Below are 276289 nucleotides of genomic sequence, written 5' to 3' on the forward strand. Positions count from 1 at the left end.
AACTTTATGACAAATGTGATGATTTTGGCTTCCCGATTGTAAACTCAGCTTTCATACGGTGGCAATATACCAATATTTCCAGCCTCATTTCACATTTAATACGTTGTCGTGCATGTAATAAGTAAACTAATTTTCTTAGTAGAGCCAGGATATTGTAAATTAAGCCTCTAAGACAGGTGTGTGTTGATATCACCACAGAACCCAACGAAATTTATACGCTTAAAACAGATTTTACGAGGATTTTACTCGCGTCCAATGAGACGGTTGCCCTTGGAAATTCTTATCCTCGGGAGCACCTGATGTCCGGGGGATTAGTTAAGAAATGAATGAATAATTCTATGCAGAAGCATGATAGTGACCATCAGTGGTTTTTGTATTAGTCCAGATAATGACGTCCGCTAGGGCATCTGTTCATATCTACATGAATGTACAGTGCCAGTGGATACCTGACAGAATACACTGCATGTAAATTTTCTAAATGAATACTGAGAATCTCTATTCAGATTTCAATTATTTAAGTGATTTCGATCAAAATGTAACAGCAAATATATTGTCTCCCTTTAGAGCCTCATATTTACCTTTCTTGTTCATTGCAAAGTGAAACAGGAAGTGTAAAGATAACGACGTTTCGAGTGAAGGACACTGGTGCTGGAATTATTATTTCGAGTGTAAAATCATCACTGCTGGTGCATGACTCGTCCTCGTGTCTCAAAACTAATTATCTCAAGTTAACAGGAAGATGTCATGTCCCAAATAAAGTTTAAACAGATAGCTTACAATACAGGAAGTCATAAAACTAATTTACAAATTGTAAAAGGTTCGAAACAGTAGAATTCCGGCAACAAATGTTTTGATATTTGAGAAAATATTTATAAAATAAATAACAGAAATTTTGCCACAAAAAAACTTCCGAACGAAATAGTGTGTTGATAATCTCTCAAAGAAAACAAACAAATCGGAAATCTTTGGCTTAAAGACCAAGCCTCTAAGGCCCGAGCGAAGCAAGACAAAATTAGTTAGAGTAGAATTGTTTAAAAAAAAATCAAGATCTCACGCAAAAAAAATCCCAAATTATTGGGGGGGGGGGCTTCGCGAGGTCGTCGGGTTTAGGGCACTTCAAGACTTCTTTGATAGGGGTGCTGCTGGGATTCTGTACACCACTCATTCATATATTTTGTTTTTGAAAAATTGTGTAAGTTGAAGTTATTGAAGTTCTTTTAAAGCTAATGACGGTCTTGTTTGTACTGGTGTGGTATTTTTTTTGGGAAAAAAATCATCTTTCTCTCTGGAGTATTGTGAATAGCATTATAAAGTTGTAGGTCGACTTCACAAAGGGACGAATCACTAAAGGGTCGAATTATCATCTATTACATTTCTACAAGTTTCTTTCCCCTTGAAAATCACATTGAAAGAAGTACAATGACGTGATAAATGTTAGTGTCTTATAGATTGATTAAAGACAAAAAAAAATGGCATCATCACAAATTAGAAAGTTTCTTATTGGCCAGGTTGTTGCCAAAGGCACAGAAAAAACAGCTTCTGTACAGGTCAAATGTCCTAAAATGGTCTTGGATAAATTCTTATTGATGGTAAGACTTAGAGTTTCTTTAATACTGTTGCAAGTTTTATTGAGCATATCCTTTATATTTTTATAACGTTATCGAAATATGGCAAGTAAATATGTGAAAAAAGAATTTGCCTTAAAGGTTCTCAATAAAGCATGTCATGGACTGAAAAAAAATCATCTCGGACCCGTCAAGTAATAACAGTGTCTTTCAATGGATGAATCCTGGCAAGAAGTGATTTACAATGTATCTTGCACACATGTCAGATCTGGTGCGAATAAACAGTTATGCAGTAAAAAAATATGACATAAGCCAATCGAAGTAACTTAAGAAATTGCAGGATGTTATTTCTGTTTTAACCACTCGATTGACCTTAATTTGTGTAAGAAGGAGGTGTCATTCAAACTAAATATCTACAGTGCTATCGAAATTGACAAAAGTAACTCTACCCTGACCCATATGGCTATAGATGACATGCAGGTGGGAGGTGGAAATTTCTTGCCTTATGAAAGTACATGTATATATCAAATTTCATATACAAGATTTATTCCATCACAGAAATTGTACAATTTTTTCTAGATTGCCAGGAAAAAAAGTGTCTAGATTTGTTCACACTTTACAAACTGTGTGAGTTAAGGACCAATAAAGGTTGTATATTGACCAAAAGTATTGCTGGTAAAATTCCTGAATAGTTTGTTTACTGCATGGGTATTTGGCATTAAAGTGACATAAAGAAAAATTATAATTGATTTTTATAAAGACGAAGAAAAAATATATCAGTTTAAGGTTACATTGGTTGAACAAATGAGTGGGTTAGTAAAATCATTATATTTTTAAAATTATTTTATATAGACTTATGGAAGGATTTATTGACTTTAATATTGCTTAACTAAAAAATGAAAGTTAAGTGGCATTTCATTAAAAAAATACAAATAAAATGTACCAGGGTAGCCAAAAAAAAGTAGGGTAGGTAGGGTAACCTTAAACAGACATATTTTTTTCTTGGCCTATTGGCCCTAACCAAGTCAGTGTGTAATTCTAAATGGGGTTAATTGGTCACTATTTTTGTAGGGGGTAGAGTAAATAACAGCTAGAAATTTTGCTTTTCAAACTGAAACAGTTAAATCTGCAGTGTGAAATCCCTTTAGAACAGGATTGAAGGCTTCAATGTTTTTATATTTTGGAACATTTCAATTTGCAATGTGAAAACACTTTTGATTTTCTGAAACTGAAAGGGGTAAGGTGTTTTTACAACCTATAGACATGACAATGTATCATTTTCTTTTATAATTCTTTACTATGAAAGGATTGCAGGGTCAGATGAAATTTAGAAGAACTGAATCACTAAATATAACACATTTTTTTAAATAATATATATATTTGATAATTTCTCAAAAAAGAGTTGCATAATAAAGATATCAAACCTGAACTTTAAACTTACTTGTACATTGTTCATGTAATTGATTTGATGAAGTCATTTTTTTTCTTTGCACAATGAATAAAAAATCTTAAAGGTGGATCCAGAAATTTTTAGGAGGGAGCAAGAAATTATGTGACAATATAGGAACTATTAGCACTTGTTTTATTTGATTATTTGCATGGTTATATATTAAATGATATTTGATTAGATTTATGTTCAAACACACAAAACTTGTTTTTTTCATAAGAACAAATGAGGGATAGAGGCATTTTGTTTAGATTTATGTTCAAATACACAAAACTTGTTTTTTTTCATAAGAACAAATGAGGGATAGAGGCATTTTGTTTAGATTTATGTTCAAACACACAAAACTTGTTTTTTTTTTTATAAGAACAACTGAGGGATAGAGGCATTTTGTTTAGATTTATGTTCAAACACACAAAACTTGTTTTTTTTTTTATAAGAACAAATGAGGGATAGAGGCATTTTGTTTTGTTTGTTTATTGCACTTTTTACATTGTTAAAATTTTAGGTGTTAAAATTCTGATTTCAGAAAAATCTAAAACTTTAAGACAAACCAGCTGTGATGCTCCAGCTCTATCCTTATATAACTGATTTCTTTCTTTTTATCTTGTAGTATTTTAATCACCCTGAAGAATTTTGGGCAGCAGAGACTCCTGAATTTCCTTGTAAAGTTGGAGACATTGTAAAAATTGAAGAGCTTTCTGACAGAGTCACACCAACAGTTACTCACCAAGTCTGTGAGCATGTGTTTAAAATAGGGGAAGTTGTTGATCCAGTAACTGGCCGAAAGTGTCGCGCAACTTCATTTATTGATGAATCTATGAGAGATAAAATTAAATCAGAACTGGAGAAAAAATCAGGGAATTGGTTTAAATAATGATGTATTGTACTTTTTTTATTACATGTATAATAAAAATATGTTTTTAGATAATGTTCTAGTGTAAATGAATTGCATGTACATTTTATGAACCAAAGACAATTTTTACTGATCGCCCTCCATGCTAGGATGTTTGGAGGACATTGGTCCACTAATATTGACTGGTACATTTTTTTACATTTTTGTTTAAAATGTCACTTAAGGAAAACTATGGTTTAAATTTAAGTTAAACTGTCCTGCTTTAGGGAAGGATAAGGCATTGGCAATTTTCTTATTTTTGGGAATCATTGAATTAAATCATAATTTATTTTCTGTCTTGGTGGAAAAAAAAATGCCTTGCCCTCATATGATATGATAATAAAGAAGTTGGTGCCTAACACTTGATATTGGGAGGCAGTGAAAAAAAGTTCCCTTTTTTATTGGAAAATTTGTCATTTACATTTGTAAAATTGACAAAAAATGGCAAATAATGTTCTAGCATCCCCTTCTTCTTAGGAACATCGGCTGGCGCCCCTTCTTTTCGAAGTGTCTGGATTAGACCGTAGGAGGTGAATTGAAGTTTTGAAAATTAGCTTAAGAAAAGAGAAAGAATAAAAATAAAAAGGGCACATATCTTGAGATAAATTAAGTAAAACATCTTCAGTGCTAAATAATTTAACAGATAAATAAATGCTAACCAGGGAGGTTCACTCTCACATACTTTTTCATTTACATTTGTGCAATGTTTCACTATTAAAAGTGTTCCTTATATAATAATGTTCCTACCATTTGTATATAAATCAGGCAATAACCTATTTCGTTTTGTCTCGAACAGCATGTCAATTATAATGAAATTCATCCCGGGTATGGAAATTCGCAAAGATTCGCAAACTCATCAAAAACATGTTAAATATGAGATAACCATCTGCTTTCAGAACCTTAATTTTGATAATTAATATGTAACAATTTATACAGTAATGATGATATTTTCTGTTCTAATGACTTTATCATATATAAAATTACTAAACTGTACTAATATTATTTCATTTTCAGCTTAATAGTGATGGCAACTAGATATCTTCCAAGTGCATCATAAATCATAAAATTTGGCGTTGATTGATTAAGTCTTAAAGTATGTTTACCAAATCGCATATGTACTTTTCTAAAAATATCTAATGTTTCGAAACCCCATATTTCAGACCCATATGAAAGGATCAGGACAATAACTTTAATAACTAAAGGTTTCTAACTGACATTTTATCGACATTATTTACTCTATTTTTTATATCCACACATGGTTTTCAATTCCTGAGAAAAAAAACACTCATTGAAAAAAATATACCTACATACTTGTAATTTCTGAATACTACCAATTTCCTCATTGTCGATATAGTTTACAAGTTTATTTGTTAACTCTAAAGGGATAGGACACAAGTTTTACCAACTTATGAAGTCATCTCCCATCAATAATACGCAATGCATATATAAAAACATTAGAACATTGAGGGCACGCATAAATTCATTATAAATATTAATAAAGACAATTCTGAATTAGATTTTACAAGACAATGAAGAAAAAAGAAAAGAAAATGGAAAAACAACAGAAACACCAAAGTTTCAGAAATATATATACAAAACTGAAGAGAAACACAAAGTGGACGGGTGGATGCGCTGTTCCTGTGCTACACTAGTTTTACCTCCATAATAATATTAGGTCAGAAATCTTTTTGACCTTTTAATAAATATGAAGACACTATCAAAAATAAGTATATTTTCTTCGTTCGTTAGATCAGTACTGCTCCTGGTGGTCTCAGTATCGTATTAATTTTCCCATAGACTTCTATAGTGAAGTGCATATTTTTAGGATTTTTTAAAAAATATGTAAATTGATTCAATTAAACTTTCACTTATGTAGCATTTCTAGACATGTGAAAAAATAATTTCCCGCAAAGAAAATAGGGTGAGTCCACGAAGATCGGACAGAAAAGTAGTCTCGAACTATAAATAGCCATTTTCCCTACTTTCACTTTCGTTTTGCACTCACCAAACCAACCTTTTCAGTGGAACATTTTTTATGATATGTTAGATTTTCTTTTAAAAAAGTTCTTCATCTTACAGTATGATGTTTACTCTATTTTATAAGTCGTTGTTCATATCTTTTGACAAAATATTAGTTTGTAGAGAGGCAAAAAGAAAATGCACTATATTTTTATAGCATCCATGTTTTGACGTACACCTGCTCAGGGATATGCAATACGATACTGGTACCTGGTAAGCAGTAGACATTCTTTCTTAAGCGTAAACTCTCGAATAGTGTAATACGGTTTTCTGTAAATTTTTTGCATTCGAAAAAAATGGAAGACACTTTCAATTGGAGCACCGCAACTACACGCAGGATCAGCTACAATATGGACTCTGTGTAAATCGTAGTTAAGGAAAGACGCAGAACATCGTAGCTGGGTCAAACTGATATTTAATTTACGAGAGCCGTAATTAAAATATTGGGAAATCTCTAGTTTATACAAGGTGTTTTTGCTTCGGATTGTACATTTGAAACTTGATATTGAATTCACATTTCGCACGTCTTCACTTAAACTATTCCATTCTCTTATAGCAGATGGTATGAATGATTCACTAGTTAATGATAATCTACATTGTCGATGAAAAATTTCAAAGTACATTTATTTAATATTCAAAATACTTCAGATATAGTTTCCCTATGATAAATTATTGCTAAATTGCCAATAGAATTCATCCAGAATCTCTCAATGAATTTATGGAAACTGAAGACTTTCAATGTCAGCTTGGAAATTGATTTTCCCAAGAGGTTTTAGGAACCGTGAAGAACTATGAGTTAGTACTTTAATATGACCTTCAAGAGTGGAAAAATATCTGTTCCCGTTCCCGGAATGACTGATTTGTCACCGAGACATTTTAAAAAGGTCTTTCGTATTTAGCTGAGCACAAAGCTAGAAATGAAAGTAGAATTTCTGTGGCACAAATAACTGGAAAGTAATTGTTCGTCAATGTGGTCATACGCGTTTTCTTTCCTTTTTGGATCGCATAAACTAACAATATGAAGACCATCCGATTTTTCCATTATCTTGGTAAGTGTAAAGAATGAAGCGACGGCAGCAAATTTGTTCCCATTTGAGTAACGATTTTTAGCTCCCTTGGCCATAGGCCAGGTGAGCTATTGCCATTACTTGGCGTCCGTCGTCGTCGTTAACAATTTTTTCAAAACTCTTCTCTGAATCTACAAGACCAATTAGAACCAAACTTGGTATAAATGTTCTTTAGGATATTCTGCATAGAACTGAAGTGGGGATTTTTGATCTATCGAAAGATATTACTAAAAACAGAACCTAGGGGTCAGAAAATTTTCGCGTATATCTCCGAAACCGTTAGGTTTAGCCAAATTCTGCCATGGGTAAAAGTGGTCAGCATGATGAGATCTATCTCTGTACAAAATTTTGTTTTAATCTCTTAAGCTAGTTGGAGTTATTGCCCTTTTTGGACTTTCTCTATTTTTATTGTTATTTCTTTCAAAAATCTTTTTATCTCTGAAACTTCTTGACCAGTCGGAACCAAACTTGGTTTGAATGTTCTTTAAGGTGTTCAGCATAGAACTGACGTGGGTCGCATTTTTGATCAGTCGAAAAACGTGGTCGTCGTTACTAAAAATAGAGCATAGGGTTCAAACAGAGGTTTTTGCATATAATTATGCCATATGTCTCCAAAACCGTTAGGTTTAGCTAAATTCTACCGATTGCCGATATGATCCTCATTATAAGATCTACAAAAGTCTTCACTGGGTCAAAGTTGCCAGATGCCTCTTGGTTGGGATATTGCGCTTGAAGATGAAAGCTCGTTTGTTTTTACAGTATTCAGCCAATATCTTGAAAGAATAATCAAGAGAAACAAGATTATAGCGGTAATCAAAAGAATGTAATCCAGGGACAAAGACCAGACATGGAAAACAGACATACACAACAAAAAACATAAGGTAACTAAAATCATACATACAAAGTAACAAAAGCAAATGAGCAACTCGGACTCCACTAAAAACTGGGAACATGGACCAGGTGCACCGGTAAGGTAAGCGTCCTCTGCTTTTCTAGAAACACCCGCCGAGTTTCTCATAAAAAGTCAAGTCCGGGGTAGACAAACGAGGAAAGGAAAACTATGACCCGTTGAATAAATCAGTTTTCATGGTGCAGATGGATACACCATAAAGATCCACGAGTTCATGATGACGACCATAGAACTTCTGTAGTGATGACTTCAATATTGTAGCAACATAACCCTGTTCCAGAAGCCTATTTGTTAGAGTTCTAGTGCGATACAAAAAGTCTGCGTAGTTTCGGCAAGCTCTGGCATAACGTATGAGTTGTGATATGAACACTCCATACGCAGATGCCGAAGGTATGTTGCCACAGATTAAAGGAAAGTTGACAATTCTGAATGAAAAGTCATCAAGTTTGTCGTAAAGTTTGGTCAATAGTTTTCTCTTACCATCGATTTCTAAGTGTAGGTCAAGATATGAAGCTGACTTCACTGTGTCTATAGTATCCTATATATCATGTTTTTTTTCAGTAGATCCGATGTATCAAATCCCTGAAATCAGGATTGTTTAAAGATAATACCTATATAGCGGAAACTGAGATTGAAGGATCTAGCCAAACGATATTCTTTCTTTCTGATAAAGTCAGCCTCATAAGAGTGAAGGAATAGGTCAGCAAGTAAAGGAGCACAATTTGTTCCCATTGGAATGCCGACCGTTTGTTGAAAAACACGTCCACCACACTGGAAAAATATGTTGTCCATTAAAAGTTCCAGCATTTTGTAAACATCTTTCTCTGTATATTTGGAAGATGACTAGGAATTATTTCTTACAAAGTATGAGGAATCTCTACCAAGAACTATATATTTGTATCTAGGTGTTCCATCTTTTTTTCTGAAAAACAACGATGCATAATTATTTTAACTGAGTATGGGGAATAGAAGTATACAGTGTTGAAAAATCATAGGTTTTAATGCTATTATATTCAGATAATTGTCTTGAACTGATTGAATTTTCGAATTTTTCAGGATCCACATTGAATTAATACCACTACAGGAGTAACAAGCGTTGTGGTAAGATTGCAGACCCTCTTTGACAGTTGTGAGTATAGAAGTAAAAAGTTTTGAAAGAGGTTTGGTGGTACATTTTGCAGATCCAGCTATGAAACGTTGTTTGTATGGATTCTTGTGGAGTTTATGAATCCAGTTCATAGACGGTAAATCACAATCATCGTCCTTGGTATAGAGAGACCAAAAGAGGATAGCACAGATTTATGGTTTTCCACAATATCTTCTTTGGAGAGAGTGGTAGCAGTATAGGTCTTATTACTGCTATTATTTTCTACGTCTATCTCTGATAATAAACATTGGATGTAAAACGTTTTGCAGGCAAAAACAATGTTGTTTTGGGCTTTGTCTGCTGGTACGACAACATATTTGTCATGTATAGTAGACAATGTTTTTGCTACATCGGGGTCTTTTAAAACTGATGTAGCCTTGGCACTCATTGACCTACTTAAAACTTTCATTCGTTTCAAAATTAAAAACCTCACTGCCTTTAACCACTCTGACAGAGAATCAATGTCTTCTTGTTCTCGTTTTATCCATTTTCTTGCATAGTCCTCGACGGCATCCATAAGAACTTTAAAGTTATAATTCCAATTTATGGAGCGTGGTTCACGGTACTTGGGACCTTTAGAAAGGATATTACGCAGAGATTCGTTTTCGATAATGGTTAAATCTCCCGTGACGACGTGACCAGAAGGACCATATTTGAATGGAGAGGTTTTGCAAGAACAATCAGGTGGTTTAGCCTTGAAGTCCTCAATCTCGAGATTCTGCAATAGCCTTTTATAATTGAAAATTTTGGATGCAATGGGTGAAGTATAGGAATATGAAATAATTGGTATGGATTTCTCTTTGAAATATGGGGGAACTTTGTTGGTAACGTTTTTGTGATGGAGAATGTTACCCAAATTAATTGCATCTATACCTTTGTTGACAAACGGTAGTGGAAGAAATGATCGTTTTTCTTCATTTTGACTTTTCACACAAACTGGTTTAAAGAGTCTGTGGAAACCAATATCCAAAAATGATGGCAACAAGTCTGTATAATGATGAGGTGGGGTCAGAAACAGGAGTGTCAAGAATTGTTTTGTAAAGGGAGTGTAGTAGAGTGAGAGGTAAAGAATAAAGTTTGGTTCTAATGTGATGAAGTCCAAGAGCTTTTTATATGAAAGGAAGGAGACCATCTATGGAGACATCATGTAACTTTGGTGACGTATAGTGGCGATGGCCATGACTCCTTTCCCGTCTTGGATAACTATGATAGATAGAAAGAAACTTTCCATTGCTGAAATGATCCTATGATAAGGCCTACAAAAGTGTGCGGAGATCATAGTTGTTGGACGACTCTTTGTCGGAATTATTGCCCTTGAATGGGGAAAAATGATGTTTTAAGCAGTTTTCAACCAATATCTTGAAAACTATATAAGATATTAAATATAACGAAACTTTCGATAAATGAAATGATCCTTATGATTAGTCCTACCAAAGTCTTCTTTGAGCCAAATTGTAGGACAACTCCTTGTTAGGGTTATTGTCCCTGAAAGGCAAACAATTTAAGCAGGTGAGCAATTCGGGCTTCTGGGAGCCTCTTGTTTTTTTGTTGACTCACAATTCTACCACACAATATAATATAACATAGTAGATTAAGAAGACTTCGGTACAGAATTAAAAAAAAAACTTCACCATCAGTACGGTGACTCACAGTGGTTTGTATGGATCCCGACTAGTATACAAGTATATTAACACTAACTCGCGTATTTATATATACTCGGGTTGTATATTTGTGGGAGAAAGACTTTTTGAATACTAGTAAACCATCAAATTAAAAAGACCAAATCATGTTGATAAAGTCCAGAAGACTATCGCAACATTATCAGAACTTAGTGGAGTTGTTGAAAGTTGCTTTAAATAACAGCATGCACTTGAATTTCTTTAAAACAATCAGTGATGTCTTTAGCAACGTTTATTACGTCGAACGTCACCTAGACAGGATAGCCAGTCTGAACGTCGCAGAAAAGCCACAAGGTAATAAATAATACGTTTTGTACATAAAACCATCTCTCCCATTCAAAATACACAGGACTCTCACCATTTTACATCTTCAGATGGACGATTCCGATTCTCCCACAGCATATTCTTGTTTTAAGTTACCGGTATGTCTTCACTCTTTATGATAAAATTAAGATTTTACCATCTGAAATGGAGAAATCATTTAAACCATTCATTGCTGCAGGAGAATCTATATTGCCTTAACTGACATACAAAAGGGGAAACTGGTGCACCAATGACAAAAATGCAATTGATATATAGACACTAGATATAATTCTTTAATTGTCATCTATGCTTTTTAAATGTCCTCTATTTTTGCTTTTTTTAGTAAGGAAATTCAGAGAGAGAACTTTGATATGTTCTTTGAATGTTAGATGCAAACAGATCGTTTACCTATAGGTTGCTTCCTCGAAAATCTTCACTCTACTATAGTTATCACGGAATGTTTCTAGGTCAACGAATGAAATGGTGTACTTGGTGCAAATGAATTTCAGCCAAGTTTTCTGCTTTAGACGGACGGTTCCACTTCAGATTTAATTCACCCCTAAACGAAAAAAAAGAGAAAAATGAGTATTTCATGGGAATTTTTTGCTACTTATTAGTAAAGTCTTAATATTTTTCTTTATACAATATTGAAATTGTTCAATGACCAGTTGTGTAAAGACGTCATTTTCTTGTTTTTTTTGCTTTGTGAAATGTCAAAATGTTATGTCAAACTATAAATTTGACTACAGTATTACTTGTTACAAGCCCACGAAAAAAGGAAAATCCACATGTCTACTGCGACTGATGCCCACTCTACACTTTCTTCCCAGAGCTAATAAATGATATCTTTATATTTTACTAATTTTTTTACAAGTTCCGTAATAATGTGACCACAGTTCCAAAGAATGCACTAGACCTGAAATAAGACAGACGAGAACCTAGTCAAAAACAACAAAACAAACGCGGACACCATTTCGTGTCGTTAATTTTCCATTCATTCATTACCATCTCAACCTGTAGGTAGTTATCTCGAGATTTTCAGTGGTTCGACTTTTTGCTATACTGGCTCAGCTTATAACCTCATGCCTTGAGGAAAGAGTGTAAACCGATGAAGTAGCCATCTCAATATGAGGACTGATTTATTTCATTCGCAGTTTTTCAGTTTATACTTTTTAGTTGAAAAATAGGAGACGTTAATTCTACCTGTTTGTTTCTTTGTTTGTTTTTTTAACTTTCGTTAGTTTATACTTGTGCGTTCGATTCTTGGTAACATAAATATGTTTATCTGAAAAAAAAGGACCGATTCTCCTTCATTTCATTTTATATACGCCAGGGTAATTGTACCAACATTGTGGTCATACTTTTTAATTTCGTTCTTAAATACATGGGTCTAAATGAATTTCTTGCACCAATGATTGCATTCGGTTTTGCTGCAGTCCAAACTATTATAGTGCATGCAATAATGATTTTCAGGGAATATAATTGGTCTTTCCCTGATTGAATATCAATCACCTGCTGAACTTCCCAAGACAGTTAACTGGACTATTGAGATAGGGATTTCGATTTTCTATCATATTCCACGGGTGATCAAATCTACTAAAATGTAAGATTGCAACTTCTTGCCTTTTCCTTTATTGGCATTATTTATACGGGAAATGTAAATTAATAACATGAAATATAGAACAATGCCGGCCTCATATTTCCAAAATAAGACAAATGAATTCTTCTTTATACAATGATACACTTTGACTGTGAAGTCACTGAACAAAACAATGCCTGTTTTGAACGTTTTTATAGATATCATCAATAGCATCACCTCTTGCCTTTGGTATCGGGCTAGCTTACATGCCGGTGATAGTATCTGTCTCGACATTCAAACTGGTAAGAACAATCAGTTTGAAATCACTGCTAGCTGATGGGCAAAAATTGCTGGGCAATCCCAAAAATTAATAAAAAATAATATGTTTCATAGAGCAAGTTTTATACAATGGTAGAAGTTGACCCTTGCACAGTTCAGCAAGTGTTGATACACCATTCAAGGTTGATACAGCTCTGAATCTTGACTGTGATTAAATATTTGCCACTGGGTAAGAATCTGACAAGAATCAAAGTGGCTCCTTTTTTACCCTTATTCATAAATGATCCCAATCAACTTCCAAAATCAATCTGAGATTTCCTTTGAGGTATAGTCAATTTACTATAAGGAAAAAGGAAGATGTGTCTGACCCTTTCTCAAAAATTTTGCATAAAATTACCTTCTATTTTCAAGCCAATGCATCCCCTTGGATAAGCAAGCCCCTTCACTTAAGTGACTAACGATTCAAAGTTGCAAAAAAACTGTATTTTCAAGTATGCCACAAAAATCAAGAATGAGCAATAAATTATTTGTACAATATTTTTTTTCGCAAAATAGACCCCTAGTTTAAACACATTTTGAAATATCAAATTCTGTATGGATGCTAATGAAATAATAAAAGATGACCATTAACCTGAATATCACATGTGAAATTCATTAAACAAATGCTGCAAACCAATTAATTCTTGTAAATACTTTATTTTATGTCTAAAGGGTATCTTTCACATTCATTCACCTAAAGAGCCTTCTCAAGAACCCTGAATAAAACATGGTTTCACTGCTATTTATCATTGTTACTTTACCAATTTGGTGAAAATTGAGATAATAAGTAGGTTTGCAAAAGTAACGCATTTAGTCTGTAACTAAAACAATTGACTCAGTACTTGTTTCCTCCATACAACTATATTTATACAATAAGGTACATTTTTCTCATGGTTCAGATTCAGCTGCCAAAATACAATGTACATGTAACAACAAATAATTGGCATTGTACAATATCACTCTTTACAGTATCTGCTGTTGTCTCATGTCACATTATTATTATTTTGTCCATCATTTTTTTTTCACACAAATGTTTCAAATTGCCAGAGCATCATTCTGGATCTCATGGCTGAGTTGAGTCTGTAGGTCACTGAGTTTTTTCTTCAATACTGACAAACATGAGAACATGATGTTTTCTGGTCGTAATGATCCACAGGATTCTACATTGTAGTAAAATTTGTTGGCTTTACCAAGTGGATTAGCAGGTGCTTGAACTGAAAATGAGTAGAAAGATCTTAGTAGCAATAATATATTTTCAATCAAGACAAACTGTTAAAATCAATATTGCAAGACAGTTGCCAGCCAGCAGTAAATATATTAACAAACATAAGGACCTGTGTATATGGGGCAAAAGATTTGAAGTGTTCTCTACAGGCCATTTTAAAGCTGTAAGATGCATAGTCTGAGATTGCTCTGACATCCAATAGCTGATCTGGCAGACAAACTGGGGCCGTGGGACGTCAGAGCTTGTCCATATCAAAAACACAAGATTTTGCACACCAACTTTGATGCATGCTCTGATACTAAAATTTACTAAAGTTAAAGACTTGGTATGTAATGAAAGTATATGATATAAGAATATTATGCTTATGCTTTACTGGAGTAATTCCTGTCTTGAGAATAGAAGTTTAAAATATCAACAAAAGTTTGTGATCTTGATTTTGTGAAGTTCAAGATCACGGGTGTTTGACATTGCTAATGACCAACATCCTATTCAAACATAACATCAACAATCAGTCAAAACTAATAAACTGGAAGACTGAAAATAAAATACTGTAAACATATCAATTTTTGCTATCTATATGATTGAAAAATAAGTGTGAAAAATAGTTACTGCAAGATTGATTTTTGACATTACAAAAGGCTCATCTGTTTCAAAACCACACAAATTGATACTCTTCAATATTTTACTAAACAGAATTTGTAAAGATTAACTACCACAAAAATAAGTATGTTTGCAGTAGATAAAATACAACATAAACAAAACCCACCTTCATCTTCCTCAAGTTCTGTATATTCACTCTTTGGCCTGGAAGTAAAGTTTAAACCAATGGACATTGATACAGGAAGAAAAGATTAAATACTCATTAAATTAAACGTGCTTTATAATGAAATCATACATATCAGAAAATTAATCGAACCACTAAATTCGGGTTAAGTAGGTGCCCAATGATTTCGTTACCCAGAATTTTATTCCGAATATCGGCTATTTCCCCTAACAAAATGATTTAAAAATAATGCGAAATTCCCCAAAGTTCCAGTTTACCACAGCTTTTTCTGTTCCCAATAAATTATTTTCTTCACTAATCCAACAAGAAGGGGTCATTTTCTGAAAAAAAGTAACATTATCACTAGTGTATTGCAAGAAACAGGAACCGCTTACCCTTTCAGAGCACCTGGTTTCATTCTCAATCACAAAAATAGATATATACTATGATCATATACCCTATTTGATAGCATATCTCTACTCACCATTCCTCTGGTTTTGGATAGATGGTATGTCTGAGGGCATTATCTGGATCATACTCAAATGCTACACCACAAGTAGGATTCCACTTAGCATGCTCCTTTGCAAACCCTTTTCTAGCAAATGCCCGCACCTTTAGTTCTTGTCCTTTTCTTAATTTGACTATCAAAATATCTGAAAAAAAAAAATCATAAATAAAATTTTCAAACTTTACAAAGATAAATTTCTTTAGATAAAATTTCACTCAGAAGTCAAATATTGACAGCCATTTTTTGTAGAACAAATGTACAAAAAAAAGAAGAAATAAAACTTAACCCTTTACTTGTTTGTTGTGAAAAATGATATGAATAATTTGTATCTACCAGATTAAGATGCATTCATTGAAAATCTGAATTTGTGGGAGATTGGTTTGCTTAACTATTATTCTTTAAAGACAGAACTCATAGATGTGACCTACTGTAATCATACTTATTTTGGCCATTAGTGGTTTTCAAACATTTCACAAATATCAATATTAAGTTGAAAGTTACCACATGCTAAACATTAAAGATGCATATACTTGGGTACTTATTTTTGTGAATAATTATGTACTTAAATTCTTGAACATAAATACAAAATAAGTCTGTATTTTGAGTGTGACATTTGGTGATGAACAATTTTTAGTAAAGAATCCAAATTCAGAACTTGTACATACCATCTGTCTCCTCATATTCACTTGCCTCTTCTTTTCTTCTTGATGTTACCTAGAAAGAAAATATATTCATATGACGGTAATGATAAATGGCTGTCTACCATGTCGCGGGTTGCCCAATCGTCTATTATTGCCTCCCAAGGCAAGGATGCATTAAGTACTGTAACATTTTTGGGGGAGATTTTGACTTAGAGGAGTTCAGTCATTACTGCCTGTTTATTGGTTTAGAAAAAGGTTTTACAACAGCAAACATTTTGGCGATTTGCCGAAAAAAACATACAATTCTTGTCCTTATTTTGTATACAATATCGGTGAATACACACAAATATAGTGTCGTAATAAAGTATGAAGTTAGTACCTCCCATATTTTTTTTTGTATAATAGGGTTTATAAATATCGTTCTAGTTTCATTTTCCTTACCAGAATTTTCAAGGTAGAACATCTTAAAATCTAAAGACCATTCTGCATTTTATTGTTTACTTATAGGATCTTGAAACACTTAATTATAATGCAAAATCTCTATTTATTGCCTTTCTAAACACTGTTATCAAGTATACAAATATATTTGTCATTTTTATTTGTATTTTTACACAGAAAGATGTTTAACTTTTAATACTGAACTCTGAAAAGGACAAAGTTACCATGCATTTGAATGATAGATTTTGACCCATTCTTGTGAAACCACAGAGTCACGTGACTCAGAGTCAAGTCTTACATACAACAACATTTTTGTGATAAATATATCTATTTTCAACCATCCAAACTATCCTTCTTATTTTTCAAATGGCCATGGATTTCACATACCACCTATACACATTGTTTATTCTCACATTCTATTTTCAGATATTCTATAAGGGCACAACAATGTACTAACATGTCAGAAACATTTGACCCTGTTACCAGAACTATCAGTAAAACTGTACCCAGTACAAATCCTCAATCCCTACAGAATATTTGTAGAAACACCATACTGTATGCTGTCACATTAAGGAGAATAGACCAGGTATAGTAACTATTATTACCGAAACAATGCATTTGAGCAAGCATATACTGCTTGAAATGGCCACCAATGACAGTAGCATGATACCATTATGATTATATGACATTTTTTTGTGGTTATATATAAAATGATCCACAGGGTGCAGCTTCATATTATTGCAATGGTCCAACCTTTAACATTTGCGAAAAGTCAGGACTTCACTTGTAACAATACAAGAACAAGTTTTTCTTACAAAAAAGTTGCTGACATGATGTGTAATTTCTGTAATAGAAATACATTCATATTTTTGGAAACATCAACAAAACTAGCTAAAAATAAAATGGTAACTGATAATACAGCTAAGGAAATCAAAACCAATTGAAGTTCATATCAGTCTTTTATTACAGGCTGATGAGTTACTTCCCTTGCCAAAGTCACTAAGGAGAACTGTCAGTTTATTGAACCTGCATGACTTTGTCATCGATGCAGGGATACTAGGTGCTAGTAACCATGAAACACAGACCTATCCTGCTAAATGCCTGATAGATGGAAAGCAATGTTTGATCAAAGTCCAGTCAAAAGGTACAGATGGTTATAAATTACTTAGGAGTTATCAAAAATAGTGATAACAATAGGGTGTCCATCACAAAATGGGGGGGACATAAAAAAATTAAAAACCTAACAAGCTGTCTCATATCAGTTAGGGTGATAGCATTTGAAATTGTAGGGGATCGAGGTGGGCTAAATTATAATTTATCTTGACCTTTAGTTTTTCACTTTAAGGTCTTCATAATAGTTTATCAACTGCTTTTTTTTGGTAACAATTCTTGGTAAATATTTACTGAAACATTTCAACAACTGGTGGAAAATTTTCTCAAATTCATCCTTAACTCAAACACTGACCAATCAAATTGCTTGAAATGATAGATAAAATATTTACATTGTTCATTTTAAAGGATAAAATTTACATTGGCAGTATCTTCTTCATATTCACACTTTTCAAATAATTACTTGCTATATCATGTTCAATAGTATACATTAAAATAAATCATCTGCATGCATTTTTTGGCCAAAACATAAAAATTGATGTACTGTTAACTAGGAAATCTTCGTGCAGTCTTTTTCCATGGTGTCTACTATCAATTTTCTTTAGCACAGCTTTAAATTTCATAATCGTCCCCAAAATTGTAAGAAAATATTCTTTGAATGAATCATTCACAACAATTTATTTTTCACTTAATAGGTTTAGCAGAGAAAATAGAACTGCTACAAAAATTTAATGCATTACAATACATGTACTATGAAAGTACTATTGTTGAAGGGGTACCAATTTTCGAGGTTTTCGTGGGTAGACCAAACCATGAAATTTGGTTTCCAACAAAAAGGAGATTTCCACTGATGTGTATACTGAAAACCTCAAACCACGAATTCAAGAATCCACGAACATGTGTTTCTCTTTTAATTCATGAAAATTGGTATCCACAAATTAAACTATTTCCACGGTATGTGCTTATTTCCCGTCAATAATTACAGGAAGTCAACCAGATAAGAACAATCCCAGTTTTATAGCTTCATTTGAGTACTGTGATTCCATCTGTTGCGTATTCGAGAAAACTGATTGCTTAGAAGCCAAGATCCTGCAAAACAAATCCCAGAGTTCAACATTTCAAGAGTCTTACATATGGAAAGTAATCAAAGGTCTGGTGCAATATTTACTTGAAAACAACATTTCAACATCAGCTAAAATAAACAGTAGTCTGATTCACATGAGAAGTGATGGAACATTGTTTTTAGAAAAAGATGAGGCACAAATGACTCAAGTAAATATGAGCCCTGATTCAGCCATTTATGAAGCACCTGAGGTGTTACGCAGAGAAGAACCAACAAAGCAGTCCTTTACATGGACAGCTGGATGTATTATTTATGAAATGTTAGCCCTTGAACCAGCATTTTATGATCGTACTGGGACAAACCCATTCCAAGTGTTTATGGACATGATGCAAGGTACTCTTCCCCCTGAGCCACTAGAGGGCAGCAGTGAGATAAAATCAGTGATGTGGAACTGTCTTAAATTAAATCCCTCAGAAAGAATGCCTCTTCAAGAATTGCTCAGTATGGCAACTTCTCTTTGCATTAGTTGCTAAATTTGTTTTTTTTTAAAAGTTTTTTTATCAAAGTTCAATTTGCAATAAATCATCTTAACATAATGATAATCAACTATAAAATAATGTGTAACAAATTCTCACTACATCACATTGTTTATCATTACAGCTGTTTGAAAATGAACACTAGTTGTTTATTTAAGTAGCTGCATTTGTAAGAATCATGCAAAATCTGAAAAATGTGATACACCTCAAAAAAGGCTACATATTTTTATTTTTGTAATTAAGTTGTTTTATGGGTCTATATTATGAAATGTGTATTTATTCATTCAAATCTACCTGCTCTTAGGAGATAATCCACACTGAAAATCCAGCAGATTCTATTGAGCGCAATTTACAGAGTTATCTCCCTTAATTTTGAAATCTACAGTGCATTCTATAGAATTTTTATCTCCTAAAAGCACAGATTATATGAAAAGCCAAATGTTACTTTCTGTTTACAATGACATTTCAAACAAGATATAAAAAATATAAATATGTAGGCTTTTTACCCATGAATCACATTTTGCATGATCCTTAGCTGGAGTACTACTTAATAACATTAGAATTCATTTTAGTTGATATGATAGGAGTCGCCATTTAACATTTACAGTGAATACAAAAGTTATGTTCTGGAGATAGAGTTGGTCTTTCCTTGATTAAACACCACTCAACAGATGAACTGCCTCACATAGTTATTCCAATATGATGTCCTTAACAGGCTTTGAGACCACAACTGGGGTCGATTTTCGATTGCCATATGAGCAGCATGCGACTTATTGGGCATGGTTTGTGTGTGTGTAAATTACTCCCAACCTTAATTGTGTTAACAAACACACGTAACATTCCGATGTGTATCAGCTGTTTTTCATTTATTTCAGTGGCATGAATGAACATCAAATTCAAATTTAATAAAGACATTAAACATTAAATTTTAGAAAAGTTGTATTATATTCCATAAAAATCACTTACACACATACTCAGTAGCACTTGCCACATGCTCCATCATGTATGAAACCAAACAATAACAATCGTCAATGAATGAAACATAGTACCTGTCCATGTGTGAACACAGTGACCTTATAAAGAAAACGACTATTGCCATATCTAACATAGTTCTACTTAATTCGCCCTTTCCTTCATTATAAAATATACAAAGCAAAGTTTCACTAGCGACTATTTCAACTGACATAGCTAGCGTAAAGTGTACAGTCAAATATGGACAAATATGATGGGTCAAGGGTGACCGTAATAGGTCATGAAAATGTAAAATTACCCTTTTTGTCCTAATAGGATGGAAATAAATCATGGAAACTCCATTTTATCATTGTTTTACCATGGGCTAACCATTTATGCCGATATTTTACCCGCTGCTATCGCTCGGGGTAAAATAACGCAGCATTAATGGTCAGCCTGTGGTAAAACAATGATAAAATGGAGTTTCCGTGATTTATTTCTTAAACAAAAACAATGGACAAGGACATTTTAACTTTTTTATCATTGCATAAGTATATATCTACATATTGTAGAAAGATTAAATCTCCTTCTCAATTGTCCAGTTCATCAGGTGATTGTCTTTTAATGAAGGAAAGACCATTTCTATCCTCTGAACATGACCACTGAATGCATTATAACTGTCTGGTATATTGTATTAAGTATGGTTCTGTCTAAAAATCATTAAGAGGGCAATCTGTCACCTAGATGATGTTTAATTCTAGCTGCTTAGAACTGTTTAGTGATCCCTTAAATAATTCATGCAATATTTGTTCTCACAGAAATGCTTTATACTATGAAATATTTTTTAACTGACTAAAGTGAAAAATGGCGTACAAATTTTGCCATGAGATTTTCCCATATTTTTCATCATAGAATTCAAACATTATCTGTTATTAAGCATTCTGAATGGTTTCCAGTGACATACAGTCAAAATTACAGTGAAATCTGTCTAAACCAAACTCTAAATAACCGGAACAAGAAACTTTTTAAAGTCCCTTTAAACCAATTACATATGATGACTATCAATCCTACAAAATTTGAACAAAATCCCTTGAGCAGTTTCCAAGGAGTTGAGTCCACAAAGTGTTCCTGAGGTGTAGATTGCAAAGTCAACAAAGTTCCATAACTCACAAAAATTTGTCAAATCAAAATAGTGGCCCAATATGATCAGCTACATATGGTGACTAACAATCCTACAAAGTAGTTTCCAAGGTTGCGTCCACAGTGTGACGAAGAAATGGCCGCACATGCCAGATTTTCTATGTCCCCTACCGTGTTGCAACAGGGGACAACAAAGATATGGTGAGTAGGTCGACATTATCATTTTATTTTTTCAGCACAGGTTTCATCTTTACTTCTACCAAATTATTAGTCTTGGAGTAAATATTTATGGTTCCTGTCCATGGAGTATTCTTCCTAAACAACAGTGTTTATTAATTAGAAGGCTATTAGGAATTGCTGTAATAAAAGACTTGCAGTCTATAACAAGATTAATATTTATTAAATTTCAGTGCTATAATGCAGTTCAACATGGCCTGTGCCTTGCTGAGTTTTTGTTTTCAACTGGATGGGTGATACACTTTGACAAAATGCTCAATTAACTTTAAACGACTTAGCTGAAATGTACTCTTATTTTTAAACAGAAATTACTGATTTTTTTTCACTTTCAGTTTGTGGATCAATTGCCTCATTGTTTGGGCAAAAAATAGGGTCAGGTATCTTTTCATGGCCTTACATTGTTTATAAATTTTTTGATCTCACCGAGAACTCACAATTTCAGAAAATTTCATTAAAATTTACAACTTAAAGTAGTCTTAATTCTGCCACAGATGTGTGTTAACAACTTGTACCCAGAATAGCTGCACTGCTGTATAAAATCTGATATATGTTAAGTGTGAAACTAAACAATATAAAGACAACAACCAGAGTCTAATTTCAATTAGTCTAAAATTTCAATAGGCCCTTTTATGCTTATTTTCTGAGCAGGCTCTGACAGTTGTAATTTCCACAAGTTAAATGCTACACCTTCCCATATAAAAACTCTAACAGTTTTAAACCAAAGTTGCAACTGAGTCTGCTCCTAGAATTTTTTGTGGGCATACGAAAACATAGACAACTCAGAAATATTAAAATGACTAAAACTGCTTATAGAAATTTGATCGCCACCTGGTTTGTAAATTTAATCACTTGCTGAGGATGTGAGAAAATATCTAAACCAGGCATTTAAATACTATGGTTAGTAACACTGATAACCAGGACTGTTAATTCTGCTCAATATTTGCCAGGAAAATATAAAATCCATTCGATGTAAGGCCATTCTTTATTTATTTTCTTAATTTCTTAGGTTTCAATCTTTTCTTCCAAGAAATCATTTTAATAAACGAGGGAGGCATTTAAGAAGTTTAAATGTTTGTTGCTTGGCTTTTGGTGAATGACTGCCTCATTGGCAATCATACCACATTTCCTATTTTCATATTTGTTTTTTACAAATGTATTTCATATTCAAAAAAGACTTTGTAGGGCCTAAATTTTCCTTTTAGCTGGAGTAATGTCCATGTTTTATGATAATACTTACAGGTACACACTTTAGATTACTAGACTGTAGATGAGCACTAGTGACATGGGTGGTTTGATCGTCATTACACTTCATATCTAATGTAAACTCTACTGAGCACTCTGGACAGAATTCTTCACAGGTACAATCCTACAATATTATAAAAAAACAGTCTTTACTACTACTATAACTTTTAAAACCACAAGACAAGACAAACTTTTATGGGTAGAAATAAGAATATTATTCGAACTAGTCAAACAGACTTGTTTTGCTGAAACTGAACTGACAAGGAGTGAAGCACTTATGGTTTTTTGAACAGAGATGAAACCATCTAAAATTATGTTGCCCAACAGGAAAGCTAAGTTTGACTTTGACTTGCCCCTCACAAAATTGTCTTGCCACAGGACAGCTAGGAAGTGCTTCTTTCTACCCCTGAACTCTGTAACTAGCCAGCAGCAAATTTTACAATTATTAGCATCATTGGCTGTAGAATCACAGAATGAAAATTAGCATCTTAGAATGAAGAATTGGACGTCAGGGTTAGAAACAAATATATATTTGTTATATACACTTAAACTTGATCTAATGTAATATGGAAACAATGCTATCTTATTTTATGTAAACTATTTTGAGTTTTTGAGTACAGTTACATACATGAGGTATTATTAAAATATACATTGAAAATCAGATTCAATTCCCATGGTTCCTAATTTGTAAGATTTCAATGTAGCATCTCACATCTAAAAATTATAGCACCACATTTGTATTGATCTTTTTAAATAGCATCCTGGTTAAAAATATACATGTAGCATCAGGGCAATGTAATGCTCTAAGGCCCTGGGGGCGGGGGAGATCACTGACTCGGTATATAAAAGGAACACCAAACTTAGTGTCAAACACTGTGGTTTTCACTGTTGCATCAAAAAATTATGAATTTGTTAAATTTTACAAAAACGTAACAACTTCTCCAATAAAAGGGGAGGTTCCAACCCCCAGAACACCTTGGATCTGCCAATGGTTTAATTGAAATTTGAAAACCACATAATACGGTATCCTATTATTATACTGGTTATTTTTCTATAGCATTTTCATACTCTTGAGTACTGCATTTTGTCGACTATTTCATCACTGGTCAGTGGTATCAGTCCTATTCTATGGGCTAAAAACTCATCAAATAAAACTGTGGAGTTGGCTTCTATCTGTACCCAGTCAATAGCTGGAAAAAATGTTAAAGGACTATCAGTAACTAGTACATGCATGCACCAGGGTTTAAAATTAGCAGGGGCCCAATTGCCAATGGCCTCTTAAATTTGGTGTGTGACTTACTGTGATTGCAAAGAAGTATGTACTGGTTACCAAAATTTAAGATGTGGGCTACCAAGCTAAAATGTAGGTTAAAACCCGGTGTACACTACCGTAAGTAACTTTACCAAAATACATGTATGAATTTGTACTTCTGTAAGAATAAAATGTTGCCAAGTTTCTTCAAATGTACAGTATATACATTGTGTATGTAATTGTCATCATTTTTGCATCCAGGCCAAAAGTCTAGAATAGTCAGCAATTTTTTTGTGAGAGCTCTCCTGTACATTAAAAGTAAATATGTGTTCTATTTCAGTGTTTCTGGTTAGGTTGTTCTTGTTCAAGTTGTTGTACAAACAGTACATATATTTCAATATTATAAACTAACACCTTTATATGTGATCTGGTTTTGTATCACATGCATGTAAATGTACAATGTAGTTGAGATTTACCAGGATTTGCCCTAATGAATCTCAAAATGCAGACTCATTTTACTTAAATGATGCTAATTAAAGTTTTAAAACATCAAATACAACTCATTATCAATTCAAAGCGCCACATGTAATCTGAGCTCTGTAATGCATAATTGGGCTAAATGATTTTTATAGGGATTTAAATTTTTTACTTGATTTGAAACCATGCAATCAAATGTCTTAATCACCAATTAATCCCTGTTGACATAAGGACTAACACATGCCAACCTACAACAGTTCTTCATATCATCTGTTCCTTTATTCAAGTACCTGTAACTACAATACATATGGAAATCTGCCATTTTTTTGTTATATTTTGCTGAAGACAATGATCAGTGCAGAATTTTCAGGCCAAATTAGGTTGTAATCCCAGTTAAACATTTTTTATTGTTAAGGCATTGCACAAGACACCAACTGATTCTTTATGTATACACCTACCCATTGTTGGGACTTCTGCAATACATACTCTCCGTACTGCATTGGCAACACTGAAAATAACAAAAAGAAACAAAATACCATTTAGATACTTGAACCAACTGATCTTTGCTAACTTTGAGAGTAGGAAAAAAAATAGGATTTTAATTTCTCACAAACAAGTCTCTTTTTAATAGAAAAAATCTTTCAGAGAGAGTTAAGAACAAATTAAATAGTCCAAAATAAGTTTACAGTGAGATGTCCCAAAGGGTTACCTGGAGAATCATAGCCACTGACTTACTGCTTACAGACCAGTAGCACATTGCAAATAGTTATAAACTGATATTGCTCTTCAAATACATAAATATTCAATGTCACTCTCTCTACTTATTTGCATAACCAAAATGAAATACTTCATTTTTAAAATGACATTTAGCTCCAAATGACCCAAAAATGAAAATGCCTTCAAACTACCTCTTAATGTAATTTTATATTGTTATGTCTTTAATCTTTCAGTAGGAGAAAAATTAAGTCTATGAAAACAATGAAAACAGTTTTACTTTAGGAGACTGGAGATTTCCAGATTTTACTTTACTGGCCCATAAAATGTGTATACACAGTAGATTTTCTTACATGGCATCTGTATAAGTTAAGCATTATAATTTTTTTTATTCGAAAGATTGTTGAAAAGTGGAAATAACTGTGTAATTTTAAGTAACTTTTGCGAAGAAAGCAAGTTCTTACTTTCATTAATCACAAGTTACAGACCAAAGTAAAATGCAATACTCCTTTATTGCTTCGTACATACACTACGGCTAACAACTATTTTGATGATTCCCTTTTCCCATGGTAGGCGTGGGCAATGGTGGACAATTGGTGTCCACCCTTGGACACGTTCCCATCGGCTCACGGTGGACACATGGTTGGTCGCTGTCCACGTTGCCCACGCATTCTGGTGGTCAATTTTAAATCTTATTTCGTTTTAACAGGAATTGGAGTTAAAAACTCATTATTACGTACTAATTATTACGGTCCTGTTGTATTATAAGAAGTGTATCTAATTGTATGAACGATCAGTAACGATATTTCACAGGTGTCAATAGAGCTTCTTTATAATTGACAGTCATCAATTACCTATGGGCGGGATTAAATCAGAGAAGCGTAAGCATTTGCCAACAAATGGAATAAATACAGAAAATTGTGGTAACCTTTGATAGGTGCCATTTGATCTCTTTAATTGACAGTTAATCAATAAACGGTAGCGACAGGTTTTAATACAGTGCAGCGCTATCACTTGTCAAGAAATAAATCGTGTTATAGAAGAATTTTTTTATTTAATGTTAATCAAGTGTTACTTGTTGGATTAGAACATTTTCAAAAAATACTGAATAGTTCAACATAACTTATATTAATTTGGAAACAACAGCTAATCTTGTAAGATGAATTCTGAGAAAAATACTTTAACGACCATGTGATAGAAAAAGTGCACCCTCCTTTTACTTATAATATTTAAAATTCTTTGAAAAAATCAGCTAAGATTGGATGTGCAGTTTCTTTGAAAGATGAATCTATTTACAACAGCATCCCCTTTTACGGCACTGCATTATTTTGCTATGAATTTCTCACAGTGGCTAAAGATGCAGGTGTTACGTATTACGTACTTGCAGGTGTCTCGGACCTTTGATTGACAGGTAATCAATTAAATAAAATGTCAAGGCTGCGGTTTTAAGTAAAGATGAAGTAACGTTGATTAACAGGTAACAAATTATAGGAATACTGAGGGTGTGGTTTAAAGTATTGTGAAATGAAACTGGACAGTTAACCGGTGCGTATTAGCTACCCTTAGAAGACGTATTCACGTTGGTGATTTAATCATGATTAGACCTTCGTGCACATATGTACTAAGACTGAGGAGTAATAATAATTTTTTTTTCTTTTTTTTGTCATCAACCATAAAGAAAATAAACAAGATATACAATGATTGCAACCTTCATGAAATTCAAAAATAAAATTGAAACGACTGTGGGCTGGTGTTACGAATTTTGAATATGTTAAAATTTGAATAATACTCTCTACTCTGATTAATTTAATATGTATCCATTTCAATAACTACAGGTGAAAGGCAAAATAATACAAAAATACGAAATTTTCAAACTCAATTTTGTCCCGTTTTAGAATTGAAATATATTGGAGGTTTTCAGAAAAAAAGCTGGCACACCAGTGTAAATAAAGATACCAATTAGTTTAATTTATTCAATATATAGTTAGTGGTAAAATTCATACTAGAAGAATTTTTTTTTATCAGATTATATATATCTGGGGGATTCTAACACTATTTTATAAGGGATTTTTAATGGCGAAATTTTGATTTAAAAATATAATTTTGGATGTCCCTAATATGCTTCTGTAATCATAAAACATTAAATTCGGTTTCTTTCTATTCTTTAATCTAAGTATAATTAAACAATTCCTTCTCGTTAATTAGCAGTTAATCCACCACTTCCTGTATATTGGCTGAGAGTGACATTACACGGATAATACTGATTTGACTAATTAAGTTAACGTAAACATATTAATTAATTTTACTTCTAGGTGGCTATGATATGAAAATCACAAATATTTTACAAGATTATTACATTTAGTAAAAAGAAAAAAGTACTTGTATTGAGCATGATTTTACAAGAACACTGAATATTTAATTATTGAAATAAAAATGTGATTGCACTTGTGTCATTTACCTATTTGTATATTTATAATCTAACAATGGATATTTTGAAAATGAAAGTAATAATGTTTTTGGAATAAAGTTTCTGAAGATTCTAAAAAATTACGAGATTACAAAATAAAACACTTTAAAAGAAATCCATTTTTGAAGTGCATTTTGATTAATAACTTGATATGCCATTATTTTCGGGAGTTACATGTAAATTAATTTTAATTAAAAAGTCTGTCTCGTAAAATGAAAAGTTATGATTTAACGTCAACAGTATGAAAAATTTAAGAAAGCATAATTTTACATTTCTATACATCTCTTACATGTTTTTGAACGACAGTGTCGAATTTTAAATACTTTCAAGTATTATTACTCTTCTTATGATCTATGCAAGTAAGGCGCGTTGTTCTTCGATCAATAATTGTTGCAGTGTCAACGAAATGTCAATTTACCTCATACGATGCTCAAAACACAGGGACACACCTTTTGATAAAACGTGACACACATTGATTGGTCGACGATATTATAAAGGCGTTTATCAAATTTGCATAAGAAATTGACACACTCAAAGTATTTTAATAGTTATTGGTTTAAAATACTTTGTTCTTTTTTTAGAATTATTGCATATGAAACCTGTCAGAAAATGAGTAGTTCGCAAGTACTCAATTTTCTTGACCATTGTAATCTACAATTTATATGCTACTGTTATTATATGAGAATGGAACCAATCGTAGTCAAATTGTTGAACTAAGTGAAGAAAAAAAGAAACAGAAGAAATACGTCATTCAAATGTCTATGGTGCGCTAAATCTAGAAGAACTAACTGCATATTCAACTTAAGAGGGGAAATTTTCACCCATCACTATAGTTGGCTAACGTGTGCTCGGATAATACGCGGTTAAATCCGTTGCCATTTGAAAACTCATGAAGTACGCGGTTCAATAATTCTGGATCATATATTATCTTCCAACGATGCTTCCCGCTTTCAAAATTTGTTGAAATGACACGATATCGAAATTGGTTATTTATGGACCGTAAGTTAAAGTTGCACGTGTCTGCTTCAAATCCATTCTTTCACTTAGAAAATACAACTACGTTAAATAGATTGTCAGTAAAATAAGGAGTTCGCAAATACTCGATTTTCTTGAACATTGTAATTTACAATTCGTAACAATCTGGTGACAGGTCAGGTGTATAATATTATTACATGATACATGTAGCAACTGGAAATGATAATATTAAGGCCTTATGAATTTCTTTAAAAATTATATCAACTTTGGTTTCCGAACAAACCAGGTTTACATTTTGATGATACTATATAATTGTAGACTTAAGTATGATGTGGGCCGTAAGAAATTAAAAAAAAAAAAAAATCAGTTTAAAGCATTTAATTCATATAAAAACCCAATTATATCAATTCAAGTAAACACCTGGTGGTGTCACAATTTTGGCTTAAGCCAATTATATGTGAAAGAAAATTGATTCTCACCGTCAAGGTAATAATTGACACATTGTTCTTTTATTTTTCAACCGTTTAAACATTATAATAAAATTGCCAATCAAGGATTAAATCCAATCAACAGGTTATCATGCATCCACCGGATACCGTGGGCGTGGACACTATACTGTCCACCTGACACGGTGGGCACGTGGACATCTCTCAACCATAGGCATTAATGGTGGGCAAAGCATGGACAACTTGAATTGTCCACCGTGGGTGAGTGGCATCATCAAAATGGTCGTTAGCTGTAGTGTATTATTGTTATAATTTATGTTTTTTGATGTGCGTGTCTGTTTCCCTTGTCTGGTCTTTGTCCCTGGGTTACATTCTTTTGATTTCCATTACAATTTGGTTTCTTTGATTACCCTTTCAAACTCCACAATTTTTTTAAGATATCAATTAAAAAGCATGCTTTCTTCAGAAAAGATACCTTACTCCCAAACACTACAAATATTCCCACTTTAAACTAAAACGTGACTTTTTCCAGGGACTTTACACTAACATACTAATATACACACCCTGCTAATTACAACTGTCTAATTTTATTATTGGAAAACAACCATCACATGAGGGGTAATACCCCTAATGGGAGGTTAATCCTAATTTCATGACTTGTTCCCAATTTAAGTACATACATACATCTCCTGAAATGGCTAACACAATCACAATTGACACAAATACTGAATTCTTGCTATTCTGGTTGAATGGTCTGCATGCGTTGCAGTATGTAGTAGATTTAAATAGCAAATAAATTGATTGGCTAAAGGGTCAACATAACGTACATGTGGTATCAGTTTTTAAAATAATTTTATATAAACTTGGTGTAACTATACATGCCGAAGCCCAAATGGTTCTTGATATGCCTTAAAAAAAATTCTAGATACAGAGGAATATTTGTAGTGAAATTGAAGCAATATTTGTCGAAAGATAATGATAAACCTTAAATCGGTGTCTTCTAGAGTAAACTTTAAATTCTCATCTGTAAGCTCTGTGAGTGAAACTACCGGCTGATTTGCGTATGGCATGTTTAAATGTTGCACAAGTTCGTTGTGAACCGGAAGTTAAAATTCCGGATGTTTTAGCGACGATTCCAAATATCTAATAGGTAATTCGGTAATAAACAAAATGTTTTATTATTATTATTTTTTTTTGGGGGGGGGGTAAATAATGAATATTTTTACTGATTTTAGCTTGATAGCATTATGGTTTTTCATTTTGCTATCTTTCTGCTCAAATTGAAATAATTTCTCGAAAAACTTAATCGAAATGACATAATGCTTTTACCCGTCATAATTATTCTTGTGTCCTATTCGCTTCCTGTTTTGGGGCCTTGGGCAGCTGTGGTTCTGCAAGCAGTCGTCGGTAGCAGAATTTCCAGTAACATGTCTTCTTTCACGGACAGTAACTTTGTCAAGAAACTTACCGAACTGAACAATACCCAGCAGAGTATACAGACCTTATCCCTGTGGTTAATTCATCATCGGAAACATTCAAAAACCATCACGCAAGTGTGGTTGAGGGAGCTCCAGAAAGGTAAAACAATATGAAATTTTCACTAATGTAAGTTACAAAATACTTAACTACAATAATATGAGTCTTGCCAAAGAGAACGGAGTTTTAAGCCAGAAAAATGTATCAAAATATTTGGAACTTTTGAATGACAAGATATTTTTTTGGTTTCATATATATAAATATATTATTTTGTTTATACATATATTATGTGTTTTCTCAGATATGTTCAGAGTCTGTATGTTTTTATTTGTTTTGATGCAAAAAGACAAAGCTAAAACCATATCAATGATAATATTGAAAAGGTACTAGAAACATGTACCTTAAATGCTAGTTTCATGAACTACATGCAGGGAACAAATTTAAGATTTTTTTCCACTAGCTTAATTTAGCAAGTACTGTAAATTTACACCAGCTAAATGTAAGTATTTTTTTGGTTATTTCTGGCCTTTACCTATATGACATATATAATTCTACCAGCAAATTTTAGCAAGTGGAAATAATTTCTACTTGCAAAATTGACTTTCAAATTGCATTTAGCAAGTACATGTATTTCCCCTTATATTTGATCACTGTGTACAATGTACTTAAATTGTGTTTCTTGGACTAGTCTTTTTGAATTGATTATGGAAATGTGTACATGTACATGTATATTTTTTATCATTCTAATTGTGGTGTGTCTTTGCTTTTACTTACTTGTATATTTTGTTAAAAGTTCACCGTATAATGTATCACCTTAAGAATACTTAAACATGTACATTAAACTTCAACATTCAACAAAATATATAGGTAATAATAATTAAATATTCTAGTGCGAACCTCTATGAGACTGACCTATATGTACTTGGCAAATGATGTCATACAGAACAGCAAGAAGAAAGGCCCAGAATTCACAAGAGATTTTGCATCAGTTATGACAGATGCATATGCTGTTGCAACTAAGTGAGTAGTATTTATAAAGAATGAATTTAAATACAGTAATTATTTTATACCCTGGTTGAATTTAGGTGGAGTATAGTGATCATGGTGTTCATTTGTCTGTTAATCTGACAGCCCTCCTTCTGTCTATACCAGCTTTAGGACAGTAGATTCATCTAACATGATAGAAAAAAATGGAGACTCTTGAAGGTCGGCGATGATCTCTTCGTCGACAACTTTACTTAGTGAAATCTGCATGTCACGGACAGAGTCTGAACTGTTGTAGCTGGCATTCTTTGCCTTCTGCAGGTTACTGATGGAGTCTACACCCTGGAAAGATATAAACAAAACTTTTATTTGCATGTAGACAATTATTTTTATAATTCAATGATGCATATTTAAGAACAAGTTTCATTTTCGTAATTCCTGGATTTTAGTTTTGCAACTATTTTTTTTCAACGTATTTTTCAAATTCATCGTCATTATATTTTTGTTGTAATTGTTTGCTTGGCACACACTAGATTCATCTAATATCTATACTTCATGTATATTTTCCTTCAATGTAAAATCCTCCCCCTAAAAATCAAATGGTCAATTGGCATTTCGTAGATACATTTAATAGGGACAGTTTTAATTTTATTTGAATATAATTTTTTTTTATTGAAACATGAATAATGATCACCACATACATGATGATCAAGAAGATCGTTGAGGTCTGTAAATAGTGAAGAAGGCTGGTTATTCTTCGCCATCCACACGATGTTGGTCATAGGGCTGACGATGTCTTTCTCATGGTTCTTGTTAACAGTTGTAACACCCTGGTCCCAGTCAATTCTCATGGTTTTAGATTCAATAGCTTTTTTGTGGTCTACACTTCGTACATGCTTCTGAATGCAGTCTTTAAGTAATGTGTTGCAACCAGTGGTAAAAGTGTTTGTTAGACATGCCGCTTTGCAGTCTTTGCAGTACATTGCTTGCTGATCTTCATCAAAGTAGATTGATGGAAATATTTTCAACCATTCTGGTTTAAACTTTGAAGACTGTAATCGATCTGCTCTGCTTTTCTTAGCTTTATTTTGTTGAACCTTTGACCCTGGGTCACGGGAAGTAGCGAAGTAGTTCGTAATCATGACGATTGATGAATATGGCGAAAATGGAATAAGTTAGTATATTTATAAGAAATTTGTGACATTTTGAGAATGAGTAACTCAAAATGCCATACCCAAGCCAATTTTAATCAATTATATCATCCTTTTGTCATCTCGTTATGAATTAATACCACTTGATTAGGTAATAAGATTACCTGTAAAAACATCGTGTGATTGACACCTGCTGTGTATAATGATCAAGGATTTCCTGTCATTAATTGATCTTAATTAGCTTGGGGTCATAAATTTGTCATTTAAACATGATAGAATGGCTTTTTATTTACCGTTGTTTTTTTCCATTTTGAAATTTAAATGGTGAAAACGGGTTGAAAAACTTTCGTCATTTTTCAAATGCTTTCGTCAAATGTGAAAGTGGCGAGCGCTCAAAAAATCACTGCTTTATCTGAATAATTTTATTAATACCATTTTTACTCCAGTCCATCAACTTATTATTTAACAATATTTTTTATATTTTAATAAATAATGGGGATAAAACTTGGAAGTAAAGAAGCCCAGAATGGACGCACTTTATTTTGGATAAAAATAATAGGCGAACTCTTTTTGTAGAGTTTTCGAAGATTAACATAAATGAAAACTGTATCTCCGCTAAAATGCATGAAAGCTTGGCATGTCTTAAATACAGGTTCGAAAACTATTTTCATTAAATGTCACAGGGTTTCTGGGATAGGGAGCTGGTGGTTAGGTATCCTTTTGTGAGGTTTGGTCACAGTTTTTCTATTTCATTTTGACATTCCTGGTTTTGAGGGACTGTTTACTATTTATTTCATATTTTTCAACTTGATTTTTGTATGAATAAATGAATTTAAATTATTTAGAAAGGAAAATTTGAAAAATGATTTTGTGATATATCAATTATGAAATAATGTCTACCAGTAGATATTGATTTTAATTAATTGTATTTTTTTGGTATTGATCTGAAAATGATATCAGTATTTTATTTTTCAATACAGTAAAACCTGTTTAAACTGAACCTCTGCATGAGGGAATTGTTTGGTTGAGGGAGTTGTTAGGTTTTTGCATGTTCAAAACAAATTGAAATTGATATGCATGGACTTCAGAAGAAATCTGGTTTGGACAGGTCACCAGTGTACTTAGGGTTCAGTTTAGAGAGGTTTCACAGTATTATAACAGTTTTAAAGCCTGCCTAACCAGACATTCTCATAAAGTCTCTTTCCTCAGGATGTTTATATATTTACAGAGATGCAGATGAAAAGACAAAGAAATCTGTTGAAAGAATACTGAACATTTGGCAAGAGAGAGGTGTTTACAGCAAAAATACCATTGAAAAAATCAAAAGTGGCACTGGTGAGCTAGAGTTTCATTTCTCCATCAGAGAGCTCTTAAATAGTTAACACACCATTAAGAAAGCACATAAAATTTATGATAATTTGTCATACATTTCTGGTGAAAAGAAAATATCTTTAATATACACAGCAAATTAGAAAATATGTACAACAAAAAAAAATGTATTTACTATAGTTTTTATCTGAAGATTTGCATGATTTTTTAAAGTGAAAAAAAATATTTGCAGTTGTATAGATTTTAATGCTTCATATATCTGCTTCACCAGCTTGATCTGCAAAAATGCAGTTGTCAAGTTTAAAGTTTTATGAATATTGTCTTAGTAAAAGATTTGTATTGTTAATCTTGTAGTCCATGAAGCATGTGTTTTTCAGTGGGAATATGTATGAAATGGTGCAAGTTTTTGTAATAGTAAAAGAAGATAATGGAATATTTAATTGTGCATGTATGATCTGAACACTAAAGTTCAACATTTAAAGATACTTAGCATTCCTACTTTAGGGGCAGGTTCAGTAATTTAAGAATGGGAGGTCACACTGACTGACCAAAGAGGATGCATGTATCATGATGCTCCATATATTTCTTTCATTGTGAAAAACAGTAGGGCACATGCCCAGGGCCAGTCCTTAACCTGCCTTTTTGCTTTTATTCAAATATTTCTATTTTTACCCCATAAATGCTGAAGTTCAGTCTGATCTAGAATGTTCTATTGTTGAACTTAACATTTAGACACTTTTTCTGCAGTATATGCTATCATAATAATTGAGGTAATTTATAACCCATGTATAAGTTTTTATATTGCCTAGTGTTAATGCATACATTTGTTTATTGAACATACTTATGCTGACAAATTTACAAATGTATGTATAGTGGGCAATTACACTTTTTAGCTCACCTGGCCATAGGCCATGTGAGCTATAGCCATTACTTGGTGTCCTTCGTTGTTGTCGTCAGTTGTCTACTTGTCAGTCGTCATTAAGAATTTTTCAAAACTCTTCTCCTCTGACACTACTTTACCAATTGGAACCAAATGGCATGAATGTTTTTAAGGGTATCCTGCATAGAACAGATGTGGGGATTTTGATCTGTCATAAAACATGGCTGCCATTACTAAAAATAGAACCTATGGGTCAGAATAGTTTTTCACATATATCTCCAAAACCATTAGGTTTAGCTAAATTCTGACATGGGGGTAATAGTGTTCAGTATGATGAGATCTATCTGTAGTCAAATTTTTGTTCTAATCTGTTAAGCCATGTTGAAGTTATTGCCCTTTTCAAGGTCTTTTGTCATTTATAGCTCACCTGGCCAAAGGCCAAGTAAACTATTGCCATCACTAGTGTCCGTCATCATCGTTAACAATTTTTCAGAACTCTTCTCCTCAGAATACTTTACCAATTGGAACCAAACTTGGTATGATTGTTCCTTGGGGTATCCTGCATAGAACTGATGTGGGGATTTTCGATCTGTCGAAAAACATGGCCTCCGTTACTAAAAATAGAACATAGGGGTCAGACAGTAGTTTTTCACATATTTTATCTCCAAAATCGTTAGGTTTAGCCAAATTCTTTCAATTGCTGAAATGATTCTTTTTGTAAGAGAAAGTCTCTAGGGATAAAAGTTGTCAGACGACTCCTTGTAAGAGTTATTGCCCTTGAATGGTGAAAAATTACCAGGTGAGTGATTCCGGGTTCTGGGAGCTGTTTTTAATGTTCTTTCAAAAATCTTCTCCTCTGACGCTACTAGATCAATTGAACCAAACTTGGTAAGAATGTTCCTAGGGATACCCTGCATAAAACTGATGTTGGGATTTTTGATCTGTCGAAAAACATGGTTGCTGTTACTAAAAATATAACATTTTTTCGCATATATCTCCAAAACCATTCGGTTTAGCCAAATTCTTTCGATAGCTGAAATGATCCTTATTATTAGGACTACAAAAGTCTTCAGGGATAAAAGTTGTCAGATGATTCCTTGTAAGAGTTCTTGCCCTTGAAAGGGGAAAAATAATGTTTTTTTTTGGTTTTTTTTTTTTATAGTTTTCAGCCAGTGTCTTGAAAACTGTATTAGATAGAAAGACACTTTAGACACTTTCAGTTGCTGAAATGATCATAATGATAAGTCCCACCAAAGTCTTCTTGAGTAAAAATTGTTGGACAACCTCTTGTTAAATTTATTGCCCTTGAAAGGCAAAATTTAACCAGGTGAGTGATTCAGGCTCCTGGCAGCCACTTGTTTAAAGTGGTACTACAAATGTACTACTGTACTAAGGTTTTTTTAACGTTCTTGACTACCCTTTTGGATCTTGCATGGACGGTTTTAAGAGGTTTACTTGTACACTTATGTGTAATACATGTTTTCATCTATAATTCCATTGTCTCCTGCCTTGCTTTCTTGGTGTGATTGTATGGCGTGGTGTATTGTTTTATTGTAGTCATCACAGATTTAACAGCCCGAAGAAAGAAAAAGCTTGAAGAATATATTCCCACATATAAAAAAGGTGATAGTGCATGCTGGGGTAGCTTAGATACACCATGAAGAAAAGGGTGTATGATTTCCAGTCATTGCAATAACCCATAAATTAAGTGAACAATTAAGATTTGATACAATGTATTTTGGTGATGGGGGGGTGGGTTGTAAAGTACATGTACATATACATTTACACATGTACTATTATAAATTTTAAAAAAATCATTAAATACATATGTATTGAGTTACTATACATATTGCTGTTCTACATGTACCTGATTTTTTTACCATCACTGGAAATACCAGTACATGTACATGTATTTATTAGCAATAATTGCAACGACTGGAATTTACATTAAAGTCATTTTCATTACAATCATTGTACTGGCATTCTTGAATTTTGATTTCTCAGTGTACTGCAGATTAAATCTGAGACCTCAGTAAAATCGATATGTGTCAGATTAAGTATGAGTTATAAGTTTATGTATTAAAATGCTGAAGTTTATATTATATTACATTCTTGATAAACCAAAAATATGAAGCTGAAAGACAATCATGATTAAATAGGCCTATTACACATTGTAATTGACTTAATTTCAATGTCACTGAGGTCTTTGATTTTCAAATGAGAAATCAAAAGAAAATCATACCAGTGTTCTTGGATTCCTATTTCCCGTTACACGTGGCAAGTGAAATTTAGGTCAGGGAAAGTTAGATACTTAGTTACACTTTCCCGTGACAAGTTGAAAAATTCATATGCTGTAAGGATTTGTTTTGTTAGGAAAGCAGTCATTGACTGTGGGAAAGTTGATTTTATATGGATTTTTCCTGAGGAAACCTCAATTTCTGAAAATTCCTAGAACACTGGTGTTTCGACTCTTTTTTTTCTAATTTACATGTATATACATTGTGTAAAAATATTCCAGGCATAGCTGATATAGCAGCAGAAATTAGAAGTAAGAGAGAAAAGAAGAAAGTTGAGGAATATGTCCCTGTTAACAAACTCAAAGGAGGTAAGAAACCAGTGGATTTATATGAAACTAGTGTTGGTATGATATATTGGAGAATTGGAACATAGAAAATATCAAAATACCAGGTACTTTTTGTGGTTCGAGAATTTTGATGTATTTTAGCAGTCTGTCTAAAAACTTTCCAAATTTAAACTGTGCGAAATATTTACTCTGAACTACAGTGCATAAAAGCTTCCACCAAAATGAGAATTGGCAAAATGTTTCATACACCAACAAAAATAACCCACCATAAGATATATTTTGAGTGAAAATAACGCTCAGTGAATTAACAAATTACAGGTATTCACTACTTGTCTTATCATATAGCTTTTTACACATAATTCATAGTATTCCAGGACAGGTAAAACTAGTAAGGTCAAAAAATAAAAATTTGCCAAATCAAACTTAGTGTTCCCTGCATCTTTTGAAAAGGGCAGTGAAATCCATGTAAAAAATACATTCTGGTATAATAGAAGCAGATTTGAAGACACATAGTAGGAGCATTTACATTTATTTTGGGAAAATTGACAGAAAAGTGCAAGGTGTCCATGCCTTTCCAAAAGTGTCTGTTGGGAATACTACATATATTTACAGTCCGTACCAAAAACTATCAGATACTAGTCCAAACCATACATTTCTACATACAAGCAAGCAAAATTTTACCATATTCTTTTATTGATTTGACAGCATTTTAAAAAAGATATCTGCGCTTGGCTTTTGGCTAGTGATTAAAAAGCACACAGCTGTGTTTAATAAGAGCTTACTCAAGAAATGCTGGAAAATTTTTAAAAAAAGTACTTATTTGTCCTATGAAGTTCTTTGTAACAATGCATTGTACCTGATTACAGTAAATACTCTTGCAAACACTTCAACTGAAAAAATTTGTCTTATTTTTTTTAGAACCACAACCAGTTGAAGGCCCACCACATAAAAAAAAGAAGAAGGAAGAAATGTTGACACTAAGGGAAGAGATCGAGTTAATGTCTAAAGACGACACAAGTGGTCCACCTGATGTAAGTGTAGTTGATGTTTACCCAATTTCTTATTTTCTATTGCGTCTTTCACATGAGATGCACACATACTGCACATTCCATACCAACTAGATGTGAATTCAAACTATGTAATGTAAATGAAATTAAACTAATCCTGGGTTCTAAAGGACTTTCATTGTGTTTCAAAACAATGCTCCACTGGAGGAAAATCATGTCAAAAATAAGATGTGGTTCAAGTGTTGAGCCTGGTAAAGAAGATTTTAACAATCTTAGGTTAGAAATTTAGACTCCAGGACCTTTGGCCACCACTGATTTGAACTGCTGCTAATGTGTTTTATTAAATTTGCATCGGTAATGCTTCAATAATGTGCATTGAAATTCACATTGGGCACGCATTCTATTGTGATGTGAATGGTGCATATCTGAAGTAAAAAATTGAATCAAACATGTATTTCTTGTGAGGTGAATTGGAAATCATTCACATGTAACTACTTATAAGTACATTCTAATTTACATTTGAATGTGCATTTAATTAGCATACACACTCTGTGTAATTACAAGTGGAATTATGAAAACATATTTGCCAAATATTTTGCCTGATTGATTATTTTTGCCTTCACTTTTTTTTTTCAGATTTTTTATTTTGTTAATGAACAAATGTTGTAACAGTCAAACATTTTTACCTTTAATAGGCTGAAGAGTTGGTAAAACGTTTAGCTGACTTGGAACACTCAGCATCAAGTGATGCAGCTGTCCGAGAGAAGATTGCAGCCTTACCACCAGAAGTCTCAGATGTTAACCATCTCACAAAAATACATGGTAATTTCCTGAGACAACCTGTCATTTACTTCATCTCTATGATTTGGTTGTTTTATTTACTTTTTGGACCCCTAGATATTATACAATTACTATTTGCAGTAGAGGGTGATACAATTCAGTAACACACAAGGTAGATATATCACCCAAGGCGTAGTTGAGGGTGATATATTTTCCAAGTGTGTTACTTGGTGTATCACCTTCTGCTGCGGGCAATATATGTTATATTATACTGAATACCATTTTTAATACATTACACTTTTATGTACATGTGTATAACCTTTAAAAAAGCTTTTGTGAAATTGATCTCTGGTGTAATTTTTGCAATGCCTTAAATATAGATATAATAAAAGTCAGACTTGAAAGAAATTTACAACAATTTTAGCATTTGAATAAATTAACAATAAAAAAGGAACAAATATGAATACTTCCACTATTCATTTTATCTTAAATGAAAATGAAAATGATGCGCACAAGGACTTGGAAAGGCGTTTGGTCAAGATGGAGATATATCGTGATGAGGGTGATATATCATGGTGATATAACAAAACTACCCTTAATTTTAAGGGGGTGGAGCTAAAAAGGAATAGATCAAAATAACACATAATGCTTATCCAATTGATTGTTTGTTTGTTTGTTGCGTTTTAACGTCTGAGCAGCAATATTTCAGCTATATTCAGACCATGAACATTAAATTGATGGTAAAATGAACATGAAACGATGATGAAATGAAAAAGGGATGGGACACAAGGACAATGGGGTCGACAAATTTTGATTGCCACTGGAAATGGGGAGAGGTGGGTAGGGTCGGGCAATTTAGCCTCCTGTGGCGGAGCCTTATGGTTCCTACTCCGGGAGAATACTACAGTAGGGTTCTTTAACGTGCAAGGAACATGGCATCTTTCCCAACACGGTGCACCACTATGGTTTGCGGTCAGGTTTTCGGTATTATAGCCTGACAACCCCAGCATGTAATACACCAGGGGTACCCCATTCCACCGCCTGGGGCACATATCCCAGTGCTCTGTGGGCAGAGCGCCCTAGCCCCCAGCTAGGGTTCTGAGCACTATTTAGTCACCTTTTATGACAAGCTTAGCGCTGCTGCAGGCCTATTCTTTTGACACCCGAACCTGCACGGGTCTTATCCAATTGAATTTTTTGCTTTATGTATGAAGTATAATATTTTGTGATATCACACTGTGAATGAAGTGATATAAAAACTTCACTGTTGGGATTGGTTGTTGTGTGATTATAGCCCATTGTCTACAAAATTTGATTGGTTGAAAGCAACATCGGGATGTTTTTTATGCTGCTCTACCATAAAATTTGGTGATGTCATAGATTGGCAATAGTTCTGCCATGACACATACTGAATATCAAGGGACAACATATTCCAAAGGAACATGGACCTGAAAACAGTCAAAAATGACCGACGACAATTTTCCAATATCGGACATAAAAAAATTATCAACCCTAATGAATTACAGTCTGCATGGTTTTATTAGTGTATAAACATCCTGTCTACCAGTCTTCTAATTGTTTAATGGAAATTAATTGACAGGTGTGTGTCAATTTTAGCCAATGTGCAGTCACCTGTGACTGTGATTTACTTGTAACTGATCAGTTGATTGCATAATTGAATTAACGGTACACTTGCAGCCCCATTGCCTATACAAATTAATTGAAGTAACTCAGAGAATCTTCATACATTTATTAATTAAGAAAAAAGATTGACAAGTCCACCATTTTCCCGGCGATCTTTCAGAGGTAATGAAAGCACATTGGAAGTGGAATTTCGGATCAGTCGTACATGTACTTTGTAATTATTAATTCGTAGATTGAATTGTTTTAACACAGAAGTCAACAGACCATTAAATCTATAGACAAAATGTGTTTGCGATTTTCTTTTATAAATAATCAACATTTTTTTCATCACTCAGAAGTTTTCGGCTGTTTGCCTATGTGAAGAAAAAGTCCGAGAAATACAATGTTTTGTTTACATGTTGGAAAGTTCACGTATGGTGGAAACCAAACTCGTTCACTCGCTCTGATATTTTGTAAAATGTGATGAAATAACACACTTTCCAATATTTATCATAAAATAACTACATACAAAGTTTATTTTCGATCTGAGCATGTAAAAAGACTGATAAAAACGTCAGCTGAAGTTTGATAAAATGTCCAGCATGGGCTGTCAAAATTTCCGGACCCTTGCAAAGGAATTATAAGAAGTGGGTTTTACAACTTGACAAAATTTTTACACTGCAAAATATCAAATTTCTTTATTTAATGTCAACATCATAATGAACTTGTTAAGGCGAATTTGTTTTAATAACTTAGTTGATTTTTTTGCTATCTTTAACTTTCACTTATTATGAACCTAACAGTTTTACCTATACTGGACTAAAAGGTTTTATTTAAAAAAAAAGGCAATATAAAGTTAAAGTATAAATATGTAACACTTTCTTAATAACCTGCTTAGCACGAGTGATCGTATTTTCAATATTCATCATTTCTGTTCCTATTCATTAAGTACCGTATAATGGGTTATTTTTGTGGGTCATGAAGTTCAAGATTTGCTTTATGAATCAGGGTATTGAATTATTGTGGTGGATTCTTTCACATCCATAGATACAGTTAACGGGAGAAAACTGCGAGATATTTGGACTTAAATATGGTGAGCTTTGATTTTTGCAATTCTCCAAACGTCACAAATGTAGCGAAAATTAGGACCACACAAAAATTTCCTGCTATACAGGGATGAGCATATAAATCTAAATTTATTTCTTTTTTACAATCATTTCAGATAAAGATTCAGGAAGGAAGTTGTCAAGACAAGTCGAAGATGCCTGTATATTATTGTCAGAGTATAATTTCCGGTTAAATGCAGAGCTCGAGGAGAGAAAAATGGTTGGAAAAATGTTGAAAGATTTTATAGCTTGCCAAAGAGAACAGCTTATATCTGCAGAGAAAAAACTTGAGGTAAATGTATGTCAAATAAGTTAGTTCATCATTCACAGGTTTGATACTTAGCACTAAGTGTTTGTTCAACTTGTGTTGTTATAGGACAATTTATGTAGCAGTCTTTGTAAGAATCATGCAAGTACGAAAAATGTGATACACCCCAAAAAAGGCTACATATTTTTATTTTTGTAATTAAGTTGTTTTATGGGTTTTTATTATGAAATGAATAATTTTTCATTCCAATCTGTCTGCTCATTCCAATCTAGATTAATCAACATTGAAAATCCAATAGATTCTGTTGTATTTGTGTGTCATTTACAGAGTTATCTCCCTTAATTATGAAATCTACTGTGCATTCTATATAATATTTATCATCTAAGAACATGGGTTATATGAAAAAGTAAATGTTTATTTCTGTTTACTATGGCAATGCAAACATAATATCAAAAATAAAAATATGTAGGATTTTTACCCATGAATCACATTTTGCATGATTCTAAGCTGGAGTGCTACTTAATTTCTTGGGTCTCAAAGTTGTTATTAACTCAAATTTATCCAGAATATCTTGTCAGAGTATTTTTTCCATGCCTTTAGGTAACCTTAGAGGGATATATAGTTTTACTGCTGTCTTGAACCTAAGTTACCTCATGGATTTTTTTTTAAATTTGGCATTCAGTTTCATCATTTTAGGTTGTACATGTTTAAGGAGGTAGACCTAGAGTATGGGGCATTACTGTTACAAATCAATTGTACATTTGTATAAACCATTTTACATAGATATCATGTAAGCATCTATGTAACTTTGAGTGATTTCATTCTGTTTCAAATGAAAGCTTGATTGGCTTTGGAGAAATTGAATATAATACAAACATATCACTGATTTCAAGAGTTATGTCCCTTACCCTAGGTCTGCCTCCTTAATATTCCTTAATTATTCATCAACTAAAACTTGTGAACTCCTTGGAAAAGGATTGTGCAGTTTGAAACTTTTATCTTGGTTAAGCATAAATTTTCCTGTTTACCAGCGTTAGACTTACTTCATTTACATCATAGATTTATAGGATCCATGTTCTATGGACATATTTATTCTGCCTTTAAGCTCTATTATGCTGTGGCCAGATTTAAACATTTGAGATTTTACAATTTTACAATTATTATAGGATACATATCTGGTATTGGAAATATATGAATTCAGTTGCTGATGAACATCTATGTTATTTGTGTTGTCTGTGCATGAGATATTAATTGCTAAAAACTATGATGTTCATGTGAACTAAAGCTATTTTATAAGACAGAAAAAAATATGCCATGGGTTATCTCCCTTTATTCTAGGAATACAAGAAACGGTTAGACAGAGTCACAGAAGTGCGAGTAGAACTGGAATCTCATATAAAAAATCTGCCAGACTTTGACCTACTGCCTAGGATAACAGGTGGCTTGGCACCTCTTCCGTCCGCTGGGGATCTGTTTAGTATGCCCCCTCTACCTGATGCTAGTGCCTTGTTTGGCATGCAGGATATCAGGCGATGATAACAGTATTATGTTGTTTAAGGTAATATAAAGCAGGCGTAACCTGTAAGAGAACGAAGTTGAATATATTGATATTTTCAGAAATAATCATACCTTTTACATCATGAATTTTGATTTGTTTTACTTCATTATTTAACAAAACCTTAAGGTGAGAGCTACAAACATATTTTGTTTTCGTTAATAATTTGTTAAAATTTTGTTGATAACCTTAATGAGAACTTTGTCCTCTATCAATTTGGATGTTTACTTCCCGAGTAATAATTGTTAAAATTTCTTTATATACAATGAAACTTGTCTAAACCAAACCCTGGATAACTGAAAACGTGTCTTAACCAGACACTTTTTAAAAATCCCTTCATATCAGTTTTTAGATATTTTTAATCTAGGTAAACTGAGCACCTCTCTAAACCAAACACCTGCCTTACATAACACCTGTCTAAGCCAAACAAATTCTGCAGTCCAAAAGGTGTTTGGTTTAGATAGGTCTCACTATTATAAGCATGTGCCAGTATCACAAGATTTGCTGAGGACTATAAAGTAAATTCAAGATTGCTAAGTATGATAGAATGTTAACAAAACTTTACAAAAGTGAACCACCTAGCATATGAAACAGATCACAGGTTACAGACCACCAATTCAACCAATGAGCATTTGGAACGTACGCAAAAATAGTCCTACGCAGAAATTACCCCTGTTCCTCATAGTGCTGTGAAAAAAGTTCTCATCTTATTTTAAAAATTTAAAGAGTTTCTGAAAGGAAAAACATTTCTGTACATTTTATAGGTGCATTTTGCTTCTTGTGATGTGAAGCCTAATCTCCATAATGATTTTTAAATATACCCCTATCTTGTGAAAACACTGGGATTTCCCATGCTATTTATAGACCCTTCACTTCCGGTGACCAGTACTGCACTGCAAGTCTGCTAACCCCACATGCCATTCTGAGGATTGTGAGCTGACATATGTAGAATCATGCTGATATATAGTCATCTGCAGGTTAAAGTTAAGGTAAAGTCCAGAGAAGCCATTGAATATTGTGAAATTAGCATAGAAGCCTATGGGAAGTGGAATTAGTGGTTTTTAGCCTTAAGATGAAGCCATGGCAAAATGAAAAGTTTCTTGAAATAGCTTTAAACTACTTGAAGATCTTGTTAACTTTGCCATGAGAGGAATACACTACAAAAATCCTTCAAAATATGCATTTTTTAAGTTATAGGTCCAAATTATGGAAAATTGGTCTTTTTGGCTGATTTTTATGTCCTATCTTGTAAAAAGTGTAGAAAATTTAGTAAAAATATCAAATATTAAACTTTGAGGGCTATATTTACCTAAATATGGTAGTAATAAGCACTTGAAATCAAGTTTTGTGTAGATTTGAGCAAAAATTAGGTTAGAAATGAGGAAAAACTCACTTTCATTACTGCGGTTAAGGCCATATAAGCATTCCCCTATGGCAACATGGAAAATCCATTATTGAGCACTTTTTTTGCTTTAGGTGCCCTTTACTGGTCATGTTTTAATGTGAAAACACTGTATTTACAAATTTAATGCCAAATATATCACCTTTTGTGAAAATTTAAAGATTTAGGATTTTTGACATGTGATCAAGAAAAAGGGGGAGGCATGTCAGAAATAAATTTTTAAAAATAGACCAATTTCTCAGAAAATGATTACTTTTAAAACTATTTCTTCATTAATATTGTTAAAAAAACAAGTTGTGATTGATATTTTTTATTTGAAAAGTCAGAAAAAGTTCTTTGCAAATATTTAATGCATTTCAGTATGGTAGAATATTTTCACTTTTTTGCTCGCACAACTTGGTTACCCTATATTTAAAAATCAAATATTTAAAAAAGTGCTTGTCACATTTCACTGAAACTTTGCAAATGCATTCAGTATGTGTGTAGGAAGATACCTGTATAGTTATTTATATTTTCTAAGACAAAAAGTGACTCTTTAGGTTACAGACCACCAATTCAACCAATGAGCATTTGGAACGTACGCAAAAATAGTCCTACGCAGAAATTACCCCTGTTCCTCATAGTGCTGTGAAAAAAGTTCTCATCTTATTTTAAAAATTTAAAGAGTTTCTGAAAGGAAAAACATTTCTGTACATTTTATAGGTGCATTTTGCTTCTTGTGATGTGAAGCCTAATCTCCATAATGATTTTTAAATATACCCCTATCTTGTGAAAACACTGGGATTTCCCATGCTATTTATAGACCCTTCACTTCCGGTGACCAGTACTGCACTGCAAGTCTGCTAACCCCACATGCCATTCTGAGGATTGTGAGCTGACATATGTAGAATCATGCTGATATATAGTCATCTGCAGGTTAAAGTTAAGGTAAAGTCCAGAGAAGCCATTGAATATTGTGAAATTAGCATAGAAGCCTATGGGAAGTGGAATTAGTGGTTTTTAGCCTTGAAACATCCTATTTTAACCATAAACAAATACACAAAAATGTTTAAGATCACCTGTTTTAGGATGCTTTCATTAGTGTTCAGAGTAGTGTTTGATAATTTGTTGTTACCCTTATTCAAAACTGCAGAAACTTACAAAAATGTTCAACAAACATTTTTCTTTTTATTTACAGGTTTACATAAAATTGACTTTATCCAAAGAAAGCATTCCTGGAGGTACCATTGTAGTGCTGAACACTAGTCTATCAAGTGAAATGCTCATTTTGAAAGTGCTTAACTTAGTATATTAAGCTATCACTATGAATCCTTGTTTGAAAAGTATATGTATTGGGTCCATAATGACACTTTGCTCCTCTGAATCAATGAACTCTAGACTCTTAATGAGTAAAATTCCTGCATTTCATCAATAGGACACATTCCTTTTGTGTTGAAAACCAGGGTGATGTCCTTTTTGCAGTAGTTGTTTTACTTCAGAGCAGGAATATTACATTGAACTAAACTGTCAAAATCCCATTTCATTTTTGATTCTCCTGTCACAAAGTAGATGGAGCATATACTTCTACATGTGCATTCCATGCCATAATTTGTTAAAAAAAATACTTTGATATAGCCAGTGTCTGTGTATTGTTTTTCTAAGTATTTATTGTCTTATCATTTTTGCACTATGTTGGCTTTTTCAAACTCTAAATCGTGGTCAAAAATGAAAGATTTTTTCAAGCAGTGACATTCTTAGTACATTTGCTACATTTGTATTGCTCAGGCTCCATCTAATCTCTTATACTTTCATTGTCAAATGAACCCTACATAATTTTTGAACCTGTAAATAAAAAACAGATCCAGACTATAAGGAGGTAGACCTAGGGTAAGGGACAATAACTCATGAAATCAGTGATATGTTTGTATCATATTTAATTTCAAGCTTTTCTCTGAAACAGAATGAAATCAGTCCAAATCACTTTGATGCTGACATGAGATTGATGTAAAATAATGAATACAAACGTGCCAATGATTTCTAAGAGTTGTGTCCCTTACCCTAGGTCTACCTCCTTAAAAGTTTTTTTTTTTTTTTTTTTTTTTTTTAATAAGAAATATTTAGGTAGGATGTTAGGTTTACAAATTTGCATTTTGCTTTACAAGATTTGGATTCTTGTACTTCAAAATTTGTTAATGAGGTATAAAGTTTTGTTGTTTGTCATTGACTTGTAAAGTCATTTTAGAAATATGTAAATACAGGTGAATTTCATTACAAAACACAAGCAATGTGAAAATTTGTACCATATTAATAGAAATATCTTCACTGTAAGTAACTGAAGTCACTTCTAAGTTGTCTTGGTCCTTTGTGTATGGCAGTAATCAAACCAGTATGTTTGATAATATCAAAAACTGATCAGGTCATTTGAAGAATATTATAAATGTATCCGTTTTTTTTTTCAGTGAATTAATTTTCACAATTTTATAAGAAGATGAATAAGTGCAGAAAACAGTACTCTCAAAGATGATCTTTTCATACAATGAATTTGCACAACTGAAAGTTTGCATTAAGCATGTTCCATGGAACCAAACAAAATGATTTTTTTACAGTAGAAGATGGTATTGTTTTAATTGTTGTCACTCACAAGGTTGCCTTTTGAATTGTTACATGCATTGTTTTATTTGTTTTGGAATGACTGCTTTTAATATTTTTTAAGTATGGAAGAATTTTTTACTTGACATTGTTTTTGTTGCACAGATGCTCTTGAATTGTCAGATTGATGAAATATCTCTATAGTCTTCCTAGAAGGTTTTTTTTGTTTGTATTTTTTTTCTTTTGGGGGTGGGAAGCTGTTTTTTTTTTTAAATTAAGTTTTTTCATTAGTAAGCTAGCAATGATTTGAGTGGTGTTTGTCTACAAAATTTGAAGAAAATATATTAAAAGTCTTGCTTTAAGCAGTATATTGTTGGTTTCGCATGTGGAGACGGAAAAGATAAATTGAATAGTTTTCCCATCCACCTAATCCTTCTAATTCTTAAAAGAATAAAATAGATTTTGAGCAGCGTAATTTTAAATTTTTATTTAGGTGTCAGATTTTGTTTTGTGAAAAGTAACATTCTTATGTCATTGATCACTTTCTTTCATTATTTCACTTTGCAGTTTTTTATCGTGTTTACTTTTGTTTTTAAATTGAAAGTAAGCTTCAATAGTATGTTTTTTTACAGCATTTTGGAAAATTTTGGTTGTTAAAATGTGAGAGAGAAAGATGTGTTAAATGAGATAGTTGTATGATAATGTCATGATTATTTCTTATCTTTAATAAAAATGAGGATTAGTAATCAGTTTCTGTGTCATCACCTTAAGGCGTAGACCTAGGGTATGGGACACAACTCTTACAAATCATTGGAACATTTGTATTCAGCATTTTACGTCAATCTCATGTAAGCATCAAAGTAACTTGGACTGTTTTCATTCTGTTTAAAATGAAAGCTTGATAGGCTTTGGTGAAATTGAATATGATACACGCATATCACTGATTTCAAGAGTTGTGTCCCTTACCCTAGGTCTACCTCCTTAAGTTAAAAACAAAATTCATAAAAATATCCAACTACATAAAAAACCACATATAAATTAGTCAAAATTGAAATACTGAAAATTCAGACATTATTGTGCTTTTTGTTTTATTTAAGTCAATCATGTGGTTTGAATTTTTGTGATTTTGAGGAAAATCCAGTATCATTACTTTGTTCAGAGTTCCATAATATGGGTCAATATAATTGTGATTATAAGCCAGTTACATTTCTTTACAATAATAAAACAGGGCAGTAATTTCTGAATTTACAGTATTTTTTTTCACTATACCTTCAAAAAGTGTAGAAATATTGACCTATTTTATATATATTGCATTGCCATAAAATTTACAAGTTATTATATCACCTACTACTTGTAGTTCATAAAATCCTAGTTCTAGAATTGTTATTGATGCTTTCCAGATCTAAGTGATTCAAATTTTAATAAAATTTCTTTTCCTAGGTCATGGATAGTAATCAATATTTTTGGGAACACACATGAACTCTCATTGCCACAAATGTGAAATACAAGTACCCAATAAAGGTTACAGACCACCAATTCAACCAATGAGCATTTGGAACGTACGCAAAAATAGTCCTACGCAGAAATTACCCCTGTTCCTCATAGTGCTGTGAAAAAAGTTTTCATCTTATTTAAAAAATTTAGACAGTTTCTGAAAGGAAAAACATTTCTGTACATTTTATAGGTGTATTTTGCTTCTTGTGATGTGAAGCCTAATCTCCATAATGATTTTTAAATATACCCCTATCTTGTGAAAACACTGGGATTTCCCATGCTATTTATAGACCCTTCACTTCCGGTGACCAGTACTGCACTGCAAGTCTGCTAACCCCACATGCCATTCTGAGGATTGTGAGCTGACATATGTAGAATCATGCTGATATATAGTCATCTGCAGGTTAAAGTTAAGGTAAAGTCCAGAGAAGCCATTGAATATTGTGAAATTAGCATAGAAGCCTATGGGAAGTGGAATTAGTGGTTTTTAGCCTTAAGCTGAAGCCATGGCAAAATGAAAAGTTTCTTGAAATAGCTTTAAACTACTTGAAGATCTTGTTAACTTTGCCATGAGAGGAATACACTACAAAAATCCTTCAAAATATGCATTTTTTTAAGTTATAGGTCCAAATTATGGATAATTGGTCTTTTTGGCTGATTTTTATGTCCTATCTTGTAAAAAGTGTAGAAAATTTAGTAAAAATATCAAATATTAAACTTTGAGGGCTATATTTACCTAAATATGGTAGTAATAAGCACTTGAAATCAAGTTTTGTGTAGATTTGAGCAAAAATTAGGTTAGAAATGAGGAAAAACTCACTTTCATTACTGCGGTAAAGGCCATATAAGCATTCCCCTATGGCAACATGGAAAATCCATTATTGAGGACTTTTTTTGCTTTAGGTGCCCTTTACTGGTCACGTTTTAATGTGAAAACACTGAATTTACAAATTTAAAGCCAAATATATCACCTTTTGTGAAAATTTAAAGATTTAGGATTTTTGACATGTGATCAAGAAGAAGGGGGAGGCATGTCAGAAATAAATTTTTAAAAATAGACCAATTTCTCAGAAAATGATTACTTTTAGAACTATCTCTTCATTAATATTATTAAAAAACAAGTTGTGATTAATATTTTTTATTTGAAAAGTCAGAAAAAGTTCTTTGCAAATATTTAATGCATTTAAGTATGGTAGAATGTTGTCACTTTTTTGCTCGCACAACTTGGTTACCCTATATTTAAAAATCAAATATTTAAAAAGGTGCTTGTCACATTTCACTAAAACTTTGCAAATGCATTCAGTATGTGTGTAGGAAGATACCTGTATAGTTATTTATTTTTTCTAAGACAAAAAGTGACTCTTTAGGTTACAGACCACCAATTCAACCAATGAGCATTTGGAACGTACGCAAAAATAGTCCTACGCAGAAATTACCCCTGTTCCTCATAGTGCTGTGAAAAAAGTTCTCATCTTATTTAAAAAATTTAGACAGTTTCTGAAAGGAAAAACATTTCTGTACATTTTATAGGTGCATTTTGCTTCTTGTGATGTGAAGCCTAATCTCCATAATGATTTTTAAATATACCCCTATCTTGTGAAAACACTGGGATTTCCCATGCTATTTATAGACCCTTCACTTCCGGTGACCAGTACTGCACTGCAAGTCTGCTAACCCCACATACCATTCTGAGGATTGTGAGCTGACATATGTAGAATCATGCTGATATATAGTCATCTGCAGGTTAAAGTTAAGGTAAAGTCCAGAGAAGCCATTGAATATTGTGAAATTAGCATAGAAGCTTATGGGAAGTGGAATTAGTGGTTTTTAGCCTAAATGTGTAAATTAACTGAAATGCATGGCAAAATATTATTTTTCTCAAAAGTGTTGCAAACAGTCTTTAATTCTTTAAAACCATACAAAGAGTGATGCACAATCAATATTCCCTCCAAAAAGATCACAATTTTTACAATTTTCTTCAAAAATCAGTTAAATATTTGGTTTTGACCAATTCTAAGGCCTGATGGGTTAAGAAATGTACTTTTTCTGTTAGTGAGTAGTTTTTTTTGCATATCTAATGGTTCTTTTTACTTGCTGGTAGCATCATCTGTTAGTTTAAGCAAGTTAAGAAAGACTTCAGCAAGTAAAAGGTGGGAAAATTTGAAAAAATATTGTGATTTCATGTATGCGGGTTAGAATGTCTGTCCAGCTCCCATGTAAAGTATAAGAATTCAAATTTCTGAAAATTCTTACAGTTGAAGCACTTTCTTTTAATACTTTAGTGGGAAAACATGAATGTTACCAGAATTTCACCAAAAACATGTCTTTCACTAATAAAATAGAAAAATTCATAGGTATTGGTATAGGTGGTTAAAAAGGGGGAGGCAGCTCCGCTTTTACGGTATTTACATAAAAACTGATAAAATTTGAGATAGTGTTGACCTCATAGCATTGTTTGTGTGTAAGTAATGTTGTTTTGTAAGAAATTTAATTTTAAATTGATGAGTTCATTAGAAAAGATGTAAGAAAATACTTGGGCCCTATTTCTTGATAGGCCAGTTTACAGTTTTTTATCCTATAAAAACCACATTTTTTCTGAAAAAAACTCATTGAAACTGCCTGAAAGTTGGTAAATATGTTCAAAATATTCTAATGGTTGAACAAAATGAAAGCTTTCATTTTTGAAAGTAAAAAAAAAACATTACCACTAATTCAACTAATGAGCTTTTTGAACGTAATTTTAGTGCACTTGTGTTATGTTGCTGTGGAAAAAGTGCACATCAAATCTACATAAGTGAGCTTGTGTTTTGCAGGAAATTGTATCTTCTTCATTTTTACATAAAATGGTCACTGTAACTTGCTGAATTAAATATTTTTTTTGAGTTCTGCATGAAGACCCCTCTTTGTGAAATGTAGGGGAATTCCCATTCTATTTTTAGCTCATTGTCTGCCACACAGCAAGGTAATTAACCCCACATAATATTTAAAGTGCTATTAGTATAAACATGCAGCTTTTAGGTGATGTATAGTCTTACTCAGATGAAACTTCAGGTAGAAACTCCATAATACATTGAACATAGTGAAGTTAGCATTGGAGCCTATGGGAAGTGACATTAGTGGTTTGTAGCCTAAAGTTGAGAAAAACATAAGCCTTTTTTTTTTTTTTTTTTTTTAAAGATTTCCAAGCAAGCATAGTCCAAATTTTCTCACATTTTGCAGGTGAAGATAAATGGAAGGTTTCACCATAAAAATGCTCATAGTTCCATTTTAGCCAAATTTGCCACAAAATTTTAAAAGGTGGGAGGGTTAAACATCAATAAAGATCCACACATTATTGAAATGGTAATAGAAATTTTCAGCTTCCCAACAGACGCTAAAGCATATATGGCCCAGCTATAAGTTAAATGACAAATGTTTCACTTCGTTGTCCATTCCAGTATAGTAACACTAGTTTTAGCATATATCAACAAGCGTTTTTGTGACCCAGATGTAAGGTCAAGGTGCTTGAAAGGGGCGGACAATGCAAAGACATAATAGCCGGTAAGTTTTTCATTCATGTTTTAATTGAATATGAAAAGGAACGGGGGGAAATAATGATATTTTTGAAGCACCATCGCTGAGAAAGTTTTTTTTTCATCATAGAGCATTATCTAGTGAAATGTTACTAATTGCTGGTTTTTAATGACAAAATTTGAAGTGACTTCAGTCTTCACTGTTCTATATTCATTATTTGCCTTGGTCCATTGCCTAGGTCTGACAGGGATAACAATTAGCAATCGCTCAGTAACCCATGGCTGCTTAATTTTGAGCTGGGCTATCAAACTTTTGGTTAAGGTTTAGTTGAACATATAGAAAATATTTAACAAAAATGGTCTGGGCTACCAGCTATCCCTGTCTGAATGTTTGAGAAATTAATTAATCAGACAGCATTTATTTGTATTTGTCAAACCCTTTCCATAGACCATAAGAAAGTATAGATAACCACTTGGAAGCACTAAGTGTCAATCTCCAATAAAATTTAAAAAAAACTAAACAAATACTAAACGGTGATAATTACATTTTACTATGTAAATATCTAATCTATCTGTGTTGCATGTCCATCCATCAATTGTCCTCTATTTAAAAATAGATTTGTCCCCATTCATGAACTTAATGTACAATAGAAAATAAAGGGTATTTTAAGAATCAAAGACTATTAAGATTGATTGATTAATCATTACACACTAAATATTATAAGACAAGTAAATCCACATGTTACAAATTTGCAGTTAAGTAGAAAAAAAAACACAAATTGACATGTTGTTAATTGCACCATTTGGCTGCTGCTGACTCATGAATTTTACCATATTTGAGAATCAGGGTCAAAATACTTGGCTTTACATTCATCGATGGGGAATACTGTTTAATGGTTGGAATCTTAATTTTGTAGTAGCAAAGAAATCCGTGAGAATAGGAACATAACAAATAATGAATTAATGGAACTACCATTTATAGTGGCAAACACTGAAAGGTATTTTGAAATGAAGATACAGTATTAAGATTTTAGTAGATCAGGAGTGGTACATGTAGTCATTGAAATTATATAAAGATTTGTGAAAAATTAAATTCAGAAACCAATATTAAGTGTATATATACATATTCATGAAATACCCCTTGCTATTGGAGGCGTTATACAACTATATGCATACATGTAAAGTAATTAATTGATGAGAATGAACAACTAAAATATGATAGCAAGTTCTACTGACATCATCAGTACTAATGCTTTTTGCTTACCAGTATTCACCATTATTGATTATCTCTTTAATTGCTTGGACTTACACATAGTAATTTGTACATGTAAATACACTGTACATGTAGATATATTCCTTATGAAACCATGTCTTATTCATTAATGTTAAGGTTCTACAAGATTTGAAAGTGAAAACAAACTTCATTTCAATACCATACATGTAGGTGAAATCAAGGGGAAAAAGTCCAACAGTACATGTATCTCATTTTGTACATGTGAAAAAGCATGTAATAATTCTACTTCTATACTTGTAGCCATACAAAAAGTAAACTTCAATGTTTTTGGCATTTCCTTGACAGAATTATAATACACTAGTGACAACATATATAAAAATATATAAAAATCCTTTTTCAGGGAAATTATTCCGAAAATATGATGTTATGCACAAGACATCTTTGAAACATCAATGGAAGATGTGATTAGATAAGTGTTTTCCCCAGGAATTTGTGAAGGCATGGTTATTTAAGTATTTTGAGGGCACTCAACTATCACAGAGGGTTTTGTTGGGGGGCACCCCACCTTGACACTAGGACAATTTATTTACTGAAACCTGCAATAAACATCCTTCACCCTAGTATGGTATTGTAAAACTATCATAAATGGGTGTTAACAAAACAGGAGTACATGTTAACATTCAAATTAGTTGAAAATAATTAAATTTATTTTATAACTTGAAAGTTGAGTTTGGCCACCTGGGGGAACATTGTAAAATTCATGATGAGGGCAGCATGGTGCTAGAAGATGAAGGCATGGTGCAGCCAATCGAATGTCCAGTCGCACTCTGGAATCCAGTATTTGTATTTTCCCTATTTTTTTCCGATTCTGGTTGTTAAAGGTAATGAATTAGGACAAAATATTATGTTATGGAGTTTCACCTGCTTCTAAATATTTTAAAAAATATATGGTCCAGTGAAAATTAGGTCAGATAGATTTCTCTCGTCCGCTGGATGAAATGTCTTGTAAAAATATTCAAAATTCGCATTTGCTGTCATCCATGTCATGTATAACACATTTCGTCTAGTTTTTAAATTGCAGATAAAACTACCAGGTACATGCAAATTTCAAGATTTCTTATCAAAGATTTTATTTTTTTTTTAATAATTGCTTTGGAAATGACCAAATGCATGTAAATCATCATGCATATTTCCTGGTTCCTTTTCAAAGATTTCAATGATATTACCTTTATTCCAAAAGTTAAATGCCAATCTGTATTCACCAAAATTGTACAGAATGTTGTGTTTACAGTTTATTTGCTTGTGATGTAAATTTTATCTGAAATTAATTGGTTTGTATTTTGGCATCTCTGAAAAGGTTGTTGACTCCACCTGAATCAATCAGATGTTGTCATATAGATATATCTATATATATATATAACATACCAGTAGCTACCTACCTTTACGTGATGAGTTAAACATATGGAAAAGGTGTCGATATTTTGCAAGGTAAAGCTTAGAATCTTTTGATATATACACTCTGTATTTGTAATTACTAACACCTGTCTTCAACTGATATTTACCAATCAGTTTTTCACATAAATGCATGAAATTAGAAAAATTGAGGGAAGTGGTGTGTCTTTTTAAAATATTTTGTTTCCTACTTCCTATTTGCTGATTACACTCATGATGAAATGTGTCTGACCAAAGGCAGTGTCAGACAAAATTTCATTCAGTCCCACTGAAGTATTCAAATTTTCTTGTTGAATAAATGCGGAAAATTGTCGTTCACATTGACATATAGGTTATTGTTATTTTTCTCTTTTTGCATTTGCCAGAAGACCGCTAGGGCATATATTTTTACATTTATCCATCTAAAAAACAAATTTCAGGACTTGCAGACATCAAGATGAATATTTGGATATATTTGTTTCCAGATGAGTTGCAGATCAAGTTTTCTTCCCCTTATGTTTTACATTTGCAACAAGGACATACATGTATGTATATCATACCACTTGACGTAACTACTTCTGACTCAAGTTAAATTGTCACATGGCTACGGTACCTAACCTACATGTACCTAATCCTCTTGGTGGTGGAACACACATTAAGCCGTCACGAGAATCTTCCAATGTTGTACCTGAACTGATCTATAATTTGTGATCCATCATGGATCAGTTTTAAGATCAGTCATTGATCCGTTAAATTGATCCATAAAAAACGGTGATTTTATTTATTTTGCAGCATGTGACTCTGATCGGTACATATACCTTTTTCATTTTTACACATATTCACTTAAAGATATAGATTAAGTCATTGATTCAATTACCTTTCTTTGACAATTGCTTTCTTTGATGAAATGTTAAGCATGAATTTAATATTTTTAGTTGAGAGTAAATACAATGTATGCAATAGCATTGTATAAAATTCATGAACGAAAGAAATGAAAAATTCAGAAATTACCATGAATTGATCTTCTGTTATTTTACAACAATCAGATTGATTGCTAGTCATTGATTATCAACCCTCAGCGATCAGTTATTAATTAATCATCAATTGGCCAAATAGTTGCACAGATTGGTTCATTGACTGTATCAAAATTGATCAAGGATTTTAAGTTCAGACATGCATCAGATGGACAGGACTGAAAACAACTATGTATCCAAAATCTTTTAATTCATAGTATCATATGTGGGCCAAGATTTCTCCCTTTGGGCTACATATATTTAGGTTAGAGGTTAACTGCTAGGATATAAACAGTGTAGTACCAGTATTGATGACAATCAAGGTGCCAGAATTAACGGGTCTTAAGAGTTGATTCATATTACATTCTTCAACAATATATTAATTTGGTGACTTGCTGTCATAATTATGGAACATGTAGTCAATTAAAAAATATGGACTTGACACATTTAGCAAAGGTCTTTTTGTCAGGCCAAAAAAAAATTGTCTGTTTCCTGCTGCCCTACCTACCCTAGTTTTTCCTGTCTACCCTAAATATTTTATGGCCATTTTGGCTCAAGCACTGTTAAAGTCTAGATTGTTTCCCATTGATTCAATGTAAAATATTTTTTGAAAAAGTGAAATAATTTCCCTTACGTACCTACCCTATTTTTCTTCTTGCTGGTAGAATGACACAAGGCTAAAACTTTTTTTGGCCTTATTACAATGTTTTTTTCATTTTCATAATTGCCAGCATGCTTATAGTTACCAGGAGAATTAACTTGAATTTCAATGCACTTATAATTTTAATCTTTATTAAGGGGTTATTGATTTGACTATACTTGTGCACAGAATAAACTTTTTAATGCACTGATCTCCTTTATCACAATCAATGAACCTACATAGAATAAAAATAAGGAAACCTTTTGTTTAGTAAATGATTATTTTCTGCCTTTTAGAAATGCATATTATGATCACAAAATGAAGTGTATTGAACTAAACACATTATACATTTATATAATGGTTCAATTAATTTAAAAGGTACATTTGAAAGGAAAAAAGTGGACGAATTGAGTGCTAAATAAAATTATAGAGATTTAGGTACTGGTAAAAAATGTCAAATTGATTAAATATGAATTTTTTTTTGCATAATCATTGCAGCCCAACCAAAAGTTGTGTACTCCAACAGAATGATTTAGGTGCACTTAGTGGTCTGGTTGTTCCTTACATCTGTGTAACAAAAGCAGAATTTTTCATTAAGGATTAAATTTGTTTATTTTGTGGATAAGAATTTTCAATGAAATTGAAACCTTACAAAAATTAAACCATCATTTTAATAGTATTTTCTCAGTGTACCGACCATGAAAATAAAATTCGGCTAAATTTTTTCCCCACGAAAAGTAATGGCCCTACCAAAGCAACTTGAATTTTTTTAAATGGGTTTTTGTTATTGTTCACCATTCATTTCTTACCTATTTCTACTACTGGATTTAATGGATAGAAAATTGTGGGTTAATTTGCTCATTTTTTACCCAAATCTTGCACAAAGTTAGCACATTTTTCCGATAAAAAGGTGGGTTCCGCCCACCGGATACCCCTGGATCCACCACATGGATTTGCACTGGAATTGTCAGGTTACTGTTCATTCCAATGCTTTCTTAAAAGGTTTTTGAAGTAAACTGTCTTTATGAGGTACATTACATTGTACATTATAAGAAATAATGGTTTCCAGGGTTTAGAGTTTCTTTCAATTGTGCATGTACAAAGAAATATGATTGAAGACTTAAATATTTGATTCATTGAAAGCTCAAATGTAAAGTATGTTGTAATGGTACATAGAATCCACTTTTATAATGTATATTATTAACAATTCTTTACTTGAATTGTTTAATTGTTTATCTTGAACTTGTTAGTTAGTTCTTAAAATATATGTGAAAATAAAAAGACTAATAAACACTATGAAATTGCCTAATACAACAGGCGCGGATCCAAGGACTGGCATACTGGGTGTACGCACCCCCCTAAATCTGTAAGAAAACATTTTTGCCACAAGTTTCACTCCATAATATTTTTTGCCTTGCTTTGCACGGCATTTAATTCAATTTACCCTCCCCCCTTTAAACTAAAATCCTGGATCCGCCCCTGTACAAAATGTAATTTTGTATTGTTTCACTTAAATACTATGATTATGTAGTAAAAATCTTCCAACCAAATAAAGTATGTTTTCTGCCTTGTTTGTGCCCAATGATTTAATATGTCACATGACCTTTACAATAGTAGCTATAACAAACACACCAAAAAAAAATTATGTTTAATGGTGAACAAACCTTTTTTTAGAAAGCTCATACTTATTTTAAAGCTAAGTTTAACTTTTCTTGTGATTTCAGGGTTTCTTATTTCTATTTATAATTTGATAGGTGAAAATTCCTGAGTGATTGTTATAGATATATTTGAAGCTTCATACTTGTTCCTAGTAAATTGGAACTGGGAAATTGATGATTGTAATAGATTATCAATCATCCTATTGATGTTAACATTGAAACATACTGTGAAAACATGTAAGTACATGTAACAACGTACATTCATTGTCACTTCTCAAATTCAAATCAGGAGATATTATCTACTTGTGAACAGAATCAGGTTCATTTGTCAATCTACTTGATGAGAGTTTTCATTTTACAAAGGTGGATAACATATAGATAGATGAATCATTGCCCAATGTGGGAGTTATATTGCCTTATGACAATGTACATTTTTATGTTTGGGTTTAATTTAAAAATAGTTGAACACCCACATGAAAGTACACTGGTAGATTACACCTGTCATTTAGTGAATTAGCTGCAGTATGGGTGTTAGGTGTGTTTGTTTTGTTCTGTTTTAATGTTTGATGCTGCTGGTTAGGAGAATTTGTACCTTGGTCTAGTTCGAATTTTCATTTTATCAGTATTTATTGGATGTGAAGGAATGATTTTGTCTGTGCCTCACTGGTAAGTTTGACAGCTTGTTTTTGTAGGTTTAATATTTCTGTCTGAGTTGGCTACTTCTGTTATATGTATTTCCATGGATGAATTATCACTAAATACATTCATGTCTAAGAAAAATGAATGCATTGATTTTGTTTTTCTTACTAATAAGGTAAATTTTGGAAAGCATATTTTAAAAGTTCTATATTTTTTACATTAAAGCCAAAAAATATGATACTGGTAATAATCTTGTTTCATGCTACCATTTTTTTCAAAAACATTTCACATGGACTTAAATGGCGCTTGAGCCAAAATGGCCATAAAATGTTTAGGGTAGGAACAAAAACTTAGGGTGGGTAGGGTAGATAAGTTATTAGCTCCCAGGTGAGGGTCTATGGTTATTTTGACAGTCAGTAGATTATATTGGAGTATGAGGTGTTACATGAATCCCTTTAACAGATCTACTTGCTGTCTAAATAATTATAGATGGTTACAGGAGCTTATATAACATTTTCGTATGATTTTGCTCACCTGTATTATAGGGGAAAATAATCTTTGTATCTAACTATATTTCTTTTGTTTTTTTGTTTTTTTTTTAAGTCATTCCACTGTTACTATTTTTGTCTTGGTCAAAGGTCATTGTCCAGGTCAAATCATTGAAATGTACACATTGGCCAGTGGCTTTATTGAACTATCTATGACACCATTGTTCGAAAGTTCATACTTAGCCTGCATTGTCTTGATTAATTGCTATATTAGTCTCATCTTCAAGGTCAAATTATTCAATTACAGACTGATTTTACAACTATTGTTTTCATTGGTGGGTGGATTTTACTTAAAGGTCTTCACTTGCATATTGTACATTGATAATTTCATCAATGGCAGATGGATTTTTTACAGGGTTACGTTGCTACAAGATTGAAGTCATCACTACAGAAGTTTTATGGTCATCATCATGAACTGGTGGATCGTGATGATGTATCCATCTGTGCCATAAAACTGATTTATTCAGCGTGTCATAGTTTTCCATTCCTCTTTTGTCTACCCCGGGCTTGACTTTTTATGAGCAACTTGGCAGGTGTTTCAAGAAAACCAGATGACGCTTACCCTACCGGTGCACTCATGCCAAGGACATGCGCAGAACTAGTCCGCACACTTGTTAAATCTAGGCGTTCTTCGGCACTCATGATCATATTTTGGTTATTCACAACTTCCAATTAATTATCCTATTTTTCTGTATATACTGCCACAAATTTGTAGTTATTTAAGTGGTTTATGGTTTTTGTATTTCACTAGTTTATTTTCTATTTATGATTGAAAAAAATATAAACATTTAACTAAAGTCTATTTATTGGCTTAAAACTATGTGTACCTATGAGTCAATGATATGTTTTATACCAAGATTTGTTTCTATCTCTTTGTCATTGTTTCTCATTGTTCTGTATTATGAAAGGAAATAGTTAAGTTTGATGTGGTTAACTAAGTGATGGTTCTGAGTAGCTACCAAATGGGTGAGTGATTGGAGAAACTTCTTTAGATCTGTAGTTATACTTTGGCTCTCATTTTGTACTTGAATGATTACTGTAGCACTTTTCAGAGGAGTGCTTTAATGTACTCCATCCTAAGGATTCTTGAAATGAAACACCATCCAAATATTCATGAATGCCATACACAGGTATAGAGTAAAACCTGTCTAAACTGAATTCTTAATCCCAGAACCTATCTAAACTCTATTTTTAATCCCAAAACCTGTCTTAACTGACTCCTTAATCACAAAACCTGTCTACACTGACACTTAATCCCAAAACATGTCTAAACTATTCTTAATCACAAAACCTGTCCAAACTGACTCCTTAATCCCAGAATTTGTCTAATCTGACCTTAATCCCTAAACCTATCTAAACTGACTCCTTAATCCCAAAACCTGTCTAAACTGACCCTTAATGCCAAACCTGTCAAAACTGACCCTTAATCCCTGAACTTGTCTAAATTGAATTCTTGAACCCAAAACCTATTTAAACTTAACCCTTAAACCCACAACTTGTCTGAATTAAACAAATTCTACAGTCCAAAAATTGTTTGGTTTAGTTAGGTTTCACTGTGCAAAACTTTTGGACCATGCTGTCAGTATACAGTGTGCATATCATCATTTAAAATGCCAAAGCAGTGCAGGTTCTTTATTTGTAGATAAAACCTTTTAAAAGACAAATTTTGTTGCTTTAAATTTGATAAATGTAAAAAAAGCAATTTTGGTGTGATTATCATTAAGAGAGGTAATTTGGGAAATGACACATCATTTTGCCATCACAAATGCTTTTTTTCTGTTGTGATATTACCAGTAAGACTAATAGGGTACTATTTATTTAATTGATAAGATGTTTATGCCCCCGCGACAAACTGTTCGGGAACATATTAATTTACCCCTGTCCGTCCGTTCATCCGTCAGTCCGGATCACACATGATCATGGCTTGTCCGGCTATCTCCTTGTACAGTTTTTGATTTACATCTAAAATATTTTACAGGATATTTCTACACATGATGAAGGTGTGCAGGGCCAAAGAGTTTTGATTTTTGTGAAATATTATGGAAATTGGTGATAGTTAAGACTGAGTCATTTTCATCAGAAATAGGGCTATATGGCTTGTCCAGCTATCTCCTCCTGTAGTTTTTTAACTACATGTACATCTAAAATATTTTTTGCAGGATGTTTCTACACATAGTGATGGTGTACAAGGTCATAGTATCTTGATTTTTGTGGAATATTACAGAACTGGGTGATAGTTGGACTTCGTAATTTTTGTTAGAAATATACCCCAAGCAACACAGTTAGGGATTTGTTATTGGGGGTATTAACATTTTTCATGTATCCATCAGTCCTGTTTTTCTCATTACAAGTATTTTTGGAGTGCTTAGCCTAACATATCAAATATTAACTGCATCAACCAACAGTACATAACCTTTCTGAATCTGCAAACCATGTCTTCATACAAAAATAAACATGTTCTTAATTTGGCAAATCTAGCGAGAGGGGGCATAAGTGTCTTACAGACACATTTGATTTACTAAAAAATAATCACTACTTACAAATGACGTGGGGGCTCTTGTGACAAAAAGGGCTTCTAGTTTGTGTAAAATTTGCCACCTACCCTAACAAACAAACAAACAATTTAATTAAGTGTCAGTCCCTGTAAGAATCAGGCAGTCGGTGAAACATGGTAGGAAAAAAACCAGCATTTTGATAATGTAATTTGACTATTTGCACCTTCAGAATCAAGGAATACAGACAAGATTTTCCATATCATGCTCGACCATTGAGTTTCAATTTCATTGACTGAAAATGAACATTTCAAGGGCAGATAACTCTGTCAAAAACCTCAGTATTATAAGATTCTATTGAAAAATTTCTGCGCAAAGCCAGTGATGCAGAGATCAAATAATGGTCTTTTAAAATAGAGAAAATGTCCTTAAGTGATATTACATTGTCGGATTGTTGGGGTTTTGACATGCGTGTAGATAGTATTGTTTCCTAAATAGACTCCATGTGCCCGTGGTGGACCTTCCCATATTGAATGTTGTCACTACCTGACTATATTTTTCATTGAAGGGCCTTGTACTTATGAAAATGAAAAATGAATTCAAGTAAATTTGAACCCCTGTGTGCTCTGTGAAACATATACGGGTAGCTGTAATTATATTAAGCCACCATGGCTTAAATTAAATATTTAAGTAGTACTCAAGCTAAAAATCATGCAAAATGTGATACATGGTTGGAAAGCCTACATATTTTAGCCCCTTATTGGTGACTTTCGTTGAAAGGGGACTTTTGGTTTGCACTATATCTGGCAGTCAAGCCAATCAGTTTTGTGCACTTTTTCTGGTCAAGCTTGCAGATATTTATTACTTTTGATATTTTGTTAATACATGTATAATTAACAGAAATTGACATGTAACTTTCATATAACCTATGGTCTTAGGAGATATAAATTATATAAAATGTATTGTAGAATTCAAAATTAAGGGAGATACCTCTTCAATTAAAACTGAAATACAAAAGAAACTGTTTGATTTTTTATGTGAATTATCACCTAAGACCAGACAGATCAGAACAAATGATTATACATTTCATCATATTGACCATAAAGGAACTTAATTACAAAAATAAAAATGTTTAGCCTTTCTTGAGGTGTATCACATATTACAGAATTTGCTTGATTCTTACAGAGACTGCTACTTATATTCTTTCCATCCATATTTTGAACGACTTTTACTGGTATGTATAGTATATGTAATCACAAGGACTTTATTTCCTTTGAACTTAATTTACCCTTAAATGACCAGTTTACATACTTTGGGATTTACGATTTAATCTTTATTTTGTTACTGTTTCAGGTCACATGGATAATTGACTGTTATACGGACTGAACAGAAGACAATCTTTTTTCAGTATACCAGACAGTGAAATAATGTCGAGGACATTGTTGTCAGTCATCATGGGAATCTTGTACAGGGCAATGTATTGTTCAGAAATGAAAATTTCTCCTGTGAAAGTTTGTTCTTTTTGAATGAATTTTTTTTAAAAATGTTAAATGGCATGTGAATATGTTTGAGGAAGATAATGTCATATGAACGGAAGATAAATAATGGTTATAATGTGATAAAATGATTTATCAATATTATCATTACATGCAGGTAAATGATACATTACAAATTGAAGTGTCCGATTAGAATGTATGTTGTGCATTTTGTTTAGTCTATTTACATTAGTTGTATTGGGAAAATTTTTACAAAAATGGGAGCTGTGAATAGTTGTTGCATCCCCAAAAACAAGTACGAAGATGGTAGCGAGAAAAGGAAAGTTAGAGGTCACAGGAGGAACCTCAGTGCCACATTTAATATGTCTATGATGGACGACCCTCCTCAAAATATGATAAACATAAATTATGCTGGGGAGGAAGAGTTAATGACCTTGCCAGGAATAAATCGAACAACAGCTCAAAATATTATTGAATATAGAAAACAAATTGGAGGATTTAAAAAAATTGAGGACCTTGCTCTAGTATCAGGTGTTGGTGCTGCCAAATTGACGACAATCCGTAATGAGGTATGTGTTACAGTGAAGAGGCTAACAAGCTCTGGCGATGAAAATTCGGGAAGTAGTTCGTTAAGTGGTAGCAATAAAGATCTTGATGTTTTTACAAATGACCCAATGAAAAAGAAAAATGGTAATTCTAAAGTAAATATCAATACTTCTAATGTTTTCCAACTAATGAAAATCAATGGGGTTGGCCAAGTACTTGCCGAAAATATTGTTACATACAGGGATAAGAAAGGACCCTTCAAATCATTTGATGACCTAGTCAAGGTTAAAGGCATTGGAAACAGTATACTCAGTGCAATACAACATCAGATTTGTCTTGAGGACTTGGAGGAACATTCTCCTTCTAATGGTGATATTAGACATCGTGGAAATTCAAATTCAAATTCAGTCTCATCTACTCACAATCATAAACCATGTTCTAGAAAACATTTGACAGAATCAGTGGAAAATGTGTTAAGCTTATTAGAACCCATTATAAAGACATCCAAACGACACAAAGTAACTCCTTTTAATTTTAAACATAAAAACAAGGGAGTTATACGCATAGCAAGTTGGAATGTTGAGAGATTCGACGAGGAGAAAGCAAACAATCCAGGCGTTAAGGAGGTCATTTGTATGACTATTCTAGAAAATGGGTAAGTGATATATTACAATTTCATGTCATTATCACATGTATAGGTCATGGAAGTCATTGAAAGAAGACTTGGTACATTCAAGTTTTCTACAATATAGTTCAGATGGAATTTGCTATTTCCTCTTGTTCACAATGAGCAAAATTTAGAAAATTTACGAAGTATATTTATGTACAGTTATGACAATGAAACCTGTCTTATCTGGCAAAGCTTTGGAGTTGGGACCAAATAATTGTGTTGGATAAAACAGGGTTGTTGGAAAATGCAGGTTGAAACAGTATCAGTTTTTGGGTCAACAAATAATTTCATACTCTGGTGACAGATTATACAGGTTTATATGTTAAGGCTTTTTAAACCATGAAAATGCCTTGATGGTTGTCAAAGGACATTCATATGGACCATTTCAAAAAAAAGTTTGGTGATCAAACTTTTGAATATTATAAAAATCATTTTTCGTCTGTTTCAACTACAACTGACTGTGGAAGCAGGGTTTAGCTTTGCAGTGTATTTAGCTACAGCATAGTTCAAGTACATGTATGTAGTGTATTACGCATTTGGTAGAAATTCACACTACACTCAAAAGAACATTATTAGTACATGTATAATAAATCGCTGAGTCAATATACATGTAAAAAAGAGTAATCAAGAGAACCAAGGTTATAGCGGTAATCAAAAGTATGTAATCCAGGGACAAAGACCAGACATGGAAAACAGACATACACAACAAAAAACATAAAGTAACTAAAATCATACATACAAAGTAACAAAAGCAAATGAGCAACTTAGACAACACTAAAAACTGGGAGCATGGACCGGTAGGGTAAGCGTCCTACAGAGAGAATTACACAACAAATTCAATTATGTCACATGTATATTATGTTTATGGTTATATCTCTGCTAAATAGAAATGTGTATATACATGCATTGTAACTTCTTTTCCATTGCTTTAATAATAAGGACTGTCTGGGTGTATATGTTCTCATTACCACAAAGAGGAGGTGGGTTATGGTTATTGTAAATTCATAATATGTATTTCTTTACGTGAGTTTCTTTTGACTCATATGAGAAACTCTTTATTTCCTTGTTTAAGTTCTATACCTTTAAATTACTTAAATAACTTAAAATATTTAATTAGATTTTTGACCTACTTTTCTGTTGTCCATTTGTAAGAGAATTTTATAAATGTTGGGTATTTAAGTAGCAGTCTTTATAAAAATCAGATAGGAAGTAATTCATGCAGGTCAAAAACCCCCCAAATTCACTAAATTTCTAATTCAGAAACAGTTACACTGACCAAGTAACCAGTCTTAGTCATTTTGTTGATGCACATTTGAGATAAAAATTATATGGATTGTGTATGAAATTGGCACTTTGCAAGAGTTATCATTCTTGATTTGGTTTGATTTGATTCAATTTACAGATCTAAATACAATCAGGGCTATCATTACATTAAAATCCAGTATATGTTGACTGAAAAAGCATTGTTTGTTCGATGGGCTCTACACCATGAATCACTTCTACCATAGGCAGTGCCTGAATTTTATATGAACTTGTACTTAAACGTAAACTTAATTTTTCTTATGTTTCTTTTTTATACAGATCTTTTTTTTGTATTCATATTCTATACCATCAATGTTCTTTAAATAAAATTATACATGTATATGTAGAATGTCAGTGTCATAGCACAGTTAACTCTGCTTTCCCCTTAACAGTGCCCATAGTGCATTTGTATCATATTTAAATTTCTGTTAAAAGCACAGCCAAAAAGTTATAGCACAAGCAAAAAAGCAGTGCTAAAATGTACATGTATCACTATGTTTTGCATGAGGTTTATAGTTTCAGGTGACCATCCATGAATGAGTCCATATTTTTTTCATCACAGTTTTCTCTGCAGCTATGTATCACAGATATTTGATAGTTTGACGGAAGCTTTATACATATGTATAGATGTGTCAATTCCTCAGATTTTATTTCAGACTGAAGCAACTTTTACCTCCTGTTTGATGATATTTGAACCTAATTACTTGGGTGGGGAGTGGGGTATCCTTAAATGAAATTTGCTCATAGCTTTCTTAGTTTTTATGAAAATGCTACTTGGTACATGTAATAAAATCACCCATACATACATGTACAAGAATAATGAAAAGGCTTTTTGGATTACCAATAATAATTGAACTCAATAGTTTATGAATAGTCATTTTAGTATTCCAGTCTATTTATAGGCAGTCTTCCTACAGATGTACATGTTGCATACAGTCCGGTCAAGGATCTGTTTGTATGATATCCCTTTGGCTGTACATACATGTCTGTAGTTGGGTATAAAATATCATTCATCTTGAGCATTTACATGTGCATATTGGCATGTATGGGTATACTATAATGGTATATTATATAAAATATTCAAGTAAATTTCTATTTACTTTCTGAAGTTGACCAAAAGTGTTTTAATAGTTTTAAAATTAAAATAGAGCTTGGGATACTTACCAAATATCAGCATAGCAATGATGCTGTTAACAGACAGACAGACAGACAAAAGAACGGACTGACAGTTCGAAAGAGTTAAAAACATTTAGAAAAAATGTTAACCACTCCATGAATAATGTTATTGAATGAAGGTTGAATCGAGTACTTTTCTCCCAGATTTTTGACCTTGGTATTTATATCATGGGATCTCATTGAGAATAACATATATGTCAAGCTCTGTCCTTCAACAATTGAGGTTTAAAACCTTTGTAATGATACATTTAAATATAATACAATATTCATATACTGGTATACATATACATGTATGTATGGATTTTAAAAGCAATTTAAAGTCAAGTAGCTTGTATTACTTTTAAACTGTTTCACATTTACGTTTACTCTTATTTAGACCCTTTCACTTCCTTCTGGTGGATTTGTTTAATCAGAAGTTTCAATTTACTTTCTGGAGTAAATGGTTCTAGAATTGTTTACATCCTAAGTGAAATATAAAGTAGGTCCAGGGCCTAGGTAAATGAATTTTTTAATGGTCCAAGATCTCAGAATCCCTGGTTAATTTGTTAGTCCAACGGCCTGATCATAACCCTAAGTTATCCACAGATCTCCAGATAAGGGAAGTAATGGAGTAATTACTCAATTAATATGGGCAAGAAACCTTATTGTTTTGTCTTTGAAAAAGTCTTCAAACCCAACAGCAAAAATTAGAAACCCAATAACCCAATGAAGGGTGAAAAATATTGCTTGAAGAAGCAATTTCTGGTTAAGTACAAAAGAATAACTAATTATTTGGCTATAGCTCTATTCATTCTGTTTTTCTTCCTTTAAGCTGATCATTTCATAGCATTTCAATGTGTTTCATTAGTCTTAACATGAAAAACTTAGTTGTGTAAACTGTGTTCTGATCAGTTACTCAATTCATATCATAATGGAGGAGTGATAATTTGCTAAAGAAAATTACGTATGTTTTTACCCAATAAATGTGAGAAATAAATGGTGATTTCACTCATATGACCAATTCTTATTTGAGGCTCTGATCAGATGTCTAATTGTAGAAGTGTACTAATAAATTCATAGAAAGAGATCATTGCTATGTAAAACATTTTGTGACTGGATTAAGACCTAACACTTGCGTGGTGTGAACTTCGGATTTGATCTGTTATTTGATATTCTGTCCAACCTATAATCCCCCTAGAAGTACTTGGGGTGTCAATTATGACAAGTAGCAGGACAAAATCATTGCAGAAGATCCCTGAGTAACGATGATCTGCCATGCTACATTTTGTATGATAACTATCTTCATATACATGCATGTACTTCTGACTGAAGATTTATAAATATCTGACATTTCGTTTTTGATTTGAAACTTGTACGTCAAATTTAAGTGTTTACCATCAAGGTGGTCTTTTATTTTATATGTTTTATATCTCACATGGTCTCCAAAACATGTCTGATTTTTTGCTTTTCAACATTGAGTTATTAGAACATTTTCAATATGTGTTGCAATGGTATCATTCATTTGTAATGCAAGGTATTGAAAATATCTTCCTTGTAATAATGTTAAGTAAGGAATTATTGCATTGCTTTTTATCAGGACTGTACCAGTTATTGGATTATTAAACTTAATTTTAAAAAAAAGCTCAATTTTCTTGTTTAGAATAAAACTACAATGTAATCTAAAAATGACACCATCATAATAATGAATACATTTACTCATCAAGTTTATCTTAAGGATTTGGAGAAACCGCCTCCTCCTGGTTTAAATTGAGATATAAAACCTCAGGGAAATCCAAAGTCAAATTCATTGCTGTCTGCCTACAACCATACACCCTGTTTTAGACAAAATTTGCAAGAACTTCTAAATTTACCACCAAAAGTCCTTTTTGGCTTTTTAGTTAAAATTCTACAAAAATAATATACTATAGTTCACGTAGTAACAGTGTCATTATTACAAATCATTGATCTTGTGAAAGTTTATGTAACTAGGTTTGGACTTCATACCATTCATGTCTGAATTATCGATTATACTGTCAAATCCCCCATGTGGTCTTGGTGTCAAATGTTGTGACATCTAGCAGGACAAAATCGTTATAGTTATGATGACCTGTCATAGCCATACTGATTTATATACTTCTGTCTTAAGTACATATATTTATAAGCATTTTGAAGAAGCAGGCAAAATTTAGAATAAAGAAATTGTATCTCAAATTTGACTTATTTACACCACAGGTGGTCTTTTTTGCCAGTACTTGAAATGGCCTCCATTTTGTCTTTCCTACATTGAACTGTGAAGAAAATAACATAGAGAGTACAAAATTTTGTTACTATATTTTGACAGAATTTCAAAATGTTTTTTTCCTGATTAAAGCAGGAAGTAGTTAAAAAAATATTTCTTTCATCAACATAATCCTACATGAGTAGTCTTAGGGATTAACTCACCCTGATTTCTAGGACTTCTAGAGTATGTTTTAAATAGAAACTCAGTAATATTTTTCCAACTACTAATACCAGGCTTCACAAAAAAATGTTACTTCTTAAATAATTTGCTAAAGAAAAAATAGTAAGTTTCAGAGGGCAACTCACCATTTAGCCCTGCTGGGCCGACATATTTGTTGTTTAAAAGGTGTTCAGTTTACACATATTCAAATGTATTGAAGATGATATGAAGGAACTTCAGAAAGAATTGGGTCTGGACAGATTCTCTATTTATTCAGAGTTCTATTTAGATAGGTTTCACTCTGGATGATTAAGTTTTTTCGCAATTGAAGTAAAAGATATATACCAGTGCCTGTGTCCTTTTTTTGCAGATATGATATTGTCTTTATTTTGTTTGTTCAATGGTTTTGGTAACCCTTTTTACAAGAGGACCTGTCACCAATTTTAATATGGTGACAATATTACAAGAAATCTGTAGCTTATAAAATTTGAACTTGGGCATTGGTATAGTAAGTGGCTTTTGAATAGACATGCCTTTTGTCAGTCATGCAGTTACTTCAAATATTGTATAAGAAGGAAAGGTTGATATAATATCAGTCATATGGTTGATTGTAAATTAAGAATACATGTCGGTTCTAAAAAATGTATATATGTTAGTAACCTGCATGAAGTCAATCCTACATAATTGAATCATCTTTTTGTTATCTGTTACTGGTAAGTAAATAGGTTATGCTGGTACATAATTACTGAGTCAGTAATTAACAACTTAATGGCTTGTTCTCTGATTGATATCAGGTTAATGAGCTGCCTATGTGATGGATTGATTGGTGGCTGGTATGGTGTAAAAAATAGTCTTGGTAATATGGAATGGTAATTTGGAAATCTACAGGATTTTTTTATTTTTCAGGCTTGGTTTAATTGCTTTTCAAGAACTTGGTGATGAAAAGGCTTTAGAGAAGGTTAGTGGATGCTAAATGAATGTCACAAAATACAAAAATACCAGTTATATTCATAATGTAAATTATGTTGTGCTGTGCACATGTTTCAAGGAGTAACCTGTCATCCACAACAAACTAAATACACTTACAGAGAAAGATCTAAAAACCAGTTATAAATTGTGTATGAAGAAGGCCAAACCAAAAGCATCTAAGTAGGAAGCCAAATCCAGCACCCAGTAGTTCCACTAAGTGCAATAAAAGAAATGAAGCCTCCATATTTTAGGAATTTATGATTTATTGTATGGGTACATAATTTATTGAGGGGATGGAATTTGTTAACTTGAAACAAGGTCTAACCTGTACCAGTACCTTTAGTATTGATTTTTTTTGGATAAGTTTAATCTGGGTTATATTTTAAATAAATGGAACAGAGATGTATGGTAATGTTTCATTAATCTAAATGATAAAAAAAATGTAGAAATTGTATTTTTGCTCAAAATGATATTTTATTATGACAATTTAAATAGTCCTCTCATGACATGGGAATGGAAGAGGTACTGTACATGTATTTTTGTAAGTTTCACCCAACCTGCAGTGAACATTTTATATGTACAATAAACTCTTGATAAATGACATATTATTTAATTGACAATTTATTTCATTTCAGATATGTGATGAACTCAACAGTCCATCTTTACCAGCCACAAAGAAATGGCCTGGACAAAAAGGGAAATGGGAGTTTTCAGTGTCTGGAGTGACTGGCAGAATGTACAGGGTTTGTATCTGATGCTCAGGCCATTGAAAAAAAATGGCTTTACTGTTAATTTACTCATGATTTTGCCTGTGGGTAAGTTGTTTGTTGAGTTTTTTTCCCACGATGCAGTTGGTATAGTTTCGCTTTTTACATTTTGACCTTGAAGACGCTCTTCCATGGAAAAGCAAGTAACCTGATGGCAATCCTGTTTCCCGATTGGCCAAATACTGATAACTTAGTGGCGTTCAAAATAACTGTATTGAAAATTTACATAGCGTGCCATGCATTATTTCTAGAATGAAATGTAGAAAATTATAAGTAAAAAGAACAAATTTTACAGTGTGCTATCTTTAAAAATACTGCTATCTTTATTTTTAAAGATAACACTTGTTTTAAAGTGGCTTAAATGATCTAGATTTTCAAAAAGTTTGCTAACTTAATTTTCCTGGAGATGGTGGATAAATTTATTTTAGTAGGTAGGCTTTTGGTGAATTGTTTGATAAACAGCAAACCAAGCAATTTTTATGGATGACCTCATTAACAGATCTATCTAAGTAAATCTGACCATCTGACCCAACAGATGAAAATGTGACTGTCCAGATAACTGTGTTGTTGTCTGACCAATTGTTTGGTGGATTTAAAGCCAGCTTTCCTAAGTAATTTTTGCATTTGTGAGACGAAAATCTGACTAAATGTCTTGAAAGCTAACTGCAATTTTCAATTGATCTGTTTTATGGAGGACTTCGTATTTAAAAACAAGAGCTTTAATTTGCAAGTCTTATGCATGTACACAAAACAGAAATTTGCATTTGAACTTTTTAAGCTAGAATTGTTTTTTTTTTTGCCACTATTTCTGATTGTTATGTTTTATTACTGTTAAAAGTCCAAGTTTTAGAGAATTAATTTGGTAAATTTATTATTCAATCCATGTACATGTATTATAATTATTCAGTGAGATAGTGAAATTTCATAAGCAGCAAAAGAAACTCTTTTAATCCACTAGAATCAGTTTGTGTACCATGAACAAAAAGAATGTTACGTATTTTATGTATTATGACTATTTATTTTGTATTTTTCAGAGTAATGAGTACAATGGATTTTTATATGATACTTCACAAGGGATCACACTACATAAGTCATCACTGTTAGAAAAACCAAAAAATTCCAAGCCTTTTACACGACTGCCATATATAGGAACATTTAAGGTAAAGTGTTATTTAAATACTATACCTTGGTTGACAAGTAAGCTGTATATACTGATCTTCATGTTAATTAGTTCCCTACCGGGGAAATTTTTCGAAGGGGGATTATTTTAAAGGTTTGCAATCCATCCGCCCATCATTCAGTCTGGCAAATCATTTTTCCACACTTTTTTCATCATGCTTGCAGATATTCATTTGATATTTGGTAAATTGCTTAACCATGAAAAATTGCAGATCAAGGTCAAATTGTATTCTGGTCCATTAACTTATTGCTGAGTTATGGCCCTTGGACTTAGAATATTCATGAAATTACTCCGTTTTCCACACTTTTTTGTCATGCTTGCAGAAATACAATTAATATTTGGTGCATTGCTTTACTATGACAAGTTGTAGATCAAGGTCAAATTTTGTTCTGGACTGTTGATATTCTGCAGAGTTATGGCCCTTGGACATAACAAATTCATGCAATAACTCAATTTTCTGCATTTTTTTGGTGAACAAATTATACATGAAATATGCATTGTGTTCTTCTTTCAGTAGAGGACTTTGTATTACCATGCAATACTCATAATGCTTGTTCCTGTCAGTTTTCAGACTTGCAACTTAAAAACCACTCAGCATATTCTTTTTAAATTTCATGACCTGTTGCTGCAGATTATGAAATGCATGGTCCTTTTTCAGTATGAAATTTGGTCTGTGTTAGTTTTTTTTGGTTATTAGATAAACCCTCTTTATTTTTGCTTGACCAATCAAATACCAAGATACTTGTTGGAGGTAAGAAATTTTCTCTATGTATGATTAGGATAAAATAGAACATCACATACAAGAAACATATTTTCACAAAAGAAGTGAAAATTCTCAAACCGGTGCTATTTAGTCTTGACAGCAGAGAATAGTAAAGTCAAGACTAGGCTTGTAGAATTGCCCAATATTGTTATATTAGTAACAAGAAAGTTATGTGTAAAGAAAACCATTAAAAAAACTGAATTTTTGTCTTGTACATTTAAGTATAATACAGTGAAATCTGACTAAAGTGAACCCTGAAAAATATCAGAAACCTGTCGAAACCAAACAGTCCTTTATGTCAGTATAAATGTATTTTAAACCTTGGTAAAGTAAACACCTATTTAAACAGAACCAATTTTTAAGCCCAAAAGGGGTTTCAGTTTAGACAGGTTTCAATGGAGTTGACTATTGCTATTTCTTATTACAGATCAAAAAGTTTGATTGTGTCATTGTAAGCATACATATGAAAGCAACTGGTTTAGATAACGAGGACTTGGGTAGACTACAGGAGGAAATAGACAAAATACCCAAAATAGTAAAGGCAATAGAGGAGCAACTACCTGGTATGGTTTATATACATTGAATAACACACAGCTTTGGGACTGAAGATTTTGTTTTGTAATGGAAGGTGTCTCGTGTACACAGATTCAGTTGGATAAGCTGGATATTAGGACTTCTGATTTTTGGCAAAGTTCATACATTTTTTCAATTTTTTGAAACTTTTCTGTCATTGAGAAAGCTGTAATCTGGGAACTTGTCATGATATTTTGCAACTAACATGCAGATGGGTTGCAATCACATTGATTAAGACTCACATTACCAAGAATATCTTCATTACTGAAGCAAATTTTTTTCTAAATCTGACAAAAATAACAACAAATTCTGGAAAGGGTGATTAAATTGCAATCATGAATGCACACAAAGATATTTAAATTTACTTTATAATAAAGGACGGAAAGTTGTTTGTAATTCTTAAATTTTCAAAACTTATAAAATATCTGTTCAGAGTTAAAAATGGTTGCAATAACTATCAGGAAATCATTCATGAACATTTTTTTTGTCAGATGTACCACTTAATACTTGATTTATTTTTCAGGAGAAGATGATATTATCATACTTGGGGATTTCAATTTAGATCCTGATGAAGAAGGTACGCTTAATTGGTAAATGATGCAAAATTACATTGTCTTCAACGTTTTCTTTATTTCTTGCTGGATTCTCATGAAACTTTATCAGTGTAAGATCACTACTTTGAGATGTGAATATTGTTGAAAATTTTGTATCAGCAAGTTTTGTGAAAAGGAATAGCACACATATGTTATAGCTGGTGGTATAATTCCGTTCATTTTATTTGATCCATTTTTGACAATTTTTCAATTAAGTAAAATATGATATTTAGTTTGATAGATTGGTTACAAATGAAAAGACATATAATAAAAGCATTTTTTTTTTCAGATTTTGACATTTTACGGAAGAAAGGGTACGAAAACAGTCTTCCTTCTGGGGCTTGTACAAATATAAGCAACACTAATCCTAATGGCAGCAAAACTTATGATCATATCTGGATCCCACGCAGCACCGCGAGTATAGCTTCAGGTATATCTTTAGTATTGAAATGAAGTATGTTTATTTCAGAAGCTTAAGTTCATTTGATATGACAATTTTAGAATTATAGCTTGAATTACTTCAAATTTCATGATTAGTTAAGATGACATTGATAATATTTAATTATGAATTCTCTGAACTTTGATACAGTAAAACTTGTCTGTGCTGAACCCTTATAACAATAACTAGTCCAAATCAAATTAGTGGGGAAAGCCTCCTCTGTATGCTGACGAGTACTGATCCCTTAGTTAACTATGCTACACCTCTTTGCACCAGGAACATAATAAGACAAATAAAAAAAGTAGAAATTCACCTCTGTGTCTATAGCAGTTAGATTGAGACAGACATGTCAGTCTGCTTTTGTTATGAGGCAGGGTTTAACCTGTAAGAGGACAAAATTTTAAAGAGGTAGACCTAAGATAAGGCACACAACTCTTGCAAATCATGCAAACGTTTGTATTTAGCATTGTTCATCAATCTCATGTAAACATCAAAGTAACTTGGACTGATTTCTTTCTGTTTCAAATGAATGCTTAATAGGCTTTGGTGAAATTAAATATGATACAAACATATCACTTACCCTGGGTCTACCTCCTTAAGCTAGAGATACCTTATCAATGACAACCCAAGTTCTAATAGACTTTAGACAACTTAGCTGTGGATCATGTTGTGATATGTTCAGATACAATACTAGCTTTTTGTACATTCGTTTGTGTTTCTCATTCAGAACCAATTGGTAATTCTGCCTGCACTAAATCCATGATTTCTTGTTAGACTGTAATCAGGCTCTTAGTGCTTCTAATATTATATCTTATATTCATGTTTATTACCATTATAAGGACTTTGTTCTCTATCAACTCTCTTTTCTAGTTATTTCAAAGATTAATCACTGCCCTAGGACTTTAACCATAATCAATCAATCAATCAATCAATCAATCAATCTAGTCACTTCATAAGCATAAATCCTGCCCAAAGTAAACAGAACACATCCTGGAACAAGACAATACCTTCAGTTGTTTGGATGGGTTGTTTAGACAGGTCTTCCTATGGTATTCAATAGTGGCCGCATTAACTTAACCTTCAAGTGAATAGTCACTACACATTCAAATTTTAAATAAACTGACATTTGGATAGCTCCAAGTTAGAATTGTATGATCGATGTGATATGACTGTTGTTGCCATGATCTACCTGATCAGTACCACATGAAAGATCCAGTTGTAAGTGTCTGTCTTGTACAAAACAGGGGTCACTATGTTGGTCAAGTGTTTTTTATCTTGAAATGCAACAAACATTTAACATCAATAAATCAATCAGTTTTTTATGGTAGTATGTGTTGGCTGAATGGCTATACTGGATCAGTCCATTATACAGTATAGGTAAGGTTTAAATGATTGTTATTTGGCACCTAAAGCTTAGATTTATTCTAACAGGAAACTCTGGAGTAATTAGAGAGGGCCTGACACACCCATTGATTCCCAAGGGCTGGACGTGGGGTGGTGTTGTGAGTGATCACTGCCCTGTCTGGACAGAACTGTACACTGGAAAAGATTTGGACACTACAGACATCAGCATTAATCCGGATGCTATTAAATTCACTCTTGATGGTTGAAACAGCAAAGCAGGATTAGGTGATATTAAATTTGATGACAGCAGGGATGAAACTCTTCTATAGATTTCCATAGATTGTGACATGTTCTCTGTCTGTTTCTTAAGGCTGTATTAGTGTTGTATTAAAGCAGTGTTAAGTCAAACCAATATAGTACAATGAAATTTGAATGCAATAGAGACACTGTGCTATATTTTTTGGTAAAGGCTGTCATAATAGTTGTGCTAATGCAGTTAGCACTCCGCTATTTAAAATTTACTGCAAGAACACTGATTAAAGTCAATTTTCAATTTTGTATTTTGATCCTAATTGGTTGAAGTAACTCACATGTGATATGATATGTAAATACTCATTACAAAACAATGGTAGGTTATATGATTGCTGATTTTAATGAGTTTTTATTAAATGCATATAGGGGATACATAGAGGTAACAGAATGCCAAATGGAGAGATTCCATGGGATAGATATACTCATTCTTGCAATAAAAATATTTAGTGCATTATATACCCTTTCCTTTATGATTGTCAGTGAATTATCAATTTAATTTTGAAAAATTGGGAACAGTAGAATTTCTACCTCAGGAAATATGTACACGTTGCCTACCTTTTCAGTAAATTTAATAAAAAATGTTCTGTCAAGGTGGTATGACCATATGATCTAACACAAAACAGAGACATGAATATGTCAGTACATGTATATACTACATACATATCAGTCATTTTTACATGTCATTCCTAAATTTGGGTTTAACTGAGCATTTGCCTGTACATAGCTTCAAAATTTTCGTTTTTGGGGTTTTTCTTTGCTTGTTTTATCTGGCAAAATTGTATACTGAATAGTGTAATTGACACCTATACACATGAACATTGTTTTTCCTTGATTGCACTTTAGTTGAGGTAATCATTTAAAAGATGCAGAACTATGAGAAAATGCAGAATTTTGTTGGCAAATTGTCTTCAAGGAATATTGCAGGACTGTGTGTTCATCAAATGTCCCTTTTTAGTTGTAATATGAACAATTTCTTCTTTTTATGAAATTTTACATAAATGCTGGCTATATGTACTTGTGTCTGTATGTTATATTTGTATTTTATGATTTTGAAAATATTTTATTCTAAGTCCCATAAATTTAGGTATTATTTGAATAATAATTGTATTTAAGTATTTGTTTTTGTTTCAATTCATGAAAAACATATATTTCCGTTATTGTTAAAAAATTCCAAATTGCAAATTTTAATTCAAGACTCAAGCCAATTTTTCACAAAAAATTAAGGAAACATTGTAGTACATCTATATGTATGTGAATAGTGTACTTTAATAGATGAAATATTATGATTAAATTTCTTTTAAAAATTTTAATTCAAATTGCAATGGGTTTATCTATCAAATATTTCTAATGAGGAAATTTTCCTGTTTGTACATTTAAGGAGGTAGACCTAGGGTATGGGACATAAATCCTGAAATCAGTGATATGTTTGTATCATATTCAATTTCACCAAAGTCTATCAAGTTTTCATTTGAAACAGAACAAATTAGTCAAAGTTACTTTAATGTTTACATGAAATTGATGTAAAATGGTGAATACAAACGTTCCAATGATTTGCAAGAGTTATGTCCCTTACCCTAGGTCTACCTTCTGAAGTGGAAATGAATTTAAAAATGATTTTACTGTACTTCTTTTTACTTGTACACATGAAAAATTACAACTTATGTTTTACATATGTTTAGGATTGCCATTAAAAACAAATGAAAAGCATGTAGTTAAAAGGACTAACAGCTTTATTCATGAAAAAGAAGTAATAATTGTTTTCCTTAGGATTTAGATTATGAAAAGAGTATGGTTTTCATATGATTTTGGAGATCACATGTTTAAAAAAACTTTTTAAAAAAAACTAATATTTTCATATTTGTCCAAAACATATGTTTTCAAACATGAAAATATATGTTACAATTTTTCATGTGTATTATTTAATGGAAATTGTTCTTGATTTGTATATTTATTTTTAATGCATAATTTTACTTTCATCATACATTTGTAATAGGACCATGATCTAAAAGTTGTTTGTTAACATCAAAGCAACAAACCTCTTCTAATTTTGGTAACTATAATCTTACAATTTTCTGGCTCTAGTAAGAAAGATCCAATCTGAATAAAAATTTACTATGATGACCAAGGTATTGCTATTTTGCTGATGATGTCTTTGATGCTTACAGTGACTATGGCACATGTTCCCTTTATTTTTAGGGATAAATCCCAATCTCACTGTACTGTGCCGAGAAAGGAATCAATAAATCCTTTCGGTTGAAAGGAAAGTTTTACAACATAGTAATTAGAAGCTTCCATTGTTTTTCCTTTCTTCGTTTCAGAGTTGCAAGATTTTAAAGCTGAAAAAAGGGGGATAGGTTTACAATTACTTTGATTTCTTTAATCATTCAGCTTGCTAGCTTATATGACACATTCCTTCATTGGGCCCTGATTTTTCTTTTCTTGTCTTTACTAGTAGTGGCTCTTACTTATTCAAATACAGCTGTCAAGGTTTAAGTAAATGCCAACTTTCAGGTCATTGATTGAAACTTTATTCAAAGTGGCCTGAATTTTTTGTAATTTTCTGACCAATTTTTGATTGCATTTTTAGACTGATATTACTTTTTAAAAGTAAGTTAATTTTAAAGAATTTTAATTTGTTGATGGCCAGTAATACATTTTAGCAGTGCTATATTCATTATCCATGTCACGTTTTAGTATGCTTAATATTCACATTGATATTAAACATGTCATTTTAGTATACCGGTATGTTTTTTATTTTCAAATACATTTTATTTTAAAGATGTATGTTTTTCATCAATAGTGTATTTGTAAACATTTTTTTGTATTCAAATGCATTTGTCATTGTTGAATTTTGAATATGTATAAATTTTTATACATTTTTTTCTGAGTAATTGATATTTAAAACAGTATTTTAAACAATCTATATTGTACTAGTATAAGGCCAAAAATCATATTTCATGAACTTCCTGTTACATCTTGAAAAAAAATATTGTTGGTAAGTTTCTTTTATGTATTTAAATTCTTGATTAGTTTGTCAATCATACTTTGGTTTCTAGATGATAAATCAAGACCGACATAAAATGTTAAAAAATCTTCGAAGTTTTAAACTTTATGCATACCAACTAACATTTGAAAATGCCCATATGGGTTTTTATGCATGAAGTAGTCTTCAGCACTCAAGACAATCATTTTAAAAATTCTTTAAATTGTTGTTTTCTGGCTGTTTTTTATATGAATACAAAACAGATCTAATTCATGTACACTACTTATTTGAAAGTTTGGTTTTCAATTATGATGAATGTTGCTCTTTGTAAATTTAAATTTTGGATCTATCATAAGGGAAATCTACAAATAGTGGCACTTGGCAGGTATGCTTTAGCAAAATATTTTAGACAAAAAAAATACAGGTTTAGTTAGTTTATGGTGTCAAATGCATAATGGGTCAGGAGTAATAGCCCCTTTTCATTTTTTTATAAGTTCAGAAAGCATGGGTATCTGTGAATTCCCACTAGATCAATGTTCTCCTATTAATAAAAAAACAGTTTATAATAGATCCTTTGAACTTACTGTAATTAATCATGCAGTTAAGTTCCATAATTGATATAAGTCACTTCTTGAAACTATGTAAACCAAACTACTGCAGGGGTAATACATATATTTTGAAAAGAAGGAGGGTTCCAGAAACAAAAGATGGGTTCCAGGCTATTATGTGCATATTTTTGCCAAATTTTTGCTCAAAATGAACGACAGCAAAAAATTCCAACAAAAGCAGGGGCCATCCCAGATCTGCCACTGCATAAACCTTAATTGAACAAAATGACTATTGTCTCCATTATCCTGAATTATTTATAGATAGCAGTGATTTATCCAATGTTCCCAGTGTAAACAATTTTGATAATTCACACTGTGAAATAAATTCAGCAAATTCACTCTCTGGCTTTCTCCCGCCAAAATATCACAACATGAATATCCTTCTGCCTTTCACAGAATTTGAAATTTATGTTGAAAATAGCAACAAATAATGGAGGAAATCTGTATAATAAAAAGGATAATCAATTGGTTATTCACTTTTTCCAATTAATTATCCTATTAGTGTGTTAAAAATTTAGTAAATTTTCTAAAATTTATAGTATATTCTAACTTTATAGTCCCAATTTTCCTTGGCAGAGATATGAATCAGATAGTAAAGATAAGAACCAGCATGAGAACATCTGATGAGATTTAACTTATTTTGTTTGTATTGTATTGTATTTGTAGGTACCTATATAATTTACAATTTTTCTCTATGTATATGCTCATATTTGCTTTTATATTTCTTAATTTTTTTTTTACAAAACTTTATCTTCACAATTAAACTGTAATTTTTTTTTAATTTGTGAATATCTATTTTTGCTAATTTACAACAACAGAACATTTGCAGTTACAGTATTTATAAGGAAGTGAAATAGAAGGATCTAAATTTAGAGAAAACAATGAAAACAAATTTAAAAGTGAAATATAAGAGGAATGATTGAATTTAGAGAATAAAGTTCAATATAAATGTTAAAAAAACAACATTCAAATGATGCTACATCAAGTAACACAGTTAACTTCTGAGTTTACTTCCCTGTATTGAATGACCATTACCTGATGAAATGTCTTAGGTAGTTAAGGAGATAGACCTAAGGTAAGGGACACAACTCTTACAAATCATTAGAATGTTTGTATTCAGGCTTTTTATATCAATCTCATATAAGCATCAATGTAACTTTGATTGATTTCATTCTGTTTCAGATAAAAGCTTTGAAAATCTTTTGACAATTTATGCGTTGACTACCTAAGGAAGTTCATCAGGTCAAGGGAAAGACCAGATCTTTCCCTATACATCATCATTGTATGCCATATGAGAAAAATTGTATCATAGCAGTTGTCAATGCAATTCATGATAATTTATATCAATGCAATGTTTCATTATGTTTATTACTGTTTTAATTCATGTTCAGTTAATACTTCTTGTTTAACTAAATACAAATATGATTTAAAATGCTTGGTTTTGATATTTGAGTATTTATACTTCTTTTTTTTTTTGAAATGGTAAGACATTTGATGGAAGTATTGATGTTCGTTGGACATCTTCTTTATCAATTTCATTTTTCATTTGAATGATGATATTTATTTTCATTTAGTCCTCTGCCATCAACAAATTTCCAACATCCTAACATGCTAAATTTGATAACAAAATAGTACAATTCATATTCCAGAATTTAAATGAATACAGAAGTATTAACAATTTATATTGTATTTATTCTGCCAAAACTATAAATATCAAAACAATGAGCTAAGTATCAATAAATACCTATTATTTATTTATATTTAATGCAAAAATTTCAGAATATGAAAAGATGAACTACCTAAAAGTATGTGTTGTTATTTAAGCAATAGTTATTTTATAATTATTTTGCTCAAATAAAATTTGAAAAAAATAATTGGAATTTCTCCTTTTTTAGAAACACTGAGGGAACCCTTTTGGAGTCATTGAAAGAAAAATACCTTGATGTTATAGTTAAATTATCTTCCCTTACAACCATAAACTATGCTTGCCTTGGCTTTGGAAATGTAGACTTTCGGTTGCAAATTGGATTATCTCCCCTTACAACCATAAATTACACTTTGTCTTGGCTGTACAAAAATAGACTTTGGGTTGCAGAATATGATTAATTGCTGCTTACATTCTATGGCAAATATTTCATGCATTTCAAGACAAGAGTGATTATCAATCTAACAGACCCTGCTTAGTACTAGTCTGACATGCTGAGTTCACATTGCAACCGCCTGACGGTAGGCCTGTCATCCTACTCCAATACATTATTCTGATGCCCACAGCCAACCATTTGTCACACTATGTGGAGAAGCAGTGACTACCAGTTTTAAAGTCCTTGGAATTACTTTGTACGGGATCAAACTCATGACTTCACCCACTTAGGTTAGCAAACTACCACAGATTGCAAGATGGGTAGAAAGAAAGTAAATTTTGACTTTATGAGAGTATGATGATTGCTTTAGATCCTATTATTAGTGTCACCTAGGAATTAAATGTTAAATTTATTAAAGATTATTTCTACCTATCAGGGATAAAATGTGATATTTATTTAAAGATTATTACTATCAATCAGGGATAAAATGTAAAATTTATATAAAGATTATTACTATCTTCAGATATAAAAAATGATTTTGTTCTTAATCATATTTACAAACTGGTTTCATCCTTAAACTAATATCCTTCAAATCCAGTGATATCACTCTGCATGAAGTCGCCATATATAGAATGTCTAATCCACCATGTTTCTGTCACCATGACAACCTTTTGTTACAAGTGATTTCCTGATGATCTTCAGACATTGGACCCATTTGTTGGTGATTGTACTGCTTAGTATAAGTGTTCTGCAGAAAATAACAAGATTTACACTTGAAATTTAAAAAAAAAAGCCTTTTTTTGTCATTTGTAAGAGTAATCAAGGGAACCAAGGTTATAAAAAGAATGTAATCCAGGGACAAAGACCAAACATGGAAAACAGACATACACAACAAAGAACATAAAGTAACTAAAATCGTACATACAAAGTAACAAAAGCAAATGAGTAACTCGGACACCACTAAAAATTGAGAGCATGGACCTGGTGCACCGGTAGGGTAACAATGTGTAATTTGAACCAACAATAATTTCTTTGTGTGTAGGTGGTTTCAGTAAGAAATCATGAAAATCAATTTAATAAAGAAAAGATCATTTGGGTGTCTTACATTAATTAACATGAGACAAATAAAAAACACTTCCTCGTACTAGTACTCTTGTGAAAATAGTCATTGACCAACATCAAAATCCTACTGAGGTCAAGTATGGTATTCTTTTTTTCCTTACTTATAAAACTAGGCATAATACATACAGTCCCTTATCCAATCCTAACCAATTAAATTTCAAAATTTTTAATGAAAATTAATCAAATATATATTTCTAACCTTACTTCAAATTAAAAATTTTTAGAATTAACAATTTATATTTTCTCTACGAAAACAAGTATAAAAGTAAAAAAAAGTAAATAAAGATTCATTCCGATATTTATTGTTTAAACCAAAAAAAATTGTTCCGTAAAATATACCGGTATGAACCAATAAGCAGTCACGAATTAAAAATGAAAGCTGTCATGGATTTAATATATTACTTGACAGACTGACGCCTTTGACTGATGAAGGGTCCAAGTATCTGTAATAGTTTCAGGGATCGGTTCTGGTACTATAAAAACATCTGTATGTTACAATGGAGAAAAAAAGACATAGTGAAAAACTGTTTAATTTAATATCACATGTCCAGAAAATACATAACATAATTATAACTACATTAATATTATTTATCAACATGACACTTTTCTTATCAAAATTTGAACTACAGTGAAATATGTCTAAACCAACTCCATACATGTTAACCTTTGGAACAGCTCAAGTGTTAGATTCTCCCCCACTGGCCCTTTCTCATGGGGAAGATTTTTGTGTGAAAGCCAAAAAATCAATTATTTAGTATTTTTCACAAAAATATAGTAATTTTAACCAAAAACCTCCCACAAATCTTTCATTTTGATGTGGGAGATTCTAAATTTTCATTGATTTTGTTGGAGTCTCCAATCCTAATGTGGAAGGGTTTACTGGTATGCAACTCCTTTCAGAAAAAACATATGATTATCATATGGTGCTCGATTTGTATGATAATCATATGATGTAAACCATACAATTCTCATGTGCGGCACATTTGCCTGTGTACCTTTCATGACCATTTTAGGCCAAACACTGTTAAAGTCTACAATGTTTACCCATTAACTCAATGTAAAACGTTTTTGAAAAATAATTTCCCTACCTACTTACTCTCTTTCTTGCTGGCAGCAGGAAACAAACTATTATTTTCTTTGGCCTTAGACAGGTTTCACAGTATACTGGCAAAATTATTTCACATGATTTTCACACAAATTCCACATGATTTTCACCTGAATTGAGCAAATAAACTAAGTGACAGAGTTCTCATGAAATTCGGGTGAATGGAGCCTTCATGTGAAATTCACACAAAATGTTCACATGAAATTCATGTTAATTTCATGTGAATTTCACATGAATATCATGTGAAGCTCAATTAACATGAATCTCATGTGAAAAATATTTGCCTGTGTATTATTATTTTGATTTATACAAACAGTTGACAAAATTTACAGCTCAATATAACGACATTATACAGCAAGTATTTTATCAGAACTTAAAATGAACATATTTGATTTTAGCTTCAATAATTTCCCCTTACATCATGTAGCCTAAGTTAAAACTTAATTATTTTTTTTCTTAGTATTATTAGGGGTCTGAAGACTTGAAAAAAAAATGTAAGTCTGAGATTCTTCTAAAATTGACTCAAATTAGTTGTAGGATTTCATGATGTCACAAATAGTTAAAAATGTTCTCAGACTTATGTATTTTTTTTAAGTGTTGTGGTGCATAGGCCAATCTTATGCTGAGGTATTCAGGTAGAAAAATATTAAAGACAGAACTGGAAAATGATTTTTGTCCTTTTTGTTTTTTGAACAAAATACCTCTCTTAATGAAAGGACAAAATCAGGAAATGTGAGTTTTTTTTCCAAATTACAGGGAAGATACTTTTCATGGGTATCAATCATCAAATTGACAATGATTCAATAGTATGTTAAATTTTGCATTATTTCATTGGAACATCAAAGTTTTGTGTGGATTATATATATATATATATGTATATATATGTTTTAGAATTTGAAATTTGGCAGAATAGTGAAAATTGGTACTTAGCAATAGTTCTTCAATGGTATACAAACAGAAAAGCGTTAGTATACAATAAAAATTCTGAACAAAGAAACTTTGTTTGAATGAGCCATTTTCTAAAATAACTATAAAATGGTCATCTCATTTATTACAAACAAGAAAATTTGGAAAGGGAAACGAATGAAATAATCTGTACACACATATCAATCTCATAAATATTGAGCAAATGTATAACAAAATGCTTTCAATTGTCTTTGGTCCCATACCATTATCTATTCATAATTAAGTATACAATATACTGCAAATTCAAAAATTATTGGAATGTTTTTATTATTGCAAAAAATGTATTATGGAAATTATAAAATTATGGATGCAGAATTTTTCTCAGAATTGCAAAAATTCAAACATCATCTTAGACTAAAATAACAGAAGTTAATACACACAATAATTTCTGAATTTATAGTACATAAATACAAGTCAGCTCATCTAAAAATTAAGCATGATTGCATTTTTGTGCATAATATAAAATATTATATTGTTACAACACTCAAATGAAATGTACATGTCATGGACATGTTAATGTTTTGACCATGGGTTACGACTGATATACATTTCAGTGAGGAGCTAAGGCATTGAGCAGGAAATCAGTAAACTGGTTCCCAAAGAGCCACCTCGTAGGTATTTTATTGAGAATAAAATTTTGTGGTTTGAACAACAAACAATAACAGCTGTTCAAAGCACATAGTATGCAAAAACTCGTAGAAAAAACAGCTAAAATATAGCACTATTAAGTAGCAGTCGTTATACATATAAGACAGGAAGTGAGTTATGCCCATGTCAAAAACCTAACTCATTTTTTACTACTTCAGTAATAGGTACAGACCAAATAAATTGTCTTTATCCTACAACTAAGCTTTCTACTATAAAATGAAGGGTGTTGAATAATGCAAAGCTTTACTCCGCCATTGCATGATAACATCTCCTGGTTACCTTTTCAGTTAGGATCAACGTCAAAAACAGTGAACAGGTAACAAGTTTAAAGGTCTCGCAGACCGCCACCCTCAAAAGATTGCTGAAAAAATCAACTTTATGGGCAAATTTCGCCTGTTTTATTTAGCAAATGTAGTCACAGGATATAAAAAATACATTTACATTGCCGAAAATATCAATATATCTATTTGTACTTAGCTTGGTTAACCCTCATAATCTGACTGTTCCTAAAGCTTCTCAAACAAATTTGATATTTTCCAGCAATATACATGTATTGTATATTTATTCGCATTTAGCTGCAGGATTTTTTTGGACGAAACTTACTTACATGGTATATGGATTTGACACCTTACAAGAGTATGATTCTTAATTTTGTTGATTTAAGTGTGAGATGAATGTTTGGTCTTCTCCAAAATAAAGATCTGTTGACAGAAAGGAATATTGTAACATAAACAAATGTAAATGGAAACAGCATTGTTCATTTAATAGGTTTTATGCACCATGTTTCACCTCTACTATTGACAGTGTCTGAATTTTATATAGATGGGTACTAAAATATAGGCAAGCTGTATGTATTATAAATCTGAAAATCAACGGCCATGTAGTTGGATAAAACAGTTTAAATAATCTAATGCAATCTAAAAGTAAAAGAATACAATACATTTCAAGACTCTGAAGTTAAATTGCTTTTAAAAAGGGATTTAAATTATTTGAATCATACCCTAAGAGGTATATAACATCTAAAACAATACCTAACTATATCTATGTATTGAAGTGATTTTGATAATCAAATCCTGTATAGAAGGTTATTGAGGATGTAATTTTGGTGTATTTTCACGGTCTGGCTAAAAATGCCAAAACAAACTCCATAAAATATCTTCAAATGCCTTAAGCACTTAGTGCACCATTTAACATCTGCCAAAATTAGAAATGCAAATTTTTTTTTCGTACACCTTTTCTTAAAAATCACCAAATTTTACACCTGCCAAAATAACCTGCCATACAGTCCTAACATTCTACAATATGTTACTAACATTCAAGTAGCTGTTAAGTTGCTTCTAAGTTATATCAAATACTAGTATTCTTTTTCACAAAAAATAATTACACATAATATCGGACACTGGTTGTGACTTATTTTTGTGGGAAAAAAAATATTATGAAAACATGACTTTTGTCAAATATCATTTTTTTGTTGATATTGATTGGCTTGGGAAGATATGTAAAATGTTATAAAAATAACAAACAATTCAGTAACTGTTATAGTGAAATCAATTACAGGACATATGCATCACCAATATACTGATATGCATTTGTACTAAGTTATAGTTCAACTTCCTTAGCTCCAGAAAATATAGAAATAAGTTAATTTTTCCTAATGAAGCCTATAAATGCCTTTTATTCAAGCATATGCACACAGTGTGCATGAGTAAATATTGATCAAAGTACTCATGAACTCAGTCAATTTTGAATTAACTGCAAAACTAATACAGAAACTTAGCTAGACCATTCAAAATAGCAACTAGTTGTCAAATATGGTAGTATGGTACCATTTTAAAAAAGGTACAACTTGACATAAGGCCTTCATTCTTTTTTTTTAATCTTGGGAACCTGTCCCTTTAGTGAAAACATCAATACAGTCAACATATTATATACGAATGACTCAATAGAGAAAGGGAAGACTTTTAAATCACTTGATTGAAGTAACATGGATGAAAACTTATTCTGTGACTTGACTAAAGCAAGATACAGTGAAACCTGTGTAAACCAAACCCTGAATAACCTAAAAACCTGTCTAAACAAAACTCTGAATAACCTAAAAATCTGTCTAAACAAAACCCCGAATAACCTAAAAACCTAACTAAACTGAAGCAATTTTAAAGCCTAAATATTGTTTGGTTAGGATAGTTTTCACAGTATAACTGTTAATTGATTTATTTCTGTGGAGGCATCTGACCACTTGTGGAAACAGACTTTAAAAGTCTCAAATCTGATGCCAATGTCAATTCAGGTCTTTGATCTTAAATAACTAAAATGAGCAAATACCATAAGGTCAAATTGAAACAAGGACAGTAATTACAAATCAAAAAAGGGATCTTTTAAACCTTTCATTAATTCATATCCTTCAATATGAAGAAAATTCAACCAATTATTATGACATCTATAGAATTATGTTGACTCCAGAGTACAATCATGAGAATGGAATTCAGCTTGAAGCTGCATTACTTTTTAATATGATGAAATTTAAAATGTGAAAAAAATCATTACATACTAAATCAATTACAACGAGAGTTATATAATGAGAATGTAAAGCTCCAATATTCAGATTCATAGAATCAATATTATCCAAAAAAATAGTGTTATCTTCAATGATTACAACAGCAAAGATATTTTCTCTTGCACCTAGCTTTGCATCATTATAAATGTTAAAAGGCAATTCTTGCCAATCTGCACACCAAAATTTTAGTTATCAATTACAACAAGTCATATAGTTAACTTCGTGGAATATAGTTGTCTCCCTTTAATTGAATGACTATTACCTGATGAACTTAGGTGTTAAATGTGTCTGATAATATTTGTCCAAAAAATACCTAAGATAATTTTTCAGGTAATGGTTATTCAATAAAGGGAAGACCAACTCTATTCTCTGAAGTGGACTAGGTTACTCACTGTCGAAGCAAAACCAAACTGATGGTAAGAACAGCTCCTTATCTAGTAGCTAGATATACCATGGGTGTGAGGTTTCTTTTTTTATTTTGAGGTAATGTTGGAAATTCTAATATGATGTGCTTCAAAGCTCTTTAAAAAGTGATAAACACGTGATCAACATTTCATGCAACTCATTGGCTGTATCTATTAAAAAATATGAATAAACCGCCCTATTAGAATCAAAATAAATCACGGAAACTCCATTTTATCATAGTTTTACCATGGGCTGGCCGTTCACCGGTATGTCCTTATTTAACTCCTCACTATCAATCAGAATAAAACAGTAATAAAAAGGAGTTTCAGTGATTTATTTCTAAATTAATTAATGTTTTGAAGAAAAAAATTGTAAATAATACTTGATAAAATCAAATGAACAATTTATAACTTCTGTTTATTTTTTTTTAATAAGTATAAAAATAACCCGCTGGAATACCAGAAGTACCCATGTAAACAATATTCAACATACAAAAATAAAATACACAATTAACAATTAAAAATATCCCACAATAAGGACAAAAAAATACAACAGAAATTTTGATTGGATTTATATACAAATAACAAAAATTAACCAGATCACTAACAGTTTCGTGGATAAATATTTTTATCCCATATATGTTCCAGTCTTAGCACTATTCAGTGGTCAGTTGAAAAAAATATTGGTAAGTATAGAAGTACTTGTTAGTTTTGTCATCTCAAAAATAAATGCTTACAATTTAATTGACAGCAACATTCACAGATTTATCAAAATCCAACCACTGATTTCTACACCGTATAAAATTCATTTGACAGCAATATTTACAGATTTATCAAAATCCAACCACTGATTTCTACACCGTATAAAATTCATTTGACAGCAATATTTACAGATTTATCAAAATCCAACCACTGATTTCTACACCGTATAAAATTCATTTGACAGCAATATTTACAGATTTATCAAAATCCAACCATTTATTTCTACACAGTATAAAATTAAAGAGAGAAATGCTCAACTTATAAAATGAATTGGAAGTTGTCAACTGCAATGAGATGTGCTTAATTACTGACCACCAGAACTTTACTAATAACAATACTTATCATTTAAAATGCCACATAAAAATTGTGATACAAATCTTTCAGTTTGAATTAAAAAAAAACAATATGTAACACAACAAAATGGACACTCTTACAAAAATAAAAATATTTTTACAACAGTTACAGCTCATACAACAATGTCCATGGGAAAGAATTAATCTTCTGTTGATTTTAAGGAGGTAGACATAGGGTAAGAGACAGAACTCTTACATTGGAACGTTTGTATTCAGCATTTTACATCGATCTCGTGTAAGCATCAAAATAACTTGGACTGATTTCATTCTGTTTCAAATGAAAGATTGATAGGCTTTAATGAAATTGAATATGATACAAACATATCACAGATTTCAAGAGTGATGTCCCTTACCCTACGGTCTACCTCCTTAAGTTGAAAAAAAATAAAAAGACTTCAAATGAATACAATTTTGTATTTTACATTTTTGCAAAATCTATTGTAAGAATATACCAGTAAACTTCATTTAACTTGTTTTCATGAAAAAATTTCTGAATTCAAAATAAGATTTCATAATTGACATAAAAACATTTAAAATGTATTGAATTTAATTTGCTTGGTTTAAATTTCAAATATCAATCAACAAAAATTAACTTCAAACCATACACAACATACCTAAAAGAGCACACACACCAATACATTACATACATTCATAAGCATACACCAATGCACAACACAGAGAACCATCCAATACACAACTACACAATACTAATGTTGACCAGGCATCACTTCATTATTGATAAGACTAGTCTCTACTTCATCTTCAGAAGAGTCTAAAGCTGATATGTTCACATCTTTCTCTTTTTTCACTTCTTTGAACCATTGGTTTGTTAAATAGTTCATTTGTGTCTGTCCTTCTCTTACTTCCTATTAAAAAGATGAAAATTCACAATAAACTTAAGGCAAAACATGTTATATGTAGGTTGCATTACTGTAAACTGGGACATTTTTTCGCCTTCTTTTTTGTTGCGGTTTCTGCTATAAATCTGCTTTTGCGCAGTTTTAAATTCAATATTTAAATTGTACTGTAATGTTCTTCAAAGAAGATTCACAACAGTTTAATTTTCATGTTACAGATCTTGGCACGAAAATAGTAAAAATAAAACTGCTGCAAAAATTTCATGGTTTACAGTAGTCCACAAATGGCCATTCTGGATGTAAAGACAAGTTCATGTGCATATCACTTCATTCAATATTATACCCAATGAGAATATTTAATATAAATGTTCATTGTGATCATCAACTAGTTAAAAAATGAGTAACTAGCTAATTTATAAATTTGCAAGGCACTTCACTTAGCAGAGATGCAAATTTCAAAAACTGGAATGAATCCTTTCTAGTTCATTTCATGAAAAACATGTGAACCATGAAAGAAACTAGTCAAAATTTGTGTAATATTAATTTCTTTACCAAGGAATGTTTGTAGGTGTCACTTTCTTAATTATGGTCTTGGGTATAAATAAAATACATGTAATTTTGATGTGAGATCATTTTCATAAAAAAAACCTGTGTCCTACATGTCTAATGTGTGATATGTGACAGACAAACTAATAAACAGGCCAATCTACTACTGTAGAAAGAATTATTTTCTGCAGGGTACCAAATTTCGAGATAAGATTAAACCATAAATTTGAGTTCCTAACTAAATATTCTGTTTCCATTACAAAATTATATGCTTAAATAAAATACACAAATTAAAGTTGTACAAACAAACTTACATATCAACATACCAAGAAAGTTTATACACACAAAAAAATATCTTCAAAGTACTAGTATATGCTTCCTAAATACAAATATATATTTTTCTAAAATACTTACTTGTTTTGTAAACCTTCTGGTAAAAAATGGAACTAAGTATTTAGCATCAAACTTGATGAAGCCCTTTTGGTGAGGCTTTACATAATGGATTTCATATTCTTCTTCTGTTAACTCTGATAAATGGTCTGTATCAATGGCTTCTCCCTGGAATTAAAATAAAATAAAATTCTCTTCGATAGTTGAGAGGAGTTGCATGACAAGATGCTTCAGTCATGAAATCCAGAATTTAAGTTAAAGAAACATAATGACGGACCAAATTTCCAGGTATAATGAACAATTACATATAGTGTACATAGTCAACTTACTACATACCAGGTTTCATGAAATTCTGTTCATAAGTTAGAAAGGAATAGAATGACAAAAATGAAAGACTGACAGATGGTAAGACACATAAAAAATCATACCATCTTCAACATTGTTGCATGGGGTATAAAAGGGGGCATAAAAAACAAATTAAGTGATCTTCCTAGTTTCCACCAATCAGAATTGTCATGTTTCCAACCTTCTGATCTTCCTAGTTTCCACCAATCAGAATTGTCATGTTTCCAACCTTCTATCCAGACATCATTTATTGATGCAACTATTATAGGATTAAACACTTGTTCTTTTAGTCCATCAATTTATGAATTGAGTTAAATTAATCACTAACTAAATACACTAAAAAAAAAAGATAAATGGCCGACAGATGTCAAGTTGGTGGGTGAATCGACATTTATACATTGATAAATAACTGAGAATAAGCATTTAATCATTAGAAACATTTGATTAATTCATGTCTTAAGTATGGTTCTGCCTAAAAACCAGGCAGGGGGGTAAGTCATCATAACTAAAGATAATCAAAGGACCTATTCAAATACATTCCTTAGGTTCTAAAAACAACTCTTCCTAAGTTCATTTCCTTGGATCTGCTATACTTGGTGAAATACTTTTTGACTGGTTATAGTGTAAAAATTCAGGTGGTAAAGTTTCCTGTACTTTTTTCTGAGGTAGAACATAACCAAATATTAAGTTTGAATATCTCCAGTGGACTACTTTTATTTGCATTTATATTTCCTATTACAGTTTCTATGGGCCTACAGAAGGATTTGCAATAAAAAATACTTAGCGATAAGAAATGAATGAATAAGCCATCATAAGCCTCTGCCTGGCTTTTAGGCAGAAATGTACTTAATACCAGTTATCATAGACCATCTTATGACAAATCAATCTGTAAGATGAGCATTTGTCAGTTTCTAGAGGAATATCAAAGAGCAAATAATATGGTCACCAAAGCATGTGCACAACCAAACTAAATCTGCAGTACTTTTTGTGAAGCTTTGAAAAAGCAAACATGCAATTCATACCCAAACTCCTAGAGAAAGTTGAGAGCAACCAAAATCACTTACAAGGTATGCCCCATCTATATGAAGCCACACACCATCTTGAAATCAATCCATCATTTGAGAGTTGAGATAATTGTGACAAATTTTGGGTGGATGGACTGACAGAAAGATGGACAGATGGAAATGATGGATGGACAAGATGATACCAATATACCACCCAGGGTTGAGTTGGGGTATAATACACCTCTGTGCATAAAACTACACTTTTCAGGTTTTTTTAACAGAGATACAGATACAGAAAATACATTCTTATCAAATAGAAAACAAACACAAAACTACTTTGTATAGTTTTTGTAGACTTAATGCTTACAAAAATTAAAGGAATACTAACCATTTCTTTAGTTTTACTTAGGGACACTTCTTTTCCAGATTTCTTCTTCTTTTTTGTTTTTGCTGTAGCATCTAAAAACTATACCAAAAACATAACACTATAATATGTAGCCTGTCTAATAGAGAGACACTGACATAAACACAATGATAAAAATAGAACATTTTGATTCATATAAAAATAATCCTCTAATCATATATTAAATTTAAAGAAAAAAAAATATTTTAATATACCATACAATTAGCATTTACATATATCAATTTGTTAGTCATAAACATGTTTTTCGTTTTGGTTCTAAACATATGAAAAACACATTAAAAACATGTTTTTTCAGATGTTTTACGGAACATATGAAAAGCATATGTTGCAATTTCTTCGGAGTAGATGGTCAGGAATGCTGGGATATACTTGAAATTACTTGTTTTGATTCTTTAACTATCATCATCAGGAATCTAACATAGTGCCATACAGATGTATAGACATGAGGATCACTGCACCTGTCCAAGGTTAGTGTTTGATCAAAAATGTTTGTTATGGTTAAAATATTATACATGTATTCTGATTACTACATATGCCTCACCTTGTTTTTGTATGGATAGATACTCTAATTACAAAAGAAAAAAATATTCTAAACAAAAACAAAAATAACTTTCAATGATATCAAAAGCATTCCACTCTTTATTTTGAACACAATACCAAACTTCATTTTTTTATTTTATCATTGACTTTTTCTAAATAAAAATATCTTTGAAAGAACCAATTCTACTAAAAGTCAGAAAAAGTAGCCAGATTCTCACTGCAATTCAAAATTTTATGGGCCTTACTTGAATAAAGACCAACAATTGTCTCCTCCTACAACTGATAAAGACTTACTTTCATCAATGGCATGGTAGCTCCACCCAGGAACATTGTTGTAAACAAAACTATAATTAATGTATTAGCCACCAGAACATATCTCTTCTCTGGTGAAAATTCTAAATGTAAACATAGGGCAAATGCAATGGCTCCTCTCAAACCTACAATAGGAAAAAATATTTCTAGAATATCCAATATAAACCCATAATACAAATTAAAACAGAAAAACCCTCAAGCTCCACATAGCTGCAGACATTCATTCCATCTCTGTGGCAGATATATATTATGCATTTCAGGATGAGAACGACTGACCAATTGAACAGCTTTGTACTAGTATGACATTCAAAGCTTGATCTTTAATGTGCTAGCTCACATATGCAACAGCCCGCAGGTAGGCATGCAACCCAACCTGGACACATTATTCTCGCTTCAAGCTAACCAGTTGTTATTCTATCCCCTAAATACAGATGCAGGCACTACCAACTCCATGCAAACAAGATACATGTACCACAATACCACCGAGGAAGTTCTTTGTATATTGAGATTTCTATTCAGACTTGCCATCCATAATACATAGTTTGCAGCAAAAATCCATAGAAATTACAGAGAGCTCACAATTGTAAACACCTCTGATGGTGACAGGTGAAACCACCTGAGTTTATTTAAATATGGCTGTACAATCCCAGTTTTTTGCACCCAACCATAAAGGTCCCAACACAAATAATATTCTTATATCAAATCTAATACCTACCACTGAACCACATGATAAACTGATTTTTTCTTGTTATTTTATGTTCTCTGAAGAAATTTGCCAGGAATGATAATGGGAATATGTTGAAAGCCCTTCCAATAAGTACCAATGCCTGTACAAAGAAGAAAGTAAATTTTGTCAGTATAAACAATGTCATAATCTATTAAAAAAAAATTAATTGTAAGAGAATTAAAAACTACAGGCTCTAAAGAGTCTGAATTACTCACCTGATTGGCTTCAAAAGCAAACATTTTTTGCAAAAGCAGCCATGTTTTTTCTTAGATAAAAATTCCTAACATTTATACCTAAGGAACAATCATATCAATTTTCATTGAATTCTGTCCATTAGTTTCTGAGAACTTTTTAAAAGTAATTACATTAAAAATAGCAAAAAAAACATTGTCAAGGGGCAATATAACAGATTTACATAAAAATTTGAAAAAACGTTTAGGGGCAATAACTCCTACATGGCTTAACAGATTTACACCAAATTTTGACAACAGATATACATCATCATGTTGAACACATATTTAGTTAATACACAATTGGTCATTTCCATTTCTCAGTACATATGTATTGTGTACAAAGCAGTAAAACATGAATAGTCAGTATTTCTAGAATATGTAACATGGACATGTACTGAAATTTTACATGACAAGCTACAATCTTACATGTAGCATCTTTCAGAGTTTTGACTAAATGCTAAATGCACCTAAAACCAGACAATATTAAGAATATAACACCTTTGTGAGTGCAAAATCACAAAATCGCAGACACCCGAGGGTATATTCTAACTGTTTTTCTAAGGGGCTCCCTAGACTAAGAAAACTATTATATCTTATCCAATGGTGTGTGAGATTTCCCTATCTTATCTTTTTTTTATGTGTAAAGTCTCATAACTTTAAAAAAACAAAAACTATATGGAGTTTTCTCATAAAAAAGACTGACATAATGTAAAAAAAAATATCTGTATGTACATTATTGATATCCCTCAAAACATTTTCAATTTATTACACGTTTACTGATGGACAGAGATTAGTATAGTCTATGGCAATCATAAGACTGGCATATTTAGACAGACACAATATGTTTATTGATGGACAGAGATCAGTATACTCTATGGCAATCATAAGACTGGCATATTTAGACAGACACAATATGTTTATTGATGGACAGAGATCAGTATACTCTATGACCATCATAAGACTGGCATATTTAGACAGACACAACATGTTTATTGATGGACAGAGATCAGTATACTCTATGGCAAGCATAAGACTGACATATTTAGACAGTGTACTTACTATGCACCATATCACTAATGCAGGCTTCACTATTAAGTTGGGGAAACTAAATATTGCCAAACCTAAGTATGCAAATACACATGTTTCTGAAATATAGATAAAGCAAATATTGAAAATTAATAGTAATTTTCTCTATTACAGTTTCACAGAAATATTCTATTAAAATAAAACTACAGTTTTTTGTACTGTGGCACATGTCATAGAATTGTTTTACTTCCTAGCTCTACATGATTTAGTATTGAATGTTATTGGATTAGTAATCTTTGTAGCAAGTGACCGGTTGGTGTGTAAACTGTACAAAAAGCAGAAAAGCTTTTTTTTCTATTTTCTAAATTTATCTACCCCACCCCACTTTTACATAAAGGGAAAAGGACAATTAATACAGAATAATGTGCCTGCTCTCTGTGGTAGATTTCACGAGAAGTCTTCAGTGTAAATTAGTTGTAAGTTATGATGTCACAACATTACTTTCTAAAATGATGTCATAACTTTACAACTCCATTTTCACATATACATACCTGCTATAAATGATATGGTTCTAAATGTCATCTGTGTGGTAATCTGTGTGACAGGTGACAGATTAGAGTGAGTATAATGTGACATCACAATTCCACAAAATAATATTGCCATTATACCTGTAAAGAAGGAATTAATAGTAACATATCTTTTATTTCTCAAAGACAAAAAAAGGTCAGTTGTTTGACCATTGATTTTCTCAATCAGTAAAAGGTTTGTCCATATATATTGTAATTGTCAATTGCGAAAAATGTATTTCAGCTATCCTCTGATGTATATGCTAGTAGCACAGGAATTACTGAGTTGGTTTTTCAGGTTACATTATGCTTGGTTGGTTGTCTGATGTTTTCCCAACATTTTTACATTGGTTGTATCTACAGTAATTTCTACACATTTATTTTACTGATTGTGAAAACAGTCACCCGAAATTGCATAATATTCAGAAAAGCTGAAATCATATGAACAGAAATCAAATATAAAATTAAAATGTATACTGAAATGAAATCAACACTTTACCTGATAAATGAATTCCCTCAGCTAAACCATAAGGTAGGTATGAAAAAGTAAACATAATACCAAATTCTAAAGAAGGTGTTTTTCTGAGATCAAAGAACTTCAACAACTGAAAAAAAAAAGAAACAAAGAATTGTTAACAACTAAGGTCTTGAAACATTTTTATTATGTCATGTTCTCTATCCAAGAACATTTGAGTGTCCGAGGTGAAAAATAAATAAAATTGTCCCTTTAATAAAAAACTACCACATCCAAGACCTATTAGTTCTAAAAAAAAATCAGTTTGGCTTCCATGTATATTTATCTTAAATTGTTTTCAACCCAAAACCACATGGTATTGTATAAAGCCTGTTAGATTTACATACATACACACAGAATAAAAAAACATCAATGTTCAGAACCAATCATATTTGGTGGAGCATAAAGTTGTCCTACTTAATAAATAATTTTATCTTTTAAAATAGGACATTGAGTTGTTGTTCCATGCCTACATTGAAGGCATGATATTAATAGTTGTATTATCATTACCAGAGCACTAATCAAGCCAAACACTACACCAATAGCTGCTGAAGCAAAGAACATAACACAGAATCTACCGACGGCTCCAAAGAACGCTGAAGCTCCACTGGTAACAACAACATCTGGCTTGTTATACTCTAACACTGTCCTAAAATATAAGATTCATAAAACATTTTAGTCAATGACTCACCCTATTAATTGTTGGCATTTTTTTTAAAAGGATACTTAGTCTCATGATATTTGATGAAAATTGTTGAAGAAGGCAGATATTCTCTTTCTTTTTATTATCTCTAAAATTTGTGATAAGAATGCTTCGGTATTTAGTTTGTTATTGCCATACATAAATTATTGAATGTTACCAGTGTAATGAATTTCAATAAATCACATGTAATTTTGGTAATTTCACTCTCTGACTTTCTCCAGCCAAAATGTCACAACACTTTATTCTTAACTTTTAAGTTAGTTTGTTTTAATTGTATATCACATGATCAATATTTTTTCACAATACAGTGAAACCTGTCTAAAACAAACCCCAAAGAAACCAAAAGACCTGTGTAAATTAAACCCCACAGAAATAAAAAAAAAACCAGTCAGAAAGGGACACTTTTAAAAATCCTTCATATCAATTTTCAGGTAGTTTTAACCTGGCTAAACAGAAAACACATGTTAACCAATCAAATTCTACAATCCAAAAAGGGTTCACTTTTGACAGGTTTCACTGTACCAGTTCAAACTTACGTAGTTAACACAATAGCCACTGCATCATTCAGCACACTTTCTCCAAATACCAACATGTACAGGACTTGGTCAACATTTAAAGCTTTGAAGATGGCGAGAGTTGCCACAGGGTCAACAGCAGATATCAATGATCCAAAGGCAAAACTCTCTACGATGTCAAATTCATATACCAAACCAGCCTGAGGATTAAAGTCAATGTCATTACTGAAAGGTTCAAATTAGAGTGTGTCCACATTCTGTGACTGACCTTATCTAGGAATTGACTTTTAAGATGAAGATTATCAATGTTCAGAACCATTGTGGATTTATTAAATATTGCTTGGTAGGATTTCTATTGGGTGGGATTTTTTTCATCCTCTGAAGATGTTTTTAACCCTTGATAGATATGCATTGCTTATGACTGGTACTCTTTTTCATATTCAATCTCAAGGAAAATAATTTAAGGTTCTTATTATGTTCCTAATTCACTTTGTTTACTGGGAAAAAGTAAGGTTTCTTTCCTGCAGGAGAATTTTTTCAGGTTTTTTTTTTAATAAAGCCAAGCATTTTAAACAATAAAGGGTTTAATATCTATTGAAAGTCATATCACAAGAAGTAATTTATTTAAAGAGTTGAAAGAATTTTTAATGTAGAAATTGTCTGCCAAAAAAAAACAACAACAAAAAACAACAAAAACCCATTAAAACACATATACATTATTCATGATGACATTTTAATATTTAAGGGCACAACCAAAGCCTAATGTATAAAAATCAATTTTTGAGCAAATAACAAATAAAATTAAAAAGCAGCACTTTTAGAATTAATTGTAAAGTACCCTTTTTCCTACATTTAAAGTGTCATATGAGGACAATCATACTTCGTGTACTAAAAATTATTAGAATCTCTCTTAGAATTTTTGAGTTATGGTATGAAATGTAGCCTGACTGATTGATAAATTGAAAAATTTTGCAGTGTTCCTAAAAGAAGACGCACATTTCTCAATCTCCTTTACAGACCTATGTCTGCTTCCTGATTCACTGTATATCACTCCACACTCACACTAACCAATAGGCTCTGTATACAGGATGTGAAAAAAATCACAAGGCAAGAGCACTACTCATAACACATCTGCTAATTTGTTTCTGTTGTACTGCACTTATTTGCATAAAGGGGTGGTGTTTAACACTGAGTATGGCAGAGGAGCCAAATTAAGAAATGTGGATATTAACCTCATGCAGGAGATTGGTATTGTAACTACAATAAAGACCATTCAAAATATTATGGCATAATGTGTGAGTACATTGACATCGGTACAGAACAATATATCTGTCAAAAGATGAGAGAATAGAATTTACATATTATATAAAAGCTTTCATTTGTTTTATATAGAAGTTCAATAAAATATTTCCTATACCTTTCCTAGTAAATACAACCCTCCTCCAACTATCAATGCAGAGATGACGGTGCCAAAAATAGCAAATAACAATATAGATCCAATATTCTGGAAAAAGTTACCCTAAAAAGAAAAACAGAATTGTATACACGTAATCTTAAAATCTAAACTATTTATCTGAATATATGCATTGCAGTTTATGAGGTCATACTGAACATTCAACAAAGTTTTTACACATAGTGTCTACAAAGTTTTAGCAAAATCTGAACATTAAAATTCTATTCAACAAAGTTTTTACACATAGTGTCTACAAAGTTTTAGCAAAATCTGAAAAATAAAATTCTATTCAACAAAATTTTTACACATAGTGTCTACAAAGTTTTAGCAAAATCTGAAAGCCTGTCTACAAAGAGTTGTACCCAGAAAGTACCATTATCTGTACATGACAGATGTACACATGAAAGGATACAAACCATCATTAAGACCATTTACACAGAAAGTACAACACTACATGTACAATTGCAATTACAATTAATTCTGAATAGTTTTTTTTTTTTTTTCTCATCTTTGCATGATGCAATAATATCCAATAATACAGCTAATTTCTTATCTTTCACCACAAAGCACAAGAACTAAAAGACATGTAAAAAAAAAATATACATGTACCTAAAACGATAAAATCTCAATAAGAATAAGACTCTTGTTTCTAATGAACCTGATAATAGAATTAACTACATCTTCAGAGCTGTTAAAAACATTATCTTTTCAGCATGTTTCATGCTAATCATTGAGTCTAAGTATCATGTCTTATATTGTATGTTATGTAATGTGTGAGTGTCTGGTATGTAACCATATCCTGTATAGGGTATTACTGTGAATCATGCACCATTTATTTATTTTTTTTTTGTATTTCAAGTTCTTACTTGATTGTTTGAAGTTAATTGTCTACTATCATGCTATTCCATTTTCATAAAATAGAAAAATTGTGAGCAATGTGCAATTGATACTTCCACTTCCCCAATTGATAGTATGCACCTTTTGACCTCTAAATTGAATTAGATCAAAATCTGAAAAAGGAGGTGCACAAAGGTAATATGTAAAAAAGATTCTGTAAATTTTTATTAAATTCCATTCAGGAGTGTAAGAAAAGTAAAAGGATAAGAGATGGGTACCCCCATGTCCCCATATTCATAAATGACAAAGTTCATGTTTTGCCATATGAAACCACCAAATTCATTTGGATCATAATTTGAAATTAAAGGTAAACAATGGGAATATGTAACAAACTGTCTGTGAAAGTTTCATCAAATTCCATTCAGTGGTGTAGGAGGAGTAACAGATATGAGATTGATCCCTGTCTGTATCATGGAAGGAAGGAAAGAAGGATAAAAGGAAGTAAGGAACAAAGAACAGACATCCCTATCACTATATACCCTGCTATCAAAGTGGAGGTATTAAAAAAATTATGTAACATTTTTAACTTAACAGGTTCTACATCATATGGTGATCAGACAAAAAAGAAAGTACCAGTATAATACGTGTAGTATATCAAGTAAAAAGACGTAGGTATGGGGTGTGTAAGTCTCGTCATGTGACCCCGTGATTTCATGAGAATGGATCCTAGTCTACCATTCAAAAGCATAGTGATTTTTCATTTAGAGAGCATTGAGTTCAGTGTTAAGGGCAAAAAACTTTCTGTATAAAAAATACCAATAAAAATGACAAATAACTATTTCTACATGATAAATGAAGTAAGAAAATACATAAACTAGAAGATTTTGCATTGTTATACAGTGTTTCAAGTACCCAGAAGTAAACAATAAAATACAGATCGGTCTCCGTTTTTCAATACGTTCTACATCGGAAATTCCGGTAAAGTTTGTTTGTTTGTTTGTTTGTTGGGGTTTAATGTCCGAGCAGCAATATTTCAGCTATATTCAGACGATGAACATGAAATGAAAAAAAGGGATGGGACACAAGGATAATAGGGTCGACAAATTTTGATTGTCACTGGAAAAAGGGGGGATGGGTAAGGTCGGGCAATTTAGCCTCCTGTGGCGGAGCGCAAAGGTTCCTACTCCTATCGAATACCACAGCAGGGTTCTTTAACGTGCGTGGAACGTGGCATCTTTCCCAACACGGTGCACCACTATGGTTTGCGGTCAGGTTTTCCGTATTATAGCCTGACAACCCCCAGCATGTAACACGCCAGGGGTACCCCATTCCACCACCTGGGGCACACATCCCAGTTGCTCTGTGGGCAGAGCGCCTAGCCTCCGGCTAGGTTTCTGAGCGCTATTTAGTCGCCTTATACGACAAGCTTAGCGCTGCTGCAGGCCTATTCTTTTAACACCCAGACCTGCACGGGGCTTCCGGTAAAGAAAATGAAACTAGAACGAGACTTACATACCCTATTGTATGCACCATACTATTAGGAGTGCAATGTGTTTCAAACAAGTGGGTATTGTTTATTCTACAGGGAAAACATGTACTAAGTATCACAAACTGCTGGAGACGTGAAAACTCACCTTATGTAAATTGTACCCTGATTCAAATATAATTGGTGGCAACAAGACTATAAAGAACACTGTTGGAGGAAAAGCCTCTTCATTCTGAAATAAATATTATTTAATATACAATGTATAAACTAGATAAAGTTAACCTAGTGATCACAAATACTCTGGTAGCCCTAAATTGAAAAGGGCCATAACTCCTGAATGGTGAATGCAATACACACCATTAATGAACTCTATCAGTATTGTGTGGTCCAAAGCAATGTAACCTGACAGAAAAAAGTACATAGGATCATTACATGTATATACCCTTACTCGTCAAGTTGGGAAATAGATATGTAGCTGGATTTACTGGAATGGGTTTCAAGTATTGCAAATGCACTATCAGTTTTCCCTCATCAAATCTATACTTAATTGAAAACATCAACAGAATGAACTTAAAATGTAATTAACATTTTCTCGATACGTTATAAATTGATTTTATTTTATGAAGTCTTTTGTTAATAAAAAACAAATAAATATCATTACAGCTTATCATATTGGGAAATTACTTCATTTTTAAACAAACAGCAATTTATTATAACATATTCATAGATTTTATCATTTGTTTCAAAGTTGAATTATTGTCTTAAAAGATGACACAGTGTAAAGATACAAACCTGCCAGTCTCCTATCTTCAGAATCTTTATACCTAACCCAATCAGAGCACCTGTAATACAAGTGTAAGAAACATATTTTCCCATTTGCACAGAGCATTCATATTAAGTATAATCACTCACAAAACTGTAAAAATCTTTATGGTGATAAATAGCAACAAATATAAGGCAGGGGAAAATTAAATGTGCCTGATAAAAGAGAAAAACAGGACCCCCTCGTTCAAAAATGTTATCTGCTGGACAAAAGTAAAGCTATCTCCTGGAAATGCCTAATAAATTATGAACAAGTTATCCACTGGATAAAGTTCTGAACGATTGGGTACCATTCTCAAAACGTTGTATATTAGTCACAAGCCATGATGACACTATAGGAAATTTAATGTGAATTTATAAATTATGGCCACTGTTAAGTCATGAGATCATCATTAATTGTGACATCGTGACTTACAGCTATGGATTAGTTATGAGGTCGCTGTTAATTGACTTCTTTAATGAGGTAAATTTTCACAAGAAATTTTATAATCAGATATTGATAGTATGATAGATCAACATCGAAGTTTTAAACATACAAACTGATTTTTCGATGTGTTAAAATCACTCTCAATTAGGCCAATTATTCATTCACCATCAAACTATTTTAAACTGTCTTTCAATAGTTCTAGTGCCCCCCCCCCCCTTTTTCTGAATTGCAAATCTTTTTTTTATATAATTTTTCAACTTCAAAGACATGGAAGGTTTAGTCTTGGAATGGCCTTTAACAGTGATATTATCTCATACTTTGTCACAAGCATGTCTACAAATAATATATTTTACTTATAACAACGTCATTCTTTTGAAAATATATTTTTCCGTTTTGTTTTTCTTCTGTCATCTAGAATAACTTTTACAAGATGTTACATAACATTTATAGAATTTATACTTCAGTTTTTACCAACACAGCAACAAATAAAGGGATATGCATGCTTTGATCATTTAAAACAAAAGTGGGACTATTGATCCAGCAGAAAAGCTGTGAAATATAAAGATTACTATTGTACGCTATCTATGGTGATCATAATTGTAATCATATGCAGATTGTGGGATTTAGCAACATTTTTATCTGCATTCATATACTGTAATACCTATTTTAGCCATTTATCTCTATGTTGTATTTCTGATCACACCACCATTTACATTATTTCTTCTTTGTAGATTCCTTCTGGTGTAGAACATTTTGTTGCTATTACTTCCCTTCATTACACCACAATATATCTTACCTATTAATACAACAGCCAAACTCTCTGGCAGATAGTGGAACTTAGTCTGTATCAGGCCATGAGTTATCATAATACATATTGCTGAAAAAAAATACATATCCTGATAAAACTAGAAAACTTTGAGAGTAAAAGTATAACAAGAAAATAAAGTCTAGTTTAGCATATGTTTTTGGTACTGTACCTCACATCATGGTACATGAATAATAGTATACCAAGTGCCATGCTGATCTGTTTCATCTTTGAAACGTTCTCGTGCAAACTAAAACCTCATAAATGGCTGACAAACAATAAAAAGATAGCAAAGGACACCTACACTTCATTAAAATGCCATGCAACCTGAATAATTTTTTGTTAAAATTAAATACTAATGCAACATTTGTTGTAACCTCAAACCTCATTGGATAATGTTGTAAATTTTAGCATGCACATAACTGTATATTCCATAATTGCCATATTCAATCTGTGTGCAGGTGCTACTTGTATTTCTAATTGTCATTTTTGTTGTCACCAATCTTTATTTGACAGTTTACTGGATCCACTTATGTGTCTCAAGTAAACTTGACTTGGGACCATAAAATCCAAGCATGATGCCTCCAAATTTGCAAATACAATAAAGTCATTCCCTGAATAGTCCTTTCTGTATTTCATTTGAAACAAATGTCATGTTTCCATCAGTTGTTTTTGTTTCTGACTTTTAACATACCACTAACACATAAAAACATAGGTTCCCATCAATATTAAAGTACAATATGTATGTTCTGAAAGGACCAATTCATTGAATTGATCTGATCAATTTTCATATTCATATTTCAGCTTTATTTTAAAGAAGTTATTGATAAATGTAAAAAAATGTTAATAACCTATCAGATGGTCGAAACAATAATGGTCATTTAATGATGAGAATATATAATAAAATAATGTCCTAAAAACACTTGGCTGATATACAATGTATAATAAAGCCATGGAGACTAGAAACTGAAGTTTCTAAGATCATGTTTAACAATTCTGATTCTCTGTACCTTTTTTTTTTTTGGGGGGGGGGGAGGGGGGCTTGTTCATTTGATCATATTGTATATTTTGTTAATTACATAGTTCCATGTGTCTTGTTTGTGTATCTGTTTGTATGTACCGGTATTACATGTATTACCTTGATCCTTATGGGTGTATCATGCAATAAAGATATACATTTCCATTGATATTACCAACTATGTAACATTGTCTACTAACCTAAAACTTCAAGTACTCATACATTTGTTCTCATGTAGCAATCTTAACCCTGAACTTTGAGCATACATGACATATTGAACTTTGAGCATACATCACACAATGAACTTGTACAGACACATACTTCTATGGACAAATAGCAAAAGTTCAAGCCATTAAATATGTTTTAACTTAATTGTAGTGTTTAAAGAAAATTTATACATCAGTCTTTGTATTGAGATAAATTTAAATAGCTTTTCTGTTGTTTTCTAGATACACTGAATATATTTTGGGCAAAAATGACACTGAATCAGGAAAAATGATGTGACACTCATTGCTGATTCTTACACAGGATGGTACTTAATAGTCTGAAGTCAGTCTTGTAGTTGAAAATGAAGATGTGGATAAAACATATATATTTCATCAGATATTTTTTTGTTAAATTTGTACTTTGTATTACATATTTAACAATTGAATTTAACTAGAAATTACCTCTAATTCAAATTAACCATGTAGTTGACAACTATAGTGAGTTTAAAGCATTTTTTACTTTAGTATAACTTTACTTTCTTCATTTTAAACATAAGTGAAAATGACAACACTTTCCAATAACCCAATATTCATTTTTTTCAAAAAGAATATGTAAAAAAAACTAAAAAAAAACTAAGAGCCCAGCTAACTAAAAGACTAATTGTGTCTTAGCTATATTAATCAAGATACATTGTCTCTACAGTCTAGGGACAACAGTGTTTCTGTGTCAGTCTTCAATTTTATTACTTTTTGCCTCTTACAAAGGCTGTAAGGCAAAAAATTTTGACCTCATTTTCTACAGTATATTTAAATACTGGTACTTTTTTATTTGTATTTATTTGTATTTAGTTCCCTTTTATCTTATCTATTATTCATGTAGGCTTAACTGGACCACTTTACAACAAATATAATTTTTTAACTGAAAGATATCCCCAAATCCCCATTCTAGCACTACATGTATATGGTGAAAATTTAAATAGAGTAGTTGTTTCATGTACCAGTCAACAGAGAAAACTTTAACAAAAGTTTTGGACAGACAAACAGATGGATAAAATCATCACAATATACCTTACACAAAGCAGGAGGTTAAAAATATTTAATGTAATAATTGTATGTACAGCAGTTGGAATTCTGTCATTCTTTAGAACATATCTTTAACATCAGATATGTTTTCTATAAGTTTGGTACTTTGTATTAAATATATAATAAGAATGGATATGGTGAATGTGTCAAAGACAATATTGTATAGTGGGTATATTTTGGCGGATGACACATGGTGCATGAAGTACTTTGACCCACTTTAGAATTGGCTATGATGAAAATTTTGTCTACTGAAAAATAACATAAATTTTCCATTTGCATATTGTTTATTGTGCAAAGTGCAAAAAACAAAATACGCACATGGAAAATTTATGTTATTTTTCAATAGACAAAATTTTTATCATAGCCAATTCTTATAAATTAATTTTGAAACATATTTTTATCTATAAACATGAAAAAAGTAGCTCTGAATTTAACTGGTGAAATGTATTCAATTAAACTCAGCAGTTGACAAGTTTGGGGAACCAAAATTAGAAATTCAGTTCTTACAATGTAAGTTTAAAATACATTTTTACATTAAATCAATTTTTTTTATCGTTTTAAACATCTAAAATTTCCAATAGTAAATGATATGCATATTTCTCTTAATTTTTCAAGTGAAGTCGGACCGAAAAAAAAGTTCATTAAATTAATATGTATAGGTAAAAAATCCATGCATATACCATTAATCATCAATTACTACAAACTGTTACATAAAACATTTAACATATTAGAAATCTAGCCTATTTTCACAAAGACTGTATTTTTTCATGTTTTGTTCAGGGAAAAAGTCTGCATCCATTTATTCCTAATGTCACATCAGACATCAACAAATGACTTGTTTCAGAAAAGTTGTCATTTATTAATATAACAGGATGCAGACATATTTATTGGTAACATTTCCAAGGACTACCTTACCTTTCAGTGAGATATTTATCAACATAAAGATCTATACTGAAACGTGAAATTCATTCAGTAATGTTGGTTTATTACGACTATCAATATAAATCGTATTTATTGTTCATTTTTTGTTAAAATACAAATAAATCAAGTTATTATCAAGACTATCTTTTTTTTTGGCTTTATTTGTGAAGGTCAAGGTAAGGTTTAAACCTGAAGCAGTGTTCTCCTCATGATTTTCTAACAGCACAGTGCTTACTGGCATAGCACAGCTCACTTTGCCTTCCTCCAAAATTATAGCACAGTGCCCATAGTGCATTCTAATTAAAATTAATTTCTGATAGCACAGTACTAAGAAATCATAGCGCTGCAAAGTACAGTGCTATAATGGCCTTGGGAGAACACTGCCTGAAGCACAATAAGATCTACTATCATTTCACATAGCTTACATAAGTCATATTGGTTTGTTATAAGTGCCTTGTGAAATGATGCCCAGATCAATCAAAAAAAACTTTGTAAACAGAAGCTTAAGGCTTATCCTTGGATGCAGAGGTTCAAAGTTCAAATATACTTTCAGGAGTGAAAAGTCCTAGATTTTTTATCGTCCTAAATGAAAGGTACAAAATAAGAGTCCAAGACCAACCAGTAGGTAAATGAATTTTCAATGATCCTGCTTCAAGAAATAGACATTTTTTCATTTCTAGTCGATGAATATGTGTGATGTATGCTTTCAAAAGGTAGAATTTGGGTAGAGCAAAATAATTTTCCTCATGGAAGTGTATAATAAGTTAGATACAATTATGTAACCATGTGTACAATACTCTCTCAACAGGGTTATTATTCCCCCCAATTACTCACAAAGATGCAAGCCCAGGAGTGATTCACTTCTGGCATGAAAAATCTGTTTATTTTTTGTTCAGATTAGACTTTAATATCATGGTATTTTATAAAAGGAAGAATTTATCATTTCATCTTGGAAGCATCAGAATTCAATACATAGTTCAAGATACATGTATTTAGTTTAAAATTAAGTAAATCTGCATGAATATCAAGATTTAATTGAATGCAAAAAAATAAAATTGTGAGTTTGGGCTTGGAAAGAAATAATTAAAGCAAGAAAATGTATTAATTTATGATTACTATGTATTTTAATGAAGTTTAAATTAATTTATGTCACTTATTCATTCATATTTAAACAGTTTTGCGTCATTATGCATAACAGGATGGGATGGTAACTTGTTGGGAGAGTATCAGACACAAGTTTATGTTAACCCATCTAATAATGAGTACCGGTATGCTCAGTGCATGTTCATCAATTATCCCAAAGTTAACGAAAGAAGCATTTGAAGGTCCTGGACTTCGAACCAGCGATAATTTGAACACCTCAGATATCTAACATTCAATTTTAAAAATTCATATGAATCATTATGCCCTGTCCCGAAAAATTCCAACAATAACTAGTGCTTGACCTGTTGACTGAAGGTCAATAAATGGTTAAAATGAATGTTGACGGAAATACTATGCATCATAAAAGTACACAACTTTATTTGCCTCAATGACCACTTTCAGATCACATGGCCATCCCTCCAAACAGTACCAAAAACATATCTAACCTATTTCTATGCATTGTTAGTGCATTATCTCTATGTGTTTAAGTTTGATTGATTATCAAAAGTAGTCTAAGTGATACTGAAATCTCTTTAGCCATTTTTAAATAATGTGTATAATTATTTTTCACCAGTGTTATCTGCCTGCATGCTGCCAGTTAGCACAAATGATAATTTTTCAATATCATATATTCTAGCCCATTCAATAACAATTTCTACACACATATCAATAACTAAATGATTTGAACTCCTTATTTTCCAAGCTTCACAATGGTATGCATGCAACAGAAATCTTTTGTCTGTGGATATAGCAATGAAACTTAGAGAAAGCTTATTCTAAAATGTGAAGAGTAGGAAATATTGTTTGTGGTGAGACCAAAACGCACACATTACCAAACAAAGTGCAAGCAAAGATAACACCCCCACTACCAGCATGCCCACTAGTTTTTGCATATGGGGGTTCATGTACCCATTAACCTTTGAAACCTTTAGAGAAATGATACATTTGGGTTGTTTTAGCATGGGGATGTTGTAATGCAAAAGTACAATGTAGAATAGTTGCTTGTAATCATGTTTTGTAATCATGTTTTGTAATGTTGTTTTGTAATCATGTTTTGTAATCATGTTTTGCATGTGTTGGTCTATGTTTAATACGATGCATGTTAATAATGATGGAAGTCCAATTAAAAACAACTTCTGCAACCATACATGGGGATCAAAAGCAGGCAATGACATAACTTGACATACATGTAATCAGACTAATAATTCATTTTTGATGTATAATTACGATAAGATGACACATTTTGACAATGAACCAAAAGTGAAGACCAGAAATTCAAAGATTGAAATTAAAATAATGCACAAACATGAATGCTTTGACTTGTGACATTGCACTTAAATGATTTTTATAGCACGTAAGAAGCATAGTGCAGTACCTGAATGAGCATGCTGACTACCAACCAAAGTTCAAGCTAAAGTTACTCATCCAGTACCAAACAGTAGTTCAAGCTAAGATTACTCACCCACTACCAACCAAAAGTTCAAGCTAAGGTTACTCATCCACTACCAAACAGTAGTTCAAGCTAAGGTTACTCATCCACTACCAACCAAAAGTTCAAGCTAAGGTTTCTCACCCAACTACCAACCAAAAGTTCAAGCTGAGTATTCACCCAGTACCAACCAAACGTTACTCACCCACTACCTTCCAAAAGTTCAAGCTAAGGTTACTCACCCACTACCAAATAGTAGTTCAAGTTAATATTACTCACTCTACCAGTAAAACGAAGAAGATGGTAAGACTACTATGATGTTCCTGCAAGCTAATATTACTCACCCACTACCAGTAAAATGAAGAAGATGGTAAGACTACTATGATGTTCCTGCTCAGCTGCTCCCTTTTCTGGTAATCCTGGTAGATCCTGTTTTGTTGGTGCAGGAGTTGGTACCACTGTTGTTGTTGTTGTTGTAGTGGTATTGATATCAGTTTCATTTCGTAGAGAACTGTAATATGAAGTGAGTAATGGTAGAAATTTCAGTACAGTTACTACATACAGTAAATATAGTGTTTACTTATTGGAGGGGTACATATAGTCAGTGTTCTCCCTAAGATTTACGGATAGCATCCAAGTAACTCCTGAATTCAATATGCATGTAGCATCTTGCATCTACAAATTATAGCATTACATTTGTATTGGACCCTATGGGAAGTTCTTTTTGGATAGCATTCTGATAAAAAAATATAGCATTAGGACAATGGCCCTGGGGAGATCACTGCTATAGTGATAGAGGTATATGTCCATCCTTCCATTACACAGAGGAGGACCTACAGTATCTCTTACTGACTACTCCTCCTACACCACTGAATGGAATTTAAGGGAACTTTAACAGAATCTTCATTACATATTCCCCATGAGTACCTTCTATTTCAGATTTGGATTCAAAATAGTTTGAAGGTTTCACATTAACAAAACATGGATTTTGTCATTTATGAATACATGTATGGGGATTTGAGGAACAAATCTTTTATCTGTTTTACTCCTCCTACACCTTGCACTGAGTGGAATTTAATGAAACATTCACAGAATCTTAATTAAACATTCTTGTTGTGCATCTTCTACATGCATATTAGATTTTGATCCAAATTAATTTGGAGGTCAAAAGGTTCATTGCTCACAGTTTCACTACTTTTCTGGTAAATAAATACTTAGTAACCATGAAAATAGTACTTCCTAAAATATTTTTTACAACATGAATCACTGATTACTATTGCAATCTGCAAGAGTTCATACCAGTTTGGTTTAGTACATAAACTTTTCAATAATTTTACTTACTTCTTGTACAGTATTGACTTTTTCAATATTATAACAATGATTTAAAGTTTTGCAAAAATATATGGTCAGTACCTATCTGTAAATTTTAATAAATAAATTGATTAGTCAATATTTGAGTTGTGGTTGAATCAGTGATCTTTTTCTCAAATTTGTGTTGCGTGTTACATACACCCACCAAATAGCAAATGAATTGTGATGAAGCTACAGATAACAGTATAAAAAAATAAACTGCAATAAAAAAAAAAAGTTATCAAATTACTTGAAATATATACTTTGACAGTTCGAACACACTTATAGGTAAAAAGAGTCAAATCAGTAAAATAAAGTTTGATAGCATGTAGAACTACAGAACAGGGTCTAGTTGCAAAAAAAGTTTCATACTGAGATTTTCAAAAAATCAACACAGATTTCCTCAAATCTTTGATTTCCAACTCACTGATTGGTCAACATTTTAATTGAGGTCGCATAGGAGGAAATCCTCCATTTTGGCTTGTTTATGAAACCAAACCCATCACTCCAAATTGATATATCCTACTAAACAGCTGTAACACAATTAGCCACAAACTGAAAGACAATGCCTTCCAGATACCAGTATAATATGTTAATTTTAATGATTTACTGGTAACTTTGAATTATATTATTACATTGGCTTACAGTTTAATTTGAGTAGCACTTCAGTGTGTGTCAAAACCTTTGTAGGAGTCAATTTAAATACATGTACATGTAGCCATTCCTAAGACTGAATTTTCACTAGTCACCAGTCTTTGGATGGGGCTAACAGCACAGACTTAGTGCACTTGCAGAGGTTATTAACTGCACTGTCAAAATCTAAGCTACATGTACCTCTAAAGAAGGTTAAGTTAATTAAATATCACATACTACATGTATACTAACTAAAATATTAACCATTCACAAAGTTACGAGGAAATCTGTCAAAAAAGGCAGTTTTTTGTAGGCCACAAACCTATACCATTAATTTTCAACTATGTCCCCCTAAAAATGTGGCCCCCTTGACAGATTTCATTTAAAATCAATGCCATCCAATCTTTTACATTATTATAACAATTTTTAGTGTCGCAGTGTAATTCACCCCAAAAACTAATCTAGAAAAATATGGCCGCTGCTATAAGAAAATGAGCCGTCCAACTTTTAATATTTTATTAAATTCTGAAAAACAATAATCATCAATTGTAAATAAATACAATTCATTAATAACACATAGATCTAAGTATAAAATATTATACCTTCTCCAGGAACAAAACCTGAACTCTATGCTCAAAATATTCGGAACTTCAATTCAAAAGTATAAATGTACTTTACTAAACTTTCTATTATAAAATGTAAAATCTTTATCTAACTTTACTTCGTGTGAAATTATCCGTAAATTTATCTAAAATGTTACTGGTAATACTTTATTCGAATTACTGTAAAATATCATGATTTAGAAAAATAATTTCTACATAGCTAGTAATTTATCTTTAACTGAGAATAAATAAATGCTTTTGAAAATACTTTAAAAATATTAATGATACCTGAAAAGTAGCGGCATTAACCAAACTACATATTTGTGACACTGAATCTGGACTAAACATAATTTACTACATGTAGCAATATTTCTTTAAATAGTACATATACTAGTGCAAGCATGCCGTGCACGTGATAATGCAACAAGTTAAACGCGCGAAGTGTAAACATAGTAAATAACTGTCATATATAGTATAGTATAGTCTGTTCCGTATATCTGTCCATGAATGAAAAGGTCTCCAGTACTATAGTCTTGTCCAGATATATATGATTTACGACCATGAATGATTATATGAATAATATGCATGAATGAAATGGTTAAACAAACTCTATGAACATGACTCCACATACCAGACACACACAACACATAAGATAATTATATGAAGGAAAGCAGTTAAAAAAATTGAGGAGCTATCAAGATGACAAGCTTAAATTATTAACTTTCAACTTAATTAATAATCTGGATCAAATACACAAAACTAAAAATAAAGAGAATGCAAGTTAAAAGTTTTTTAATAGGTCTTAAGGCATATTCATGTCATGTGGCATACTAAATGGGAAACTGTCTGGCAGTGTCTTTTTAATATTCTCCAACTTTCCACATCAGATTGTAATTAAAAAAAATTATTCAGCTCTAATCTAACCTTGAAAAAATGTGACTTGATACCTATTATTTTCTCTTTTAAATATGATATGAGAAAAAAAAAAAAAACTTAGGTTTAGAAAAAATTGAGAAATCAAATCTTGGTAATCATACGTCATGAAAGACCATGTTATACCTTTATCTAGTACACATGTATGGCAATTTTCATTTTAATCATACAAATTTTATGATGAATTTAAAATTTTGTACTTTAAACCAAGAGGTACATGTATATCTGTGAAAATTAAATTAAGTCATCCTGTAAATTACAGCACATATAATGATGGTGTTCATAGAATAATGTTAGTTTTCAACTGACTAATAAACATCATCTGATGAACTTCTTCCGTAACTGACATGACAATTAAAGAGGATATAAGATCTAATCTTCTCAATTGTCCTGTCAACTACCTACATGTACACTGTAAAAATGTGTATTTTAATCAATTGATGGAAGACCAACTCTATCCCCTGAATATCATTATTGTATTTGCTGTAATGGTACATGTTTGTATCTACAACAGTTAAGACAAGTGTTTGTAAGAATCAGGCAAAATGGGAAAAATCAGAAACATGCATGTCAAAAACCCACTGATCTGACAATGTAATATCACTCAAGGATACTTTCTCTATTTGAAAAGACCATTATTTGAGCTCTGCATCATTGGCTTTGCTCAGAAATTTTGCAATAGAATGTCATAAAAATGAGGTTTTTATCAGTTATCTGCCCTTGAAATGTTCGTTTTCAGTGCATTTCAATGAAATTACAACTCCATGCACCAACATGATAGTGAAAATATTGTTTTTTGGGTTTTTTCATACCATGTTTCATCCACTGCCTGATTCTTACAGAGACTGAAACTTAAAGACTTAAATGATTGTGATCAAACATCTGTTGTTTTATCTTGGACAGGAAGTTTGTTTAGTACAAACACTATAGATATATGGACATTATAATCTTTATTTCAAATAATAAAATCACATTATGATATTTGCAATGAATGAAAACATGCTAAATAATCTAATTAGTAGAAGAATAATAATCATATTACTAGGATACTTTACACATAAAATGTACATTTGTATATTTATTTCCCGAATATATTTAGTTGGAAGGACTTTAAAAGTAGCACTCCAGTAAGAATTATGCAAAATATGATTCATGGTTGGAAAGCATATTTTCATTTTGGTCTTTTGTTTAAAATGTTATAGTGAACAGAAATTAACACGAGGCTCTTCATATAATCCTTGTTCTTAGGAGATAAAAATCATACAGAATGTACAGTAGAATTCAAAATAAAGGGAGATAACTCTGTAAATGATACATGTACGAAAATACAATAGAAATTGTAGCTCATCTTCTAAGAGCAGAAAGATTAGAATGAGTAATTATACATTTTATCATAAAGACCTATAAAGCAACTTAAAAACAACAGAAAAAATATGTAGTCTTTTGTGGGGTGTATCTCATTATACTCAATTGTGCATGATTCTTACAAAGACTACTACTTAATGTTTTTATCAGACATGTAATTTGTTTTTTCCAAGTATTCTCCATGCCACTGCAATTATACAAAACAAAATGTTTCACAGGAACTGCTTGATTCTTGTAAATAAAATTTCAAACAGTATTAATGGTAATTCTTCAATAAAAATCCTTGACTTTCTCACCTAATATAGTTTAGCATTTTTACTTTTCTAAATGTCAACAAATTCAGAACTAATTTCATCCTAACTTTTAATTGAAGTTTTACTCGACTTAAAGCAACACATAAAACCTTAATTCTTATATAAGACACAATAGTTGGAGAAAAAAAGAAAAAAAATGTTGTACATGTACAATGTACATTTGTGTGTAAAGGTCAACATTTTGAAAAAAGCATTATGCAACTTATTACTATTCAATTTATTGATAGATTGATTGTTGAACACCAACATCCTATGGCAGATATAATGCATAAAGTTCTGTAATGTCTTGGGTTAATTATGGGTCAGTAAATAGTAAGTGGTTATTATTTAGATCAGGATTAAGATTAATGTTGTATGCACAGACTTTCTCAAGACCATCTGTTGACTGATTCCAGTATCACAGGATAAAGATCTATTGTTTTATTTTGATAACATTTCATAACACTATCCTCCACTGAACATTACACTGATTTAAATAATTGTTTTTGACAAGTAAACATTTTGGTTCGATTGAATTTTAGAAACTTAGCCATTGGTCAGAGTTAGAATTTTAATGCTTTATATATACAATGTAATTTGTAGGAGGAGTTTTTGCGATGTTATATTCTCTGCAAGTTTTGAATCTTTAGTTAGCTTACCATCATGCTCAACTCTTATAACATCGAACGTTACATATAATGATGTTAATTGTGAATTATAGTATTTTCTATATTACATTATAATAAACAATATATATATTGAACAGTGGATTAAATACTTGAAATAGTGGAATGCCCAGCTCCTGTTTTCTGGACTTGTACTTTAATAGCTGAACAACGTGTCCCCAGTTGTTTACATTTCAGGACAGGAATGATTGACCAATGGAACAAATCCTGCTTTAGTCTATAAAGCACATTTTTAGAAACAAAATTTGTCTGTCGTTTTGAAACTGACAATGACACCTTAATTACTAAATAGGCATCATTTATTGAGCTAACTAGAGAGAAGTCTTGCAAACCAGATTTTATCTGCATCTTATAATATGATACCTTAAAGCAACTGAAGATTTATAAAAAAAAAAATTGCCACTTCATGTCATTGGGTAGCTATGATAACGTAACCATATGTCTGATACTCTCCCAACATGGTTACAATTCCATCCCATTACCAACAATGATGCAAGTCCATGAAAAATCTAATTAATTTGTCTGAAATGTATGAATTTGGACTCAACTTTCATATTATGTTCTTTAAACAACAACCATTTCACTTTCTTATCATGGAAGCAACAGAAACTAATTAATTGTCCACCTTCAATTTAAAAATGAATTTGGACATTTTGACTAAATTATGAGTTTAAGCAGGAAAAGAAATGATATCAGCAAGAGAATATAAAATATTTTTGATACATATGCATATTAAATACTTATCATATTACATGTACTTTGTGTCTCATATTTCTTTTGCAGTCAAAAAACAGTTTCGTCTCATTATAATTAAAAGGGTGGAATTCAGTGAACCCTGGGTTACGTTATCGTTACTAGTCATTGAGAGATCCAAAAAATTAGTACTGTACATATAATTTACATATTCTTAAATGTGAACTTCAGTTCTTGAATCTTTTAAGAGATTGTCCATCAGGCAAAATCCTATGATAAGGGTGGTACATGTACACCATAATTTTTTTCCCCGACTGAATTTTTTATTCCAATGAAATGTTTTGTATCATACAAAAGATTAACTAGAATAATTCAGTGGTTATCCCATTCACTTTCGATTGCTACATTACTTGTATGGCCAGTGACTGATAGAAGGTGCAAAATTATTGCAGTTAACAAAAGGTATAAAAAAATCAGAAAATGATATTTAAGTTCCGAAACAAAGCAACCAAATTATTTCACAAAATAAAGAGTTATATCCCTTTTTATGAATTGTATTTATTTTTCTTTCATTATTTGCCTACAATGTACATGTACCTACCTACCATTTTTTCTAACTGGTGCATGTAGCAAGAAAGAAGACTTTTTTCACCTGCATGTTATCACAAATCTTGACATATTCATGAGAAGTGAAAATGGCACCATAAAAAAATCAAAGGGATTGTGAATACGTGAATGTGCCAAATCACTCATCAACATCTTGTTTATACAGTCTCATAAAATGTAGTTCTCTTGGGCAAATGATTATCATCTGATGAGTTGTCATAGCAGAAGCTTTAATAACAAAAGTATAGTTTGATTAGATTACTTTCAAAGTCATGATTTAAGTGCATACATGTGTAAGTTGTTCATTAAAAAATCAACTACATGTATCATTTTTCAGGTCAAAAGCATCATAGGACATAGCTTTTAATGTGGCTCTTATAATATAACATTGTCATCTTCCCCAATCAGAACTGCCTCATATCAAAATCCCATACATATACAGATGTAGTGATGTACATGTAAATGCTTTAAAAATATATTCACCTGAATTTATAAAGTTCCATTATGCATGATTGATTTTTTTACTACACGCCTAACATAACTGACGACAGCATATACAAATATATCGAGATGAATATTTCCGACAAACAAAACTCTTACCTGCTCCCATTAAAATGAGATTTTAGTTCTTGAACAATTTGTTCTGGGGTATCTTGCTGGTGTGCCTTCGGAGTCGGTTCCTTGACTTTGGAAACAGAAGTGCTCTTCGCACAATGGAATCCCAGAATAAAAGTAAAAAGCACTATGAGCATCAATTTCCATATTTTGTTTTCGGTCGTCATTTCATTTTAGGAAGCGAAGATGCCTTATTGAAGTATCCTCATAATCATGTGCAGCTCTCTCAAAATTTGTTGACAGACTGGCCGGAAGTCGGTAATTTATTCGGAACCTTTCTTCAAAATTAATTAAATCTAACGACCAAAAATATAATGATTTTTTTTATTTTATTTATTTGTTTTATTTTTTCTTTCTTCGACTTGAATGAATGACTTTCTTGAAAATTATCTTCAATACCGATCACAGAAAATATAACTGTATTATTTGAGTCATTAGATACATTGCATCATTTTATTCAAATGGTATTTAAAGTACGTCGCGTCTAATATCTTTTTCGGTTATTGAAGAAATGATACGAACAAATCGCCCCATTTTTTTCTCGGGCCAAGTAAACTGAGCATGTGATGTTAAACTGTTTTTCGGTTGTTGTTGTTGCTATTGTTTCTTTTTTTGATTTGTTTTGTTTTGTTCTTTTTTTAATAGAACTTTTCTTGACGGTAAGGTTTTGACTTTTTTTCATACGTTTTATACTGATATAAAAGGCAGATTATATATAGCTAATAAAGGTCATATATAGTTTTATATGTTATAGTTCATCAACAGTTTTTCTTACGTTTAATTACAGTAACATTGTGACACAGACATTTATTGTAAATATATTCGAACGAATAAATACTCGTAAATATAAAAAAGACGTGCAACGAAAATAAAAATGGATTCAAAATTTAATTTGATATAGAGAATTTATATTGCACTCCCTGTTTTATAAATATAAAAAAATGAAGCTATCTTTGTCCATCAACATAAATTCCTACATGATACTGACGCATAAAAAATTGTGTGCCGTTCGAACATTTTAATTGTCATTAACATTTAGAACATTTTAACAAATGTTAATTTAATTTCCTGAGGTCGTCCCGCAAATTGTAGTCCAAAAAAAGCTTGTTCCAACTTCTATCTACTATTTTGTCGGATTTTGAGAGGAGCCTTAGCCTCCCTGATAGCTTCAGTTTGAATAGCAACATGTCAAAAATGGGAATTTACAAATATTTAAGAAGAAAGTGATACACTGCAAGGACAAATGTGGCAACTGATGACTTTGAATTCCACAGGTAAAATCTAGTTTTTCAGCGGTTTTAAGAATTGGATGTCCTTTTTCGCCTGGGACCAATGCCTATGAGAGAGATTTTATTCTTCTTCTTCTTCTTCTTCTTCTTCTTCTTCTTCATGCAGACCAACTATGTTCTATTGGTTAATTGATTTACAAAAGTAAAGGCAAAAACACACTTCAGTCTCGGTTCTCTTATATACTTCATGTAATCAACGAATTAACTTGAAAAATTCCATGTTGAATTTATAAAAAAAAAAAACACTTGGGGTACATTGTAAAACGTCTAATGATGCTTGTCTACCGGAGCTTGCTAGACTGCCTATACAGAAGGTAATATTATTTCTGTGATTATTGGGTACTATAAAAAAAAATCTTCTTTCTGATGAGAATACACTAGCATATGGAATTTATAAATTAACAACAAATTCTAATCTATTGACAAATACCGTCCAGAAACTTTTGAATTCGTTCGGCTATTGTTAATTACTTAATAATTTTAATACGCTCAATTTAAATTTTAAAACAGGTTAAAAAAAAGTAACGATATATGTAATCAACAGCAGAATTCTAATATAAAAAATAACTCTTAACAAGTTTGTTTTTCCATGGGAGAAGGTGCTACAAGATGGGGAAATTAAAGACCAGTATGTATTTGACTGATAAATCCATGATCTGCAAACTAAGAAAACGTTCTTATCAACTAATGATTGAAAGAAAAAGACATACATGTATTCAAACTCTATTGCAGAAAGAATATGTCAAATATGTAATTTCTCTATTGAAGACGAATTTCATTTTCTATTTCGCTGTTGCTGTGTTACATAACACAGCCAGACATTTTCAAGCAGAAAATAATTTCTTTCTTTAAAACCTACAATAAAATGAACAATACATAAAAAAATATAATTCTCTTGCATCCTAAGGATATTTTCCAATTTCATAGCATAGTGTAATAAGGGAAAACAAGATGTAAAACCATTTCACACTTTCAGTTTTTACATTGGTTATCAATATTTGCATAATTTACTCAACATAATAGACAATTTGATCCTAGCCTCCAAATAAATCAAACGGTTGCTCCCTTAGTCGAAGTACTACTCTTCTTTCTCATATTGTCTGTCGAGTATGTACATATTCAGCATGTCTTATATTTGGACGTGGTACGCATATGCTTTGACTTGGCCGATTTAGTATCATTTCAACTCATCAGCAAAATATTGATAATTTGGCCAAAATCGCTGTTGGCTTGTTTTTCAATTCAAAACTAGTAATCAGTTAAAAAAATTTGTTTTGTACCCTTTCTACTCTTTTTCAGTAGGTCGAATTTGTAATGTGATAAGTTTGCAATATGCCGAATACGTGAGTGCCGAGTTTTAAGTGTGCCGACTTATCCTGCTTCATTTCGGAACGACTTTAGACTTTACCAATTAACGCGAAATTGTCTAGCAGATGATGGAGACAGTTTTGGTTCAATAATCTGTAGGATTGGAGATTGTTACTGAGTATATTTACAAAATTTCATAATTTTATTGTAGAAAGATATTTTTTGTTCTGATATTCATAGTTCTAACACACAGTAGACGTGTTTTTTTTATGAGGAAAGCCTCTGGCCGTGACAGGGGCTTGTCTTGTGCTGTTTAGCCCGAATTTCCTCTGACTCTGCAACCCTCCTCTTTTTTATTTGGATATTGATATGTTGGTTTGGGGTCAGAATGATGTGTCATACAAAAAGTTGGGAGATTCAGTGGAACACTGGAGTACTGCCCTTCATGATAAAAAGAAAAGGGGATCATGATAAGAAAGGGGACCAGGATATTCTTAATTAGGCCCAAAGTAAATGTTAAAGACTTAGTAAATACATAAAACATCATACATAATAAAATTTGACTAAAGTAATATGTATACAAAACAAACTAAAGAAGGAATGAGCATCCTGGACAAAAAACAAAAAACAAAAACATTGAATCATTTGTCACTAGTTCAAGGAACCAAACAGTATAAGGAATAATTTAAGGCTAAACCTGGACTCAGATATCATATAAAAGGATAAAGAGCACAATCTTATATGTATGTTTCAAGTTAAATGACCCCACATACATTGTAATAGAAAACATCCTTAGTTTGGTTGATTTTCTGATGTACAAATACACACTCTTAATAGTGATATGAGTAGTGTCTCTCCTTCACCACAGTCATTTTATAAATGCCAAATTAAATTAAGAACTTTTAAAAATGGATGTTTAAGAATGTCTTTTTGAAATTCTGATTCATGAGTTTTAAACTATTTCCAAATCTCTGGGTCCGTAATAGGACTGAAATCCCAAGTACATAATTTGTATGATACATGTACATTTGTATCTTATTTAAATACATGTAAGAACAGATGTAATATTATCTCATTCAGAATTCTTTCAATGGGAATTATTATTATACCAGAACAAATCATAAAATTATATCTTACAAAGCTTTACAACTTTTGATGTAGCAGAACATTATTTGATAGGTCATGGTGTCTGATTTAAACAGTATAGAATCTTTTTCATTTTTAGTTCTCTGGTCTTTGACATTTAGATTCTTATTTAGGAGACATATTGTATACAAAAACTTCACACAATCTCACAGTGCTTGCTTTTCACCTGAACAAAAGTGTCTTGTTATACCCTTGCTAACACTACCCTTTTTTCTTCCATCTGTTCATATTCTAAGTGATCTAGAAGATACATGTAATCTTACAACAAATCTGAATTTCTGCACTATGTTGAATTTCAGGACTTGAATTCATCTTTGATAGACTAGATCAGGGTTTGACACTAATATCATTTGTTTGGTGGTCAGCAGGACTAGTTCAGAGGTTAAATAGGTAGCCCCCAGATGGTGATGACGGTTCTGTTCTTAGATCTTATGAAAAATAAGGCTAAATTTAGAAAGCCCATAGGACAACCATGAACATTTTTCAAGTAGTCCTCTCTAAAATCAGGGTGGCACAGGACTACCAGACTACTGTTAGTGTCGATCCCTGTAGATTAAGATGGCATTCTTTGTTATGCCCAATATGTTTGATATAGTTTTTAATCCTGAACTGTAAAAAGTTCATTACTTAATGGAACAGACAAATTCCACCCCATGTTAGTTATCTTTATTGAATCTGTAAAGTTTTATTAAATTGATTAAATCTTCAGCTTATTCTCAGTGGTCATGTTTGCTTCTATATGTTTACCCACGAATCTGACAACTAAGTTTTGAAAAGCATGAAAATTGATTCCCAAGTTAATAAAAGTATTTTAGGCCACAATAAAAAAAAAATCTTAGATTCTCATCCAACTTTGCCCAAAATTTGGAGGAGTAGTCTAATTTTGTTTTTTATCAATCTTACAGAAAAAATGCTGTAAATTTTGAAAAAATTGACATAAAATGGACAAAAAGTCAAAATACTTTTTGGGGGGTTAAAAAAAAAATTCGAGTTTGGAGTGGCTCAGGAGAATCTTGGATGATTTGTTTTGGGGGGCCTTATAAGTATATTTTGGGTTTCCTAGTTTGATTTTTACTGTGGTTGTGATATAAATTATAATTGTTGAATATGATTTACTTTTTATAATTTCAGAATGAGATATATTTGAAACTGGACCAATATTAAGTATCATACATCCCAGAATTTACACTGTGGTCAGTATGCCTCTCTATAGAACAATGATGACGTACACGACCTTGTGGACCATTGCTGATGTTGTCGAGCAAAAATACATATCAAAGAAAGAGAAACATGATATAATGAAAACTGTCAGAATAGCAACCGTTGGAACTTTTGTAGTTGCTCCATTAGTTTTTAATTGGATAAGACTAGCAGAGAGATTATTTCCAGGAAAACGCATGAGAACTGTGATTACCAAAGTCGTAATTGAACAAGTTTCCTTTGCTCCAGTTTCTATATCATGTTTTTATGCAGGTATAATATTTAATTAAGATGTTAAATGAGAAAAGGTATTTTTAAACAGAATACAATAACAGATTATCACTTGATGAAAAATGTGGTTAAATTATAAGTCAAAGGAATTGATGCACTTAACCCCAATGTTGGTCCTTAACTAAACAACATTTTGGAAACAGCATACTCAGGAGAAATTCAAATGATCATGATCATTTTAATTTTGGATTAATTTTGATAAGAATGCTTGTGATCATAGTGTGATGACACCATAGTCATCAACTTTTTCACAGAAAGTATTAATGTTATATCAATATGGTCTTTGTCAGCAACAATTATTCACAAAATCCACAAAAGACCCATGAGCAAAGAACATATAAAATAAAAAAAATAGTACTCTTGAAAGTTATAGGACCCCAGGGTAATGATTTTACATGGAATAAGATTCTTTACAGTTAATGATGATCATTTTGATCTTATTTTACTTCAGCTACCTCAGTTTTAGAAGGGAAGAATGTCCTGGAAGAAATAAAGAAAAAAGGACCAATCACTTGGAAAGTAGGTTTAGAATAGTGTAAATTTTAAAGAAATTAAGTGATTTGCAATGTTTTTATTCATTGCACAAATGCATTAAGTTCACAATTATTAAAATGTGCATTACTAGGGTACATAAATTTTAACATTTTAGATGCGAAATATTTTAAATTTTTTAAAAAATTGACTGCTGAAAGTACTAAATTTCAATAATTAATGTGTGCAATATTTCTGAATTTAGATTATTGTAAAAACTACTAGTAAATGACTTGAATATATCACAGTTAAAATATTTGGATACCAAGTATGGTTCAATTTTCAGTAGTCTCTAAAGCACCATGTTACAGTACTTGAACTGATCTGTGCAACTATAGTTTGCGATCATTCATTAATCACCAATCAGTTTCATACCAGTCATCAATCTGTCCAACCCATCTATAAAATGGGTGATTGCTTCCTTTTCGGCTCACTTCGCCTTAAAGGCCATGTAAGCTTTTCTCATCACTTGGCATCCGTCGTCATCATCGTTGTCTGTTGTTAACTTCTTTTTAAAAATCTTCCCCTATGAAACCAATGAACAAAATTAGATAATTCTTGGCATTCTACTCCCAAAATTATATCCATTATTGTCCCTCACCAAAAACATGGCTGCATGGCCACTGTTATTCTTCTGAGACACCATAGGCTCTTTGGCTCAAAGAGATCTCTCTTCCCTGAAAATTTCAAGATAACCGATATTCTAATTTTGGAGTTATTGCCCCCCCTTTTTTTTTTTACAGTTTTTGCCTATTATCTAGTAATGATAACAGTTGCTGATTAATGTAAAGTGATAAAATGTTCAGTTTTTAAATATCTATTTTTTTGGTGCAAATTTCAGAAAAATCTGTTGACCCTTCCTTGAGTTATGGTTCTTAAAAGTGCCATTTTTGACATGTTTATCAGTTTTTGTCAATTATTTGGAAAATGAAAGCAGATTGATGATTGATGTCAATTGATAAAATGTTCTGTATTTCAATATCTATTTTTAGTGCAAATTTCAGAAAAATCTGTTGACCCTTCTGTGCATTATGGCCCCAGTAAGTGTCATTTTGACCATTTTCCCTTTCTTTTGCCTGTTGTTATCCTTAGCAGATTGATAATTGATGTGTATTTTAAAAATATATTTGTAAAAGTATGGAAGGACGTATGATTGGTGCACATTTGGGAAAAATCTGTTGATTCCTATTTTTAATGATTTTTTTTGGGCACTTTTAGCATGTCATTCAGTTAACATAAGTAGAATGATAATTAATGTTTAAATGTTCAGTATCCTGACAAATATCATCTGTGCAAGTTTTGTCAAAGGTGTTTGACCTTTTAAAGTTTTGCATGTATTCAACTTTTTAAAGCTAGTAAACCAGGTGAGTGATTCAGGTTTTTTGGGAGCCTCTTGTTACATCACATGACCAATGATCTGTTTATATATTTTACAGAGTTGTTTGTTATAGATTTCCATTTTTACACACATTTACTAAATTATATAAATAGAGTTTTGTCTGACTCTAGTCCAAGTTCATTAAGAATATGTGTATTGGGAAATATGTTCCCTCACCACATGATATTGCAGTGGAACTGAGTTACCAATGATAAGAGTATTAAAGGTAGTTAGAAATTTCATGTCAGTGTTTTACTAGGAATTAAATATAGAAAGGCACAGTATTGGAAAAGGAACACGCAAGTGGGCTAACTTTAGTCATAAAGATACACCTTTTTATTTTGGACAAAATTGTGATTAAATGCTATTTTAATTAGAAGTTCCTTGGTTTTTATTTGCAGTTTAATGTAATGTAAGTAGAACAATTCAAAGCTTTTTAGATTATGATGATTTATAGAGTGTAAACTTTCTCATTTTCTAGAAATACTGACTTATATATCAAATTTCTACTTGGGAAAAGTATATTTTGATATTTAAGCATCAAATAATTTAACATCTTTTGATTTATCTTGAATTAAAAACTTTCGAAATTGTCAGACATTGGCCTGGACTTGACTGGAAAGTTTTGTACCATATTCTATTAGCAGAAGTTTCATCCAATAGCTAGTTATGTATATTTTCTATTTTCAGACTGGCCATTCTTACAGATGGTTAATTTTGGCTTTGTGAAGCTGACATACCGTCCCTTTGTAGTGGCTGGTGGATCATTTATCTGGTCCTTATTCCTGTGTTTTATGAAAGAAGATGTAAGAATATATAATTTACTATAATAATTATACCAAGTCATATCTGAATTATTATTGTGCTATAATTTATATCTTTCACTTACTTATGTGCCTCAGTCTTTCTGTTTAGGATCAGTCAATTCACTTTTAAATGTAATAAAAATGTATCAATTCAAAAAAAATTTCTTGGATCTGTGCCATCTACCAGGAAACTCATTCAAATTCTAGCCAGTCCTGAATACTATTTTTAAATATATTTACTATATGGCTATATACATTTTTGCTAAAATTAGTCAGCCCTGCTAAAAAATAGCCAGTCTAGGGCTGGCCGGCAGGCTACTATTTCTAACTCAGCATCCACCCTAAAAACAAATAAGGGAAGGATGCATTTTTTTCAAAATGAACTTTTTCATTGCCTCCATAAAATGATAAAATAATATTTATATGTGATTTTTAATATTTTTCTTAGAAAAAAAAACAAATTTAGGGAAGTCATTTTTTGTTTTTTGGGAGAAATGAAGGTTCAGTATTAAAACATGAACTTTGCTTTCTTTGAATATAGGGTACCTATCTGTTATCTTCATCTCCTTCTACACCACTCAACAGAATTTAATGAAACTTTCACAGAATCTTTATAACATATTCCCATTGTGCACCTTTTATTTTAGTTTTTTATCTTAATATTATTTTGGATATTTTTCCATTGAAAAACATCTACTTTGTATGTTAGGAATACAGGGTACCCATCTCTGAACTCTAACCACATGACTGAATAGAATTTAAACTCTCACAGATTGAATCTTTATTAAATGTTCCTATTGTGTACCTCCTATTTTAGCATTTGATGAAATCATCTTACAAATATCAGTCAAGGGGGATAACTTTTTATAAGTTTTTCAAAAGAGTACAAATGTGTTTGCATAGGGTTTTGTGAACATGCTTGCTAAGTTTATTTAATTGTTTCTGTTGAGGGTAGAGAGCATTGGGTATCCTTGGGTGAGCTTTGCTCACAGTATTTCTGGTATAGTTTTTCTCGATTATATTTTTTCAGAAGAAAAATGAATCTGACTCATCAAGTAATGAACAGACAGTACAGCCATCAGGACATATACAAGAATCAGACTAGAATATTGTTAAATTTATACAAGGAGGATTTATATAATTATTTTTATGCAAATTTTATTCAGGTGATTTTACAGTATTTGACTGCCCTTTATCCAAATAATCTTATTTTATCTGATTATTTGTTTATGATAGTGATTTATTGTTACTGTTTTATACCAATACATCGATCACAAGTTTGGGGAAAGTGCTACTGTGTTTTGTTTATTTTGTTGAGAGTTTTATTGTTAAGAATGGTGCCTACCCTGTGGTGTGAGGGTTTCATTGTCATTCATTGAAGACCCATAGGTGGCCTTGAGTTGACAAATTTCATCCCTATGGGGTTGATGTCTCTTCTACATACTTACCATATCCTGATAATTCATTCTTGTTATATTTGACTTAATTTTAGTAACATGAGTGGAAAATTGATATTTTTTTTTCAATTTTTAAAGTTTTAAAGAAATTTAGCTGTTCTTTTTCACGCCTTTACTACTACTAAAGGGAGGTAAGTTTCCATACGGTTCTGATTTATAAGATACACCGTTAGCTGACAGAGGTAAAGCATAGAATTTAAAGCATGGATATTTTTCCCACTTGTGATATATGTATAGTCACTGTAGTAGGATATTTTTTAGCAAGTGGTCTTTTTAGGGCTGGAATACTGTGAATATAGAATATCATAAAAATCTTCATATGGCATCTTGTAAAATGCAAAATACCTAATAGGGGATATTCCTGGATGTGAAATGAAAAAAAAATTATCACATTCTGTTATATTGGGTTTTTTATTTATTGAAATACCTTTTGTCATTGGTTCATGCCCAGAACACTACACAAAAATTTAGTCCAAATATAATTCCTTTTATATCATTCAATACATCTTTTATATTTTATATTTATAAATATTGTTTCTGGCAATGATTCAGTTCAATAATATTCTATTATTTCTGCGAATAAAATTAAGATCTGGTCTTCAAATGAACTGAAGATTTTAGGGACTCCTTTTTGGATATTTAATAGTAAATTACCATTAAGGGAATGAAGTTCTTGCAGTGATGTGTCGAGAAACTTTAAATTTGCTAAGCATGTTCTTGTTAATAATAAGTTAAAATCTACATCCTATCATCAAAATGTTATGATTAATTAACAGGAAGTCAAAATTGGGGATTTTAATCATGTAAAATTTGAGGGAAATTCAAATTGATAAAAAGTGTCTAATTGTGAAAATCTTATATTGATCAAGGAAATTATTTTCTTAAGCTGAAATTAGTTCTCTTTATGTTAAATTACAGTGTAGGATAATGCTCTGTTGAAGTACTTTTGAATGTGATTGCAAATTAACTTTGTGACAGGGTTTAAAAATTAGGAAAAGGGTGAAAACGAACAAATTTTGGAAATGTTTGTGAAGTTGGATAAAATTTTACTATCCATTACAGTTATTACTTCAGAAATCAATTGTTTTGATTGACATATTTGGAAAAATAGGTATAAATAATATGGGAAATGCAAATGTTTGATTTTAGTTTTATTTTACATCATGTAATCTTTTAAATTTTGTTCATTCTTCAGTTACACAAGAACCAAACCCCCACCCCCCCCCCCCAAGTGCTAACAGCACTTTGATTATATATTTCAACAATTAAACTTATTTCAATATAAATTAGATAGTGTTAAACATTAAGTGTGTTATGAATTCTTGCTGGGCTGGATATCAGTTTTACTACTGTAATGGGTGACAGGTTCAGCCTGAGTAACATATAGACTACCCATACTTTTAATAAACATATGATAAAAGTACTATTTCTTCAATATTTTTAAAAGTTTGTGGATCTGATGTAAAGGATTTAGTAGGACTAACTTGATTGTCAATGTCGGACATACTTTATCTATTTTATTGAACCTTGAAAACCATTATCTTTATCCCTTTAAATGCTGATTTCAGGGACCTCAAAAATGAATGGAGTAAATAAAATGTTAAACATTGTAGCTTCATTCAGTCTAAATAACATACTGACAGTTTATTGGTTTTTAATTGACCACTTTGCTAGAAAATGTTACTTCTTGAAATGGTTTTGTTATTGAATATATTGGTCAGGGTCATATTAAATTATTTTTTTTTTTATTTTTAATTAATTTTATGTATATGTATTTATTTGATTGTTGACATCTAATGTCTGTGAAGGATTTTGGAATGATTTTTTTTCCATCTTCCATTTACTTTTTTAACTCTGCACATGAGTGAGTTGATTTTAATTCAGACCCCTTTTGTACAGGTGCTGCACAAAGCCATAAGAAATAAGCAGAAATTTTGTAGTTTGAATATTGAGAGGCCTCATGATAAATATATGATAAATTATAATTAATTACAATTACATTATCTGTTAATGAACTGCAAGTAATGATTTTTTTTGTTTATAATAGTTTACTAACCATAATATTAAGTACTGGTTTACATAAGAATCATGCAAAAAAGGGAAAAGGTGATACAGGTACTATTTAGTTAAATACTTTTAAAACAGTCTGAAATCTATCAGGAAGTATAATTGGTAAAATTACATATAAGAGTTTTATATATGATATTAAAAAAGTAATGGAATGAGTCATAACAGTTTAGTTATGTTCTATTGAAAATATTTTTGTGTATTTTTTAACTATAGGTAATTTTATGACAAGTAATGTTTTCTAACTTTCCCATTCTCCTGGTTCTCAAATCACTGATGGGATACTGTGGATAAATAATAAACAGTATTAAGAAAGTTGTTGGAAATGTAGATTGATCACCCTCTGCCTGATTCTTAGATGAATCAGTACTAAATTCACTTGTACTAATAGCAGGGTAAAGTTTTCAGGTAAAACAGATATATAATGTTTTGTTTAAGTGTTATGGGTTTGGAGTTTTGACTAAGTGAAGGTCGGTGATAGCTGTATATTTGCTGTTCTTTTTCACAGTTGGTTTTGATGATTTTTCATTAAAAAAATTTGTGTTCTTCACATGTGTCACACACCTGTAATCTTCTGTGTACAAGTAAGACTTGTATATGTACATTTGTAAGTTCTTTTATTTGTGGGTATCAATTTCTATGGGTTGCTGTTTCTACTTTATGAATTCATGAATTTTATTAGGAAGTTTTTGTATTTATAGAAATCTTATATTTCGTTAAATTTTATTTGTAGTTTTATGGAAGCACAGAAACCACGGGAAATAGTACCTCCCACTATTTAACAATAGCAGTTTATCATTTTTAAGAGTCTACCACAAGTTACATACTTCTGTTGAAATTAAAGATCAACTGCTTTTAGAAATAGCTGGGTAGGATTCATTGGAATTATGAATACATTTAGATTTTGAACTTTAGTTACTTTATAGGAATAATTCATATACAAGGAATATGCAATGTATTGTATACAGCAATAACCAAATATTTATCACCAATGACAACCATAAGTACTAATGAAAAGATGTCTGAGAGACCTACGCTATATTATTTTTCTTTCTTAGTAGTAACTAACATTAACTTTATACAGAGAAACCTGTCAAATGCATGTTTTGTTTTTCTTAGACAGGCATTCAGTGTATGCAGTTGAAAATTGCATTGAAATTTATGATGGAACTTAAGGAGGTGGGCTTATGGTAAGGGAAATATCTCTTGAAATCAGTGATATGTTTGTATCGTATTTAATTTCACCAAAGCTTATCAAGCTTTCATTTGAAACAGAATGAAATCAGTTAAAGTTACGTTGATGCTTACATAATATTGATGTAAAATGCTGAAAACAAACGTTCCAATGATTTATAAGAGTTATGTCCTTACCCTAGGACTACCTCCTTAAATCTTGTTTACACAGGTTTCCAGTTTATTCTGGAGTTCTGTTTAGAAATTGTCTTACTGTACATGTATAAGCTTTTCAAGGCAGCGAAGAGTGATGTACAGTGTATATTGAAAATGCATTACTACGGTATTTTGAACTTTACTAAAGATGTACTACTAATGAGATATGTAATTTCTACTCCCTTCAAATTGCTCTCTATTATTCAGAAGCCATGTGTGATGTTGTGTCTATTATATTGAATTCTATTTTTGTCTTTCATTTTTCAAAGTAAAGTGATATATCAAGATTATTAAACTGTTTTTAAAAGAAAATCCATTTTTATTATCAAACTAGAGCCAGAGTCAAAGATTAAAGTTTGTATAGTTAGAAGTGGTGCAGTGCAAATGGGCATATCTTGTGAATGTTATTTATAGGTCTCTGCTCAGGAAGGGCAATGGTTACATGTGCCTGTTCACAGTCAAAAGATATTGGTCATTAATGTGTCTTTGTGTCGTTTTATTACTTTTATTTTGATTATGAGAAATTGTTATCCTTCTGTTACCATGGTTTTATTACTCTTAGTACTCTTACTCTAGTCAAAGGTGTGTTTACACCTATTGAAGACTTCATGGTTACCTCTTAAGGTATTTACTGTTATGGACTTTTAAAATTCAGGATAAATAAATTTATCCAAACCCCTCCTAAAAATCAAATGTTTGTGCTCTAGTTGTTTTTGACTAATGGTTTTGTAAATATAGTGTCTAATGCATGTTTAGATAGAAATGTGAGTTACCCTAAGGAGTAGTACTTCCACATTCAATACTTTACATCTAAAACCATTCAGTTGGATTATCTCACAATACATGAATCTGGCAACCACTGCTATATATATTCATCATTTGCATATAGTACCTGACCTTCTGAACTTGATCAAAATCCATTGAACTGTTCAGAAAGATTTGCATTGACGAGCATAACATGTAAAATCCTTTCACTGGATTATCTTCCCTTTTCTAACATACTAGTGTATGATGCCTTACAATAGTAGTTCACCAAAATCTAGTCAACAGCTTAGGAAAAATTTTGCTCATATGGTACATGGACAGGTGGACAATGATTTCTTTATACCCTCGAACTTAAAATTACAATGGAGTGTGATAATACTGTATATTCATATGCGAGTCTGGTATCTTAAAATGTATAAAATCTTAAGTTGTCACTCTCATCCTAGCATTTTCATACAACTGCCAAAAAAAATTGCTGTTGTATAATGGTATGGCGCTGGTCGTCCAAAAATGACTTGAATATTAGATTTTTTATCTTTACCGATATTTTAAACAAAGTTCCAAATCACAAAAGGAAAGTTTGTATTGATTTTGGGAGTTAAGGCCCAAACTGTTTTCAGCATTTCAGAGAAAATTTGTAACTCCAGTACAGATGATTTTGATATTGTTCCACAATATTCTATACTACCAAGGGAAGGCTGGAAATGATTTTGAATGGGTTAAAAATTGAAAATTTCATAAATTTGGGGCCGAAAGAGGATAGGGGAGAAACATGCATTTCCCTGAAATCCAGACAATAACTTTACTTTTAGTGGATGGATCTCTGAAATCGTATTACAAGGTGCTATACCATCAAAGGAAGACAGGGATTGATTTTGTGGGTAAAATTTGAACCTTTTAGGAATTGGATTCCAGAAAGGGACCAGAAACAAATATTTTCCATATGTTTGAACAATAAATTGAGTAAAAATGAATGGATTTCATACAAATTTTACTAGGTGCTGTACCAAAACAGGAAGACTGGGATTGATTTTTGTGGTTATGAAATTAGCCAACCGAAGAATGCAGGTCCACAAAGGGACCAGAATCAAGCTTTTTTTCTAAATTCTGAATAAATTGAGTAAAAGGGATTGATCACTTTGAAATTATACAGGTGCCATACTCCAAAAAGAAGATTAGGATTGATTTTGGAGGTTTTGACTGGAACCATTAAGGAATAAGGGACGAAAAAGTAGCCACTTCAATTCTTGTCAAATTCTTATCCTGTGCAAGCATCTTATCATAATCAAATTCAAAGCTGTATCAAATTGAAAGGTGGTTCATACCTGCCCCAATTGTTCAGGATTCAATCACAGTTCTAATCTGCAACTCGTCAAATACACCTGAATAGAATTTGATGAAACTTAAACAGATTCTTTGTATGATGCTAATGTGCACCTATTTTGTTTTTGCATCTCAATGCCTTGAATTGCCTATTTGGTTTCTTAGAAAGTTTCTGGAGAACACATTGTACAACTTGTTATAGCAATTTGATATCTTAGCCCATGCTTTATGTAAAAGTTTTAATTTTCACTGATTCTGTCGAGTGAACATAATTGTGGGGATCACTTTTCACGGTTTCAAACATATTTGGTATTATGTAGTGTAAAAAATCTGTTTCGCGGGTGCTATTTTTTGCAGTTTTCTATTCACCGCAAAAATAACCGAAATTACTACTTATACAGTATACTTCTGTGAGATTAGGGGTATCACTAGTGGTCACTGACTCTCAGGTTTCTTGTTTCTCTATAGGCAGATAGATATTTTGTTACAACAGAAAGTGAGTCCAAAACACACCACATAATTCAAAATGTATCTACTTTGTTTAATTCCTTTAACAGCAGTAGAATCAAGATTCAATTTCAACATTCCTAGTCCTTCAATAAATCTAGAGATTCACCGAAGTCTGATGTAGGGCTAAAGGGCTACAAAAAATCAAAATAAGTCCTCCTGAAAAAAGTGGAGTCTCAGGTTTTAAGACCTTTAAATTAACCTTATTCTGGGTTTATCTTGCCATTCAAACAAAAACCACCAAGTAGTAAATTAGATGTACAGTTTATTTCAAACATATCAAGCAAATAAATTTGAGTGAGAATCAGGAATGCTGTTCATACAAATTTTACATTCCCTTCTACATACCACAGCCAGGCAAATGAACATGGTGATGTTTATAATACTCGAAACAAATCAAGTAACAGTCTTTTTAAGAATCATGCAAATTCTGTAATATGTGATAGACCCCCCAAAAAGGCTACATATTTTTATTTTTGTTTTTAAGTTGCTTTATAGGTCTATATGATGTAATGTATTATTCATTCCAATCTGTCTGCTCTTAGGAGATAATTAATATTGAAAATCCAACAGTTTCTATTGTATTTTAGTGTCATTTCCTTTACAAAGTAATCTCCTTTAATTTTGAAGTCTACAGTACATTCTATATATTTTTTTATCTTCTATCAATAAGGGTTATATGAAAAACCACATGTTACTCTCTGCTTACTATGACATTTTAAACAAAATGTCAAAAATAAAAATATGTAGGCTTTCCAACCAAGAATCACATTTTGCATGATTCTTATATTGAAGCAATAGTAATTGGTTTAAATTAAAACACTTTTTTTAATATTCTAGCACATGGATTTCTCAACATATAAAGAAATATTCAGCTTTTTTTTTTCAGCTTAAAAATGATGACAAAAAACACATTTATTTTACACTGATTTACATTTAACAGGCAAACCTACCTTGAGATTCACTCATGTGCAGGTAGACTACTATACAAGTTTCAGAAAGCGAAAAACAGAAAAATTAATAAGTACATTTCATTTTTTTGCAGGCAACTTATTTTCATGGCAGTCGTTGATTAAAAAAAATACCAATATAGAACAACTGTGCAGAATCATTTGAAATAAAAAAAAAAAAAAAAAAATTAATACAGTTAAAGTATCGCCCTTGATAATATTCAACAACTGGGAAATTGAGCTCACATAAAAAAAAGAACATTTTTTTCATGGCAAGGGAAATAATTTTGATCATTGTAATTATCCCTGATGGAAACTTAAAAATCATGTCCAAACACCAGACATTAAATATAAAGCAATGAATATAGCATAGGTCAGTTTAAGCATCTGGCAGGGAATTTTCTTCCTTTTTTCTTTTCTTGGTGTAAAATTTTCTTTGATCGATGTATTCACTACTGTTCTTAGAACATAAGGAATTTCTCCAATACTTGAGGTAGTATACTAGGAGGATTATATCAGACATGAAATGATCCAATCAACATTTTCTTTAAGTGTATATGTACTTTTACAATAAAGATATCTCTTAGTATAAAGTACTTAAAGTATAAGCGTCTAGAGTTTTTATTTTGGTTTGTATTATCTTTTGGCAGCTCAGGCACAGGTACAGACATTTTCAGAACGAAGGACTCCAGAAAAAAAGGAGTTTTAGTTAATTTTTGCCAAACTGTGCCCAATATCAACAAAATTTTCCAAAGAAAGGGTCCAACCCCCAGAAATGGCTCTGGATCTGTCAATGCAGATGTAGTGAATGCATACAATGCAAAGTTTCATAATAGCACTTTTAAATTAGCAAATGCCTCTACCACAGACCAGCACTTTAAAAACTTTCTTCCCATTAATAGAATGAGACTATCAATTAAACATTGTGAATAAATAAGTACTTATTTAGTATAATCAAGTACAGCAGGACTCTAGGTTTACAAAACCTAATCTGTAGAATATTCTCTTGAAACAAGAAAATAAACATACAGGACAAATTAGCATTACTCTGTCAAAACTGTTAAATCTAATGGGATATGTTTCAATCAATCATTTTATGAACTATTCAAAGTCTCATGATGATCAGAGAAGGGGATATAAAAATCACCAAAAATGCACACTGAGTGGTCACAGATGCACAGAACAAAAGTCTTTTTTGTGCCCCTGCTCAAATTTCGATGGTTGGGGATAGGAAATTGTTATAAAAACAAGCCACTTATAGAATTTTTAATGTAGTGGGACCTTCCATTTAAAAAACATGGAAGAAAAATTTGATACATGCATAGCCATATATTTCATAAAAATTAAAACATTTTAAGACAACAAGCTCTTTAGGATTTTTACATTAACATTGTTAAATCAGAAATAACAAAGAATTATGATCCTTTTTTTCAAAAAAACAGGTAAAATATTATTCATCGTCAAAAACATAACCTTCATGGCACAATCTCCAAATAAGGAAAAATGAAACCAGAACATTTTACAGAGAAAAATTAACAAGCAATATTAAAGAAGCTGGACTTATGTTTCAAAGTAACATTTTATCCTCTAAAATCATATAATACTAGTACAATGAACCCCGAACAAAAAGAAAAACTGCCAAAAGCAACCACAAAAGTCAGCCCTATTACATCAGTTTCTTCATTTTTCACCTGTATAAACCAAACATCTGTCCAAAACAAGCACAATCTTCATCAGCAATATCAGTGTTTAGTTTCGACAGGTTTAACCATTTATCTTTTTTTTTCACCTATTTTTTTTAACATTAATCCGGTTGTGTTTACTGAAGCTTCTCTGTACTTGAATGACTTGTTGTTTTCTTAAGTTCAGGAGTTCAAAATTTTTTTCTCAAGTCAAGGACTTTTCAAATTTCAAATCAAAGGTCCTTAATAAAGCATCCATGAAGTAGATAGGAGACCCAGGACATAAGTAACGAAAAAGAATTCAAAGGTCCTGGTTCATAAAATCAGAGTCCAAGACCTAAACTAATACTAATTTACCCGAGAGTTTTAATGTGAATTTTATCAATCAATTACTAGTAATTAATTGTATAATATTAGCTTTAATCTACTGAATCAATTGATTCAAGATTATAAATTTCTCTTAAAAAAAAATATATATATAAACAATGTTACATGACACAATTCTGTTATTTTTTTTTCTAGATGAAATATTATTATGACATGAACAAGCAGTGCATCCCCTTGCAAAATTAAATAGCTATGTTTCAATGTAACCTGCTAGATGAAAGTTCTTTCTAAAGAACAAGTTTATATGGTATATAAGAAATCTCTTCTATTATTTTTTTCTTGTAAATATTTAAAGAAGGGGTTTACAAAGAAAAGGTCCCACACTTCATATTTATTTTCACCTTTCACAACTTAGTTGCAAGGGGATAAAATCATACAAACTTTTGGTGAAATCAAAATAATAATCACATGTATTCCTTTATTCTGCATTCTCTCCGTAGAACTTTTTGGAAGGTAGATATGGACAAAATTCAGTGTACAAAGTTAACATCCAAGTCATCATAGATCTATAGAAATAATTCATAGACCTTGAATGAACACACAGAAAAATACTTTAGCAAAACACCTATTTCAACATTAATTTTGCACAATGAAAATTTACAAATGATTTGATGAATTAACAACTGCTTAATTTTGTTAAATATTCTTAAACAAAACAATGTATATCTAAATAAATACAGGGTGTTAGTGTTAATGCCATTGAACCATCAAGTACATTTTTTTAATTAAAAAAAAAACAAAAACAAACACAACGTTTATCAAATTAAATGTGTCAAGTAATCTTACTCTTTAGTGTTTAAATTTTCTCTAAAGGTTTACAAATCAATATGCTTATATTTTTTTTCAAAGAACTGTTCAATCTTGTCAAGTTTTTTTCTAATACAAGTCAGCACAGTATTATTTTCTTATAAAATTTTATGAAAAAGGTTTATACATGTACCTGTATATGATTTTTTTTGGGGGGTGAGCAATATAATTTTTCCAACAAATGGAGTTAATTCTTAAAATGTTTTTAAAGAATTTTTTTTGTCATTTTCAAAAACCATAGCAACCACAAGAAATGGCACTTATGCAAGAAATGTAAATGTTCTTACACTACAGTGAAAATACATTTACTATAAAAAAAAATCCTTTGACATATAGAGGTGAGAGAAGGGACAATAAGTCTGAACAATTATGAAGTACAGGTATTTATAATTTACAGGCTGGGAACACTGTTAGCAGGATTTCTGACAAATTTGACATCTAAGAACTTTAAATACTGAAGTAAGGTTCAAAGTAAAAAATGAGTAACATCCTCTCACATAATTCATTGAATTCTGTCAACTAACAGTGTGGTGAAGCAAGTTTTGTAACAGATTGTATTTGTGCAATAAAATAAATTGAGTTTCTTTCATTCATGAATCCATTCCATCCTCAATAGCCAAGGTTTACAATTCACCTCTCATCATCAAATAACTTGTTTATATCAGTATAAAAAGTATACCTGTGCTAAAGACGATAGAACTACACCCAGCCTGTTTCTTATCAATAGTTGTACCTCATTTTTTCCTTTCATGATTAGAGACTATCATATTATAAAAACAGAAAATTTCATGAGATGTCTCATTCACTTTCATCAAAGTATAATTTGATGTAATTGGTTTGAGTTATCTCCCTTCCAAAGAGTCACTGTGACTAGTCCAGACCTTAGCAATGCAACATCCCTTCATTATCTAGGAAACCAAACATAGAATATTGATGCCTAAAAACTAAAGCTAGTTCCTTCTGGTGGTTGTGACAGTTTAATGTTTTCTTTTGCTACCATTTGCTTTTTGATACTTTCTAAAGCCACCCTAATTGTGTATCTTTCATCCCAGTTTTTCAGTATATCCACTTTCATAGGATCAATCTGAAATTATACACAAAATGTTATTTTTTATTATTACACTTTTTCATCACAAACTCCATATACTTATATGGGACATATATTTATGAGCATCTCAGCAGGTGTCTCTAGAAAAGCAGACGCTAACCCTATCGGTGCACCTGATCCATGCTCCCAGTTTTTAGTGGACTTCAGCAGAAATCAAAAGAATTGGTTCAGGGACCAGACAAGGAAAACAGACACACACAACAAAGAAATTAAAATAACCAAATTATTACATACAAAGCAACATAAGTACATGTAAATGAGCAACTCGGGTCAGGCAATTTAGCCTCCTGTGGTTGAGCCCTATGGTTCCTACTCCAGGAGAATACCACAGTAGGGTTCTTTAACGTGCGAAGAACGTGGCATCTCTCCTAACACAGTGCACCACTATGGTTTGTGGTCAGGTTTTCCATATTATAGCCTGACAACCCCAGCATGTAACTCGCCATGGGTAACCCATTCCACCACCTGGGGCACACAACCCAGTTGCTCTGTGGGTAGAGCGCCCAAGTCCTCAGCTAGGGTTCTGAGCACTATTTATTTGCCTTTTACGACAAGCTTAGTGCTGCAGCAGGCCTATTCTTTCAAATAAAGCTGAGAATGTGTACTTTAAAATCATATATGTAATTAACTACAAAAGTGTATGAATATTGTTTACATATGTGAGTGATTTGCCTCCATGCTGTCAGTTAGCAGAAAAGGTAAAAATGTGGATTTTCAGTATTATTTATTCAATTAAATTTTGTGAAGAATTTCTACAATCATCGTACCATTAGCATAATGATTTTGGAAGCCTTATTTTCCAAGCTTCGCAATGGTATGCAACTTTAAGATGTCATTTGTCCTGGGAATTCACAGTGAAACTTTGAAAATTACTTTTTTGACATGTGAAGTAATGGAAACGTTAGAAGTGGTTAGTGAGACCATAAGAAGCTACTTTTCAAAACCTAGATACATACAACTCATAATAAAAATTCATACAAACCTGTCATGGCATCCAATATTCTCCCAAAGTCAATTTTGCAATGGGCAGTCTATAACACTTCACTTTCAAGTAAAATTTTGTTAGCAATAGGGACATATAGATGTTAAAATATTTTGTCTTTGACAACAGCCAATTTTCGTTCTTGAATATTATGAGATTTTGCAGCACTGTAATATTGAGCAGCCTGCTAGATGTATTTCAAATCAATTTAGTACACTTAAAAAGGTAGACCTAGGGTAAGGGACACAACTCTTATAAATTATTGGAACAGTTGTATTCAGCATTTTACATTAATCTCATCTAAGCACCAAATTAATTTGGATTTATTTCATTCTGTTTCAAAAGCTTGATAGACTTTGGTGAAACTGAAAATGACACAAACATAACACTGATTTCAAGTTATTTCCCTTACCCTGGGTCTACCTCCTTAAGGCAAGGACGAAATATCTTATCATATTCACTTACCATACCAACATGAGGCCCAGAGTCAACTACACAGGACATTTTTACTTTGGTGACAAATCGTATAGTTGGTGGTTTCTTTGGATACTGTTCACCACATGTCACTTTAAGCGTGTATAGCCTATTCTCAAAAGGGGACTAAAATAGAAGAATAAATATTACTGATACGAATACACAAATTTAATTGTACTTAAAAAAAAGAAGCAACAACAAAAAAGTTGTACATTAGAGAGTGTAGATAAGCTTGAGAAATCCTGTGCTCTTAACATTCACTTAATCCTTAAATATTAGTACTTTGTTTGAATATTTAACATTTTTTTTTACTCATAGCGATTGGATAATTATGTACACCGTTTTCAAACTTTCAGATAGTGATTTTTATATATCTGCAGATTCTGTCTGCTTCATATTTTCAGCTCTAAAACAGTTTTCAGAGCAATTCCCTCTCAACCAAATTACATGTTTTTCCAATCAATTTTAAAATTTTGATTTAAACATGCTAGCTAAACCTTTAAAGTTAAAAATTAAAAATTTTACTACTTCATGAGCAAAAAGAAGGGTAATAATGAACTACATGTAACTGAACTAATAAACTCTTGGCAGAAGACAAAAACAATAGTCATAAAAGAAGTCTGTATAACAATTAGTAATATCAAAGCAAAAACTGGAAGGTTGGTCCTGATTTGGTACAGGCAATTCCAATGAAAATGTTAGGTTGATTGATTGTTGGGGTTTAACGTCTTAGCAGCAATATTTCAGCTATATTCAGGCAATGAACATGACATGGGACGATAAAATGAACATGAATGATGATGATGAAATGAAAAATGGGATGGGTAGGATCAGGCAATTTAGCCTCCTGTGGTGGAGTGCAAAGGTTCCTACTCCTATCAAATACCACAGCAGGGTTCTTTAAAGTGCGAGTAACATGGCATCTATCCCAACACGGTGCACCACTATGGTTTACGGTCAGGTTTTCTGTATTATAGCCTGACAACCCCAGCATGTAACATGCCAGGGGTACCCCATTCCATCACCTGGGGCACACAACCCAGTTGTGCTGTGGTAGTGTTCTAGGATTTTTCAGGAATCGAGGTTTCCTAGGGAAAAATCCATATAAAATCAACTTTCCCACAATCAATGACTGCTTTCCTAACAAAACAAATCCTTACAGCATATGAAGTTTTCAACTTGCCATGGGAAAGTGTAACTAAGTACCTAACTTTCCCGGACCCAAATTTCACTTGCCCCAGTTAACAGGAAATAGGAATCCTAGAACACTGTGTGGGCAGAGCACCTAGCCCCTGGCTAGGTTTCTGAGCAAAATTTAGTCCCTTTTATGACAAGCTTAGCGCTGCTGCAGGCCTATTCTTTGACACCCGGACTTGCACAGGGCAAAAAATGTTAGGAAAAACTGATTTTAATGCTTCCTCTATGAAGAAGAAACTATCTTTTTATATGCTTGGAGCACTGGGATGACTGCTATACATATAAATACAAAAAGAAATGAACTATTGTATAGGTAAATGTCCTCGTTTGGATCTCACTTTATTTTAAAAGCTTAAAAATACTAGCAAAAGAATACTAACTGTGAAATGCACATTTGCAAACAAGGTCATTAAATACACTTCTTCCTCTTATGCTCAATGATTTTTGCAGAAAATTTTCTCCAGCAGTGTTCTCCCCAGGATTTTCAGATATTGCTGTATTCAGTGCGTGTGACACGACATTAATATATCTCACTTCGAAACATGTCCATTTGTACATTGCTGTTTATGTTTACATGAATTATTTGTAGGTAAATATTTTACCTTTTTCTTCTATTCCAGTAATTATAAATTTAATACCATTTTTTATTTTTACATTTTAAATTAACAGAAAAATTAAAGATATTCAACCAAATTATGATAAGTAATTCTTCATAAACATTTCCTCTAATTCACAAACATCCAGTGTTCTTCAAATTTTTGCGGACAGCAGACCCATTGAAAATTACAATTTTTCATTTGTTTTAGGGCCTCATTGACTCATTTGAATGTGATATTCATTTGATTAAGAGCAATCTCTATAAAACTCTTTTTTTCTAGTCTTAGTAACTTTCAATATATTTATAGATTTAGAATATTATCTAATCAGGTACATGTAATAGACTACTCTTGTCTTAATACTCATGTTTCCAAAAATTTTCAGGAAGTCAGTAGTGTAGAGTTGACCTAGTTATACCAGGAAAAAAAACATAAATCTTATTCTTGTTATTTAAAGTTGGCTCACTAGTTGTTTTGTTTTGTTTTTTTTTAATTATTATGTTAATATGTAGATTAATCATGACAAAAACTCCATATCATGACTTACAAAAAAAAAAAAATTCCCCACACCTGTTGTACTATTTTTAGACTTGGGGGATGTTACAATCTATTTCTTAACTAATTTTCCTGCCAAAAAGAACGTGCTCTTGATACGCAACAAGCTTAATCAGCTTCTTAATGTTGAAAAACATCATGTGATTGTGCAATTATTCAACTCTGCATTTATAAATAGCCACATGCTTTTTGCCAGGGTTGACTTAATTTTTACCATAGTCAGTTTTGATTGGTTCAGTATAAGATATTAGTATCTGATTAACACCTTCCTTGAAATTAATTTGTGGCCAGATGGGGTGACGGATAAAGAATATTGTCGGCAATGTCATAACTTTTATTGGCTTCAGACACCTGTGGGGTCACACGGTGTGTTTACTGCTATCAGTTTCATGAGCTTATTACCTTGTAGGATGCCGTTAATGACCTCAGGGCACACATGTTTCCTGTCGTAATTGTTTTTTAATCCTCAAATTTAACTTTATACACAGTGCTGGTAGCAAGATAGCACAGTACCGATCGCAATAGCACAGCGCTCAATCTCAATAGTGCTGTAAAGCACAGCGATTTAAGGGCCTGGGGATAACACTGTCCAGGAATTAAAATCTCTGACTTTCCACAGGATAGTAGTGGAAAAATTACACCCACAAAAGACTGAAGATGAATAGGTGATGGAAGTAAGTATTTTAGGATATTATTCAACAGTAAGGCATAAATTAAAATATTTTTCTATCAATCCTGACCATCTCAGGTAAAAATCAGTAAAAGTCTTAAAATTTAATGTCAAAACTAAATCAAATATAAATTCATTTGGTTCATATGTCTGCCTTGTGATTTTCTATGAGAAACAAAATGAAAGAAAAGGAAAAATAAAATTGGTGACTTAATCTTTGCTTTGTAGGGTTGGATAGGTGACACAAACAATATTAATTTTAGACTAGATCAGAATGCAGTTTTTTTTTTCTTTCTTTCACCTTAATTGGTCCTAATATGGTGCATATCCAATGAGTAAGGGTATTATCATCATCACTCTCTAATCCCCAACTTATGGTGCCGTCACCAACTCCTTTTTGTCCAGACTCAAATTCTTCCAACAACCTAAAATTTCTTGGTACTTTCACTACAAAAAACATAAGTTGACAAGTAAAATATACATATACAGTCAAACCTGCCTAAACCTGAATTCAAGTCTTTTTTCCCTACAAAAATTTACATGTACATTGTATGCCTCCCCCATTCCTAAGTTCAAAAGGGTATTACTCACACAAATTTTGTGGATCATAAATTCCTGGTAATATGCACATATCACGTTCTAATTAACAACAAAGTTTTGTGAAATTTGGTGCAGTGTAATTATGGTTGGTTGTTTTTTATCTCATTTTTCATTTAGGCAAAAAAAGTCTAGGGTTGGTAGGGTGACAAGGATCATGAGTATTTTTTATTTGGCCTAAAAATGATTCAGTTTCAAATTATATATGTAGCTACACTGAGATTTAACTAAATGCAACAATTTTTAGGCAATTGTCTCGAAAGCCTTGTTGTTGAGCAAATACTGGGATTTGAGGGGCAGTGAATAGGATAAATATGTTGAGATGGGCCATTTACCAAGTTAACTAGATTTCAATGCCTCTAACATTCTTAGAAAAAATTTTCAGTTAAATGGGACATTAAGATCTGGAATGTGATAAATGGCCCATGCCCACCTCTAATCCCAGTCAACAGATGGGGCCTTCTTTTTATGATTATAAGTGATTTCTTTCAAAAGCACACTATGATGAAAAGAACTACGGCCCATTTAAATGTTGCCAAACTAACAATCTACATTATAAACTCTTGATGACTAAATGCAATACAGAATTTTTATTAAGTGAGAATAGTATTCACTTTCCTGTGATCAAAAGTTCAAATGGAGTTGCAAGATGGAGTTAAAGTGTGTGTCAAAATTGTGTACATGTAGGTAGAAAGCAGTGATTGGCATAAATACCAACAAAAGTAACCAATCAGTAATCAAGTTTCTTGTAGGGTTTCTATGCAACAGATCATAATAACATCAGTGATTTTCAGTGTAGTTTCTATTACATATACAATCAATTACTTTAGGAAATATAATTGTAATTATTTTTCAATACAAACTATAACAACAACATACATTGTATTAAAGTATGACACATAATTTTCACTGATCTCTGATTCATCATTAAAAGCATCATTTAAATAAAAGAAATCTGAATTGCACTTTAATGTCAAGAGTTTATGGTGTAAATCATCACTTTGGCAACATTTTAATGGGCAAAATTTCTTTTCATCACAGGAAAGTGAATACAATTCTCACTTAATAAAAATTATGTTTGATTCATTGTACGTGGGTATACAATGTAAACAATAGCCCTAAAGAAAAAAAATAGTATAATAAAGTTAAACAGAAATTTCATTAAATTTACATTTAATCACAAGAAACTAACAATCTGTTCACTTTATTAAATACAGAACTTAACTCAGCTTAAATTATTATTATGGCAGTGTTCTTGGATTTTTTTAAATTTTATGCTTCCACAGGTGAACCCCACTGAAGTCAATGAAGATTAACTTTCCCACACTTGAAGTTTGCTCTCCAAACATATCAAATCCTTTCAGAAATATAAGTTTATTATTTGCCAAAGGGGAAGTGGAACATATTTAACAGCTTTCCCAGACCAAAATTGCACTTGTTCCAGGTGATGGGAAATTAGAATCCTAGAACAATGTTTAAACCTAAAGGGCAAGAGTTTCCTTCTACAATAAAAATGTTGACACTGAAAGACAATATTATACAATTAAGAAACGAAGAAATCTTGTCAAGAAAAGTAAACATCCATAAGGCACTTTTCTTTGTCCTTGTAATTTATTATTGAAGATATGAAGCTCTGCTTAACGGAAAACTCCAAATGACATTTAAACTTTGCCAAAATTAAAGTTTGCCATTCAAACTTCTTTACCAAACTCAGTTTTTTTTAATGTGCCAAAGGGTAAGTGGAATATTTTCAGTACACATTTATGATTACTTTAAAATACTTTAAAAGATAAATTGAAGAAAAAAGGCACTCTGCAACTACAGTACATGTACCTGTAGGCATAAAAAATTGTAAACCCATTCTGATGACATAAAGTAACACACTACTATATATGATAAATGACTCAAAAGAAAAGAACATCTAAAACAATCATATTTTATTAGAATGCGGTTATTCATGCCAACTGTATTAACAATGCCTTTTCACTGTGTTCAGCAACAGAAAAACCACAAGATCGGTAAAATCCAATTGTACAATGGAGACAAATGAATAAGGAAATCACAAGACATTGTGAAAGCACATTTCTGTGAATTAACCATGAAATAAATTGTATCTTTAATTAACTTTGGCAACAATATGAAGCAAATACTTCACAATTATAGTTAGATATGACGTTTAACCGTCAGATTAAGATTGTTTCCATGCGTTTAATAAACGGCATAAGCCGATAATATGACAGTAAGATTGGATGTTTAAACATTGATAAAATAAAGGTCGGAGGCCAACAGTTTTCATTCAGATGCTCAGATAATAAATTTGTAATGACAAAAAAAATCGTCGAAAGTCTAATACAATCGAATTAAGCATAGAAACTACAGTATTTCTTTCTTAACCTGTATCTGTGGAACCCGCCATGATGATTCGCAAATAATAGTATCCGAAACGTTAGGACGGAATGTTAGAATTTCCGGAAATATAATTCATTATACAAAGCATCGAAAAATAATTTTTCTATAATTATAAATAAGGTATTCAATTCATGGTAACTGTGATTAAAAATCTAAGTCTTGATATCTGTAAAATTGTGCTTTTCGGAACACTAATGCGAAAAATTTGTAGCACGTGAAAAAAATTTAAGTATGATAGTGAGCCGTCGAAATTTAGAATAGTATTGTATTTATAGATGTTCTCTTTACTGTAAATGCCATTCCATTCAATTGATTCTAAAGACAGACAGACAAGTTCGCTCCTTTTCGTTGTTAATAAATTCAAAACATTAAATTTATTCTCTGTCGAGACCCGACAGGGTAGTCAAGGATTTTGCTTATATTAGTCTTCAAAATCTTTGATCCTCTTTTTGAGAAGAAGCATATAATGTGCTTTATTAAGTAAATTAATTCGGCTGGATTTAGATTAGATCAAACCAACATATTTCCGAACTCTGAAGATTTAGAGACGTCATAAAGAAAGAATCACCATCATCATGGTGTTAATTTCCAGCTAGATCTTGTCGAGTTGTTTTTAACCAGTAATAACCATCCTTTTAAGTTCTATATAGAAATCATATTTACAATGTACACAAATGTAATCTATTTTTTTTTCTCAAAAGCCTCCGATCAATAACATCTATATGTTCAGCTTACTAGTTTACAGATGTGGGAAAAGACACGTATTAATTCAGTCTTAGGTCGCCACTAACTGTGCCACCTTTAACCGTTAGTGAGTAATAAAAAAAACTTCCAGTGTTGGATTCAGATGGTCCGGGGTCAGTGCCCCTCTCCTTTTGCATGGTTCCAGTAAACAATTGAAATAACTATATGAGAACAAATTGTGCCACACTCTTTAATGATGTTTCTATATTCGTATAAATCTAGATTTTTCGAAATCAATAAAGTTTAGAAGATATGATTATCTTGTATCAGGTAGAGGAAAGGTTTATTTTAAAAAAATAAAAACTAAACTGATTCTTACAAGAAGTACTTTCGGTTTGATGCTGTTTAAAGAGTAATCATGGGAACCAAGGTTATAGCGGTAATCAAAAGAATGCAATACAGGGACAAAGACCAGACATGGAAAACAGACTCACACAACAAAGAACATAAAGTAACTAAAATTAAACATACAAAGTAACAAAACTCGGGCTCCACTAAAAACTGGGAGCATGGACCAGGTGCGCCGGTAGGTTAAGCGTCCTCTGCTTTTCTAGAAACACCAGCTGAGTTGCTCATAAAAAGTCAAGTCCGGGGTAAACGAAAGAGGAAAGGAAAACTATGACACGTTGAATAAATCAGTTTTCATGGCGCAGATGGATACACCGTAACGATCCACGAGTTCATGATGACGATCATAAAACTTTTGTAGTGATGACTTCAATCTTGTAGCATCATAACCCTGCTCCAGAAGCCAATTTGTTAGAATTATTGCGCGATACAAAAAGTCTGCGTAGACTCGGGAAGCTCTGACATAACGTATGAGTTGTGATATGAAGACTCCATACGCAGGTGCTGAAGGGATGTTGCCACAGTTGAAAGGAAAGTTGACAATTTTGAATGAAAAGTCATCACGTTTGTCGTAAAGTTTGGTCAATAGTTTTCCTTTACCATCGATTTCTAAGTGTAGGTCAAGATATGAGGCTGACTTCACAGTGTCTGTAGTATCCTTTATCCCAAGTCCTTTGGGGTAGATGCGATGTATCAAATCCCCAAAATTAGGATTGTTTAAAGATAATACGTCATCTATATAGCGGAAACTGAGATCAAAGGATCTAGCTAAACGATATTCTTTCTTTCGGATCAGATCAGCTATAAAGTCAGCCTCATAAGAGTGAAGGAATAGGTCAGCAAGTAGAGGAGCACAATTTATTCCCACTGGAATGCCCGACCGTTTGTTGGAAAACGCGTCCACCACACTGGACAAATATGTTGTCGATTAAAAAATCCAGCATTTTGTAAACATCTTCTGTATATTTGGAGATGATTTGGAATTATTTCTTACAAAGAATGAGGAATATCAACCAAGAACTATATATTTGTATCTAGGTATACCATCTTTTTGGAAAAAAACAACTGTATACAATGTTTTTAAGTCGGGATTTTAACTGAGTATGTGGAATAGAAGTATACAGCGTTGAAAAATCATAGGTTTTAATGCTATTATATTCTCATAATACTCTTGAACTGATTGTCTCCAAAAGATCTTTCGAATTTTTCAGGATCCACATTGAATTAATACCATTACGGGAGTAACAAGTGTTGTGGTAGGACTGCAAACCCTCTTTGACAGCTGTGAGTATAGAAGTTAAAAGTTTTGAAAGAGGTTTGGTGGTACAGTTTGCAGATCCAGCTATGTAACGTTGTTTGTATGGATTCTTGTGGAGTTTATGAATCCAGTACATAGACGGTAAATCACAATCATCGTCCTTAGTAGAGACCAAAAGAGGATAGCACAGCTTTATGGTTTTCCACAATGTCTTCGTTGGAGAGTGTGGTAGCAGTATAGGTCTTATCACTGCTATTATTGTCTACGTCTACCTCTGATAATAAACATTGGATGTAAAACGTTTTGCAGACAAAAACAATGTTGTTTTGGGCTTTGTCTGCTGGTAAACGGTTTACATGAACACAACTTGATCTCAACATTTTGTCTAAATGCTAAACTGAAATTTTGTGTAAAGCACACTGAACAACAATTAAAGATATAGATATACGTTTTGAGTCAAAATTTGGTAAATTTTATTATTTGTTGTTAAAATCTGGGTGAAAAAATGCTATATAGTAGCACGAACTTTATAGTACACTCCGATTTCTCTGATAGCAGCCAAGTTGAGAAGCTGATGAAATGGGAAAATATATGCAATTTACACGTATCAGCTGTAGAGGCATCCTTCACTTGTTGTAGGTTGTTTACTTAATAGAACGTGTTTAATTCCATGACAAGTCAAGTCAAGTCAAGCCTAGTGGGGTAAAGTCAAGTCAAGTAAACTTTATTTAACGTCGATATAAATCCAACAATAAACATAAGCTCTTTTAATATCGACATAAATAAAACACAAGACATACATATTAATTGAAATCAACATGACATACAAATTATAAATAACATGCAAGTAATAAAGCACATAAAAAAGCACTATAATAAAAGCAATGCAGACTAAATTTAAAAGCAGATGTTACTGAGCAGCTGAAAGCATTAAAATTAACATGCCAGCAAGATTAAAATAATAAATTGAATAAAATTAAGGAGATGATGTTGCATCTGTTAGTTGGGTAAGCCAAACTATTGGCAAAAGGAACAAGAATACCCCTTCCCCTCCCATTTATTTATCAAACTTTTGAATTGAACAAGGCCGATGCCCTCTCTTGATTCATTTGGAAGTTTGTTCCACAGTTTAGCTGCCCCATAGCTTACAGAGTGCACGCCATACCTGGTTGTGTTTACTTTGGTATGTTCACCAAGTTTGTATACCTAAAAGAGTAAGAACTTTCTTTAACAGTTATCATATCATGTAAGTATACAGGAGTAAGTTTGTTTATTATTTTATATACATGTATAGCTAAAAATCTCAATCGTCTAACTCTTAAGGATGGCATCTTAGACTTTATTAACAATTAACTCTTCATATGTACTTTTATCATCATTATAGATAAAGCGTAAAGCCCTTCCTTGAATCTTTTCTAACTTTTTTGTACAGCTTTCATTACAAAAATGCCATACTAATGGACAATAGTTGAAATTTGCCAGTATAAAAGAATGATATATTGTAAGTTTACCCAATTTACTTAGATAATTTCCAATTCTTTTTAATACATTTAATTGTTGTGATGCCTTTTTACATAAATTAGAGATATGGCTATTGACGTTCAGTTTAAAATCAAATGTTATACCAAGTAGATTTACTTCATCCTCACAGAGGATATCATTACCATCTAAATTAAAAATAATGTTCTCTTTTTGAGTCTTACTGCCAATCGCAATAGCCTGAAACTTGTCAGGATTGGCTTTCATATGATTATCTGAGATCCATTTAATTAAAATACTACTCTCCTGTTCCAGAATATTTACAATATCTTGTAGATCATTGCTGCTATATAATAAAGTATTTTCATCAGTATAGTTATATTTGTCACTTTTCGAAATAAGGTGAAATATATCGTTAATAAAGATATTAAAAAGGACCGGTCCAAGATTGACCCCTGTGGAACCCCTTTATAGATGTCCAAAAAAGGACTGCATATAAAACCAATTTTAACACACTGCTTCCTGCTTTTAAGATTGCTATTTAATAGGGCATTTTCAGACAAACCATAACTTTTCAATTTCAGCAGGAGTAGATCATGTGGTAGACAATCAAACGCTTTTGACAGATCCATCAGTATAGCAGCAGGAACTTATTTTTATCTAATGATTTACACCAGTCTTCAATAATTTTGATCAAAATATCTCGACAACTGTAGCCAGGTCTAAAAGCAGACAAGAAAATGTTAAATTTGATTTTTAAAAAATCACATATCTGAGATTCAATAGCTCTTTCATAAAGTTTTGAGATGGTTGGTAGTACAGTGGCTTGTCTGTAGTTTCCTTTTTCTAGTGTGCTGTTTTTCTTGTGAATTGGTCCTACCTGTGCTATTTTTAATTTGGCTGGAAAAACTGAAGTTTTAAAAGTCAAGTTGATCATGTTGATAATTGGATGTTTTACTACTGGTGCAGCTATTTTCAGAATTTTAGGGGAGATTTCATCAAAAAAAGTAGCCATTTTTACATTTATTTTGTTAAACTGTTTTTGTGAGAAAGCTTCTGTGATAGGTTTGAAGTGTAATTCATCAGCATTTTCTTTGATTGATGTTTCTTTGATGTTAGTAATGCTGGGGTGGTTGTTATCTATTTGAATTGCACCATTTCCTATGCTCGGGTGCTTGTCATCAATTTGAATTGCACCATTTCCTATGCTCGGGTGCTTGTCATCAATTTGAATTGCACCATTTCCTATGCTCGGGTGCTTGTCATCAATTTGAATTGCACCATTTCCTATGCTAGGATGGTTGTTATCTATTTGAATTGCACCATTTCCTATGTCTTTGGCTACATTTATAAAAAAAAAATCATTACATACACAGCTAATATCGTTCTGATTTGTTAACAGTTGATCATTTTCTCTAATTACAATATCTGATTCGAAATGGCTACCTTTGTTAGTCAGGAAAGGTTTTATGGTGGGCCAAAAGTCTTTGCTTTTGGGACCACCTACACATCGTTCTATAAAATACTTTTTCACAGATTCGCGCTTGATCTTGTTTACCAAATCTCTTTGTACTCTACAATTTTCCCACGACTTAGAGTCTCTTTTGCTTTTAAATACGTTATGAAGCATTCTTTTCTTAAATACAGCTTGCCGCAATTTGCTGTTCATGAAAGGAGCTGGTGCTCTGACAATATTTCTCCTTTTCAATGTTACATGCTTATTATATACATCCATGAAATTGTTATTAAAAACCTCATTTGCTTCATTTACATTTGTATAATCTAAATTGTTTACATCTGACTGCTCTAGGTCTCTTAAAAAAATGCACACTATCAAAATTTTTTAAACTTCTATAAAATTTACTAGTTTTCACTTTAGGTGGAATTCTATTTACTGAAATCAAGGAGTTAAATATATATAAAAATCCTTGCTGAAGTCGGCAAGGAGTTATATTTTACTCCTTGCTGAAATCCTAGATCCCTTTATATTCAGGGACTTTATTATACAAGATGAAGTCAGGGACTTTATAATATTATAGTGCATTATAGATATAAAGTCCCTAATTACAATCACTGATGTATCAAACTATAATGTGGTAATTACATCGTCCTAAACGAACAGAATTGGCGCAGGTGCCACGAATAGGACGTATTTTATTTGGGGCGAGTTATGCGAAAAAATTCGAAATAACAATACCACTCCCTTGTCTTTTCGCCCCCTCTACTCGTGGAGATGTCGGAACGAAGCGTCACCTTGTTTTATTACTATACATCATATTATTCACAAAAGGTTTAAAGCTATATAGAAAATTTATATGGAGTAGGCATTGCCTATAAGCGAGCACACAATTTCTTTTCGACCAGTGTAAAGTTTCAATGGCAATGCAAGAGTAATCAAGGGAACCAAGCCCAAGCCAAGGTTATAGCGGTAATCAAAAGAATGTAATTCAGAGACAAAGACCAGACATGGAAAACAGACATACACAACAAAGCACATACAGTAACTAAAATCATACAAAGTAACAAAAGCAAATGAGCAACTTGGACTCCACTAAAAACTGGGAGCATGGACCAGGTGCACCGGTAGGTTAAGTGTCCTCTGCTTTTCTAGAAACACCCGCCAAGTTGCTCATAGAAAGTCAAGTCCGGGGTAGACAAACGAGGAAAGGAAAACTATGACCCGTTAAATAAATAAGTTTTCGTGGTGCAGATGGATACACCATAACGATCCACATGTTTATGATGACGACCATAGAACTTCTGTAGTAATGACTTCAATCTTGTAGCAACATAACCCTAGTCACTAAATGGCTTATAGGTTGGAGCCTGTGCTGTAGCCTATGCCATGGCTGTGTAGGCACATGCATGGTCAGTACTTAGTCAGCAGAGAAGGTTGACTTTATATTTATTTGAAATAAAAGTATCATTAAAATATATGAATTATTTTGAAATATTTAATATATGTATATATATATATTTATATATAGAACGGTTTGAAAAACTCCCAATGATGTTAAACATGTCAAATTTGCAAATTTAATTTTTTGTTGTTACCTCAAACTTGTACCGTTGTGTCATCTATGGCAATACCGCCTGCACGCAGTCCAGGGCCCTAAACCTCTCAGCCAGCTAGGCTAGCTACTTTCGAACAGATTTTTGTTACTTTTGTGTACAATTTTGATGTTTACTTGTGCAATGCTGACACATATCAGTCTACCAGTAGTCACCAAAGTTATGATGGACTTTCCTAACTTCAACATTTAATCAGGATTTATAAGGAATTTTTAGAAGAGACCATTTTCAGTTCTTCTAATTCCAGAGGGCAGCTTTCAAACATTATATTTAAGATTTACTCATCTTCAAGCCCGTAGACCATTTTATCCCCAATACTTATCAAAATTATGTGCATTCTACATGTCAAACTACCTAAGCTGTATATATGCATGTGTAAACTACAAGATCCATAGAATTAAAATAAAAAAAAATATAAGATCCTTCAAAGTTGGTCTCTTTTTTCAAAAGCTGAATGAAAACCTGCATGTATGAAGGAATGTGGCATTCCCTTTTATCTTTTTATTGTTCAAGATAAGTGATAAGGATGCTATTTTCATCATTGATAGACACAAAAATAATGATGAAAGTGTTATTTGGGTTTTTGATCCTTCAGGATCAAAATACCTTATGTCACCGGTCTATCACTGGAACTTCCCTACTATTTCTGAACAGTACACAAAAATATAGTCCAAATATAATTCCTTTTATTTCATTCAATACCTCTTTTATAACCAGTAAATATGTTTCTTGCAATTTATGAGCTCAATAATATTCTTTTATTTATGCAAATTAAATTAAGATCTAGTCTTCGTATCAACTCAAGATTTGGGGGACTCCTTTTTGGCCATGAAAGATATTTAGTAATAAATTTACATTTAGGGAATTAATTTCTTGCAGTAATGTGTCTGGAAGTATAAAATGTGTTAAATATTTTCTTTTTAAAACACTTATAAGTCGAATTATCTATCATGTTATTAATATTTTGCCATTAACATAAACAGAAAGTGAAGAGCAGTGATTTTATCTAAGTAAAATTGATGGGAAAATTAAAATTGATAAAAGTGTTCTTGTGTGTTAAGGAAATTATTTTTTAAAGCTGATATTGGTTTTATTTAAGTATAATTGTTAAGTAGGATAAATACTCTGTTAATATAGCTTTTGAATATAAATGCACATTAACTTTTGAATAGATTTTAGATTGGGGGAAAATGTGAAATGGAACAAAATTTGTAAATGTGTGTGAAGTTGCATCAGTAGTATAGGTTGACTTTTAGTTTATACATATTAAAAATGGACAATTCTTAATAGTATTTAAAATGCAATGTATGATCACAGTTTTATTTAATATCATATAACCTTTGAAATTTTGTTCATGCTACAATTTTCACAAGAATCAAATACTGCCAGTGCTATCAGCAGTTTGATTCATTTGTTTACTTTAATGGCATTTAAAATTGGTTAATAAGACATTCTTTTAAAGACATGAGTGAGGGTGTGGGAGTCAAGAAATTAACTTTATGAGGCCTAATTTCAAATTAAGTACTGATCACATTTTGACAGTCTGTACATGTTTAATTTCTGTATCATGATTTATTCAAGGTGTTGCTGACTTTGTTTGAAAAAGGATGCCCGTTTAATCGCAAAGTAATTAGTCTTGTCACTGGGGAAACTAAAGATCCAGATTTCATGAGAATAAACCCTAGTGGACTTGTTCCTGCATTGAGAGATGGCCCAAAAATCGTCATAGAATCTGAGAAGATCATGGATTACATTGATAAAGAACTGAATTATGGTAATTTCTAAACATTCATTTAGGGTGAAATGTTTCAGTCATGTTACTAAAAGATTTTGCCTGGAGAAGCTGGTATTAGAATAGAAACAAATTAAACAAATTATCAGAGAAAGGTTAGGGTTATGTAATGCTAGTATTCATTGTGCTCTTCTACTAACTTTACTTTAGAATCAACATTTTAGCCACACCATTTAAGTATAAGTTCTTATAAAATTCAGACACTGCGTATGGTAGGGTGATTCTTGGTGTTGAAAAACCCAACTAACAAATGATGCTTTTTTGGTCTACATGTTTTATTTTTATGTGACAATAGTCCTTTCTGTATTTAGATCTGTACTTTGAGAAAACTGCACTTTAACCTTTCCCTAAAATCAACCAAATCAAACCAAATCAAGAATGATAACTTTGCAGTATCATATATAATCTATAAAAAAAATATTTCAAAAGCACAACCCCCAAATGAAAAAGTAAGACTGGTTATGTGATCTATAAAAGTTTCTGAATAAGAAATAAAACTGAATTCAGTGGATTTTTGACATGCATGAATCACCTTCTAACTGATTTTTAAAAACTGCTACATAAATTTTAAGTTCTTATAACACCCAAGGTTTTAGGTGAGGTAGATGTTAACATAATCGATTGCTAAATGAAGCAATGATGTTCAATTTCTTAAGGGGGTCAATTTTGGGGAAAATCACAATTTCATGCAAAAATGTGCATTTTTCCCATTAATAGGATTCGGGAGAGGGTAAAATTTGAGTAAATACAGATTTTTTGCGAAATATATTTTTCATTTTTATGGTGATGAGTATCCCCTTTGGTCTCACTAACCACTTCCGGATCAAATGGCCACCCCCCTATGTAGTACCAAAAACACACTGAACCTAGACATATGCATTGTAAGTGCATTATGTGTGTGTATTATGATTAAAAGTAGTCAAAATGAAGCTGAGAATGTGTACTTTAAAATCATATATGTAATTAACTACAAAAGTGTATGAATATTGTTTACATGTGGGAGTAATTTGCCTCCATGCTGTCAGTTAGCAGAACAGGTAAAAATGTGGATTTTCAGTATTATTTATTCAAGTAAATTTTGTGAAGAATTTCTACTATCATCGTACCATTAGCATAATGATTTTGGAAGCCTTTTTTTCCAAGCTTCGCAACGGTATGCAACTTTAAGATGTCCTTTGTCCTGGGAATTCACAGTGAGACTTTGAAAATTACTTTTTTAACATGTAAAGTAATGGAAATGTTAGAAGTCGTTAGTGAGACCTTTGCTCCCTCTGAAATCACAAATGAGTCGATTGTTTTAGATTTTAAAATTCAAGAATACAGGATACCATAAAGAACAATACTGATGTGAGTCGTGTACAAGAAGGTCGCCTTTGCTTGTAGTATTAATTTGTTCAACAGGGGCACAGCTAATACCGGACCTTAATACCCCAGTTGGAAAAGAAGTCCAAAGACTCAGACTATTGCTTGATGACATTCCTATTGAAGTGGCTACTTATGGCATTATATTTCATCCTGAGCTGTCTACCACTGGACCTAAACTTCCCAAATTTATGTTGAAAAAAGCAAGAGGTAATATATGAAATTCATTATGTTTAATTCAACAACAACAACATTGTAGGGAGTGGTAGGGTACTGTCTATGTCTGCTTCGTCATCTTTTCACATTCAGTGTCAAAACAGTAACTTGAGAATAAGTGTATGACTTCTGTTTGAAGTTCTCCCATTATCTGCAATACCAGAAAAAAAAGAGCAAAGGATTTATTGTGGGGGTTTGTGTCATAAACATCTAGGAATAAAAGAGCCATTGGCCATATGGTCCAATATTCATAATGAACTTTGATCTTAGTCTGACGAAAAAGTAGTACTGGACAGATCCAAAATTCCAACCAATACTTGGATATTGTGCAGGAATTTCAGTTACATTAATATTAGAGACTTTAAAATCTTTGGAATGTTTGACAAAAACATGGATAAATTAATATATATACTCAAAAGAATTATTTTTGAAAAAAACCAAGTGCCAGCTTCAAGAATTATTTTGGTATTCTGGAGGACTACCTTGGGAATTTGAGATTAGCGGTAAATTGAATCACAATTTACTATTACAGTACTGTCATAAACAGTAAGGTTTCAGAACTATGACAGTACTGTTACAATACTGCAATGAATAGTACTGTGTCAACAGTCAATGCAACAGTACAATTTCAGTACAAAATAGAAATGTATAAGCCTAACGTTTGTAGATTGTTGGTAGTGTTTTTCATGTGATTTATTTAAAAAAAATCTTTCTCAAGTTATTTTGTGGTCGCAATGTTTCAAGGACTTCGATGTTCTCTAATTTCAGCTCAATTTCCATACTTTTTGACTTGCTTGAGAATAAATTTCCTCTCTAGAGACTATATTGTTCTTGGCAGATGATTGTTTCCAATTCTATTGTTGTGTTATAAAAATTAACTGGTTTGCTGTATGATTTTACACAAAAATTGTTTTGGAAAGTTGCCAAGTTAATGTGCATATGAAGGTATAAGGTCAATAGAACAATTTTACACTGTGTTTCATGCCCAGGTATGTTTCTATAATCTCATTAGTTGAATTTTCAATATTAAAATGCTCAGCGAGCCTCAAACTTTATAAATTTGAAACTAATCTATTTCTGTTGTAGAAGTGCCATTAACCACATGATGCAGTGTACGATTCTATATACTTACATTACTTAAATTATCTTCTCCCATTATTAGAGGAAGAAATTTATTGTCAACTTACCTCTTTCATTCAAAAATGTTCATGATGTTATTTTTAGCTCACTACAAATCACAAGCAGCAATTGATGAAATGGTAAAAGATGCAGAAAAATATCCTGATTTAAGCGATGCCTATTTACAGAAAGCTGAAGTTTATAGGACAGAACGTGGAAAGGTCGAGAATAAGGATAATGTGATAAATGTTCTTGATGATATAGACAGGAAATGTGACGAATTGGAAAACTGTCTTAAAAGGTCAAAAGGTTTGTACAAAACTCAGTATTCTTATAATGTTGTGATTACATCAAATTTTGGAGGTCATAGGTTCAATCTCCCACCACATCACATGAAGTACTAAAATTATGAGTCAATGCTTCTCTGCCAAGTACAGTAGCAGCAAAATGTAGGAGAAATTGATGGATTGGCTTGGAGTCAGAATAATGTATCTGCTTTGGTTGACATGTCTACCTGTGGGCTGTTGCTTCTTTTTCTTTTTAACTCTTATAGTAAGCTAAAAGAATATAAGTCCAGTGCTGTATTCGCTAGTACAAATCAGAGTTCGATTGATTAAACATTTTCTTCCTGAAATGCCTGAAATATCTACCATACTTGGTTAGAAATGAAGCATTTCACCCTAATGTTAATCAGCGTTCTCCCCAGGATTTTTGGATAGTGCATGTGACATGACATTAATACATATAGGTCCTGTGTCTAAACTGTATTAACAGTTATAGTGTTTGACTATGATGGTCATTGATGTGTCTCCATGTCATTGATGTGTCTCCATGTCATTGTTTGACTTTTAAGTCTATCATAAAGAAGTGTCATTGTTCTGTTAACACAGATTTTATTACTTTTGTTGTTGGGGCCTTCCAGAGCTTATTTGAAGGTGTGTTTACACATGTTGAAGACCTTTTGGTTTAATGATCTCTGTAAGTATTTATTATTTTTATTAAGGTTATAAGACGGTGCATTTGCTGTGTTTCGCAATATCTGTTCCTTTTTCTATAGGAATAAAACCACAATTAATCAATGTATTTTCCAGATGTCTTTGTAATGGATGGTTATACGTTGTCGTTCTATGAATCAGTCTTTTATTTTTCACTGTTTAAATTAATTTTTAATAAGATCAGAACACTTGCCATTATTATCATATAGTAGTAGAGGTGTCCGTTTGTCAATATTTCCTTCCGTACTTCCTTCCATTACACTTGGGGGATCCATCTCTTATCTGCTACTCCTCCTTCTTTACCACTAAATGGAATTGAATGAAACTTTTACAGTTTCTTTATTACAATACATGTTCCCATTTTTCACCTCCTATTTAAAATTTTGATGAGAATGAATTTGTGGGTTTCACATAGCAAAACATGGACTTTGTCATTTGTGAACATGGGGACATGGAGGAACCAGCTCTTTTCTGTTACTCCTTCTACACCACTGAATGGAATTGAATGAAACTTTCACAGAATCTTTATTACATATTCCCATTGCACTCCTTATATTTTTTATTTTGACATAAATCAGTATAGAGGTCAAAAGGTGCACATTATCAAATAGGCTCACAGTTTTTCTAGTTTTAGCTAGTATACATGTGTGAGCATGTGTTTTGAAATATATGGTTTTGTGCTTCCTGACTATTTCAAATCTTATTCAATTATGTTCTTATTATCAATTTAGATCAAAGATCAGTATTGATATAGCAATCACCAGGGCCTTTAGATTTGTAAAGCTTGACAGCATCTGTAATTATCTTACACAACCACAGGAAAATTGTCCCATTGGCATACCCCATTAAGGTTCAAATGCAAGTAGTAAGGTCCACTTTATAAGTATTTCTAATATATCAAATTGATTCTACGTTACTTACGCCAGTAAACTAAACCAATAAGCAACTTTTACCATGAACTGAGTATGATTGATCCAATTAAAAAATAGTTGATATCTAACATTTTATCAGCACTTATTGTCACTGTTGATATATCTGATATCTAACATCTTATCAGCACTTATTGTCACTGTTGATATATCTGATATCTAACATCTTATCAGCACTTATTGTCATTGTTGATATATCTATATATTCAAGTTGCCTACAAATGCTTTATTCTTAGACACATAATAAACAATTTGATGTTCAGCTAGAAATGAAAACTTTACAAGGTTATAAATAGTCATCAATCATAGAAATTGAAATATATAGAGGAATGATGAGTAACTGGGCTGAATAATGATTGGAAGAGCTGTCTGCAGGCATTGGTGGATCCAAATATTTACAAGACAAGGAGCAGTGATTCAGATCAAGAAAATTATATAAAGAAATGGCTCCAATTTATTGTCACTCACTTTTTTTTTCAATTTAAATGACGGGTAGCATAATCCCCAAAACCATCTTATTGTATTACCTACTGGATTGTGTATTTTTATTTTGGTAACCACCTCATAATACGGAAAATTTGGATATGACAAATAAAAATAAAAACTTTGCGTGGACGATGGCATAGAAATTTCAATAATGCATTTCTTGGGAATAGTGTCAGTCTGTGGTCTGGTGATATTGCTTTTTGTAATAATCATTCTATTTCTCTATTTCACTGTGTGTTATGATAATAGAGCTGTAGGTACTGGTATTCTAGGACATGGTTTCACAAAGCACTAATAAGACTTATTTACTTTTAAATCCTAAATGTACATGTAAATCCTTAACAAAATAATGCAACTTAAATGCAAGTAAGTCTTACCTAAGCTTTGTAAAAGGATGTCCTGGCCCCAGGGCTTTAAAAGTGCATGGCTTTCCAGCACCAGGCATAATTATTGAAATAATATTCTTAGATGTAGGTGTTAGTATTAATGTATGTGTATCTGGAACTAGATGCCCAGAAACTGTGCACTTTTAAAGGACACATAAGTATTTATGTGATAACTTGTTGCAGTTGAACTGTATATCTGATCAACTGATAAATGTAGCTTCATGTAGTTAATAGGGACATGAATCTAATGACATGATTTATTTCAATGATTGTGGCTTAAGTTCGAATGTATGTACACTACAGACAGTTTCTACCTGGAGGACGATAAATTGAATTCTGTGACTTGAAAATTTAGAAATTAGAAAAGGACATCAGGTAGTTTGTAGTTCAATTATGCAGTATGTTGGAGTGTTTTATGTTCATTCTTATAGTAATCCATGTAAACCGATATCGAACCTGAATATTGTATTACGGAAACTGCTGCACTGCTACAATGCATCATTAATTATGGTGTGTGAGTTTTTAATGTCCTTCATAATCAGAATGGTGAATTTAAATATAAATCAAAGAGTTCAATGTTGACTTCTTGCAAAAATAAGCTTGACTGTGTTTAAACATATTTGAATTTGATCATCTTTCTTTCCATTTATCTCAAATTTTTTCTTTGATTTGATGATTATTTGAGGCGTATTAGAAGCATAGATATTCAAAAAGTTAATTTAAATTAATTCAGTACACAAGAACTTTGATTTTTGAATTTGCTTTGATGTGAACAAAAATTCCATATTCAAATTTATTTTTTTCTGCAGACAGTGTATCAGAAGGATCAGATTACTGGCTGACAGGTTCCCAGTTCACGGCTGCTGATGTTGTCCTGGTTGTTTTTATTGATAGAATGAGTTTGCTTGGATTAACAGAACGTTACTTCAACATGGATGGTAGGCCACTTCTGTATGACTTTATACAGAGAGTTGGGCAAAAGAAATCTGTTCAGATGTTAAGAGCAGAGTTTAACAAATCAAAATCAGCATTTTTGTGGCTTAAAGTTAAATCAGCTCTTCCATTTGTCGCTAGTTTGACAACTCTTGGTGTTGCTGCTGGTGTAGGGTTATGGCTTTTAAAGAAGAAATTGTGAAATCATGACAGACTTAATTTAAAGTAGCTACATGTATGTATATCAGTAACATAATTGAACTTATATATTTTAAAGGAACTCTCTAATGGTGGCTTTTCATGTGCCAAAAATTGATTTTTTTTTTTAAATGGTTAACTAAATTTTGTAGTTTATGCAAAACAGAACAGCATTTTGTAAATTCTTATTTCCTTTTTTATTATTTACAAATGAAATATATTTACCAATATTTCATGTAGCACATGGTTTCATATTGTTGCTGGCAAAATTGACTAGAACTTTCTACTATTAGCATTAATAAACTACAAGATAAACATGAACGTTTCCTACTGCTGCTTATAATGAAAAGATGTAAAATTGTATAGGACCAGGTTAACTACACTGTATATAGGACCAAATATGTATTGGACCATTCCATTACATTGTTAAACAGGCATGTCTCCATGAGTAATATTTATTGAATATGAAATAGAAAATGCCCAATCAATAAAATAATTTTGTTTTAATTTACTCATACAGTTATGCAGGAATAGTATGATATTAAAGTCTTTTGAATAAAAGAATTTATGCTGATTTATACAGTGAAACATGTCTAAACCAAACCCTGGTTAAACTGGTAACCTGTTCTGGTTCAACTGGTAACCTGTGTAAACCAATCATCATATGAAGTCCTTTTGTATCAGTTTCAATATTTTTTAACTTGTTTAAAGCAAATATCTGCCTGGACCAAACAAACATCTCTGTCTAAAAGAGGTTTGGTTAAGACAGTTTTCACTGTATGTAGATATTATTATATTTTGAAAATTTATTAATATATATTAACATTGATAAGGTTAAATTAAATGCATTATCATCGTTGAATGGAAGAATTTCTGTGATGCAATTCTATAATTATAATTAAACAGAATGAATTTTATACTTTATACTTCTACATTTTTTTTCTTTGTTCACACAAAATTTCTTGGAGTTTATGTTTTATTTCGAGGAATATCTTATTCAAATTTTATAGTGCCACCTGCAGAACAGAACTGTTTTGGTCTGTTGGTTGCTACCTTTTTGGGGAAAAAGATTAAGAAGAATATCTTCCTTCTGCCATGAAATGGCAGAGTTTTGAATGCTTTCTTCATCATTTGTATCAGTTTATTTTGCAATTAACAATTTATTGTTCTCATATTACACCAAAGCACATAAACTATATAGTCAACTATTGCTTTCCTATTTCACTGATATTGACAAACTAGTCAGTTTACTTGTTACCTCCAATTTTTTATTCATATGGTTCATATGGTTTAATATTCTTATGCAATATCATTTGTATTTTGTTAATGCTAGTACTTCAAACTGCACAACTGAATAAAAATGATAGATATATGTCTACATCTCGCTGTTGGTTAGTTTTGCCTACAAGTTTCACCACCACAAAAAATGCAATGAAATAGAAATACATCATATAAAACCTGTGGTAATGTAAAAAGAACAACCCAACAAGATTTATTTTATTCAGAACTAAGATCTATTTTTCATGAAGGTATAACCTAATCCAAAAGCAGTACCAACTACAGCTGTACCTATAACATAAGGAATTATCCTTTTAAGCCCTGACCACAATGCAAATGTTACCATTTTTTGCATTTCTTTCCTTCGCATCTTGACAGATTTTCTTGCATGTGCTCTTTGGTGATAAATGTATAAGAGAGGTCTGTTTGGTTTTCCAAAAAATCTGTCCTCCAATCGAAGAAGTGTCATTCTTTCCATAAAAACTACAAGATTGATATCAGCAACAGTGAAATATGCACCTGTTAACCAATAATCTTGTCCAGTTTTGGAAGACACTAACTACAATGATGATGAGGAAACGGATTAGGTAATAGAGGTGCCCAAGAAAATCTTCTAGTCATTAAAACAATTACCATTAGAGTTAATTGTTAAAATGATGAAATCCGGGACAGATCAAGAGATTTTAAAAGGAATTACAGGCTATTATTTGCTCATTTTTGTCAACTATTTGCATGAAATAAACCAAATTACATTTCTTATGCTGAAGCGTAAAAAAATTAAGAACTTTTGTCCAACATCACTTTTCTGAGCTTCTTACTTTGGAGTTTTATTCCCTTAAAATTTTATGTCCCCCCTTTATCTTACCTTGAAGTTCTTTTAATGTGTCCTCCAAATCGGCACACCTCTTCTCAATATCATCAAGACAATCTCTTACTTTGCTTTCTTTAAAGCTTCAAACAATGATGATTTTGTTTTTGAGGCTTTTTCAAGGATTACTGCCCGTAATTCGGGAATTTCATTCGCTTTCCTCTCCAGTTCTTTTACAGGTTCCATTTTTCCAACCTTTTCTGTAGATACATGTAATACAACCAAACATTGTTGTGATATGATATATTTTAATCAGTTCAGATGCATTTTTTTGTTGTTGTTGGTTTTTTTGTTAACCATGTTATGTATAACCTATTCAAAAACTAGAAACATTTTGTTTGGGATTATTTTAATCTTGCGGAGTGCGGATCAATTGACGTTAATGACGTCACAATACCAAAGTAAGTTATACAAAAACAGACATATACAACAAAGAACATAAAGTAACTAAAATCATACATACAAAGTAACAAAAGCAAATGAGCAACTCGGACTCCACTAAAAACTGGGAGCATGGACCAGGTACACCGGTAGGGTAAGCATCCTCTGCTTTTCTAGAAGCACCCGCCGAGTTGCTCACAAAAAGTCAAGTCCATGGTAGACAAACGAGGAAAGGACAATTATGACTTGTTGAAATCAGTTTTCACAGTGCAGATGGATACACCATAACGATCCACGAGTTCATGATGACGACCATAAAACTTCTGTAGTGATGACTTCAATCGGGTAGCATCATAATCCTGTTCCAGAAGCCTATTTGTTAGAGTTCTAGCGCGATACAAAAAGTCTGCGTAGTTTCGGCAAGCTCTGGCATACGAGTTGTGATATGAACACTCCATACGCAGGTGCTGATGGGATGTTGCCACAGATGAAAGGAAAGTTGACAATTATGAATGAAAAGTCATCACGTTTGTCGTAAAGTTTGGTCAATAGTTTTCCTTTACCATCGATTTCTAAGTGTAGGTTAAGATATGAGGCTGACTTCGCAGTGTCTGCAGTATCTTTTATCTCAAGTTCTTTGGGGTAGATGCGATGTATCAAATCCCCGAAATTAGGTTTGTTTAAAGATAATACGTCATCTATATAGCGGAAACTGAGCCAAACGATATTTTTTTCTTTCGGATTAGATCAGCTATAAAGTCAGCCTCATAAGAGTGAAGAAATAGGTCAGCAAGTAAAGGAGCACAATTAATTCCCATTGGAATGCCGACCGTTTGTTGAAAAACATGTCCACTACACTGGACAAATATAATGTCGATTAAAACTTGCATTTTGTAAACATCTACCTCTGTATATTTGAAAGATGATTTGGAATTATTTCTTACAAAGTATGAGAAATCGCCACCAAGAACTATATATTTGTATCTAGGTGTACCATCTTATTTAAAAAAACAACGACGTATAATGTTTTTAAGTCGAGATTTTAACTGAGTATGGGGAATAGAAGTATACATTCTTGAAAAATCATAGGTTTTATGCTATTATATATATTCAGATAATAGTCGTTGAACTGATTGTCTCCAAAAGATCTTTCGAATTTTTCAGGATCCACGTTGAATTAATACCACTACGGGAGTAACAAGTGTTGTGGTAGGACTGCAAACCCTCTTTGACAGTTGTGAGTATAGAATTTAAAAGTTTTGACAGAGGTTTGGTGGTACATTTTGCAGATCCAGCTATGAAACATTGTTTGTATGGATTCTTGTGGGGTTAAGAATCCAGTACATAGACGGTAAATCACAATCATCGTCCTTGGTAGAGACCAAAAGAGGATAGCACAGTTTTATGGTTTTCCACAGTCTCTTCTTTGGAGAGTGTGGTAGCAGCATAGGTCTTATCACTGCTATTATAGTCTACGTCTACCTCTGATAATAAACATTGGACGTAAAACGTTTTGCAGACAAAAAAAAAAAGAAAAGAAAACAGCTATGATCACCTTGTGCGAATAATAGGACGAATAAAAATAATACAAAGTGAAGGTACGAGTCGCCATCTTTACTTCAGTCTACAGTAAACAAATAACCCAATACTGTGTATATACATCCATATACCTTTACTATGATATAGCCGTCCGTGCGAGAGCCGACAGGGTAGTCAAGGGCGTTAAAGACCTACTTATTTAGACTATGATATACCAGAATATACACTACCGGTGTTTAATATCTATTTATTTAACTATTTATTGATATAGCTATAGAAATAATAGCGTTTATATGAAATTGATCTGTGAAGAAAAAAAAACACTGTTAGTCTTGAGATTAGGCCGTCAAATTGTTTTTTTTTCCAAATACCATTTCAAACAATATATGATGTTAGCATATTGGCCCTGTTATAGGTTTGAGTTCTCTCATATTGGTCGAGGCGGTTGTATTGGTCCCGAGGCATCGCCGAGGGCCAATACGGCTGTCGAGGCCAATATGATCGACCGAAACCTGTAACAGGGCCCATATGAAATTACATATCTATTGACAATTTTAATAACCAACTCAACTAGATGATTTGTAGAACAGTTGTTTTCGTGTTTTACCAAAAACATGTAGGTTTATTTGCATTAATCAACCCTATAAATATCCTTTTTGTATAAAATGGAAGATTTTTTTGAGTTTCTGCAGCTTTTAGTCCTGATGATCAAAGTTCATAAATCCAATTCTAACTCAAAATGGCGGTGTCAAACGACCAGAAGTTATGATGCCGTATTGGCCCTGGTTTGATCCATATTGGCCCTCTTTTTTCATATTGGCTCCGTATAGATGTCCGGTTTGAATTCATATCAATTGGTCAGTTTTTTTTTTTTTTACATATTTTGACGTATTTTAGGTAGTTGGTTAATAAAGTACTTAATAAAGAACTCGCTTAACATTATAATTGGTGCACAACGGTATTCCATATTGTGACGTTTTAGCTACTCTGACAACGTGACGGGAAGAACACTCAATAAAATGGAGCGAAAGCAAACGTCCCCGGGCTGATATGGAGAAAAGTCAGTACTGCACATGTGAAACATGTGTAACGCTATCCAAACACGGAACTGGTAGGGATAATATTGAGAATCTGATGAGAGAAATTCAAAACGTGAAGACTGAAAATGACTTTTTGAAAGAATACCTTGTTACAGTCAGAAACAACGCAACTCTGAAAACTGCCAACGCCCTAACGTCTATTTTGGTGTGGTCTGATAGACAACTATGCCAAAGATTCAAAGGTCTGTATTTCATTGGACAGAGTTTGTACTTACCACTTATACAGTGCGTTGATTTCACGCATCATTGGTTTACAGTTGTTGATACAAGACTGTTTATTTTAGTCTTGAACATCTTGGAAATCCATAGGTGCCAACGTCGCCTGACAAGTCATCATTGATGGATTAGAATGCGACAGAGGCACTCGTAGGATTATGATGATGATTCTGGTAGGGTCAGATCCACTTTCTTTTCTTTTCTCGGTTGAATGTAAGCATGGCCCAAAACATCGTAATTTTTTAGACTTTGTTTTGTTTTCACTATTTTTTTTTTTCAAATTGCAACACATTTTCTGGTTCAAAGCATTCTTTTTGCACATAAAATTCAGTTTGTGAATACATGGGTTCTGCGATTTTCGCCTCTTGTAATGCTCTCGAATTGGGCTCAAAATTTTCTGTTGGCTTGTCAGATTTATTCTGGTCAAACAAATATCTGTTGTAATGCTTTTTAATGCTTTCCAGATGTTTTCACAAATCTAGGAACGGAAAGTATTCAACAAGGCAATAGTGTATTTTCATCAATGTCAGCCCCAAAAACGTCAGAGCAAAGTCATATTTCAGCATCCTACAGAAATGAAGCGGCCGTGCTGATTCCTCGTAAGAAAATACCCTCGCCGATTCAGCAACATGCACAATCCAATCGACCACCCTCACCAAGTATTGTAAGTTACAGCAATCAACAAAACATATCAATACCAAGTGCACAATATGAACCAAGACCCTTTTCGTCCTATACTGGTATTAGTGGACAAAGATCGCCAACTGTTACTTATCAGCAGACTGCAGAAGACCATGCATTTAGACCAGTCTCCTCTCCGCCTCAAACGGATCGATGGAATCAAGTAGTTGCCAAATCTGGGGTCTGTTCTCCTTCGCCAATTCAACAAAGCAATGTGAAAATGGGAAATGTTGTCTCCCAAGCTGTGGAATACAACAGAAAGTCGCAGATAGCCAATCAATCGACTCTCACCAACCAACAAACTGTGGCGGATAATGTGTTTCGACCAGTCTCACCACCTCGTTCGGAGCAATGGAGTCAGTCGATTAACAATGTGAAGGTTCATTCACCATCACCAAATCAACAAAGAGAAGTAGTATCTGAAGCTGTGAATTACAACCAACAACCTCAAATAGTAAACTTTTCACCGCAACATGTAAACCACACATATAGTGGACAGCGATCTCCAATTCACCATCATACTGCAAGGCCCGCGGCTTTGAGTTTGAGTGATCCATATCAACACGCCTATCATTCAACTTCGACAAAAACCACAAAGATAGTCTCTCCAACATTTGGACAAAGCACTAGACAAATGTCGCCATCATTACAAGGTTCCCCTGAGTTTGGGGGTTCGTACAGACAACCCTCACCAACCAATTCAAGTTCTCCTGTAAGGTTGTCCTTCCAACAAACATCTGTAAACAGTCCTACTTCGTATCAAAGTGCTCTTGGTGCAAAAAGATCTGAAATGATCTCCGATGATTGGAAAACACTCGTCTATCAGCCACCTGAAATGATAGTATCAAACCGCAGTGGGCATAAGGCTGATGTCAGTGGTTTGTCAGGTAAAAAGTCCATGAGTGAGGGTTACGGAAGCCACATAGAGACTGAACAGTATGATTCTTATTTAAGCGATGGAAGGGCCAGAATTGGAGACCCAGTTTATACATCGACCCCAAACAAAACCAGTTCTAAAGGTTTTAACGTCATACAAGGTGAGGTATTTTATGCGGTAATAAAAAAATATCAGCTCAATGTTCATTTAAAAGGATTGCAGTAATAGCAAATAACGACCTGATCATGATATACCACTAACCAAATTAATTTGTAGTACTGGATTACATTCTTTTGATTACCGCTATAACCTTGGTTCCTTTGATTACTTTTTGTAAATAGCTATCCATTTTCTCCCTTTGCAACGTTTAAAAGGTCATATTTTTTAGGTCAAAATAGAAAAGAATTTAGTAAAATAAGTCAAACTGAGCAAATATCCACAATTATAGTTAATTAGTGTTTTCAGAAGCATTTTGTCTCAACAACAAAAACATTTTGCCAATATCAGAATACTTCAAATTTCTGAAAAGAAATGTAGAAAATAAATAACACCCCTAAAGAAAGAGTAATCAAGGGAACCAAGGTTATAGCGGTATTCAAAAGAATGTAATCCAGGGACAAAGACCAGACATGGAAAAAAGACATACACAACAAAGAACATAAAGTAACTAAAATCATACGAAGTAACAAAAGCAAATGAGCAACTCGGACTACACTAAAAACTGGGAGCATGGACCAGGTGCACCGGTAAGGTAAGCATCCTCTGCTTTTCTAGAAACACCCATCACACATAAAAACACACAATGAGAGATAATAAATGCAATACCATTTAATTTATCAATTTGCATATCCTAGTCGCATTAATAGGATAGACACAGATTAGACCAAAGACGAAATTAAAAAAAAATACTATGATAATTTCCAATGCAACAGTCAAAATTAGACTGAATGTGCCAAAATAACCTTGTGGGAAAATCATCAAAGTAATTGCAAGTAACTAAAATATTAGCAGGTCTATAAAACAAGCTGTAGTGTTTGCTTGCCTTGCCAGGTTGTTATCATGTTAGCCACACAAGAAGTTGGCATATCTAATCTACCCATTTGACATGTTTTTTTTTCTGTTTTTTTTTATTTCAGATGCTAGTAATACATTTGACGAAATGAGGTCATCCGAGAAAATTCTGTCAAATCAAATTCCAATGCCAAGTATGTGCATGTACTCGAAATTTCAATTTTTTTATTTTTATATATTCGTGTATATTGCATACCTTATTCGTTGATACTCATACATTTCTGGACACACAAGACATACGTGTAACTCTGCAAAGAGATTACAAGACACTCAGTATACTGATTGCTAGACAAAACTAATTCCAACGCAATATTGACGAAAAAAACCAAAAAAAAACCAAAACAAAAACAAAAACAAAAACAAAAATAAAAACAAAAACTAAATGAAAATGAAAACAAACCAAAACAAAAACACCGATCCAAAAAGATATCTACTTTCAATTCAATATCATTCATGAATCGTCCATTTTTTTTTCAGGTACATCGATACTGTGCAGGCCTATAGATTCCGTTATTGGTCTCAATCCAATATATTCAGAACAACGTCGTCTCAAAGTATCCCAAATTCGTCCGAACAAAAGAATCATCGGAGAAGTAGCATTCCAGCTCGACAGAAGGATCTTAGAGTATGTATTTGCGTGGAAATATACCCTTGAAAATTCTCAGGACAAGAGACGGAGGTTCTATGGTTTCACGGTCAATAACATTGGAGCAATGATCAGAAAAGAAGCCGTCTACAGAGACGGAAAATTTAATGCGAAGAAAGAACTCGAAATGAGATATCGTTTTGACTATATTGTAAAAAGCTTGTCAAAATTTGGATATAGACTCGAGAAGCATTCAGTATTGTCTCAAGATCTTGTCAACCGTTATGGACTTCTCAGTGGCCCACCAGATCGTAAGACGTCTAGAGAAATGGGTCTTAGCGATCCAGTGGTACTAAGGGTTATATTGAGTCATGTAGTGAAGGATAATAGTCTTCTACATGATATTTTGATCCTGCTCGATTGTTTATGTCTCCTTGCCCACGAAGATAAGAGACCAATTTTTCTTTATTAACCAATTATTGAAATGTTTATGCTGTAAAATCCAAGATGATTAATAAAACAAACTTTTCAAAATTGTAAATATCACATATTAACAAAAGCAATACAATGTCATTTGTAAATTGGTAATCCAGTATATCGAATCTACTAAACATAAGTGCATATACTGTACAATTATGCTATTACTATGATTGTCAAATTATTATGAAACCTTCTCTGTCAAGATTTTGGTGAAAACGGTATTTACTATCTTTATAAAGGTTATACGATTGTGCATTCGTGGCGTTTCACAATATCTGTTCCTTTTCCTAGCGTACAATATAACTCAAGAGGAAATAGCTATTCAGAAAAAAAGTGAACCATATATGCATGTTTATAAACTCAGGTAGATTTGGGGCTAATATCAAAGTTTTCTTTCAACAACAAAACTGACTTATTAAAGCTTGTGGTATGTAGAGGTTAACAAAGCAAGGCTATAGTTGAAATATAATTTCTAAAAATGGACAATAAAAAAACACAAAAGGGGGACAGAAAATAGCTCATCTTTCCAATAACCGAAATATTAAAAGTATATAACTAGAAATATTTTTCATATTTGTATTATACAGAGAGAATAGATAAACTAAGACTGAAGCTGACCAAATTAGTCTGTCTTTGTTTCAGTATGATGACAGTTTTGTGCCTTTCGTCACAAATGGCGCAATGTTCCCTAATGCCAGCACTCCACAGTATTGTAGAACTGCCTAATTTTGGTCTTGTAATCTGATGCTTTGTAACATTTATCATTTTAAAAAAATTGTCAAGCAAGCCAAGGCCTGCAGAATGCAGTAAAACATTTCTCGAAAAAAATTACCCACAGCAAATAGAAACCATGCAAAAATATGTGAAAACTAGCGAAAAAGTTGATAAAATCAGGTTTAAAAATATCAAATTTCCCGCAAAATATCTGAAATTTTTATTTTATGCCCTGAAACTGTCCAAAAATTTTCCTGGGAAAACTCCTTCCTCATATGGGCATCGCCAGTTAGATTTTTAGCTATGTCACTTTGTAATCCACTTATCAAATTTAGCATGGTAAAAAAATTGACATACTTTTACAATGAAGTCAAATTGTCATTGGAAAAAAGCCCCTTCAACACTGAAAATATATGAAACATTGCAAAATACTGTTAAAAGTCCCCTTTTTCAGAAAATGTTTTAACAACAATAGATTCTTCATTTTTAATCACTATAGCAACCACCGGTTTCCATTAATGTCACCCTAGCCAAAAGTGCGAAACTAAACTAAACTGTGGAGTGCTCAGAGTTTGACATTGACTTTTCGTGATAGGTAGCCCACAGGACGATGTGATAATCAGGTAGCCCTCAAAATTATTTTGTGGTCCTGTTCTTAGGACTAATGAAATTTTAAGAACTAATTGAGGTAGCCCAAAGGACTACCTATTGATATTTCAAGGCAGTCCTCCTAGAAATTAGGTATACACAGGGCTACCGGACTACTGTTAGTGGTTAGTGTCGAACCCTGGTGCTGGCTTAAGACAAACACCAATACACCAATACACCAATACAAATTTGTATTTATTATTTTGTTTTGTTTTTTTTTTTTTTTTTTGTTCTTTATTGTGTTTGTCTGTTTTCCATGTCTGGTCTTTGTCCCTGGATTACATTCTTTGATTTCCGCTAGAATCTTGGTTCCATTGATTACTCTCTCTAAAAACTCCATAAATTAAATGTGGGTTAATTTAGATAGTCTACAAAGAAATAAGAGAATTTTCTTTTTGAGTCCGCCAAAATACATAGCGGCACCGGAAGAACTTGTCATGTGTCATCCTATCCGGTTTTGTGAAAAGCATCCCATGGTGTACTTGTGAAGAATAGTTACTACATTTACTAAAATGAATAATGAGTATAACAAATGTTAAAGTTTCAATTATTTTTTGAAGTCGCATAAAAAAGTGATGGTGCGTTGCTTTCAAAATATTCATTTAGATGTCGGATGTTTTCTTCTATTGACTTCCGGCAACAATCAGAATCAGTTATCTCCCTTGAAATTGGATTGTTGGGCTAGTTGACATTTCAAAATATTCGGTGGGTATTCCAGTTTGCATTCTGTTAACGTGTTATCGTATTGATTTTATGCAATATTGTTTTCGTTTGTCCTTGGCGAATTATGTCTCTTATGCACAAGTTACATCCAATCGATAGAAAGAGTTGCTATGAATGCATAATGTAATGATCCGCCGATCATCTTGTGATAAAATGGGCGTTGTTGAGCTACTTTTCTCTAAGATGTCAGTCAGTTTTGTTGAAAAGCTTGTTCATGCATACATAAGTTTTTCACTTATAGATTGGTTTTCACTAGTTTATGTCATGTTTCCATCTACCCAATCACATTCCACCTTGTTTATTTTTAACTGTGACAGCAAGTGGGGTGACCATATCACATGTAAGTGTCCCCTCTGTCTTTAAATACATATGTATAGTAGCCAAATTTCTAAAGGAAAAATAAATGATAATAAAAAGTTTGATTTAATTTTGTCAAGGTAGGTAAAACTAGTAAAATATAGGCTATGATGATTTTTTAAATGTCATTTCACTAAATATAATGCATATACATGTATTTACATATTTTCATCTTACTACTCTTAAGATTTCTCAGTGACTAAGTCTTCATCTAGCTAAATTATCTTTTATCATTTTCTATCACATCACAGGATCCTAAACTGTAGTATTTAAAGGGAGTAAGTTTCTTATACATGTAGCATAATCAATTAAAACAGGGTGATACATGTAGATTACATGCAAGTCTTTTCTTTGGTGCATGTTCATATTCTTAATTCATACTACTTCATGCACATGCAATTAGATCTTTGTCATTGTAAATTTTGTCATGTTCAGGTCCAAAAGGGTGAACCAGATTTCAGATTTCAGATTTCAACAAAAACGGAGTAACATTAATTATTGAAAAGTTCTTATTTATCAAAAAATGAAAGAGTGAAATTAATACATTTGTACAGTAGTTTATAATTATAAAGCCCCCAAGTTAAAGAGTAATCAAGGGAACCAAGGTTATAGCGGTAATCAAAAGAATGTATTCCAGGGACAAAGACCAGACATGGAAAACAGACATACACAACAAAGAACATAACGTAACTAAAATCATACATACAAAGTAACAAAAGCAAACGAGCAACTTGGACTCCACTAAAAACTGGGAGCATGGACCAGGTGCACCGGTAGGGTAAGCGTTCTCTGCTTTTCTAGAAACACCCGCCGAGTTGCTCATAAAAAGTCAAGTCCGAGGTAGACAAACGAGGAAAGGAAAACTGTGACCCATTGAATAAGTCAGTTTTCATGATGCTGATGGATACACCATAACGATCCACGAGTTCATGATGACGACCATAAAACTTCTGTAGTGATGACTTCAATCTTGTAGCAACATAACCCTGTTGCAGAAGCCTATTTATTAGAGTTCTAGCACAATACAAAAAGTCTGCGTAGTTTCGGCAAGCTCTGGCATAACGTATGAGTTGTGATATGAACACTCCATATGCAGGAGCCGAAGGGATGTTGCCACAGATGAAAGGAAAGTTGACAATTCTGAATGAAAAGTCATCACGTTTGTCGTAAAGTTTGGTCAATATTTAAAGTTTTGCATATTTCTATCCTAGCTTTGCACATTCAAGTGCCTTCTGTTTTGAGAATTTGCTCCTCCATCTTAATTTTCTATCTGGAACACTCTAATGCTTGAATTCCTTTTTATAAAAACTCAATTTATGACAGGGATATTTGTAATTTTAACCTTGTACATGTAAGATTTCCTAATTATCTCCAACATGGATTAGATTTCAAGATAAACCACAATGTTTGTGACATCATGATAAAACTTTTTATGATGCCTTGTTAATTCATGTACATATAGTACTGTACAGAGAAATACAATGTAACAACAAGCAAAGCTTTGAAAATAGAAATACATGTACTTAAATTTATTGTTGTACATGTACATGTATCAGAAATATAGTTTTAAAAAGGATAAAGTGATCATTCACCTTCTGAAAATGAAAGACAAAAAATCTTTGACATTCACAGGTTTTTAATGTTATAAACTCAGCAGAGCCTGTTTGGACTTGAAATCTTAACTTTTGGTATTTGATGTTACATTGTCTGGCACTCTTGGAGTTTATCATCTCACACAGGCCACTTCGACTTACATGTATTATTAAAGGGAGAACATAGTGGGTAGCCTAACACAGTGGACTGGAGTGACACAACAAATACAGAGCTGTTTGGGAAGACACGATGAACACAATGGTTATCTGAACACAATGGACTGCAGACTTTGATATGCCTGTGTTCCTTTGTATCTACATTAAGATTGACTTCATAGTGCCACATTCGTTCTGTCTTCCCAAACAGTTCTGTGTTCATTGTGTTGCTCCAATTTGTTATGTTAGTTGTTAATAGGAGTTAATTGAAACCTGCATGATGGTTAATACTTATGGAAAACATTTCTTTATGGACAGGGAAAATTTGTGTTACTTATATCATATGCTGTAGGGATTAATTTTAGTTGTTACTTTTGGACCATATTGCAATGCTACTTAAATAGCTTAGAGGTACATGTACAATGTACATACATACAAAACAAAATGTACATGTAGTCTGCACTGTAGATATGAAATGCATTTCCATTCTCGATAGCAGCATGTATCATACATGTAATTTTTCATGCATTTGTATGTATTGATCCTATTAATTTGGAGGAAGCCACATGTACATGTAGGAAAAGAAATGAATTTTTATGTGTAATGTTCAAGTACAAGTATTAAAATTTAATTATTTTCACTCTATTAATCAGGTGAATAAAATAGAATTGGTTTAACATACACATTTTGTGTATGTGTACAATGTAAGTTCAAAACAAAGAATATTTTTTGTCAGATGTAATTCAGGACCAAATATGCAGATATAAAAAAGCTCTTTATTAATTTGCTTTCTTGAGATGACAACTTAATCACATATGTGACCTTTATCTGATGATGAAGAATGCAACTTTAATTCTTTATAACTACCTACAGGGGATTTTGTTTATGGTTGAATGATCAAAGATAATACACATTGATGTTTGTATGGTACATTTTTGTAGTGAGGGTTGCTTTCAGAGAACTATATTGGCGGACATCATATTGGGCAAAAATGACATTATATTTTTCACATGTACAACATGTGTGGTATTTTGTTTACAGCTAAGGTTTCTTTCATAGTTGAATGATCAAATGTGATACATATTGATGTTTGTAAGGTTGTGTATGTTGGTTCAGTGAACAATACTGTTCAACATCATATTGGGCAAAAATGTATTTTTACATGTACAGGTACATATATGTTGTATTCAGCTCAAATGTGATATTCATTTTGTATGTGTATGATACTGATTAGAATGGCAAGCAAAGCATATGTAATTATTGAGAACCATTCAAGTCCATCCTTCACAAATTTGGTTTCTATATGATAACTCAAGAACTATTGGTTTGAATCTTTTTGAACTTTAATTATACATGTCATGTTTGATTATTGTGTTTCACATCTACAAAAGATTTACAGCTATAGAGTTTTGGCCTCTTCCCCCTAGAAAATTTAGGTTTAGAGAAGGGGGTATCTACGACCAACAGTTAAAAGTCAGGTTTTTCTTGTTTTATTAAAATGGTTTTACATGTATTTTATTTCCACATGTTTATATCATTAAAAATTATTTTGATATACAAAAATGAATACATGTTAATATTTTTTTTAATTCATCATCAAATTTGAATTACAAAAAAATGTACCAGTACAAAATATGAAGTGTCCAGTCATTGTACATAAACCTTTAGGCTTTACTTTCAATGAATTATTAGTCAGAGCATATGTTTAAGTAAATACATGTACATTTACCTGCTAGAAGATGTATGAACTTGTCTAGCATGTTTGCATGTATATTTCCTGTAATGTTTAATTACAAAAAGAATTTCTAACACTGTGTACAACAGCACATTCTTTTCTGTATACCTGTACATGTAATTAACTTCAAAGTTAAAAATATAGTATAAGTACATGTACATGTAACTGTTAGTTAGAAAGAATGGATAACTGAAATACATGTATAATCACAAATGCTAGATAAACAGTAAATTGAATAAATCCATTTGATTTGATAATTCTGTGCACCAGCTGTGAAATCCTCTGGCATTAATTCTTGACAGGATATTATAATGTATACATACAGTTGTACATGTACAGTGTGTTAATTGCAAAATGCTACTGTTTAAATGCAGTCAAATTTTTAGCCTTGCTAGACAATTGTACTTGTCCAAACTCATTGAACTTGAAATTATTTGGTCTTTAGTACGCTCCCGAAGGGAGCGTTTATGGTTGTATTATCAACTTGGTTCTGTATACTTATGGCAAGAAAAAGCATCAATATCTGGTTTGTACCTGCATTTTCAGGAGCTGAAAACAGCATAATGGCAGCTTCATTTGCGTATACTTGTGTATGTGTGATTGAGCGCCAAACCAGTCTCGGAAAATATTTGCTAGTTTCGATAATTAAATACAAATCGAATCATAGTTTTTCCAAGATAGGGTTGGCCTTATAGTCTGCAGTATGGCTCCCGGATGTTTACAAAAATTACGTCATCAATATTACCCATAATTCTCAAGTCATAAAAATTGCGAAACGAAAACGAACCAAAACGAAACGAAAATAATTGATAAAAGAAATAATTGAAATAAAACAATTTGATAAAATGAATCAAATTATTATGAAAACATAATTAAACTGTACTAAATGAAACAGAATGCAGTGAAACTAAATACAATAAAAGAAATATTTTAAGATATTTTGCAAATTTTAAGAACCATAATGTTAACCAGTGCCAGACAATTCGACCCAAAGACATTTCGGACCACGAAAACCAATAGTTCTTTATGAATGCTGGACATTTCGGCCAATAGACATATCAGACCATGACAATAAGTATAATGCTTTAGGGCAAATATATATCATTACAAAATTTACCATACTTGAAGGTACATGTATAACATATCAAATAAGAGCTGACAAAAAATTTGTTTTTATTAATGTTTCTTCGGGAGCATTGAAATTTTAGGCTTCACCTTCGTCATATTATTTGGTGATCATATTAACTACAGTGTACAACAATAATGTACATATATGTAAAATTGAATACTTTACATGAACAAAAAATGTATAACTGTACATGTACACCCTGCAGATCATCATTGTAAAATGAACATTGATACCAAAGTAATTACATTAGTCATGATGGTGATGATGAAACAATTAGTAAGGGTACAATTTTTGTGTATGTACTTTGGTGGCTCATACTGAAAAGATATTGACCAAAGGCTTGTAGACCAGTAAAGGCTTTCATATATTCATTTATGCATGTCAATTTAATGCAACTGTTTAGTTTATAATTATCCTTGTATCATAGTATTTCCATATTTGGTTTGGTGAAGTCATCCTAAAACAGCATTGAATTGAATACTTGTCTAAACCAAATATAATTCAGAGCTTTGTCATTTCAGTTAATATTCATTGTAAACCTTAGGTAACCAAACACTTGCCAGAATTTAGTTGACTGTGGATGGTTACATTATAATTGATACTACATACAAATGTATGATATTGCCCAGGCTATGAACTGTTCCTTAAGACTGATTTCACTGTGCAAATGTATGATATTGCCCAGGCTATGAACTGTTCCTTTAGACCAGTTTCACTGTGCAAATGTATGATATTGCCCAGGCTGTGAACTGTTCCTTTAGACCAATTTCACTGTGCAAATGTATGATATTGCCCAGGCTGTGAACTTTTCCTTAAGACTGATTTCACTGTGCAAATGTATGATACAAAACAGTATTATCCTGGCTTTGACCTGTTCCTTAAAAGGACATATTTAACTGTACAAATCTTTGATATTGCCATGTTGTGGTCAGGTACATGTAATTCTCATGCCATGCTTTAGAATTCATGGAATGATTAGTACAAAATGGTTCTAATTTATATTGTTGAGATTAATCTTAGAAACTGATATTTTTACTTTGGTTAAGTCCCCTTTCTGATGTTTTTAAGCAGTGATGTTTTGCTTACATCATAGGTTGAAGCTAGAGGATAATTACTCATTGACTTAAACTGTTGTACCTTATATTTGAAACTTTTAAGATATCCAGTTGAGTTACCAATGTGCAGGAACAATCACATGTCTGTTAAATTGAGGGATGTTGCATGGACATGACAGTAATGTTTAAATTGTATGATTTAAAATAATATTTTTATACCCTGCCACAAGAAGTATAATGTGATACTCTCTGGAAAGTTATGTATTTATTTGTCCAGCCCAACAGTTTTCAGATGATAACTTAGAATGATATCGAATGAAGATATTGAAGGATCTTTTTCAAACCTTTTATACAGTAGTTACATGCACTGAGCACAGGTTAAGTTCAAATTTCAGATTGATCCGATTATTTACAAAAAAGTTATGGCAATTTTTAAGTTGTTTTTACCCTAAATTTTTTTAGCAACATGGCAGGGTATCATTTTATGTCCCTTTAGATGCCCTATCTTTTTATACAAGTTAAAATTTCTTCAGACTTCTTATGCTACATGAACATATTTTAGATGACGTTCTTATCATAGAATTTTGTCCAATTAACATGATGTTTGATGTCAGAGATTGTCACAGGGCAATTTGTAACTATTGTTGTGGAGTAGTTACAAGTGTTTGAGGCTTGTTTTCATGTACAATTACATGGAGGGATTTTCCAAGCCTTTTTAAGTGTAAGGAAGTTGGGTTGTCATATAATTATACAGGTCAGTTTGGTACAAGTAATTACAGAGGCTGATCTCACTTCCAAAATTTTGTCACCAGAATAATCGCCAGCTACAGATATTAATTATGTACCAGTGTCCTTGCTTGATAAAATAAAGAGCTTCAGTGTCCTTATCTTTACATGCATCTTCAGGATTGTGATACAGTACCAGTATACATTTATGATTTGTCAAATTATTCTATACAGTCAAAGATACACAGGCTAGTTATACATGTAGTTACAATGTATTGCGTAAAATGCATTTACTATTTTTTAGAAGCAATTCAAGTTGTATCAATTTTCACTTAAAAAATGTGAGGGTATCTGTAATCACCAGGATGTCTGGTATTTTCATGTATGGAAAATATGAAAAATATGAAATATTGTCATGAAGTATTATTCATAATACAAGGAGTTCAGAACTTAATATTATTTTTAGAATGTGATTACACATATATTGGTCCTGTAACAGTTTCTATGTAAAGGTATTGACAGTAAATAATGTAAAAAGTTTATAAATTAAGTTAATAAAGATTTAAATAAGAAATTAGACAATTCACACTGTAGAGGTGCTTCTTAGTTAAGGACAATTGACAGGTATTTGCAGATGCTTTGGGACATTTCTTAATAGGTTTTGGGAGAATTTTGTAAAAGATTTAAGTGTTTTTATTATGATTGGATTTTAAGGAATTTCAAGTATTGCTATTCAGTTATAGTTTAGATTCTGTAGTTTACTTTTTAGTATATTATTGTATTATCTTAAACATGACCAATTTTGGAACGGTTATTTTGTCATATGGCTTATATTTGAATATGGTGACTTATCAATATTGTTGTAACTGTTATCTTTAAAATTTGACTTATGCATTTGACTTTAATAATAGTAATTTGGAAAACCTCTTGCTTGCCTTATGTCATTAATTAGTGAGGTAGAACTCCCCAAATTTAAGACTTGGTACATTGATGTTACTACCCTTACATATGAGTACCAAATACCGTGTTATATATTCATTTATGAAGTACCCTAAGATATTAGTTTGTTTTACCTGCTGCAACTCTAAGAAATTTTAGTAGGTACTGGCAATGTACTTCAATTTGACTAGGACAGGTAACTTGCACATGTGATTCTTTTAGTTGATTTTTGAAATTTTCTGGATAAGTTTAGGGTGATTTACATTGAATTTTTAAGTTGCTAAAATTGTTAGTGACTTCTTGTACTCGTAATTTCAGTACTTAATATTCGCATACCATTTGCATAATTATATATTTATATTCCACATTATGCTGCAGATCTGTGCAGTGTTTACTGTCATAGCGTCATTCTAGTTTCATACAAGATAAAATTGTATCTTTTAAATATAATTGGCGTAAGTTCTACATGTTTCTTGCTTGTATGGAGAACAGGGAGTTTACATGAAATGATCAGTTAGTATTGAACATTACCCAGTTTTCGATTCAGGCACAGAGGCTCATTACAAGACTATATAGGACATATACATAAGCAGGGCCCCGATGTCTATGAACATTCATTGCCAGTTGTTTAATCTGGTTCCTAATCTGGTTCTCTGGTCAATATAAAATGTGACCCAAAGATCGCTAAAATGTACTACCTGTTTAAAAAAAAATATGATACACCCTTCTGTGTTTTTTGCTTGTACAAGAACCAGAAGTTTACATTCAAAAATGAAATGATCAGTTAGATAGCAATTAATTTATGTAATATTACCCAGTTTCCGGTTCAAACACAGGGGCTCGTTACAATTTACTATATAGGTCATATACATTATCAGGACCCTGATAACTATATAAAGCTGTTGCCAGTTGTTTTATCTGGTTCCGATTGTTTTGACTGAAAACATTTGGGTCATCACGATTATAAAAGAGTACGCAGTCATATCTAGGGAACCAAGATTCTAGCAGAAGTCACCTGATTTTAGAGAATATTGCATTAGTGCCATTATGGATGTTGAAAGTAAGCCAAAATCAGTGGCAGAGAATTTTTTTTATGATTAGCGACTTTGAAGACTCCAGTCTTTGATTATCATTAGAAATTCATTTAATCATCATATAATTGTACCAGTCAATATTCAATATTTGGAATCAAATTTTGTGATTAATCCATACAACAGAAACCACAAACATTTCCCTAGAACAAAAAAATTCTTTCAGTAAAAATACTTTTAAAATAAAGAATAATGCTATGCATGTACTTTTAGATATAGAAATATATCATGGGATTTAGAAAATTGTTCAATTTTATTGAAAATCAATAAATAAGATAAATTTTACATCCAAATAAAGATAAAACCTGCATATTTATAATAGTTTAAGTGAACTGTTTAGCTTAAACAGTATTTGATATTATACTTGAAAAGAAATTTATTGATTGAATTGAAAGTAACCTTTGGTCCCTGGCCTTATTGGTTACATTTACATTTCAGATGTTATTAATAAGGAATTGGTTTGAAATTTGTTTTATGGAAAGTAAATTAGAATGATATGTACATGTATAACACTTGTTAAGCTACATTTATGTCACAAAACTTGGAAGTTACTTGGGAGAACACATTCATGTATATTGAATTATGTGCCAGTAATTGAATGATTTTTTTATACCCTGTATGATGAGTAGAATGTATAGTGACCCTCATTTCCATTTTCTAAACTTTTTGAAGTTACTTGACCAACATTTCTGAAACTTTAAGGAGGTAGACTTAGGGTAAGGGGCATAACTCATAAAATCAGTGATAAATGTATGTTAGTATTGTATTCAATTTCACTAAAGCCTTTCAAGCTTTCCTTTGAAGCAGAATAAAATGAATCCAAGTTACATAAGATTAATGTAAGATGCTGAATACAAAAAGTTCCAATGATTTTTAAGAGTTGTGTCCCTTATCCTAGGTCCACCGTCTGAAACAAAGTGTTGTGACTATAAATTACAGAAAAAGTAGAAACAGAGAATGTGTCAAAAATACAGTCAAAGGTCATCTACAGGTCATTTCAATTAATGATAAGGAATTCCAATATACTACCATTGGCTTGTGAATGTTATTCCTTTGGCAGTTTATTGACCTTTTTCTACTCTAAAACTTTGCCTGTTAGGGTATCTGTGATCACATGATCAACTTCGATTAGTTTCTAGATAAAAACTTATTAAATATCCTCCTACATGTATTGTAGCATTTTTATATGTTTTGATTTTTTACAATTTCATTTGATACAGATGTATTATTGATCACATAGCCTTTGTAATATATGTTCATCTTTCTTTACTTAGGTTATTGTGACTTATAATCAATAACTTATTGACATTGACCTAAAAAGTGGCCAAAGTGAAGGATCTATGATCTAATAATATATACATGTTTGTAAACAAATTAGAAAAAAAGACCTCATCCTTTGAAGGCATAGTTGTCAACTTTATCTTGTAGTAAGATATTTGGCATGGGTATAAGTATGTAAAAAAATAGATGGGGCAAAGCAGGTTGTACATTTGCGGTCTGTTGGTCATTCAGGATTTAAGAGGCTGTCCATGTAAAAATCAGGCAGATCCTATGATATTGGTGGAACAGGGTAAATTTTATCCTACTGAATATTGTGTTCCAATATATAAATGAGTGTATCATATGTATGTATGACAGTGAAAGTAATTATAAAAGTTCCCTATCAAAGCAACCATTCATTCATATCATTTTTCCTCATTTCATGAGATATTAGAATTATAACAATTGATAAGTCAAAAACCAATTTCCAGGTTTGAGAAAGGATGTGAATAGGTGAACATTTTTTGAAAACAAAATTTGGCACGTGCCACCTACTGCCTGGTTTTTGCATGGACTCCCTATTAAAAAATGTATATTCTAGTAAGTCTCCAATAGGTTTGTTGGTTCTATGATTAAGTACATTGTATTATGAAATTTGGTACACATGCTTATTGTGCAATGTATATTGTAATATGGACTAATATTTGCCATTTTATAGTTCTGCTGAGAATGAAAAATAACTTAACGCATGAGATTATCATTTTTTACACTACAGGTCGAAAAATTATCAAATTTGCTGGAAACTGGAGAACTGCTTTATCATAATTAGTTAAGCAAAAGCCCAATACCACACCCTAATTGGTATACAATAAAAATGTTTACTTTTTGAAACATATGTATGATAAACAGAATATAATGTGGGTTTTTATATTGTATACCATAACACCTTGACCCATAAATGTATGAACCCTCTTGAGAGCTCTCCTCCTACTATCAGATACAATTTTTATATGTAGCCAACTAGTATATACATGTAAATTTGTTTTGCCAGGTTTTGAAATGAGCAGGCGGCCCACTCACCAATGGCCCCTGAATTTGGTGTTGGTTTCTACTGTGATCGTATAGAATTATACATATTGGCTACCAAAGTTAAAGCTGTAGGCTACCAGGCAAACATTTTAGGTTAAAATTTGTATTGCATATTTAAAAGTGGGAGGAAGCCAATGTGCTCTAGGGTTCATATGGGTGTCTTCGGGGTGTTATGGTATGTGATATAAAAAAATAACATATGGGTGATAATCTATATATTCCCACTTTAACAATAAATCGTAATTTTATATTTGTTATAAGTGTTTTGTTTTAAAACAGGTATCATATGCAAGCTACCTTGTGACTTGCATAACAATTTAAATTTTGCAGAGTTCTCTAACTGATGTGAAAATGATAAAAAAGGGGGAAAAAATAGTGAAATAAAGATACTTCCTTAGGATTCACAGAGTATTACAGACTATTGTTGTTATTTGTTATGAGAGATAAGAAGTACAATAACTCAGTCAGGTAAAATGAAACGATTTAAATAAGATTTTATTGCTGTGAATGAAGTTGATGAATGGCAAGAATCTTAAGTATTGCTTGACTTAGGAATCATGCTGATGTTTTATTATGTTAATTGGCAGGATTTTAGCATGCAGTGTTCGAAATCAGAAGTTGTGTTAAGGGATTTTTAACCAATCATAGTGAAAATTAACTACCAGTAGTCTATGAGTAGCTTCATATTTATACCCCCACAAACAAAATTTTGGGGGTGGGTATTTAGAAATGATCCTGTCTGTCAGTCTGTTCCACATTCCTTGTAAGGGCAATGCCTCCTGAACCACTCAAGGGATTTGGATGAAACTTTATAGGAAGGTTGGGCATCATGTGTAGATGACTAGATGTGCATTGGGGCAGGGGACTGCAAAGGGAGAAAGTTGAACTTACAGGTTATACTTTTGACTGCATTTGAAGGGGGTTATAGCACACAGCATTTCTACTTTATTATGTTTAAGTGTGTCAGAAAGTTGACTTCAAATTTAAAAGTTAAATTTGGAGGTTTAAGGTTTGAAAATGTAAATAGAAACTTAAATTCCGTTGATGATACATGTACATGTAAATGTATGTTCCTGTCAAAAGGATGTATTAAGAAATTAACTGTATATATTCCTACTGAATGTATCAACCCTATGAAGAAAATGTACAGTTATGCTTGTTATATTGAATAAAATTATGTGGCCTACAATTAACTTTCAATTGTATTACATTTAGCAGCCAGGATTTTCCAGGAAGTCTGTTTTAAATACTTTAAGCAAATTTATATTGTAATTCTATTTAGGAGTGATTGTGTGAGGAGAAAATATTATTTCCTGTTTCTATTAAGTATTTTTAGCTTCATGTAGAAAATGAAGACGTTTCTAACAGGATGTATGTTCTTGTTGTAAAGAAATACATGCATGTACATACATTGTACCATACATTTGATGAAGGTAAATTGTGGATGGAAACCTCTGTAGTTTTGATATGTTGATTCTCACTTAAATAGTGATAAAAGTACATGTAGTATGGAACTTTTGTCTTGACAAAACAAAATGGGAATTCAATTATACTTCACAAAAAATGTTAAGGGTCACTTAATTTTTTTTCTAATATTCAAAATTTGGATTTTCACCATTACGACAGTGATTTTAAACGTTATTAAACTGTCATTTGTTTTTAAGAAGTTTGTTTTTATTGTTATAGTGATTAATTTATAGAATTTTTTACATATATGCTGATAATAATAAAATTAAATTTATTGAATTTTCTATAGTGGCCCTTAACTTTTTTTTGTGGAGTATATTTTAAACTTGGTCACTTACACAGTTCTGGTGATAATGATGTAGAGTTTTACTCACAAAGAGCCCTATAGACTTAAATATATATATATATAAGGAAGTAGTGGCTGTACATTATAATATTTCCATAACTTACTGAAGTGACTACTAACTTTTTCAGTTACACTGTGAATTCTGGTATGTAACTATTCCTTACCTTTTTCTCGGTTGTTAAGTCTTGTGCCATAAATGTTAACATTTTAAAAACCATTCAGGTTTATGTACATGTATATCTGTAAAGAATTTGGTTTCTAATTTTAAATTGAAACTTAGGTTATTTTAGGAATATTTAGAATAGTGGGATTGCATTTGCACAAATTATGTTTCCACTACCTAGAAATTTAAATTAGAAAAAGCCAGGGTCTCTTCTTCTGTTCACTTTTGTTGCTGTTTATGAATATTCAATTCATCCTATGATATCAGTAAAAAATTACGTAATGTACAAGTCCTTTTAAAAACCATGCAGGGTAAAACAGTCTACTAGTAACAAAGTTTTAAGTACAAGTGAATGACATGCTTTTATTCAGAGTTTAACTTGATTGTATTGTGTTAGTTTATAAAAAACTGTCAACTTATTTTTCAGTATTTGTTCATACTTTGTGTGTACAAAATAAAAAAAAAAATTCAACACTGTATTGTTGTACCGTTTTAAACCAGTCACTAATACTGCTGAAGTTGTAAAAATACTTTCAATATCTCCACTTGGTTGGGGTTATATACATTTACTGATGTAGGGATATCCATGTCTGTCAATTCATCCTTCTGCTACCCTACCATTGAACCAAATGTTTTCAAACTTAAAAACAAGGTGGACTTTAAAACAATAAGTGTATACTGTATTTACTGTTCAGGATTTATGGCTATTTTCCACTTGGAAAATTAAATTTGTTTTTGCTTCAAGGATTTTTTTAGTAAATTTAATTGATCCCCACCTTAAATGCAGTTATTGATTATAATCTATTAAACTTTGCATGATCCTTGAGTACATATGTACTAAAGATATTAAACATTAGATGTATTATTGTATTATTTATTGTATTATTTCGTAAGATTAGAAAATTGTCTTGCTCATTTCTAGAACATAATTCATAGCACCATCTTCATCTCTGTAAATAGAATGCCTTAACAGTTGTTCAGTGTAGAATACAAACACTTCATCTGCACTGCTGCTTTTAATCCCCATCATAATTCTTTTTGTCATAATAAATGCACTTCATGTCATGAGGATAATTTTTTGTCAGACAGAGAGTTATTAGCTTCAGTGTATAACATCACAAGATATTTCCATTGTTGCCAATTCATGTCAGAAATTAATGCAAGCCTTGAAGTGACTGTTTAGATGAATAGAAATTACATATCCTTCACATACATGTATATCTGCAATGTTATTTCTGGATACATGTAGTCTATATGTATGTTGTGTTATTAATGAACAGGTATACAGTAATTATAGTTGTAGATTTATCATCAGTTTTTGGAGAATGTATAGTGAAGTCTGTCAAAACTAAACAGAAGATTTGTTCAGATTAGACAGGTATTCAGTTTTCACAGGTTAGAATGTGGTGGAACTGATGTAAAAAAGAATTTAAAAGGGTGTCTTGTCTAGACAGGTTTCTGGTTTGTTCAGGGTTTGGTTAGACAAGTTTTACTGGACACACCATCAACTTTGTATATGTATATGCCCTTGCTTTCTTTTTGGTTACATTAATTTAGCTGGTGTGTACAGTGCTCTAGAATTATTTGAAATTTTCTGCTTTCCACAGGAAACTTTGGCATGAAAATGAACTTCTCATAAATTATAATACAACGGCCTTCAGTATTTCTGTAATACCTTCTTTGGACAAATTTTTACTTGTCATGGGAGTTGTAGAGTCATGATGTATTGAACCACTGAAGAAAATGTGTGAATCAGTTCTGATTTCTTTGTCAATGATAATGATCAATCTAAATTTGTTGTCATGGTAACTGAATCTTTTGATTCTCCAATAAAATATTCATGACCTAGTGCACTAAGTGTACTTAGATCTGGATCCTGTGACAGTGACAAAATCATATGATATTCCCATAAATTATTCATGCTATGATATATGATACATTGTATACCCAGATTAGAGTCCTTTGGAAAAAAATCAGGAAATCAAAAATGAAATATTTGATACACTTTAATAATAGAAAAACAAAATATTTAATTTAATAGTTAATGCATTGCCTTAGATGTTAAATATTAAATCTTAACTGTCATTACTATTTACATGCAATTGTTTTTCAGACGAAGTCCCTATATACATATGTGTGCATAAAATCTATAAACATGCATTGTACTACATGTAGTACATTGTACATGAGAACAGGACAAAAAATGAATTAAAATCACCTACAATACAACTTAAACTTTACATTGATTTGACAATTCCTGATATTATGTCTGTATTGAGATTTTTAAATCTGATTAGATAATTAAAGTTAGTTATTGTCAATTTAAATTGATTGTTTTGTATTCATGCACTTAAAAAGCAGTTTGAAATTTCTTCCTTCTTTATTTGGCTGCCCAATCTCAAAATAATATTATAGTCATGTATACTGGTAAATATTTAATGTCATATGTCTGGTACACTCTCAATTTTGGTGCATATATTGATCCTCTTGTCTGTAAGTTTGTTCATTACACTTTTGGCTTCAGGATTATTATTAAGGAACTAAACAACCAGATTTGTTCAGCTGAAACACAATTTTGAGACTATTAAAAACAGGTCAAATTTTTAAGTTATATGTTTAATCTACAGTTTAGGGGCCCATTTTCACTTCAAATGTTTTCAGACTGAATTTTTAAGTTCAATTATTATTTTGATTTTGTCAATTTTCACCAAAATGTGATTTGGATTTTTGCCATTTTAAGAAAAGTGCTGTTCATGCAAGCACCCAAGTTTCTTATCTTACAAACTTTGATTATTGCTTTTGTAAGTTATTTTTTGCAGTCACAAGACATGACAAGACATTTAAAATTAACAGTACCTGAGGAAACACTGAACTTATGATTTTCTTTAACTTTGTAGCCATTTGAGATAAGAAGCAAATTTATCCAAAGGCAAAGATGGATAGCCAGTATAATGTGGACTCCACACAACAAACCACAACTAGTTCCAGTCAGGATGTTGGACTAGACAAGATTTATATGAAATCAATAGATTCCATCTTAAAAATTGCTGAAATGGTAATTTGACTGTAGATGCAGTGACTTTTAAGGTTCATTATTACCTTTCGAAAATTGGCCTCAATTTCACCACTAATTTCTGTCTGACTACAGACAACCCTATGTATGTAGAAGAATTTTAAGGCATAGCATCCCCTACATATGAGAAAGTTGCATTCATTTTATGTAAAATTATATCAAAAACTGGCCTGACCTTTACTGTTTTAATTTTATCAATTCTGCAGAGAGGGCAAAAATGAACTAAGTTTAGATAATGTTATGAGATGTTCCCTGTGTATTAAAGGTAAACTGTATTCACATTGGCATGCTGGTTGACAGAAGGACAATAGCCACCTATACACAAAAGGTGACTTAAACTGTGTTAATGAGTGTACCATATCTAGTAAATCTCAGGTGTTCGTTTATTATTGCACTCTCTGCAGAATTGAAAAAATCAACCCTGTTTTTGATTTAATTTTACATAAACTTGATGTAAATTTTTCGTATCTAAGAGATGCCACGCCTTAATTTTTTGCTAGATGCACGAGGCCATTTTGTCAGAAAGTGATGATGAACCTTAAGGAATTATTCAAATATTCTGGACTTCGATTTTACATTTTTAATACTTGTGATAATCTATCTCCACCAGCAAGATTAATTTAGATGCAGAATATTACTTTAAGAATATCTTAAAAATGATTTCTAGTAGATTTGCTTATACATGTAATATCTTTAAAATTTTAACCTATTTCAAGTTTATATTTATTTGCCAAATCACCATAACTAGATAACTAATGTCTGTTTATATGATGAATTATGCCTCTTCCATAGAACACTTTAAAATGGTAGTTCCTGTACCTCTCTTTATCATGTGACATATGATAGAAAGAGAGTGAGGGATGGTTTGCTCAGAGTCAGAATGATAAGTAGGTGGCATGCCTTGATGTTGCTTCTTTGAGCTAGCACATGAATTACTTGGCTCAGCATGTTGGTCTAATAGAAATGAGGATTTTAACTTTATAAAATATCTGTCAATGAACATTTAACTGTGATCATTCAATTAACCTTGAGTTACGAAAATGACAAAGGCCTTACTGGGATCGTTTAAGATAGTACCGGTACAAGTTTTTATATGGTACTTTAAGTATGAGGTAGCCTCTAGTAGGACATACTCTGACTGAGTTCTTCTGTCAGGTATCTCTAAGACTGGGCTTTGCTACCTCTATCTACTAACAGACATACTAACAGAATCATGTAAGGGGCAGTCATGCAAGATCCGTAAGGATAGTCAAGACTGTAAAAACCCCCACAGAAGAATGTATCTTAGTAGTATGCATTTACATTTTACATCTTCTTAAAATAGTATTTTGGTAATATTTTTCAGGTTTTAAGTCTGATTGTATTCATCTGTGTGACATCTCACCCAGGCTACAGCTATATTGGTGGAGGATGGGTCCAGTTTGTCAGTATATCCTGTCTAATCACTGTGTTGATACTGTGGATCTTCTTCATGCTTAGGATCATTTATAAACTTCCAGGACCATGGCAGCTGATTGTAAGTTTGATCTGGGTGCCTATTAAATTGATCAAAGTTATTATACCCTACACTTTGTGGAAGGTATATAGTGATCAAGATGTCTCAGAGTCAGAATAATGTGTCTGTGTTTGATGACATACTTACCTGTGGGAGTCACTTCGCTTGTTCAGTCAATAAAAAAGAACAGCTCAGCATGTTGGACTACTAAAAAACAGGGTCTTTTCCATGAATCATGCATTCTTTTTATGAAATATTTGCCATGGGATGTTAAGCCACAATGAATCAATCCATAGTAGAGTGGTGAAACTTTGCATAAATATCATTTACCATTGGTATGTACATTATGTATGTTGCAATGAATGCCCTAATCTGTAGGTCAAATTCTAGGTTTATATATCAAAAGCCTTTACGAATGACTATCTTTTATTTGGTCTACATGTATATTCACCAGAGTTACAATTAATGTCCCTATCTGTCAAGAAACTCAAATCAGACAACACAGTCCTTAGAGAAGTTTTCATCTTCAGGTCTCCCTAACAACTTCTAATGTTTCCACTACTTTACATGTTAAAATAGTAATTTTCAAAGTTTCTCTGTAATTTCCCAGGGCAAATGATGCCTTAAAAGTTCATACCATTGTGAAGAGTGAAGAACAAGGGTTTCAAAATCACTATACTTATGGTAAAATGATTGTAGAAAGTTTTTCTTAAAATTAATTGGAATAAAAATACTGAAAATTCACAATTTGTACTTTTTCTTCTAACTGATAGCATGGAAGCAAATTACTCACACGTTAAAAATATTCATATACTTTAATTTTAAAGTACCCCTTCTCAGCTTTATTTTGGCTACTTTTGATCAACTTATACATAATTTGGATAGATATAGGTTCAGTTTGTTTTGGTACTGCATAGAGTGGTGGCCATATGACCTGAAAATGGTAATTGAGACTCCATATCCTTTAGTTTCATAAGTTATTATACCCCTAGGGATTTTTTAGATGATTTTAAATTATAAGTCTGTCTATTTGCCTGCCCATCTATCTTGTTAGTGTAAGTCCTCCTGAAGCACTGAATGGATTTTCATAATTCCTGCGAATTTCAAAGGATGATTAGGAATCATATGTAGATACACATGAATTTGCCTGCAAGGTGAGATAATCTAACATAAGGATTTTGAGATATTCACGAAAAGAGAGAAAAAAATGTTAGGTGTCATGCAAAGATGTCTGTGAAAAAAAAGATACTAGTAAGTGCTTTCAGATGCCTGCAATGGGAAATAATCAAATATCAAGACTGATATTTAAGGAGTCCATGTTGACCAAGGGGCCCAAGGGGTTATTCTTTTTGGTAGCTTGCTCACAATATGTCTTTTTTTTCTACAGGAAGTACACTTATAGATCTCAATAATCAACTTTCAATTTCAGATCCTGATATACCACATCGTATATACTTTATTTTATATTATATCGTTCCTGGTTTGTGCTATTCAAGGTGGAAAGTACCAAGAAAGTGATGGGTTAATTGCAGGAGCAGTAAGTTCTTGCGTTTCTCATCTAGGATGGATAACACATGCTATTAATTTTTTTTTTGCTTGTAATAAAGTGTTACTACAGTAATTATTTTGATTTCTATTTTCAGCTTGAACAAATAACCCATGTGGCTTATTTAGACTAATCCTAACAATAAGGTTTTATTTATTTTCAGATTATGATATACTATATAGTATATGTTGTGTTTTATCTTATTTCTTTCCTGGTTTGTGCCATACAAGCCGGGAATTGGTATCCAAATGGTGGTTTAATCGCAGGAGCTGTAAGTCTATGTAATTTTTCATATCCCTTGCAAAGTTACCAATTTTTTGCATGGGTAGTTTCACCTTTCAAGTTTGCTTACAAAGAATCAATGTTCGAGACTTTACTTTAACCTCCCCCTGCCAGTCTGCAAGCTGACTTTTTAGTTGGACAAAAGTTTTCTAGTTTAAAGATACTTTTTTTAAAGATTTTACATATTATGGAGAAAATGCTTGTCCTTTGACAATTTCTAGAAAACCAAAATATTTTAACAATATACTAGCTCTACGTTTATGATCAATTCCATAATTACCAAATCATGCAGTGCTACAGCTTGATCAAGCAGTGTGGTAAAAGTTTAGTATTTAGTACAAGTCTTTGTAATAATCAGGCAAATTGTGAAAAATTAGAAACATGCATGTCAAGAACTAAACCATCTGACAGTATACTTTCACTCCAAGGAGTCTTCTATATTTGAAATGACTACTATTTTATCTCTGCTTGACTGAATATGTTTGGAAATTTTTCTTTAGAATGTTAATAATAGAGATTTTGATAGAGTTAACTGCCCTTGGAATGTTTATTTGCAGTGCATCTCAATGAAATTATAACTGACTTCACCAAATGATATAGAAATTCCTTGATTCTGATTGTAGAAATAGTCGTATAATTCAGTTAGGCACTGACCATTTTTATACTGGGGGTATTATTTTGAAAAAAATACATGTATTTGAAATTTGAGCCAAAAACATATTTTACTATACCATGGACAGACAAAAAATTTATTCAATATTTCCCCTTTTACTTGACAATGTTGATTTTAAAATAAAATTCTTTAAATCTGGCTGCTGCAGAAAAAAAATTTCCAACTCAACATCTCAGGCCCACCCACTTCTGGAGAAGAAAATAGTCTTTTCCTTCGAGTTGTAGATTATTTCTACCTAGTTTAAACCAATGCCTGATTCTTACAGAGGCTGACACTTCAAAAAGTTATATTCAGTTTCATAAAGTCTCAAGCATTGATAGTGCATTTAAAAAGCCTTGCAAAAACCACCCTCTTGTACTTTTCTGAATATTAAGTCATAGGGCAACCTCCTATATTATTATCATTACTAAATGTGAAACAAGTTCAATAGATGAGCATTGAGAAAACTATATATTTTTTTAGAAACTTCATAAAAAATTAAGAACCGGCATATGAAAGTCTACCAGGAAATTCATATGCAGCTATTTATACGAATAGAAACAAAAATCATAACAGATGTAATCATATTTCAGAATTTATAATAGATGGACAGATAATAGATATTTTGTATGTATTTATAATACATGTACTAGGAAGTTTTCTATTCCTTAATATGCCATTATATTCATCTTTTCCTGTTAGAAATAGTGATTTCAAAACTCATTGCTACATTATTACAACTTTAAAGGTCAACTTTTTTATAAAGTTAATAAGTTACAATCTGACATACATGGCATGATAAATGTATGTAACAAGAAATACTTTAAACAGTAATTAGTGTATAAAAATGTATTTGTATTCAGATTGAACAAAACCAATTTATGTATACATGTGTTTTCTATCTATGAAAAATTTTTTCACTACTTTTTTCCATTTTGTTCAGGACTCATAAACACTGCTGGAATCAGGTGAAGACTTAGAGTTGGAAAATTTTTCAATTTAATGCAAAATTTGCACAATGAGGAGAAAATTATAGCTTTGAACTTTCCCAAATTTTTATAAATTTCTGGATATGACTTGTCATAAATATTTAATGTCGGTACTCTGTCAGAGAAATAAGTTTTAAAATTACAGCCTTAATATTTATGATTTATTAAAGAATAAAAAATAGCAATGAGTTCTGATTTTACTGTAGTTTCTTTCTTTGCTTGTAGTTGTTATATATAGAAAGTTGAAAATATTGCATGCTCTATTGTGTTTGTAGATTTTAGTTTGTAGTTTATGGTGTTCTGTATCTTATATCAGTTATAGTATGTCTTGTTCAGTCTAGCAAAGTATCTTATTCTGGAGGTTTTATCGCTGGTGGTGTAAGTAACTAACGGTTATAACTACTTAACATTCCTAATGAAATAAATTTTAATAATTCACACTGTGAAATAACTTATGTAATTTTGATCTCAGACTTTCTCCCACCAAAACGTCACACTTTGATATCAAGCCGCCAATCACAGAATTAAAAATTCATGTTGACAATATCGACAAATTATGAAGAAAATCTATAATCTAAGATAGAATAATCATTTGGTTACTGTGAATAATGATATTTAGATATTCATTCTTTCGAATAATTATATTCCTATCAATAATAACATTTACTGTTTGTTTACTAATGAATATATCTTGTAAGATTTATTCTAAACCCACCAAGTTTTCACTACGACTATAATGATAAACAATACTAAAAACTACAGACTATACTAGCTAATTAACTATCTGATCCTTTCTCTTTCTTGTGAGGAAAAGGAGTTGTGATGAAAAATAAATTTAAGTGTCAGAATAATCATTTGTCAAGAAAGGCACATGTTCATGTCAATGACACTGTTTTCATCAAAATATGATAGTACTTAATTGTAACACAATGTTGACCTCAACAATGTGATGTTCTCAATATTATACTGTTTATAACTCAGCTTTCATTTAGTATACAGTGTTCATCTAAGATACGGTCATCTCAATACTGTTTACTAATGAATATATCTTTCTTCTGTGCATGTTTTTTTTTTTTTTTAATTAAAACACATTAGCCAGAAAAGTTAGTCCATAGAATATGTACTTATTTCTCCTGCTTCCAAGCATTGGAAAATGTCATGAGCATTAGCATATTAGTACATTTGCTAACTGTCCATTTGTCTCAATCCAACTGACTACTAAGTCTCCTTTTTTGGCTCATTTCTTCGATGTAATTAACTTCAATTCTTAGGTGTTTTTCGGATACACTTTTCCTTGAATGTATAGATTCGATGAGGTCTTTATTGTCAATAACACATCTCACTTTAATACCTCCGTCTGAGCTACATTTGTTGAATACCAACTCATTATACAATGTGACTAGTGATGATACACAATCAATGCCTTCTGCCAAGGCAAGAGTTTCACTAGCAAGAGTGCTTCTTACAACCCTTCTAATTTTCTTAGATTGCCATGCTATTGGATTGATTTTATTATTTCCTCCATGGAGCATGATTACAAAACCTCCTTGTCTTCCTCCATCAGGAAGATTACCAAAAGATGCATCACTGTAAAGTAGTCAACATTTTCTCCAATATCCTGAAAATGTAAAGATACTTCTTCATTTTTAACTTTTCTCAATAGTTTGTTCACTTTCTTCAAGTCTATGCTTGTCTGTAATTTTGATGCAATAACTGCAACATCAAATGCTATATTCGGACATGTTTGTTTGGCAAGCCACAATAGTTGTCCAACTTTGGATCTGCTAATAGTTTGCTCCTTGGAAGAAAGTCTGGAGTCCTTTGGTCTTCCCCTTTCTATTGCAACAGTGTTTAAGATTTGAACATAATCTTTCTGACCTAGTACAATTTCATCATCTGTTTGACTTAAACTAAGCCCTAAATATTTGAAGGATTCTGATTCCTCCTTTCCAACTTTGAATTTATCTCGTATTTTCATCACTACACTCTGTTTAAAGTATTCAGTTCCTGCCCAAAGAAAATCATCTACATGAACAGCTTATACACCAACGACCATTTGAATCATGCCAGTGAAATACTGTGGGATCAACTTTTGACTTATTTCCCCCACATTCCAGAAAGGTTTTCTTAACCTTCTCAAACCACTTAAGTGATGCATCAGCCAACCCATAGACACATTTTTCAAGAAGCCAAACCTTTCCTATGGCGTTAGCCTCTTTTGATGGAGGCAGAAGAACTTATCTTTGCAATTTCTCCCCTTGCAAAAATGCTGTCAATGGAATTGATATGCCATTTATTTTGCACAACTATGGATAGAATAAGTCTAAGTGATTGCTTGTCACATGTTGGGGAGTTTTTCTGTATCTCATCTAAACAATCCTCCTCGAAACCTTTTGCTACCAGTCTTGCCTTCCTTTTAATGATTTCATCAGTTTGTTTTATGGTATACACCCACCTAGTTGATATGCATGCATGATTGTTTGCTCCAGGAAATTTAAAATTGACCGTTTGGTTCTTTCTCAAAACAATGTTTTGGTTATAGTGAGTATTTGAATTAGCACCTCTCCTATTGTCTCTTTGAGCCATTGTTTGATCATCTCCTTTGTCAGGTTGTGCTACAGTATCATCACTTCCTGTTGAGTATTGTCCGTCTCATAATCTGCCATATGTTTATCATTCAAAGAATTCTCATTTTCTGGTTCAGAATCATTGTCATCTTGATTATACATTTCGTGTTCCTCTTGAGCTACTGCATCATTTATATTGGGATGATGGTTTGGTTGCATATCATCATCATCATCATCATCATCATCATTGTCATATTGGTTAACATCCTTCCTCTTGTTTGGTTTGTCATTGTCATGTAGAATTCTACTTTCATGAACTCTTACATAAGTTCCTCCATACCGTACGAAGACAACAACATTATCCTGTCCAATCACTGTACCTGGCCCTTTCCACTGATTGTCTCTTAAAAAAGTATACCTTAACTCCAGTTCTTAACTTTTTCCCAGAAGGCCTGAATCTGTTTTCAAGGATCACGTCTAAATTTCTCAGGTGATTCTGATGTGATAAAAGCTTTCCTTGCTTCATGAATACCAACTAAATGTTTTCCCATTGCTCTACTGATTGTTTGTCCTTCAAGGGCTGGTGGTTTATGCAGGAGTGTTGAGGGCAAGTTTGGGTTTCTTCCAAACACAATTTGATATGGACTATATCCATACACATTTACAAGACTGTTTTTTGCATTCAAAGCCCAACTAAGTGCAGTTTCCCAAGAAAGATCAGTACTTTCTGAATTTGTTGACAGTTTCGGTTAGTGTTGCATTATGTCTCTCCACAATTCCATTTAACCATGGACTATAACCGGCCATTGTTTTGACAGACATGTTTAGATTTTCTGCCTTTCTCTCTAAATACTTGTGAATTGAACTCTCCACCGTTGTCAGTATATACTCCAACTTCAGGTACGCCATAAATGCTAACCCAAATTTGCATGAATTTATCAACTATTACGTTAGAGTCCTTTTTCCTAATGATTGTTGCTGCACTCAAACGACTGAACAAATCAATTATATGCAAATAATAGAAATTGTGATCAATTTCATGCAAATCCATAGCAACAATCTGATTGAAGTCACTTGCATGGGAAAATGCCACCACTGGTTTTGACTTGGGACCTTGAAATTTGAAGTAAATGGCATATTTTGAGCAGACATCACTCACTATTGCCTTTGTATCTGAATCAACTGAACCTGCAGTCCTTTTCACAAAAAATCGTAAGTGTGAAATTAGTCGTAAGTTATGATGTCATAGTAAATAAAAGTATTGTGACGTCATAACTTACGACTAATTTTACTCTTACAATTTTTTGTGAAAAGGGCCACTGCACTTTTCAAAAGAGAAATCAATTTTTCAGCGGATACATGTCCAAATTGCTGATGCAGTTTCAAACTAATGTCTCTTTTCTTCTTCTTGGAGTATCCTGACTCAACTGTTAACCTTTCCTCTTCATTGACCAATGAGCTTTTGTGACCAGTTTTACTTTGTCTTGTATTGATACAATAGTGTCCATTTGAAGTGAAGTGAACATCAATAGGCTTTCCAAACTTTGAAACTTTATCATTGTGAAGATCCATAACAGTTTGTGCTCTTTTTAAGAATAAACTGTTTTACTATCACTGAATTTGAAAGGTACATGACTTTCTTTGCATTTTATCTCTTTTATTCCAGGGCCAAAAGAGTCTAAAAAATTATGCTCCACGAACTGTTTTTGTGCATGCTGTATCTACAATAGCCAGTTCAAATGCTTCAGTTACAAATATTTCTTGTGCTGGTAGAGTTTCCTTTGATGATGTTAGCAAAGTGATGTTTACTGTCTCAGTGTCTAATTTACTACTTTGTTCTTCTGTTACGTTCACATTAGCTGACTTGTGAGGGCAATCCCTAACCCAGTGATATTTGGAATCATATACACTACAACGAGAAACAATACCATTGATAGTTGGATTCAACTTTTGCATATTTCTCTTTCCATATGTGTGATCAGTTCGATTTCTTGCACCAAATCTCCTTGAACTACGTCCTCTTCCATATTGATGTGCACCAATTAATACATTCTCTTCTTTTACAGTTACTATATGATCTACATCAGACTGAGACTTTGATGCAAATATTCTATTTAGTGCTGCCTTCATGGTATCTAATTTGAAATCTGAACATGGTGCTAAAGCTCACTTTGACTTAGACCTGCATTGTCTAGTGACTTAAATGCTAGTATGGCATCTGTGAGGACCATTTCATACTTCCTGCATTTGTTATATCTTTGTTCAAACTCTATTATATAGTCACTAATTTTGACACTCATTTCTCTATTAAATTTATCAAACTGAGTATAAGCTGCATATGCCTGGTCTACTTTGTCCTTTTGAAACATCTTATCTAATACAGTTATCAGTTTTTCAACTTCTTCATCAACATTAAGATCACCAGGTGATATTTCTAAGGCCACTTCCCTTGATTTGCCCTGGAGGGACAAGGCAAGAGCTAATCCTCTCTTCTTTTTGTCCACTTCTGACACCAATTGCCACATTTCCACTTCATTCTTCCACTGCTGGTATGACTTGTCTTCTGTCAAACCTGGTGGGTTTTTGTAGCTTGGACTGCTTGCCATTTCGCCGAATGGACACCAACTCTGCTGCCACTGTTTACTAATAAATATATCTTCTAAGATTTATTCTAAACCCACCAAGTTTTCACTACAATAATAAAGATAAACAATACTAAAAACTACAGACTATACTAGCTAATTAACACTGTTCATGTCATAAAACTGCTAATCTCACTGGATAATTCGTTTATAAATGATGTTTCATGAGTCCTTGATGTACGTTTTATCTGTTTTACATAGGCCGTGTTCACAATTACCTGACTTATTTAAATTGGTCCCTGTGTATTGCATTTTAAAAAAATAAGATAAAAATAACCAAAACTGTATTCTCCATCGCAGACACTTTGATGAAATAAGAGAAACATGTCAAATGGGTTTATAAGAATTGAATGTTTCATTTTTATATGTCCACAAAAAATTTGCTGTCTTGTACAGTGCCTGTAGACAATGACTTGAGTATAAGTATATGGATCTTTATGAAATTATACCACTAATAGCCATATCACAGTAGGTAGGGGGCCAGAAACAAGCATTTTCATGATATTTGGACAAAAACTTGACTATAAGTGAATGGGTTTCTTTGAAATTGTACAAAAGAAAGGCTGGTATTTTTGTAGGGGTTGTGACTTGTACAGTTTAGAAATAAAGGGGCCATAAATTAGTATTTTCATAATGATTGACCAGAGAATATCTTGACTATAATTTAAGTGAATAAATCTCTTAGATAATGTTCCACATGAGGCCATACAACAAAAAGATCGACTGGGATTTGTTTCAGGGGTTGTTACTTGAATGGCTTAGGATTGAGGGGCCAGAAATAAGCCAGAAACAAACATTTTCATGATATGTAGACAATAACTTGACTCTTAAGTGAATAGATAGATCTCTTTGAAATTATACAAGATGTCATTCCACAAAAAGAAGGCTTGGATTTTTTTTTGGGTGAATGATTTAGGAATGAGGGACCAAAAATAAGTCAAAAACAAGCACTTTCATGATATCTAGGCATTAACATAACTGTGTGAATGGTCCTCTTTGAAATTGTACCTCAAGGTGCCATAGGCTGGGATTGTTTTATGGGGTTGTGACTTGAACAGTACAGGAATAAGGGACCACGAAAGGACCAGAAACAAGCATTTGTTATGATGTCTGCACAAAAAAATTGACTATAAGTGAATGAATCTCTTTGATAATATACCACAAGATGCCATACCACATAAGAAAGATTCAGGCCTGTTTTTGGAGTTGTAGCTTGAATGACTTAGGAATGAGGGGCCAAAAATGGGACTGAAGCAAGCATTTTCATGATATCTGGACATTAACTTGACTTAAGGAGGTAGACCTAGGGTAAGGGACTTAACTCATGAAATCAGTGATATGTTTGGATCGTACACAATTTTACCTAAGCCTTATAAGCTTTCATTTGAAGCAGAATAAAATGAATCCAAGTTAATTAGATGATTACATAAGGTTGTTGTAAAATGCTGATTACAAATGTTCCAGTGATTTTTAAGAGCTGTTTCCCTTACCCTAGGTCTGCCTCCTTAAAATAAGTGAATGGAACTATGAGATATTGTACCATGATGTGTCAAACCTCCAAAGGATGGCCGGAATTAGTTTTAAGACTTGAACCATTTATGATTAAGGGGTCACTTTGATTCAGGTAAAATTCTTATTGTGTGATTTGGACTTGTATCAAGTGTAATTGGTGTGTCCATACTTGCCTAAACTGTTGAGGGTTCAACCTCTGTGGTTGAATCAACTGCGCCAGCATTCTATTTGTGTTTCATCACCGTATCAAAGTGAAGACCTGGTTTGGACATACATTGAAAGCCTACCGTATTGAATATGTGCTATGGTCAATACTTTTACATGCTGATGAGACATCAAAGATGAAACACTCCATTCTTAAACTGAACTGACATTGTATGTCCATTCAAGGGGTGTGCGATATATTAAAAAACAATTTGTGCAACTTCATGTTTCTACTTCTGTTAAAGGTAATAAATGAATTTTGAGTTAAAAGTTAATTTTTTGTTTTTGGTTTTATGTTTTAAATGTTGATAATTCTCTTTAAAGTTCATCAATTAAATTCATGCTGGACCTGTGTTGTCTTTGAAAATTTTTAATCCTTTTACAACTTTGCTGATGGCAGTATTTGGTCTTATGAAATTTTTTTTTACCTGTTTTATTCTTATTTGTTTTCCTTCTTATAGGTACAGGTTCATATAATCTAATATATTTCAGAAAGTCATTGAAAAAAAAACAATGAAAGTTGTATCTAATGCTAGGAAAAGAAATGTCAAAAAGTTAAATTGCACTCTATTGGAAATATTTTTCTACATTTTTCTACACTTTCCCCAATTACTTATATTGAATTTCAAATCATTTATGGAAAATATATCGCATGTTTACACCATTAAGACAGTTGATTTAACACCTTTAGCATGATTCTTAGGGTGAGCCTGTACTTAACTTTTGAAATTTCCGTTAAGAATGTACATAATCAGTATATTTCTCTGGTTGTAGGTCTTCTGTTTCATTATTCTACTGGTATTAGGTGCTGATACCTTTTTCCAGTTCCGAAAGTGGCAGGAGAGTGGTTCTGGACTAGGAACCAGGACAACAACAAGTGCGACTACAACCACCACAACCCACACCACCTATGAGACCCGCACTCAGTACTAATGCAGCAGCATTGAATGGATTTTAGTCGTACATTTGGTAGATGGGAATTGATGTGTTATTTTTTGGTTTATTATGCAACAAAAGTGGAAAAGATAGCGTGTTTCATCATACCTGTGTCTCATGAGAAATGTACCACATATAGTTTGATTCATACCGGTACTTTCTTTTTTTGTTTCTTTTTTTAATTCGATTTTTGTTTTTAGATTTTAGTGAGTGACCTATAATAATATGAATATGAATGAAAAATTATTGAAATTTTATAGAAGAACTATCAACCATGGTTGTTACTTCCATTGGAGGTCATACAGATTTTGACCTGTCTACTTTTCAGTGGAAGGAGGCTAATTTTCAAAAGTTTTCTGATTGCATTACTTAGTTCAAATGCTGATTATGTTATTTTTATCATTTACATATTCATTCTTATCAAATTTCAAGAGGCTTTAAACAGGTAGAATTTATACTGTATGTTTATACTGAGAACAAGTATTCATGAGGTGTAGTGTATTTGTTATTGAATTTTCTTGTACTGTTTTATTTTTGTATTAGTGAAACAAGAGTTTTAAATGTACAAAGGATAACTGACTAGAAATTGATCATTGAAATAGGATGAATAAGATGAAAAAAATGGGAATAAAATGGACAAAATAAGTCAGAATTGAAATAATTTCTCAAAAATTCCTGCTCATATCCACAGAAGAAATAAATTTAGGATTCATGTGAAATCCATGCCATTCACTATACAAAACATTGATTGATTGGATCTTTCATTTACCATTGAGTATAAGGATGGGAAGTAAGAATTACACGAGTGTGATAAAATAATTCATTTTCTTCCAGTGGATTTTGAAGACTAGTAAAAGTTATCTGAAGATCATGATTTTTTTTTTTTTATGTTTTTGCTATTTGTTTTGGGTTTTGATTTCTTCTTAAGAACTATGCTTCACAGATTTTTATTAAAAGGATCATTTAAAAAGAACAAAACATGTAGCAGTATTTTACAGAATAACATGAGATTTCCAGTGTTATAAGATTTAAAACAGGAAATTAAAAAAAGAAAATACTGGGTAAAAATTTAGATAAAGCAAATTTTAAAAAGATTACAATTTGAAACTTCTCTTGTAGTACTGTGACAATTGTATGACCCCTTTTTAATAGGCAAAAGGCAAAATTAAGAATACTTTTACTTTCCATATTTAGATAACAACATTTAAGAAGATATTATATTGTCATTTTTTAAATGTGTGTTATCTAAGTATTAGTATTTAGATCTTGTTTTGTGAGTATTTGTTTTCTTTCAAAATATTCAAGTTGGATTCATCAATTTTTATCAATACATTTAAGCATTGGTCACTTAAGTGCCATTATTTTTGTAGATTTTATTTGTTTTCTCTTGGCAAAGATTGATGTTGTTCACAGTGGATAATATAGTGTTTCTATAGTGTTAACCAACTTTTGAATCGGCCTCTTTCATGCCGTTAAAAGTTAAGTGGAATGGGTGGTTTATAATAATATACAAGAAAATTTTGTTCAGATTTTCAAGAGAAATACTACTTGTTAAACTGTTTACAGGTAACTATGGCAAGCCAAAGTGGACAAATATCAATATTTTGTAATATTAGAAAGCACTCATTTTTGTCCACTTTGGCTTGGCATAGGTAACGATCAGTTGTGGAGGAATGGTCAATTTTCAGTTTCGCTCTCCAAAAAAAAAAAAGTACTTAAACATACTGTAGAGTTGTCTTAGAGTGTGAGTATAATACTAAATGTACATTTAGCATAAGATAAAATTTGGTTCCAGTATTGTATGATGTATATGTATGTCGTAATTTACTAAAATTGGAAAAATGTAAAGTTGTATTTCTGTAACAGTGTTAGAAAATGTATTTTTATTTGAATATGAATATATTTAAGAACTATGATGATAAATACTTACAAATTACTGATTTTTTTGGTTAATGATATGAAAACACAGTGACTTAGTATCTTTTTTAACTCAGATCAAGAAAGGATGACATGTGTATGTAAATAGAATTGTTTCCAGTTCATAGTTTAAAATTAAATTATTTCTAACAAATCTGTAGTTTATACAATGCAGTTTAACAGGCTTAAATATTTTCTGTACTTAAAAAATTGCCATTTTTACATCTCGAAAATTTTTATTCACACTCACAAGCCTCACCAGTGCTGTTATATGCACAGCCTACAGTGTATACACAAATTTCACTAATAATTCTAAGAAGAGTCTGAGATCACTTTCATGAAAGCTTTGAATTATGGCTTGCATAGCATCTTTTTATGAGGAGAAATTAAAAGCCTTGTTACATGTAAGTGGTGTTAATTTTTAATATGTACTCATGTGATGTTAAAATTTGACTTTCCTGTTATTGATGGAAGCTACCTCATAAAGTTGTTCCAATGAAAATAGGGGGATATTTATTCTGTAAATTAAGTAAGGAATCAAGGTCTGAACTTGGATAATTGTTTAAATATATATTTAAACTATAACTCAAAATTTGCCTTATTTGGTGCATTGTTTAATACTTAGATACTTGAATTTGATTTGTTATGCCTTAGATTATGATTAGAAAAGATTTAGAATTCAGTTGGCTTAACTTAATTTTTTTTTTCATTTGTTCATTGCACTTTCTTTGTCACATGACTTGTATAAGTAATTTTTTGGGGGTAACTTCAACATTTTAAGAAACTCATGTTAGTTGCATAAAAGCAATATGCATGTTGCTTCTTCATGTATATTTTTATGTTTTCGTATTTAATTGAAATTGTTATAAAAAAAAAGGTTGCACCAAGAACAGGAATGTATACTTGCTGAATATAGCACCAAAACAATTGGACTAACATGGAAACGTAATCCATCAAATTGTATGATATCAGGAATAACAATTTTGATATCGGCAGGGCAGATTACTGTTTTGGTGTCTTCAAGTTATCTTCATTGTCTCACCTAGCTGCAAAATCGTAGCTCTTGATCCTTTTTTTTTATTTTGCAAAAATACAAAAAAAAATAGAGCTATTTTTCACAGCTATGTCTCACCCTATTCCCCATTATTTATTATTCACAAATTCTTGGTTCATAAAGATTGTTTACTTGTAGCTTTTCATATTTGAAATTCTTCAGTGGTCCTTTTCTGTAATTTTGAAATAAAAAAAAAAGAAGATTTTAAGGAGGTAGACCTAAGGTAAGGGAGATAATTTTATATCGGATATGTTTGGATAATATTCAATTTCACAAAAGCCTATCAAGCTTTCATTTGAAACAGAATGAAATCAATCAATGTTACTTTGATACTTATATATACAAATAAGTAGCCTTATTTGCTTCTGCTAAATATCAATCTTATTTCGTCCAACAAAAATGAGATGAATAAAAAATATACATCATCATTGCTCCAGATTATGTTATAGATTATATTACACTTATTTTTGTACTTTATATTTTATGTATGTATATTGAGCTGGTTTGTTGGGGTTTTTATTTTAACCTTAATGGTTTGTTTTTTTTTTTTGTATTTTATACACTATTTGTTAATTCTGATTTTTAATTAGGTTAGCTAGTATAGTGATAAAATGGGCAGTTTTCCTGTATATTTATTTTTACACCTTGGATCTGAAGAGCTTTCTTTCCTCACATAAATTTTATAAGTTGATTCGATACTTGAAGTTACTGAAATGCAACAATTAATTGTTATTCCCATAAATGTTTTCATAAATCTTCAAATATGATTAGATAAATGACTTTTTTCTGCTTGTGCAGATTTTGCCAATTGTACTAAATATGGATACACCATTATAATTTTTGTTCTGGTTGTGGGGTGGGAGGGGGTTATATTTAAATACTGCTTGAAAATGTGTTACATTTTTAACAGGACAGTATACTGTTCAATGATTTTTAGTTAGTATCAGTCTTATTGAAATTAGCTTCTCTAATATTTATTAGATTTCCTGCTCAGAAAAAAAAACAAAAAAACGCAAGGTCTAATTTTAGTTAAACTGAGTAAGTATGACATAATAAAGTTACTACTGGCTTCATAACAAGGCCTGAAATTGTGTGTACATTTATTAGAAAATTTATTTTTCCCCCAAAAATTTGCCCCTATACCTCACTGATTCATTTTTTTTTCTAAAACTTGGAAAGTTATAAACTTGATTGTGTTGGATAACATCATACTATCATCGTCAGTAATTCATTAGCACAACCTAATGTAGAAATGTAATAATTATTTAAATTAATTGTTGTAAACAATTTCTAGTATGTATAACTTTTGTATATCTGTTTTTATTATGGTATGTATTCCTTAATAAGTATAATAAGTACAAGTATCTGTATTTTTGTCACAGAGCAGCTCGTGTAGATTTCTGCTTGTCAAATAGATAGGTTTAATATTAATAAATAGATCTGAAAAAGTATAGTTTCTTTATTACATTTTAATGCCATTTTTTTTCTTTGGTTGATGTAAAATTTGGTGATTTTGAAGCAAAAAGGGATGAGAAAAATTTAGTTGTTTTTATACAACTTCCAAATAAATGCAGTTGTATTATGATATGATGTTGTTGGCACTTATATGTTTCGTTTTCACATGATTACTTAAGTTGTAGTAAACCGAATGTCATGAAATTTTGAAATATTGTAGTACTTGCTGCTAGAAGAAGCTATTTAAAATTGGACAAAAAACAGGGGCCAAAAGGGGTAAAATAAGTGTTTATTCAAAATTGGCATAGGAGGTTTATTATTTCTTACAATTTTGATAGATAATTCTTTTCTAATTTGTTTCTGTCCTGTCAGGGACCATACTTACATACTGTCTGCACTTGTCCCAAGTGAACAAAGTTACACTAGCTGTGGTCATTAAATGCTGCACTTGGCAAAGGTTATTTTCAAAATTTATTTTGGTGGTTGCTAAGTGGTGCACATAAATCTACTCCTTGGATACAGAAATACTTTTTTTCTTCATTTTTTGAACAGGAATAATTCCTGATAGGATTGGTCTCTCATTTACACTCCGGTTGACCTTTGTATTTTATACCTAACATTAACACCTCATAGAAAAACTTATTAAATATAAAAGTTCAACCCATTTGTAAATGGGGGGGAACAAGACCATACCCTTATGAATTATTTCTTAATTACAGTAAAATGGTCTGTAAGACTAATCAAGGGAACTAAGGTTATAGCGGTAATCAAAAGAATGTAATCCAGGGACAAAGACCAGACATGGAAAACAGACATACACAACAAAGAACATAATGTAACTAAATTCATACATACAAAGTAACAAAAGTAAATGAGCAACTCGGACTCTACTAAAAACTGGGAGCATGGACCAGATGCATCGGTAGGGTAAACGTAATTTAGGTAGATTTTCAGTTACCAGGGGAAATGAATTTAAAGTTTAGATTTGTGGGTTAGGGAGGTTTGTGATTAATTCAGTTTTTTTTTTTATATGACTGCAAAAAAAAATGTGGTCTTTTAATGTTATGGTACAGACATCATATTCATGGTTGTTGGTAGTGCTATTGGCATCATCTGGGGACAATTCCTTTCAGTGCAATAACTGTAGTTATGGTTGACCAATTTTTATGAAATTTTGATATGATTTTAGTAACTTCAAAATGTACTAATGAAGGTCCCTAATTAATTTGAACTTTGTGGCCGCTACTGTTTTAGGAGAAGGGGACAGTGATTGTTTTTCTTTTCTGATTTTAATTATTCTTTTTTGTTCCTTATTAAATTCTGATAAAGAAATTTATATAGCAGATTTTATGTGTTTTGGTTCATTTTCAAGTTCCAGGGGGTCAAAGTTGGACAATGCCCAAAAAATTCATCTTTTTTCATTTTTGGTCTGATTTTGAAAAAAAATGTTTTGTTTTTTTTCTATTGGATTTATCATAAAAATTCCTGCCTGCAATTTCTAGTAATAAGAGGTCAAAAGGGACCACACCAAAAAAAATGGACTTTTATTTGGTCTGATTTTGAAAATTTTAAATTCAATTAAAAATTTTCAAAATCAGACCAAAATAAAAATTTTGTGCAATATAGTGTCCAAACCATTTGTTGTGTACTTAATAAATTGTCAGATAAGTCCTTTTGCTTGAGTGTGTCAAAAACCAGTGTTGTGTCCAAAATTGCCCAAACTGTTTAGGCCACTGTGGTTGCATCATGCTGCACTCTACAAAGCTTTTTATTACAGCCAGGTGTTACTACATTACTGAAATGAAGGGAAATTTCACTCCTTCTGTTAACAATGTTAAGTACCAAAATCTTCAGTTTAATTTCCAAAGAGAAAAACAGCTGTAGAACAAGTTAGCAAGCAAAATAACTTAACAAAAGAAAAGACCATACTACTAGCAAATCTGTGAACTAGAAAATACAAACTTAAAGAGTTTTAGGAATATATAAAAAAAACAATACATAGATATAGTTTTTGTGACAAACTTTTAACATCTTATTCCATGATTTTGCACTTGGAGTTCCAAAGATGTGTGGACTTATTAATGAAACTTACACAATCCTTTAATAGGGGTTCTTGGTCTTGGGAGACCAATTGTCCAAATATGAAATTTTATTTGAATTCTGGTCAGGACTTTTTATTGACTACTTCACTTTATCTGTCATGAAGACAGTGAACCAAGTCATTTTGGGAGGTTTGACATGGGGATATGGTCAAAGGGACAGGAATCAGTGGTTGAAGGGGTGGGGAACAGTGGTAAAGGGACAGGAAACAGTGGTTGAAGGGGTGGGGAACAGTGGTAAAGAGGACAGGGAACAGTGATTGAAGGGGTGGGGAACAGTGGTAAAGGGACAAGGAACAGTGGTTCCATTATTACGACACTGTTTGTGAGTTACACAGGTGAACATCTGGCAGTTGTGTTGGTTTATTCTAATTTGGATAATGCATTTCTGATGCTTTATATACTAGACCATCATCTAAAATGAACTAGCAGTTGATTTATGTGATAATCCTTGAACAGTTGCAAAAGGTACGAATTTATGTTAGGCCGAATTGACCCATTTGCATTCACAATTTGAGTTGTTTAGCTCCCTGGTGTAAGGTACCCTCATTACTACCCATGCCCTTCTCTTTTTGGTGAGAATCTCTTCATGGGTTAGGCCGCTTTTGTCTGAATAGACTGACCATGTTAATGTTATTAAATGATACGTTAAACTTGTTAAATGTTTTTTTACTAGATAAAGAAACACATTTTATAAACCTTTGTTTTCTTTAGGTTAGTTTTTAAATTTAAGTTGCTAATATTGTTATCAACTTCTTGCATTCTTAATTTCTATAAATTTGCGTATGATTTGCAAAAGTTTATATTACTACTCCACATTAATCTGCTTATCAGTGCCATGTTTAATGTCATAACTTCATATTTCAGGCTTTATACGAGATCAAAATATACCTCTAAAATATCATACGCACGTTCTATGTATAATTTTTGCTTGTATGAGAATGGGAAGTTTACATTAAATGATGATATAATAGGTTAGCATTGAACATTACCCAATTTCCCATTCAGACACAGCTAGGGGCTCGTTACAATTGAATATATAGGTCATATATACATTATTAGCACCCCAATATATATATATATATATATATATATATATATATATATATATATATATATATATATATATATATATATATATATATATATATATTACCATTGCCATTTCTTTAATATGTTCCTAATCTGGTTCTCGGGTCAATATCTACTAATTTACATAAAATTACAAGTTACTCTCAAATTTTGAACACCCAAATATTGCTGAAAATTTGAGAGTAATTTGTGGAATGAAAACATTACCTGCACTTCCTTGTAACCGATTGTTTTGATCGTAAACCATTCAGGTAATCATGGTTACAAAAGAGTAATCATATCAAGGGAACCATGATTCTAGTGGAAGTCACTCATTTGTAGAGCATATGGCATTCATGTTGAAAGCAAGCCAAAACCAGTTGCATAAAATATTTGATTATTAGTGACTTTGAAGACTTCAGTCTTTGATTTTTATGAATCGTCAGAGTCTCATTAAAAGGGCTGAGTATTGAAAAAAAAATACTGATGTATACAATTGTATACAGCATATATGTTAACCTTGGAAAATTCATAAACAGGAGGTCTCCGTCTCAAAATTTTCTCAAAGTGAGAGATTTGCTGAGGTTTTGTGTTTGAACATGTTTTATGTTCAGCAACAGACCTTATTTGAACTTACACAAATGTATATAGTGGGTTTACCCCATCCTGGCGGTCAAAATATTAAGCCTCCAATAAAAATTCAAAAAAAAAAATTTATGGACATGTTTTGTTTCTACACACATACCCTGGATATACTTCTATTAAATGTCAAAAAAATATTATGATTGTAAATGCTGACAGACTCAACGAATGGATGAATGACAAGTGACATGGGCCACCATTATTGTTTTTGTTTAACCTGGTTCAGGTGCAAAGGTGAAATTCATGGTCATGTGTGCATTTAATTATCATCTGATTTTAGTGAGGAATGTCTCCTACAAAGCAGATAATCAGTACAGTTTGTTTATTTTAGGTTGAAAATCGATATTAAAATAGGAATCTTATTTTGAATTCATACACAGATTTTGTAGGGTGAACAGTAAATCACAATGGTGAATTTATATTCTGAACAATTGACCTTATATGGAATGTTGAGCTGATTTGAGTATGTTAGTAAACACCTCTTGACCTAACCTTGATGAAGTATGATCCACACTGTCAGGCCTTATTCTTCTTTCACAAAAAATGTCCAAATTTGTGATTGCACCAAAAGCAGGCTAAACCACTATATTCAATTTCAATGTGACAATTTCTTGTGACATCTCTGACAGATGACAAGCAATGTTTTCCTCCACTTGAATGATAGTAAATTAAATTATCTTCTCAGAGGATCGATAGGTTTTGACATGAATTTGTTTTTTTTTAGGATTTTAAGTTGAACATTCATTTTAGATGGTCATGTAAGAGGGAGACTGTTGAATATTGATTTTTTTTTAAGAAGTATTTCATATTTTACATTACATAAGAGTTCTTAGTAGCCTTAATATTATTTTAATTGCATAAATGTGCAACAGTTGGACTTATATTAAGAAGTCTTAATTATGTCTTTTAGTTTGGGAATTGCTATGGGAATTTACTGAGCACCTTTCTAGTATAAGACAACTCAGAAATGGATTTTTTTTCAGTTTTTCCATGATAAGTTTACACAGTAGTATTTTTTCGTTTTGTCAAACTTTATTTAGGAGACAATTGTTTAGGCCATCAATTTAATAGTGTTAATTTCAGAGAGTGAGAGAAAAAAGAACAATATGGAAGTTCCTGATTTAGGGTAGGGAGTGTAAACAGTTATATTTCCATAAATTTGTAAAAGAATGTTGCTTAATAACATGGCACAGCTCTGTAGGTCTTTTCACCTAAGTAGAGGGTTGGACAGCTAAGGAGGTAGAATATAGGGGGTTGGGAGGTGGGAGAAAATAAATGTAAAATATGTTTCAAAAGGAAGGAAAAAACTACAGTCTAATCAAAAATGTGAATTGTTGCAAATTAATTCCAAAAGATTTTTAAATGAAATATATAATTTTTCTCAAATACTGTTAATAGGAAACAGATAGTCTGGATTATCTGTCTTTTTTTTTCTATATCTTTTGAAGAATTTTTTTCAGGGTGGGTGATTGTGAGGTTGAAGGTGGTACCCCCCTTTTCTACCCCCTCATAGTAAATTTTAACCAAAATTAATTTTGAATAGCAAACCTAGTGCTCAAAGTTATATATGGCAGCAAATTGGACTTAAGGGAGATACATGTAATTTAAATGCATTAGGATAGTAATAAACTTGCATCATTGATTTGCCAACTTGAGAAAAATATGTTCTGCTTTTTCAGTTGTTTATGTTGGTAACTTAACAAATGGCTGCAGCAATCTTAAGTAACAAGGAACAGACGACTTCAATTCGAGCAAAAGCCCAGAAGGAAGGTAAGGGGAAGAATGAAAAAGGAACAAAACCCAAAGTGAAAAATGTTTTAATGCCCCTTACACAGAAATCAATACTTAAGCTAGAGCATGATGTAGAAGATAATATTTCTACTAAGTTAAAAGAATGTTTAGCTAAATTTTCTGTTCCTAAGAAAATTAGCAAAAAACAGACAGATGAAGAAAAGGAAGCCATCATAGATAGGAAAAAACTGTTACGTTCGCAGATAGTATTTGGTGTAAATAATGTTACTAAATCTTTAGAGAAGGACCTGTTACGGCTAGTATTAACATGTTCAACTGCTGATCCACCAATATTGACTAAACATCTGGTTGAATTAGCTACCACAAGAAACTGTGTTGCAATCTGTATGAACAATTTGAATGATATTTTAATGAATATAGTTAGCTTTCGATCTGTAGCTATTGGGTTTTTGAAACCAACAGAGAATATGGCAAATGATTTTGGAGACTTTGTTCAGTCTGTTAATTCTGTAGCACCAAAGTTTTGGCAAGATGGAAATGAAAGCACTGGAATTTTAGTGTCCCAAAATAAGGACCCTGACAGTGAAGTAAAGGTTCGTTCTACAACAGAAAAAGCAGAGACTTCAAATTTAGAAAACATTAAAACCGAGACTACAAATTCTGAAAAACACAAAAGTATGGAAACCATCGAAAAAGAAGATAGTGACATCTGTGATGAAAATGAGAGTAACAATTTGGAAAATTTAGCAGACTCAAAACAGGAAAGTGAACCAGAGGACTTCTCTAGATTTTATGTTTTTAAGAAAGACTTACCAGCATCATCTCTAGTTCCAGATTTCATTCCATTTATGTCAGATTCTGATGCAGAATCAGAGGAGGAAGTACATGTAGAAACAAAAAGACCCAGGCTTATTAAAGAATTGGAGGAGTATAAATCTGTCAATGTAGGGAAAATGAGACACAATGAAAACAAGAACAAATCTAAAAAGAAGAAGCTAAAGAAGAAAAGTCGAAATTAGTTGAATAAAATAATGCTGTTGTACTACATACCATATTTAATTATACTGTACAGAACCTACCATAATGGTACCTCTCCAGTTCCCCAAAGTTTGCTGTACTTGTATATTCCTGACACATTTATTCACTATCATGAAATAGAACAAAGCTTTTAAATCTGCTCCATGACCTGTTGTTAATTTAAATTTGTAAAGAAAAAGAATTATTTTAAGTGCCTTTTATCTTATATAGGAACAAAGATTGGGATTAATCATAACAGTAGATACCAACTATTTTGTCAATATGTTGGGACAAGTTTTTTTAGTTTTTTTTTTCAATTATGGACAGGAAAAAATGTCCTTCAATTTAACTAATTAGATCTTCAAAGAAAAATTTCTATCTCCCACTGTTGCTGAAAAAAATATTCTCACTCTTGCATGAAAGAAAAATTCTCTCTTTTTTGAATTTCTAGATATCTATTGATCACATGCAATAGCTTTAGACAATCAAGTATAATTGGGTTCATCTATAAAGTGTCCTTGGTAACCAGAAATTGAGGATTACAGATGTTCTTATATTCCTTTTAATGAAATTATTATTTCTCTTTTTTATCAGTTTAAAAAGTTCAATATATAATACAATTAATGAATTATCCATTTTTCCTTGAAACTGTCATAGCAAAAGGTGAAATTTATTTGGAGTTGTCTAAATACACTCTTCTCCCATTGTACCTTTTCCTGTGTACTCCCAAAATGAAACATTCTATAGATATTAATAGTTTAAAACCAATGTCTTGTGCTATGCAGATAGTCTCCCTTTGAATAATAGTTTTACCACTTTTTACCAAAATGTATTGCAAAGTAGAACTAACCCACTGAAGACATTGTTTGACGATGCTACACTTAACCTGTGTCAACAACGGTGAAAGCAGTTATAGTTGCTGCTTCACTCCATCCGTCCGCCTGTCACGCTTAATGGGAACGTATTTTGTATAACATTTAACTCAAGAAGTATATATTTAGGTTGCAGACCACCAATTCAACCAATGAGCATTTGCAAAAATAGTCCTACGCAGAAATTACCCCTGTTCCTCATAGTGCTGTGAAAAAAGTTCTCATCTTATTTAAAAAATTTAAACAGTTTCTGAAAGGAAAAACATTTCTGTACATTTTATAGGTGCATTTTGCTTCTTGTGATGTGAAGCCTAATCTCCATAATGATTTTTAAATATACCCCTATCTTGTAAAAACACTGGGATTTCCCATGCTATTTATAGACCCTTCACTTCCGGTGACCAGTACTGCACTGCAAGTCTGCTAACCCCACATGCCATTCTGAGGATTGTGAGCTGACATATGTAGAATCATGCTGATATATAGTCCTCTGGCGGTTAAAGTTAAGGTAAAGTCCAGAGAAGCCATTGAATATTGTGAAATTAGCATAGAAGCCTATGGGAAGTGGAATTAGTGGTTTTTAGCCTATAACCAATATAGGAGGTGGACCCTCCGTTTAGAGACATTCGGTAAATCTTGAACAAGTCGGACTTCGCCATTTTTGTCACTTTATATTGTGGACTTGCTTACTTAGTGCAATCTGTATTATTCGAAATTTGCGGTGTTTACATACACGTTGAAGTCAAGATGTGCATAGTATATAATAAGACAATTTGACAATATTACCATATTTTTTTATTTTTATGCCGCCGCAACGTTCAGTTGGGGGTTTATTGTAATACCCCTGTCCGTCTGTCCGTCCCGCTCAGGGTATATACTTATTTCACTTAACTCCTTCTGCAGTATTTAGGTTAGGTAGTTGATACTTTGCAGAATGATTATATCTGGATTGAAGATGTGCATTATATCAGGTTTTGGTTTCTATCAATATTAAACATTTTATAGATAGTTGGACTTATTCATTGTGTCACCATTTTGAGCGAATAAGGTACATGTCTATTCCGGATAACTCCTCCTACAGTATTTAGGTTAGGAAGTTGATACTTTGCAGAATTATTATATATGTATTGAAGATGTGCATTATTTCAGGGTTTTCATTTCTATCCATATTTGACATTTTTATGCATAGTGGACTTCTTCATTTTGTCACCATTTTGACCGAATAAGGTACATGTCTATTCCGGATATCTCCTCCTACAGTATTTAAGATGGGTAGCAAATAATTTTGAATTATCGTGATGGTTATATACAACTTGTGGAAGATCCTACACACAAGAGTGGATCAGTTCGTTCCTGTAGACCAATGCTATCAAATCAGGACATTTTCAACTTCTTTCTCTGATCATAAAACTGTCGCCATTCTAAAGAATTAAAGCTTGTAAGTATAAATTGACTTTTATACATATCAGAAAATACATGCGGGGGCATCAAATGTGTCTCTCAGACACAAAAATCTTCTCAAAGAATTTTGACAACCAAACATTATGCGGTAGCTGTGTTAAAATGGAGTGCGGGAGCATCCCTGTGTCTAGTTTTTATGTAACTTCGCCATTTTGTTGTGGACGGTACTATACCCACTTAATCTGTAATCCCAAAAAGCATAGGATTAATTTAAATTCAAAAGTATATTTTTTTAACAATATGTAACAATTGAAAGCAAACGGACAAAAAATCTGCTAAAACGAACTCGGTAACAATTCAACAAAAGCATAACTAGGCGCTGCCAATTCGGAATAATAATTTTTCCAAACTGACGTTGAGAAATACGTTTTGTACAATGTAGTCATCAGAAATCATATACATGTACAGAAAAAAATGTCTAAGTCGACCTCATTTGTCCCGATGGACTTATTCATTTTGGACGGTGATGAAATACTTCAGTGCTGAAGGTTGACTGGTAAGCTACTTTCTGAATAGGAGTCATGGTTGGAGTAAGAAGGAATGGAATTCCAAACTTTTAAGTTGTGGTATGGTTGACGCAAGTGAACGACAAATTGTAAGCATATAATAATTTATTCCTTAAATTAGAGAAAAACTCGTTTTGAAGACACAGATGCTCAAAGTTGTCGAGTTCTGCACATCACAAAGACAAATCCAGGATTTAAAATTTTTGGTTTATAATTATGACCATAAACAAAAGACAAAAATGCATTTTCTCCAATTTTATGCAATTAATAATCTTCCATTTCAAGGGCACGATTAAACAATAACCAGTACAAGAAGTTTTATTTTGCCTGACCAAGTCCATATGATCCCTAATATTGCAATTTCTGTTGTTTTATGCGATGTGAATATAGACATATTGCGTTCTCAGTGATGAACACCCATATGTTTAGTTTTCTTTATATGAAATCTTCCAGTCTACCGCATGTTGACTTAATTTTTATGTAGACGTAGCGTACGGTGTTGGTGTCATTTTTGGTAAGTAAACGTCGAAATCGGCAAAATTTGAGTCTTTTTTGTATTGCGACGTACATCGTTCGATAATTGTTACATGTAAAAAGAAGTGTGCTTATTTAATTTTTTACATAAAAATAACACACACGACATGTTTTATTATTTAATTATCCGATTCAATATTTATATTTCGTTCGTTTTGGTCAATTGAAATGATCAGATTACATCCTGAATGGTAAATAGTTTGGCATCAACCATTAAAAAGTGATTTGAAGGAAATTTCATCCTATGAGAAAATGTTAGGAATTATGAAAACAAATATCGTGATGTGCTAAAAAAAGTAAAACACCTTCACTAAAACAGAAAGCCAACAAACCTACAAACAAAATAAGTTAGTAGCACCCCCCCCCGGAAATCATATTGTGAAAGCGTATAAAGTGAATCGTTATATAATGTACATGTACTCGTTTCGAAATTTTATAAGGTGTGTTGCTAAACATAAAACATTTCTAAAAATTTCGAGAAAACAAAACCTTGGCAAATATCCATCTTTGAGAAAATTTGAGAGCGAAATCTCCCGTTCTTATTATACGACGAAAAAAACTTGCGGTCGTATAATGTTATGGTGCAGTCGTCGTCCGCGTCGTCGTCGTGGTCTGGGGACACTCAGTTTCCGTGAGATCACTTTAGTTGTGGTTGTCGAATTGTTCTAAAATGTTGATATGATTTTACCAACAACTAAGAATATTCCTATTTAATTTGGACTTTGTTGCCCCTGCCGCTTTCGAAAAGGGGACCAAAAAGGGTAAAAATACTTATTTTATTAAAATCCATGTAGATTTTTTTTCGATTTTAAATATTCTATCTTTAAAGTGTTCTTTATTTATTTAGGCAAAACAAAGGTACAGCATATTTTATGTGCTTTGGACCGTTTTCAAGTTATAGGGGGGTCAAAGTTGGCAACGTATAAAAACATTTTTATTATTTTTTTAGGGGCCGAATACAGTTTTAAATGAAGAAATCGATTCAACACAATTTGCCTTTTTGAACAATTTGTTCGAATTTCGCATGGTGTACGCATGAATAAATAAAATGTACAAATTTTAGATGTTGTGACATTTTGGTTAGACATAGACAAAATGCTGCGCTTAGATACGTGTTCAACCAAGTACCATTATTTTTAGAATATACTATCTGTAGCATATATACATGTAAAATTCAAACTTTCATAGTTATTAGTTCACTCAAAGCTAACGAAAAAGCTTTTGATAAAGAATGGGTAGCACGCAACGTGTGAAAAACGTCGGGAAAAAGAGAAGGTGACATCACAACATACGTGCGTATTTATCTACTATTAGACAACAAAACTCATTATTTTTTAGAATAAACATGATATTCCGTATACTTACGCAGTCCTTTAAGTGTGAGTATACTTTGATAAAAATACAACTCGTTGTTATATTTTACAACCGTAAGCAAGAAAGTAGCCAATGGCCAACGTCGAAAAAATTAAGTTTTTCGGTGTAGTACAGAAACTGAAGTACAGACAAAACGGATTTTATCGAAAAGTCTGATTGAACATTTTATATATATTTTCGTTGGGGTTATATAATAAATTGTCAGTATAGTTAATAAAAGTCCCGATTTAAAAAAGCTGTTCGCATAACTTTTGTCTTCAAATCGGTTTCTTTCCATTTTTACAATGTCCACATCAAAGGGGGGACATTTGTGGTATTGTAATACGCTTTGATCATATCATTACGCCATGAAAAATATGACATCGTCTGCACCATAAACTGCTCTTTCCAAAAAAGCTTGTTTTACCAAAATACGCCAAGAAACAAGTTAGATATATTGGTGAAATGGGAAGCAAGCATTTCTTAATGTTACCCGTCCACATATGAAAATGGACGTTCTTGTGATCGAAAAATGCTTTCCCACCACAAATAACGGCATCTTTCAAAGATTTATGATTGTTATCCTAAAATAACAACCATTGTCGAACATTTTAATATCTATAAAGCATTTTGTAACTCCACATTCTAATAGCAATATTTCGGTTTTCGTAACCAGCCCCGATTCAATCGAATGTGACACCAACAACGTACGCAACGTCATTGTCTTAATTCACTAGAAGAAATAAAATTACTGCTTGTTCTATATGCATTGCCATATAGCTTTGTGGTCTATAGTCTTATACGGAATGTTGTAATCTTTTGTTAAAATGTATTGAAAATCCTCATGGGATCCTTTCAATTTAAACTAAACTATAAAACAGCCAGCTTGATTTTCTGCTGCTTTTTAATCATATTTTATTTCAGCTACATTCTACATGGACTATTTTCAATGTTTCCAAGCTTATAAATTGCATATTTGTCTTGTCATCATTTTCTAACAGAAACAAATGAATGTCTGGCAAGATGATTTCCCGTTGGACTCCGAGCTAATTCGGTTTGACGATTTATAAGCTATTTGAATGTAAGTTATATTACACACGGAGGAATAAAATACTTCTTGGGAGCGGGACTCGTTGAAATTGTACGTCTAGGAATACGTGATGTTCTTAGAATAATCATAGTTTCATTTTGAGTTATCATTTTCTCTGAATAATGTGAGTTATAATGAAGATACATCTTTGCACGTATCTATATCTATCTATCTATCTATCTATCTATTGGTGTCTGTTTGAAAGAGTAATCAAGGTAACCAAGGTTATAGCGGTAATCAAAAGAATGTAATCCAGGGACAAAGACCAGACATGGAGAACAGACATACACAACAAAGAACATAAAGTAACTAAAATCATACATACAAAATAACAAAAGCAAATGTGCAACTCGGACTCCACTAAAAACTGGGAGCATGGAAGTATTGAAATTGGCTTAGTTTGATGTTTTGTTCTTAGTTTTGTGGGGGTACTTTGCCGATAAAGCCATATTTTGCATTTTGATTTCTTTTTGTTTTGATGGAGAAGGGATAGGATCAAAATATAAAGCTAGAACTAAAATTAATAGTACAAAACTAGTTTGGTCCATTTTGACATATTACAAACAGCTTGGCATATTTATTTACACTAAAATATCCAGGATAGAAGACTTATCCTTCATTTTGTGCGCGATGTATATGGTTTATGCATTGACTGTGAATTTGTATTAAGGTACGTAGATCATACTTATTATATGGAACATCCTTTTCTGCCATCTTGCAAAATCATATTTACTTACGTTTTCTAAAAACTAATATTTTTTTGAAATGTTGTAAAAATGATATATTTTAATGATTTCAATTAAACGATTTTTTTGTCATTTAGTATTTTTATGGTAAAGTTAAGTATCACTCCAGGTACTAACCACACAAATTATGAAAGCCTATATATTTTTCTTTTTGATATTTTGTTTAAATTGTTATAGTTAACTGATATTAACATGTGGCTTTTCATATAACCCGCGCTCTTAGGAGATAAAAAATATGTAGAACATACTGTAGAATTCAAAATTAAGGGAGATAACCTTCTAAATAACACTAAAATACAATGGAAACTATTGAATTTTTCATGTGGATTATCTCCTAAGAGCAGACACATTGGAATGAATGACATTACAATTCATCATATAGACACACAAAACAACTTTATAGCAAAAATAAAAATGAATATCGTTTTTGGGGTGTATCACCTATTACAGAATTTGCATGATTCTTACAAGGACTGCTACTTGAAAACATAATTTTTTTTATAAAGCCTCTTTTAAGGAGAGATAATTAGTGGAAGAGTTTTTTCTAAGGGGAGAAAATTGGCTTGAAAATATTCTATTTGAATGTGTAGGGAATTATAGTTTTTTAATAATTGCAACAAAAAGAGTTTGGTGACCACCAATTTTCATTTTGAAATATGAAAGAAAGTCAGTTAAGCGTTCGATACGTAAAGTTATAAGAAATTTTATCTACATTTTTTTAAGTTATAGCGAAATATTGAAAAATCTCTACATAATCATATAAAGTGTAGGATGCACAAACATCTCAAAATCTAGTTTGGCTACCTATTTTTTGTATTAAAATTTAAAGATACTTGTTTTAATTATTGAATTCAGAAATTAAACCTACAATGCATCTACGAATGATATGTATATATATATTTGCATTTTGGTTTTATTTTATTGAAAATAAAGTATAGATTGTCACAAAAAATTCGAATATCATTTATGAGACATGAAAAGAAATTATAATTCAATTCTATATGAGGTCCAGATTTGCTACCGAAAAGTCCCTCTGTGCATCACCCACCCCGCTCCAGTGAAACCGACCCTGTACCTAATTATATTGCGTCTCCAAATTCAACTGGAATGCCATGGAATCTGCTGTAGTAGTAATACTTGTGAAACAGCGTTGATATCACCATACAAAGTAAAGGAATTGTCATTCGTTAACTAACAGATCTTCCGTTCTAAGTCTGTGATTTCGTCTTGATTAGATAAGTCTGGTAAACGTTCATATAAAATGGAATTAATTGATGGTATCAGTGCCCTTTCAGTCATTACAATCACGCGAAATTCAAATACAATGTAAGTTCATTAAAGGCGAACTGATAGTCATCCTATCTGATAGTCTTCTATGCTTAACAAACATTTTATGCGACCCAGATGGAATCTTATTTCTCCAATTTGAAGCCAGTGATTAAAAATACACGTGGCCCTGTGAGAGGTTTTCCGCCATTTTACATTTTCCTAGTTTTTTCTTCTTCAAATTTCATTGGAGAAAACGACTCTTCTTTAGCCTATTTATTCTAGACTTAAACTATTTCTCCTCTCTTTATGGGAAAAAGTTTTAACGTACTCGCTAATACTCGCATGCTCAGCATCAAAGTGGAGAAATAATTTAAACCGATCATTACAGAAGAAGGATCAATATTTTGTATATTTTGTATAAAATCTTTTATTATAACATTACATTTGTATTGATTCGGAAATAAACTTTTTCTTTGTTTTAAATCAGTGTTTTAACATGTCTTATCAGACATTGAAATTTGATCCAAGTTTTGTCGACTCAGCTGTACTAGATACCATTTTTTTACCATATGCTGATAACTACCTGTGATTGCATTCCATTATCTTGAAATCTTTTTTAAAGAAGAGTAAAATACACGCAAGGATATGTCACCGTTGAGAGTCCTCACAATGTCAGAGTTCCTCGCCCGCGTCCTACGGTTTCAAGTTGGCACAGGCGTCATGACATTTTGATGATGCACAATTACTGTCATTTGGATCTATAAACCTACTACGCATTATTACATTGAACATTATAGCAAGATTAATCTGTTTCTCTTAAAAAAACACAAAATTGAATATCTTAGCAGCAAAATCATTTTCCCCTTGACTAGTACAAAAATTTACATAAATACGCGTCGTTATTTTTTCTGGAATTCTACAAATTGGCCATTATCTCAGGAAGAACTTGGCTTAAGGTCTATATTGATAGACGTATAATTTTAAGTGAAGCAGAGAGGTTGTATAATTGAGTTTTTTCAGCGCGTCTTACCAGCAAATTAATGGTAAAATTCCAGTAATATAAGGATAGTCCATCACTATTATACTTGTTAGCCACAAGCCCGGAGAACTCTTTTATGATGGAATATCACTATTAAGTAAGAAAGCTTTGTGTATATTCTTGTTTTATGAACTGTCACAAAAGAAATGCAATTATATCCTGCTTTGCCTTAAGAGACTAGAAATGATCCTCGAAAGAGTTCTGGTCTCCTAGCGGACGTAAAATACTTCAGCGTTAGACCTTAGTCTAAGAAGTGTTTTATAATTAACATGTTACAACAATTTTAAATATCAGAATAAATCAAAATTGTTGTAAAAATCAGAATGGCTTGTTACTTCATATAATCTTCATGCCAAATGAATACAATTTCATTTCAAATCGTAAAATTTCCATTCTTATAATCGGGTTTTATAAACGGCTTAAATATATAGGATTGTGACTATATATATAGTGTGTTTATAGTATGGAGATACCTAGGTTTTTCTTTCTATAGAATGCGTGCACAAAATGTACTTTACATGACAAAAAGATGAGAATGCTGCGGTTTTGCATGCCCTACCGATTTCCCGTCTCCCTCGCAGACACATTCGACCGCTTCATGACTTACAAATTGTACTATGTATCAATCCGATAGTTTAAATATACTGGTATATTTGAGATTTACATACAAAAAGCTTTGAAATAACGAATGTATCCTCTGCACAATGCCGGATCGACAGATCCAAGCTCATAATTTGTTTTGTTTTGTTTTTTTTTTTTGAGTTTCTTGCATATTTTATATCATTAGATTTTTGGTAGGTTTTCATCGTACTTAATGTTTTCTTTCCACAACCTCATCCGGGTAAATGTCACCAATTAATTTATCGGAGAAAACATGTAGATAGGTGGTTTCTTGAACCTGATTTATTTGTTACGTTTTGATAAACGTTTTAAATTTTAGCATGTCAATTACAATCAGTGAAGGTGAAATGGATATATTACTGAGTTAATTTATGTTCTGTGTTCGTTTGTTGTTTCGTTTCATTTTTGACCTTACAATAAAGGGGGATAGTAAAAGCCTTATGGAAATAGTTAAACCCCACCACCGCAGACATGCGCCTGTCCAGTCAGGAGATGATGGTCATTAATGTGTCTTTGTGTCGTTATTTGACATTTTAGTTCATTTTGAAAAAAGTGTCATCGCTCTATTACCGTGGATTTTATTACTTTTGTTGTCGGGGCCTTTCAGAGTTTACACTTATTGAAGACCTTTTGGTGATTTCTGTATGTATTTATTACTTTTGTAGGGGTTACATACGATTGTGTATTTGGTGCGTTCCATCATAGCTGTTCCTATTTTTTTATTGTGTCAACTTATTTTGTATAAACGCTAAAATTTAGGTAAATCATTATTTTAATAGTTATTGCGAGAGTGTAAGATAAACTCGCCGCAACTGGTTCGTTTTGTGACTGACAACTCATTCCAACATAAAGCTTTAGGGGATTATTGCTTGGCTCATCTAAAAGAAAAATATGACATCAATAAATAACCACTCCCTAGGCCAATTTATAATTTGTTTGCTTTAGAAATTAGCTTCATAACTGATATTGATTAAAATTTCTATGCAAGTTTGATTTCACTTTCTTGGATAGAGCAGGATTTTAAATTGACAAAAACTATAAAATAGTCAAATGGTTGGTTTACGGCATGAAACGATCGGTTGAGTTTCCTGGAATTCAGCACTGTACAAAGATGTTCTTTATTACTTGAATTTAATAGTTTTAAAATTCCATTTTCGTCCTTTTTGTAGTCGATTTTTGATGATCAATTAAGCAATCAGCCAATCACATTACAGAAATAACGGTACATATGTAATATTTTCTTTTTGTAATTCCTATCATGCTCATGTACATGTCCCTAAGTACTACTTTGAAAGATAGAGGTGTCAATTCAAATTCTTTATACTTCTAAATATTAATTGAACGATGTCCTCCATAGACAGAAAGTGGCTTCTTGATGTCACTCATGTGCAAGGAACACTACTCATTATAATTCGGTGAAGCTGTTTACAGATTCTAAGAATGTATCCTCACGATGTGGATTGTTTGATAAAAAATGTGGTCGAGAAATTTTTTAAATCTTATAAAGTCCAGTTGGTCCAAAGAATGTTCAATTATTCAAATAACAAAAACAGAGCCATGACATTGGCGAAAAACAAAACAAAACAAAAAACAAAACAAAACAAAACAAAAAACAAACAAACAAACAAAACAAACAAAACAAAACATACAAAACGTAGACCTAAATAAAAAAAAGAATTTCAGATTCTTTGAACCAGGTGTACCTTCCCATTGGTTCTCTTGTATACAGAAGAAGAAAACTGTATGAAATGAAACAGGTTCCTCTTCTTTGAAGATATATAAGTCACCTATCTTACTGAATAACCTCATTAGATTTCCTGTGTCAATAAAAAAGAGTTGTTAATGGAAATGGAAATGGTTAATAAAATTATAAATAGAATTAACTATACTGTACAATAGAAAAACTCGTGGGAAATACTACATGTATTAACAAAATTAAAATTTCTTGTAAAGCTGATTCAAAAATTAACTTCCTCTTGAGAAACATAGATAAAGGGGTGTAATGGTGTGAAAACTGACAAATCAAATCAATTGATGAGTTGAAAAATTAATACCGTTACGAAGTGAAGGCAATTGACGAATATAGCAACAAGTTCAAATGATGTTACTCTACCATCACATCTAACGCATGTTCCCAGCGTTTGGTGGTGACTGGTTTATTTATTAATGTTAAATTTCGATACGTTGATTGTTTTTTTTCGTTTTCTTGGCTTCGGCTCCGTCTGTTGATTTTCGAATTTTTCGAATCTTTTTAACAGCATTGAACCTGATTTTATTGTGCTAGCTAAGAGAAGCAATAGCCTACAGAATTGTAGGCATGTCGGTTTCGGCATGTCACCCTGTTCGGAAACAATATTCTGACTACGACCAGCCGGTCGCCACTCTATTTGCTATATGCCAACGAAGTTACACAACGACCTCCCGCTTTCGAGGCATGAACGCTACAAGGAAGGCACCCAGGCGGCTGATTTTACTTTGTGTAAATTACAATGTTGTATATAATAACTATAATCACTTTCATCGATGATTTTGAAATGACAAGTATGTAAGCAGAAAAAAAGGTTGAATTATTTTTTATACATGTATTTACTGTTTTGTATATTCTATGTAGGCATCGATTCAATGCATTATTTTTGCACTAGATAGTTTTAATTTTCAGCATGAATATATCACTAACTGCATTACAGAGATTTTCTTAAGTGTAAACTATTGTATTAAGAATGCTGCGAATAGAAAAAAATAAACACGATACTTAATTGCCTAACGGATGATTTTTCTTTGACTTAAGGTCATCATTCCTAACAAGCCATATAAACAAGAATTTTCTTTACATCTAAAGTCTTAGATCTCATTAGATGGAAGTAAGGAAATTGAAATGGACATTTTTTTTTTTCTGGTCGATTGTCAATTTCTTTTACTGTTCTAAGTTTATTATCCTATCGGAGGCAGATATATAAGGCTGTTAAGGTTGTCGTAGCAGAACACATCGATATTTCTGAGATTAAATAAAGTTTATAACAATGACGCAAATCACTCAAACAACCACTGAAGGTAGAAACAGATGGTACCTCATACTAGTCAGATATGAATTTCTTCAATTTGCAAAATGAAACCAGATTCCGCTCTTGATACAATTCAATATTTTGAAAGTATTTTATCAAGTTACAAAAATCAAAATTGCATTATAATTATATTTAGTTCAGTTTATTTCAGTCTGTTTTGTTTTTAGGGACACACCAGATTTATTAGCAGTAGGTAAGCACATTTAATGGATAGTATTTTCTAAGTATTTTTTTTTTTGCAAATGAATAGATATGCACACTACCTTGGTTTGATAGGCTCATAGAAATGTCCTACCTCCATGCTTAAATTTCCGCCGATTTCCATATTTACAAATTTCATGAGCAAAATTCTTGATTCAAGTATTTTTTTAATATTCGATAGTAAAATTTAACATGCTCGCTTAAGGTCGTAATCTGAAAATCAAAATCATGCCAATCGAATTCGGTATTTATTGAAAATAAATCAATAAATATGATCTCATGTACATACATATCTATCCATATCTTAATTGTTATATGATTATTAGACAGACAGCTATTGTATAATGAAATAACCATAGGTTCAGCATCAATTGTGTTTAATTATGAAGACAGTTTATATTAGGAATATAGGAATATTGACGTATTTGCGTGTCATTTCTCATAATAACGGGAAAAGTATCCTCACTTAAGTCTTCATTTAGACAGAGTATAAGCGAACCTTCTAATTCAATCAGATCCGACCGAGTCAGTTCCATCATCCATGGTTCCAGTAATTGAATGAAGTCAACTAGTTAAACCATCTTGAAAATAATTCCGAACAACACCCATAAATTGCAATCAGAAAGTGCAGAGCGACAAGTAAAAAAAGAGAGACCTGTGGGCAATTCGTAAGTTATGATGTCATTTTATTATATAGTATTGTGACGTCATCACTTAGGACTAATTTTACTCTTCTGAAAACAAAAATACAAAAATATTTAGCAACTAAAACACTGTCATAAGTTAGACCCATAGACAAGAAAAATCCGGAATGTAAAACATTTTCTGCCTTTCTTAAAAAATCTATCACTAACTAATTACACGTGAATAATACCAGTAAAGCATTAATACAACATTTCATTTAAAACAAACTTGCTTACTTTCTTAAACCAAGTTTTCTTGTTCGAGAAGCAATTACTATAATATAATATATCTTAAATTTGCAGAAAGCAATTAATTTCAGCACACCCTTTTCACTTGTTAGATTCTTTAAAAACTACTTAGTATAATGGGCTGTCTATTTTAATAGCAAGACACAACAGCATATAAACACCGATTCTAGCGACACTACCAAACACCTTATAGTTTGATTATCATAGAAATAAAACTCATAAACTTAAAATAATTGCCAGTAGTAGAAGCTTTATAACAACTGAGATAAAATTTAATGCGAAAGCTGAAACATTAATTTTGAGTGGAAAATGTAAGCAATTTCCTTACCACCACATGAGACCAATATAATAATCGTCAACAACAAAACATATTAATAAAGATTAAGAAAAAAAAAAAACGCTTTACCTATTAGGTACATTCAAATTATTTGTCGCGTGTACAACATATCGAAATTTGCAGTTTATAGATTTGGCTTTTTTGTATTGATTGATTGATTGATTCATTCATTCATTCATATTGTTTCATTAACAAAAAAAAAAAACATACAAACAAACAAACAAACACAAAAAGCAAAAACAAATACATGTTCAGGATACACCATACAATAAACGTATATTTTTTCGCTTATAAAAAGTGTACTGCACCATTTTTACTAACACCTATTGATGTGCCAAAGACAAAACAACTCAATACGTTTAAAATTGTCTTTACAGGTTGTCAGCTTGTCGAGAAGGCCGAAAACAAACAAACCAATTATATTTAAATTGGAAGATGTTATACACTGTGTTTGAATGGAAGTATATTCTTTTGCTGTATATCGTACACATTTGTTTACATCATGTACACTTCGTAGAATCATGTCAGTTTCGTGTTGATACTTTCGAAGAAATCACAAAACTGAAATTCATTCTGGATTCGTGTATGCTTCATAAATACGAATAAAACTGTAATATATAATAATGACCTTTCAAAATGAATGTTTACTTAGAAAAATCGAAATGCAACAGCAACATTTTGATTCTAAGATGTAAAACAACGCACAAAAAGCCTAAATTCTGCCACTTTACCGTCTTACATAAAACGTGTTTTGTATGTATCCGTTTTGTAATTGTTTCTCCTTAATTTAAACCAATATTTACTGGTGAACACTCTCAGGTTTTCATCAAGTATGAAATTTACTCACACACCCCTGTTTTCATGACTGTATATTTTGACTACTGTACGTTGTATATTGAATGCATTGTACACCGTATATTTTGATTTAATAGACAATAATTACCATATAAACCGACTTTTTTGGAAATAGAAAATTGACAAGTGATTTGAAATCTCATTAGTTGATATTCAGTTTTAAATACATGCGTCCGATTATAGTATCACTGTATGGGGAAAATAAAAACGATTGCGTGAATATTTGTCAGGTGTATCATATGTGTACGTGAGTGCTTTTTTTGGCGAAGCAATTAAGAATTCAATTTTGAAAAATTAAAAGAATGTAATCCAGGGACAAACATCAGACATGGTAAACAGACAAACACAACAAAAACATAAAGTAACTAAAATAATACATACAAAGTAACAAAAATAAATGAGCAACTCGGACTCCACTAAAAACTGAGACCATGGACTAGGTGCACCGTTAGGGTAAGCGTCCCTTCCTCATGAAAAGTCAAGTCCGGGGTAGACGAAAAAGGCAAGAAAAACTATGACACGTTGAACAAATCAGTTTTCATGGTGCAGATAGATACACCGTAACGATAAAAGTTCTGTATTGATGACTTCAATCTTGTAGCAACATAACCCTTTTCCAGAAGCCTAATTGTAAGAAGTCTAACGCGATAGTGCATAGATACGGCAAGCTCTGGAATAACATATGAGTTGTGATATGAAAACTTCATACGCCTTTGCTGAAGGGATGTTGCCACAGATGAAAGGAAAGTCGACAACTCTAAATGAAAAGTCATCACGTTTGTCGTCAAGTTTGGTCAATAGTTTTCCTTTACCATCGATCTCTAAGTGTAGGTCAAGATATGAGACTGATTTTAAAATGTATGTAGTATCCTTTATCTCAAGTTCTTTTTGGTAGATGCGATGTATCAAATCCCCGAAACTAAGACTGATTTACGATAATACGTCATCTATATAGCGTAAATATGTATACAACTAAGTTTAGATTATGATCTTCCTATATATATTTGATTCTATTGCTTCGGATGAAAGGTTACTCCGTGAAAGACATTTACAATGATTGGTATTTTTCTGTATTTATCAATTTATATTAATTTCAATAATGTTTTCTTTTTTATTTTTTTCGGTTTTTTTATAGATATTTGGTGATTGTCTTTTTGTAAAGTTAAATCAATGTGAAAAAAATGTGAGTTGTCTGCTAGTCTTTTATCATTTGCATATATAGAAACAATTTTTAAAGACATGGAAAGCGCAAATGCCCAGTTGATATTTCTAAAAAAAAAAATTTTTTAATTTTGAAATAAAGCAAATCGAAATCATTTCAAATTTAAATGGTGGAAATAGGTGGAATTTTCAAGAACACCAGAATGATTTACAGGACGTCTGAAAAGTAATTTATAAAATTATCGTAAGACAACATGAGCAACCGTGTAATTGATACTTGAAACTGGGGTATCCCAATACACCTAAAACATGCAGGTATATTACAAATGGTGCAATCGATTGACAGTTGATTCGCGTTAAAAATACGTTTATTTCATATAATAAAATTATATATTGTTATTTTATTTTTTTTTGTTTTCTGGTGTTTTTTAATTGAAATATAACATTTCAAAGTCGTTTATATGCTATTGTTCAACAAACAATTGAAAACAATCCTTAAAAATGTTACTTATTCCTATTCCCAATGTTTATAAAATATTAATAGTAAAAATGAAATTAAGATTAAGAAGCTACAGCTTGGCTAGCGATATATGATATTACAAGAATTACAAAACATGTATTTTTGTAAGCATTATATAAAGTGAGTACCATTTCACTTACAATTGTCAATTTTTTTTAAGGTTGTCTAAAAGTATACATTAGGCCATTTTCTGGAAAACATTGATATTCAGATTTATAAAACTAATGATTGTAAACAATGTAAAAGATAATTAGTATTATAAAATACAAGTTTTTTTTTTCTGTAAAAATGATATAGAAGGTGAATACCATTTCATTCTCTAAACACTGAAAAAGCACCTCATGATTTGGTTAAGTTTTTTTTGTCTTTAAAGCTTTGGACCTTTATGTCAAATAAGCCTCCTATTTATTATTGCAACAAACACCGTGTGTTTTTCCCAAGAAAACTAGTAATATGTATGTCTTTTATGTACTTATTTAAATGTGTTTTTTATCGTTTGCCGTGTTGTTAATTTTTAAAGAGAAAATAAGATGTGTTGCTAGGGAACACCTAATTATATATAGACTAACGGTGCACTAGTCTGGGTCATATAACATTTGCATGAAATATATATATATATTTTGCCATTTAGACAATATATCAATTTAAATTTTATCAAAAATTAACATCAAAATGAGGATGAAATTGTAATAAGTGACAATATCAAAATCAGTAACTACTGAACAAGAAGCTTAAATGTTTAATTGAAAGTTGGAGAACCGTTTCGTAAAATTTCACTTACATTTTTTACTAAAATCTTTTCTAAACAGAAATTAATATCAGAACAAAAAAAATTGCATTGTTGCAGATTTAAGATCAATTGAAAAAGAAAACTCATGATCAATCTATACGACAAGCCCAATGACTTTCTATTCCGAATTGTAAACTTTCCTTTCATCTGTGGCAACATCCTATTAACACCTGCGTATGAAGTTTTCATATCACAAGTCATACGTTTTACCACAGATTGTTGAAAATAGGCGGACGTTTTGTACCGTGATAGACTTCTTACCATTAGGTTTCTGGAAAAGGGTTATGTTGGTACAAGATTCAAGTCATTGCTACACAATTAACTCGCAGGTCGTTATGGTGTATCCATTTGCCCCAGGAGAACCAATTTGTTCACCGTATATTATTCTTCTTCTCCTTTTTCTTAAAAGCATAGGACGCTTACCCTACCAGTGCTTCTTGTCTATACTTCCAGTTTTTATTTTTTTTCACTTACTTTTGTTTCTTTGTACGTGTTATCTTGGTTATTTTATGTACTTTGTTGTTTGTGTCTATTTTCCCTGTCTAGTTTTCATCCTTTGAACATAAACATTTGATTACCGCTCAAATCTTGGTTCCCTTGGTTACTCTTTGAAGAGATCAAGTGCTATCCATTTGAAAAAAAATACGACTTTTATATCACAATATCAAACACCGACTGTTGGGATATTGACATGTACATTATTTTTGTATTCAAATTTTACTAATCGGCCTTATTCTTACAAAGACTTACGTATGAAGCAAACAAACTTGGAGTTGAAATCAACAGTAAAGCAAACATTGCACAAATTATCGATGTGATCTACAATGTCATTAATACTGACTTTTCTATCAATTACTAACCAAACAATTGTCTTTTAAATCAATTATAATTAGCCATTGAACAAGGTATTGTTTAGAAAACTGATCCACTGATTATAGTATTGGAACTAAGATTTTACCACCAGTGATACCTCTGTATTTAAAAGCAGACATTCAATCAATATAGTTTATTTCTCCAGAAGTCGTAGTACAGGACAGTATTATGGGAATAAAAGACTATTTTAAAAAGGCAAAAGAAGATCTGATATCAAAATATTTATGGAAAGCAATTCGAGCTGAATTTCTTGGAAGTATTCTTTATACCCTTTTAGGATGCAGTTACTCTATTAATTTAAAGAATGACAATAATGACTACGAAGTTATGGTATGCGTTTTATCTTTCGGAATCACTCTTACTGTGCTTGTTAAAATTCTTGGCCCAATTAGTGGTGGTTACTTCAACCCTGCTGTGACTGTTGCATTCATGTGTGCACGGTATATTCCCATTCTGAAGGGGATTTGTTACATTATCATTCAGTTACTGGGGTCAGTCTGTGGTGCTGCTATCTTATACGGACTTATTCCTGATGCAATGCATTCAGAAGATAGCGTTCCAAAAGTGAATAATACCATTGACAATGTTCGTGCGTTTGGATATGAGTTTTTATCGACTTTTATGTTGGCCTTTTCATATTTTTCTACATTGGAACATAAAAATAATGTTTTACAAGCAGACCATGTAACATGTGGGCTTTCTCTATGTCTTTCACAGCTTTTCGCTGTAAGTATAGTATACATACACCGAAACAGTACTAATTTTGGCAGCTAGTTGCTTAAACAGGTAAAGAATACATATATGTATACCTTTGTAGTTAAACATTCAAAAAATGTAAATGTTTTCCTTATATATAAATAGCTGTGTGCGATAAGAAAAGTGGGATTTTATTTATTATGTACTAAACGTCTCTGTACCATTATATCTATGGTTAACGAGAAAGAATATCTGTCCATCTACATATATCAATGCTTTCTAATATATATTTAAACAATGATGTAATGATACCAAACATGAGTACTGATGAATTATTGGTTTTGTTAAAAAGTTTGTTCTATAAATGTATTTGAAGGTAAAAAAAAATGATTGATGTAATTTTATTTAATTAATAAATGAGAAGCAAACTATTGAATTTAAGCTATTTCATTTAGCAAGAACAATGTATTGAAGAACTATCAATTCACTTATTTAACTTTTTCTATCATTAATTTTTTAAATTTAGTGATCAAAGAGTTTATAATTAAAATAATTGATTTTACATCACACCAAATTTAAAATTAATTAAATGATAGTTGCAAGGTATTTTTGTCTTAGTAATTATCCATCGTAACATAACAAAACAAAATTGAATCACCAGTATTCTATAAAATCATCTAAAAATAAATATCACCCAGATGTTTGCCCCATTGTCGTCGCCATAAGACTCGTTCGTTTAGCTTCTAAACCTCAAAACTATGAAAAATAGTATCTTGATATCAAACAATTTTAAACTTAAGTATCAAACATATTTATACCAGTCTACTTTGATACCTACACTACTGTCAATCAAATAATCATTTTTCCACGAAAAACAAGGCAGTGGGGAGCACATGACAAAATAACCCCCCACCCCCGAAAAAAGTCATCTATTTCTAATCGCAAATGCATCCTTCCGCAAAAAGATGAATGTTTGTGTTTGATTAACTACAAATGTTAAAGAGAAATAAACTACAAAGTAAGCTGTGAAATGCATCGAAAAAGAGAGATAATTATTTCATTTTGTGCATTTTCTTTGGGAACGGTAATAAATTATATTGAACTATTGGACATATCTATGATATAATTATTACATTGAAACACAAATTCCGTGGGATAAAATTTACAATTACCATCCATATCATAGGCAATGCATGGTTTCTAAATGGACAGCATCTAGTACCTAGAGGCAGAGAAACAGTGACAATGAAGATAAATAATCACATATGGATTAATAAACTTAACATGGTTTTGAAACAAAGTTAGAATGGTTTTTGCAAACTGGAAGAGCAGTTATTCTCTGTATTCATATTCGATAAAGATTATGCTTTTTTTCTTTCAACCAGAATAAACTCGTTTGTTTTTATCTATTTTTGAACAAATATATAAATGTGTAAATTATTCATTTATTTTAAAATGTACATTCATATATGTATGTGGTATGCTAAAAAATCTGTATAGCCTAGTTCTTAAATTCTTTTAAAACTTTAAGTTTAAAATTAAATTTGGATGAGAAGAAATACTATTAGGCCGTGTGTACTTTTGATAGGAACCATGTAAGGCAAGCTACAAGTGATAAAACAAAAACCAGCCAAGAACAAAGGAATAACACAATGTTAATGTTTGTTTTTAAAGACAAATTTGTCACCAGGAAAAAGAAACTATATCAGGCGTATTGATATAAACAATGTAAAGCAAGAATTTATTGCTATCACTGCCTTTAGACATTTTTTCAGTTTTCACGATCAAACAGACTATTTTAGCTCCCTGGTTTCACTTCCACTTTAACAGAATATTATAAAAGCATTTGCATGTTGCACAGGACTATCAAATGAGTATCTTTTTAATGTTCCAATTTAAATTGATAGTGTTGTGCAATAAACCGTTTTGAGCAACTTAGATGAAATACTTAAATGTTTATCGGGGTTTGGCAGGTTGATAATATAAAATATAAACCAAAATGATATAGTTATACGCTGACTAAGAAGTTATTTTTATGTGAGATATTGTTCTGTGTAAAACTCAGGTAGAGGATGAATCGTCAAAAACTGTATTTAGATCGTCATCATAATTCTTACTTGTGTACCTAGTACTACTGTATTATTGGATACAATACTGGTTAAGGGTTACGTAAGATGTTTTCTCGTACTTTTTTATATTTACAGGTATATATTTTCAAAACTCAGCTATTTTCTCAAAATTCAGTCTTTAAGTCTTTGTGATGGTTGTCATGTTAAACTACTGTAAACGTATTAATTTTCGCGGATTCTGTCAATTGAGCATATTCGCGGGTATCAATTTTCGCGGATTTAAAGAAAGGATTAGCATTATATAGTGTTAAAAATCATTTTCGCGTGTACTATTTTTCGCGCTTTCTGTCCGAATATAGCGAAAATTAGTACGTTTACAATATATTTTATGCAAAAATTAACACGAATCTCTTATCATTTATTTTGTATGATTCTTAAAACAGCACACCAAAAATTTGGATATTACGAAGCATAGCAATTTTCTAACGCAGAACTAAAATTTCTATAAAATGAACTTCTTCATATTTCAGTTTAGAATGACTGGTGCAGCGGTCAATCCAGCTAGAGCCTTTGGGCCAGCCCTGATTCACAACAGCTGGAAAAACCATTGGGTATGTTTTTGTTTAGCATGCAGTTGAAATAGTTATTTAAGGAACAAGCGGTTTATAGAAAGTGTAAATTGGCCCAACTAAGGTTATTTTGTATGACCTGTTCAAAATACAAAAAATATCCTTATAATTTCATGGATTTATATTTAAAATGTAATTTTTCATTTTGGGATTTCGTGGAATGTGAACCAATCGTCGTCACCAAACCTGGAAAACAAATTTATTGGGATTATTCAAAGAGGAACAGCCAATGAGAGAGCTTGTTACAAATCAAGTTATATTGTTTATATATACATCCTAGAAAAAAAATTATAACTTTTGATACTTCGAAAATAATGATTCTACAATTTGAAGTTAATATATGATATTTTATCAAGACACTCCAATTACAAAATTGTTGGAAATATTAAAATGATGGTGAGTCTAAAAGGAATTGTGCCACTTGAATGTCAATGAACTTATATCTATAACTTATTTAAAAGATAATAGACATGTAAAACTTTTTTGATGGTTAGTGCAATTAAATAATTATCATAAATATTCATTATTTCATAGGAATATTTGTTTTCTTTACCCAATTTTAGATATATTGGGTTGGTCCATTACTTGGTGGCATTTTTGGTGGATTTACACATGAATACACAAATAAAAAGAAAGAAACATTGCGAAACTTTCAATCAGCTTTACATCAACATGTGTACAGTCTTGAACAGAAAGAGGATGGTGCGAGCTGCAACTCACTTACTACTGACGTAGCATGTGACCATGAACAGACAGAAGAATTACAGATGTGACATCTGAGAATAATGGCTTTAAACACAGACATTATAACAGCAGTATTGCATATCATTACGCTATATTAATACTGTTGTATGAATTAGGTTTTGTGTCCATTGATATACTTTTTGATACACTCCACGGGATAAGGCGGTATCAATAACAATATGGAGATGATATTAAGGTTTAGTTCATATTTCCTCTACGGGAAATGTATCTGTGGGACACATTGTATTTTCTTTCAAAACATATCAATTAGAGACAATCAACGTTATACTGTTAGTTTTATAGACATGTAAGAATATGTAAACGTTTTTGTTTTTATATGATTAATATGGTTCTCTTAATTAATATTTCATGATAACTTATAGTTTACGAATTTCATCACTGAAAAAACAAGTCAATAAAACATGTTTAATCGTTTGTTCAATATATGAATTAGTAAAATAGCGTTGACAACAACATATACATAGAACACCAGTAGGTTGAATTCGAATTCCGGACAACTAAAGTTGATAACAAACCCATATAGCGTTGAATATAGAGCGGGTGGATATCTTTGAACCCATATAGCGTTGAATATAGAGCGGGTGGATATCTTTGAACCCATATAGCGTTGAATATAGAGCGGGTGGATATCTTTGATAATACATATGATAAATAAAATAGAATTGTTGAACAAAGATTGTTTGTCTGAAGAAACAAGATTCAAGGTTTTTTAATTAAAAGCTATGACTTTTTAAAATTTTCAAGTTTCTACAGATTTGTTTTATTTTTGTTTTTAATCATTTCGAATGAATTTAAACATAAAACATAAAATTGTCAGTCTTCCGAACTGAGTGCTGGACGAAAGTAAAAAAGACGAAAGTGCTTGTGATATGTCATTCTAATTAATTAAACATTGCTGCTACTTTAATCCTATTTTGCCTATTTAGATTATATTTTTAGATATTTATTACATCGCTTTACTTAACAAAAAAAATGAGACTTTTTTTTAATCATTTAGCATTTTCTCCACAACATACCACCTCCAAACGATCACTTTTTGTTCTCACCAATCGCCGTAGATCTTAGATCGCTATTTACGATGCTTTTAATCCCTGATATCTCAACCCTTTCAAGGACGTTCCCCCTTTTTTAGCATCGTGCTTAACTATATATTAGTTTTTTGAGGCGGGTCGTCGCATTTTTCCTCAAGAGTCATCTCTACAAAAATGCAAGGCGGACATCATATACTTTTTTATTCAATTCGCGAAAACCAATGCTCATCATTAGGACACATGTATTCCATTCTGCTATATTATGCCGGATATGACATGAGCATAACTCGAACGGTAACCAACGTCTTCCATACCAGTGCATCTATATCATTTTCAAATGTTAGTTGAGTTCTAGTTGCTCTTTTTCTTTGAGTATTCTGCGCGCTTTTATTTGGTAATTGCATTTTTTTTCTGTTGTACTTATCCAAATTTTCTTTGTTTCATCTTTGCCCCGAACTTAAGGGTTTTCATGGTATTCTTTTTTTTTCATTTGAGTACTATTCTAGTTTTGTAATGTTGTTTTAAATTATGCCTTACGGATAATTTTTTTCTGAATATAGAACAAGAAACAAGAAATAAATGGTTTATTTTGTAAGTATTACGATAAATTTTAATGATAGTTTTAAGCATCGTTAACATTAAGATACGTTAATATTTTGATTAAAAACTATTCGCCCTTTTTAACTTACTTGAGATATCGTTTACATGTATACTTACTGCTGTTTTAACGTCACAATATGAAATTGAAAAGAGAGCTGTTTTTAATTTACAAAAAAGCAAGTAATAAGTATTATCAATATAGTGTTGAGCATTTAGATGGCATTTCTGTGAAAGGTGTAGGGGCAACACGCTATGAATATGGCTTTTTAATATTAATTTTGTTGTAATAACATAAAGGTTGTTAATAACATAGTAAAATATTTAATTATGTGGAAAAACAATATTTCGTGGGATTAGTTCATTGCAATGACGTCATAATGGTGCCACATTTTCAGTCACTTATCAAAAACACTGCTGAACATTGCGAATTTTGTTGTTTTTTCGGATAAATTGACACCCAGAAAACTATGTCCACACCCAAGAAACGACTTTATATTTTCACATGTGATAAACTACGTGGAGACTGAATGCATTCGCTAAATATGGAGTTGTTCCTTGGTTGTGGACACTATTTCCTTGCCAAAATATATGACCAGAAAGTTACCAGGAAGTTCAAAATTTGACAGAATATTTAAATATTGGTAAACTTCAAGCATTTTGTTTTCTGTCCTTTCAAAGCAAGAGTAATCAGAAATATTTATGTTTTCCATTTGTGATGAATTCAAATCTCCAAATTCACAATTAAATCATTCAAGATGAATATTAGGCCAATATGACCCTTGTCGCTCCTTCTCCGGTCCCATTATCTAATTTTTGTTCTTCTTCTATGTTTCTATGTTTTGTGTTTAACCTTGTACTCCGCAATGCCAATGACGTAAACAGTTTATTAAGACTAATGTAAATGACAGTCCACCGATAGAATATGAAAGCGCCATATCATTCTGTAATTTCCATGTCTTTCGATGCTTATCTGATATTTGAAATCAGATTCTCTTCAGTAAATACCGGAAATGGCAAATAAACAATCCGAGATCTGAAGGGTCCTCCGAGTATCATTAGTAATTAGTTCTTTAAATATCTGTCTCTTTAAACATCTGGAAGGCGTTTAGATAATAGTGAACTGGATTTATACTTCGGTAAACTAAACACATGGCAGTAGCTGAATAACAAAAACATCATCAAACAAGTATAATGAAACACGAATATAAAAAGCTAATGCTGAAATAAACAAACATAAAAACCAAAAGGAAAGGTTATATACCAACATGTTCAAATTGATATTATTGGTTTTAATTTTGAATCAATGAACCCAACCCAACCCCCCCAAAAAAAAGAATAATAAAAAGCATTCCCACTAAAAACCCGAACAAACAAACAAACAAGGCAAATATTTGGAAAAACCATGAAATTTAAGTTATAACCATCCCTTTAGATGTTTTTTTTTAACAAAACAAGTGAAATGCAATGTATTATCATTATTTTCGAAATTGACCATGACTTTTTATGATCAACTTGGCGGGTGTTTCTAGAAAAGCGGAGGACGCTTACCCTACCGGTGCACCTGCCCCCAGTTTTTAGTGGAGTCTGAGTTGCTCATTTACTTTTGTTACTTTGTATGTATGATTTTAGTTACTTTATGTTCTTTGTTGTGTATGTCTGTTTTTAATGTCTGGTCTTTGTCCATGGATTACATTCTTTTGATTACCGCTATAACCTTGGTTCCCTTGATTACTCTTTCAAAAACATTACACAAAATATCTTATAGAGTTGTCTCCTTTCAGCGTCCTTAATATGAATGCGATGGATCTTTCGACGTCATATATTCAAAAGCTGAATAACAAAAAAACGATGTTATTTCATGATTGTATGTTATTTGTCAAGGTGTCAAATGTAAATATACACAAAAAGCAAAAATTTGTTGTTATTAAAGAAGAGAAATCTTCAGACGGAAGAGTAATCAAGGGAATCAAGATTCTAGAGGAAATCAAAAGAATGTATTCCAGGGACAAAGACCAGACAGGGAAAATAAACACACAAAACAAGGAACCTAAAATAACCAAAATAATACGCAAAATGCAACAAAAGTAAATGAACAACTCGAACTACACTGAAACCTGGGAGCTTGTACCAGGTGCACCGGCAGGGTAAGCGTCCTCTACTTTTCTAGACATGATACATTAATAACACTGGGAAATCAAAATGACAAAACAAAAAAGTAAAAGTAAACAAAACAACAAAAAGATTAACAAAAAGAACAACAAAAAAAAAGCAAAAACAAAAACAAAAAATAAAAAAACAAAAAAACAACATTAATAACAAAAGCAATCGTACACCACAAACAAATAAAAAACATTATAACACACACACACACACACACACAAAACAAACAGTACGAACACCAGTAAAACAGGTAAACGCAAATGCTGAGTAATTCTTGATTCTTGTAGGACACCCACGTCGTGCTGCTCTGAGGAATATTCTTAAAAAGAAGAAGAAATATTGAGTAATGAGCAGGTGAATAGACAAAAGGCAAATTTAAAAAAAAAAAAATAACAGATGTGCAGGAACATTTGAAAAGAACCTATTTCTCAATTTACAGAAAATCCTTTTAATTAGACGACTCTAGTTGTGAATACACTTTAAAATACTGAGTAAGATATTGATGTTCCAATTAGGAAGCAATCATGATATTCATCTTCAAGTTGATTGCCAATTTATAAAACCATTTCTGGTGTAAAATTTCATTACTTCGCTAGCTTCCTGCAATTTAGATGTACCTTACAAAAATGGAACAATGTTATTTATGACGTATTTTAAAGATGAACTTAGAAATCCTTTCTTATAATTGAACTTCCTATTTTTATAATGCTAGTCAGAATTCCCATTTTAGTTTTAAAACAACTACATTGCAATTGAAAAGTGGAAAAAAATGTTTTAGAAGCGGAATAAAGACTGTACATGGTAAATGTTACATATGGAAACTCTCAGTATTTGACCTTAACTTATAATTTCTAACCTAAAACACGTCTAAAAATTGAAACCGACTATAAAGATTACTTTTAACCTAAAACACGTTATTGTCAATATTCGAAGCGGCCTAATTGCTCGTTTTCATCTACAATGTTTATTTTCAAAGCTTATATTTTTTATCAATCTTTTAAATTTTATATTTTATCTTTAGATAACATTTTTAACTTTGTTAAATAATACCTAAAACGCGTAGGTTTTTAACTATATCTTAATCAAAAATAAAACATTCGCTATTGTCATAATACATGGAATAAAAAAAAAAAAAAATGAAATTCCTTAACGTCATTGCAAATCTGTTTGTTCGCGGCAGGCGTTGTTAGGGCCTAATTACTTCCGACACATGAAGAGTCTTAAGATGTTCTAATGGTTTATTTCCAACATCAATTGACACAAGATTTCCGGTGTTTACTCTCGGAGCTTGAAATCTAAAAGCCGCAATATTAATGGAAAAGATGGAAATCTAAGAGACTAATGGTGCTTCCAATTAAATTGACTGGGTCCGTCGCATTTGAACATCTCATTCCTTTTATTTTTGTCATATGAGAACATTGACCATTACTGGTAGGAAAGTGGGTTGTGTGATTGATTATCTAAAGAGCAAGGGAAACAAAAACAAAACAGAATATACACATATTAATGCTATACACAAACAACTGTGAAATAAGTTGTGCAAAAATTTATTCTACATGTCCAAAGAACATGGAGACACAAATGTGTATAGAATGAGTTTCTTTCTTTGTCTGAAGTTCTGTAACGTTCAGATTAATTCGATGTTGTTAGATCGTTGAAAGAGTAATTAAGGGAACCAAGGTTATAGCGGTAATCAAAAGAATGTAATCCAGGGACAAAGACCAGACATGCACAACAAAGAACATAAAGTAAGTAAAATCATACACACAAAGGAACAAAAGTAAATGTGCAACTCGGACTCCACTAAAAACTGGGAGCATGGACCAGGTGCACCGGTAGTGTAAGCGTCCTCTGCTTTTCTAGAAACACCCGCCGAGTTTGAATTTGATTTAACATGACATACAGTGAAAGGCGTCTCAAATGGGTTTTTCGGTTTGGGCTGATCACATGCCATGTTTTCCATAATTGTCTGTTTTTTATTGCATTCTTAAGTTTTGTCTTATGTGATATGTCTGCCCGTAGAAGCTCCTTTCTTCATAGATCCATTCCGAAGCTGATTAATTAATACATAATCAGTTTCAACTTATTGATAATTTAAGGTTATACAACATCGTTAGACCAATCATTGAGTTTATGTGTTCACAATATATTAAAGATAAAAAAAAAATGTTGCGGTTTTTTGTCCTAAAAAATGTGCAGATGGGCAAGCTGTTGACAGAGTCTGACGTTCAAATTTAATTCTGGTTAGTAAGTACAAGGAAACAAACTTCTTTCGCCACGTAGACATTTGTAGGTCGGAACAATACCTAATGCACGAGTGCTAAACAAGTGAAAATGATAATAGTTGTATCTTGTGTTTTCAAAGCAAATTGCACTTTAATATTTACTCTTAAACTCGAACGTTTCCCCTCTTATCCTCGATTTTTTTCTACATCCTACCTATCATGATGAACCGAGTACGATAATAGAAATTAATTACAATATGCGAGGCCAATAATTAAGCAAGTGTAAGGGTTATTAATATAAAATATTAATAACTAAATATTTTGGTGCGAACAAATTTTAGTCTAACACCTATCATTTTAATATAATTTTTTTTTTCTAAATCAAGATTTTATTGATACGTGTCCTTTAGTGATCATTGTAATTTTTTTTTTGTTTGAAAAAAAAGAAAACAAATATTTTGCGATGATTTGAGTGGTGTTTTTTTTAAGATCATGTGTTAGTTTTCCGGTTTAAGAGTATTTAGGAGTATTTCGGGGATAATAATATAAAATACGTATAACCAATCTTCCCCTTTCCAAATTATTTTATTGTTATAATGTGATAGTCTCGTAGACTAAAATCAATTTCCATAGAACAAACGTTTCCCACTAGGATAATAAAAACAAATTAGTCTGCTATGTTGTAAATTATAAGACTGTATTTATTCATTGTCCCATAAGACTTCTGTAATTTGTAATTCTTTTTAAGAGGATGAAAGCGTACAGCTTTTCAAAGTACAGTTAACTATATTTGATTCTAAAATTTTCGCAGAAAATAATGGAATCGGATGATTTAAAAACCTTATCAAACTGTTTTATCATTTCTTTGTTGTCGTTTTTTAAACAGAATATTTTCCCTTGAAATTTATTTCTGTAACTTGTAACCCCAATAAAGACACCGGTCCATTATCAAGTCATCAGCACGGTGTGTTTAACAATGAAAAGCAAAGTCTTTAGTTTCTATTAATCCAGAAATAGATTCCCGTAAATATTTTTGACTAGACTTGATTTTGTATCGATTGCAGTTCGGTAGTTTTTATGTTATCCTCATTTTCCTCATTTTTACAATCATCTATAACTTTAATGCGGCGTTTTCTTATTAGTCGGTGTAGAAAACACAAAATTTGGATTAGGTTCTACAATAAATTTGAACTGGATGTTATACTATATAATTAAGATGATCAACCTGATCCTAAAGAGAGTTGCTGTGAAGGTCAATAGATAAAACGCGTTCGATTTTAGCAAATCTTTATATTGGCAATTAAATCAATCTAAACATCTTTTCAAGAAAAAAATGAAAGTGAAAAACAACAAAAAGAAAAAAAGTAAAATAAGAGAAGCAATAAAAGAAATATTGACAACAATAAGGTATAGATAGGGGTGACTCATTTTGAAAGGGAAACTTATTTTGCTAGGACTTTTTTCTATGAAAAAAATTGTATTACAAACCAACAGACGTCTTTCTATCATTGTTGTTTCTTTTGCGTTTGTTTTAGCTTTTAAGTTTGGATTACTTTAAGAACGACTATACTAGTATATGCATACAAGACCCAAAAAATTCTACATTTTTACATCTTAAGTTTTGCAAAAAAAGTTATCTGGCACATTTAAAAAAGGTTAAAAGAACTTATAATCCGACCTTAAACGGAAATTAGAGAACTATAAGTCAGCTTCCCCCTATAATTAAATCATTAATTTTATCGAATGCTGTCGCCTTGTCAATTCTTGATATCTAAATTAAGATCGACTATGAATTGAGATTCCTTGGAGAAATGACATCATGTCCTTGATATATCCATTTGTCCTATGGAATTTCCTTCATTTGATAATTTCTTTTGACTTTTGTCTGGAGTGTTTACATATCGGTTCGGTTATTAAGGGTTGTTTTTAATTTTTGACCAGTTTATGCTAAATAAACAACTTTTGGGGCGGATTACGTTTTATGAGCAAGCGTAAACTGTCCCAAAGTTGGTTTTGCAACCATAACTTGGTCAAACATTAAAACAATTCTTATCATTTAATTTCTGACCGGTTCCAGTCAAATTAAGACCGAGCGTGTTTTAGTTTCGAATTATTTAAATCGCACGTCAATTCCATTTGGCAAAAATATCCTGCATTATCTAGCATGCTTAAAGACAGTGAAAGAAGAAATGTATTTTACACTATATAGTCGACTGTAAGTACTATGCAGTTGACGGAAATGTTCAAGCATTATTCCATTAATCAAAAATTTAGTAGAAATCCTATTTGAAAATGAAAAGACTTCTAATAAAATTAGTCGGTTTTCGCTGTGACATAAACATCTCCGTTTGAAAACAGTTCTTTAATTAATCCTAATAAAGCCCGTACTTGTTTTTTTTTTTTCGGTTGTAACTTGTGTCCAATCAAGAAAAACAAAAATTACCAACTTGAAGGAAAAATTTGTACTGAGTAATTATACTCGTCCATGAATGAAGAAATTCATCGATATGACACGCCATAAAAGGGGTTAATGTTTAATTTTAAAACCCACTCAAGATATCCCATTTCTCTTTTGAACTTGTGTGAAGTTCTATTATTTTGCACCGAAACTGTTAAAAATCTCTTGCAAACATAACAGTGCAATGATAATAAATTGCACTATATTTGTTATATGAATTCTACTTGTTTTTAATTAAAATTTCGGTATCTTAGCACTAATTCTATTTTCATAAGTTTTCTCTGGAGTAGTAACTTGTCGATGTTATCCCATTAATACATTTTACAGCTGACAAAAAATTACACCATAGCATCATTCTGAGCTGCACATCACCATGGTCATTTTTTCAATTCGATTAATAAAATATGTCAGGAAGACCAGATAATTACAGGCAATTCCTAAAATGCAATGCAGAATCTATATTACATAGCATTCAACTCTTGAAGTACTTTTCTTTTTGTTGTTGATTGGCTTTTTTCGCGTTTCTTCTGTCAATGAAGCCACGACAGTGGCTGAAATTGACTTAGGCATCATATGAAATTTTGGTTCGTTGTAAAGATATCATACTTTACAGTAGCATTCACAAGCATCCGCAATCAAGTTTCTAGCACAGACCATTGTCGATGGAAAGGGGTGAAACGTGAAATTGAAAGGATTAAAAATTACCATTAAATTCATAGTTAATCAAAAACCAGCAAGAGAAATTTCGCATCTTTCTTTTTATTTAGAAATCCGTATAATAAGTTCGCACTGTTTGATGACTTTGTTCATCGGACTGTTTGATCACATAGTGACAGTGGTACAGTTGCCAGCCGTTCCATGCGTATCAATTTCTCACGTTACCACAGGGTAAAAGTTTCCGAATCTGTAGGGGATGCGCTTCCAGAAACAGTTTTACTGATTCTGATTTTTAAAAGGTAGGTAATTTCACAAAACAATCCTTAATGTAGACATCATTCTTTCTAACATGCCAGTGGCATTACGGGCTGTAAGTGATTAGGTCTTCTGGCTACTGTACAGTCTGTGCCATTAGCCATTATCTGTAAAATTTGCCAAATGTACATGCCAGGGGCATTAAGGACTGTAAGTGATTAGGTCTTCTGGCTACTGTACAGTCTGTGCCATTAGCCATTATCTGTAAAATTTGCCAAATGTACATGCCATTGGCATTAAGGACTGTAAGTGATTAGATCTTCTGGCTACTGTACAGTCTGTGCCATTAGCCATTATCTGTAAAATTTGCCAAATGTACATGCCAGTGGCATTAAGGACTGTAAGTGATTAGATCTTCTGGGTACTGTACAGTCTGTGCCATTAGCCAGTATCTGTAAAATTTGCCAAATGTACATGCCAGTGGCATTAAGGACTGTAAGTGATTAAGTCTTCTGGGTACTGTACAGTCTGTGCCATTAGCCATTATCTGTAAAATTTGCCAAAAGAGGTTAATAGATGTTAAGAGTTCTTGATTAAAATAATTTTGTGTCAACTGGTTAATTTAAAATTAACTACTTGTATATTAGGGTTCAAAATGTATCTTTATCTCATTTTTAAGATAATCTCATTCAAGTCATGAAGCATAAAAGTAGAAAAAGAACTTTTATTCTTTCATGACTCCTATATGTAATGTGAATAGGTTTTGAATAACAGTATGAATTTTAGAATTTTAGTAAAAGATATAAAAAACAACAATTTTAATTTGTTGTCTGGAATGATAATATTTAGTTTTACTATAATACTCAATTAATGATAATACCACCAAAACTAATGTAATGTTAAATTATCATGTACATGTATGAATTCATTTTCATGTTGATAGCATAGTAAAACAGACACATTAACAATGGTCAGTTTTGAAAAAGGTTTGATAGTCATAAGTTTTTTCTCTGCATTAGTCCCTCTGTAATTAGTAGCTTTGCGTTACCTTTCACCAGATTGGCATCATGTCAAATTTTGATATACTTTTTAATTTGTTTGATTATTTCAAGAAACAGCCTCAGATAATATTAAAGAGTTAAATGTTCTTATGCAGAAACGTAACATTATTTCTGCGAAATTGCAGAAATATGATGGAGCATATATGAACATAACAGATTATGTTTTATAATATACCATTAAATTAATTGTATACTTCTGTAAAAAATGTCTACTTCACTAAATAGTACTGATATTTATTATGTAATACATTATTTAATACTTTTGAAAAAAACAAATTATAATTAGCTTTTTGTCCTGATGCTTTGTCACCGCTTTTTTTGCTGTTTAACAATATTATTGTAGTCATGTTACTTACTTAAGAAGGTTTAAACAACAGCAAAAGTATAGATGTTGCATGACATACATATGTACTAACAAATACTCACAACATGACATACATATGTACCAACAAATACTCACAACATGCCATACATATGTTCCAACAAATACTCACAACATGACATACATATGTACCAACAAATACTCACAACATGACATACATATGTACTAACAAATACTCACAACATGCTGTGCAAAGCTCATTTTTACACATTATTACTTGTAAGAAGCTTAGTTTCCATAAATGTATTCCTATTATTATGTGTTATCTTAATATATAAACACATAATACATCACAACACCGGTTAAAAACTGTGTAATATATTAGTTCTTATCTAAGGGGGACCAAGGTTATAGCGGTAATCAAAAGAATGTAATCCAGGAACAAAGAACATAAAGTAACCAATATAAAACATACAAAGTAACAAAAGTAAATGAGTAACTCGGACTCCAGTAAAAACTGGGAGCATGGACCAGGTGCAACGGTCTCTCTGTTTTCTAGAAACATCCGCCGAGTTGCTCATAAAAAGTCAAGTCCGGAGCACACTAATAAGGAAAGGAAAACTATGACACGTTGAACAAATCAGTTTTCATGGCGCAGATGGATACACTGTAACGATCCACGAGTCCATGATGACGACCATAAAACTTCTGTAGTGATGACTTCAATCTTGTAGCAACATAACCCTGAGACCTACTTGTTAGAATTCTAGCGCGATACAAAAAGTCTGCGTAGTTTCGGCAAGCTCTGGTATAACGTATGAGTTGTAATATGAACACTCCATACGCAGGTGCTGAAGGAATGTTGCCACAGATTAAAGTTTAGAAAGTAAAGATTTTATTCACCAAAAGTATACAGTTTGTTTATTTGAAAATTTCACAGCATTGCATTTAATTAGAATGGACTTGCCCATTTTCTGATTTAGTCCAAAAGTACTGAAAGGCACAAGTTGTTCGAATACCCTTTTTTGAGTCTCTCAGGACTGCTCCTTTTCAGCATCCTGGTAGTAACTGTATTTAGTATTGTGTGTGACAGAATACAGCCTTTAGATAATCGGATAGAACTCAGATGATGTCATATTATAGGTTGGGTTGCTGTGTTGATACTCTGGCCTAATTGTATGGCCATATATTAGACAGCAAAAATGGCTAATTTACATGCCTTGATAGATTCAACAGTGGTTTAGCTATAAAAGCATACAATGCATTTGTATAATTTGGGATAATCCTAATTTTAAAACATGTTAGACATACTTGTAAAAATATTTGGTTCAATCCTATGATAAGCAGAACCAAATGATTTGTAGTGTAATTGGAGAAACAGATAAAAAAACATGGGAGGTTGATTCAATATGTATATTTTTTAGTTTGTGTCACAATTCTACGTGTTTGAAAAGTTGAAAAAAGTTGTAGGTATTCTTTCTCCCATTTTTCTAGTCAAGATGTCATGACTGCTCGGTTTATAAATCTTTAAAACAAAGCTTCGTGGCTAACAGATAAAATATTCAACTAGAAATTTAGGAGCGATGTCTTACTAGTAATACCTCCACTTTCAACCACGATATAAAGAAACTAATAAAAGTCCTCGGTAAACAGGACGTTGTTGTCGATTTTTTTTTTCGAACATGGATCCCAACATTTGGAATACTTATAGAAAGATTTCAAGCCGCTGTGATGATTAGTTGGTGAGCAAATTTTTAATTTTAAATTGCAAAAATATAAAGTCAAATGAAAAAACTGAAGTTGTTGTCGTTTTTTTTTTTTCAAGAAAAAAATCCATCTGTATAGCATAACTACAGAACAAATGTGTTAACATTTCAAGCCACTCTGATGAGCAGTTGCCGAGAAAAGCGTGACTTTCATTAACGCAGTACTGCAGTACTTTGGCTCCATTTTGTTACAACCCAACCAACGGTATCCACGTTTAGCTAGTTATTTGATGTTTATATTATAATGTTGTATTGTTTTGTCTTTTTATTCTTGCACACAGACACGCAGCTATATGTTTTGTAGTTTTGCAGCAATGTAGTAATTAATTATGTAATAACATTGTGTAACTCAATTTTAACATCTTATTGAAAATATTGTCAACTATTGTGTCATACTAATTATGACGTTTACGAGCAACAGAAAAACGTCAGTTTTAATTTTATTATCGCACATGAATTCAAAAATATCTAATTGTTTTACTTCTCAGAAACGGTTTCAGTTTATTTTGACAACCTAATCTCTGAATATACAATAGGGTGCGATAATGATGTCTGTATTAATTTGTAAGGATTTGTTACATGTTAAAATAGCTAAATGTTTTACATATAAGCTACTTCTTTCATTTATTAGATTAGTCTGCTGTCATTCAAGGATCTTGTCATGAAATTGTCAATATAAAAAAATATACTATTCATGAACAATTTTAATTGGACAATATTGCTCGTTTGCTGTTGGAGAAGTTTTAGTAGTTATAAACTGCAATTTCGAATGTATATTCCTTTCTCGAAACAATATTACTACTAATAAAGGACTTTTTGTTTATTATTTGTACGGAGAAATTAGAATGAGTCTTTTTAGTAAGTAATTAATTACACGGCTTACAATTCTTTTATAATAAATATCAGCCGCACACAGACCATAAGGAATGAAAGGTGTATCGGTTTAAATACAATTTATTCTATATAAAGTAGTAGGCCAACAAAAAAGCAAGTTTCGTTCTTATAAGACTTGAAAGTGCAATATTTTTCTCTTTGCTGCATAGTTGTAGACATGTAGTCTAAAATAGTATTGCCCATTCATTATCATTCTAATGTTACAGATATAAATACTCATACGTTGTTCTTGAATAAAATGAAATAAATATGCAAAATGAAATTAACTAAAGAGCATTTTGACGTTCAGTGTTTATAAATTAATAAATTATTACCTTTTAGATATTGCCTTCTTAAAACGTGTAACAAATATATTTATTACATAATAATAATTTTCTACTTTTTAATCCAAGGATACATATTGCTCTATCAATGTCCAATCCGGTATCTGATTATAACCGACCGAGAAAGTATTAAAAAATTGGACAATACATTGATATTTATTCCGAATTTTTTATATGAACATAAATTAATTTCATGTTAACGACTTTTATATATTATTGATAGTTATTGCTTCTGATTGAAGCTGTGAGGAAATATGGATTATCTACAATATGTAAAAATGTCGTAATACATTTTCCTCTTTTTTTTATCAAGGAAATGGTTTACAAGCAATAGCATAACAAATAGATAAGAAAATTGGAAATATATGAACGAAAACCTCCGTAATTCTTTTCAGATGATATGCTTAAATTTTATCACACTTATATATAAACGTGCTTTCACATTTGTAATTCTTCAGTTTGCTCATGATCACAAACTAACTCGGTAGGGAGAGAATTGGAACTAGTACCATCCTCTTTTTGTTGCAGACTGTATATGCTCTGACGTAAATTTGCATGAAAGTTCCTAATTTCCTCTGACCTTTTGGCTGTGTATTCGAATGTAAATCCGCCAAAAATTCCTCCAAGAACTGGACCGACCCAATAAACCTACAATCAAATGAAACATTTATTTGCAGATACGGTTGACAAAAACATATATAAAAAAGCATTCATTAAGAAAAGAATTTCACATGCAAACCTAATGGTAAGAAAAAACAGCGGTGGGAACATATTCAGTGTAATCTTCCCTGAAAGATACATTTTCTAGAAACTATGTTACAGTCAAATAGTCAACACTAAGAAAAAATAACAGAAAGAGAAAAACATCCATTCAAAATATGATATATATGGTCAATAAAGAGATACAGTTGCTGTAAAAGAGGAGACATACCCAGTGATTTTCCCAACTAAAGTGAACTAAGGCTGGCCCAAAGGCTCTTGCAGGATTAACAGCACCACCAGTCATCTTGAACTAAAAACGGAAAATAAAAACACATGTTCATTCGTATTACTTTGGATTTCCGGATTTTGTGACACTTACCCTACCAGTGCACCTGGTAAATGCTTCCAGGTTGCTCTTTTACATTTCTGTTCGTGTTTTTGGTTATTTTATGTTCTTTTTTGTGTATGTCTATTTTCCTTGTTTTGACTTCATCCTTGGAATATATATTCTTTAATTAACACAAACCAACAATTTTGTTGCTGTTCAATATATAAGTTATAACCAAATATATTTTTGATAGTAATTTTGTTATAGGGATTCAGCATTCGGATAGTAAACATGGTAGTTTGAATGGAAAATTTGTCCCCGGAGATCTGTTGATATAATGTTTATGTCAGAACAAATTTAAGACTAATATCAGTGAGGCTAACTAGCAAATGATACACATAGACTAATGTAATAGGCATATTAAAATTGAGGGAAAAAAAACGAATAAAACATTACACACTATAGTTTGAAACAGCTCTAATTGTCTGAAACATTTCTCCGGACTAGCGATATCAAGATATTTTACTACCCTACTCTAAATATCAGAAACTTGTTTCCAGACTAACAATATCGAGATATCTTACTACTCAAACATCGTAAATATAAACAGAACGGAACATTTTAAAAACCAGAACTTGAAGCTAAATGACCATCGAATAGTGTATACTTACTGCAAAGATTTGTGAAAGACTCATGGAAAGTCCACATGTAATATTACATGGTACGTAAACACTACTTTTATTTTCCAATGTAGAAAAATATGTTAACGTTATGATAAACGTCGATAGAAACTCAAATCCAAACGCCTGAACATTATTAACTCCGTTTCGTACGGTTGGAACAGTTAACTCAGACTGTGTTTTACTCGAAATAAGACCATATAATATAGCTGCTCCACATAATGAACCTAACAGTTGAAAAAATATATAACAAAATCCCTTTAAAAATGGAACATACCGCGCGCACATAAAAGCTATGGTTACTGCTGGATTAAAATGGCCACCACTTATAGGCCCCAAAACTTTGATAAGCACAGATAAACAGATCCCAAATGATAACAGAGTAGTCGTGAATTCCAAATAACTATTTTCTATATTTGAGTGTACACAGTAACTACATCCAAAAACAACAAATATAATGCTTCCAAGAAATTCTGCCCGAACAGCCTTCCACAAATGTTTTGACAACAAATCTTCTTTAGCCTTCTTCAAATAATCTTTAATTCCCATAGTATTTCTCCAGCCCGTGTCTAATAGAGTAAATGTGCTATTGATTAAATGTTTGCTGTTTAATACTGAGACTACTTTAGCGGTTAAATACTGGTGCAACTTTGCTAATTTGATGATTTGGGTTTTGTGCATTTCTTTGTCAAATTGATAACTATTATCGATTTTTAAGATAATTATTTAGAAACTAATTACTGTGGCATGTATCGATATGCATTCATGGCAACTTCCACTTTTTTATTTATAGATTTAGTATCATATACTTATCAATATTTCAAACATAAGTAAATCTGCCAAACAAATTGAAAGAGAAAATAAGATGAAAAATACAGCAGATGAATGTTATAGTTGTTTTCTAAAACATGCTTTTTAATCAAACCACGTAAATTCACAATGTACAAAGGAAATCAATCCTTTAAATGTATATATAAGAAATATAAGTCTTGTTTTAACTACAAACTATCTTCGCCAACCTGACAATCAATATGACATTGTTGGTGGTCAAAGTCCGAGTATTTTCTTTTTTTTTTATTATTGTGATAAAGTAATAAACTATTACCGCCCCCAGTTGTTGATATAAGGGAAAAAAAACTTAATTTTGACACTGGATTAGAAAATCAATGAACAAAATTCAAAACAATTATGGCAGCTAATTTTAACTTTTATGATGCCTCTATTTTAATCTTCTCATTTCAAGTCTTGCCTTGGTTACTTTAAGTATTGTTTTTCTTGTCACAAAATTTGACTTTCAGAATTAATTAATGATTCCTATAGCAGCTAGTAGCGATTGTACGAAATAGACAGACGTTATAATGACTGCTTAGATTAGCCAAGGAACTGATAGCTCTCAAGATGACTGATTCCAAAATTAACAAGATTTCTTACATATATAATTTAAAAGAGTAGTCAAAGGAATCAAGGTTATAGCGGTAATCAAAAGAATGTAATCCAGGGACAAAGACCAGACATGGAAAACAGACATACACAACAAAGAACATAAAGTAACTAAAATCATACATACAAAGTAACAAAAGCAAATGAGCAACTCGGACTCCACTAAAAACTGGGAGCATGGACCAGGTGCACCGGTAGGGTAAGCGTCCTCTGAAAAAAAAATGAACTGATGAAAGATAGAAATGGTCGAATTTCGTAAAGCAGAAACTAAATGTCCGACAGGCCTGAAATCATATCCCACGATATGGGACCCGTACCAAATATTGCATACCAAATATCAAGAAGCTGCGATTAGAAGTTGCTGAGACAAGTGTAACGAACATAATTTCCCCGTCCGCCGCCCGCATTTCCGACATTCTCCATACTATAATCCGATTTTCACACGTATAATTCGGCCGATGAATCGACAGGTAATATCCAAATAATGTTCTGTGTTCTGATGTTGAAGATTCATTTTGTTAATTTATTTTTTTTCTGATGGAAATTTAATACTTTTCCGAGTTATTCTTAATACAACAAATCTTCAACTTTCAGGCTATCAATATAACAGACGAAATGCATCATACTCTCAACTTCGTTTTTCGTGTATGGAAAATTCTCATATATAACGCATAAATCGCTTTTGTCTGCCATAGAAGTAAACAAATCAAATTCAAATGTCTCAGGAATTGGAATAACAATGTAGCTAAGCATTGCACAGAAACAAACATACTGCCTTTTGTTTTCAAGCTTTTTTGTTGTTTTCTCTGAGGGATTGAAAAGTATTCCCGTTCGATTAAATTTTTTTCCTTGATTATTCAAAAAATGAGCAGGCATTTCATGTTGTACTTATCAAAAGCTCTTATCCAAAGAAAAAAGTGGTTCTTTTTATTATCCTTATTACAACAAACTGTCAACTGTCAACTTACTCAATTAAGTCTGTCTGTGAATAATACCTCGACGTAATGAATCTGAAGCAGAACGAAAACGTTTATCTTGTGAAAATGGGACACGACGCCACTATATATATATATATATACATATATATAGATTTTCTATCAGTCTCTGCTAATTGTTGAGATCTAAGAGTAAAAAAAAATACCGTGACGGCATTTAAGCAGAAATATACTCATTAGGAACTAATGATGTCAAAATATATTGTTCAAATTATTTACTCAATGGTACAATGAAAAAAGTATATTGATTCTGTCTTTGTAAATCCTGTGCATATGAAATTCAGCTTATTAGGAAAATGGATAGAAACATTATGACCTGAGGTTAGCTAATGAACAACAGATCTACGGGTTTAATAATCAAGAGAGTTTTAACGAGAATGAATGTCATCTAAAACATCCTGCTGATAGAATAGTTTGTAGAAATTAACGAAGCAAATTTGCAACATTTGGTAGTCAAAAACATCTAACTTCACAGTAAGTACCAAATCAAGTTTTACCAAATAAAGAGAGTACGAAAAAAAAACGTTACCATCAAAATAAACTTATATACTATGTGTTTCATTCAAAATAAAACTCTTCCTCTACCACAAAAACCACTGTAATCGACGTGACATGATGCCGAATCAAAATAATTGCATGAAATATCTAGAAACCTGATGATTTTGGTGACGGACAGTGTATAATTTGTGTTTGCTACGTATTTTATGTATACTTGTTATCTTTTCGTTACGATAATCAATCCATCAATTAATCTATCGACCAATCTCTTTAACCGGTTCATATCGTATTTCAATAAGTCGCTGTTTGGTTCGTCTGTTACGCTGTCTCTTACTTACCGCTAGGAATTCTAATGGACTATCAATATGCAGTACAACTGGAACGAATGACACACTTGGAGACAACCAAATTTTCCGTATTCTTGATTACTTTTTTTCAACTACAACCTTTAAAAAAAACGTAAACGGATTATGATTCGAAGTATGCACTTTCATCTTAACGTTTTAGCAATCGACTTGTTGACTTATCCATGTTTTATATGTAGATTCATCTTTACAGATTTATTAACGACTATTAATCTAAGAAATTTTCATTTAGCTGGAGATCATTGGAATTTGTAGTAATTTTAACTGAAAAAAATACATCAGTGATATAAATTCTTTGCGAATTAGATTCATTATTGAAATTTAAAGATAATCTTAGGTTGAATATGTATTTTTTTTCTTTTGGTGTTTTTGTTTGTTGCTAGTTTTAGCAGGTTGGAGGTACAATATTGTTTTCTGTTCAAAAGTGACAGCACCACGCGTCCACTCTTTTTCCCGGTGTTTATGTCTGTGTAGGTTTTTTTTGTTTTGTTTTTCGTTTTTTTTTTATTCAGGCAAAATTTAATTTTTATTCATTGTTATTTCACAGCAGATCTGTAGTAAGGGAAGTAATTCATATTTTTTAAATGTCAATCATTATGTCTGAATACAAAAATACCAATCATTTATATTGCAAATTAATGAATATATTCAAGCTTCAAATCATTGATAATACAAACAATAAGTAATTCCGAATAGATTATTTTTTTAAATGCTGTGACATTTGAAGAGATTTACATTAGAAAAAAACATGTTAGATGATATGTTTGAAATGAAACTTAGTCAGATATAAGTACTTGCTTAAATTCAGGCTGGAATCGATCTGAAACAGATATTAATACTTACTTACATTTAAGGTGAAGTAAGAGTAATCAATGTACGGAAGAAGGATTCAAGTGATAATGAAGAATATATTCGTAGGATAAAGAATAGACAGTGAAAATAAAAACGTCCAAGAAAGAAAATAAAATACCCAAACTAACATAGAAACAAAATTGAATGAGCAATCCACACTCCATTAAAAACTGGGAGAATGAAATAGGTGCATTGGCATTAGCTACTTTAATAGAACAGAACCCGAGGGTAACAACCAATTATTTTTGTTATTACGTCTAGTGTAACGAGATCTTTCGCAAGAGGTCGCTATTGTTGTTGAATGGAAAATGTCTTTTTGGTAAAGGTATTGGTAATTTACGACAAACGTGATGACTTTTCATTCAGAATTATCAACTTTCCTTTCATCTGTGGAAATGAATGGACTATTCATATCACAACTCATATGTTATGCCAGAGCTTGCCGAGACTACGCATACTTTTTGTATCGCGCTAGAACTCTAACAAATATGTTCTGGAACAGGGTTGTGTCGCTAAAAGATTGAAGTCATCACTACAGAAGTTTTATGGTCGTCATCATGAACTCGTGGATCATTATGGTGTATCCATCTGCACCATGAAAACTGATTTATTCAATGGGCCATAGTTTTCCCTTCCTCGTTTGTATACCCCGGACTTGACTTTTCTTGAAGCTACTCTGCAAATACGAGATATTACGATGAACTCTTTTCATTTTGATAAGTAATAGCAATATCAGATAAGGAATTGCATTATAGTTCTCTACAGGCTCCTAAAGCACCTCCACATATATTTTGCCGACTTCTCAACGATTATCATTTTAAAAAAGATAAAAAAAAAAAAATAGAGAACATAAGAAAAAAGCTACCCAATTTATACAAAGATGTACCTCTATATTGAATATGTTAAAAGACAATTTAGATTTGTTGGATAATTTCAAAGGCTGTGGCTACCGTTTGCTATGAACTTTCTATACAATCAAAAAAAAAGTGTCAGAGTCAAAAGTACAAGAAGGGAAACTTGAAACCAAAAACAAAGTCGGGAACGCACAATTTAGAAAACAAATGGCGAAGAATATATACAGAGATCAAACATGTAAACGAACATAAAACGAATAACACACACCGCACTTAAACATTTGCTCTGACAAAGCAAATAAAAGAACTACAAAGCAATTAAACTTTGAATGATCGATGTTGATATTTACAAATAAAGTTTCATTTGATTGTAATAGAAATATGGCTTGCTGATCAAACGACAGCTGCAATGGTAGGTGCATCTGATGTTAATAATATTTTATGAGAAGGTATAGGCATCATATATACATGAATGAAGATGTCTGTATATAGAATCTTAATATTGTCTTCAAACGTATATTGGTTTAGAGCGAGCTGATAAATGAATACAAATGACCTCCGTCATTGACATTCTGTCAGAGCTGAAATGGCCTACAGCAGGTATAACGACTGCCCGGGGACGACTGAATGTCTTCCAAACGAAGATAGTCGTCTAATGTGATTTTCATACTCCTGGTGTCAGTTTCACAAAAAGTCGTAAGTGTAAAATTGATCGTAAGTAATGACGTAATAAACTAAAATAGCATTGTGACGTCATGATATTTACGATCAATTTCACACTTACGACTTTTTGTGAAACTGACACCTGACCATTTGTGCAGGTATTTAGGGCTCGTCTGACACTTTAGTCTTTATAATTTATTTGTACTCAACAATTAGAAATATGGAAATAAGTATTCCTTCATGACCATCCCAATCATATTTGAATAACGGTGTTCCTATTGAAATTCTTACTTACATCTTACATTTTACTCGTCATCTTTTATTCTCCAATACAGAATTCCTCATTTGTTTCCCTTAGTAAAAATCTCTGTTCCCAATTGAACTTTTACTCCACGGACGGAAATTTCAATCCAGCCACTTGTGCGTAATGAACACGGATTCTGCATTTTAAGGAATTAATTTTGTATCAATATTTATTCAATAATATATTTATTTAAATTTGTAAATCAACCATGTGTAACTAATTACCATAATATCACCGATTCCCCATCTCCCTTTCCAAATGCCCTATTGCCCATTACTTCATTGCAATGGCCCTTTCAATTGAAATTTACCACATACAGTGATGGTAAACAAAAGCTAACTTCAGTGTACTAAACATCCCTAAACATTGGAATATAATTGACACACTTCTGTTTTAATGAATTGCAAGTTCTCATTATTTCGATATTGACTAATGTCAAAGTGATTCAGCAAAGTATGTTTTTTCATTGCTTTGTCACAATAACATGTCCCTCATGTTGTTTGTGTTATTCAACTCTTATATATAAAATTATATTTTTAGCAACCACATAGAAATGAAAAATTGAGTTGAGCTCTACAAAAATGTGAATAGCTTCAATGAAATAGAGAACAGATGTGATGACAATAGAATTTAAATTTGAAACGTCTTTTGAGCATCATTCTGATATCATGTTGTCACACTCATTTTGTCTAGGTTACACAGCTGCACATTATACAGTCTAATCATTTCAGCCGCTTTTTATTAAGTGTTTGTTTTACATCATTAATTGCTTGCCGAATGTTTTAAAACGTTTACGTTTTTCACTTACATAATCATCCAATACACTACATAGAAGGTGTCAGATTTAGTGGATGTTCTAACCGGTTTCGATGCCCACAACTTCAATAGGACAATAGACCAAAACATAAGTCGTTCACTTTGTAATTTTGTTTTAATACACGGATCTTTCTGAAAATTCGGCATAGGTCGAACCCATCATGCTGAACAATTTTACCTCTACCAGATTTTAGCTAAACCCAATTGTTTTGAGTTATTTGGAAAATTCTACAATTTGACCCTATGGTCTATTTTTGGTAACAGTGACCATGTTTTTTTTGCCAGATCAAAAATCCCCACACAAGGATTGTTAAAAATACCCCAAGGAACATTCATGCAAAGTTTGGTTACAATCTCTTGGGTAGTTTCAGAGGAGAAGATATGTGAAAAAAGTTTACGTACGACGACGACGGTCGACAGCGGACGACGGACACATATTGATGGCAATAGATCACCTGGCCAAAAAGCTAATAACGGATATGGTGTAACTCAAAAATTGCACTAGCGTATAATTTAAATTCAAAATAGTAAATATTTTCAGAAAACACTAAAAGGATTTCACCTAAACACACCTTTAAGTAATGTTTGGAATATCCCCTACCACAGGAATGATAAAATCCAGGGTAAAAGAACGATGACCCTTTTACAATGAAACCAAAACGTAAAATAACGACACATAAAGGCATAAAGGACATCTCCTGACCATGGAAAGACACAAGTTTGGGGTTGTATTTAATTAGTTTAAAAGGCCTTAACCATCCCCCTTTTTAATATAAGAAAAGAAATGAACTGAAAAAAAATTCACTCGACAATACATCCAGTTCTCTCCAAGGAATATCTCAACATACACCATATAGTCAAAATGATATACCATACTAAATGATGCTCGCAATTACTGAAGACTAGCACAAAACATATAAAGGATGACAAATCTATCAAATTACCATTAGATATAATCGGTCCATAAAATTACTGTAGACTGGATTTGCAGTAGTCCGTAACGTCAAGTACTAAACAGACCAGATTTGATGTAGTGCAATACAAAAATGGCTTACAAAAGCATATCTAAATATGTCAAATTATGTTACACCCAATAATTTGGAAATTGTATCCTTTACGAATAAATATATTATGGACAACGAATTTTGTTTAAAGGAGGTTGCTTATAGACTATTTTTCTGTAAAAACTGGGTGAGCAACACCATTTTAATTAAGAATCTAGTTTTTATTTATTGTTTTGTATTAAAGATTTGTAACGATGATAAAATTTGGCAAATGTTTTAGAAGTCTGTGATATCGATAAAACTGGTGCTGATTAAAGCTTCTCTGTAATGAAACTGTTGCGAGCATTACAATCTTAAACTTTATCACAAATTCGAGCATAACGGATGTAAAATGTAAATACCGGAGAAGGGTGTATCTAGGAATGGAAATTTAACAATATGAAAATTAAAAACATCTCCTTTGTCACAAATTCTAATATAATTGATGCCATTTCAATAGCAATATCAAGAAAAGGTGTACGAAAACTATTATAATTAGACTTTGTCCACGTAATTTCCTTTGTGTATATATCTTGAAGGTAGTTTTCGAAGTTAAGATTGTTTAGGCAAAAATAGCATAAATATAACTTAAAGTATTATTAAATTAACACAACAGATCATGTTTTGATTGATTGATTATTGGGGTTTAACGTCCGAGCAGCAATATTTCAGCTATATTCAGGCGATGAATATGAAATGGGATGACAAAATGAACATGAAATGACGATGATGAAATGAAAAAAGGGATGGAACAGAATGATAATAGGGTCGACAAATTTTGATTGCCACTAGAAAAAGAGAGGGCAATTTAACCTCCTGTGGCGGAGCGCAAAGGTTCCTTCTCCTATCGAATACCACAGCAGGGTTCTTTAACGTGCAAGGAACGTGGCATCTTTCCTAACACGGTGCACCACTATGGTTTGCGGTCAGATTTTCCGTATTATAGCCTGACAACCCCAGCATGTAACACGCCAGGGGTACCCCATTCAACTGGGGCACACAACCCAATTGCTCTGTGGGCAGAGCGCCTAGCCCTCGGCTAGGTTTCTGAGCACTATTTAGTCCCTTTTACGACAAGCTTAGCTGTGCTGCGGGTCTATTCTTTTGAAACCCGGACCCGCACGAGGCGATCATTTTTTTTTAAAAATCTTTAAAGTGTTAAGCCATAATCAATGATTCGATACAGTAGAGAGATAAAATCGGCTATGAGAAGAACACAATAAGTCAACATTGGAATTCCAACAACCTGTCTGAATAGAGCATTATCCAATCGGATATAATTATTGTCAATTAAAAAAATCAGAGCATGGATCATATTTAAATATATCAAATTAATGTATATATCCTGTCTACAATCACTGAAAAACGCACTGTAGTTATAACAAAAATGATTTGAGAGCAAGAAAAGACAAAAGAAAATGTAATTAAATGTGACAACATTTCTTTAATAAGTTCATGTGACAGTATTGTATACAGGGTAGAGCAGGCATAATTACCAAAAGAATCATACAAATCCTGAAAGTTATGAAGTAGACCATTTAACAAAACATTTGCTCAAACCATTTTTTTTCTTTCCTTTACAGCATACTTTTTAACAATATTGAAAACAGGAACAGGTCTGTATAATAAAACTGATGTTTTCCCATATGGTACAACTTACTTTATTGTCATAAAGCTATAAAAATAGGTTAGAATCTAAATCCACCACAATAGCTTTGACAATTCTTATAAACATATCTTTATTGATCCTTGATTTAACTCAGGTATAAATACAGCATGTGCTTAACATAAGCCACAGTTCTCTCAACTCAACAAAACATTTATCACTGTTAATATATTGTTTGAAACGTTAAGATGAAGGCATCTTCCATATTTCTTCTTTTCGTTCTTGTCTCCCGCATTTTTACATCAACTGTGGGTGAGTAAAAATTTGTTTAAATGGCTTAAAGGGAACCCTCGTGCCACACTTAGGGAACCCTCCTATCACAGTAATGGAATCTTCGTACAACACCGAGGATGATAAAATCATAAGGGACGTTAAATACGATTCAGTAGGAAACCGGTCTACTGATATCGATTTGTTTAAAATAAAAACACGTAAAATGCTTTGATCGTAATTTATCGTCTTACATGCAATTGAAAAGACTCAAGAGTTTAATTTTGACCTTTTACACTGATGTAAAAGACTCCGCATTAAAAAAAAGATTGTTTCAACTTTGAATTCAACTTTAAACGACTGCATGTCGATATTCTATTGTATGCTTCACCATCAAAAACCATTACATTTTCACAGACAATAAGATGGATTTGCTTTTCTACTTTTACATTTGATAATACGAAATCAATAAACATGAAAATGAAAGTTTTAACCTAAGCTCCACTAAGCAAATATCTTGGGGCTTATAAATTCAAATCGTTGTCTGTATTTTTTTATTTTCATTTGTTCGCGGATATCAAAACGAAGGCAAATAATCGTTTTTATTATTCTGTACTATGAAATATTTGAATAAAGGATTTAGAAAGAGTAATCAAGGGAACCAAGGTTATAGCGGTAATCAAAAGAATGTAATCTAGGGACAAAGACCAGACATGGAAAACAGACATACACAACAAAGAACATAAGTAACTAAAATCATACATACAAAGTAACAAAAGTAAATGAGCAACTAGGACTCCACTAAAAACTGGGAGCATGGACCAGGTGCAAAGGTAGGGTAATCGTCCTCTGCTTTTCTAGAAACATCCGCCGAGTTGATCATAAAAAGTCAAGTCCGGAGTACACTAACAAGGAAAGGAAAACTATGACACGTTGAATAAATCAGTTTTCATGGTGCAGATGGATACACCATAACGATCCACGAGTTCATGATGACGACCATTAAACTTCTGTAGTGATGACTTCAATCTTGTAGCAACATAACCCTGTTCTAGAAGCCTATTTGGTAGAGTTCTAGCGCGATACAAAAAGTCTGCGTAGTTTCGGCAAGCTCTGGCATAACGTAAGAGTTGTGATATGAACACTCCATACGCAGGACCGAAGTGATGTTGCCACAGATGAAAGGAAATTTGACAACACAGAACGACGACACTCATCATTTTCATATTATCGGACATAGATTATTTAGTCAATTTACACATTTGATTTTGTAGAGGCCAGATTTTTCAAGAAAAAAGGGGTAAGTTCAGTAACTCTACGAAAGCACCATCCTTACTGCTCCATGTCCCATTGTTAGTGCCCAATAATTCATCCCAAATTGTCCCATTTTCTAATTGATGGGAAGATGACCCATATAGGCACTGCAGCGAATTCCGTGACATGTTAACGAAAGTACATAACTTATGTTGGATAAAGAAATAAAATGCCTCGGAATAGAACCAGGCAGTGGGTGGCACATGGCATATTTGTTTTCAAAAATTGTTCAGCCATTTTATATTGCAAATGCATTCTTTCTCAAAGTTGAATGTTGGTTTCTGATTAACTGTAACAGTTAAAGAGAAATAAATTACATAGAAAGCATTGAAATTCATTGAAAAAGGAGATAACTCTTTTGATTTCGTTCAAAATTTGGTTGCATTGTTAGGGAACTTTATAATCATTTACTTAGCCATCCATTGTCGATTCAAAACTAACTTTATACTTTTTGACATACCTATGGTATATACATTGCATTGGAACAAAACAATTAGTGGGATAAAATTTGCCACTCATATCATTTTAACAGGAACAGTAACTTAAGCAGTACTCGTATACCTTTTCTGAGTTTGGATCCAATAAATTTTACAGTTTGAACAAAAAACTTTGAATTTTATTTAGATCACGATATGTAACACTGAGAAAAATCCAGAAAATAAAACGTTTCCAAATCTTGACCAACTTCATTGCTGCATATAAATAAGTCATCCCAAAATTATCGTAATAAATACTTTGTTGTAATTTCTCTTTTCTTTCCACTTTACATCCTCTTTTGTGTATTAATGCATGGGCGAACAAAAGTAAGGATCACAAGTCGGTAACGGATGCATTTATAAATATGGATTATAAATAAAAGCAATGCGCTTTCGTAATATGTATTTGTAGTATACAATCTATGACTAGTAGCTTTACATAAGAAGCATGGGATGTGGTGAATACTGGGTCGAAAAAATTATTTCCTTTTTTCAACATTTTGTTCTGAATGATGGAAGCTATTTAAATTCACAACACGATTGTCATTTTCTTCATTCAAAATAGCTGAAAAGCCTCTTGTCCATTTGTTGTGCTCACTATATTGGTTCTTGTTTCCCATCATTTGTGTTAAGTTGATATTTTCAATGAATGAAAAATCCAATGTATTTCACTAGAAGGTTTAAGGTGAAATACATTTTATATAACATGTCTTAATTTTATTTGCATTAAATACAATATGTAACATAATCATACGAAATTACTTTGTTCTGATTTTGTATATTGTATAATTCTAAGGCTACCAACTACATATTTTTATATTTAACGTATTACATCCGATCTTAACCACTATTTATTTTCAGGACAGCTCCGAAAGCAACTCATACTACAGAGGAAAATCACATCGTTATAAAAATTACGATTATAGAACAAATAGATATAATTGGACCGACAGAGGAAAACGCTACAAAGGCATGAAAGAGCACTACTGATAGGGAATGTCAAACCTTGTTCTTTGACAGCGAAACAGCTTCAACAGGATTATAAATCATCAAACTTCAATCACTTAGATATTAGTGAATAAAAGAATGGTTTACATCTTGTAATCTATTTGAATGATTTCAAGCATTTCGCTCCTATATCACTTTTGCATAAATACACAACTAAGTTAAATAGGGTTATGAAGTCATCACTAAAGAAGTTTTATGGTCGTCATCATGAAATCGTGGATCGTTCCGGTGTATCCGTCTGCACCATTAGAACCGATTTGTTCAACGTGTCATAATTTTCCTTTCTCTTTCATCTAAACCGGACTTTACCTTTTATGGGCAACACATTGGGTATTTCCAGAAAAGCAGAGAACGCTTACCCTACCGGTGCACCTGGTCCATGCTCCCAGTTTTAGTGAAGTCCGAGTTGTTCATTTACCTTTGTTTCTTTGTACGTATTATTTTGGTTGTTTTATGTTCTTTGTTGTGTGTGTTTTGATTTCCGCTAGAATATTGGTTCCCTTGATAACTCCGTCATAACATTAACCTAGTAGACAACATCTCAGTTTTGATGTTAATTAATGTTATTACACTATATCTATTTAAAATCATCACCTGGAGAGAGCAAGATCATATCTGACAAAATGGAATTAATCGCTTTTTGTAATTATGCTGTAAAACATTTAAGTATTGTTTTAATGTAAATACACTTATTTGTGTATAATAGGTTAAACTTGTCTATCGGAAAATCAGTTTGCTGAAATGTTTTTTTAAAGTCGATCAATATAAAAGAGCAACATACAACAATTAGCTGCAAGTCAACTCTTCTATTTACGAGAATTATGACCACATCTTTTGAAAAAAGCAACAATTATCATAATATTGTCAATTAAATCGGAGCTTTTTTACCTTATTGTCATGGCGTGACTATATTGAAAAAAAACCTTTTCCATACGGTCTTGTTCAATTTAAACTTTATACTTAAATTTTAAAAATAAAATAATAAAAGATCCTCTTTTTGTCCCTGGATTACATTCTTTTGATTACCGCTATAACCTTGGTTCCCTTGATTACTCTTTGTATTCCGTCTAAATTATGTATATCTTACCATTCACAGAGCACGTTGTGAAGAAGCAGTTTTAAAAAAAAATAAACGAGGTCTAATTTAAAATACAAAGCAAAATTCGAAGATTGCTAGATGGGAAAATAACGACATATGATTTCACATTTATAGTTCCGTTTCATAGCGATATAATTATCATTAGAATGCGTTACTCCGGAAAGAGAAGATACATTCTATTGTTAAATTATATTTGAAATAAGCATAGGTTGCAATACTAAGCCTTGAAAATTGGTTATTATTCTATTTTCCTCCCAAAGATATTTTTGGGCAAGACATTCCCAGAAGTGATTCAAATAACGAAGCTCACCTTTAATATGATGACTATCGGAAGAATCAGTTTGGATTTAGTTGAAGGAAATTTCACAAGAACCTGGATTTGAATAGAAACCAAAAAGAATAAAAACAACACAAAGAAAACCAAAATAAAATACGAAGAACATCAAAAATGACCAACATAAAACAAAACAAAAGTGAATTAACAACCGGAACGCCACTAAAATATGGAACCAGGGACAAGGTGCATAGGTAGGGTTAGCTTCCTAAGCTGTTATAGAAACAACCACCGAGTTGTTATAAAACATGTCACATCCGGGGCATTTAAAAGGGAAAAACTTTGCAGATGTCTACATGATAATGACCCATGGAAGAATCAATTTGGTTTGAATAAAAAGGTAACAAACATATTAGTTAGTATGATAACTAAATTCCTGTAACAAGGATTGATCTATTTCAATCCTCTTGACAATATTATAGTGAATGTATCCTTTCTCTCTAATCCAATTCAAATTTTATGTAAGCTTGGGAAAATAATCCTTAAATATGACATGAGATAAATATAAAAACAATACTGGTCATTTATGTGATCCAAATAAATTAGGGTTATTTATCCCATTTGTTATCTTACATTTCGCAATAAATTTTCAAAAGATGACAGTTACCTTTAAAAACACGTTTAACATAAAATTATCTAAATGTTTCATCTTATTTAAACTAATACCTAAGCCTTCCTAGTCTAGTCGAACATGTGAAATTACTTGTGTTTGAAGAATCAGAGATTTTAAAAATCTATTTAAAAAAAACAAAAAAGTTTTCTCAGATAAAGCACTATGATCTGATAATCAAGTATGCAAAAGATAAAAAAAGATGAAATGGTATAAAGTCAGTCGATTGAAAAAATATCTAGAAATAAGGGATGCTTTCGTAACAATATCAAAATATAAATATACCATTATTTAAGTTAAAGTGTTGATTGACTGATATTTTTTTAGGTTTAGAACTAAGAACTGGATTTACACGCGATGAATCTGAAAGAGTAATCAAGGGAACCAAGGTTATAGCGGTAATCAAAAGAATGTAATCCATTGACAAAGGCCAGACATGGAAAACAGACATACACAACAAAAGACCATAAAGTAACTAAAATCATACATACAAAGTAACGAAAGCAAATCAGCAACTCGGACTCCAAAATAAAAACTGGGAGCATGGACCAGGTGCACTGGTAGGGTAAGCGTCCTCTGCTTTTTTAGAAACACCCGCCGAGTTGCTCATAAAAAGTCAAGTCCGGGGTAGACAAACAAGGAAAGGAAAACTATGACCCGTTGAATACATCAGTTTTCATGGTGCAGATGGATACACCATAACGATCCACGAGTTCATGATGACGACCATTAAACTTCTGTAGTGATGACTTCAATCTTGTAGCAACATAACCCTGTTCTAGAAGCCTATTTGGTAGAGTTCTAGCGCGATACAAAAAGTCTGCGTAGTTTCGGCAAGCTCTGGCATAACGTATGAGTTGTGATATGAACACTCCATACGCAGGACCGAAGGGATGTTTCCACAGATGAAAGGAAAATTAACAATTCTGAATGAAAAGTCATCACGTTTGTCGTAAAGTTTGGTCAATAGTTATCCTTTACCATCGATTTCTAAGTGTAGGTCAAGATATGAGGCTGACTTCACAGTGTCTGTAGTATCATTTATCTCAAGTTCTTTTGGGTAGATGCGATGTATCAAATCCCCGAAATTAGGATTGTTAAAAGATAATACGTCATCTATATAGCGGAAACTGAGATTGAAGGATCTAGCCAAACGATATTCTTTCTTTCGGATCAGATCAGCTATAAAGTCAGCCTCATAAGAGTGAAGGAATAGGTCAGGAAGTAAAGGAGCACAATTTGTTCCCATTGGAATGCCAACCGTTTGTTGAAAAACACGTCCACCACACTGGACAAATATGTTGTCAATTAAAAATTCCAGCATTTTGTAAATATCTTCCTCTGTATATTTGGAAGATGATTTGGAATTATTTCTTACAAAGTATGAGGAATCTCTACCAAGAACTATATATTTGTATCTAGGTGTACCATCTTGTTTGGAAAAACAACGATGTATAATGTTTTTAAGTCGGGATTTTAACTGAGTATGGGGAATAGAAGTATACAGTGTTGAAAAATCATAGGTTTTAATGCTATTATATTCAGATAATAGTCTTGAACTGATTGTCTCCAAAAGATCTTTCGAATTTTTCAGGATCCACATTGAATTAATACCACTACGGGAGTAACAAGTGTTGTTGTATGACTGTAGACCCTCTTTGACAGTTGTGAGTATAGAAGTTAAAAGTTTTGAAAGAGGTTTAGTGGTACATTTTGCAGATCCAGCTATGAAACTTTGTTTGTATGGATTCTTGTGAAGTTTAGGAATCCAGTACATAGACGGTAAATCACAATCATCGTCCTTGGTAGAGAGACCAAAAGACGATAGCACAGATTTATGGTTTTCCACAATCTCTTCTTTAGAGAGAGTGGTAGCAGTGTAGGTCCTATCACTGCTATTATTTTCTACGTCTACCTCTGATAATAAACATTGGATATAAAACGTTTTGAAGACAAAAACAATGTTGTTTTGGGTCTGTCGGCTGGTACGACAACATACTTGTCATGTATAGTAGACAACGTTTTTGCTAAATTATTAAATAATTTTGTGGTAGCACTTTCTAATTATAGTAGTGATATTCACACGGATAGTTAATGTTTGTCTTTCATATTACAAGGATAATTCTATATAGTTGTGTCGCAGCATTGTTCAATATTATGAAAAGACGAAGCCTGCCAAATGATTTTTCACAGTAAATTGGAACTATGTTCTTTTGTGTAGTTAAATGACTGCTCATTATGAATGAAAACATAACAAGACATAAATACTAACTGTTTGTGTTATCAACTGGATCTTCTGTTCTCGTTGAACCAACTGTGTGTTGATTTAAAACGTGCAAGGTGAACAGGGAGAAAATATAGCAGTATGACCATAGACACCAATTTAATAAAGCCAAATACTATGATACGTTTTTATACCACACTCATGATTCGGATGATTTAAGTGATTTAAATATCAATGTTGATTTCCAATCAACTAAACCATCAACAAATATTTTCAACCGTGAACATCATGTTGTTGACAATAAAATACTGCTCAAGAACAATTGTGGTTTGTTCAAGATTAATAAATCCTCAAACCGAGGAAGGTGTTCATTTTAATAACGAGGTTCAATTGCCACAGGGAATTTATGATGACTACAGAGTTCATCAACATAACCAATAAAGTTCTAAGGAAATGCCATTCTATAATTAAGACTACTCAGTTACAATTAGACAAGACGAACCTATAAATATGTTTCGTCAATATTGAAATCTGTTTCAGAGAAGATTTGTGACGCAACAAGAACATATATTCTATGAAACATATATGCTATAAAACAAATTATATCACAGCAAGGCAGCACCTTTATCATCCATTCTTTCTCAGTTTCATACTAGACCTAATTGTATTTAATTACAAACATGAAACACTTGCATGGATATTTTGTAATTAGGAGTGAACAATGAAATAATTAGCACTCTTTTCGCAAAAATGAAGACCTGCATTTTTTTTTTCTGTTTTCTGACAGAAGCCATAAGGAGCTTTTGTAGAGATAATGAGCATACTAATGTTCATGTACCATAAAAACCATAAAATTTGCTTTGATGAAAAAAAAAGGCTATTAAAGTTTAAAATTATACGTTTACTCTGTCAGAGTTAAAATTTATAGCATTACAACATATACGACCGTATGCCTCCTTAATTATTATTTTCTTTTCTTTTTGTATAAGTTTTAAATGCAGTAGCTTAGCATTTGGCAAAGACGTCTCATTAGTTATTTAAAATGAAACATTATATTCGTTCGCTTTTTTAATCAAAGAATATGACCGATATTTATATAGAAAAGGTATAGATATTTAGAAAACCATGAAGGGGGGATTCGTAATAGAAAAAAGAGAGGGCATTTATGGATTGAGAAAAACAAAAACAAAAACCCTGGTGTTTTATACCAATATGGTGATAGGAAATATTGATTATGAAGGAACATCCATGAAGGGTAGATTTCTCTCGAAATTAAATTGTAACATGAAAGTATATAAATATCAAAATATATCCCTCTAGTCATTTTTTTTCAAAGATTAATCAAGGGAATCAAGATTGTACCGGAAATCAAAAGAAAGTAATCCAGGGACAAAGACCATACATGTAAAACAGACATACACAACAAAGAATATAAAGTAACTAAAATAATACATACAAATTAACAAATGAGCAACCTGGAGTCCACTATAAAGCAGACTCAATTTAAACATCTATAAGAAGAGTATGTTAAGAAGATAAAAGGTCTGGGGTATTTTTAAGCCAAGTAATGTTACGATTTGGCCTGTCCGGTTTGTAGAAATGGCTTTACTTGTTAATATTTCAAATTTTTATCACACGATCAAAATAAATAACCATATATTTCTCGATATCCATATAATAATCATAGAAACAGAGACATTATAATAAATACATAATTTAACATCGAATGGTTATATATACATTGTGATTAAAATAACATTTTATAGAAAGGCATAATGCATCATATATAAATGAAAGAAAAATATGTAATGCTGGTTGTCTGTATTTTAAAATTTAATATCATTGTGCTCGGCGGTACAATAAATTAAAGAGCTATTTATTAAAGAGAAACCTAGATATAATGTCCTCACTGTTTATAAATTTAAAATTTACTCTATCGCCAAAACAAAACAAAACAAAAACAAAAACAAAAACAAACAAAAAAACAAAAAACAAAAAACGCACGTTGACAAGGTCTTGTAGTAATATCATTTAATTGTACCTAATATTTATAAATGATTGTGATATTCTTTTTGAACGGATATGACTAAAGGAAGGTCGAGATGAAAACCCGGGGACGACTGAATTTCTTTCAAAAACGGAAAATGTTCACCCTTCTGGAGAATCATTTACCACCGTTTGATTCAGATTGACTACACTTCCACATTATCTTATTATTGCTGTAAAACAGTCAACTTTACTATATATGTCCTTTTTATAAATCACATAATATCACAACAGTAAATACCTATTTAATGACGAAGTGTGACAGTCTGTCTTGTCTTTCATATGCACTTGTAAACTTGCGACAAATTATGACTCAGTTGTATGAAGTGTGAACAATTATATTTATTTACGATTTTTAATGGAACGTATTCCATACAGCCTTAGGTCGGTTTACATTTTATCTTTACATTCTGAAAGTAACTCAGAGGTCCCATTTCGTCCCAATGATGTTTATCTAATCTTTCACAAACACATTTTCTAGAAGCAGTTTCTGAAAATAAATGTAATATGATTTAAAATACGAAGCGAAATTCGACGATTTTATAGTTTTAGTTCCGCATAATAACATTATACCATGAGAACCGATTTTTCCACCCTACCTTAATTTTTTGTTCTCTCTCGTTTGGCCGAACGTAAACATTTTTAACGGGTGTTTCTAAAACAGCAGAAGACGTGTACCTAACCGGTGCACATAGTCCTTTGTTTCAAGTGTAAGCGGAGTTCCGGTTGCTCATATATTTTTGTTTTGTATAATTTTGATTATTTATGTTCTTCGTTGTGTTTCAATTTTCTTTCTGTAGTTGTTTTCCCGTGGATTTTGTCCTTTTTGGTTACTATTCGAATCCAGGCGTCGGTTTCACAAAAAGTCGTAAGTCTAAAATTGATCGTAAATCATGACGTCGCAATGCTATTTTAGTTTATGACGTCATTACTTCCGATCAATTTTACACATACAACTTTTTGTGAAATTGACGCCTGGTTCCTGCGAAATTTCCCTTCACTTAAACCAAATTGATTCTTCCGACAGTCGTCATGTTGAGAATGAGCTTCGTTATGCGAATTATGCACAGGTGCTCGGTTTGCAGAGGGATACGCAATAACAATCCCGTAAAAATCCATTTGGTTTGAGTAAAATGGTAAAACTAGATTGAGTACAAAAGGTATATTAGCTATGATTCAAACGCAAAACCGTAAATGGGAATTAAGTGCCAATGAGACAAGCTGTGATAGATGTTGTCTCTTTATCATCAATATCGGAAATTGGTATCGTAACGACTTATGATTTAAAAATAATTAAAAAAAAACTAGAATTCCTGTAACAATAATTGAACTTTTACAATTCTTATTAATGATAATCATACTTATTTCTAGAAAGAGTAACTACAAAAGTATAGTGATGTATTTATTTCAAAGCTCTCATAAGAATCTTTTGAAACAATAATGAGTGTCGTCTAAACAATATACTTTTATAGTGAATGTAGCCTTTTTTCTAAGGTTTTTTTTAGCTAGGGATAAAAAAAACATCTTAAATATGACATATCTGAGACAAACAGTCGATCTGGATTTTCAAATTGAAGTTATTGCATCTTTTAAGTGAGCTAATAACATATTGAATTGGTATTGTCATATTTTCTCTATTTCAATGAGTTGATTACATATTATATATCGTCTCATTTAAGTGTCAGTGTATGTAAGAATCAGGCAGATGGTGAAACATGGTATGAAAAACACCATTTTGAAAGTGTAATTTAACTATTAACAGCATCAGAATTAGAAGAGGACAAGATTTTACGTATCATTTTGGTAAATTGAGTTACAGTTTTATTAAAATGCACTAAAAATGGACATTTCAAGGGCAGACAACTCTGTCAAGAATCTCTAACATTCTATTGAAAAAATCTGAAGAAATCCTGTGATTCAGAGATCAAATAATGGTCTTTTGAAATGGAGAAATCATCTTTGAGGGAAATTTTATTGTCAGATCGGTGGGTTTTCGACACGTATGTTTCTGATTTTTCCTATTTTGCCTGATTCTTTTAAATATTACACTTAAACTCATTTATAAACCTTATCAGTCGAACATGTGAAATTACTTGTGTTTCGAAGAATCTGAGATTTATATAAAAAATATTCTCAAATTAACCACTACGATCTAAAAATCAAGTATGCAAAAGATATAAAAAACACTAAACTGAAAAGTCAACCAATTTAGTCAAATATATTTATAAATAAAAATTGATTTCCTTATGACTTTTACAATATCAAAATATAAATATACCATTATTTGGGTTATATTGTTAATTGATAAATATTTATTTGAGGTTTATAATTAAGAGCCTAGGCGTATTTATTTTGTTATCCACTCAAATTTGGCTAAAAATCAACTTTAATTCAAAGTTACTGGATTATACACTCGATGAATCTGAAAACATCATAAGATCTAGAAGACCTAAGTATCTGAAATCCGATAATAGTTGACTTGGATCATGATTTTGATATGATATGATATGAACCTTTTCAAGCCCATTTAAGGAGGTAGACCTAGAGTAAGGGACGCAACTCAACTCATTGGAACGTTTGTATTCATCATTTTATATCATTTTTATGTAAGCATCAAAATAACTTTATTTCATTCTGTTTCAAATGAAAGCTTGATAGGCTTTGGTGAAATTGAATATGATAAAAACGTATCACCGATTTCAAGAGTTATGTCCCTTACCCTAGGTCTACCTCCTTGATTGGAACTTTTATCTTAGAGACATGATAATGATAAGATATTTTGAATTCATATTTTACAATGTCTTCAATGTCTATGAGTATATTTATACTTCAGTGTCAACCAGTTAGGTTGACGCATAGGAAAACAACGTTAAATAATAGTTTACTTTTTAAACAGATTATGTGGTTGGCATAGAGACAAGATCTTACTTTGATTATCAATATAATCCATACGCTGCAACAATCACTTTGTACTAAATTTTACTCCTTTACCATCTCCAGTTTTATCTAATTTCATGATCGAAAATTGCTCAAATATCCCAAAGTAACCAGCAAATCATTAAAGGAAGTATTATCTGGGAGCAATTTATAATAGTTTTGATATTCAAATGGATGTATCCTTTGATGCTTTTTTTTTCAAAGTACAAGGAAAACTCGATATTCGTTTTCAAAAGTAAGGTAATAACGTAACTAGCAATTACAGATTTTTTTTCAATCTTTCATTTTGCGTCATTGTTATTACAAGGCAAAGTCTGTCATATGATTCTTTTCCAAGAAAATTATAACTGTTTTCTCTTGTTTCGTTGATAACTAGCTAAATATAATTGAAAACATGACAAGGACAAGATATGAATACTAACTTTTGGCGCTATCAATAGCATTTTGTTATCATTAAATCAACAGGAAGTACAATCAGTAGTTTGTTTGATGAAAGTCAAAGTAATCACAGATATCAATTTACTAAAACCTGATAATTCGTTTTTTATACGCTTTTATACCACATTCATCAGTCGGATAATAAAAGTGAACTTGTCCGTTCGTCCCTCTTTCAGTTTGCAGATATTTAAAAACCACTCAATTGAACCTTCAATCAACTATTTCCAAACCTGAAAACCACGTTGTTTATAATTAAATACTGATCTATAGCAACTGTGGCGGGATCAAAAATAATAAATCATAAAAAGAGGAAGCTGGTTTTTTTTTAAATAAAGAGTCTCAATTTCTAAAGGGAAATCATGAAGACAGCACAGTTGATCAGCATACGCAATATGTTTAAGGAAATTACATTTCATATCAAATACTTAAAACATAGTCTTAATTGACTCATCAGTAACAAAATTGACAAGACGCCACAACAGATTTCCTTTCCCCAATATTGGAATTGTTTCTATGATGGTTTTCGACTTAACAATTAAGAACATAATTATATCCCATTCATTATTATTGTTTGACATGATGTATAAGGAACTCCAGGAAAACAAAACGAAGTGATAAGTATATTTCACCAAAGCAAGGCTTTATAAATATCATTTGCTTGTCGAGTTGCACATTAGAATAGTTTTTTATTTAATTAAAAAGAAGAATCAACTAAATGGATATTTTTGTAGGTACGAGTGAACCATATAAAATTATCAGCACTTTTCTTTAGAATAACGAAGACAAACGTTTATGTCTTTCTGTGTTCTAATGAAGAACCCATCAGCAGATTCTGTAGAGATAATGAGCCTCCTAATGACCAAGTATTGAAACCATATAGTCATATAGTTACTTTGATACCATGGACAAGGTGCTATTAAAGTTTATCTTTATATAACCTTCAACACATTATGCCTCCTCAAATCTATTTGTATTTATTAATTACCTCAGTGTACAAATTTTCACTATTTTAACGCTGTAGACAGAAAAGCACGAAAAATAGAACATGACAAAATTGATTTTGTTTTTCCAGTCTCGAAAATTTATACACGCCAACATGTTCACTTGAAATAATCCACAAAAATGGCAACCGCAAAAAATAATACGTTTACAGTATTTTCTTTCGCCTGATTATTTCAAATGCAATACTTGTTTTCTTTTTATACATTGCAGTAATTTATATTGATGTACGTGTGTCAGTAAAAGTATGTCTGATATTTTTCGAGAGATACTTAGCAGTATTTGCTGATTTGATCAGCATCTCCTATAAGCCAGCTTAGTCCAGCGAGAAATTGTGGAGATGATATAGAACAAGGAATCATATTGTATTTTTTTTTCAATGACTAAATTCCAGCTCATTGGTTGTCGTTTGACACTTTCTTATACTTTGGTCAATAGTTTTCCTTTACCATCGATTTCTAAGTGTAGGTCAAGATATGAGGCCGACTTCACAGTGTCTGTAGTTCCCTTTATCTCAAGTTCTTTGGGGTAGATGCGGTGTATCAAATCCCCGAAATTAGGATTGTTTAAAGATAATACGTCATCTCTATAGTGGAAACTGAAATTAAAGGATCTAGCCAAACGATATTCTTTCTTTCGGATCAGATCAGCTATAAAGCCAGCCTCATAAGAGTGAAGGAATAGGTCATGAAGTAAAGGAGCACAATTTTTTCCCATTGAAATGCCGACCGTTCGTTGAAAGACACGTCCACCACACTGGACAAATATGTTGTCATTAAAAATTCCAGCATTTGGTAAACATCCTCCTCTGGATGATATCTGGAAGGTGATTTGGAATTATTTCTTACAAAGTATGAGGAATCTCTACCAAGAACTATTTATTTGTATCTAGGTGTACCATCTTTTTTGGAAAAACAACTATGTACATGTTTTTAAGTCGGGATTTTAACTGAGTATGGGGAATACAAGTATACAGTGTTGAAAAATCAAAGGTTTTAATGCTATTATATTCAGATAATGGTTTTGAACTGAATGTCTCCAAAAGATCTTTCGAAGGTGTTATTAAAGATCAAAATCTAACTTTAACACTGTAAGAGTAAAAAATATATAACCTTGTGACACATCGGCGTCTAGGCCTCCTTATATTTATTGTAAATGTATTATAATTTTGGCTGTGTACTAAGTTTCACTATTTTTTGGTTGACAGGAAAATGCCAAAAAAATTGTACACATGTAATTGTTTTTCAAAACTATAATCATAGTTTTCAAATCTAGAAAATTTAGACCTGAATATATGTTCACAAAAATAGCAACTGCGAAAATTCACAGTAATTTCTTTCACCTAATGATTCCAAATGCAATAAAATGGCATTTGTGAAAGATATGTAATCAATTATTTGAAATTCAAGTGTTATATTCCCTAACTTTTCAATCGAAGTAAAAAACCTAAATTTATATGACGGTTGAAGTATAACTATTCATAATAACCAGGTACTAATGTTTCATCATAAAAAAATATAGGAAATTTTAATGCAATTTTGGATTAGATGTTGTTCATAATATATACCAATCTGATCATTAGAGATCATGATAATATAGAATGCTCGTGAAGGGACGATTACTTTTTCTCAAATGGAATTTTTCCGCAAATTTTACTTGGTAAAAATTACTACTCTTCACTTCCTGAATAATTAATCGGAACGATTTAGAATTAGACTACTAAGCATGTTTAATGGAAAATGCTGAATAAATTTACAGATTCTTGACACATTTTGAAAAAATCTCAGTTTCCTAAATGCAAAGTTTCAATTTGCATCTGTAAAGACCAAAAAAGAAGTCAGTCAAAGTTTTATTATTGATTTGAAAACTAGACCTTATTTTTTTGCTTCAACAATAGAATATCAATAAGCTGAATAATTGCCTGAAAAATATTTCCTGATTTTGAAAGAGAAACAAAGTGTTATAAAGGAATATTATATGGACTATATTTTGCATATGGTTCAGAAGCCCTCTGATAAAGTGACAATAAGATCAAATTTCAATAAAAGACATTTAAAAAAGAAGCATATGAGGAATGAATTATAAACCTTTAAAGTTAGTGATACTGAATTCATTGAAGTACTTGTAATATGAAACCTGCCTGGTTTTTACAAATACCTATACTTTA

The 276289-nt window shown here is 32.0% G+C and overlaps 15 protein-coding genes and 2 long non-coding RNA genes across 33 annotated transcripts in view; 11 read left to right on the forward strand and 6 right to left on the reverse strand.

Annotated features, from left to right (window-relative positions):
• LOC148616845 (cysteine/serine-rich nuclear protein 3-like) overlaps positions 1-806 on the reverse strand; it is a 3340-nt gene extending 2534 nt beyond the window's left edge. Inside the window, exon 1 of the mRNA XM_088583968.1 lies at positions 579-806. Coding sequence (XP_088440094.1) covers positions 579-591 — 13 coding nt within the window. The 5' untranslated portion in view covers positions 592-806. The remainder of the gene's footprint in view (positions 1-578) is intronic.
• Positions 807-1375: 569 nt separating this feature from the next.
• On the forward strand, positions 1376-3940 carry LOC148616846 (small ribosomal subunit protein uS17m-like). Its single transcript, XM_088583969.1, has 2 exons — positions 1376-1589; positions 3623-3940. Exons 1-2 carry the CDS (start codon positions 1470-1472, stop codon positions 3884-3886), a joined length of 384 nt encoding a protein of 127 aa, XP_088440095.1. The 5' UTR covers positions 1376-1469; the 3' UTR covers positions 3887-3940.
• A 7004-nt stretch (positions 3941-10944) lies between these two features.
• Positions 10945-19349, forward strand: LOC148616847 (uncharacterized). The gene is made up of 4 exons (XM_088583970.1): positions 10945-11020; positions 16928-17087; positions 17471-17645; positions 18597-19349. Exons 2-4 carry the CDS (start codon positions 16959-16961, stop codon positions 19205-19207), a joined length of 915 nt encoding a protein of 304 aa, XP_088440096.1. The 5' UTR covers positions 10945-11020; positions 16928-16958; the 3' UTR covers positions 19208-19349.
• On the reverse strand, positions 13564-30247 carry LOC148616848 (DNA-directed RNA polymerase II subunit RPB3-like). The gene is made up of 8 exons (XM_088583971.1): positions 30096-30247; positions 24968-25017; positions 23849-23970; positions 22776-22904; positions 16088-16136; positions 15399-15567; positions 14918-14955; positions 13564-14140 (listed from the first exon to the last, which is right to left on the reverse strand). Exons 1-8 carry the CDS (start codon positions 30179-30181, stop codon positions 13962-13964), a joined length of 822 nt encoding a protein of 273 aa, XP_088440097.1. The 5' UTR covers positions 30182-30247; the 3' UTR covers positions 13564-13961.
• Positions 30248-30470: 223 nt separating this feature from the next.
• Positions 30471-43835, forward strand: LOC148616849 (regulation of nuclear pre-mRNA domain-containing protein 1B-like). 2 transcript variants are annotated; one of them, XM_088583979.1, is made up of 9 exons: positions 30471-30689; positions 31478-31607; positions 33951-34057; positions 36489-36554; positions 37450-37536; positions 38434-38546; positions 39218-39344; positions 42148-42323; positions 43638-43835. In XM_088583979.1, the coding sequence occupies exons 1-9, from the start codon at positions 30539-30541 to the stop codon at positions 43833-43835; spliced, it is 1155 nt and encodes a 384-aa protein (XP_088440105.1). In that variant the 5' UTR covers positions 30471-30538. The 2 variants fall into 2 exon arrangements, with proteins under 2 accessions (XP_088440105.1, XP_088440106.1); XM_088583980.1 differs by lacking the exon at positions 36489-36554.
• Positions 43836-52794: 8959 nt separating this feature from the next.
• On the forward strand, positions 52795-82430 carry LOC148616850 (endonuclease/exonuclease/phosphatase family domain-containing protein 1-like). Of its 6 annotated transcripts, none has more exons than XR_015922309.1 (10): positions 52795-52858; positions 63839-65182; positions 71001-71052; positions 71699-71806; positions 72865-72990; positions 74201-74336; positions 74870-74923; positions 75229-75369; positions 76810-77580; positions 77626-82430. XR_015922309.1 is itself a non-coding variant. In XM_088583977.1 (10 exons), exons 3-10 carry the CDS (start codon positions 64239-64241, stop codon positions 76986-76988), a joined length of 1740 nt encoding a protein of 579 aa, XP_088440103.1. In that variant the 5' UTR covers positions 52836-52858; positions 54465-54562; positions 63839-64238; the 3' UTR covers positions 76989-82430. The 6 variants fall into 6 exon arrangements, 5 of the variants coding, with proteins under 5 accessions (XP_088440099.1, XP_088440103.1, XP_088440104.1 ...); XM_088583977.1 differs by adding an exon at positions 54465-54562 and having other exon boundaries at positions 52836-52858; positions 76810-82430; XM_088583973.1 differs by having other exon boundaries at positions 76810-82430.
• A 1912-nt stretch (positions 82431-84342) lies between these two features.
• On the reverse strand, positions 84343-119113 carry LOC148616851 (sodium/hydrogen exchanger 8-like). Its single transcript, XM_088583972.1, has 16 exons — positions 118714-119113; positions 111297-111463; positions 105144-105224; positions 103891-103940; positions 103247-103330; positions 100740-100841; positions 99344-99522; positions 98615-98753; positions 98090-98195; positions 97576-97692; positions 97058-97143; positions 95754-95865; positions 95021-95163; positions 94151-94228; positions 92438-92581; positions 84343-91486 (listed from the first exon to the last, which is right to left on the reverse strand). The coding sequence occupies exons 1-16, from the start codon at positions 118893-118895 to the stop codon at positions 91328-91330; spliced, it is 1929 nt and encodes a 642-aa protein (XP_088440098.1). The 5' UTR covers positions 118896-119113; the 3' UTR covers positions 84343-91327.
• A 2297-nt stretch (positions 119114-121410) lies between these two features.
• On the forward strand, positions 121411-129345 carry LOC148616852 (mpv17-like protein). The gene is given in 5 exon segments (XM_088583982.1): positions 121411-121503; positions 123603-123944; positions 124414-124497; positions 126562-126677; positions 127708-129345. Coding segments are annotated over 4 exon segments (549 nt in total). The 5' UTR covers positions 121411-121503; positions 123603-123670; the 3' UTR covers positions 127783-129345.
• A 5088-nt stretch (positions 129346-134433) lies between these two features.
• On the reverse strand, positions 134434-146629 carry LOC148616853 (ubiquitin-conjugating enzyme E2 variant 2-like). The gene is made up of 4 exons (XM_088583981.1): positions 146585-146629; positions 143895-144040; positions 140567-140701; positions 134434-139095 (listed from the first exon to the last, which is right to left on the reverse strand). The coding sequence occupies exons 1-4, from the start codon at positions 146604-146606 to the stop codon at positions 138949-138951; spliced, it is 450 nt and encodes a 149-aa protein (XP_088440107.1). The 5' UTR covers positions 146607-146629; the 3' UTR covers positions 134434-138948.
• A 5996-nt stretch (positions 146630-152625) lies between these two features.
• LOC148616854 (ganglioside-induced differentiation-associated protein 1-like) lies at positions 152626-163294 on the forward strand. Of its 2 annotated transcripts, none has more exons than XM_088583985.1 (5): positions 152626-152718; positions 155082-155274; positions 156694-156864; positions 158095-158298; positions 161595-163294. In XM_088583985.1, the coding sequence occupies exons 1-5, from the start codon at positions 152662-152664 to the stop codon at positions 161918-161920; spliced, it is 951 nt and encodes a 316-aa protein (XP_088440111.1). In that variant the 5' UTR covers positions 152626-152661; the 3' UTR covers positions 161921-163294. The 2 variants fall into 2 exon arrangements, with proteins under 2 accessions (XP_088440111.1, XP_088440112.1); XM_088583986.1 differs by lacking the exon at positions 152626-152718 and adding an exon at positions 152767-153296.
• Positions 163295-163401: 107 nt separating this feature from the next.
• LOC148616855 (uncharacterized) lies at positions 163402-186255 on the reverse strand. 2 transcript variants are annotated; one of them, XR_015922311.1, is made up of 3 exons: positions 186185-186255; positions 164060-164262; positions 163402-163749 (listed from the first exon to the last, which is right to left on the reverse strand). It is a non-coding gene; the product is annotated as an uncharacterized LOC148616855 (long non-coding RNA). The 2 variants fall into 2 exon arrangements; XR_015922312.1 differs by lacking the exon at positions 186185-186255 and adding an exon at positions 167298-167813.
• On the forward strand, positions 166958-171047 carry LOC148616856 (uncharacterized). The gene is made up of 4 exons (XM_088583984.1): positions 166958-167264; positions 167763-169016; positions 169993-170061; positions 170405-171047. The coding sequence occupies exons 1-4, from the start codon at positions 167033-167035 to the stop codon at positions 170983-170985; spliced, it is 2136 nt and encodes a 711-aa protein (XP_088440110.1). The 5' UTR covers positions 166958-167032; the 3' UTR covers positions 170986-171047.
• Positions 172901-206503, forward strand: LOC148616857 (plasmolipin-like). 7 transcript variants are annotated; one of them, XM_088583993.1, is made up of 5 exons: positions 172901-173060; positions 189081-189238; positions 190602-190772; positions 192181-192288; positions 201920-206503. In XM_088583993.1, exons 2-5 carry the CDS (start codon positions 189119-189121, stop codon positions 202076-202078), a joined length of 558 nt encoding a protein of 185 aa, XP_088440119.1. In that variant the 5' UTR covers positions 172901-173060; positions 189081-189118; the 3' UTR covers positions 202079-206503. The 7 variants fall into 7 exon arrangements, with proteins under 7 accessions (XP_088440119.1, XP_088440113.1, XP_088440116.1 ...); XM_088583987.1 differs by lacking the exon at positions 192181-192288 and adding an exon at positions 192461-192568 and having other exon boundaries at positions 172902-173060; XM_088583990.1 differs by lacking the exons at positions 172901-173060; positions 192181-192288 and adding exons at positions 173276-173418; positions 192461-192568.
• A 2608-nt stretch (positions 206504-209111) lies between these two features.
• LOC148616858 (uncharacterized) lies at positions 209112-213253 on the forward strand. Of its 3 annotated transcripts, none has more exons than XM_088583994.1 (2): positions 209112-209181; positions 211999-213253. In XM_088583994.1, exon 2 carries the CDS (start codon positions 212023-212025, stop codon positions 213088-213090), a length of 1068 nt encoding a protein of 355 aa, XP_088440120.1. In that variant the 5' UTR covers positions 209112-209181; positions 211999-212022; the 3' UTR covers positions 213091-213253. The 3 variants fall into 3 exon arrangements, with proteins under 3 accessions (XP_088440120.1, XP_088440123.1, XP_088440121.1); XM_088583997.1 differs by having other exon boundaries at positions 209176-209199; XM_088583995.1 differs by lacking the exon at positions 209112-209181 and adding an exon at positions 209188-209320.
• Positions 213254-231336: 18083 nt separating this feature from the next.
• On the forward strand, positions 231337-235870 carry LOC148616859 (aquaporin-4-like). The gene is made up of 3 exons (XM_088581609.1): positions 231337-232036; positions 234606-234686; positions 235268-235870. The coding sequence occupies exons 1-3, from the start codon at positions 231479-231481 to the stop codon at positions 235475-235477; spliced, it is 849 nt and encodes a 282-aa protein (XP_088437735.1). The 5' UTR covers positions 231337-231478; the 3' UTR covers positions 235478-235870.
• Positions 235871-248952: 13082 nt separating this feature from the next.
• Positions 248953-251551, reverse strand: LOC148616860 (lens fiber major intrinsic protein-like). Its single transcript, XM_088581610.1, has 3 exons — positions 250923-251551; positions 250153-250233; positions 248953-249869 (listed from the first exon to the last, which is right to left on the reverse strand). Exons 1-3 carry the CDS (start codon positions 251478-251480, stop codon positions 249660-249662), a joined length of 849 nt encoding a protein of 282 aa, XP_088437736.1. The 5' UTR covers positions 251481-251551; the 3' UTR covers positions 248953-249659.
• Positions 251552-260565: 9014 nt separating this feature from the next.
• On the forward strand, positions 260566-263531 carry LOC148616861 (uncharacterized). The gene is made up of 3 exons (XR_015921912.1): positions 260566-260679; positions 261912-261937; positions 263289-263531. It is a non-coding gene; the product is annotated as an uncharacterized LOC148616861 (long non-coding RNA).
• Positions 263532-276289: the final 12758 nt, after the last annotated feature.

Source organism: Perna viridis, chromosome 5 (assembly GCF_037379345.1).
Source record: "Perna viridis isolate PV_CMFRI_1.1 ecotype Kerala chromosome 5, ASM3737934v1, whole genome shotgun sequence".
Classification (NCBI taxonomy): domain Eukaryota; kingdom Metazoa; phylum Mollusca; class Bivalvia; order Mytilida; family Mytilidae; genus Perna; species Perna viridis.

Excerpts from the sequence above, each read along its gene's own strand:
- LOC148616851 (XM_088583972.1), bottom strand. The coding sequence starts at position 118,895 with ATGACGACCGAAAACAAAATATGGAAATTGATGCTCATAGTGCTTTTT. Across the intron at positions 111,464-118,713 it reads TCTCATTTTAATGGGAGCAG|TTCTCTACGAAATGAAACTG; the intron begins GTAAGAGTTTTG and ends TTCATATTACAG. Across the intron at positions 97,693-98,089 it reads TGAGGGAATTCATTTATCAG|GTATAATGGCAATATTATTT; the intron begins GTAAAGTGTTGA and ends CCTTCTTTACAG.
- LOC148616849 (XM_088583979.1), top strand. The coding sequence starts at position 30,539 with ATGTCTTCTTTCACGGACAGTAACTTTGTCAAGAAACTTACCGAACTG. Across the intron at positions 36,555-37,449 it reads TATTCCCACATATAAAAAAG|GCATAGCTGATATAGCAGCA; the intron begins GTGATAGTGCAT and ends AAAATATTCCAG. Across the intron at positions 37,537-38,433 it reads TGTTAACAAACTCAAAGGAG|AACCACAACCAGTTGAAGGC; the intron begins GTAAGAAACCAG and ends TATTTTTTTTAG.
- LOC148616847 (XM_088583970.1), top strand. The coding sequence starts at position 16,959 with ATGTCAGAAACATTTGACCCTGTTACCAGAACTATCAGTAAAACTGTA. Across the intron at positions 17,088-17,470 it reads CATTAAGGAGAATAGACCAG|GCTGATGAGTTACTTCCCTT; the intron begins GTATAGTAACTA and ends CTTTTATTACAG. Across the intron at positions 17,646-18,596 it reads GATCAAAGTCCAGTCAAAAG|GAAGTCAACCAGATAAGAAC; the intron begins GTACAGATGGTT and ends CAATAATTACAG.
- LOC148616856 (XM_088583984.1), top strand. The coding sequence starts at position 167,033 with ATGGAGAAAAGTCAGTACTGCACATGTGAAACATGTGTAACGCTATCC. Across the intron at positions 169,017-169,992 it reads AGGTTTTAACGTCATACAAG|ATGCTAGTAATACATTTGAC; the intron begins GTGAGGTATTTT and ends TTTTTATTTCAG. Across the intron at positions 170,062-170,404 it reads AAATCAAATTCCAATGCCAA|GTACATCGATACTGTGCAGG; the intron begins GTATGTGCATGT and ends TTTTTTTTTCAG.
- LOC148616859 (XM_088581609.1), top strand. The coding sequence starts at position 231,479 with ATGGGAATAAAAGACTATTTTAAAAAGGCAAAAGAAGATCTGATATCA. Across the intron at positions 232,037-234,605 it reads GTCTTTCACAGCTTTTCGCT|TTTAGAATGACTGGTGCAGC; the intron begins GTAAGTATAGTA and ends TTCATATTTCAG. Across the intron at positions 234,687-235,267 it reads ACAGCTGGAAAAACCATTGG|ATATATTGGGTTGGTCCATT; the intron begins GTATGTTTTTGT and ends ACCCAATTTTAG.
- LOC148616860 (XM_088581610.1), bottom strand. The coding sequence starts at position 251,480 with ATGGGAATTAAAGATTATTTGAAGAAGGCTAAAGAAGATTTGTTGTCA. Across the intron at positions 250,234-250,922 it reads GTCTTTCACAAATCTTTGCA|TTCAAGATGACTGGTGGTGC; the intron begins GTAAGTATACAC and ends TTCCGTTTTTAG. Across the intron at positions 249,870-250,152 it reads TTAGTTGGGAAAATCACTGG|GTTTATTGGGTCGGTCCAGT; the intron begins GTATGTCTCCTC and ends ATTTGATTGTAG.
- LOC148616853 (XM_088583981.1), bottom strand. The coding sequence starts at position 146,606 with ATGGCGGGTTCCACAGATACAG. Across the intron at positions 144,041-146,584 it reads GGCGGGTTCCACAGATACAG|TGAAAGTACCAAGAAATTTT; the intron begins GTTAAGAAAGAA and ends TGTTTTTTGTAG. Across the intron at positions 140,702-143,894 it reads CCATATTAGGACCAATTAAG|TCCCCTTTTGAGAATAGGCT; the intron begins GTGAAAGAAAGA and ends CTTCTATTTTAG.
- LOC148616854 (XM_088583985.1), top strand. The coding sequence starts at position 152,662 with ATGTCGGAACGAAGCGTCACCTTGTTTTATTACTATACATCATATTAT. Across the intron at positions 155,275-156,693 it reads TGATAAAGAACTGAATTATG|GGGCACAGCTAATACCGGAC; the intron begins GTAATTTCTAAA and ends TTTGTTCAACAG. Across the intron at positions 158,299-161,594 it reads CTGTCTTAAAAGGTCAAAAG|ACAGTGTATCAGAAGGATCA; the intron begins GTTTGTACAAAA and ends TTTTTTCTGCAG.
- LOC148616850 (XM_088583973.1), top strand. The coding sequence starts at position 64,239 with ATGGGAGCTGTGAATAGTTGTTGCATCCCCAAAAACAAGTACGAAGAT. Across the intron at positions 71,807-72,864 it reads TGACTGGCAGAATGTACAGG|AGTAATGAGTACAATGGATT; the intron begins GTTTGTATCTGA and ends TGTATTTTTCAG. Across the intron at positions 72,991-74,200 it reads CATATATAGGAACATTTAAG|ATCAAAAAGTTTGATTGTGT; the intron begins GTAAAGTGTTAT and ends TTCTTATTACAG.
- LOC148616858 (XM_088583994.1), top strand. The coding sequence starts at position 212,023 with ATGGCTGCAGCAATCTTAAGTAACAAGGAACAGACGACTTCAATTCGA.
- LOC148616846 (XM_088583969.1), top strand. The coding sequence starts at position 1,470 with ATGGCATCATCACAAATTAGAAAGTTTCTTATTGGCCAGGTTGTTGCC. Across the intron at positions 1,590-3,622 it reads TGGATAAATTCTTATTGATG|TATTTTAATCACCCTGAAGA; the intron begins GTAAGACTTAGA and ends TTTATCTTGTAG.
- LOC148616848 (XM_088583971.1), bottom strand. The coding sequence starts at position 30,181 with ATGCCATACGCAAATCAGCCGGTAGTTTCACTCACAGAGCTTACAGAT. Across the intron at positions 22,905-23,848 it reads ACAAAATGCAGTACTCAAGA|GATTGTACCTGTGAAGAATT; the intron begins GTATGAAAATGC and ends ATAATATTGTAG. Across the intron at positions 15,568-16,087 it reads TGAATATGAGGAGACAGATG|ATATTTTGATAGTCAAATTA; the intron begins GTATGTACAAGT and ends TTTTTTTTTCAG.
- LOC148616857 (XM_088583993.1), top strand. The coding sequence starts at position 189,119 with ATGGATAGCCAGTATAATGTGGACTCCACACAACAAACCACAACTAGT. Across the intron at positions 189,239-190,601 it reads TCTTAAAAATTGCTGAAATG|GTTTTAAGTCTGATTGTATT; the intron begins GTAATTTGACTG and ends AATATTTTTCAG. Across the intron at positions 192,289-201,919 it reads ATGGGTTAATTGCAGGAGCA|GTCTTCTGTTTCATTATTCT; the intron begins GTAAGTTCTTGC and ends CTCTGGTTGTAG.